Raw genomic sequence first — 288,358 nt, 5'->3', positions numbered from 1 at the left:
CAGGCTAGTACCGGACTGAAATGGCCAGTTGCCCTTCCCCTAGCCCTACTGTCCACTAGAGCTACCGCCCACTCCTGTACTTGACTTTCTCCATACGAGATAGTGTTTGGACAACCAGCAAATATCTGGGGGGTACCGAGACCTAAAAAATATTCTGACATTGAATACCCCCTGCTTCTTGACTATTTGAATGAATTAACTAACAATTTACGTTCTATACACCAAAAGGTCAGTGACATCCTGCCCCCCAAGCCCAACAGCCCAGGTCACCCCATCCAGCCATGCGATTGGGTTCTCGTCCGAAACTTACCAAGGAAAAAGAACTTGGAGCCCTGCTGGACGAAACCACGACAGGTCCTTTTGGTCACAAGGACAGCTGTGAAAGTCGCTGGGAAAAAGAACTGTATCCACGCAGTATAATGCAAAAGAGTGCCAATGCCACTACCCAGTGGTTAAGGGAAGGAAAAGGGGATTTCGAGTGCAAAAAAGTACCCAGGTTCATTCCATTTAGTGATGCCAGACTGAGCTGGACAAGCGCAGAGGATAACGATGGAGAAGCAACCCCAGCTGAAGTACTGGCTGTCATGCCTCAAGCCCCCTCCCAGTGCGCTAGCCCTTTAATTGTGCACTATAAAGGTATTCTTGACCCAGGGAGCGACGCTTCACGTTCTAGCGTCTAGCTCCGTTGGGTTCGTTTCTGTGCCTGACTTCCTGTGCCTGACTTCCGGTTTTTCTCCGTCCTGGCGTTCTTCCGCAGTGAGAGTGTCTTCGGCTCTGTTGGTTCGTTTGAGAACCTTTGCGGGCCGTCTCTCTTGTTTACAAAGCGCCTCTCCACCGCGCTTGTGCACTTTGACACGTTCCGTGTCATTTCCCTATTTAGCTGCTGTGCAGTGTTCTGGTGTCCCGCCCGGCGGCCGGGTTTGACTCCGCCATCCGGCGGGATTCCCTCTCCCTACCTTTGCCTCCTTGCTGCTCCGCTTGTCAGCCGGGCTTGGGCTCCGCTGACGAGCCGGGCATCCTCCCTCTGTTGTTGGCCTCGTTTCCCGCTCCGCTTGTCAGCCGGGTTTTGCTCCGCTGACGGGCCGGGCACACCTTCACCCTTCCTTTTTTCTACCACACCAGGTTGCTCCGCTGCCAGCCGGGTTCTGCTCCGCTGGCGGCCGGGTTGTTACAGGTGTGCTGCCCTTAGTTAGTTAGGGCTTTTCTTTATCCCTTCTCACACCAATTACTCTTGGGGGTTATTCAGCTCTGGTGATTACTTCACCTCATTGGACTTGATATCTTGCGTGGACCAGAGAGGAATGGGCTACAGCTACATGTTCCAGAAACACGGTAACAGCGCATTCTTGCGCTGCTCATTGTAATTGGTATCAGTACTACTGTATTGCAGTGTTTGATTCCCTGTTTTGTTTGTTGTAGATGTTGTTTCCACTATCCAGGATATTGACAACCGAATTCTTATGTTCAAATAATCCTTTGGGGTGTGCTTCGTGGCAGTTAAGACAGAAGATCAGAGTGAGCAGGATATCTTGTTAGTCACGCCATATACAAGTATACATTAGGTCATTCGACTTATGAAGGTATTGTCTTCTTCACTGCAGCTCCAGTTATATCCCTTTCCAGAGGTTCTTTCATATCCATTCAGGAACATCAACATACAAGTAGCTAGGTATGAAAGGTTATGTTGTATAATTGGGAATGTGATTGTCCTCTTCAGATGTAAGAATATAACATTTTGCATTACAGTCTCTCTTGATTGCCAAGCCCACAAGAAGGTTGAGACGACCAGTCTGAAGACCCTCAACACCCACTTGTTACCCCCAACCTTTCCTTGTTTTGTCCCCCTGTTTTCCCCTGTTTTGCCTCCTGTGCTCTAGTGCTTGATAGAGTCGGAAGGCTACAGGGGAAGGCTGTGGATTATACTTCGGATTCCTGACGCTCCTGCAGAATCATAGTGTATCCTTTACACTGGCACTCGGAGAACCCTTATTCTCTGATCACACAGTCCCCGGATCCACCAGATACAACCTTCGACCCAGAATAAAGGACTAAGTAAAAAGTAAAAAGGTTCTCTACCCTCTACCCTGCCTGGCCTGACACTCGCTGCAGAGCAGTGATACTAGCCGGCAGAGATATCTGACCGGTGCCGTTGCAGCGGACCAGAGTGGGTCAATAGGACTGCTGGAATCACTGTACGCTGAAGCAACCACCAATCACAGCCAGCAACTAGGGAGGGCCGGGCAAGGTATGACGAGACAAGTCCGCACTGTGAAAGAAATAATAAAGAGCCGGACCATGAAGAAAACCCGGAGACTTGATGTGATATTTGGAAAAAAAACGTTGATATTGTTCCTATTGACTATGCTGATATTCCTCCTTTCTAGTGGAGGATATGTTTTACATCAATATCTGGTTCCCCAGCCGGTTCTCACTCCTACCCCAGCAGTACACCGACCCGTGACCTTGCCAGACCACACTCTAAGTCGACGAACTGAATTTCGCAACAATACCTTTGTTCAATTACTCCACCAGCATCAGATGGCTATGAATGTGACCAACTGCTGGGTGGGCGGCCTCCTGTGTCTCGAGCGACCACATTAGACGATGGTACTGCGATTTAGATGCCACGATGAGGAATCTTTTAATTACCGACTTACACTCATTCCGGCAGGAAGGCCCCGATATTTTCGTATCTCTACTCCCAAGGATTCATCCATTACAAGTACACCCCTTGATAATGGACTCTAACTATGATGGTAATGTCTGGATCTGCTAAATATGTTTTCTTGGGCTATATCCTCGTAGGAAATTGATTTTACGGTTTTGAACCTCAAGTTCGGGCCTATATATAGGTCCGCTGCCCTACAGAGGATATTTATTGTTGGGACTTTCATTGATTTAAGGAACCTCATTATTTTTGACTCCAGACTTTTTGAGATATGCTCCGTCAGCCCTGATGTTCACATTGGTTCATATTTCAATTCTATGATGCCTGAATCCTGGGTTGCTAACGATTTATGAATCCTAATATGTGCGCCCTGATGAAGGAATTTTTATAAATTGTCCTTGGAACTTTCTGAAACGCACGTCGGCGCTTTTCTTCTGTGTTTGTTACAGTTGTTCACTGTTTTAATTGTTGCTATTGTCTTATGTTTTTGAATGTAATTCTGGACCTTGTGTCCGCTTTTTATGTGATTGTTTTTTGGCTGCTGAACCTCATTAGTGTGAACTTTTATCTATATATTTTTTTAATATTGTCATTTATGGGCTGTTTTTTCTCCCCACAGGTCTTATGAAACACTATGGGGTATCTAAATGAAATAAGGTCACTATGATGTCTTTTGTAAATGTATTTATGTAAGTGATCTGCTCTATATTTTTTCCACTTTATTTATAAAAAAGAAAACATTATAATGAAAAACAAAATGAAAAATAAATAATGAAACTCAATTGAGCTTCTCTGTGGGTGTAATTTTCTACATTTTGGAACTTTTTGTCCTATTTCTATATATATTGGGGACACCCTTTTTCATGTTATTCTGTGCGGCCTCCTTCCACACTCGGCCAGTAGAGCTGTAACGTTCCTCCCACTGCCATTTACGTACAACGGCTCTTGCAGTGCCTGGTGGGAACTCAATAATGTTCGTGCATACAACATCTTTGCAGGCACCGCTGGCTCCACTCAGCTCAGAACTCATCTGTTTGGTATATGCTGGCCGACAGGGAGCAGGGTATATGGCAATAGCGAGGAGCGAGAAAAATACAGTGATTATGCAAAACAAAAACACGTTGTGGTCCTATTTTCGCTACAGTAACAATGCCAATGTTGTCACCGCCCCTAGCGCCATCTACAGACGTCAAGCGCCATTTGTGTTCAAGGGGCAGGTACCACACTCATGGGGACAAGCAGCTGTTTAACAGTGGTTAAGTTGAATTGTACCTATGCCCCTCTAATGACAGCCGCCCCAAACTCATACTTCTTATGTGGGGACAAGGGGTACACCTGGCTCCCTGAGGGCCGGGCAGGGACATGCTACGTGGCCTTTATCATCCCGCCCATATATATGATCTGATGCACCATGTCCAGAAGAGAGCAGCAGCCGTGGACCAGACTGACACTCCTGGACAGATATGATCGGACATGGCTAAAGGGTGGTTGCCTTTCTGGGGTCCCATGATGAATAGTGGGGCCATCCAACACCTGACCCGAGCGGTCGAAGCCACCATCAACGTGACCGTTGGGGCCCTGAGTAATATCACTGCAGAACTCCAAGCAAACCGCCTTGTTACGCTTCAGAACAGACTTGTGCTGGATATCATCCTAGCAGATCGCGGAGGAGTATGCAAATTGATCGGGACCAGCTGTTGTATATATATTCCAGATTATGCTCCAACAGTTTATGAGGCCATCCAGAAGTTGCACATCATATCCTCGGAAGTATCCGAGGACAATGGGACATGGTCTATCACTTCTTGGTTCTGTGGCCTGTATTCTACATGGGGCTGGAAAGTCCTCATATTCCTCAGCATTATTATTGATATCATATTCTCTTGCTGCCTTTGCATACATTGTGGCCCTGCGCTCTGTGGCCTCTGTGTCTCTGCTATGATCCCAAAGCCTACTAACGCTCACCAACAGAACGAGAGGATAATGCTCCAACAAAAAGTGAATGATCTGATGAGTATTGAAATAGACTGAGATAGTTGCCTTGGTTTGGCAAAAGGAGGGACTGTTGGACTGTAAGTTTCCACCTCGGCCTGTGAGGCCTGCAAAACTAAGTTACATTGCCAAACCAAGTCAACATGGCAGGCGGATTGCAACACTCAGCCCCAAGCACACAGAGACAGCCCCCACCCTAACCTCGTGGCTAAAGCCGTTTACAAAGGACTGTTTGCGGCTGTGTGCGAACAGGCCTCGAGTGGGAAGGCTGAGAGCAGTACATGGACAATCCCCACTTGATATGGTGTGCAAGCTGGCCTCGAGTGGGATGGCTGAGAACGATGCATGAACAATACTCACCTGATATGGTGAGCAAACTGGGCCTTGAGTGGGGATGCTGAGAACGGTGCGTGAATAATGTTTAACTGAGATGTTGACTTCGCCGTCTATGCTGGGCGGGGCTTATGCTTTTAATTATATAAGATTGTGCGCTGCGGAGTAAAGCAGCAGCCTCCGTAGAATTGTCTGAGGACCATTCTGGGACTCTGTATAACGCGAGTTATTCCTGAAGCAAACTTCCTTACCCTTCAGCTGGCGTCCCGTGTCTCTGATTTGGTAAATACGGGTCCTCTGAGAGGTCCAGTAGAACCCGAAGATTTAGGTGAGCCCTGCACCGCTGACTCTACCCTTCCTTGAGGAGGGGTCTTTGGGGGTCAGTTCTTCATTTCTCTTTTTTTTTGTCTTCTCATTTCTGGGTTTCTTTTCCCTGTCTCTAGGGATAGTTATACTCTCTCTGGAAAAGGGTGCCTCTTGTAGCCATTCCACCTCAGGACCTCGTTTCGACACCTCCGTCAGGCACTCATGAAAATGGGGTAGGTCGGTAACTAGGAGAATGTTTTCTGGGAGCACAGGGACTACACCCACCTTTCTCACTTGAGGATACTCGTCTATTTCAAGCAACACGTCTGCTAAGGGATATGACCTGATATCTCCACGAACACATGAGACTAGCACCGTCTCTCCTTCAGATACAGCGGTTAACGGAACCAGTTCCTGGGCTACCACTGAATGGTGACAACCTGTGTCAAGTGGAGCCTCAACAGGTCGACCGTTGAGTCTAATGGCCTTCTTGTACCTCTGTCTAGGAACTCCGGTTACTAACACCCTACCCCAGGACCAACCCACCTCCATTGGTTCCGCACTATCAGTGTTCAAAGGGCAATTACATGATATGGGTCCCCATTCTGCACACTTAAAGCACTGGGGTCCCATTTGAGCTGGTTGGGCAATCTTTGGGAACGGTTTAGGGGATGGCCTAGGAGTGGAAAAGGGTCGTTTTTCCTTCTCCTGCTGGGATTTTGGGAATCGGTTTAGGGAAAAGAATAGGTGTTCTCCCTGTTGGGGCTTTGAAGTCAAGGGATCTATGATAGGCACATGCTAATTCAATGGCGGATTGCGTAGTCAGTCCTGGATGCTGTTTCAACCATGCTCTTGTGTTGCTATGTAGAGCCTCTAAGTATTGTTCCAAGAATATTTGTTCTGTGACCTCTTCCATTGTGGAAGAATGAGGCTGAAGCCACTGGTTTCCCAAATCTCGAACACTATATAAAAGAGCTTGGGATTATCTCCATTGACCCATTTTTCCTTCCGAAAGTGGGTTCTATAGTACTCATGTTCACATCCCAGTATTTCTAAAATGGCTTTCTTGATATGGAGTTACTCCTGCCGGATTTGCAGCTTGGTAGGCCACTTGTAACTCCCCTGATAATAACGGTGCTATATACTGACCCTATCTTTCAGGAGACCAAGTAGCGGTGGTAGCAACCCTTTCAAAGTTTGTAAAGAAGTCAGGATCTTCGCCTTCTTGAAACTTTTGTAGCACACTGCCTGGGATATTTGGATGCATCCTAGCACTAGAGAAGGCCTCTGTGAGGCGTAAAATCACTGTCTTGTACTTTCTGATTGTTAGTCAAGAGAGCCGCTTGCTCCTTCATTGCAGCGTGAAAGAACTCCCTTTCTTTTTGGACATTTTGTTCTGTTGCTCCCAACCGCTAGTTGAGTTATCATATCCTGTACGGTTATAGGTTGAGACATGTTGTTCCAGAAGATGATATCCCACTTCTGACACCACTGTATGCGATTCCCCCTCCTGGCTTAATGGAACTTAATGGAACCCCGGACTTAGAGACTTTACTGAGGATAATACACACGTGGTCTGATTACAGTGTAATACTTAATTACAACACTACAGTCCGACAGTCTACGTTCACCACCAGTATGTCAATACAACGAGAGGGCAACGAGGTCCTGAAGCACAGTCTTCTAGTGTAAGGCCTTCTTCCTCCGACCTTCAATCAGGGCCGGTGTCCCCAAAAGGCAAACAGAAACAACAACATCGTCACTGTCCTGACTGTACCATAAAACTATATACTGTGCACCCCGTCACCAACATTCCTGGGTCACCGATAGGTAGTGAGAGGGAGGGAAAAGCAATTCAGGGGTGAGGAAAGCAAGGGTCTGTGAGGGGATTGCAATATAGGAACTACAAATGCTCTATTTGTGCCAGAGAACCTTTAAACCCTTCCCCGCCAATCGCCTCCAACTTTCCAACAAAGACACTTGCCTGGGGCTACGGTCCTCCAGGACCGTAGCGTTGGGTATTGTGCGTCCTGTTTCCTCACGGGACAACCGGATACTTGCACGGTGTTTCTTGGTGAATTCTCCCTCTTCGGTGCTGGTCCGTCACTTTCAGGTCTCTTGCTAGGTTCTTCCGTCCTTTGGCCAGCTTCTACGTATCCTCCAATTTCTATGATGCTTCTTCCTACGGGTCGCTCTCCACCTGTTCCTCGTAATCAGTCACCTGAGACCAACTGCCTGGCAAACCGTCTTTTCTCATCACGTCCCCCTTTCCATGCCGTCATTCCACCTGCGTCAGGTATTTCTAGAGCGCTCACCTCCCTGTTGTGTGGCGTCCAACAGTGCTCCACCTTGCATTCCTCGGCCGCTCCGGTCTCGCCATAGTCCATACCACTGTCACCTAGATCCGTCTATCCACGTCACAGCAAGTTCTTGGAAAACCAGACTCTTAAGCCTTTAGGACTTCCCCTTGCTTGGATTATTGATTTCTCCAAGAACTCATTTATTATGCATGAACATCTATTCCTTAGGAGTTCATACATGACAATCCTCTGTCCGACTTTTACGTCAATGCAAACATTCCTAGATACCTTCAAGGTATAAATATACCTGCACTTGCCTTGGAAAACCACGGCTCGGCTATAAAGCTTGATACGGCAAGTCGGAAGGAGTTTGAGTTTCCTACTGACGCACTGACCAGACGCGGCCATCCTCCTTGCAGAGAATCCAGCACCAGTGTTACTGACTCCCTCCGCGGGGTGTTAGAGATCAAGACCCGGGAAAGAGATTCCAACTTCTTTCATTCTAAGGTATGGAGCAGATTAGAGCCTAGAGGGGCTCTTGGCAATACTAACTATAGCTAAACTATACTATAGAAAAACAGCACCAACTTCATACCTCGTACTATACTTAGGTTAGGTGCACTGGGGTAGAACTAGCTAGAAGCACCAGACGAGTATTCACATTTTAGCCTGTGTTATTTATGTATGTATTTTTATGAATATACGTCATAGCTACAAACCATGCTATTGCAGTATTATTCTATCTTACTGCTAACGCTGTACATATTCTATTTCGCATTCTGTCTAACAATTGTAGCACTTCATATCTCTTGCATGAGAAATAAGACAGTTCAATAAACCCTTTTCATTGAAACGCCCATCTCTCTATTTGTGTGTAACTTTGCAGAAACGAAGCATGCACAAGTGACTGAGTGAAACTGTTATCTATTGTTTCCACGAATCTGAGAGATGTTCCGAATCGAAGGGAAACAAAGCTGTCATGTTTATGTGGTTGTCAGAAACTAATCCCTTATTGTTCATTCTAGACGTTTCTAGTGACCTCGGAGTTAGCTGGCACACACAAGTATTGAAGTTTAATGTACTCGATCGAGGCATACTGACCTCAGTCCTATGCCACAACCATATTGTATATTATTCTAATGCTCAGAGCCTATAAGGGAAATAGGAACTACACCACAGTACAAACTGGGAAGATCCAGCGTGGTAAAGTACACACCCCCTTTCACGCTAGCCAACATATCACTGTGTAGAAGCCATCTTTCTTGTATGCCAAATGCTTTAAGTTTTTAGGCCCTGCTAAGTTGACATAAAAAGCAGTGCACAAATGCTTGTACTTTTCTAGGTTTGATCAAGAATAATACGTGACAGGGAAGATGCTCACTTAGACCCAGACATCTCAGCATAGCACATTTTGCAATATGTCTGGCCCTTTCAATTGTGTTGCAATTATTAACTGGAAAAGCACCAGACTTATATCTTACACTATAATGGAAAGTCCCAGAAGCTGCCCACGTGGGTCACATGGTCAGCAACAGTATGGTTCGGACCTCACACGGTATATGACTGTTTCAGACCCTTGCTAATTGGTCAAATGACTAGGGCTTAATTTGTGCTATGTATGTGATGATGCCGCATCCTTTGTGGTTTTGGTCTATAAAAGCTGTCACCAATGTCACATCTTTGGAGATTCAGTGGCTTTGCTGATGTCTCAGTGCTGCACGTTAATTTGCTGTTTGTTGGTCTCCAATAAACGTTGCTATCTTATGTGCTGACAGAGAGTTGTATGTGTGGAATCATTTATTATTTCTATTTCAGCTTCTACAGTTGGTGGAGAATGCAGCCCCAAAACATCTGACCAGGTTCGACGGCCACCAGTTGCTGGACTCAAACTCCTCGGAGCTCGGAGACCTGAGGTGATGACATTTCAATTTGTCTTCTCTATCTCCGCTCTCTGGCTGTTGGAGGATGACACCAGTGCTTAACCGTTAGTTGCCTTTGTCAGTGCTTTGGCTCCTGCTGTTTCTCTCCGCACATTTGTATAGCACTGTTTTTACCAGATTCTAAGCACTCTCCTTCTATCTCCTTTTCTCTTGGTCCTCTTCTCATGTCCCTGCCAGTGTTTCTTCGGCCAGTGCGCCTCTGTCGTATATCTTCGTTGGTGGTTTACCAAAATACTTCTTGGCTGTCATACTGGCCATCCTCATTCCTTTCTTTGTTCTCATTTTTCTAGCTCTGATAATTTCCATGTCACTGTTTCGCCATTCCGCTGGTAACATTTCCTTCTCTTTCTCTTAAACGTGCTCAGCGCCACTCACTCTGTTTCTACTTCGGAGCTCTTTCTGTGTTCTGGCCTCCGACACAGCTGCCGACTCTCAGCTATCCTTTTAATGTCCATTTTGATCTCCTTTGTAGTTTCTGGTCCTCATCTCCACTCCTCCACCGGTGATGGTGTCCTACTGCTCGATTCCATGCACGCAGTCACTCCCTGGTGCTATGCCGCACTTGGCTGTATCTGGAACCGAGGGCGAACTTCTGCAACCCCTTTGTCTTGCCTGCAGAGAGTCTCCGGTCTTTGGGGGTGGAGGACCGGTCCCCTGGTGGCAACTGAGGTTGGTACGCTTTGACAGATCAGTCATCACTCAGTGAATACATATTGAGGGTTTATATCCTCCAGGTTGGTTTGCAGCAGGTGCAGGTATGCTATTGTATATTTGGTCTTCAGATGAGGGACCATGGTAATGTTTTTATTTGTGCTTTTATTGACACGTGTCCTCTGTGTATTTTTAGGTTTTTCGCCATGCTGTCACTGACGGCACTGTTAGTGGCTGCGTGTCTCTCTGGTGTGCACTTCTGGCGCTTGGCCAATGTTGCACCATCTTGTTGCCTCTAGCGTCTGAGGGACACAGTTGCCATCTCCTTGCATATTTCTCTTCTGTTGTTCCTGGCGGTGGGCCTGTTACAACAGGGAGGAGTGTTTGTTTTGGTCTCGGTTTTTGAGTTTCCTCTCATGTGTATCCTCTGATTGTGTGGTCCTCTGTTTTATTCCCTCTCTTTTTCTGTCTGCTGTCGTTGCCACTGGGTAACTAGTGTCATAGGGGCTCTGTGTATTCTTTTTATTGCCCTGTGCATGGGCATTCTTTGCCAAGCCTTCTTGGCTGGTCCCCAGGGGGCCTGCATCTGTTTGTTCCTGATGGGACAGAAAAGGGAAGATTGGGTGCCATCGCAGCTAGAGCACCCCTATTGGCTAGCCAGAGTTCTGAGGGGATTCAGTCATGAGTGGGCTGACAAGCCCCTTTAGGACCTTGGTTGGAGGGACTGGTGGAGGGTTGGTGATTAACATCCCCTCCAGATTTCTGTTTCTAGGCAACCAGTGGCGCTCCAACCAGACTGATAGGTTCGGGGACCCTGCTCAGTGGGAGCAGTGTCAGGAGGATTCAGTGGGAATTCTTGGAAGTGGGCCCATGGGTGCGGTCTCAGTTTGAGCACACCCAGCGTCGCAAGGAGTTGTAACTGCAGATATTCCCCTGGTATTCTATCGCTGTCTATGATTCAGGGTTCACCTCACTCCTTGATGGTGTGCTTTATACTTGGATTATATTATACTTGCTGCACTGTCACCTTCACAACTGGGGTCCAGCGAGTGCAAAACTTAGCATTTGTTCCTTGACCACGCAGTAACTCCCTGAAAATAGGCAGCATAAGACTACTGATGTTTCAGGGAGGGTGAAAATCTGCAGTTCCCTGTCTTGCCTGCGACACTCACTGGCTCCAGGGGTAGAAGGTGTTGGATGCTGAGAAAAGGAGGGGGTGTGAACGCCTTGTTTCACACAGGAAAAGGATATGTAATTTGTTGTTTTCCTTGATTTGCATTAATACGTTTCTTGAGTTTTATGATTTTTGTTGTTAATGCCAGTGTTTGTCAAGTACCAAATTTGACCGTAAATCTACATTTTTGACTGATCTGACTTTGACACAAGGACACCGATTTCTGTTGCTATTTTCATACAATAAGATTTCTAGACTGCTCAAACAGACACTTTCACATTGTTTTTATATTGCACATTACCCTAGGTCTGTGCAGTGTTATATATGATATGACAGATTCCAGCTCTCCTTATGATTACACACACATACACTATTTTGGGATTAGATGACCGGTGCTTGTGTAGATCCGCACCAACTATGGATAGACCCCGGCTATTTGTGTTATATGTGTGTGCCTGTGTAAGTGCAGAGTTCACCTGTTTTTGTCTCACCTTTTATGTGATTCTAAATATTTTGTTCAGCAGCACCTCTGTGAGTCTGCGTGGCCCAGAGAGAAAGAAAGGGGACAAAATATCCTACTCTACCTCTGTCTCTTTTCTTCCTATCTATGAGTATTTTCGGTGAACTTGTAGCAAATGCCATTTCATGTCACGTTGTCTGATGAGGAGTGCTTGCTCTGCTTCATTTTAACAATGTGCAGCTGGATGTATGATTGCTGCATGATTAGTTGAACGTACCTTTTATCCATCCCCCACACCTCAGGAATGAGCAGCCAGAAATAGTCTGCTGACTACCTTCTGTGTCACTGTACCGAAGTGTGTCTGTAAGTTTGTCTACTGCAAGAGGGACAGATGACTCCTTCCAACATACACTTACAAAGAGCAATAATTGGGGTACGAGTTCCTTTCAATTAACACAACTGCATTGCTGTTTCCATCTATTGAAAATGGGGTGTACAATTATGACATAGGACGGAATATTGTGTTTCGTTTAGATTGCAATATTTTTCTTGTGACTGATTGTTCTCATGGAAGGAAGGGAATGGAAGATTACAGTCTGGAACTACTTTTTGGGAAGTTGTAGCTGTAGAGCAGTTGGCTCTAGTGCACTGCCTTCTGCTGGATACCAAGGGTGGTCTAGAGATGTGAATAGGTGTCCACCTACTCACAACAAGGAGGGTGTTGGTATTGCATTATATGCATGCAATTGAAGTGCTGTTATTATATTGTATGCACTGATTTGAAGTGCTTTTATTTCTTGATATGCTGTCTTAGATTGTCACAATGTATTGTGATTCATTGAGATTCTTGGTATTTTGCGATTGACCTTTTGTATGCTAATTATATGTCAAATGACTGATTACCAGTCCACCTTTTGTTTTCCCGTGGCTAGTATAACTGAACCCAGTAGCAGCGAAGCAGTGTGGTCTTTGTGTGTGAAACGTGGGCAGAAAAAGGTCTGGTTGGCCTAACAGCCACTAACTATGGGTTTGTTTTGTAATACTCTAGCAACAGAGCTCTTGGACCCTGAGCTTGCATAATGAATTTCGGGCAGGCCCACTCAGACTATCATCCGTAAGGGGTTGATAGAATTAGTTTCAGGGGATGGTTCCTGTGTGTTCGCCTGGGACATTTATGGTTGCTTGGCACCTGGTTTTCATGCTAGACTGGGTGACACGTCAATTTGCTGTGCTCCCAGGCAGTGTCAACAGACCCGATATCTTAAAATAGACACATCCCTTCAGTTAGATGAGTGAGCACACTTCTCCTCTGTGAGGAAGTGGGGGGCGCACTGAAGTGTGTTTACCCTTACAGTGCAACGTAACAAATAGTTTCTTACCTGTCGGTGTAGTTTTGCAGCTTGAAGATCTTTCTGGATTCACTATGCTGTGCATATTCCGCAATCTGGTGGTTGGGTCCGGAATCGTAGTCTTTTTTCTCTTTTTTTTTTTCCATAGCCCAGGTGGGCGTCAACGTCCCCCATTTGGTGTACCTTCGGTGACGTCGGCATGCTTCCGGCGGAAGCTCCCACCCTTGGCCGCCATCTTCGGATTCTTTTTTCTGTCTTCTTTTCCTGTGTTTGTAGTGAATCCATGGTTATGTTTGTTAATCCTTTTTTCAACGTAATTCTTTCATGTAGCTTGTAAGCTTTAACTTGCTTTCTTTTCTATGTGTTTCCACCTTCTTCTCCAGCCTCATCTTTCTGGCGGAGGCGGGTGGGTTCGCTAGTAAATCCAGAAAGATCTTCAAGCTGCAAAACTACACCGACAGATAAGAAACTATTCGTTTTGCAGCGTGAATCTTTCTGGATTCACTATGCTGTGCATAGAATTTGTAGCGGTTTTGTTACTTTTGTGGCGGCTGGGTGGAAGATGAGCGTTGGTTGTTGAATATATGTTGAAGCACTCTTTGTCCTACTTGTGCTTCCTTGCTCATCTGTACATCCACGCAATAGTGCTTAGTGAACTTGTGCACTGAAGCCCATGTTGCCGCCAGGCATATCTCCTGAATTGGTGTGTTGGCCAGAAAGGCAATTGTTGCTCCTTTCTTTCTGGTTGAGTGGGCCTGTGCCCCTCCTGTTAGCTCCTGGCTCGCTTGCTTGTGGCAGAATTGTATCGTCTGTGCCATCCATCGTGCTATGGTGTTTTTAGTCACTGGTCTACCCATGTAACTGTTTGCGAAGGATACGAAGAACTGTTTTGTCTTCCTGTGTCCCTTCGTCCTTTCAATGTAGTGCATCAGTGCCATTCTTGCGTCTAGAGTGTGGAGCGCCCTCTCAGCGCTTGTTGTAGGGTTCTGGAAGAAGCTAGGAATCTGAATACTCTGATTCATGTAGAACCTTGACACCACCTTTGGCATGAAGTGCGGGTCTGTTCTCATCACGACCCTGTCACTGTGTATCTGAATGTAGGGTTCCTGCAGTGTTAGTGCCTGTAGTTCGCTCACCCTGCATAGCGAGGTGATTGCTACCAGAAAGGCCGCTTTCATTGTCAGCATTTGCAGTGATGCTTTGTGGATGGGTTCGAAAGGTGCTTTCATGAGCTCTGTCAGTACCACATTTAGGTTTCAAGCCGGCGGCGGCATTCTTTTTGGTGGCGCTATTCTTTTAGCCCCTTCCAGGAATCTTTTTACTACTTGAGATGTAAAGAAGCTTCTCCCTGTTTCTCCTCTTGTGTATGCCACAATCGCTGCCAGGTATACCCTCAGCAAGGATGAGCTTAGTTTAGCTTTTATTAGGTGCGTGAGGTATCTTAGCACAGTTGATTCCCTGGTCAGCTTTCTATGGAGTTTTTTCTTGCAACACCATTGAGTGAATCTTTTCCATTTTTCCCCATAACACTTGCGTGTGCTGGGCCTTCTTGCCTGTCGCAACACCTGCAGGGTGCTCTCTGGTAGTTTTAGATGTGCGAACTCTAAGTCCTCAGGAGCCAAGCTGAGAGGTTGAGGCTCTCCGGCTCTGGGTGTAGAACGTCTCCTTTTTCCATGGAGAGTAGGTCTCTTCTTTTTGAGAACTTGTGGGGTGGGCCCTGCGCCATCTCCATTATCTGTGAGTACCAGGTCTGTCTGGCCCACTGTGGTGCCACCAGGATGAGCGTCATGTTGCTCGAACTGCATTTGTTGAGAACCCTGGGGATCAATGGTATCGGGGGAAAAGCGTAGGCAAATGTTTTTGACCAGCTTATCCATAGAACAGTACAAAAATGAATGGGTCCGAGTTCTGGTGTCTCTATTATCAAGACTCACTTAAATATTGTTTCTAAGCAGACATGCACCACAAACTCTTAAATAATTGCGATTAGATTTTTGAGAAAAACATGGTAATACTGGAAACCTTCAGTGGCATTTATTTGAGCAAGGTTGTACTTTCATTATTTTGCAATCATTTCAATCATGTGCAATAGAGTTTTTCAATGTAATTATATCGTCATTACATATAAGGAGCTCTCTGTGAGGAGGGGAAAGGGTGTGTGGAGATTGTGAGGGACAGGGTAAAGGTGCTGTGACTTTTTAGAACATCGCGTTAAAATCAAAAACGCCTTTACAATCAAATGAAAATGAAAAAAGTTCTCAAGTTGCATCACACATAGGCGTAAATCAATTCCGTATTTTAATCCTATGGTGTGTTAGATTGGCGTAGTTCTACGTTTCGACCCCCGTGTACGCTAAAGGGTTATTCGGGGGTAACCGTCTTTTAATGTATGTACAACTTTTCCTCCTTTGACAATTCCTAAGACCCACCACCACAGCAATTTAACTTTAGCCCCGGCATTATCATTATTTTCCAGGCTCTCTATTTCACCATCCTAAAGAAGACCCCAACATGAGGCGCGAATAACCCTTTAGCGTACACGGGGGTCGAAACGTAGAACTACGCCAATCTAACACACCATAGGATTAAAATACGGAATTGATTTACGCCTATGTGTGATGCAACTTGGGAACTTTTTTCATTTTCATTTGATTGTAAAGGCGTTTTTGATTTTAACGCGATGTTCTAAAAAGTCACAGCACCTTTACCCTGTCCCTCACAATCTCCACACACCCTTTCCCCTCCTCACAGAGAGCACCATATATGTAATAACAATATAATTACATTGAAAAACTCTATTGCACATGATTGAAATGATTGCAAAATAATGAAAGTACAACCTTGCTCAAATAAATGCCACTGAAGGTTTCCAGTATTACCATGTTTTTCTCAAAAATCTAATCGCAATTATTTAAGAGTTTGTGGTGCATGTCTGCTTAGAAACAATATTTAAGTGAGTCTTGATAATAGAGACACCAGAACTCGGACCCATTCATTTTTGTACTGTTCTATGGACCCAGGTTTCCGAGTATATAAGGGCCCACCCCTTCATTACTCATACAGCTTATCCATAGGGCATTCCCCTGGGATAGTGTCTCTGGTTGCCTGGATGCAAAGTATTGGCATTTTGCATTCTGGCGTGTTGCAAACAGGTCTATTGTCGGAGTGCCCCACCTCCTGAATAGTCTCTCTGTTTCCTGTATGTTGAGTTCCCACTCGTGGGATGCTGAAGTCTGCCTGCTGAGCCAATCCGCTTCTACATTGTCCTTCCCTGGCAGGTGTATGGCTAGCAGGTCTATTTTGAGTGGTATTGCCCATCTCCAGATTTCCTGTGCCAAGCTTGACAGAGGGAATTATTGAGTTCCCCCCTGTTTGTTGATGTAAAACATTGTTGTGGTGTTGTCTGTTTGTATCAGCACCTTCTGGTTGTACAGGTGCTTCTGAAAGGCAAGCAACACTGTTTTTAGTTCCAGGTAATTGATGTGTCTGACCGCATCCGCTGGGTTCCACAGACCCCTCACTCTGAGCCTGTTCATGTGTGCGCCCCATCCCTTCTGGGATGCGTCTGTGGTGATGGTCACTGTTGGGTCCGGTGGCGTTAGAGGTTTCCCTATTGTTATCCTCTCTTTGGTCCACCACTTTATTTCTTCCTGCACCTTGTGCGTTAAAACCACTAGATCCTCCCAACTTCCTGTAGCTTGTGACCATTGCTGTTGCAGCAACTCTTGGAGTGGTCTCATCTGTAGGCGTACATTGGGGACCAGGTGTATGCATGACGCCATCATTCCCAAGATCTTGCTCACTGTCCTCACTGTCAGAGCTCGCCCCTTCTGGTAGTGACGTTTCTCCCTCAGTAGGCTGAGTGTCCTCTTTTCGCTGGGTAACACCCTGCAATGGACGGTGTTGATTTGAGCTCCCAGTAAGATCTTCACCTGCTCCGGTTCCATCGAGCATTTTCCCCAGTGTATGGAGAATCCCAGGCTTGCTAGCGTTCTTGTGACCTGCTCTGCATGACCCTTGCATGTCCTGTAAGAGCTTGCCCTTATGAGCCAGTCGTCGAGGTAGGGGAACACGTGTATCCCCTCTCTTTGCAGATGTGCGGCCACTGCTGCGAGGCATTTGGTGAATACCATTGGTGCTGACTTTAGACTGAACGTCAGGGTTGTGAATTGGTAGTGATCATTGTTTACTGTGAATCTTAGCAGGTGCTTGTGCTGCCTGTTCATTGGGATGTGCAGGTACACATCCTTGAGGTCTATGGTGGACAAGAAGTCCCCGGCCTTTATCTGTGGTATGACCTCCTGTAGGGACGTCATCTTGAATTTTTGAGTCTTTACATATTTGTTTAGGAACCGTAGATCCAGGATGGGTCTTAGGCTTTCGTACACTTTTGGCACCAGGAAGTAGCTTGAGTACACTCCCCTGTTCCATTCTTTGAATCGGACCGGTTCGATGGCCTCTTTGAGGAGTAGTTCTTGAGCTTCCTCTTGGAGCAATTGCAGCTCTGTTCCCAAGTGCTCTCTTTTCTTTGGCTTTCTGTTTGGTGGTCTCTTTTCCAACTCTATGCAGTATCCGAACTGTATGATGAGTATCCACTTGTCTGTGGTGATTTTTCTCCACTCCTGGAGAAATAATCTTAGCCTGCCTCCTACTGGTGTTACATGGTCTTTTGTGTCTTGTCTGTGTAGCCCTCTCCTCTTTGTTTTCCCGTGCTCCTCCCCCGGAGGGATCGAGTGGGTGAGCACCTTTTTCCATGTGAAGTCACTTAGAGGGGGGTTGTTCACCGCCTCTCCTTCACTGGCCCCGTCCGTTTCCTCTTGCTCGAAAGGACTGGCCCCTATTCGGATAGTTCCAGTTTTGCTTCTGCTGGCCCTGGTGACCTTGGTTGTCACTCTGTGGACCCTGGTGTGATTGTCCTTGCTGGTTTCCACCCCTTCCGTTCGGCCTCCATGTAGGGGTGCATCTTCTCATCCCCCTGAATTGCAGGGCCCCCATGGTCCTTGCGGTCTCGTTGTCTTTCTTCAGTTGGGTGAGTTTCTCATCAACTGGGGCTCCGAACAGTGTTTCCCCATTGAAGGGCGTGTTCAGGATGTTGTTCTGAACCTCAGTTTTGAAGCCTGAGATCCTGAGCTAGTCTTGCCTTCTCTCTGTGATGCCTATAGCCATCAGTCTGCTGGATGTTTCAGCCCCATCCAAGGCTGTCTTCAGGCACGAGTTAGCAATGCTTTTCCCCTCTTCCACAAGGTGTGATTCCCTCTCACCGTATTGCTCCGGGAGGTGAGAAACTGGCTGATCTCATCCCAATGCTGGTATTGATGCCTGTTCAGGAGGGCGTTGGAGTTGGCCATCCGCCAGTGCATTGCGGCGTTCCTCTCAATTTTTCTGCCCGTCAGGTCCATCCTCCTGCTATCCTGGTCAGGTGGTGGCCCAGATGTTGTTGGGACGTTGGCCCTTCTTCTGGCCGTTGCAGCGATTATTGAATCTGCTGTGACGGACCCCTTGATGTAAGCAGGGTCCTGAGAGGAGAATTTGTATTTCTTCTCCGTCCTCGGCGTGACTGATCTGCATGTAGCCGGGTCTTTGAACGCTTCTTTCCCATGGTCAGTGATACTTTTCAGCATGGGCAAGAACTGGCTTCTTGTCTGCGTGGGGAGCAATGTTGCCAGCAGGAAGTCTGCTTTAGGCTTTTCCTCTTCCAGCTTAACCCCATAAGCTGCTGCTGCCTTCCTGACGACCTCATTGTATGCCCCAATGTCATCCGGCGGCGAAGGCCTCGAGGGGTATGTCTCCACAGCCTCCACCGGGTTTTCGGCTTCGATGTCCTGCCATTCCTGGTCTTGGGCCGTCGAGGATCCTGAGCCGTAGCTTGATAGTTGCGCCCTATATTCCCCCTCTGTGTAATAGAGGTCCTCTTCCTCTTCGTGTTCCGAGGGCTCCGGAGTTTTCGGCGGCTCTTCGGCGTCGAACTCCTCGTGTTCCTGCACCTCAGCGATGGCTGTCTCTAGCTTCGAGGGGATCTTGTAACTTTTCATCGAAGTCTTTCTTCCTCTGAAGGATGTTCTCCATCTCGGCCTTGAGCCTTCTTTTCTTCCTCTCCAACTGTGCGGCCTGCTCGTCGTCGAGAGTTTCGACTGCTCTCTTTGACGGCGTCATCGACGTCGAAGCTTTTTTCGGCTCTTTTTCCTTCGAAGTTGAAGACCCTTTTTCGGGGGCTTGCTTCGACAACCTTGGCTTTTCGCCGGTCTTCGGCGCCCGGGAGTCCTTCTCGAAGGATCCACTGAGCTCTTTTTCGGAGGATGCAGCTTCGGTCGTCGAAGTTTTCGGCGCCGGTGCTCCCTTCGAGGCTCTGGACTCTGACTTTCGAGAGTCTGCCTCAGGCTTTCGAGGCCCTGTTGAGGTTTTCGGGGTCGTAGACTCTCCTACCTTGTCAGACGTTTTCTTATCGGTCTCTGCGACCGTGAAGTCATCTGGACCCTCGGCGATGTTGTCGTCAGTGGAGAGGCCCAGTTCGTAAAGCATGGGGGCCGGGCCTTTGCCCTGCATTGTGTAGTGAGCTATCCTCGGCTTCTCTCGAACCCGGAGTGTCTTTGGCTTGAAGACGGAGCAGGCATTGCAGTCTTTGCTCTCGTGGTCGATTGGCAGGCAGAGGTTGCAGACCAGGTGCTGGTCCTTCTGCGCGAACTTGTGTGCGCATTTCCCAAAGGACGTCGAAGATCTCGAGGTTCCTCCCTTTCTTCTTCGTCACCTCTCAGATGGTCTTCTTCTCCCAATCTTCTCAGGCTTTCCCGTCAAAGAGTTGTTGTATTTTCTCCTTTTCTCCTCCAAAACTTCTGGAGCTTCAAGCGACGATCCAGACCCAACGGCGGAAAAAAGAATCTGAAGATGGCGCCCAAGGTTGGGAGCTTCCGCCGGAAGCATGCCGACGTCACCGAAGGTACACCAATTGGTGGGACGTCGACGCCCACCTGGGCTACGGAAAAAAAAAGAGAAAAAAGACTACGATTCCGGACCCAACCACCAGATTGCGGAATATGCACAGCATAGTGAATCCAGAAAGATTCACGCTGCAAAAATGTGTTTTTATTTGGAAAGGATACATCTGCCCGTGACAACATATATGTTTGCACTGGCATTCTCTACCACAGGGGCACAACCCACTGAGCTGTCCCATGATGAAAAGACCTTTTGCGCAGACTCATAAACGGGAAGTTAACGAAATAGAACTTTCAACAGGATGTTTCAAATACTGCTTCTCTTGTAACAATGGGACAGGAAGCAGCCTGTCCACCTTCCAAACTCTGCAGAAAGAAAAATGAGCTGTTAAAATCATGCACAGAAAAATAAAATACAATACAGCTTCTTAATGGGCCATGGTCCTGAGGCCCACAGCCCCCTCCCTCCATATTATAGTTTGGATATAGCCAAATTTACGTTACCCGATTTCTTTGCATTTGCCCACAACGCACCCCATTGGTAATGCCCCTGTGAAATGTGCCTCATTCACCTGGGGAGAAGGAAAATAAAGTGGCATTTGTAAATGTCTCATGGTACAGAGCAGGTCTCATGTCCTTTACCAACGACTTTCTGAAATTATGTGTAGAACAAACAAGAGGGTACACATAACTAATTAGACAGGTAGGGAGACAAATAGGTGGAAGGGAACACCTGATAATTTCGTAGTCTGCAAAGAGTGAATTTGTTTTATAAAACAATAGGTACTGAGAAATGGCCAGCATGGCCATTGATGATACAATACATTAAAGGGTTAAAGAAAACTCTTTTGGACTGGCTTTGAAATAAAAAATCGTGGGCTGGCCACAAATTGTGGGTATTGCGCCAAGACTAAACCACACACTACAACAGTTCTCTGTGGGTATGAACAGAAATGGTTAAAAGAAAAATGTCAGTGCATTGATGAGTATTGTCCCCGTTTCAAGTGCTAGTCTTTAAAGTATGCATTTGAACATATTGACTCTCTCCCCACCATGACATCAATGCAAGTATTGAACTATGATATGAATGATCTAGGTGGCCTGGGTTCCAATTATACAGAAAGATATTGTAAGTTGCTTGTTACTGAGGCCTATATTTTCGTGTATGCGGTACAGAAAAATGTGTGTGTATATATATATATATATGCGTGTGTGTGTATGTGTATATATGCATATATTAAAAAAAGGGGGTGGGGGTTTGAATGCACAGGATCACACAATTTGGGCTGGCTAGGTAACTGGCCATCCCCAAAAGCACAATGTTTTGATTCTTCTTTTGAAGATAATATACTTTTTAGGTTCTTTCCTTAATTCCCGTACAGAGTGTAATGCTAAAGGTTTTCACCCTCTCATATCGGGTTAGAAAGCTCCACTGGTGCAAATATGTTCTATAATTCTGACAATTTGGCCTACACATTGCACCACTACTGATTTCTCACCTAGCAATGGGTGATAAACAGGGAAGGTTTGGTAAAGAGTAATGCATGTGTGCTGGCTACAGATAAGTATGCAAATGTTCAGCGAGATTTAAGAGGCACACTTTTCCCCCTTGGAGATATAGCTCTAATTCTGGTTCATGCTTCAGCAACAACACAGGCTCATTGCAAAATTCTTAAACAGTGGGCACTAAAAGTTAGTGCCCACTGACTGGGCTAGAAAAGTACTGGAAGGGGGCAAGATTATAAGGGTTTTGACTAATTGAATGGCGCAAGGAGAAGTACTGTTTTATGTTTGCATCTAAAAGAATATATTATTGTTTTTCATTTCTAGGTTCTTCAGAGTAGCAGGAAATTTAAGGAATTATATTGTAAGGTGAATGTACTAAAATGCCTTTTAAAGCAGTGCATTCGCCAGGGGCTACAAATGATTAGACAAACTTTAGTAATATGTTTATAATATTACTTTAATTAATTGATCTTTAGTACTGAGTATATGCCAATGCAGAAAGATAGGGTGCATTGAATAAACTGTGCTTCGTATTTTGATTTTTCAATGATACAATGGGCACACATTTAATATGTCATTTAATATGTCTTTTAATATACAGGTGCAATCTTCAGGGGGGTGTGTGAATAGGTGTCCTGTAACAAAAAAAACACTTCTCCCTTTTGTGCCATGTAATGCGGCAACAAATTATGGCAGCAATATCATTATATAAAATGTCTAAAATAGCATTTCTGATTATGAGAGGGCTCCTTCCATAGTAGGGTTTGAATACTTACTATTACCTTATGCTCCTACGTTCCACAGATCGACATACAGGGGCTGAAGGTAATGGTAAGAAAAAGTTACAGGGCTGAAATGCCGTTTTGAGTATGTGCAAAACTACTAACTTGCATGTTTTAAGGGTTTTCCCCAGCTCTTCTCTGAAAAATGTTCCCATGCTGAGACAGGTTGGATTTTTACTCCTGAAAGTGGCACACATAATACTTCTTCCGAGATTGGATAAAAGTGGAGGTGTAGATTTTCACATGAGCAGAACTACACCTGCATATTTGTTCATGCTTAAATGCAGTTCACAAATATTTTCTAGGAGTACTATTTCTTGGCCTACTTCTGTAAAGTCTTGTGAATTAACAACAGTATATCTGCACTTAATGAAGAAATGTGGGTGCACTTTATTTCATAACTGGGCACCTAATTAGATCTGGCATTAACAATGACCTTCTGTGTTTATTAAAATGTCTCTCTCTCTTCATGAGGGGATTCCTCACATCCACAGGCCAACAAATACAACATGCACTGTTGATAAGTGACCTCCTCCAAGAATTACTAAGACCATCCAAAGTGGCCATTATAAAATGTGCAGTGCACACATCATGAAAAGATTATGTATCGAAGGGCAACGCATTTATTGATGGGGAAAAGAGAGTGGCACTGACAGCCTGCCAGTTAGCAATGGTACAAATAACAAGCAGTGAGAAGAACACTAAAGATAACAGTGACTCATTACACTCTGACCCAATAAATATTCAAAGGAATGGGCCAAAGGAGGATGTGTGCAAACAACGGAGGGGTTATGGACAGGGCCCAATGGGAAGATATGCCTGCCTTCAGCAATGCTTCCTTCCATCACACGCCTTTTTCACAGTCCCTCACATGTTGGCCGAGATGGCATGATCAGACCATTTACCATATGTTGGTACAATTCCAAGTTCCGCCAAATAGCAGAAAGACTTTTCCGACAATGCTCTATTTGCGCACAATACAAATACTGGAAAGGGCACACCAACTGCACCTGGTCATTTCCCTCCTCCACACAGACCATTTGAAAGCCTACAGATGGACTCCACAGACTTGCCTCCCACCAACAAGTACAAATATGTTTTGGTAATAGTGTGCATGTCCAGCAAGTGGACAAAAGAATATCCCACCAAGAACTGTGATACAGAGACTTGGGCCAAATGCCTTCTAAAAGAACTCAATCCGCAATTTAGGATTCCATCCCTCCTGAGCTCAGATAATGACCCTGTGTTCATCTCCCATGTGATAGCGGAACTATAAAAGGGGCTTGGGGCCACACAGAAATTACATTGTGCCTATCACACACCCGCAGCGGGTGTTTTGAAGAATAAGATTGAAAAATATTTGTGCATCAACTGAACTTTCATTGGTAGATGCACTACCACTAGCCCTGCTGGCAATGAGAAGCACGCCAGATAGGTTAACAAAGCTCAGCCTCCTACGAAATAATATTTGGGCACCCCATGAACATTGCAGGCCATATGTCCACAGGCTCCACTATCAATAACAGACGACCTGCTTTTATATTTTTGCAAAAAATTAACAGAGATCTTACTTTATCGTCACTGCCAGGTTCTGCAGGCTCTTCCAGAAGCAGCAACTCCACCGCCACATGACCTGCAGCCTGGTGATTGGATCTGGGTAAAGTCCCACACCGAAGGCACTGCCTCCAGCCAAGGTGACAGGGACCACACAAGATCATCCTAACTACAGCAACAGCAGTCAAGTGCCAAGGGATGACATCCTGGATTCACCGCTCCCACACCAAGAAAGAAGAAGGGTCAGACAGCAGAGGATAAGCTCCACCAGCACCACCAGTGACATCTGAGGCACCTCTCAGGTACAAGCTTCGATCCACCACCCAAGACAAGACCAACGGGAAATTAGAGGCAGATACCTGCTCGGGGCAGGCTAGGCCTCCAACAGAAGACCGAAGACACCAGAGGCGGTCACCTACTGTGCACGACAAGTAGAGGCCTCCAGGTATTACACCTTCAAGGACGTCTGCACCAGCTGCCTTCCAAGGGAGTGCCAACTGTTATGTGCTAGTAACCTCTGACAGTACACCATCAAGGTACCAACATTTTCTTCTAAATGGTTGACTGGCGTCTGCACCAATAGACCCCTAGGAGGAGCAGAGCCCGGTAGCTAGAGTTGCTGGTGATGCTCCAATTAGGCACATAGCGGTGCATCACCCGCTAGTTAGATAAAGGAAAGGCTTTGGAACATCAAAGAACTGAATTGAACAAACTGTGCCAAATACTCCGCTATTGAGTGGGTTTAGAGACCTTATCTTGCAAGACATCTCGTTCTCCACTTTTGGACATAAAATAACAGCACAAGATATCGCAGACATGCGACTTGACATTTTGGATTGCGTGATTTATGCAATAGAAGAGATCGGATCTGGTCTTATCAAAGACATTAACTGAACGAGTGAAAGAACAATACCAAGTACGAGAAGAACAAACTGAAAATAGCCATCATTGTTAGGAGCAATATTGACACCAGTCCCAGGGATAATAGTGACGGCGCTGATAATAATATTTGCAAAGGACATTGAAATACCACTCATCTATGGCCGGCAGGGAGGTTAAGGGTTAGAAGATAGTGATTTGGTATCAAACGGGGCAATGTAGAAGCCATCTTTTTTGTATGATAGCAAATGCTTTATGTTTTTAGGCCCTGCTAAGTTGACAAAAAGCAGTGCAGAAATGCTTGTAATTTTCTAGGTTTGATCAAGAATAATACGCGACAGGGAAGATGCTCACGTAGACCCAGACATTTCAGCATAGCACATTTTGCAATATGTCTGGTCTTTTCTATTGTGTTGCAATTATTAACTGGAAAAGCACCAGACATATCTTACACGGGAAACCTCGTTTACAACGCGGTGTTTACACCGCACTACCTTTACAACGATGCCATTACAACGCAAGACGTTACTACGACTTGCGCTGGATGGCGCTGTTGCATAAGGAATATTGTAATTTTATATTCAAACACCTTCCTTACTGTTACGGGGATTGGTGTTGGAATATAAAATTATAATAATCCTCAATCCGCGCACACCAACGCAAGTCGTTGTAACGACTTGCGTTGTAATGGCAGCGTTGTAAAGTACCGCGATCGAAAAGGTCACGTTGTACTGACGTACATCCATCTTACACTATAGTGGAAAGTCTCGGAAGCTGCCCACTTGGGTCACATGGTCAGCAACAGTATGGTTCGGACCTTACATGGTATATGACCCTACATTGAAACGTCCTGCGCTGACGTCCCTTCTAATTTTAGATAAACCATTAGTGTGCGTTTACCTGGACCACTGTGATCCCTTACAGAGGGATGGCAACTATAAATATATCATGGTCGCAGTGAATTCATGCTCAAGATTCATTTGGATGTGGCCTCAGCGCTCGGCTGACGCTCGAACTGTTATAAACGATTTGCGAGTCTTTATCGGCACATACGCAGTCGGCACGCTACATTCTGACCAGGGTCCTGCGTTCAGCTGCAAAGCTTACAAAGGAGGCCATCGCCAGACTGGGCGTTGCATTGCGGTATTCTAGTCCATTCCATCCTGAGGGAAATTCTGTAGTGGAAAGAAAAAAAACGGGACATAAAGCAATCTATAACAGCAAGGGTATTAGGCTCGGGTTCGGTCAAACATCTAATAAGGGTCCAACGTAGTCTAAACAATCTGCCAAGAAGTTCTCTGGGTGGAATCACTCCATATGAAATCCTTTTTGGAACTAGAATGATTGTCCAGGACCTTGATCGTCACACTTCAGTGGTAGAACAAAAACCCTTTGATATCAAAGACCGTTTGGATGTTTTGCAAGATTTAAATGAAACAAGGAGAAGTCTAAGCAACACATTACAGAAGCCAACTACCACTGAAAGGGAACCACCCCTCCCAGCAAGGCCTGCCTGGATTCCAAAGATTGGGGATCTAGTCAGAGGAAAGTTCGCGGACAAGAAGGAATTTGGGCTTCTTACAGACAACCAGTACATGTGCTAGCAATCCACGGATCAAGAAAAGTGCTACTGCCGCCCCTTGCTGGAAGAAAGGAGAACAGGTTCGTGTCTTATCAACCTGGTAAAACCACATCATGTGGCCGATCATAAGTAGTACGCCAAGCGGACTCCAAAGATGTAGCAGACAACCAAATCTGGCTACTATCCAAGAGGTTCAAACTGAGAGACTCAACACCTTTGAAGATTCTGCAGTGCGAAAAGAAGGACTATGCAACAAAGCCATGGAACTTGTGCCTCTTGAAACCCAAATAACAGTTCGTCAAGAAACTCCTGTCTACAATGATATAGCTTCAGACTATACTAATATGACAAGCGAACAAGTAGCTCCAGCGATTTCATCAAATCCTAATACAATACCTACCATTGACAGAACTGCTTCTGGCTATTTCATTAACTTTGATACGTTTTCCGAGTATCCCAGCGAGCCTGAAACGACGCTCGCTAAAAAACTTTTAAAGAACAAGTAACAGAACTTTTTCATCAACTAGAAAAAACTTATCTGGTGACTTCCTCAGCAGTATATCTAGGTGTTGAAATTTCACCTGATTTAGGGACAGTAGTTGAGCGTAATATTTCGCCTTTATTGACAAAAGTTAACTCGGACTTGCTAAGGATAAATAACCTCAGATTGTCGTTAGTGGGCCGTACTAACATCATCAAAATGATTATACTCCCTAAATTTCTTTATCTTTTTCGTACAATACCGTTATTGTTTGAGTCAACTTGGTTTAATAAACTGGAGTCGATTTTAAATAAATTCATTTGGTCCTATGGGAAGACGAGACGGGCATATAAGTTTATGACTTTACCAAGGGAGAGGGGAGGCTGGGGGGTTCCTGATTTCAGGTTTTATTATTGGGCATCAGTTCTGCAATACATTCAAGGCTTAATTGGCGCAAACGAAGGGAACCCGAAAGTAAAAGCTGTTTCAACTATGATTTATGCAATTGTATTGGGCGAAGATACAGCAAATGTTTTCTTAAAATGTATTGATTCATCTTATTTCAAACGAACTCGCTTCAAGACAATCGCCGCTGCTCATAATGTATGGTCTGCTGTTGCAAAAAATTGTGGTCTAGGGAGATATAATAGATATATCAGATTGTACAGAAATAAGTCCTTACCCCCTGAAGTTTTTTCGGATGCTATTATGGCGGACTGGGATAGAAAAGGTATTAAGAAATTTGGAAATTTGTTAGATTCCGATGGAAATATTCTTTTATTTTCAGATTTGCTAGATAAATTTAATATAGCAAGATATAGTTTTTTCAAGTACCTGCAGATTAGGAGGTTTTTTCTTAAGAAAAAAGGAGGGCCAGGTGGTTTTGGCATAAGCAATATTATGGAGACAATTGAGCAAAGCGGGGTGTGCTCCATTCGATATTTCTATGCCCAGCTGGCTGGTTCAAAGAAGGATGACATCGATAGATTTGGTATTAAATGGGCTGGGAAATTAGGGATATCAGGGGAGGTCTTTCAGACGTCCTTGGAGTTAGGCTGCTCAACATTCTATTCTGCCCCACTACAATCACAACATTTTAAAACACTATACCAATTATATCACACGCCTGACCGTATAGCACAGTGGGGGGCAACTTCAGGAATCAGCTGTTGGCGATGTAACGCTATGGCTGCAGATAGCATCCACATATTTGCGCTTTGTCCCAAATTAAGATCCTTATTAAAGGATATTGAGGATTTTATGGCCCGTACACTTGCTTTAAACGTAACCCTAACACCAACTGTAATTATGTTAGGAGTTAGGGATTGTGAAGGCGCTCATAGCGAATTTTTATTTGTAGCGATGGCGGTCTACAGGTTGCTGATTGCTAGAGTTTGGCTCGATCCCCTCCCCCCGGGCTTGCAACAGTGGATTGCCTTATTACTGGGGACGTTTAACCTTGAAAAGGGTATATTCGAGAAAAAAGGTAAAAGGAAAAAAAGGTGGGGGAGGAAAATTTGGGAACCGATACATCACTGGAAAGAAAGATCAATTGCGAACATAGACTGATGTATTAATTCCATCTTTATTGACTTTTTTCTGTATTAATATGTGGTTCTTCTTGTTAGTAATTTTGATTTATTATATGTTTTATTACAAGCATTAAGGTATCTGTACCATGTGTTATGTGTGTGCCAGAAAAATTTCTTTGTTTTACAATAAAAAATATTTAAAAAAATAAATAAAAAATAGAAAAAACTTATCTGGTCTCACCTTGGGTTGGACTTTGGATTGTGTTCGGAGTACTTTTTCTCCTACTGTGGCTAATTCTTGTTTTAACTCTGGGAATGCTGATAAATGGAAGATATAGTAAAATGGACACAGCAAGTAAGAATATCAACTTACTCCTTAAGCCACACAAATCATCTCATTGTGAACAAAGAGACTTGACATCAGTGAATATCACAGCCGTTCGTATACCTGGTGGTATAGCTTGAGACAGAACTGATTATGACATCTTTGGTCCTGAAGAGCTGTTGAAGATTCCAGACAATTCAAGGTTTCCTTGAGTGACTTTGTTTCATCTAGCACCTTTTCTGATGATTGGGACTTTGAGACTGTTAATAATATGATGTCAAACTTAGAAATATCAGCAAAATTTACAAAACATGAATACTTAGAAGATTATGAACAAATGTACTGTTTTAATCATTATGGTCATTTTTTGCACAAATCTGGAAACCCTAGAGATATTTTTAAATATAACCAATGGGAACATTGTCCAACGCCACCGAAGTGTAGCTCAAAAACATTCTATGACAAATTTCCATACTAAGGTTTTAATGTCTCAAATCCCGAAACATTTTACTTTAAAAATGTTAATAAGACCGGAACGAAAAGTATGTTGACTAATACTAAGCAAATTTATTCTGCGGCCTTTTATGCTCCGCTGTCTACATTAGGTTTTGACCTTTGGAAAGACACCATTGAGACAAAAACTGTCTGGGGCACAAAAGACTGGCAGGTGCAGGGATTCGAAGCCTTATTTAGAGCCTGCATCATCCCTGAACAAATAATGTTTTTAAATTACACTGTTCAACAGACATCCTGTCTTGGACTAGCCAAGATAAAAGATTTGAACAAACCATCCATACCTAAACCAACACCTGATAGTGATGACACTACAGACGAGGAGGTAGACGTACATAATATTTTACAACAAAACAGAACAGAACCCGATTGGAAAAAATGGTAAATCTGGCCAACAGACACAAACAACTGTCAAGATAGATTCCTGAATAAAACACAAGGGTTTACATTAACTAGGCCAGATCCAAGATATGTCCAGAGACAACATCCAGGGATATTAACAACATACAGTGTAGGAAAACTGTGCCTTGAGTGGCTACAAAAGCCCACACTAACATGGATAAAACAACACTTGTCTTTACTTACAGATGGCGTCGATCTGAGGAACTTCTTACAAGGGCCTCCTAAACCGCATCATAAACGTTTTATATACCCTGGTATATATGCCATTTTTAATGAGGCTTGGAAAGCGACACAAGCAGAGACTGCAGAACGAATCGAGAAATTGATCGTATTCATTTAGAGAAATCTCTCTCTGTAGTCGACAATGTGTTAACGACTCTGTCCTCCAGAATTTATTCTTTGGACAGCATTGTATCCTCTGCCATAGATATAATGGAACAGGAGATGATTTGGGTCCAACACTATGTCCAATGTACGTTCTTCACTCCAACCAAGCAGAGTCCTACCTTTGTCCACAACATAGAGTTTCGCAACAGTTTTTCTGTTGTGACAAAAACAATTACAGGTAATTTATCACCACAAAACCCTTCAGGTGTAACATTAGTGGTTTGTAACACTCCCATAACACCCCTCAGACTTTTCCAGGTATTCTTGTCAATAATAGTGCACGGAGAACAAGAATCCGCCCAAATAATTACTTTTTTACCCTTGATCTTAATAGAACACTTAGGAGCACGATAACTTTCACTCTTAATGTCATCACAATTTGTTGCTTAATTATTTTCAATTGTTAATACTTCCACATCATCTTCCTCACTCTCACGTGAAATATCATCCTTTCAAGACGATTCGACAGCCTTTACTAAATTCACAGACTTTTTGTAAGTAGTAAGTTCATTACCTTTACACACCCTCGCAAAGTGTCCTAGTTTTCTGCATTTATAGTATCTAGTTTTTGCTGCTGGACAATGACTGGCCTCAGCAGTATGTCTTACACTGCCACACCTGAAACACAATTTAAATGTGGGTTGTACAATCTCATGGTTTTTTCCATTTCCTTTGACTCATCACCATTTTCTATTCCCTTTTTGAAGTTATGGATTGCCTCTTCTAGGTTGTCCTTTTATGCACTCGTACTACCCAATTATTTCACATATCTAGAGGTTTTCCATCCTTCTGGCAATTTCTGTGTTAGTAGGTGGTTCTGACACTCTGAGCCGCCCGTATTTTTGCTTTTTGAGCACATATTTGTTGAGCTTTTACCGTGGGAGAGCCTCATAAGTTGGGACTCGCCCCCAGTAAACTCATAATGAAGGAGACTGCATGTGGATTTTACTGGTGTCCCCCTAGCTTGACTAGGCCGCTGCGCAGCAGATGGAGTAAGGGGCACTGGGCTGGTTACATGCAGACCCATGTGTACATACGTGTGCGGGCTGCGCAGGAGAGATTCCTACTGTGCGCAGCCCAGGAGCAGATAAAAAGAGAATGGTGTGGCAGGACGTATCAGGAGCAGATAAAAAGAGAATGGTGTGGCAGGACGTATGCAGGATTGGGTGGTGACATGGCATAGGCTTTATACACTGGGAAGAAACAAGCCAGGGAAAGTCAATGTGTTTTACTGGTTTCACTTCATTATTCTCCCATGGGGATGGGGAGCCCATGTGCTAGTTCCACTTTCCTAAGGCCTACAAATTCCGGACACGCACTGAAGTCCACTGTAACTTGTGTGAGAAGAGGTATTCTGCTGAATCCAAAGTCATATCTGTACTCCTTTTGGGTCATCCAGAACTGTCGTATTGCTCTCACTCAGTTCATAACCAGGGCCTGGCTGAGGATTATCCTGGCAGGCTGGATTAATGACCTTTCTTCCCAGAGCCAAGGCTTCCTCTCCGAAGAAGAGAAGATGCCTCTCCGAAGAAGAGAAGATGGGTGGGGCTACAGGCTCATCCATTAGCAGCTGTCACCGGGTGCCAGGCACCAGGCTGTTGTATGACGTTTTAGGATCCAAGTGAAATTTCCAGATTCATGCCCTTATATAGGTACAATTCTCTTTGCTCTAATATAGGCATAGAAATCATACCCATATTTAAACATAGCCCATGCAGTCCAAATAAAGGCATGGCTACTTCCACCCGTTCCAAAAAGCCACAGCAATTTCTTGGAAAATCGGCTTAAGCAGTCAGGGACATCCCCTTGCTTGAATATTGATTTGTCCAAGTACTCATGGAGTTTTCAAAGAAATACCATTCCCTTGGGGTTCTTTGATGCCGTTATTATGCCTGACTTTACGTCAACCTCAGCACCTTCAAGGTATAAATATGCCTTCACTTGCTCTAGTAACACACGGTGGTTCGGAGCAGTTCGACTATCTACTTGCCCAACGCACCTCGCTACAGCAAGTACGGAAGGAAGTCGACCCTCCATCTGACACACTGATCGAGAGGCTACCTTTCTCTCGGCGAGAATCCAGCTCCAATGTTTCCAAGCTCCCCTTGCGGGGTGTTGGGAAATAGAGTCCCGAGACAGAGATACCAGACCTCCTTCATTCTAAAACCAAGGTACGGAGCGGATTAAACCCCAAGAGAAATCTTGGATAGATTCTTGGTAAAGAAAACTAAACATATGCTACACCTCACTTACTTCTTCCCTCGTACTATACTTAGGTTAGGTACATTGGGGTAGGCGTATTTTAGAAACACCAGTTGAGTACTTTTAGCCTTTGTTATTTATGTATGTATTTATCTATGGTTTAGAAACCATACAATGCTCTTACAGTATTATTTTATAATATTCTCACTGTATGCATTATACTTTGCAACCTGTATTACGATTGTAGCAGTTAATTTCTTCTTTGTGAGAAAGAAGACTGTTCAATAAATCCTTTTATTGAAAACGCCTGTCTTTCTATTTCTCTGCACCGCTGGTGAAACGAAGCATGCACGATTGACTGAGTGAAATACTTATCTATTGTTTCCACGACTCTAGAGATATATTTCTTATTCTTGGGAAACCAAGTTGTCATGTTAATGTGGTTGTCAGAAACTAATCCCTTCCTGTGAATTTCAGAACGTTTCTAGTGACCTCTGAGCCAGCAGGCACTCACTATTAAGTTTAGTATATTCGATAGAGACCTAGTCGACCTCGGTCCTACGTCATATGTATAGGATATACTAGTCCAATGCGCAGAGCCTATTTGGAATATAGGAACTACACAACAAGGCTGCACAAGGGAGAAGGCAGCGCGGGGTAAGGGGCTTTCCGAGACCATGTGGCAGGTGACCCCTGGCCGACGCCATCTTGAACCAACCCAGAGGGCTGGGCAGGAAGGAGGAAGCAGGGGCAGTGAAGTAATGTTTCGTTGTTGGATAGGACAAACAGAGACTTCCTGCCAGCCCCCTCCCCAAACTTTAACCAGCATGGACATAGCCAATAGGTTTCGCCTTTGGGACGCTGCATAAAACTGCAAAAAACAAATTTAGTCAGGAAGCAGTACTTTCGCCTAAGTGGGATGGGTATGCCCAGAAGTGGGTCCCTTGCTCACTGTACCACTGGATTCAAGCTAGCCTGGCTGAAGAAGGGTGACATACCCTGAAACCGGTCCCAGGATCCTTGTTTCCGGTCCAGGGAGGACCTGCCTGGCAGTACGATCCGGACTGTTCCCATGAGGCACAGGGTCAAGACTGATTTGCATATGGCTGGTTCCAAACTGGGGTGGCGTAGTGGGCAAAAGAGCGATGGATTTAACCCAGATCTTTTGACTGGGGGAGAATGTTTGCATTGTCAGCATTCCGTCCATCATTTGTTTACTGTAGCAGTACTATAAGAACCGTGATTCTGGTACAGGGCCAGGCTACGGGTGACCCAGGTGGACCCACCCTCCCCCGCTTCATAAATGAATTAATTGTGCAGTCTCTCCAAAAACTGATACACCAAACTGAGCGGTGAAGCCTGTTCGCACCCCGCCACAGCAGGGTACGTTCCAGTCTTATGAATCTCCTTCCTTGCACCCGGCTGCGAGGAACACCAAACAGATGCTGTGCTTAGCATGCTACCACACGTGGGGCGACAAACGAGGGCCTCACAGTGAATGGGGCGGGGCACGATGGGGCAACCGGGAATGGAGCACAGAGAGACAACTAGAAAGTTAAGTCCAAGAGCGAGACGGTCTTGGTCCATGGCAGCCTGGGTGTGATGGAGCAGACAGAGCAGCCGGCTTCCCCACGCCACAATGGCATCATCTGATCCACAGAAGTTACACCTTAAGATTGTACTTTCTTAACAAAATGTGTCTTCTCAGTCCCACATCAAGAGCAAATACGAAGATCAGAACTGGCACAACGCTTACGGCCCGAAACATCAAACCTTACCCAAAGGCCACATCTGTCCGAAGTAGCATGCATCAAACTCTCACCCGCTTCTGCTTCAGAACACCCCAAGATCACATCTGCATCAAAGGCCCCTAAGTTCATACCTTCCACAAATCCAAATACACCCAGCTTGCATCTACTCCTAAAATAGAAAATAAGAAACTGACAACTGCCACAAAGAGGACTCAAAACTCATGTATGTGCTGAAGCATCAAATTCAAAGCAAAAGGTCCCAAACTAAAGTCTGCATCTGAAATTGCAAACCACAAATGCACATGTTTACCTAAGCGGCGCATCCCATTTTCACATCCCCACTATGCCAACATGTGGACCTAGAGCAGCAATTCTATTCTCTTACAACCCTTGAAGAAACATTCAAACTCAAACCTGCCCCAGAGAATGACAAAAGGTCACATCGGCCCAAATCAAAACATTTCAATCTCACATTTGCCCTAGGAAACTGCTTAACACAGCACAACCATAGCTCGTATTTGCGTATAAAGCTGTACATACCGAGCAGGGCTGACCTACAGTAGCACATTCAAGCACACATCTGCACTTAGAGCAGCATGTCCTTATTTGATATCTTCCCCAATTCAGCACGTGACAACCTACAATTTCCCCCACAAAGCGTTGCCCAAACTCACAAGTACCCTGAAGCGTCACATGCCATAGTAATATATAGAAGAAAACCACCCAAAGATGACACCTGCCTGAGGACGCAGTACAACCAAAACACGCTGGCTGCATCTACAGCAGCACATCCCAAAGCTCACCACTTAATAATGCAGCACATCTCCACCTCAAGCACTACACCCGGAGATCACATCTGCACCTTAAGCAATACACCAGAAACTCACATCTGCATCTCAAGCAACACACCCCAAGCTCACATCTACAACTAAAACAATACACCCCAAAGTCGCAGCTGCGCCTCTAGGAGCACACCGCAGGCTCACCCCTGCAATTAAGTATCACATCAAAAACTCATATCTGCACACGAAACCACACCCCCTAAATTAAAAGCTTCAAGAAAGCCCATACTTGACAAATGTATAGGTGTAGTAAAGTAGCACATTTTGAGTCCTCGTCGGCATCAAAGCTCACATCTCCCACAGCAAAACAACTGTTGTTTTAAATGTGCGCCCTGAGCTAGATGCACAGCAGAGCGAGGAGGCAAGAGCCTATCATGTCAGCATGTGAGGCACAGGCAGACCTGAGCACGACTGCTGGTGATGCAGAGCAGTCCATATGGCTGCCTGACTAGCTACGAGGGCAGAGCTAGTGATATGAAACGAGAAAGGATCGCGTGAGTGCACGTGCAAGCGCCAGTCGCCCAAAAGGTTTGAACTATTCTCAAAACGGCCGCCAGCAGCGCGCTATGACACAGTTTCCCCCCGTTTGCAGGCTCCGGTTTACCTTGTGAATGCGGAGGCTTGGCAGTGCATACGGATCCTCAGCGGGGCAGCTCCTTCCTCTACGGTGCTCCCTGGCTTCTGGGATGGCTCCGCTCTGGATGAGTGCAGGGAGGCCCAGGTTGCTAGGGGACACCTCACGCTGCCATCTTTGCAATGCAGTCAGCCGGTACGAGCATCCTTGTTGTCAAGGGAAATCCTTGATGCTGGCACCAATCCTAGCGCGGCTTCTCATTCACGTAGGCGTGGAAATGGATGCGATGCCTGCAAGGCTCCGGGGCCGGCGGCGGTGATTCTCTTTTGCACAGCGCTTCTCTCCTCCATCGTACCAGGCCAGCGGTGGTGATTTCGGCCCTTTGTTGACGGCCTCGGGTAGTGCACGGGCACGCACACCTGATCAGTTATTCAAAAAGGCATGGCTGAAATCACCGCCGGACAACTGTACGTTGCACTTCCATGGGCAGGGAAGGCAAGACTTTACAGAGCAGGCGCATAGAGGTAAAAAAAAAAAAGGAAAAACACGAGCGCCATGTTTCCAATAAATGCGAACGCGATAGTTGGAAACAGATGGCATTAATGCTCGCTCCCGAGCACCCTAGGCCAGGGAACAAAGAAGGCGGGACAATCACCCGCCTTGGACCAATTGCATGCACAGGCCAATTGCGGGTGTTCTCTGGTGTTTTGAACTCTGAACACATGCACAAGCATGTGTTCAGAGTTCAAAAGCCCTTACTAAATGCCTCGCAGACAGCGCATGCGCACTGGCTCAGGCGAGACCTAAAAAGTGTTTGCACAGGAAGAGAAGCTCTCTCTGGGGTGTGGTCTGCTGAGGCAGAGGGTGCTGGAGCATGGTGCAATGGGCAGTTGGAAGGAGGAACCCCCTGACTGTCCCAGGATCCTGAACAGTGCCAGGAGAAGAGACCAGGACCAGTGTGCAGAAGCAGGGGCCTCTGCGCAGGGAGAAGAGAGGCCCAGGAGGAGAGCCAGGCAAAAGGCTGGTGCAGTGACCCAGTGAAGACAGCTCCCTGCTGAATCCCCCCCTCGTGAGACTCGGAGGGCGAAAGAGAGTGCTCCCAGTGGCTGGGGTCCGCCACCAGGAGCAAGAAAAGGCCAAGATCACAAAGATTGGACCCCTGGGGGCCGAGATACGCCCTCCAGAAGGTAGGTGACCTTTGATCTCTGGAAGGACTGACGACGAAGCACGTGGGGCTCTGCTGCCGGTCCATGATGTGCCCCCGGGATGGATCAGGTCCCAGGGGCTGCCACCAAGAGTAGACAAGTCGGGGAGCGCCGTCGCACTCCCCGTGAAGGTGCTCCCATGGGGTGCCAGGAGCCCACCCTGGCCCTTGCCGAAAATGAAGCCGGGGAGCGGCAGTCCACTTCCCGTGAATAATTGCAGGAGGAGGGGCCCAGGATCCCCACTCCGGGCTCCTGCAGGGAAGATGGCAAGCTAGGGAGTGCTGTCGCACTCCCCTTGAAGACATGCCCAGGGGGCCCGGGCCCCTAAAGTTCATCAGGAGAACAGGGGAGTGCCGTCACTCCCCCGCGGCTGCCAGAAGGTGGGGGGAGTGCCGTTGCACTCTCCCGAAGCCAGTGAGATTGGCGCAAGCCTCCAGGTCTGCCTGCCGGAGTGGACAGACCAGAAATGTGGTGCTGGCCCCTGCGGCAGCACGCGAGGGTGCTGGTCGTGCGGGGGCAGCTTGGGGTTGGCTCCCCAGACTTCCCTCCAACGCGGAGCCATGTGGGGGTCACGGGTGGGACCAGGACTCCAAACACAGAGAGAGGAGCTGCAAGGGGGACCGGGGTTGGGCCTGTGCCCTCGACAACCCGCAGAGTGGCCGGGGTGGGCTCCCCGAGCCGCATCCACTTACCTGGGGTCCAGAGACCGGGACCCCCAGCGCGTATGGTGAGGCGGGAGGGCCCGGGCCCCGCGAAGAAATGCAGGTTGCACGGTTCTCCCTGGAGTAGCGGGGGAGCCGCTGCTCGAATATGAGGGAGCGCCCATAATGCCTTGCAGGCCGAAAAACTCAGCGTTTTCTCTGCTTGTGGTGGCCCCAGGAGAACAGGGTCACCACCACATGGGGACTTGAGAAGAATAACCCTTCAAAGGCTCAGTCAGCATTTAAACACCTCCTCGGCTGGAACATTTGTACTACAGCTGGGGGTGTATTGAGGAGTACACCAAGGGATGAAGAGCTGAGTTGGGGATGTCTGGAGGAGGGCATCCCTTGGAGGTGAAGAGGTGTACCCGTAGTGCATTTACTAATGTTATTTCTTTCAGAGGGACTGAAGGTCACATGTGTAATGTGAAGTACCTGTGTAAGGTGATGTCATAAGCAAAGTGGGGTTATGTTGCCAGACATTCCTGCTAGGGTGTCTGGCTGTATATGCTTAATCCTGTGATATAATCTGTGATGCCTTTAGGGGCTGTGATTGCAACACATTCTAATGTCCAACAAACGCGATGAGTACGGTCATTCTAAAGTGATGTTTAAACATGTATTCTTGCTGCTGCACTTAAGTGAAGAACCCAGCCTGTTAGCCCTTAAGACGTAGGGGGTTTACTTCATGGTCAGTAGGAAATGCTCAGTCAGGGTTGGTCACCAGGGCAGGTGTACCTATTTTAAATACTTGTTGAGGTAACGGGGTGGGTCACCGCTGGGATGATGCCAGTGTGCAGGGCCCTCGCTCCAGGTTAGGTTCAACTAACTGCATTTGGGGGCAAGATGATGTGCATACATGGGAGTGGTGGTACTAGACCCCACACCTCGGCGGGAGGGTTGGAGATGTTCTGCAATGTCACAAAGTAATTCCAACAGCTTATGTATATTTGTGCATTTTATTGAGTAGTGTCACTAGAATCTATTTTGATTGGAATATTGTATGAGTCAGTTGCTGCCTGACTTTCTACGATCTATCATTTCATGCTGTGGGCTCCTTCCATGAACCTATCCTAAAATAAATAAGAAGTGTTCTTGTCGTGATTGGTGTTCCCCTCTACTACACTTACTTAACTGGACAAGTCTCTTCCGCACATTTGAGCCAATTACGAGAATGTTCTCTGCGAAAGCAGCCTTAGCCGCCAGCAAACTCCTCATATGAATTATGTTTTCGCGAGTGTAGTCATCTTATCTGCTGCGTTTTCTTAGAAGTGTCCGGAGTTAAGACGTTTTCTAAAATTACCTTAATTTATTTATTTGAAAGGTTTTTAGCGCTGGCTAGACCCGGGGGTATCAGAGCGCATTACATGTGCGAAAAACAAGATTACAGAAGTTGCTCAAAAGCACAGTATGAAATAATAAATAAAAATGAACGTTCTATTGATGTCTACTAAACTGAGACATAGCAAGAGCAGATACATTTACATACATTTTTACATAGGATGGGGGAGATAGAAGGGGGGAGGGGTGAGGTGAGGGAGTGAAGTAGAGGATGATAGGGTCATCAGAGGTATGATTTAAGGACCCCAGTATTTGCCAAGGAGGTGCAGTTTAAGGTCTTTTTTTAAGGCAATGTAGGTGGGGTTGCAGCGCAATTCCTTAGGGAGGGCATTCCAGACAATTGGCACATTTCCAGAGAAGGAGCGAGATTGAGTGGTTTTCTTCTTGAATAAGGGGGTATAAGGAGGAAAGTGTTTGTGCTCCTCATCGTTCTGGAGCTGCCCGCTTTTTAAAGTTTGTTTGTGAGGTACAGCGCGGCATTCTGGTGTAGGGCTTTATGTGTGATGCATGCTGTTTTGTCGGAGGATCTACCATCAACGGGCAGCCACTTGAGAGCCTTCAGGGCAGAGGAGATGTGATCAAAACGTTTGTGGCCAAGGATGAGCCTGGCTGCTAGGTGGAGTTTGGGGGTTCCTGTGAGGATAGCGTTCACATAGTCGATTTTTGAGAGTACCAGGTATTGGACAAACCATTTGAAGTCTCCCGTGGGATGAAGGGTTTGATTTTCTTCTGGTGACGGAGAGTGAAGAGAGCTACTTTAGCTGAGTTTTTTATGTGGTCGTTGAGGGTTAGATTTTTGTCAACGGTAAAACCAAGAGATTTCACTGAGTTGGACAAAGAGTGAGCAGTTGAGTGCATTGAGGTCAGAGATCCAGGTCTGGATGGGGGGTCCATTGTTTTTAGGGGGGAGGAGGATGATTTCAGTTTTCTTGGGATTGAGTTTGAGTTGGTTGGAGTGGGACCAGTGTTGGATCTTGTTTAAGGCATGGTTAAGATGAAGTACATCAGTGTGGGGCCTAATCTTCTAGTACAGTTGTGTGTCGTCGACATAGAGGTGGTAGTTGATTCCTGCTTGTTTCAGGATGAGGGTAAGATGTTCCATAAAGAGGTTAAAGATGGAAGGGGAGAGAATAGAACCTTGGAGGACGCCTAACGAAACCGGAGAAGGGTTGGATAGACAGTCGTTCATTTTGACTTGTTGTGTTCTGTGTTGGAGAAATGAGGTGAACCATTTAAGCACCTGACCGTTCAGGCCAAAGCGGGACTTGAGTGAGTTGAGAAGGGAGTTGTGGTTGACTGTATCAAAGGCAGCAGAGAGGTCAAGGAGAATGAGTAGGCAGGATTGACTGTTGTCAAGGGAAGCGTGAATGTCGATTATATTTAGCATGGCAGTTTCCGTGCTGCAGCCATTTCTGAAGCCGGATTGCAAGGGGTCAAGAAGGTTGAAGTTGTTAATGTGTTTATCTAATTGAAGCAGAGCAGGTTTTTCCAGGGCTTTGGAAAGAAGAGGTAGGTTAGAGATAGGACGGAGGTTGTTCAGGTCATTAGGGTCTGAGGTGGGATTTTTAGGGAAAGGCGTGATTTGACTACGTTGAAGAGAGTCCGGGACACAACCTGTGGAGAAGGAGGTGATGCTGATGTCAGTCCAGTAAGGGGCAATGATGTGGTTGAGATTCTGGATAAGACCAGAGGGGATAGGGTCTTTGGTGTGTGAGGAGGGTTTAAGCTTGATTACGATGTTAGAGACTTTGAGTTCAGTCACGGGGTGGAAATGATACCAAGATGCATAGTTTTTTAGTTGCTGAGAGGGAAGGCTGTGATCTGGAGGGGTACTAGCGAGAGGGGGAATGGAAGGGTAAGGAGACAGAGTCAATACGGGAGGATCGATAAGTGTATTGTCAGCGACGAGAGGGGAATTGGGTGTGATCTCTATTAGATGGAAGGGGTGCTTGATTTTTGCAATTTTATCCGAGAAGAAGTTGGCGATTTCCTCACATCTATTTGTTGAGGTAGTAAGTTTAGCGGGGGCTGTGAATGTTTGATTGAAAACAATGTTAAATAGTTCTCGGTGTCTGTTTTTTGCCCGATCGAGTTGTATTCAGAAAAAGGAGGCCTTTTCCTTGAAGATGTGTTTTTATAGGATTATCTGGCGGCTCAGAGACAGGCAAGGTGGGTGGCGGACGGGTGTTGTCTCCAAGATCTTTCAGTCAGTCTAAGTAAACACCTTTCGTCATTGAGATCAGAGTTAAACCAAGTTTTAGATGGAATGGTTCTTTGTTTTTTTTAGTTTGGGAGGGGCTAGGAGGTCTATGACCTTACTGGTGGTCTTATTGAAGAGTTCGGTGAGCTCATTTGCGTCTCGGGAGAGAGGGGTGATGTTGTAAGGATCCACGGGAGACAGGAAGGTTGATCTTGGAAATAGCTTTATTAACAAGCTAGAGCATAGAAGAAACCCGACTAACAGCGTCAGGACACAAACTGCCTCTAACGGCTTTCAGTGAACTCTCGAGCCCTGGCAACAGAAAGGCAGACACGAGGTCAGCGCGCGAGCCACAGACTCGAGCAGAAGATGAATATAACACATCTCCTTTCCTTTGGCAGAGAAACAATAAAGTTAACATAACAAATGCACACAAAGGAAAGGAGTACATCATCTAAATTATAGGTTAACATAACAAATGCACAAAGGAAAGAAGTTCATCAAAATTATATTGTTGTGACAACAATAGTTAATAACCCACTCCTTTCCTAAACATTTACACAAAATCTTTCAGGTAAGCAGGTGAAAATCTCTTACGAACCGGTCTCTGCTCTTTATGCACAACCACTTTCTTGACGTTTGGCTACGACAAATCTAAATTCTGTCGGCTATCCTTCTTTTAATAAAGAGCAACTCTACGGAGATTCCAAGTTTGCCCATTTTGTAGCCGAACGTAGTTGTCACTCACTGATCTAACCTGAAAAGGCCCCCTAAATTTGTTGAACATTCTTTGATTTCCACCAGGCTTCACCTTAACCAGGTCACCTACAGATATGTTGATTTTGTTGCATTTACCCATGACCCGATCCATCTCCACAGTTGGCTTCTGTAGCCAAGTAGGAACTGATTTAGTACCTGCTGATCTCCCCCTCATAAGTTAAAATGGTGTCTTCGTCATGTTCTGATGTAAAATGGTTCGATACGCCCAAAGCATCTCCTTAATTTCCCTTTGTACAGAACGATTAGAAGCCAAAGCAAGTTGCATAGTGCCCTTGACTAACCTGTTCACCCTCTCACACAGGCCATTGCTTTGTGGGTTGTATAGCGAAGTGCGCAAATGTTTCAATCCCACATGATCAAAGTATTCCTCCATCTCCTTAGAGTTTAGCTGAGTGCCATTGTCTGACAGAAGCACCGAAGGAATGCCTTCTCGCCTAACAATCTCATTGAGCACCTTAATAGTAGCCTGTGAACTAATGTTCCTCAAAAAGGCGACTTCCACCCACCTTGAAGCCGAATCCACCAAAACCATGGCAAACTTTTCGCTGTCTTGTAGCTCATGAAAAGGACCAATAAAATCAATGCAAATCTTTTTCCACACACCATCATCAGACACCACCCGACCTAGTGAATGACTACCTGCACCCACCTGTAACCTTTTTTCTGACTCCCTGCAAAGCTCACATTGCTCCACCCAAGACTTAACTAAAGAGTCTATCGCCAGGCCACCAACATTTCTCTTTAACACGCTTTGCAGTAAGTGTTTGGCCCAAATGTCCTTCATGGGCCAAAGCAACTATACAGGTTCTGAGTGATTCAGGAGGTATGTATTTTTCACCTCTGACTAAGATAAAATCCCCTTGCTTAGAGATTTCATCTTGCAACTGGACATACGGTCTTAACGTAGAAGCCACAGTGCTCATCCTGGACACCCCCTCCTTACACATCTTAATTAAACCATGCATGATTTGATCTTTTATCATGGCTTCCACCCACTCTTCTTTTGATATTGAGCAATGAAGATCTCCAGACAAATCTTCAAGATACGCTACCACATTTTCCGTTACCAATTCTCTTGACTCTGCTTTGGTGTCAGGCAACCTTGATAAACAATCGCCACATTGTTGCACCACCCAGGTACATACTCCACATTACACAAAAAATCTTGAACACTTACTGCAAGTCTAGCCAACCTTCCCGAACAATTCTTAATTCCCCCAGGGGCTAACACTCTCAACAGCGGTTTATGGTCAGTTCTTAGAACAAATGTAATTCCCCACAAATAGATCCTAAAATATCTGGTAGCCCATGCAGCCGCCAGTGCCTCCCGCTCGATGACGGAGTAGTTCCTCTCACTTTCCGTCAAAGAACGAGATGCAAACGCAACAGTATTCAGCTGCCCACCTTTTTTTTGCATTAAAACCGCCCCAATTCCAATTGAACTTGCATCTACAGTGAGGACAGTGGGTAAGGTTTGCACAAAACTTGAAAGAACGTTTGCATTCAAAATATCATTCTTAATCAAATCAAATGCTTTTTTCTGTTCACTCCCCCAAACAAAGCCCTTGCCCTTCCTCAAAATATTCCTTAAAGGCTCGACCTTTCCTGCAAAATTTCTCACAAACGTTGCATAGTATTCTACCATGCCCATGAATGACCGTAACTTGTCTTTGTCATTTGGCTCAGACACATTGCATATAGCACTAACCAAGTCTTGCTTTGGTTGAATGCCACCCCCAGTAACATGGTATCCCAGATAGTCTACCTCGTTCACAGCAAAAACGCATTTCCCTCTTCTTAATGTTAAACCAGCTCTTGTAATGCATGTCAGAACTTTATCCAAAATTAAATTGTGATCATTTGAATCCAAGCCATATATTAAAATGTCATCTTGGAAGAATACAACACGTTCAATTCCTTTCAATACATCTGTAATTATTCTTTGAAAAGCACTTGCTGCAGAGCATAATCCAAAAGGAAGTCTCTTGAATTGGTAGGTACCCTCAGGAGTGATGAATGACGTATATTCCTTTGAACTAGGATGAAGCTTAATTTGATGGTAGGCACTCCGTAAGTCGAGTTTTGAAAACACCTTACCACCCCCCAGGCTTGACACAATTTCGTTAATGTTTGGAAGTGGAAAACTGTCCATAATTACTGCTTTATTTAACTTCGCATGTCCACACAGAAACGCAAAGACTTATCCGGTTTCTGTGTGATCACCACCGGACTTAACCATTGTGTTGCTTCAAATGGCTCAATTATATCATCATCCAATAATTGCTTGATGATTTCTTACTTCCTCCCTAGCAGACAAAGGTATTTTGCGTGCTACATGCTTTATTGGCGTAAAACACTTCCTAGTTTTAATGATATGTTCATAACCAACAGCCTCCCCCAACTTCTCACTGAACACTCCTGAATGTCTACTCAAAATGCTTTCCAAATCTTTTGTCAAATCACACACTTTATCATCAGTAACACACAATACCGGTGGGTCAGCCCTTGGGTCCACTCTGATGTTTCAATCGTATTGGTGTAACCATCTAATATTGCTGGTCCATGAGGGGATACATAAATTTTGCCCTGGGTGACCCTCCCCTTAAATGTAATGCATGCCTCAAAGAAACCAAGTACCCCAATGTTCACACCCTGATACCCTTTCAAAATTACATCGGAAGCAACCAACTCAGCCTTTGCGCAAGATGTTTCATACAGCGACTTTGGTATTATATTATGTAGGGAACCTGTGTCTACCATAAGTGTCAGAATTCCTCCATTTACACCGAAATCAGCTTTTGGTCTTGCTAAAACAACATTTTCGACATTATGGATGTCTCCTTCCGACATAATCATCATGACTTCTGCTTCATCCTCATTTCCCTCACAGCCTACCACGGCAACCTTTTTAAAGGTACCAGTTCTGCACATACGTGCAAAGTGTCCTCTTTTTCCACATTTCAAACAATCTCTGGTTAAGGCTGCACAATTCTTTGAATCAGCCAAGTGGAAGGGACTGCCACACCTATTGCACGCACGTGCATTTTGCTTGTACTTGTTTTGTATGGCCGGCTTACTGTACGAAGTGGTTGCTTTGCTTCCTTTAGCAGCTGACCCTTGTTTTGCACTTATAGAATTGACAGACTCACAAGTTTCACTCTGCAAGGTGGCAATATCTTGGTTACCCGCTTGTTGGATTGTTTTTAACTCTTTCATACATCTATCGCTCTCTTCCACCACCTTAGCGATAGTGATAGCTTCTGTTAAGGTTGGGTTTCTCGCAGCCCATAACTTTTCTTGTGTTTTTTTACTAAAACATTGTACTATCAACTAGTCTCTAATCATTTCTTCGTGTATGTTGCCAAATTGACACTTTACAGACAACTCTCTCAACCTTGAGACAAACTCATCTATGGTCTCATTTTGTTTCTGGGGTGCAGTATAAAATTTGTGTCTACGCATAACTACATTCTCTTGTTTTGCAAATCTAGTGTACAATCTAAACAGTGCGTCTTTATATACATCATCAACCGGTGGATTTGGTAAATATTTATAAATTCTTTGTCCCTCTTTTCCCAAGGCTCCTACCAAACAATGCCTTCTTTCTAATTGCAGAAAATGTTGTTCCATCTAAAGCCACAATGTAATTTTCGAATGCCTAACACCAGTCATCCCATTCCATAGAAGGTTCCCCGGGAATGCTCAAAAATGGAGTTGGAGCTTGAATTGAATTGCTCACACTCATTTTCAGCATGAAATATCCCCGCAATTTAAATATCAGATATCGATATTAGTTATCACCAACTAAGTCATGTGACACAGTGTACTCTTATATTAATGTGAGTGTATCACAGTTGTTGAAGATGTGACACATTCAAAGTTTCCAACGATAGTGTGTGTGTGTCACAGCTGTTAATATCCAGTGCACTCTAAATAATGTGTGTGTATCACAGTTGATAATGTGACACACTCCAGCCCTTCAAACACAACGTGTGTGTGTGTGTCACAGCTGTTAATACCGTTCCACAGGATTAAATTACCAAAGACTTCCTCCTTATTTTAAAAGACAAAATATTTTCTTCTTTATGGAGGGTTTTAAGTTCCCAGTTTGTAACTTCACTGAGCCAGAAGTGCTCGTTTTCGCTGTTCGTTACGAACTGGGCCCACAGACAGTGTATTGCCCTTTTAAGCGATATTTCCCCTTTAAATTTTCCAGTGAGGTCGCTCTTGCTTTGCTAATGAGCATGCGCGAAGTTACTCTGGCTCATTTCCAGTTACCGGTGTCGGCGTTAACTCTCCCCAGTGAGTTTTTCTCTTCCTTCTTGTATAGTTTATATATAAATTATGTCTACCGCACGTATCTCTTTCTCGAAATTTTAACAACAGTGCGGCTTACTATACTGTTGTCCTGCGCTGGGAGTAGATCGTTTTTTTTTGCTGATCACTCGCTCTGATCGCCGTCGGGTTTCCTCTTCACTTCTGTCCTCGTCTTCAAAGGTCGCCATAAAATGTTGTAAGGATCCACGGGAGACAGGAAGGTTGTTCTTGGAAATAGCTTTATTAACAAGCTAGAGCATAGAAGAAACCCGACTAACAGCGTCAGGACACAAACTGCCTCTAACGGCTTTCAGTGAACTCTCGAGCCCTGGCAACAGAAAGGCAGACACGAGCTCAGCGCGCGAGCCACAGACTCGAGCACAAGATGAATATAACAGGTGAGAAGTTGAGCTTGTAGTTTAGACTCCAGTTTGCCAGGAGGGATTTTGTTGAGGTTTCTGGTCCATTTCAAGGGTGGGTGATTTTTAATAGGGGGTGGGGGGGGGGGGGGCGGATTCGATCTTGAACAGGATGAGGTGATGGTCAGACGAGTCAATGGGAAGGATGCTGGAGATGGTAGCCAGGTCATTATTGGATATAATGGCATCGAGAGTAGCACCTTTGGTGTGGGTGGGCAAGTGACAAAGTTGAACAAGGCCATTGAGTTCTAGAAGATTGAAGAGATGGGTGACTGTGGGGTCAGCAGTATTGTTCCAGTGGATGTTAAAGGCTCCAAGGATGTTTTTGAGTTGGAGAGAGAGGATTGTGAAAGTAGGTCGGATAGTTCCTCATTTTTGTAAACAATAGCTAGGTCACCACCAATTCTGTCTGTTCTGTCTTTCCTAATGATGGAGTAGCCTGGGGGAGAGGGATGTGTGAGTAGGTCAATGATGGCCGTGGAGAGGTCATTAAGCCATGTTTCTGTAAGGAAGGCGATGTCGATGGATTTACTACGGAGGGTTTCGGATATTCCAGTTGCGAGTCGGACAGCCGAGTGAAAGTTAACGAGCATGCAGGATAGGGGCTTAGGGTTGGATTTGGCGGTAGTGCACGAGTGTATGGTGGTAAGGTGGGTAGGAGGTCTGGGCGAGATGGGAGAGGAAGGGGTTCTGCTCGTTCCCAAGCTCACTATGATGCTGGAGAAATGGGGGTGCGTTCAGGGATCAGGGGTTTGGGAAGGTAATAGTTGCAAAGGTCCATAGTGGCAGAGGGGTAGAGACTGTACCTAGCACGATGCGGCCTAGAAGATCTGTTGTAGAGGTGAATAGTTTTCCAGAGGTTGTGTTGGAAGGGGTGAGTGAGGCAAGGGCGCGGGGCCATTCTGATGGAGGAGGGTCTTGTTCTGCAGAACGCTGAAGTCTTCTCTGAGTCTCATAAGTTCGGTCTGAATGGTTGAGAGGTTCAGTTTGATGTTAGAGAGTGTCAGAGCAATAAGCTTGAGTGTTAGCTTGGACGGCGAGGAGGGGGCGGAGCATGGGGGTTCAGTGTTGGTCGGAGACGAGAGCCTGATGGGTGGCGGGGGGAGATACAGTGTGGTGGTGTCAGAGGGGAGCTGGAGGGGTCACTCATGCAGTCATGCAGGTAGGTTGTGAGGCCGGGGAAGGGGATATGTTGCGGGGAGGTGAGGTCATGATGAGGGGAGATTTGGGTGGTGGGATGCTCAATTAGGGTGTCCAGGGATGTGGGCTCAGGGCTGGTGGGAGGGAAATGTGGGTGACCGACGTTTGCGAGGGAGAGGGTTTAGTGGGACATTTGGATAGAAGGTCTGTCAGGGAACTGTAGAGGTGGTTGAATGTGTTGAGGAGGTGTTCGGGTGCTTGAATGAGAATGTTGCCAGTTTTATAAATGGAGATGTCAATTTTTCTGTTAAAAGCTGGGGATGGGGAGGTAGATAGTTTGAAACCATATGGGATATTGCCGGATTTGGTGATTGTGAGATAGTTCAGGAGAATGCTTTTCCATTTGGAGGGGCGTTTGGAGAAGAAAATAAGGTTTGTTTTTATAGGCGAGGTGAGGCTATGGTAGGAGTCAACTTTGAGCTTTTCAGGGTGATGAGTCAGTAATTTATGCTTAAAGTTTTTCTTGGCATGTTTGGATAGATTGGATGGGTATACCATGTTCCAGGAATTGGGACCATGTCTAGAGAGGGCGGGATCTGGGGGAGTGGGGACGGGAGATGGGTGGGTGCATGAAGGGCCGTCAGGGTGGAGTTAGGAGGAAAAAAGAGAAGAGGGTGAGATTAAAGAGGTGAGAGGTAGGCGGTGTTTTAGAGTGGAGGTCAGGAGGGGAGGAAGGGCCGTCGGAGGGGGAAATGTGAGGAACATAGGGGAGCGGGGTGGGACATAAAGAGATGAGAGATAGGAGGCATTTGAGATGGGAGGTCAGGGGGGAGAAACGCTAGGGGGTAGGAGAGGAAGTGGAGGGGTGGGGGGGAACCAAAGGGTAGGCCAGAAGTCAGAGATATAAAAGAGGGGAAAGAGAAACACAACAGAGAAATGCTAATGGTAGTGCTAGGGTAACAATAATAATAATAATGATGGAGCATCAGTATTCCAGTGGAATTCAACAAAAGGAGCAATAGTTATAGAGATAGCATACATTATAGTGGAAGCATGCCAAAGTAGTCACATTAAGAACATAGCTGTGTAATGAAAATAGTAATGGTAGAGTAGGGAAGCCAGTATTGATGAAACATCAGCACTCAGAAAGACATTCAAAAAGTAGAAAAGAAGGTTCAACAAGAGTAACAATAATTATAGAGATAGCATAATTATTATTTTATTATTTTTTTGCAGAGTTTTATATAGCGCAAACTAGACCCGAACCGAATCAGGTATCGGAGCGCTTTACATAGCACCAGTTACGTTACATGAGGACGGACACACATTCATTTTTAGGCACGGGGAGATTAAGTGATTTGCCCAGAATCACAGGAGGTTTTGGCATCGTTACCGAGACCCGAACCCAGATCCCCTGGTCCGAGGTCAAGCGCCCTAGCCGTTAGGCCAACTCCTCTCTCCTCTCATTATGGTGGTAGCACGCCAAAGTAATCATATTAGAACAAAACAGTATAGTGAAGATAGTAATGATAGAGTAGTGAGGCTAGTAGGCCCAGGTTCCTCAGTGTAGCCTTGACTCCGATGTATTTGCAGCGGGCATCCTGCACTATCGCAGTAAAATCTGGGTACAGTGAGAAAGAAGAGCCCTGCCAGGTAGGTGGGCCTTTTTCTCTAGCGATTCGTAAGGCAGTGTCTCTGTCCCAAAATTTTTAACTCCGAGCGTTGAGTGGTCTTGGTAGGCAGCCCAGGTTGGAGCCCTCTCTCCACTGTGAATGTATCAGTAAAGGATTCTTTGCTAAATAAGTCAGTCAATAGTTGTTCCACAAAGAGATCCAGGCTGCCGGTGTTTGTAATTTTCGGAATATCTAGGATGAGTATATTATTGCGCCAACTTCTCGCCTCCAAATCTTCATTGCGACAGTTTTGAGAAGCCTTTCCATACGATCCAGTTTCTTGACAGACTGCAAGGGTCCGTCTTCTAGGTCTGAAACCCTACCCTCCACCATGTCAAGTCTCTGATCATGAAGGTCGATACACGTCCCTAGAGGGTCAAGCCGTTTGTCCAACGAGTAAAGCGGCCATCCAGGGCCTTGAAACTAGCCCTTAGTTCCACCTTGAGGGCATCCGTTCCAGACGGTTCCATAGTAAAGCACGCAGCTCCGCCACTCTCAGCCATTGGTATGCTGGTGTTTTCTTCAGGGCATTTAGTTCTATTGAATTGTAGGCACTAATACTTAGGGTCAAGGCAGACCGTTGCCCATGCCGCTATAGAGATGCTGATGTGAAGATGTATGGGTGTACAGTGGGCCAGTGAGTGGCGGTGAGAGGCAGGTGGCATCCCTCAATCGCCCTATAGTGCCAGCCGAAGGAAGTATGCTGGGCAGCTCTGCCTTGCAGGATCTCTGGGGCAATGCAGGCCAGCTTACCTTAGAGTCGGCGTGATCTCCTCTCGCGCCACTCCTCCCTCGAACTCCGCAGCTCTCAGTGGTGCTCCGGTAAGCAGTCACTCTACTCAGCCATCACGTCTCTGGGTAGGGGTCCTCTTCCTGTGCCCCTGCAGGAACTTCACCAGCCAGTCCAGGGAGCTCTGACTAATGCGCAGCGGGCCATGCACCCAGCCTAGGCCCGGTCGGCAACAGCACCCGCCTATAAGACGCTCAGCAGTACAGGCGGTTTGGGCTCGTTTTCTGGCTTCTGTCAGCCTGTGCCCCACACAGCCGCCAATATAACAGGCAACGCCTGCAGGCAGGGCGGGGTTGACTAAATGTAGAGTATGGCAAGGATTGCGGGAAGGCTGGCGGAGTTTCAATGCTTCACGGCCATCTTGGTTGACAGCTTGGCCACGCCCCCCCCCTCCTCCTATCTTTAACAGCCTGAAGCTGCTGGTTGTGTGTAATTGCCAGCATATTACCTATTTATGCACTGTAGTTTTATCTTGAGTTTAGCAGATGCAAATTGCACTTTTTAATATATATTGTCACTTTTTTTTAGGAATTATTTATGTTATACTGTCTAAATTGATTTGTTGTATTTTTATTTATTCTTATGTGTTTGTACATGTATGACCTTGGAGGCCTAGATAAAGTTTTTTGAACTGAACATAATGATTTTTTCCCACTTTCAATAACTGAAAGTACTTATTTAAAAATAGTAAGCAGATGAAGCGACAAGCAGCTCTGCTGTGAGTAAACTTTACATGATCCTGGTGCTTTACAATTAAATCACATCACTGCATCATTCCGTTGAACTGTGTGTAAAACTCATCTTTCTTCAAATGAACTGTATTCGGATCTTCTCTGCCCTCTTAATATATCTCTGCTGCAACATGTCTCGGTGGTGACCCCCAACTGCTCTCTCTCACCATTGCTGTCACCCCGCCCTCCCATGGACTACGTCACCAGGGAAACAAACCTGTTGTTGGCGCTGTGCAGACAGCCGGGGCAGAGCCCCTTTAAAGCTTAAATAAACATCCTAATAACTGGGCTCCTCCTAAGAGATGTTTCTCTAAAAAGAGTGTTTTATTATTTAAAAATAGCTCTGCTTGTGCTCCTTGTTACATGTTGAATCCCACCAGAAGGGGTGGGGGGAGCAGCTCCTACACCAGCCTCAGCTCTTCTGCTGGCGGTTGGGTGGCAGGTGGGGGTAAGTTGGAAGTCAAACCAGCCTCAGATCTGCTTCTCCCCAGAGAGAGAAGTACGGGCAGAGCCTCTGTGTGAATGGGGCCTGCGGGAAGGAGTAGAGAAGCTCCCAGGAGTCAGCATTGTACAGGGCCAGCCGCCCCCCCTCGTAGTCCAGATAAACCCCCAGCTTCTGGGGCTTCTCACGAGGAGACAGAGGGGTCTCAGGAGACGTGACAGCCAAGTATTGACCATTACGCCCCCCCACAGCCCAGACTCCCCCCTCGGGTGACCATGTGAAGCGTCCCTTCCTGTTCACAGACTCTGCTGCGACCCCCACATGCCACCCTCCCCCCTCCTGCAGCAGCTGCACCTCCCAGTAATGTCTGCCGGAGGTAAACCACTCGCTCCCCAGCACACAAGGACAGAAGGAGGTGAATCTCTTGGGGATGTCAGGCAGGGGCTGTGTTGTGCCTGTCCGTCTCGCACGTCTTCGCCCCTCAGACAGGAGGAGCAGAGGATGAGCTGTGTCAGGATCCAGAGTCACCATCACTGCAGAGAAGAGATTCATAATTAGAGATTTAATGACACAAATACAGTTGTTTTATATTTTAGCATATGTTTCATACGAATAATGTAAGCCAAAGCTGAAAGGAGAACCGGGTTGTGTGCAGAACATTTTTATTGTAGCAGGTGCACCGCAACCATGAGGTGCTGTACATGAAACAGTGGAGTGTGGGGGGTTTAGTGGAAACCAGAACTAGACAGCATTGTGATTACACACTGCTGTACTAGATGTGTATACTATCCAGTGCAAAGTCTACTTACTGTAGTAAAAAGTACACTTTGTGTTAGAGCGCAGTGTACTATACTGTACACTCAGGTAGACAACACTACACTACATACACGGGATACTCTACTACGTAGTGCACTGCAAGACAGCACCTTCCACAACACTAGAAACAATGTTAGACATTGTACTAGGCCCCACAACTTGCTAGACAGAACAGGATACTAGGTGGAACACTACAATTAAGATGTACAGTACTAGACGGTAGACTGTTAGACAGTACCGAGCACTCTCACTGTGTACTATGTGCGACAGTGAGACAGACAGTACAGTGTTAGACAGTACAGGGTACTACTTGGGATATTGTGATAGACAGGACTTTGTTCTAGTCAGTGCACTGCCCTAGCAACCACACTGCACTAAACTGCGCACTATACTACAGAAAACACTGCCCATAACCGCTGATTTCACTTAAACTTATATGGCACTATTATGCACACTGCACTACAAACACTGAAACAGACAGGACATTGTACTACATAGTACACTGCATCACACTAAGCTACACCAAACACTGTGTTGATCACCACACAGTCAAACAACAAAAGAAGAGAGGTCTAATCTGGTCAAGTACACGACTACCAGAAATGTGGAGCAAAAGGATAAGTGGATAGTATTGATCACAGTCACTCTAGTTGAGTGGGATCACAGTCACTCTATTTGAGTAAGAAAGCCCTCACACACCGACCTAGTCAGTGTCATGCTTCATCATCGGGCCCCACCGAAGAGACCGAGTGTCTCTTCGGTGTGCTACGACGCCAGAAAGACTGCGGAGCTGGTTGTGTGGGGAGGAAGTGTTGTGAAGATTTCTCAAATTAAAAGTGACTAACAGGGTATCAAAAAAACTTTAATGAGTGATCCCTAAGACACGTGTAAGTGGTATATGTGTCTGAATTTAAAAGCCAAGGTTGTTAGGATTTGGTTAAATTCAGCTAAATACCACAAATTTATTAAAATCAGTCAACATGTTTCTGCCTTCAGTGTGGTATGTATTCACCATGGCATTCTTCAGGACTATAACCCCGGCGGTGTGGACACTCTAATAGTCCACCCTGACCTGGGGGCGTGAAAGTGAAAAGGAAAAGTGAAAAAAGTGCTTAAAAAATTGGGAGAGCAAATTGCTCAATCCAAAAAACCCAAATTATGGGTGTATCAGCACTTTAAAATTGGGCGCTACTTGCACCATGGGTCTCGGGAGGGGGGTTGGAGCGCGCTTGGCACATCGCCCTCTGCGCTCACATCCCGCTTGGCAACCTGCTAGAACCCTCTTGACCGGACCCCGACGATCACCACACAGTGCCAGACAGCACACTACACTAGACCGAACACTGCAATAGACAGGACACGGTACAACACAGAGCACCGCACTACACAACATGCACTTCTTTAATTTGTACCAGCCAACCCTTCTCAATCAGCATACTACACTGGATGGTACAGGGTACTATGGAGGTATAATGTACTAGACAGTACAGATTGCAAGACAGCACACTGCACTGCGCTGCGCTCGGCATAACACTTTAATAGATAGCAACCCGTAGTAGACAGTAAATTTTCATCACAACACGCACTGCACTACCCAGAACTAGACAGTTCACTACATCAGATTGCACATTAACCCATCCCATGCTGGTGACGGTACCGCTCCGTCACCAGCCACGGACGCGCTGTGCTGGTGACGGAGCAGTTCCATCACGGGCCGCTCGCCGCGGCGCGTTCTATTGTGTGGGCGGGGCCGTGACGGAACTGCTCAGTCACAAGCACAGCGCGCCCAAGGCTCGTGGCGGAGCGGTTCCGTCACTAGCATGGGAGCGCCTCGCGGCCCCCCACCCCTGTGGTGGAATTGCCGCCGCAGCGAAGGGGTTAATACAGTACATTGTATCGAAGAGCCCACTAGCCAGTACATTTCACGCAGTAAACTACACTCGCTATCACACTGCACTACACAGTGCGCTGTACTAAACAGTTCACTGCATCAGACTGCACACTATTAGACAGGACAGAATATATCAGAGAGAACAGTACAATGTGCACAGAAACCTACACCAGCTAGCACGCTACACTGTACTAGACAGGTACACTCCATCATAGAGCACACTAAGCCAATCTTTGTACAAGCAGCACACAGTGCTAAACAGCAAATGGTAGTAGGCAGTACACTGCGCTGGAGAGCACACTGTGCAAACCAGCACGGCACTAACTATCAAAACACTGTGCTAGAGGGCAAAATGTACCAGAAAAACAGCACAGTGGACAAGGCAGCACGCAGTATGCTGTACTAGATGGTATTCTGTAAGTACACTGACATGGACAGCTAAACTGCACAGTGCACTAGACCATACATTGCATTACCAAACAAACTGTGCACTTCACCAGATGGTACACTGCACTAGACAGCACAACATACTAGCCAGGAATGGGCAGGAATGTCCTCTGTGTGGTCAACAGGCATGTCCCCCTGCTCGGAGGGCCCAACTGAATGCACATCTAGTACATCAAGTCCAATGTTTGCCCTCCCATCGTGCTAATCTAGTGTGTGTACAGAAGCCTCGGCCTTTCCCTGCCTATGTGAGGATCTGCATCTCCACTGTAACCTGGAGAGGCTCGCCAAGCGTGCCCTCATTGACGGCAGTGGATGACTGTCTGTCCTGGGTATAGTGTGAAATGACCATTTTTTGTGTGATGTCGCCCCAAATTTGCTGTATCTGCTTTGCTGGTGTTAGGACTCTGTGTACTTTACCTGTGCTAAATAGGACTAAAGTGCCTGTACTCCCCATTTAGAAACGTAGAAAGTGTCTTAAACCTGATTGGCACAATTAACTTTTCTATAAGGTATATGGGGGGAAAAATCCCTGTCATGGTAAGTTAAATGCCACCTGTTGCTGCAGCGCCTATTGTGCAACACATACACAACAGTAACAGAGAAAACATGGCTTTCAGCCTACCATGTGTGGCCTGAAAGCAGCAGCTTGAACCCAGATACAAAGACCTATCAAAAATGACCTTTTGACAAGCAGGAAAGCCGAATTGTAAATATTAAATAAGTCATCCCTAAGCACGCCTTGGTGCTAACAGGATAGGCTGTGCAAGATTTAAGAATAGATCACATTTGCCTGCAGAGCTTTCTTCTTTCTTAGGATGAATGTCTAGGCTTGTGGTGATGCATTTCATTCCCGGCTCTCCACAGGATAGCTCTAGTATGAAGTGCCTTGGACCCAATTCAAAATGGACACGGTTTAAACAATAAAACAACAGCCTTATCTCATTCTGCCAGAGACTCAGAAAAGCACCTTTACCTAGTTTGAGCAAAAAGAGTCATCTCCTAAGAGCACTAAACAAAGCATGGATAGCTGTTCTTATGTTTGTCCCTGAAACTAACTGTGCAGACTATAGAACAACAATGCCTGACTTATTATATATTCTTGTGTGGCATTCTCTCGTATAAGTGAAAAACATGTTAAAAACACCATCCTAAAATGATGGTAGGTTAAGGATAAATATAATGGCGGCTAAATGTAATCCCTATGACAGAACATGTGTGACATTAGAAATGGCATGTTCCTTCAGTGACCAGGCCCAGAACGACATGGCTGTTGGTTGGCACATTGGAAAAGGTAAAGCATAGATTATATTCTTTAACCTGTAGGTGAGCCACTGAGACTCGGGTGTGGGCGTCAGTTGCAAAGTGGGCAGGGATCCCGGTTCCAGCGGGATCCGGAGCCCTTGAAGTCCGTTTCTTTTGGACAGGTCCACGGGAGACGGGAATCTTTTTCAAAGGGAGCAGTTGTCCTAGGGTTTCAGAGGTCGCAGTCTGCAAGACAGGACGCAGGTTCGCAGAAGCAGGAGACAGGCCGGTATGGGCTGGGGCCAAAGCGGTCATCGTCTTCAGTCATCTCTGCAGGGAAGTTTAATGTCTTAGGTTGTCGCAGATCTAGTTTCTAGGTCTGGGTAAGCCACCTAAATACTAAATTTAGGTGCGTTTTAGGGGGGTAGCAGGTAGGGCCAATGGGCACCTTACCGGAGGTGACTACACCCTCATTATTCCGAACTCCTGTAGGAGTGGGCATAGACCTAGCCCCGATTGGAGGGATTCCCCATTTTCAAGATTACAGGGACAGAAAGGTGTGCCTCATCTCGCTTCCCTCACCTGAGGGCTGGAGCTAGCAGAGGTGGACACACCTCTTATACTCCTAAGTTTTCCTGCCCAAAGTGGGGGTGTCAACAAACCGGGGGATGCGATCTGCTGCTAGCAGCAGAGGCTGGGGGGTCGCATTTACAAGGGCCGAGGGTCTTTGAAGCTTCACCTTTGAACACTGGCCCATCCTGGGAGGTGCATTGTTTCTGGTCCCAGAGAGCAGAGGCTCCCTACCCAAGGGTCCAGAAACAAGCCTGGTGGTGGCTGGGTCAGAGACCACACCAGGGTTGGAAGGTTTCAAGGGGGCACCTCTGAGGTACCCTCTGAGTACATGGTACAATAAATCTCACACTGGCAAGAGTGTGGGTTTATTGAGGAGTAGTTAGGTACCAAACACTCCTTTGTTTAGTGACGACGTCTTGGTACTGTGGAACTCGAATTGGCGAGGTTCCAGCCCATGTACTCTATATGGCTAACCTGGTACTTACAATATTAAGGAATGGACCCTACTAATGTATGGGACATATCTGCTCATGCAGATATGCCCTCCCCTGTGGTATAGTGCACCCTGACTTAGGACTGTGAGGCCTACTAGAGGGGTGACTTACCTATACCTTCAGGCAGTGCTGGGTGGCATGGTGCCCAGGTAGGATGCCATGTCATTTTCTACCTCACAGGGGCATACAAGCTGCAAGGGCAGTGACATGGTCCCATTGAGAGGGGTCCCAAGGGACCCTCTTCAGCTACCAGGCTCTAGGGTACTATTTACTAGGGACTTACAGGGGGTAGAAGTACCAATTAAGGATATGTTTTGGGGAAGACACCCAAGCACAGGGAACCTGGTTAGCAGGGACCCTGTGCACTACAACGGAAACCACATCAAAACCAGGTAAAAAGTGGGGCTAACGATGCTAAAAGAGGCCCTTTTTCCCAGGTATTTACTATACTTTTTCTCAAAACATCCTTGAGCTCCTTCCTCTCGGAGAGGGGGTTGTAGCTAGCATCGTGACTAGGTTTCACAGTGCGAGGAGGTTCACCCTATGAGGGAGCATGCCACCTTTTGGTGGGTGAGGGAAAACCTCCCTTAAAAAGGGATTTAGTAGGTCTTATCCTGTCCTGTTTGTTATAGACCAGGGGGTTTTGTTGTGGCTAACATATTTGGGGAGCTATCTCCTGCAGGTTTCTAAATCTCCTCTGGCTCTTTTGTTGTGTTTTGGTGAATGTACTACTGCCAGTTCAGCAGCGATTTTTTACTTTATAACATAATGTGCTAATCTCATGATGGCACAGCGCACACCAAAGCACATGTGTGGTTCACATATTAAAACGATCTTGCATTCTTCCTCCAGGCACCACTTGTACGAGTTTAACATCAAAAAGAAATTGACATTGCCCCAGTCTCCAAAATTCATATAAATATGCGTATAAACAAATGCTCAGAATGACATTTGACATTAGCTCAGCTGAGACGCGCGAAGCACACTGTGCACAGAGTGGATCTTCCGGGAAGCATCTGGTACTTGGGAAATAAAAAGCAGTGGAGGAAAAGAGGAGGTAGAGGTTCAGCAGGGATGGGGGGGCTGCTGGCGACAGGGACAGGAAAATTAAAGGTGGAAAGGCCAAAAAGCAGCCACGACCTGCTAGAGGGTCTACTAGAGGGTCACCGAAGAAGAAATGTAAATTGGTATTGTGAAAGTGTGGTCTCATTAGGACCAAGACTGTTTCCTATGTAGAGCAGTGACACAATAACAACGCCGGTTGTCTCAGGTTAGTAGATGTGCATGTGCCAGACAGTTTTAACATCATTCTCCATGCGTGCTTCATCTTGCAGATCACAAAAAGAGGCTTCTTTGTGAGGGAGGGAATCTAAGCAGCAATACAGATCAGTGCTGGAAAGCGGCCACCCACAAGATACCTCACTGTGGAAAAATACAAACTGGGGGGGCACTACCAACCAGAATATAAGATCCTTAATTATTGCCCGGCGATGTCGCCTCTTGAACCCACAAAGAAGTTAAACCATTGAAGAGGCAGGCGCTGGAGACTGGAAGGCAGGAAACAAGGTTTTTTATTTCTCTCCGGAGGAGAACACAACGAAACGGACAGAAGGTATCGTTCTGAGGTGCTCTAACTGCATCCCGGAGGCCTGGCCTCTTATACACGAGTTTATCTCTTTATTACATGTAACACATTCTCGTTGATACTTTGATGTACGGAAAGACATCCTCAGAATCCCCTCTTCCCAGCCCGTTCCCATACAAGGCTACAGTGGAAGTCCCCGCCCCGTTCACAACAGGTGATGATCATTGCGCAGCTGGGTATTCCGCCGATTCACGGAGTGTGCGGGTTTCGATCGGATCTCGTGGGATGGGGGGGGCTTTGATCATCTCGGGGGTCCTTTGAGGAGGGAAGCTTCCTATTGTATGGGGAGGGGCAAGAGATTGGTATCGGCAGAGCTAGGTGTCGGCCTGGGAACGGGGAAGACTAAACGGGCACACGGGGAAAAGGGGTTTGCATCAAAAGGGCCGGAGGTCATGACGGGGAAGCAGGGAGGTGTCGCGCTGGGAGCGGGAGGAGGGCCTGGGGCAGAGCAGCGCCGAAGAGGGGTTTATGACTCAAGGCAGGTGCAAGCAAGGGGGGTTGCCAGCGAAGTTAGGAGAGAGAGAGAGAGAGAGAGACGCGCTGGCTCTCGGCGAGAGCCGGGAAGCCATGGTGTCCAAAATGGCGGCTGTTTTACGCGCACAAAAGGTTTAAGGAGAGCAAGAGGGCGCCGATAATGTTGACGGTTTTCAGCCTAACTTTTAACAGTCCTCCCTTTTCAACATATCTAGCCAACTTGCTTACTCAATGTCAATTTTCATCAAATTCCTAACTTCGGTATCATATAATGCCCTCATATGTTCGCTTCCAATGTCCACAGTTTTGGGAAAAATACAACTCGCACATAAAGAACACATAGGTGGCAAACATTGAATTCCTAAGCATAGGCCACATATTACAACTACGGGAATCAGGATAATGGTGAGCAGTCTCCAGCCCCAGCTTTTGACGGTGTCCCAGAACCAACCACCAAGCGACCATTCTTCTTGCTCTTGGTGGACTTCCGAAGAGAGTCTGTGAAGATGTTCGATGGCTTTGTACACTGAGGGTGAGTTGTCCGGTATGTATGTACAACAGCTGGCCCCAATAATGCGGCATGCTCCTCCACGGTCCGCCAGAACTACATCTAGAACGAGGCGGTTCTGAAGAGCCACCAAACGGACCGCTTGGAGCTCGGCAGTGTTGTTGGCAAAGATGCCCGCTGTGATGTTCATGGTTGTCTCGACTGCCTGAGTCAAATGTCGGATGGCACGGCTGTTTGCCATCGGGCCCCAGAGGGGGACGAGTCCTTTCATAGCATCGAGGAACTGTGCTCCTGTTGAGTCGGCTTGCTCAACGTCTTTTGCTCGTTTTTGCCTGTGGTGATTCGCTGGGGCCACATAAGTTGGAGGAAGGACGAAGGAGATGTAGCAAGTGCCCCCCCAGCCTTTGGGGAGCCAGGTGTAGGCCTTCGTGCCACAGATGAAATACATGTTTGGGGATGACACAAAGGAAGGTGGATCCGTGGAGTCCAAAGTTCTGGTAAAGCGGCAAGCGCTGTGACCCACCAGCTGTGTCCCACGTCCTTCTACACACATGTGGCCTGTGACGTTGATGACCGTCAGGGCTACAGTCAGAGTGGCAGCCGTTCGTTTCCGCAGATAGGAGAAGGTGGGTCTGGTTGGATTGTTGAACACCTGCATTTCGATTCGTTCTTTGGCCGGAATGTCCATTTGGATTGAGTCGCTGGGGGTCAGCGGGCAGAAGTGTGTCTTTGTCTTGTTTCGCCCGGCCCCATGAGAAGAATGTGCTGCAGCTCTGCTGGAGGTGGCATTTTCCGTATAGCTCTCTTGCAGGAGGATCAGCCAGGCAAGGCAGGAGCCGTGGACGGAGAAGGGTGAAGGGATGAATGGTATTGAATGTCCAGTGGCATGGGGTAGCAACCCACAGATCCAGCAGTTGGTGGCGTTGGTGGCAAGATTGTGCTGGTGAAGTAGCTGCACGAAAGAGTTGTTCCAAAACTCCTTTCGCCTCTCTCTTAGTTGAGGAGAGAGCGAAATTAGATAATGTTCCTTCATGGTGGTAGGCTGAGCAGTGGTTAGGAATGTTTCGTGAGCAGGTGTGTGTTCTTCCATAATCCAGAGCGTAGTCATGAGGAGAAAACAGAGGAGGATTACGGTGAAGAGTGCAATTGTCTTTGAGCTATGGAGTCTGTCTGTTCTCGGATTTCTGTAGCGGGTATTTCCTGTTGTCTCAGTCGGCTTCTTGTTTGGCGCTTCCATCATCTTCGTCTTCAAGGTGCTCGGTAGTGGGCAGGACCACAGACTCAGTTTTAGCTTCTCTCCAGGTAACCCTTGGTAGTTTGGGTCACCGTTCTGAGATTCTTTAACCTAGTCCGTGGCCTACTTAGCCGAAGCTCCCTCCTTTCGACGCAGGAAATACCCTTCTCGAGATGGCACAGTGGGGTCAGGATGTTTTGAAAGTTCAAGTGTCTCTGTATCCGGGTAGCAGTTCAACGATGGTCGGTCCCGGTTCAGGAGCTCTTCTTGGGTGTTGACGGTGTCTGTCGTGGCCAGGGCTGGAGAGACCTTTTTGCAGTGATGAGCGTGCAGCCAGTGTTTCTTCCCCTCCACTCGAAGTGCGGTCCGAGTGGTGATCAGCACTTGCCAGGGGCCCGTCCACCGGGGTTCCAAACTCTTTGATCGCTGAAAGTTTCGGATCAGCACGAAGTCCCCCGGCTGGATGGCGTGACCCGGACCCCTGGAAGCATCGGGGATGGCCTGCCGCACCTGCTGATGAAGGACAGACAAAGTTTCAGTCAATTTGTACAGATAATCAGACATTAGGACATCCGGAACGTCATGAATGGACGTTGGTTTCGGGGCAGACCAGACGCTCATGGGTCGACCGAAGACAACTTCATAAGGGGTTAAGTGATGTCGGGTGGGGGTAGAGCGCATCGATAGCAATGCCAATGGGAGGGCGTCTGGCCATTTCAGGCCCGTCGTAGCCACTATTTTGGCCAGTTTAAGCTTTAGTGTGGCGTTGTGTCGTTCGACCAGCCCGGCAGATTGAGGGTGGAAGACTGCGTGGAATTTCTGTTTGATACCCAGCCCATTTAGGATGAGCTGGATAACGTTGGCTACAAAGTGGGGGCCATTATCACTCCATAAAACACGACAGAGGCCATAACGGGGGAAAAACTCTTTTAACAGGACCTTTGCAGTGGCCATAGCGGTGTTGTCACGGGTCGGATATGCTTCCACCCATTTGCTAAATGCGCACACCACGACAAGTACATATTTCAGGCCTTGGCATCTGTCTAGCTGGATGTAGTCCATCTGCAGGACTTCAAATGGGTGGTTTGGGACCCCAAATCCCCCCCGGGGTACTACAGTTCCCTTCCCGGGGTTGTGTTGCAGGCATATTAAGCATTGTTGGACCAGGCGTTTGGCGGAATCTGGGATCTTGTCATTGTGCCAAACCCTGGAGACAAGTTCGATCATGGGGGCTGATCCTATGTGGGCTGGGGAGTGTGCCATGGATAATATGGGAATCAAGTATGAATCAGGTAGCAACCATCTGTTCGTGTCTTTTGTCCGCCAGCAGCCTTCATCGTCTTTCAATCCCACCCGTGCCCATTCAGTCAATTCGTGTTGTGTGCTAGCCATTTGTATGTCTCTAATTGTGTCCTTGGCGTCAGTCCAGTTTTCTGCTTGTGACCTGGTCACGTACATACGTGTTGTCGTTCTATTTTCTGCTGTCGTTCGGGCGGTGATGTCGGCTAGTGCATTTCCCTGTCCAATAATGTCTGTCACCTTCTTGTGTGCCTGGCATTTGATAACGGCAAGTTTGTTGGGGAGGAGGACAGCTTCGATTAAGGCGGAGACTAAATCCCCGTGCAGGATGGGTGTGCCGTGTGAGGTCAAGTATCCTCTCTCCCTCCAGAGGAGCCCAAAATGGTGAACCACCCCGAAGGCATACTGGCTGTCGGTGTAAATGTTCGCCGTGGTTCCTGTTGCCAGGATGCAGGCTCTCGTCAAAGCAATCAGTTCCGCTGCCTGGGCAGATCGCTGGGTGATGCGGGCTGTTTCTACTACAGTTCGAGCTGTGGTGACTGCATAGGCAGCGGAAGTGGTACCATCGGAGAGTTTGATGCAAGAACCGTCCACCCACAACTCCCCGTCGGGGTCAGGGAAAGCTGTGTCTCTGAGATCGACCCTACTCCTGGTCTGTTCGTCCGTAAGAGTCACGCAGTCATGTACGGGGTGCACATTGGGGTCGTTCTCTGGCAAGGGTAACAGAGTTGCTGGGTTCAGTGTGGTGCATCTTTTCAGGGTGATATGGGGGGCAAGCAAGGTTAGTTCGTATCCAGTCAGTCGTGCACTCGTCAGATGTTGCGTCTTGGTTTGGTTCAGGAGGGTGTCGACTGCATGGGGTACCAGTACCGTGAGGGAATTCGAGAGTACAATCCCCTCACTCTGTCGGATAGAGACTGCAGCAGCAGCTACAGCTCGAAGGCAGGCAGGCAAGGCTCTGGCGACAGGGTCAAGAGTGGCAGAGAAGTAAGCGCACGGTCGTTGCTTAGGACCGATGGCCTGGGTCAGGACAGATAAAGCGCACCCCTCCCTTTCGTGAGTGTAAAGGGAGAAGGGCTTTCTGTAATCAGGGGTACCCAGGACAGGGGCTGAGCAAAGGGCATCTCGTAGTTCTGTGAAGGAGGTTTGACACTCAGGAGTCCAAGGGAGTGGGAAAGGGACGTCTTTGTTCAAGAGAGAGAGCAGTGGTTTTACAACGAGGCTGAAGTTTGGCAACCATTGTCGGCAGAAGGAGGTGAGGCCTAATAGGGAGCGAACCTGCTTCTGGGTTTTAGGGACAGGGGTGTCTAGAATGGCCTGGATTCGATCAGGGGTGAGTTTCCTTCCATCTTTGGACAGAAGGTGGCCTAGGTAGGTGACCTGGGGTAGGCAGAATTGCAACTTCTTCTTGGAGACCTTGTGGCCATTTTCCGCAAGGAAGTGCAAGAGTTGAATGGTGGCGGTAACCGCTAGAGGGGTGGTGTCGGCTGCCAAAAGGATGTCATCGACATATTGTACCAACACCACCCCGTCGGGTAACCGGACTTGGTCTAGTTGCCTTTTGAGGGCCTGGCTGTAGATGCTAGGGCTCTCCGTGTAGCCTTGAGGGGCTCGGCAAAACCTATATGAGCGGGATTTTAGGGTAAAGCCGAAGAGATATCGGCTGTCTGGGTGGATGGGGATGGAGAAGAAAGCGTTCTTGAGGTCGACGACGGAAAAGGTGGTGGCAGTGGATGGAATCAAGGTCAGGATGGTGGTGATGTCTGAGACCACAGGGTACTGGGGTACCACCACTTTGTTGATCTCTCGGAGGTCGATGATGAAACGGTATGCTTTCTCATCTCCCTCTCCCTGTTTCTTGATAATGGGCAAGATAGGGCTGTTGCAAACGTTGCTAACCACTTCCTCTACCACTCCTGCGTCTATCAGTGACTGGATAATCATTACCAATGCCTTCTCGCCCTCTGGCGATATCCGATATTGTGGGAGTTTTGGGAGTGTTGCGTCTGGTCGGACAGTAATGTGCACTGGGTCAATTAACATACGCCCTACGTCCGAATCCGCTTTGGCCCACAGATACGGAGGCAGGGTGTCAAGCAGGGACGCGTCGACGTCGGTGATGGAAAACATGTGTCGGGGGGAACAATGTTTAAGCAGAACGGGGTTGTCGTAAAGAAACACTCGAACTCCATCTTGAGAACACCTAATCGTCGCTCGGAAGTGTTTCAGTAAGTCAAGTCCCATAATGGCGTCAGGGCTATTGGAGGAAAGCAAGAACGTGGTGTCGGTGGTGTTGTTTTCTACGTCAAAGAGAATCGGGGCAGACAAAGGGTTGGTGGAGGGCGTTCCATCGAAACCTGTCGATGTTATGAGTGAGCCAGACAAGGGTGCCCTTGGAATCAGTCGTTTAGATAACGCACTACGTGTTGCGCCAGTGTCTACCAAAAATGGAGACTTGGTACCCAGGACCTTAGCAGTGACATAAGGGCCCTGCTGGTCAACATAGAGCTCGACTGGATCCCTCCCTCGCCCTTGGCTGTCCTATGCAAAGGTGTGAGTGTCGTCATAGTCAGATTGTTGATATTGGTTCTGTCTGGGTCGATCGAACGTATTCGGTCTGCTTGATCTGTCATTAGTCGCGTCATTTGGGGGCCCTCGTTGTGTTCCCTTAGGTCTCGGTCCGTTTACTACATCCCTGGGGTCTCTGTTCCTGATCATTTCCAGGAGAACTGGGCACTGGGATTTCCAATGGCCAGTCCCTTTGCAGAAAGCGCACTGGTCATCTCTAAGGTCTGTGCGTCCACTGTAGGGAGTCAGAGTGCGGTCCTGGGGAAATGCAGTCTTAGGGGCGTTTGTCTGGTAGTTTCCCCGGTATTGGTCTCGTCCTATAGTCACCCCTTGCAGTTTGGCAATCATCACCCTCTCTTTTAAGTCTTTCTTCTTTTTCTCTGTCGCCCTATCGTTTTCATTTTTCTGATGCTCATAATATTGGGCCATTTGAAGAATCGCTGTAGGTTTGGAGGCTGCCCAACTACTCTCGCTGGCCTGTAGTTTCTGGGAGATGTCCAATGATAGGCCCTTAACATAATTCTGGACAAACAGATGGTGTCCGGTTGCAGTGGTCATGTCCTGGCCGCTGTAATCGGAGAACACCGTTTCAAACCGGGAGAAGTATTCCGATACATCCTCCTGGGGTTTTTGGCGACAGGCTGTTACTATCGACCAGTCCACTTTCTTTTCTGGGATCAGGGTTTTTAATTTCTCTACAATTTTATCTGGGAGGTCTAGAATGGATTTCAATGGCTTTTGTCCTGGTCCCCGTTGTTTGTCCAAGTCATCGAGTTGTGGCCAGGTATGTCCGAACAGCTCAAGGTGGTCGACTTTCCGGATTTGCTTCCACACATCAGCTGGTAGACATAACCCGAAGAACAAGTCGATGTCAGCCAGGGTCATGATAGTTGAACCCAGGGCTGTACCCAATTCAGTATAGAAGGCAGTGGGGTTTTTACGTAGGTCGGGTAGAGATTTTCGGAATGTCAGTATCTCTTGCCGGTCCCATGGCTGGTAGACCCAGTTGTATACTACCCTTCCCTTCGCATCTTGGTTGTTGGCATCATCGTGAGTCCCTGTACCCCGAGGAGGAACCCAGTAAGGGGCAGCCTCACGTATCGGCATCATGGTGTTGGATTGCTCGGTTGGTGGTTCGGTCACTACGGGGGCCGCGGATTTAGCTCCCGGCTTTCGTTCAGTGAGGTGGCGGAAAACCTCAAGCGTACGCGTAAGGAGGTCCGACACATCACACTCGCCCTCATCCCCGATATCGACCTTCCGGTACAGAGTCCTTAGGCTCTCGGGACCTTTGTCTCGATATCGGTCCTCGTATGCATTCAAGACATGATAACACAGTCGTACGGTAAAATGTCGTCTGTGACTCCCTGTATACGAGCTGAACATATCTGTGATGTACTCTTCATCATCCTTCCTTTCTACCAGTGTCCTTGCTATTTTGTCGATCCCCGCTCGCTCATCTTTGTCTAGCCTGTTTGTTCTTGCAAGGCCAGCCCCTCGAGTCTCATGCTCGTCTAACGTTGTCGTTGATGCGGGTTTTAATACAAGGGGTTCAGCTGGCACAGAGGCCATTGGGGCCGACGCTGCGGCGGTACCTTCGTTTGTACCTGGGGGTGGCGCGGGCTGCGCCAAGGGCCGAGAAGGGGCGTATGGAGGGGGCATGTAGATGATAGGAGGACCTAACAGCAGGTCCTCATTGGCTTGTCGTTTCGAGGGCAAGTCAGGGTATAGCATGGAGGGGGTTCTAACCGGACACTGGCTTGGCGTTTCCCTTTCTAGTTTCTGTTTAGCTTTCTCTCTTTCCTCTATCTCCCTTTTTAGTTTCTGAGCAGCTAGGTGGGCTGCTTTTTGCAGCTCTTTTTCCAACCTACTCTGTTTTCTTTTTACGCTGTTCAGTTTCTTTTCGCCACATGCCGAAGCTATCAAGCATAGTGGGTGTTGTCTTGTTTTTACCTAGGGCAGTTTCTAGCATTTTTATTTTATCATCATCGAAGGATCCTGTCAGGGGCCATTGACTTTATTGACCCTGTTTTGTATATTTATGCCATAGTTTACTATAGGCAATAGCGGTCAATCCATGCTTCATGAACATGTCCTTATTAGGGGTGCCTTCCAGTGGGGCTGGATGGTCCATCTCTAATAAGCGGTCCGGGCTAAACAGGCTACCAATCAGTGGGGAGAAGACAGACATGACGGCTCGTAACGAGGGACTAAAAAGTCAGCACTGCCTATCTTATCACTAGGTGCAAAGACTGGACAGAATATTTCTATTCTACGTTGTTTGCAGGCAGTGAATACCTCATGGATCACAATAACCAAAGACCAACAAATAACAATGGGGAGAATGAGTAGGTCCGCAAAGATCTGCGTTACCTACCTTTTTCGCTATCTGCAAAAAGGGTGGTCTCTTCCCTGTTTGCAGACAGGGAATCTCCAGGAAACAATAATTTTGCGAACAACAGTTCAGTTTCAAGCAATTATAGGGTGAGGGAGAAAAAATAAGCACGGCTGCTACCCTACCTATCCTCCACTGCTTGCAAAGAGAGAGACCTTTGTTTCTCCGTTTGCAGACAGTGAATCCCTCGTGGATCAAGATAACAAAAGACCGACAAATAGCAATGGGGAGAGTGAGTAGGTCCGCAAAGATTTGCGTTACCTACCTTTTTCACTATCTGCAAAAAGGGTGGTCTCTTCCCTGTTTGCAGACAGGGAATCTCCAGGAAACAATAGTTTGTGAACAACAGCTCAGTTTCAGGTGACTATTGAGTGGGGGAGAAAAATAAGCACGGTTGTCTGCCCTACCTATCCTCCACTGCTTGCAAAGAGAGAGCCTGTTGTCTCTCCGTTTGCAGACAGTGAATCTCCAATTAAACAAAAAAGAGCAATACTAGTATTTAACAATCAAGCAATTTTTTCGCAATTTGTCGTGGTAACACGACCTTACCCGGACCGCATGGACAGTTTCCTGACTTCCGAATCCAGCGCCCGATCGTCCTCTCTTCTTCGTTATCCTCGCGGCACTCCTGATGGTTCCCAGTCAGGACCGTAGATCGCTCGAGAGAGGTCTGTTCGGAACCAGTGAAGTTCGGATGATCGGCTGTCAGACGAGGGTCTATCGGACAGACGCGTTCCCGATCGTTGCAGTCGTTCACTTTGTCGTCAGGACCTCTCCCACTGGATCCATGGGTCGCTGATGGGCCCCACGCTTGGGACGCCAATTGTGGAAAAATACAAACTGGGGGGGCACTACCAACCAGAATATAAGATCCTTAATTATTGCCCGGCGATGTCGCCTCTTGAACCCACAAAGAAGTTAAACCATTGAAGAGGCAGGCGCTGGAGACTGGAAGGCAGGAAACAAGGTTTTTTATTTCTCTCCGGAGGAGAACACAACGAAACGGACAGAAGGTATCGTTCTGAGGTGCTCTAACTGCATCCCGGAGGCCTGGCCTCTTATACACGAGTTTATCTCTTTATTACATGTAACACATTCTCGTTGATACTTTGATGTACGGAAAGACATCCTCAGAATCCCCTCTTCCCAGCCCGTTCCCATACAAGGCTACAGTGGAAGTCCCCGCCCCGTTCACAACAGGTGATGATCATTGCGCAGCTGGGTATTCCGCCGATTCACGGAGTGTGCGGGTTTCGATCGGATCTCGTGGGATGGGGGGGGGGCTTTGATCATCTCGGGGGTCCTTTGAGGAGGGAAGCTTCCTATTGTATGGGGAGGGGCAAGAGATTGGTATCGGCAGAGCTAGGTGTCGGCCTGGGAACGGGGAAGACTAAACGGGCACACGGGGAAAAGGGGTTTGCATCAAAAGGGCCGGAGGTCATGACGGGGAAGCAGGGAGGTGTCGCGCTGGGAGCGGGAGGAGGGCCTGGGGCAGAGCAGCGCCGAAGAGGGGTTTATGACTCAAGGCAGGTGCAAGCAAGGGGGGTTGCCAGCGAAGTTAGGAGAGAGAGAGAGAGAGACGCGCTGGCTCTCGGCGAGAGCCGGGAAGCCATGGTGTCCAAAATGGCGGCTGTTTTACGCGCACAAAAGGTTTAAGGAGAGCAAGAGGGCGCCGATAATGTTGACGGTTTTCAGCCTAACTTTTAACATCACCTAAGCCAATATATAAACATTACTTTCTTAGTCACATTGAAATCACCTCACAATTCCCTGGCGCCAGTGCATGTGCAAGGTGCTACGAAGCTACACAGTGGTGCAACACTGGACCAAGGTGGCTTGGCTACCATGATAATGTAAGACCTAAGTGCTGCATTTGACACCGTCTTACATCTTACCCTCATCCAGAGGATGAATGAAGTCTGAATCATTGGGGATGCCGTAAAATGGATGGAAGCCGTCTTGGATAATAGAAGTTTTCAAATATGCGAACATGCCCTCTTCTAAGCCGTCCATGCTCTTAAGTGTGGGTCCCCAATGGGCTCTTTACTGAGCCCCACCTTCTTATAATATTATTATTATGACTTGTAAAGTGCGCAGCTACCCATGTAGAGTTTCTTGAAGCTGGACGTAGGTGGCAGCAAAGCCGCAACGGCAGCCAACAACAACCCCATGTAGCAGAAGCAATCAAGCATGACGGCTAAAAAGCAGTGTCTTCCGATTCTTATGAAAGATAGGCAGGGAGTGACAATTCCTAAGAGAGACCGGGAGAGAATTCCAGAGTTCCGGGCCCAGGTAGGAAAACGAGCGACCCTTCATGCAAGCAAGCCAAAACCTAGACACTGCGAACAGTGAGAGGATATAGGATCTCAGCTGCTGGATGGGCACACAGTGTTTCACCAAGCTTTGCATGTAAGAAGGGGCCAAGCCATGTCTAGCCCGGAACTTATAGCATATGGCCTTAAATTCAATACGCTTGTGAACCCTAAGCCAATGTAGGTTATGAAGCAACGGTGAAGCTGAAACACATCTAGGCAGATGAAAAAGAAGGCGAGCAGCTGTGTTCTGAATGACCTGGAAGCGATGGATCGAGGATTTGTCTACGCCCAGGTATAGTACGGTTCCATAGTCCAATCTGGATGTCACCAAAGCCTGCATCACTGTTCTCTGGGTGGCCAGAGGAATTTGCCAGAGGATCTTCTTGAACCATTTGAGAACAGAGAAACAGGTGGCCATGACCTTAGACACCGGAGGCTTGAGGGAGAGGTTATTGTCAATGATAAAGCTGAGATTCTTCACCTAAGTTACTGGGGTAGGCAGTAGTCTTGGGGAATCCGGCCAATGACTGACCCCAAATTTCGGGGCTATTTCCCAGAACCTCAGTTTTATTGCAATTAAGCTTCAGTACATTTCTGTTCATCGAGAGGGAGACATTTCTTAGACCAAGCTGGAGTAACAAGGGATCTTGATGCTGAGCAGCAGATGATGATATGATATGTGTATCATCAGTGTATGAGGACAGGGTGAGTCCAGACTTCTCAATAACACCAGCCAGAGGACGAACGTAAATATTGAAGAGCAGTGGGCTCAAGATGGATCTCTGAGGAACACCAGAGGTCAGAGCTAAGATCTCAGATCTTATGTTGGCCAGAGACTTGAAAGTAGCTTTGCGAGTGAAAAACTGCAGTGAGTGGGCACTATGTGGTATTTGGACCCAGACTAGGGTGGCATGTCTCAAATATAGTAAATAACTAGGTTTTTTTTAGTGAGAGAACAATGTTTTTTTCCAGCCTGGTGATGTCGCTGAAAGATCTGGCTTAAGCCAAAAGTGAATTTATTTTGTTGGGTAGAGAAAGACTAAAACCATCCATTTCAAATTCCAGAAGTCAATCCTTGCTGAACGCAGGTTCATGTTGCTGATGAAGGTGAATACATTCTACTTTTCAGACTGAGTTACTTATTTAGATCTCAACAACCAAAAACAATTGCTAATACTGCTGCTATTGTTTAAACTAAATCCAAGAAGATATAAGAACTGCTCATCACTATATCCTCAAGCTCATTAATTGCTTTTTATTTTGTATACTTATTTAATTTTTTTAGAAAACACTGTCAATTTTTTATATATACATAATACATTTAAAAAACCCACAAATTAACTGTACAGAATACCACATAATACGACACAATCACATCCACCATTCTTCTCTAAACATACTTTATTCATACCCATACCATATGATCCATCATGTACAATAAACCAAACAGAAGATTACCAGTATAAGGGAACTTTTTCCTACAAGATATAAATATATACATTTATGTACATTTGTAGCATTCGAATTAACTTTATTAGGTTTACACTAGTCCTTCTATTGCATAAGATAGCCCTTAATAAACAAAAATGCCAATTTTGACAAAGCGTTTTCTAAAAAAAATGAAATAAGTATACAAAATAAAAAGCAATTCATGAGCTTGAGGATATAGTGATAAGCAGTTCTTATATCTTCTTGGATTTAGTTTAATAAATAGCAGCAGTATTGGCAATTGTTTTTGGTTGTTGTTCAAGTGTGCTCAGCCTTGCTGCTTATGAGCCAGACCCTTTTTTGGAATTAATTATTTAGATCTCGGCGGACAGGTTACTCAGTCACAGCAGTGAAAGATATCCTGTACGCTGAAATATAAATCTCCCATTATATCCTACGGGGTTTATATTTTGGCAGATGAGATATCTGTCACCCTTGTGAGATCTAAATCAGGACTCTAGTCTAAGAACACTGGTAGGTATCAAACTGAAACCTCAACAGACATAGGTGGAGAAGTCAGGTGTCATCTGTTTATTAGTGTATTTCAGTTCCAGCCTGAGCCCTCAGCATCTTCGATGGCTCCAAATACAAGTTGGACAGGAAAAGTGTAAGGATCGATCCTTGAGGGACTCCACCGGTGATTGGAATTGGATCTGAGAAGAAGTAACTAATTCAGCAAATGGCATGGGTGTTTCAAGGGTTTGAGTGAGGCTCTGGTGAACATTGTATTTATTAGGGCAGTTTTATATATTATGAACTTTGCCCAAGTGCATTCCAAGAGAACAAGAAGTATATGCATAACAATCAAAATTAAAATAACCAATAAGCAACAAGGAAACCCCATAGACCAGACCTAGCAGCTCAAATCGGGCATAAAGGTGAGGCAAACTGCATCTGGATAGATTGGAAGGGTCAAAAGGGGATGAGAAGAGGTGATCTTTGCTTCATCCATACTGCCTAATATTCTGTTATATTTCCTTGTGGGTGCTATATCAAACATATAGCTGTACTGTATCATAGCATTACCATGAAGAGGAACATACATGAATACGCTACACAATTATATTTACCTTTGTAACTCTTCTTCACTGCCTCTAAGCACTGCCGAGTCACATTATTGCACCTGGAAGAGCACACAAATCATTTTAGGTGTTTCAGGGCTATTACAGTTCACAGGATCTCAGAAAGAACATCACATACTTTGCTATTAGAAATAGAATAAAAATCACACGAGCTCCTGTGGAGCTTTATGCAGTATATGCTATTTACACACATCAGTCTGTGCTACAATCAAATCCAAAACGTAGTGCATTACTACTAGTGGTTACCTCTATCAGACCAGCATGCATCCTGCATGTGGGTGCTCTACTAAAGAAATGGTTACTAGGAGTATTTTTGCAGCTTGAAATTTTCTGGATTCACATGCCGTCTTATTCCGCCACCTAGTGGTTGGGTCTGGAAACATCCTTGTTAGGTCTCGCATAGCGTTGGAGTGCAATGCGTTGCTCGCTTTGCGAGACATGCAGTATACAGTATAGTGGGGGGAAGCTCCGCCCACTTTCCGAGCATCTTTTTCATTGGCTTAAATTGTAAATCCTGCATTCTCATTGGTTTTCAGCTTGTTAGTCCCTCCTCCTGACAGCCATGTCATCATTATTCTCCTTCCATGGCTATCAGCCCCTTTACTTTAAAAACTCTTTTGTTCTCCTGCCTCCCCCTGTTCCCTCCCGCAGTTTGTAACTTCTCTGCCCACCACCCCCCACCACTCCTGTTCGTACGTTCTTGGACGCCCTCACTTTTGTTTACAATACAATAGGTCTTGCGTAAATACGAGTATTATTGCATTTGTAAATGCGTGTTTTCTCCTGTGATTGGCTGGGTGAGTTTGCACTATATTTTGCCTGACCTATCCAGATGGCTATATTACGCATGCGTCCAGCAGCCGCTATACAGACGCTACTGCGCACGAAGAGGAAGGTGTTTACCAGGACCCAACCGTTCGGAACCTGCCTCTGTTCTCTCTCAAACTCCGGATTCCATTGGACGACATGCGCAGCCGGGACAATGGCTTCTCTACAATTTTCTAGCATCCAAATTGTTTTTTTGTCTTCCCTTTCTCATTCCAATGCTTAGTTTTACAAAGGACGTATCTTGTTAATCCTGCTCTGACAGGCAGGCACTCAAGATCTCCGCCAATGGCGAATGTTTACCGAGGGGTAAACACCGCTAAAAGCTCTTCTGTGTGCCTCGCATTGAAGCGCCCCTCTGATTGAAGCGGCCCTCTGCGCCGGGATAAAACGGTCACAAATCAGCGAGCAGCGCCTGCCTAGCTGCCAAGACCTACATATCAAATGATCCTCGGCAGGAAGGAAGTATATCTGGTTGACTCGCGCATTGGCCAATGCGCGTAATTCTGGGTGTTTGGCATTTCCTGGCGCCGACAAGTCAGTCGTCTGCAGGAGGATGCTGCCCATCATCGTTTGTTTGCCGGTAGCGCGGTGGGGAATCCAACCACGCGCTGCCGATTTTCCGAGGACTTCATTGCTGAGCATTGTCGGAGCGCGGTGTGTTGGAAACACACGTTGCCGTTTCTTTCTTTTGTTTGTTCACAGCTTCATAGCGCTTTTAAGAGCGGAGCACAGAGGCGGTCGCAGCCTCTTGTTGTCGTTTTCTACTATTTCTTGAACCTATGATAAAGGCAGCGGAGAGCAGTGGTTTGGGGACTACACACTACCGTTGCGTATGGTAAAGCGCTTTTCATTTGTGCTACAAGATACCGGAGCGAGGTTGGTGGTCACAACCACGCGCTGCTGGCAGACAGTTTGTTTTCATTTTGGCCAGTATTAAGAGCGGAACACAGAGGTGGTCGCAGCTGTGTGTTGCCGACGTCAATCTAAATAAAAAGGAGAACTTATCCTATATTTGTTTGTAGCAGAGTGTGGGGAAACATTCTACTTGGTGCTTGTGAGTTGGGACAGAAAGGAGCCCTCAACATGCCCAGAGTTATTAAAAGAAGTGGGAGAAGTAGGAATTCTTGGAAGAAAGAATACTACAAAAGAAAAACATTTTTTGCTTAGAAACATTTATTACTTCTGGTACGCTGCAGACATTTAACACGGTTTTCAGTAAACATAGGTACTGGTGATTGAAATCAACATTCATGTTGTGTTTTAATTCTTACAGGAGCAGAAAGATGGACAGAATGTTTGATGAGAAATACAGAAAGTATGTGGTGTTCAATCTGCTACCAGGTATACATGGTCTAGTGAGAAAAACATGAGTGTAGAATCATCTTTGGGCTTTGTTCATATTTATCCTGTTCTTTTGTTGTTGCAGGTCCCTTTCCCTGCTGACCCCTCCCTTTCCTTTCCCTCGCCTGATAGTTCCAATCCCCTGTGCAACTCATTTAGGGGGTTAGAGACATCAGGAGGTGGAACCTTATTTTCGACATCCGGATCCTGCGGAGCTAATCCTGACAAAAACCCTTTATCTTTTTACACGTCATGATGTAAGCGGAGAGCAGTGCACTCAGCACCTGGAGTAGAGGGCAGGCTGTCCTGATTGGCGGGCATTACCTCATCGCTCAGACGTCACCCATGGGGAGCTAGTGACAGAGGAGTATAGCACAGTACCTGGGGCGTCACTCTTTGCGGCACATGGTATGTAGTGTATCCCTGGTTTTATGTTTCCTGACAACTACGTTTTTTTTCGTTAGATTTGGTAGTCAGAAAAACATCAGTCATTCAAATAGGATGACGGTGGTGAGGGCCCGAGAATGGCGCACGCTCTGCGAATCACCCTGCCACCGCTCGTTATATAGGCAGGGGAGTTGCGCTCCACAGAAGCATGTGAGCCTCTCAAATGCAGTGACAAAAATAACCAAACGTGCTTGCGTTGCATGTTAAAGGTAAACAAACATGTTAAGCACAGATAAAAGCATGTCTGGATGGCGGTGACCACGGGAGCAGACGTTGCGGACACGAGGAGGCGGCTGTTACGAATTGCCACAACATTAAAAAGGAGCTGAAGGAGGTCTCTTGTTGAGCTAAAAATGCGCTTAATTCAAGCGCACGTCATCGCCGGTACCACACTGGTGCCAGTCCAACTCCCAGCGCTGCGGACCACGGTATCACTGCAGTAGCGCTGTGACGGCCGCAGCTGTGGTGCTGTGGGCCGCCCGGGTGGACCCCACTCAGCAGTGCTCTGTAATGAAGCTCTTTCAGTGGGTCAGGGCCCAGGGAGGGGTTCAGGGTTCTGCCTCTGCGCGTGGCTTCGGGGAGGGAGGACCACCGATCCCGCCACTACGGCAGCAGCCACTCGATTCCCCCCGTGGTGCCATGATGAGGTGTCTGGGCCGTTGCCCTGTGGTGGAATGCCAACACTGCCACTGCTGCCGAAAGGGGCCCCTGTCCGGCATTCGGCCTTCTGTCCCAGGACAGGCCGGCAGAGACGAAGACCAGCCCCAATGGCACCCTTACACTGTCCTCGAGGCTAGGTGTCTGGTGGAAATGGTATTTTCATCTAGGTCATCGTGCACACAGGCCATAAAATCTGAGGACCATGGCATGTCCTTCCAAACAATCAGACTGGAAGAGCTTAGGACAGCAGATAGCACAGCTTCTGTCAGCTGTGGTACTCCCTCAGTTAATGAAGAGTACAGTCACAGGATGGTTGCCAGGGTACAGAATGCATGTAAAAAGCCACTAGTCTGCAGGGTGAAAGTTGTCGGGTCACTCCTCCTTCGAGCAGCAGGAGGACATACAGATGCCCTTTGCATGGACAGCAAGACGCAGACCACTGCAGTAAGTACGACTGGCGGGCCTGGCAGTATGGGGGCAGTGTGCCAGGGGAGTGCTGGGCACTCCGACATCGCAGCGTAGAGGTATTTCTCGGGACGAAATACACTGCTTGCAAACCATTCCCTGCTGTAGATGAAAAGTATCGCAGACCACTAGAAAATGTCAGGTATCAAAGGATAGTGGCACTGTTAAAGATGCATCTACTTTGATGCTCAACGGTAACACAATCTTATTCCTTTGAAAGCAGATAAAATCAGGGCACATGAAGTGAGAATGCCTCGATAGTAAGCGCCAATTGTACATTTGGTGAAGGCATTAAAAAGCGAATCAGGTGACGCCTGCAAACTGCAGTGTGCCTCTGAGGCTGCGAGGTCTATTCATATACGCTTAATCCACTGCTCGATTGTTGGGTCTTCCTTGAACTAATCATTGCTTTGTAGGAGTTGATCACTTTGAGTCTCTTGTTCCACTTTGACTGAAAAACGTCATAACAGTGGTTAAATAAAGGTCAGGGATGAATACATGTTCTCCGGCGTGCAAGGAGTGTTCAGTATGTTAGTCCTAGAAAGATGCAGGAACTTAAGTGCAGTTAAAGATATGCATGATTACAGCAAAGTGGCCAAGGTAGGAATGGGCATGCAATATGCATTGTATTGTTTCCTGCAGGGGATCATTCCAAGGAGGGAAAGGATTAGATGGCCATTAGTATTCCATCACACACGATGATTTCTGCAGGAGTCAATGATGGAGTGTGCATTGACACTCAGTTACTCATCCACCTCAACAGTGCGGGTAAATACTAACGGGCATGAACGCCTGACTCACACGAAGATGAAGAAAGCCTCCTTCCACCCGACCGTATTTAGTCGGCTTGAAGTGACTGTTATGTAGTCTTAAGACAAGTATAATAACGCTGTACCTTGTGCTTGATTATGTTTTCTGTTTACCACACTTCTGAGACTCGCTGATTATGTAATATTTGTGTGGGGTTACCATGCTCGCATTTGCATTTTGGTATTTACTTGTATCGTCCAGTATTCAGTTGGCCTAGACCTGCGCCTAACGGACTAACTAAACAACACTTTATGTTCAAAGACACCAACGCCCTCACGCTGCAGTATGTTTTCTGTCCTCTGCCTCACACAGTTTCCCCTTTCCCCTGACCTACAGTCACTCTCCTAAGCTGGCAAACGTAGGGATGCCTTTATCACATAGACATTGCTTGCCATAATATTTCATGAATTCTGTTGATGAGTTTTAAGTCACAGAAGCCATATTCTGTGAACAGCTGGATTGTTAAACAAGCATTTACAATGCAATGGTCTCGGCATTATTAAAGGTAGAGCTATTGGCATTGCTCACGACTTATTTTGTTTTTTTTAAAAATCATAAATAAATGGCATTGTCATTTACATTGCCAATAGCTTAATCGTTAAATAAGTGGCATTGTCATTTACAATGCCAATAGCTTAATCGCTCGCAAATGCATGACCTATTGCATTTACACCCACACAGAGCCACACACACACACATACATACATACAGAGCCACCCACACAGAGTCATTCACAGAGCCACCCACACACACACACACACACACACAGAGCCACCCTCACACAGACAGAGCCATCCACACATAGAGCCACCTACAAAAAAAACCTAAAAACAGCTAGTTGGCAAACCCATCAGGGACTCAATTTTCCTGTCCTGGGTATTCTTTTAACATTCTGGGAGCTGTAGTCTTGGTTTGTTTCAAGTGATCCAATTGGGAGCTGTAGTCTTGGGTTGGGTTGTTTCAAGTGATCCAATTGGGCCAATAAGCCTGAAAACAATTATTTGTAAATGGAAAACACATACAAGCCCGCGGGAGGCAGAGTAGACGGCACCCAGCGGCGCGGCACCTCAAAAGGGCCCGGATTACCCTCCAGGGGACCTCCTCCCCTCCAGGGGACCTCCTCACCCCCAGGAGCAGCAGGGACGCTGCGAGTGCCCCTCCCCGCGAGCACTGTGAACTGTCATCGGCCAGTGCCCGGAGGGCGCATCTGGAGAGGCTGCACGTGGAGGGGGCAAGTGACAGAAGCCCGCGCGCACCGCTCGATGCGTATTCACGTGCCGCGCAGCTCAAGACCCCTGCACTGACCCAGGGAAGGTTCACCCCGGCACAGAGCGCAGGTACGCACTGACGTAGAGGCGGCGTGGAGAAAGATACCAAGAGAGGGAGGGGGGGGGGGGGGGAGGCAGGTGGAAGTAGGGGCACACAAGTCCATTTTGTAGAAGCTGAAAGGAATCACATACGCACAGAAGTCGGTGGTTTTATGCCAAGGTATAAACAGTGTAACTGTTGGACAGGCCGCATGTTCGGGCTGTCCCCCCTCCCCGCGATGGGACCCGGACCCTGGCTCTCCCGGAATCCCCAACCAGAGTCCCCAAACGACCACCCGAAGTACCCTGCAATCCCTCCACTACAAGACACCAGCGCCGGACCCAGCTGGCCCGGGTCATCATCCACACCACGACATCGACCCGGCCGCCATCTTGGGGCACTGCAGCACGAGGCCGTGTGGCCCCAACTCGACCCTAACCTGGGGCCCGGCCGGCCCCGCCATCGAGGCACCAACCTCCCCCCAGGAGGCAGAGTGACCACTTGGCGAGTCAATGGGAGAAGGAATCGTCAACGGCTCTCCTCCGCCAGGTGTCGATCACCCCCGGCCGCCCTGAGCGCTGGCTCCACCCCCCTGCTGGGTGTCTGGACTCCCTCATCCCGGACCTCCCGGCCCCCCAGGCGCGAGGGTCCGGACATCAAAGGGGACCAGACCTATAACTGGGGCAGGGCCAGACCAGGACAGGAGTTGTATCCTGGAGTCGAGAGACCCGAGAAGAACTCATCCGTAACTGGCCTGCTGGCGCTGCCGCGGCCCTCTGCCTCGTGAAACCATCGTCTTGGCCTGCTGGCGCTGCCGCGGCCCTCTGCCTCGTGAAACCATCGTCTTGGCCTGCTGGCGCTGCCGCGACCCTCTGCCTCGTGAAACCATCGTCTTGGCCTGCTGGCGCTGCCGCGGCCCTCTGCCTCGTGAAACCATCGTCTTGGCCTGCTGGCGCTGCCGCGGCCCTCTGCCTCGTGAAACCATCGTCTTGGCCTGCTGGCGCTGCCGCGGCCCTCTGCCTCGTGAAACCATCGTCTTGGCCTGCTGGCGCTGCCGCGGCCCTCTGCCTCGTGAAACCATCGTCTTGGCCTGCTGGCGCTGCCGCGGCCCTCTGCCTCGTGAAACCACCGTCTTGGCCTGCTGGCGCCGCCGCGGCCCGATCCACAGACACTCCAGCTCGAGGATTGTGAGCTCGCCTCTTAACACCACCCGTACCGATCCGGTACCAAGACTGTCCCGCTACCCCCTTTCCCTACAGAGACTAGAAGTGAGAGGACCCCCGGGTCCGAGATATCCTGTATCGCTGATATCCTTGCCTTAAGAACCTTACATAAAGCATTGAACTCGACTTGGTGTGGTGCCTGTTTGTGGGGAGGGAGGTAACTTGTCTGTACGATCGTCGGAGACGGTCCCACTCGGGGATCTCTCCCCCAGTATCCGGCCGACCCTCAGGGTCCCCGTCTAACATTGGTGGCCAGCGACGGGATCCGAACCTACGCATAATCGTACAGGAAGTCACCCGACCCACGACACACGACCACCATGACAACAGAGAGCGGAACAACGGAGAAATTCCAGATGGAAAAATTGGAAGACTACAACCACCGAGAACTGAAGCAATATTGCATGGAACTTGGTCTCCCAACCACGGGTCTGAGTACGAAGGAAGACTTCAAACGAGCCCTAGAAGCCTGGGCGGAAACGGGTACGGCCGTACCCCGAACACAAACAACCGAAACGAGCCCCGCACCAACTAAAGAAAGAGCGGGTCTCTCCCTGGAAGAGATCCGAGAAAGAGAAAAAACCAGACTCCACGAATTAGAACTAGCCCGACTTCGCTTGGATGGAGAACTCAAGCTGGCAGAACAAAAAATAACCCTGGAACACTTACGGCTCAGGGAAGAGCGAGAAGACAAACAAAGACAGAGAGAGCTAGAGGAAAAGAAACTAGAGTACGAACATGAGCGCAATCTCAAAGCACTGGAGATCCAGAAACAGGATAAAGACCTCGGGCTCCCCGAACGACCGACCCCGTCTGCCTCGACCGAACCCAAGGTTCACATCCCCAAAGATGTCATCCGGGAATACCACAAGAACGATGATATACAGCAGTGGTTTAAAGCCTATGAGGTGGCAATGACCTCCCACCGGATTCCCCGAAGCGATTGGGGAGCCGGATTATGGGGGAGGTTTGTCAACGAAGGGCGGGACGCCCTGCTGCAACTCCCGGACCAGCTGATGACCTCCTACGACCACATGAAGGCCGCCCTCCTCACTCGATACGGGCTCACACCTGAGATGTACCGCCAACGGTTCCGCGACTGCAAACGGATTCCAGGTACAACTTGGGTGGAGTACGTGAACTTTTTTAGCCGAGCCTTCGAGGGGTGGATCAAGGGCAACAAAGTAACCACCTACGAACAACTCTTTGACCTTATCGTATGGGAACACCTGTCGAACAACTGCTTCGTGGAGCTCCGGCAACACCTCCTGGACAGTAAGCTAACCGACCCTCGACAACTCGCCGTCGAAGCCGACCGATGGGAAAGCACCCGAGTTGGCCGGAACGCACCCAGCGAATTATCCAGATCGTATCGCCCCCGAGGGGGAGGAGGAAGTCAGGGTCGGGGGAGAGACCCCGGCCCCTCGTCACCCCCCAGAAACCCCTCGACCCCGGTTGGCCGAGGAAGCCCTGCCGTCCGGGCCGGTTTCCGGGCCAACATTACGTGCCACAGGTGCCAGCGACCCGGCCACTACGCCAGTGATCCCAACTGCCCAAAGAATCCGAACACTACCCCCCGCCAAGTTGCAGCGGCGGCCCTAGGGGAAGAACTAATCCCGGAAGACCAAGAAGAGTACGAGACCGATCCCTCTGAATGGGCACCCGCCGCCATGGCACTGGTCTGCTTAGGGGAGAGAGACATGATTCCGCGGGCCCCCCTTCCCGCCAACACACAGAAGTACGGTCAATGGGTCAACATCAATGGCCGCCGGGCGGAAGCCCTCCGCGACACCGGGGCCAGTGTAACGGCGGTCCGACGCCACCTCGTCACTCCAGACCAAATCTTGCCGAACGTTCTTTGCCCTGTCCGATCGGCCGACAACTCTGAAAGCCTGTGCCACATGGCCTGCGTCCCCTTCGAGTGGGGAGGAGTAACAGGGATGTTAAAAGTAACTGTCCGCGATGATGCCCCCGTGGACTGCCTCCTAGGAAACGACCTTGAAAGCTCTCCCTGGGCAGCTGTCGAACGGAGGGAGCACCTGGGGATGCTTGGCCTCCCCGAATGGGTCTGCGTCACGACCCGGTCCATGACCGCCCGCGCGGTCCCCAGCCCAGAAGAGCCCGAGTGGCCAGAACCTCCTCCCGCGCTCATCCCAGAGGAGGCCGCCCCAGAAGCCAGTCCATTGACCCAAACTGAAGAAGGATCCGACCAGCTTCGGGACGTCCCTGACCTGGCACACTGGCGGCAGGAGGGAGGCCCCACGCAGGAACAATTCCGGGCCGAACAGAAAACCTGTCCCTCTCTCGAAGGACTCCAGCAGCAAGCCCTGGCCCAGAGCACCGGGGATACCTCGGGGGCCCACTGGATCTACTGGGACCAAGACCTGCTCTACAGCGAGCAGAAAGTTGCAGAACTAGGGGCCGGTCGGGTGCTGGTGGTGCCCCTTCGCTTCCGAGACTTCCTCCTGAACTTAGCCCACGATGTCCCCCTTGCCGGACACCTGGGGCAGGATAAAACCTACGACCGCCTGGTGACCCATTTTTTCTGGCCCCACATGCGGAAGGATGTCATCAACCACTGCAAGGCCTGCCCCACCTGCCAGGCCAGCGGAAAAAGTGGCCGAAAAATCAAAGCACCGTTACAACCCTTTCCTGTCGTCACCACCCCGTTTGAACGAGTGGGAATAGACATTGTGGGGCCCCTCGACCCTCGAACAGCCCAAGGACATCGGTTCATCCTGGTCCTTGTAGACCACGCCACCCGCTATCCCGAGGCCATCCCGCTTCGGACTGTGACGGCCCCCGTGGTGGGCCGGGCCCTGATGGGGATCTTCTCCCGGGTGGGGTTCCCCCTGGAGGTCGTCAGTGACAGGGGCACAAACTTTATCTCCCGATATATGAAGTCCCTATGGCAGCAATGCGGGGTCACCTACAAGTTCACGACCCCCTATCACCCGCAAGGAAACGGACTGGTCGAGAGATTCAACCGCACCCTCAAGGGGATGATTAGGGGTCTAGAAGAACCCCTTCGACGCCAGTGGGACGTGCTACTTCCATGCCTCCTGTTTGCCTATCGGGAGGTCCCGCAGAAGTCCCTCGGCTTCAGCCCATTTGAACTCCTGTACGGGCACCCCGTCCGGGGCCCCCTCAGCCTAGTCAAGGAAGGTTGGGAGCAGCCTCCCCAGAAAACTCCCCCGGACATCTACAGGTATCTCCTGGTTCTCCGCAACCAGACCCGGCGGTTCCGAGACGCCGCCAAAGCCAACCTCGAGGCCAGTCAGGAGGACATGAAGAGGTGGTACGATCAGCACACGTCCTCCATTGAGTTCGAACCTGGACAACAGGTCTGGGTGATGTCCCCGGTTGAGCCCTGTGCACTCCAAGACAGATGGTCCGGGCCCTTCAAGGTAATCGAACGCAAGGGGCCCGTCACCTATTTAATCGACATGGAGACTGCCCGGAACCCCCTACGGGTCCTCCATGCCAACAGGCTCAAACCCCATTTTGTGCGATCCGAACTCAGCCTCCTGATGGCTACCGATACTGGGACAGAAGAAGACTCCGAACCCCTTCCGGACTTACTGAGGGCCCTCGAGCAGGATGGCTCAGTGGAAGGGGTCCAGCTCTCCGAGGCCCTGTCCCCGGAGCAACGCCAAGACTGCCAAACGCTCCTGAGGCAGTTCGCCTCCCTGTTCTCCCTCACCCCCGGAGTCACCCCCTGGTGCCTCCACGATGTGGACACCGGGGACAGCCCTCCTATTCGACACCGAGCGTACCGCGTACCAGACCGGGTACGAGCCTGCATCCAGACCGAGGTGTCCAAAATGCTGACCCTAGGCGTGATCGAACCCTCAGACAGTCCCTGGGCGAGCCCAGTCGTCCTGGTTCCCAAGGCAGCTGCCCCGGGCGTTGCCCCGGAGCTCCGGTTCTGCGTGGACTATCGGGGGCTGAATGCAGTTACCCGGACCGACGCTCATCCCATCCCCCGGGCAGACGAGCTAATTGATCGGATGGGGGCCGCCCGCTACCTGAGCATCTTCGACCTAACAGCGGGCTACTGGCAGATCGGCCTCACCCCTAGGGCCCAAGAACGATCCGCCTTCTCTACCCCAGACGGGCACTACCACTTTAAAGTCATGCCCTTCGGCATGAAAAACGCCCCGGCAACGTTCCAACGGCTGGTAAACCAGGTACTGGCGGGCCTGGAAGACTTCAGCGCCGCCTACCTGGACGACATTGCTGTGTACAGCCACCAGTGGACCGACCACCTCCGCCACCTGCGGGAGGTTCTACACGCCCTCCAGCAAGCCGGGCTCACCATCAAAGCCAGCAAGTGCCAGGTTGGCCAAGGGTCCGTGACCTACCTAGGACACCAAGTGGGAAGCGGGCTGGTGGCCCCTCTCCAACTCAAGATTGCTGCCATCCAGGCCTGGCAACCCCCTACGATCCAAACGGAGGTCCGGGCCTTCCTGGGGCTCACCGGATACTACCGGCGGTTCGTAAAGGACTATGGCAGCATCGTGGGGCCCCTCACAGAGCTCACCTCCAAAAAGAGCCCCAAAACCGTCAACTGGACCCCGGACTGCCAATCGGCCTTCGAAAAGCTAAAGACCGCCATGTGCACGGCCCCCGTGCTCCAGGCTCCCGACTACAGCCGGGAGTTCATTGTGCAGACGGACGCCTCCGATCATGGTGTGGGGGCCGTCCTCTCCCAACTCAACGCCGAAGGGGTCGACCATCCGGTGGTCTTCATCAGCCGACGCCTCTTGCCCCGAGAACAGCGCTGGAGCACCATTGAGAGAGAGGCCTTCGCCGTAGTCTGGGCACTCAAGAAGCTCCGGCCATACCTCTTCGGCACCCACTTCCGGGTGCAAACAGACCACCGACCCCTACAATGGCTGATGCAAATGCGGGGGGAGAACCCGAAGCTGTTGCGCTGGTCCATCTCCCTGCAGGGGATGGACTTCACGGTGGAACATCGTCCAGGCCAGGACCACGCCAACGCCGACGGCCTGTCACGCTTTTTCCGCCTCAGCGAGGAGAGTCCCCAGGAAGATGGCTGACTCTCCCCCGCCTTCAGCTGGGGGGGACGCATGTTGGACAGGCCGCATGTTCGGGCTGTCCCCCCTCCCCGCGATGGGACCCGGACCCTGGCTCTCCCGGAATCCCCAACCAGAGTCCCCAAACGACCACCCGAAGTACCCTGCAATCCCTCCACTACAAGACACCAGCGCCGGACCCAGCTGGCCCGGGTCATCATCCACACCACGACATCGACCCGGCCGCCATCTTGGGGCACTGCAGCACGAGGCCGCGTGGCCCCAACTCGACCCTAACCCGGGGCCCGGCCGGCCCCGCCATCGAGGCACCAACCTCCCCCCAGGAGGCAGAGTGACCACTTGGCGAGTCAATGGGAGAAGGAATCGTCAACGGCTCTCCTCCGCCAGGTGTCGATCACCCCCGGCCGCCCTGAGCGCTGGCTCCACCCCCCTGCTGGGTGTCTGGACTCCCTCATCCCGGACCTCCCGGCCCCCCAGGCGCGAGGGTCCGGACATCAAAGGGGACCAGACCTATAACTGGGGCAGGGCCAGACCAGGACAGGAGTTGTATCCTGGAGTCGAGAGACCCGAGAAGAACTCATCCGTAACTGGCCTGCTGGCGCTGCCGCGGCCCTCTGCCTCGTGAAACCATCGTCTTGGCCTGCTGGCGCTGCCGCGGCCCTCTGCCTCGTGAAACCATCGTCTTGGCCTGCTGGCGCTGCCGCGGCCCTCTGCCTCGTGAAACCATCGTCTTGGCCTGCTGGCGCTGCCGCGGCCCTCTGCCTCGTGAAACCATCGTCTTGGCCTGCTGGCGCTGCCGCGGCCCTCTGCCTCGTGAAACCATCGTCTTGGCCTGCTGGCGCTGCCGCGGCCCTCTGCCTCGTGAAACCACCGTCTTGGCCTGCTGGCGCCGCCGCGGCCCGATCCACAGACACTCCAGCTCGAGGATTGTGAGCTCGCCTCTTAACACCACCTGTACCGATCCGGTACCAAGACTGTCCCGCTACCCCCTTTCCCTACAGAGACTAGAAGTGAGAGGACCCCCGGGTCCGAGATATCCTGTATCGCTGATATCCTTGCCTTAAGAACCTTACATAAAGCATTGAACTCGACTTGGTGTGGTGCCTGTTTGTGGGGAGGGAGGTAACTTGTCTGTACGATCGTCGGAGACGGTCCCACTCGGGGATCTCTCCCCCAGTATCCGGCCGACCCTCAGGGTCCCCGTCTAACAGTAACTAATCGAGTATAAAACACAATCCTGTCGAAGTTATCAATTCTATGGGTCGAATATTAGAACCCGCGACGCGCACTAGTAAGTTCTCAACTGCTCGTAACCACTAGAATAGTAAGAAGTCCTGGCAGTATTCTTACCGAAAAGCTACTTAAAAAGCAGATTTATTTTACCGAGATATAAATAAAATGGGCCAGATGACCATAACAGGGCTCTTCGCCAGGCGCAGGTTTTTTGGCATCGCCTGGAACGCTGCTTGAAAGAGGTTTTCTAAAAAAATAAAAATAGTAGGGGGCTTCAAACCATTTGCTTCCAAGAGGGCTTCGTGTTACGGTGCCCAACAACACAGCCGGACAAACGTGCCACATGCAGGAAGAATGTGCCGGGCGCCGCATGCAGAACTGTGTGCCCCACGGATACTGCCTCTGGGACTGAAATCACAGGTTTTATGTAGCACATAATTTGTTTTACGGATTGCAGGGCCACATGTTAAGAAGACTTAGTGATTTACTGTAGGTCACAAGATCACGACTTTCTTGTGTCTTAATTAATTGGGGAATGGGGGGGGGGGTGGCGGTTTAAACAACACCAAAGGGAACCATATGGGCCGCCTCATAGCATTTTGACATTATCAAAGTGAACATACACAATATGCATACGTTTAACACCTAAAAATAACAAGCAACATATAATCAGCTACATTTAACTTTCAGACATTGAACCACCCGACGCATCCATTCGGACAGCCATGAAACTAACAAACATGTGACATGTCTTTGCAGTGTATTTATTATTGTTTATATATGCTCGCCTACAGAGAGTATGTCCTTGCTTTGCTTTCTGAGGTCCAGCTACTACCTACTCCCCCGCCCTCACCCCCCCCTTGTTTAAGTGGCTGTCACTGAGGCGTGTCTATGCCTTTACATCTGCCTCGAGCACACCCTCCCCGCTGGAATAAGTACAAACCGCTGTGTTCCTGGACCCGTTGTTGTCTGTACCTAGGTCTGATCCCTGCACATTGAAGACTGTTTGCATGACTCTCGCTCACACATCCCCTTTCTGTCTCAGCACAGAGGCCTGCTCAGCGGAGGGGCGCCATGTACGAGCTGCAGGTGGCTGCCGGGGACTCTGAGATCGACGTGGAGAGCCTGGAGCTGGACGAGGAGAGCGACGCGCCCCCCATTCTCAGCCCCCCGCCGGCCGGGGACACCTGCGAGGAGGAGGAAGACGACAAAGAGGAGGAGGTGCCGCCGGGGTCTCACCCCCCCGGCACAGGGCACCCCGACGGGCACCGACAAGGGCTGCGGGGAGCAGAGGATGCTGAGCTGCACCCCCAAGTGCGCGCTGCCGCAACCACGGGGTGGTGTCCTGCCTGAAGAGGCACAAGCGCTTCTGCCGCTGGCGTGACTGTCAGTGCGCTAACTGCCTGCTGGTGGTGGAGCGGCAGCGGGTCATGGCAGCGCAGGTGGCGCTCCGGAGACAGCAGGAGGGAGGCGGGAACAAAGACACGGACAGCGGGAGGGGGACGGGATACAACGGGAACGAGGACACGGACAGGAACAAAGACACGAACAGCGGGAGGGGGCGGGAACGAGGACAGCGGGAGCGGTCGACCTCATCTTAACGAGCAGCAAAATGGCAGACGCAAAGCTCTGAATATTTCGGATTTGGGGGCGTGTTTTTGGCGTTCTGAGTGACGTCACAGGTCGAAAGAACGCAAAAACACGCCCCCGAATCCGAAAGACGGGGCTTGAAAGGAGTGACGCCCCTCTCCTCCAATGGCTGGCCTCCGTTTAGGAAGCCAGCCAATGGAGGAGAGAGGAGGGTTCAAGCCCGCATACTAGAAATCATTAAATCTCCTACCGGAGACTGCGCAAGCGCAGCCTTACGGTCCTCGATCTAAAAATAAAGAAAGACGCGAATGCTCTCTAGGCACCGCGCAGAAAGCCTGCCTTGCCTGTCCCCAATGTTAATTTAAGGTTGCACCAATATCAGTGCAAGCTATGTGACCTGGAATTGTTACTGCACATAATCTGCCCCCAGATGCAGTCAATGATTCAGCCATAGCAAAGCACTTTTTTGCATACATATCCATAGACTATCCAGCGAACTTCCCTCAATAATACTCTGTTTATCCACCGTCATCGGGGATAGCAGCTGACAGACCCTTTACCTAAGCCTGGCCTGGCATGCACATTCCAAGCTACCTCTCTCACAGCGGTATCCCAAATTCCCCATAAATCATATTTTGGAAATGATAATACCAAGGTTTTATTCAAAATAGCATGACTGCTCAAAAATGGGCAGGCATACACCAATAGTTCGGGCAGCTAATAACCTTTATGTATATGTAGAGAAACACCAATAGTGGGTGCAGATGCGGCCCAATTATTGACAAGCTATCTACCCTCCCAACACTACTAACAGACCTGTGCACACAACTCAAAAGACCTCCTCAGCAAAACTCCACGGCGCACAATGAGATACAGGGTCATCCATCAAAAAAAGACGACAAAATTGCTCTTCATACACATACAGAAATGGTCGTAAAAGGAAAATCTGGGGAAGGGACAGAAACCGCAAGAAAGATTGAACGGATGAACACAGGTACACAAGCACAACCCAAAAAGAAAGAATCAAACAAAAGCACAGAGGACAAAGACACGGGTCCAACGAGCCCTCTACCAACGGATATCATAGATGAAGATGTCAGCAATACAAAATCCAACGCGAAACAGAGACAAGCCAAAAAGCGCAAAGGCATAAAACAAAAGCTCTGCTCAAAACGCGAAGGATTTACTCAACTCTTTGGCCGATCTATCACCACAGAGGAAAGCAAATCACAATCTGGGGAAGAGAAAACTTTAAGCCAAAACTCTAATGAAATACGTCAAATATCCGATAACCTGGAGGAACCAGCTAACATCGGATCAGATTAACAAAATGCCTACCTTCAACACGGCCAATTAGCACCTGCACATCCAACGAGGAACAACCCAAGGCATGCTGACATCGGCCTGTCAAATGCGCAAATAAATAACACAAAGATCAGCCATAACCTCCTGAAAACATAAAACAAGGTCTCACCCCGGACAGAATCAACAAAAGAGCAGAAAGCCAAGGAACAGGCATAGGATTGACGGAAAGCCAATTATACGCTATCAATCAAGCAACTGCGACATTACATACACGGGGAGACCGCACAACAACAGAATCGGCACAAGCTAATCCGGCAAGCAACGTGCACCTGTTGTGCTCACAGGGGATTTCAACCTGAAACTCATGGGTACGCCACAAGAAGAGGCAATTTTAGCTCAAAATACATCTTGGGACCTTCCACCGCAAGAGAAACTTCAAACAACCAAACAAACAAAAATGGTGGCAGAGACACTAGAAAACCTGGAACATTTTAATATCAGAGCCCTAAATGGTAGGTTTGTGGGAGATAGTCCGCCAGCCCCAACTTATCATTGTACAAGGACAAACAGTATATTAGATTATACCTTTATTTCACTACATCTCTTTCATTATATAACCTCGTTCCAGATAGGGAAAAAATCTGACAGCGACCATTGCCCTCAGGAGATGGCCTTGAATATTGTGAGACCTACACTCGAGCGATCAAATGCCCCAAAAGAGACTATTTATACTGTTAACTTAAAAAAAATTAAGTATTCTGCGGCAATGGGTGAACTCTTAATAGGAAGGGCACAACAACACTTTGAGCGGACAGGACCAAATGAGGTCACAAAATGGGAACAATTCACAACCACTATGTCGAACTATGCAACACAGCCCAAAGCATTTGCAAAGATCGGCAAAACTGACAACCTATCCCGAGAGCACAGAGGAAAAATTAAGGTAGCAAAAAACATGATATACCGCTTAATGAGGGAAATACAGCTGCACCCCAACGAAAAAGCAACGAAAAACCAACTTCGGACACTGAAATCCAAATTAAAAAAGTTGAAATGGGAAGCAACCAAATCAACGCAGGACGATTTGTGGGCAAAACTTCACTCAGACACTAAACATAATGATGGGGCAAGGTTTTGGAAAACCCTTTATTCGCTAATACGTCCGGCAAACCTGGGGGTCTCATCAAACATTACAGAGGAAACATGGGCATCCTATCTTGGCAATCACTTTAATGAAGAACCGCCCAAAAAGCAGGTCTTATCTACATCAGATAACGGAATAGATGACAATGCCGACAATGCACAACAAACGCAATTGTGCACAAATATCAAAGACAAATATGAATTAACTAACACCTCAAAGCTCCAACAAAGCATTGAATGCCAAATTAAAAAAAGGTAGAAGGGAAGGAGCTCCGGGACCTAATGGGATCCCCCCCCAATCCTTTTCAAGCAAGATGTGGGCTACTGGGCAGCAGCTCTTGAACCCCTTTTTTTGGAAATCAGGTGCTCGAACATCTTACCAGATTCCTGGAAGGGCTCTATTATTACCCCAAAACGAATAGTTTTCTTACCTGTCGGTGTAGTTTTGCAGCTTGAAGATCTTTCTGGATTCACTATGCTGTGCATTATTCCGCGGTCTTGTGGTTGGGTCCGGATTCGTAGTCTTTTCTTTGTTTTTTTTTTTTTTTTTCTTAGCCCAGGTGGGCGTCGGCGTCACACCCCCTTGGGTGTATTTCCGGTGACGTCGGCATGCTTCCTGCGGAAGCTCCCACTCTTGGGCGCCATCTTCGGGTTCTTTTTTTCCGTGTTTCTTTCGTTTCCGAAGTAATGGCAATGTTCTAATTAGTTGGTATTTTACCGCTCTGTACTTCTTAAATATCCTTTCTTATGTTAACCACCTCTTCTCTCTCCAGCCTCATCTTTCTGGCGGAGGTGGGTGGGTTCGCTAGTGAATCCAGAAAGATCTTCAAGCTGCAAAACTACACCGACAGGTAAGAAAACTATTCGTTTTGCAGCGTGAATCTTTCTGGATTCATTTTGTAGCGGTTTCTCATTTCTGTGGCGGTTGGGTGGAAGATGAGCGTTGGGTATTGAATATGTGCTGTAGCACCTTCTGTCCAACTTGAGCTTCCTTGTTCATCTGTATGTCCACACAGTAGTGCTTCGTGAACGTGTGCACCGAAGCCCATGTTGCCGCCAGGCATATGTCTTGTATGGGTGTGTTAGCCAGGAAGGCTATTGTAGCGCCCTTTTTCCTAGTGGAGTGGGCACGTGTCCCCTCTGCTAGCTCTTGTCCTGCCCGCTTGTGGCAGAGTTGGATTGTCTGTGCGATCCATCGTGCAATGGTCTTTTTGGTTACTGCTTTTCCCATGTAACTGTTGGCGAATGACACAAAGAACTGTTTTGTCTTCCTGTGTCCCTTCGTCCTTTCGATGTAGTGCATGACTGCCCTTCTGGCGTCCAGGGTGTGCAGAGCTCGCTCTGCCGCAGTTGTTGGTTTTTGGAAAAAACTCGGTATCTGTATAGACTGGTTCATGTGAAATTTCGATACCACCTTCGGCATGAAGTTTGGGTCAGTCCTCATCACAACCCTGTCATTATGTATTTGTATGTAGGGTTCTTGTAGCGTCAGAGCCTGAAGCTCGCTTACTCTGCGTAGGGACGTTATTGCAACCAGGAAAGCTGTTTTCATAGTTAGCATCTTTAAGGACGCCTTGTGGAGCGGTTCAAAGGGCTCTTTCATGAGTTCCGTTAGGACTATGTTCAAGTTCCATGCCGGTGGCGGCACCCGCTTGGGCGGTGCGATCCTTTTCGCCCCTTCTAGGAATCTCTTCACCACCTGTGATGTGAAGAAACTCCTGCACGTTTCACCCCTTGTGTAGGCGACTATTGCTGCTAAGTGAACCCTCAAGGAGGATGAGCTAAGGTTCTTCTCTAGCAAGTGCGTCAGGTACTTTAGCACTGTGGAGTCCCTCTTCATTTTATTGTGAAGCCTTTCTTGTCTACACCATATTGTGAACCTCTTCCATTTCGCCACATAGCACTTCCGAGTGCTAGGCCTTCTTGCCTCCCGCAGGACCCTCAGTGTACTTTCTGGCAACCTTAAATGTGCGAACTCTATGTCCTCAGGAGCCACGCTACTAGGCTCATGCTCTCTGGCTCTGGGTGCAGCACCTCTCCGTTCTGCATGGAGAGTAAGTCTTTCCTCCTGCTGAATCTGTGGGGTGCACACTGTGTCATCTCCATGATCTGCGAGTACCATGTCTGCCTCGCCCACTGTGGTGCGACCAGTATCAGTGTCATGTTGCTCGCTCTGCACTTGCTCAGTACTTTGTGCATCAGTGGTATCGGGGGAAAGGCGTAGGCAAATGTCCCTGACCAATCTATCCATAGGGCATTCCCCAGTGACCCCTCCTCGGGCTGCCTGGATGCGAAGTTTCGGCATTTTGCATTCTGGCGTGTGGCAAACAGGTCCACCGATGGAGTTCCCCATCTGTCGAATAGGTGCCTTGTCTCCTGAGCATTGAGCTCCCACTCGTGGGATGCTGAAGTCTGCCTGCTGAGCCAATCTGCTTGTATGTTGTCCTTCCCTGGCAGGTGTATGGCCAGCAGGTCTATCTTGAGAGGGATTGCCCACCTCCATATCTCCTGTGCTAGCGTTGAAAGCGGGGCTGACTGGGTGCCCCCCTGCTTGTTGATGTAGAACATCGCAGTGGTATTGTCTGTTTGTATCAACACCTTGTGATTGTACAGTCTTGTCTGGAAGGCTTTCAGTGCAAGGAAGATTGTCTTCAACTCTAAGTAATTGATGTGTTTTGTGGCATCCGTCGGTGTCCACAGTCCTCTCACCTTGAGCTCCTCCATGTGAGCGCCCCATCCCTTCAGGGATGCGTCTGTGGTGATGGTCACTGTTGGCGTTGGGGGCGTTAGAGGCTTTCCCCTTGCTATGTTCTCCATGGTCCACCATGACATCTCCTTCTGCACTTCGTGCGTTACAACCACTAGATCCTCCCAACTGCCTGTAGCTTGTGACCATTGCTCCTGTAGCCATTCTTGAATGGGTCTCATGTGGAGTCGTACATTCGGTACCAGGTGGATGCATGATGCCATCATCCCCATGATCTTGCTCGCAGTCCTCACTGTCCGAGCTTGTCCCTTCCGGTAGAGGAGAGTTTCCTTCACCAGCGCCCTCGCCCTCTTCTCGCTGGGGAACACCTTGCCCTGTAAGGTGTTGATCTGTGCTCCCAGGAAGATCTTCACTTGTTCTGGCTCCATTGATGATTTCTTCCAATGGATGGAGAACCCCAGGTTTATGAGCGTGCTGGTCACTGTATGTGCGTGCAGCTTGCATTTCTGGTATGAGTTTGCTTTCACCAGCCAGTCGTCCAGGTAAGGGTATACGTGTATCCCTTGCCTTCTTAGGTGCGCTGCGACTGCTGCGAGGCACTTTGTGAACACTCTTGGTGCCGATTTCAGACCGAAGGCCAGTGTCGTGAACTGGTAGTGGCTTTCTCCGACGGTGAACCTGAGCATGTGTTTGTGCTTTCTGTTCATTGGGATGTGCAGGTATGCGTCTTTGAGGTCTATAGTGACCATGAAGTCCCCGATCTGCAATTGTGGGAGCACCTCTTGCAGGGAGGTCATTTTGAATTTCTGCGTTCTTATGAATTTGTTCATGAATCTTAAATCGAGAATGGGTCTCATTGTCTCGTCTACTTTTGGTACCAGGAAGTACGTTGAGTATTCTCCTGTGTTTCTTTCCTTGAAGGGTACCCGTTCTATGGCCTGCTTCTGCAGGAGTTCTTTTGCTTCTTCCTGAAGGCACTGTAGCTGTTTGCCTGCTAGTGGTTTCCTTTTTGGTTTTTTGCTTGTTGGCCTCCCCTCCAACTCTATGCAGTATCCGAATTGGATAATGTTGAGGATCCATTTGTCTGATGTGATTTCTCTCCACTCCTGGAGGTGGTATCTTAATCTTCCTCCCACTGGTGTCCTGTGGTCGTAGGTGTCTAGTTTGTCTTGACCCATCTGTACGTGCTGCCCCCTGGGTTCTTTTTTGCGGGCGGGCACACGGAGTTTTTTGAAGTCACTTGGAGGTGGGCTGCTGGCCCCCTCTTCTATTTTGCCCCCGTCCATTTCTCCCTCGAAAGGACTGGCCTCTTTGTTGGTACTGCCAGGGCTGCTTCTGATGACCCTGCTGAGTCTGCGAGTCTGCCTGGTGCGTTTGCTGGAAAGCCTGGTGTGATGTACCTGGCTGGTTTCCGCCTCTCCCGCCGGGCCTCCGTGACGGGGTGCCCCTCTTGTTCCCTCTGAACTGCAATGCCCCCATGGATCTTGCTGTTTCGTTATCTTTCTTCAGTTGGCTGAGTTGTTCATCAACTGTTGGTCCGAAAAGCGTGCTGCCGTTGAACGGTGTGTTCAGGATGCTGTGTTGCACCTCCGGTTTGAAACCGGATATCCTGAGCCAGGCGTGCCTCCTTTCCGTGACGCCCATCATCATGAGCCTGCTGGCGGTGTCTGCCCCATCCAGGGCCGTCTTAAGGCAAGAATTTGCCGCATTCTTCCCCTCTTCAATCAGCTTTTCGGCTTTCTGCCTGGCATCCTGGGGCAAGTCCTTCACCAACTGCCCCAGTCCCTCCATGATTTGGTACATGTGCCTGTTTATCAGGGCGTTGGAATTAGCCATGCGCCAGTGGGTCGCGGCATTCTGTTCGATCCTTCTGCCCACCAGATCCATCCTTTTGCTCTCCTTATCCGGTGGTGGGCCCGAGGTAGTGGGAACGTTAGCCCTCCTCCTTGCTGTGGCCGTGATAATGGAGTCTGCGGAGACCATGCCCTGAATGTAGGCCGGGTCCTTTGTGGCATGCTTGTACTTCTTCTCAGTTCTGGGAGTTACTGCCTTGCATGTTGCGGGCTCCCTGAAAGCTTCCTTCCCCTGAGCCAAGACGCTCTCGAGCATTGGAAGGAACTGGCTCCTCGTTTGTGTTGGGAGTAATGTTTCTAGAAGGAAGTCTGCTTTCTGCTTCTCTTCGTCGAGCTTGAGCTTGAAAGCTGCTGCGGCAGATTGTATCACCGAGTTGTAGGCCCCGATGTCGTCCGGCGGCGAGGGCCTCGAGGGGTAGGTGTCGACCACCTCCTCCGGGCTGTCGGTGTCGACATCGATGTAATCTACCTCCTGAAGGTCAGAGGGTGCCGACTCCGTGTCTGTCCTGCCCTCATCTTCCTCCCCATAGCTGTAACTTTCGTAGGGATTCTCGTACTCCTCCTGGTCGTCGATCACCTCGATGTCCTGGTCTTGCTCGGTGACTTCGGCGATCTCTTCTTCCTCCTCGACCACCTCCATCACTGGTGGCTTGGTCTTGTGAGGGATCGTGAAGGCTTTCATCTTTGCGTCGAAATCTTTCTTCCGCTGCATGATGTTCTCCATTTCTGCCTCGAGGCGCCTTCTTTTCTTTTCCATCTCGGCCGCGTGTTCCGCGTCGGATGGGTCGGCCGCTCTCTTCGACGGATGGCTCGTCGCCGTGCCTCTCGGAGTCGAAGTTTTCGACGTCGAACCGGATTTCGGGTCTCTGGTCGTCGTCGTCAGTTTCGGGTCTTTCTCCCTCGTCGATCGATCCTTTTCGGGGACGATTTTCGACGTTTTCTGCTGATCAGCAGCTCTCGGCGCCGGGGACTCCTTCTCGGAGGATCCGCTGGGCCTGGGAGTAGTCGCGGACGCCGCCTTCTTTGGCGTCGGCGCTTTCGGGGTCTTGCCCTCGATTTTCCTAGACTCAGAGTCTCTCGGGTTCTTGGGGGCCGAAGAGTCTCCTACCTTGTCAGAAGTCTTCGTGTAATCGGTCTCTACGACCGTGTAGCTGTCGTCTTCGGCGGCAGCGTTGTCTTCTTCCTCGGAGGACATCCCCAGCTCGTAGAGTGACGGAGTCGGGGCCTTCCCCTGCAGGGCGGCGTGTGCTACCCTCTGCCTCTCTCTCACACGAAGGGTCTTCGGGGTGAAGGCGGAACAGGCGTTGCAGTCTCCGCTCTCGTGGTCCACCGGTAGGCAAAGGTTGCATACCGGGTGCTGGTCCTTCTGCGCGTACTTGTGGTGGCAGTTACCGCAGAACTTGAACGGCGTGTTGTCCATCCTCTAGCGTCCAGGGCCTCTCTGGTCGCGTGTTCGTCGACGGTCGTCGAAGATCTCGATGGAAAACGCCTTATCCTTGCTTGTTTTTCGTCGGTGAAGTCCCCTGGAGTCTTCAGGTGACTTCTCCTCGTCTTTTCTGTATTTTCCTTCTTCTTTCTCCAAAAATGTCTGGAGCCCAAACGGGAACGATCCAGACCCGACCGCGGAAAAAAAGAATCTGAAGATGGCGCCCAAGAGTGGGAGCTTCCGCAGGAAGCATGCCGACGTCACCGGAAATACACCCAAGGGGGTGTGACGCCGACGCCCACCTGGGCTAAGAAAAAAAAAAAAAAAAACAAAGAAAAGACTACGAATCCGGACCCAACCACAAGACCGCGGAATAATGCACAGCATAGTGAATCCAGAAAGATTCACGCTGCAAAACTACCGACTAGTCGCCCTAATAGACAATGAGGCTCGCAGGTTTACTGCTGGAGGAACTACAGGTTTGGGCTGCAAAGAAAACCCTGATACCGGTTTATCAGACAGGCTTTGTTAAAACAGTGGGCACGATGACGAATATCCTAACTATGGGCCTACTACTAGACAAAGCGGAGACGAAAAAACTGCCCCTACATCTCTGCTACATTGATTATAAAGCGGCTTTTGACAACATCAATCGGAATCTCCTGTGGTCAAAATTACAAAACTGGGGGGGATCTCAAAACCGCTGTTGAACCTACTAATAAACCTGCATACGGAGACCTGGATATGGATAAAGGTGGGGGACGGCTCACTGCTGTCAAGGCGCATACCGACAAACTATGGCCTCAAGCAGGGCTGCGTCCTGGCCCCAACATTGTTTAATCTGTTTTTGGGCGACCTGGCGCCAATTTTGACTAACTGCAACTCACATGCTCGTAAACTAGGAGGGCTTAATCTACCATGCCTCTTATATGCGGATGACATTGTTCTTATAAGCCACACCAAAGTAGGGCTTCAAAGCCTCCTGAACACCACTCAGAGTTACTCCGAGGCAAATGATCTAAAAGTAAATCTCGAGAAAACTCAAACTATGACCATCAGTAAAAAAGAAAAACATTCACGTGGTTTTGGAACAAATCTCGTATCAAAGACACGCCAATATATAAATATTTAGGCGTAAAGATCGATAACGGCGGCCGATTCAGTGTACAAAGGTCTTGCATCAAAGGCAAAGGGATAGCTTTGGCAATCGCTCTAAAAACCTTGAATAATAAGCTATCTGGCCCATCACTAACACCTTTGGTCATTCGAGCTAAACTACTGCCTACAATCACTTATGGAAGCGAGGTCCTAAGAGACAGAGATGCAACAATACTTGACAGCACAATCATAGCCGAATATAGAATTATCTTTAGTCTTCCCAAGCGGACCTCCCCACCACAGATCAGGCTGGAGTTTGGCATCCAACAGCAGCTCCTGGCACGTCAGGGGGCCTACATCTGTGCATGGGACAAAGTGAGGAAATCTGCACAGGGAACATTGAATGAATATCTGTGGAGGGAGATAGAGCAGTCTTCGACCTCGCAAGCAGCCAAATATCTAGCAAAAAGCCTTGCAAATACCGGGCTGGAACAGCTTTGGGCTTCCTCCTTAGATCACAAAACTTTCAACAAATTGGTAAAGAAATCCATCAAACACTAGTCGTGGGTACAAGATAAAACAGATTTTTCAAAAAGAACGCACGCTTGGATGACTTTGAACTCATACTCGGCAAAAGCTCCTCAGAACTACTTGGGCTTGGGCTACGCCAAAAAGACCAAAATGTGCTTCTTAAGATATAGACTAGGGCTGCTGCCCTGCACTCAGCACTTCCCACACTGGTTAAAAAAGAAAGCAGACTTGCCATGCCGGCTGTGCGGTGATATGCGAGAAGATATGATTCAGCTACTATGCTCTTGCGAGAAAATGCAAGAGGCGAGGAAACTTCTTTTGAAACAACACTTAATTCGGTTTGGGATACGTACACGAAGGAGTGCAGTACTTACTTGCTTTTCATCTCAGGACCCTCAACTGAGCAGCAGACTCTTAACATTTTTAAAGGCTGTGGAGGATAAAATGCCAGGACTAGAATCTTGAACCGATCTGATCCCAACTTGTTTTGTAACACAAACTATGACTACTTCCAAATACTGTGTGATAAATAAAAGACTAATACGATTTTATAATTATGAAGAATAGAACATAAATGTTCATACTATGATGGTTTTAAACATATGTTTTTTTATATTGTGTATTTTTTTTAACTCATATTTTGTATCGTATTGCATTGATTTTAATTAACTGTGCACATAAAATTACTTACTTACTTATTTATGTATGTATAGCTATGGGTTTTCTCAGATTACATTGGAAAAGATAAATGGGCTGTGTTTTGTTTGACCCTTGTTATCATCACACTGTAGCTTCACAGCACTGCAAACAACTTGTGGTATTACTGAACTCAATGGTACTTATTGTAGAAAGATGAAAAGGCAGGGAAGACCCTTCCTAAGTGGTTACAACTTAGTAGTTACAAATCTACTTAGCCACTCGGAATGGCACATTCTGCTGTAGCACTCCACACTCTCTCTCGCTCTTCGGGGATGCCGAAACAGACTCCACTCCCTTCCTGCATTTCTTTTATTCAATCCTCTAGTCCTCTTTTCACTTTCATTCTCCTCCACTGCATCCATGCTTTACAACCTTATGTCCTTCCTTCCATCAGGTACTCCTTCCTTACAATCGCTTTATTCCACTCTCCTTCCCTTCCTTCACTCCTTTCACTTTTTCTTACCTCTTGCCCTTCTCTTCATTAATTACATCATCTCTACCCCACACACTTCCTCTCATGGGCCCTCTATTCCTCGTTCACTAATTCCTTCTTTTCTCTCACAAAGTCCTTTCAGTTTCTTTTTTCCTTAAACCTTCTCTCTCTCCCTTCTTTCCCCCCTTTTCGTCTCTTCCGGTATCAACACAATTACAAAACACAACACATACAAACAATCCACATCACACCACAAAATCCAACAGCCCTCAACATAATTAAACTCCACTACATAACACAAAACACCATACCACATAATTACTCTATAACACACAAAATCCCACTCTACCTAATTTCAATACACTACACAATTACTATCCACATAATTCCACTGCACACCATATACATCCACTCCTCAACACAAGTAAAAAAACAGTGTCATTGACAACGTCAATAGCTCTAACTTTCACAAATGCGAGACCGATTGGATTGCAAATGCTTGTTTTTGTTTTCTCGCTCTCTTTTTAGGTCTCGGCTAGCGTAGGCTGCGCACATGCGCAGTCTCGCTGGCGAGATTTAATGACTGAGTAGCGAGGGTAGACCCCGCCCCTCTTCTCCATTGGTTGGCCTCCTAAACGGCGGCCAGCCATTGGAGAAGAGGTCTCAGTGACGTCATTCTCTCGCTCTAAGCCCTGTCTTTTTCGGATTGTGGGGCGTGTTTTTTTCGTTTCTTTCTTTCCTCTTTCCATTGGCTGGAATGTAAACAACAAGTCAAAAACACGCCCGTTGTTTACATTCCAGCCAATGGAGAAGAGGGGAGAAAGAAAAACACGGCCTCCCAAGTCTGCAAAGGACGGGGCTTACAGACATGGCGAGCGCTTGTTCAACTATGATTCCTCCCTTTGTCGTTTTTTTTGCCGATGTTTGTCTTCTTCCCCGTTCTGTCTCTCTGCGTCAAAGTCCGGTGATTATTTCCCGACCCTCCCCAAGAACGAGTGCTCCAGCACAATGGGCGTGGGGGGCCTCAGGTGCGTAGCACAGGTATGCGCGAGTCAGTTTATGAATGAACTCGGTCACGTGGTGCAAGAAGCAGGCTCTCGTGGAACAAGGAAACGCGGGCGCCCGGGAGCTCCTCGGAGCCTGTCGTGCACAGTGCAGGATCACAGGCGTCGAGGAAGGAGCGCGTGGGATAGAGACTCGCACGGCACGGCACGGGGGGGAGGGAGGGAGGGGGAGGGGGGGGGGAAGAGAGAACCATGTCCAGCCTGCTGCCCGCCGAGGACATTGCCCTGGAGCTGAGCTGCCCCATCTGCCACGAGCTCTTCCGCGAGCCTGTGGTGCTCGCATGACTTCTGCCGCAAGTGCATCGACCGCTACTGGGCCAGCATGGACGTCTGCACGTGCCCCATGTGCAAGCACGAGCACCCCGGAAGGAAGTACACGCCTGTCCGCGCGCTGGGCCACCTGGCCGACACGCACAGCGAGAAGGAGGCGGCCATCTGCGAAGAGGACAAGGCAGTGGTGCCCGGGCATGCCGCCTGCACCCCGGAGCACTGCGGCCACAGCCTCCTGCCGCTGCAGCAGGCCGCCGCTCTCTATAAGGTAAACACTTAATATAGCGCTTCAACGCCGTCCTAAGTGTTGTTGCACTAAGTTGTGTACGTTTATAGTGTGGTATGCTGCTATTTATTGTGAAGCGCTCTGACACTTTCAGGTAAAGTTTGCGTGATATAAAAACGCATAAAATAAATAAATACATTTCGCCATGCTGTACTGTAACTTTGTAATTTTCTGGGCTACATTATAAATTTAGCTGTGGCATACCGAGGTATCCTTCATGACATTAGTATATACTTTGGTTTAATAAGATTTCTTATTTTATGCTGCCTAGTGTTATGTTGTGGTATTTTAAATATATTGCAATACATTGCTCATAGTTTATTACCAATGTAAACTGTGCCTTTTTACCATATTCTGCACATGTCAAACTATGCCACCTCGTGCTGTTCTGGTCCTCGCTATAATGTGCTCCCTCCCTCATTGTGTTAGTCCGCAAAACCCCCTAACACCACCCAAGGCTTCCAGGCACTATAACTAAACATTAGATTTTGAATGGTTAAGTACTAAGTGGTTGTGAACAAGAGCCTCGGATATTGTGGCGTCCTAATAGTTTGCCACGAAACATACTGACTTTATACTGCGTTCCACTCCAGGGGTAGTGTCCTACATACACGCGAATACAGTGCAGAGTGTGTTACTCTGGGGTGAAAGAAAGCGGGTCTGACGGGGGGGGGGGGGGGAGGAGGAGAGGAGAGGAGAGGAGAGGAGAGGAGAGGAGAGGAGAGGAGAGGAGAGGAGAGGAGAGGAGAGGAGAGGAGAGGAGAGGAGAGGAGAGGAGAGGAGAGGAGAGGAGAGGAGAGGAGAGGAGAGGAGAGGAGAGGAGAGGAGAGGAGAGGAGAGGAGAGGAGAGGAGAGGAGAGGAGAGGAGAGGAGAGGAGAGGAGAGGAGAGGAGAGGAGAGGAGAGGAGAGGAGAGGAGAGGAGAGGAGAGGAGAGGAGAGGAGAGGAGAGGAGAGGAGAGGAGAGGAGAGGAGAGGAGAGGAGAGGAGAGGAGAGGAGAGGAGAGGAGAGGAGAGGAGAGGAGAGGAGAGGAGAGGAGAGGAGAGGAGAGGAGAGGAGAGGAGAGGAGAGAGAGAGAGAGAGAGAGAGAGAGAGAGAGAGAGAGAGAGAGAGAGAATATAAATGCAATAGGTCTCGCATCTGCGAGAGATTAAGCTTTTGGCATTGTAAATGACTGCCATTTATGTATCTGTTTTCAAAACCAACACATAAATAAAAATGTTGTCATTTACAATGCCAATAGCTCTAACTTTTTGCAAAGGCGAGACCGTTGCATTGTAAATGCTTGTTTTTGTTGTGAGCTTCATCGACCACCATTTGGTGCCAAGTCCATCCCCTGTGTGACATCAGATGGCACCACAGAAGTTAAGATTATTTTTCTCAGTTCTTTTCTCCATCCATTTTTAGGTTTTGCCTGGCGAAAAGATGCGCTCTGCGCATCTTTTTCGCGCAGGCGAAAACCTGATGAGAACTGTAGTGGGGTTTGGGTCGGCCCTCGTCATTTATTGGCTGGCTCCATAAATGGAGCCTAGCCATTGGACGAGGGGCCTGTCCGTCAATGCCGGACCAGATTCGGGGGCGTTCCCGCGATTCTTTGGCTTTTGCCGACGTCACGCGACGTCAGCCGAAAGCCGGGAACGCCCCCGAATCTGGTCCGGCATTGAGCCGGCACCCGCCTTTCTGACCTTCTCAGTTTCTTCCCTCAGGCTCGGACGGGAATAATTATCCCTCCCCTCCACTCCTCTTCACACCCACTCACTCCCCTCCTCCGAATTCCCCTGCCGCCCCCTCCTCCACGCAGCCGATTCTACCCCTTCCCGCCCCTGCCGATTCTACCCCTTCCCGCCCCGTGGGTGGCGCGGCTGGGGGTGGCTGCTCACGGTCTATGTGTGCCAGAACAACTGAAAGCGCCGGGAAGCCGTGCCAGTGTCAGAGTGTGCGCTACAGAAACGCCAGCTGGCAATAGCAGTGTGAGGCCTTCAAAAGGTGGCTGCGCCTTACCACGAGGAGACCCGTGTGTACTGGGAACACGTCCGGATCCGTGACTAACTCTGTCCCAGCCCTACTGGCTTTGTCACAGGCACTGTCGCCTGTCCAGAAGTGTGGCAGGCCAGTCAAGTCACTAGAGAGGATGTCGTGCAAAGAAAGCTCGCTAGAAGCTCGAATTTGGGGACTTGTGGTTTTATTTAACCAGTGTAAAACCAGGACTACAAATCCCAGAATTCTAAGAGAACCCCCGGGAGAGGACTCACTGGAACTGGAAGCTTTGCAGCTGTGTCTGGGGTGTTGCAGCTCATGATGAGGCAGTTATTGATGGCCCCACTGGAATGTCTGGGGGGAGGGGGGGGAGTCGGTGACCCCGCCCCCGGGCCCCCAGCAGCGGTGACTCGGTGGGAACGGAGCGGCCAAGGTTGGCCCGGCCCAGGGGACCCCTCGTGGAATCCGGACCGAAAACATAGCCCGGATTCCTGGGAATCCGCCGGGCTGAGAGGGGCAGAGCAGGCGGGCCTCCCCGGGGAGCAAAGGGAAGGGCTGGGGCCGGCACAGCTTGGGCGAGTGAGGGGTGACTGACTGCCCGAGTGAGTGAGGTTACATGAGGTAGGCTGTGCAGGGCACCTCTTGCCACCCCTCACCCACCGTGACACACTGGCCCCAGGCATTGCTTGCACCCGGGGTGGGCGAGTCAGAGCACTCATGGGCGAGCCAGCCTGAGCAGAGCCCGGGCACCGGTCTGGCTCTAGAAGCCGAAGGCCGAGCCGAGCCGCAAAACAGCAGCAAAGGCAGCAGCGGTTACTTTTGTAACAGGTGCGCAAATAAGACACGTTCCTTAACACGTAGAAAATTAATGTTTATTTAATGACCACTTGTGTTTCACCGACAGTTGCCCGAGTATAAGTTTCAGGCAGGGTGTCTGTCCCACCCTCAAACACACGCTTCATGTACGTGTTAACAATAATACACATTAAAGTCACACAGCGCACCTTTCCGCTCGCCCCTGATGCAGTGTTACCACTTTGTTTCTGCACAGCCTCTGTAGCCGTAGCGAGCCCATTTTCACCAGTTTATCTGCTTTGTTTTATTAGTGTTCCCATGGTGGTGGTATGGAGTGTGTGTTTCTGTAGTATTCCCTCGCGTCAGCAATTTTTTCTCTTCGTTGCAGCAGAGTTCTTACTGTGTTTTGGGCACTGTTCCTTCCTTGTTTCATCAGTGCTCTCACTGGGTTTTGGCACTGTTCCTTCCTTGTTTCAGCTGTGTTCTTACTGGGTTTTGGCACTGTTCCTTCCTTGTTTCAGCAGTGTATAATATGGATTTGCATTTTCCTTGTTTTCGATTTGTTGGAACAAAGAGACATAAAGGGAGGGAGGGAAAAGCGGGGAAAACATATTTTTCATTATATTTTTTTTCTCTCTTTTTTCTCTTTCAATCTACCTCCATTTTTGCTCTAATCTTATTTGCTGGATAAGTAATTTATTTTGTCCCCTCGCTTTTGGCTTGTGATGTTAGGTAAGTGGCCCTGTAGGGAGCTGGAAGAAGGCAAAGATCCGAAGCGAGAGATGAGGGTCCTACAGGGGGAACCAGCAGGACAAATAAGAGGTCTGTTCAGGACTGGGAGGGGCAGATGAAAGGCCCGTCAGGGATTGGGAGGGACAGATGAGACCTTCAGCAAATGGGAGGCTAGAAAACGACCCAAAGGAGTAGATGAGAAACCAATAAGAATCAATAGAGCAGCGAGCATTTTAACAGCAAAGCTAACAAAGTTTAGATTGACATGTATGAGCCCTAACTAATTCCCAGCGTTTGAATTCATCAAGGCTGCATTTTGCTGAATTCTTAGCTTCCAAATTCTGCCTGGTAGTTAAGTTAAGGAAATATTATAAACCAAATAGATGGCATGTGTTCCCTTCAGTTAGTGCTGCCTTTTTAGCCTACAGCCCATTCTTGCAATGTATAAGCATTAAACTACAAATCTCAGAATGCAGTTGTTGTTGGATAAAAAAGCTGTAATGGTTTAAGGATCCAGGACGGCTCTGCTAGAAAAGAGGAAAAAGGCATGCATGCCCCAATTCCCAATTCAAACTGCAGACTCATATTTTTTTTGCCAGAATCTCAGAATGCAGTTGTTGTTGGATAAAAAAGCTGTAATGGTTTAAGGATCCAGGACGGCTCTGCTAGAAAAGAGGAAAAAGGCATGCATGCCCCAATTCCCAATTCAAACTGGAGACTCATATTTTTTTTGCCAGAAACAGGCTTCATTTTAGCATGCAATTGCTTAGAATTCCCACCATCCCATTCTTAACGGAAATTCATTTGAACCAATTTTTTTTCAAATCTCCTTCATAGCCACTCCCAGCCTGCCCTCTCGCGGCCTGCCCTCTCGCGGCCTGCCCTCTCGCGGCCTGCCCTCTCGCGGCCTGCCCTCTCGCGGCCTGCCCTCTCGCGGCCTGCCCTCTCGCGGCCTGCCCTCTCGCGGCCTGCCCTCTCGCGGCCTGCCCTCTCGCGGCCTGCCCTCTCGCGACCTGTCCTCTCGCGGCCTGCCCACTCCCAGCCTGTTCTCTCCCAGCCTGCCTTCTCCCAGCCTGTCCCCTCCCTGCCCTTTCCCAGCCTGTCCTCTCCCAGCCTGTCCACTTCCAGCCTGCCCTTTCCCAGCCTGTCCTCTCCCAGCCTGTCCACTTCCAGCCTGCCCTTTCACAGCCTGTCCACTTCCAGCCTGCCCTCTCCCAACCTGCCCTCTCCCAGCCTGTCCTCTCCCTGCCCTCTCCCAGCCTGCCCTCTCCCAGCCTGCCCTCTCCCAGCCTGTCCCCTCCCTGCCCTCTCACAGCCTGTCCTCTCCCTGCCTGTTGTCGTGTCCCGGCGGCAGCAGGCAGGAGCGTGCACTGCGTCCCCGAAGTAACAGCTCTAAAGCAAGCAAGAAGTACGCCCCCCTCCCACCAATCCCTGTTAGGTAGTGGAAACTGTCCAAACTGGGGTGCAGACAGCCCCTCTCACCTTTCGGCCTGGTACCACTGCACCAGCCACACTACTTCCCTACTGACCGTTCTCCACTTCAGCCCCGTCTAAATTACAATTCATGCTTGTGACCCTTTTGCCTGCTTGTACCTCCGTGTGCCCCTGTTGCCTGCTTGTGCCTCCGTGTGCCCCTGTGGCCTGCTTGTGCCTCAGTTTTCGTGCCCCTGTTGCCTGCTTGTAACGGTGCCTGCTTGTACCTCCGTTTTCGTGCCCCTGTTGCCTGCTTGTGCCTCAGTTTTCGTGCCCCTGTTGCCTGCTTGTGCATCCGTTTTCGTGTCCCTGTTGCCTGCTTGTGCCTCTGTGTGCCCCTGTTGCCTGCTTGTGCCTCCGTGTGCCCCTGTTGCCTGCTTGTGCCTCCGTGTGCCCCTGTTGCCTGCTTGTGCCTCAGTGTGCCCCTGTTGCCTGCTTGTGCCTCAGTGTGCCCCTGTTGCCTGCTTGTGCCTCCGTTTTCGTGCCCCTGTTGCCTGCTTGTGCCTCTGTGTGCCCCTGTTGCCTGCTTGTGCCTCCGTGTGCCCCTGTTGCCTGCTTGTGCCTCCGTGTGCCCCTGTTGCCTGCTTGTGCTGTGTGGGTGTGTGTGGAGGGCTCTGTGTAGCTGTGTGTGTGGGAAGCTTTGTGTGGCTGTGTGTGTGGGGGGCTGTGTGGGTGTGTGTGTGGGGGGGGTCTGTGTGGGTGTGTGTGTGGGGGGGCTCTGTGTGGGTGTGTGTGTGGGGGGGCTCTGTGTGTGTTTGTGTGTGTCATTTGCGAGAGATAAAGCTAGTGGCATTGTAAATGGCAATGCCATTTATTTATGTTAAAAAAACATAAATAAAAATAATGTCAAGAGCAATGCCAATAGCTCTAACTTTAACAAAGGCAAAACCATTGCATTGTAAATGCTTGTTTTATATTGTTCTTCTCACCTGTTTGTTTCATCTCCCATTTCTGGGGAGGCGGGTGGGTCGCATGTGAATCTTGAAAATTCTTCAAGCTGCAAAACTACTCCTACTGGTAAGTAACCATTTCTTTTAGCAGCGTGAATTCTTTTGCTAGCCATGGTGTAATGTTCTAGTCTCTGTCGATGTCATACCATAAGTGTCTTAGGTACAAACTTGGCGCAGGCCTTGCAGTCTGCGCCCCTGTGGTCTTTCGGCAGACAAAGGTTGCAGACTGTGTGGGGGTCTCTTTGGGCATATTTGTGGTGGTAGTTGGGGTGGAACTTAAAAGGATGCCTCTCCCCTCTTCATTCTCTGGCTTCGAGCGTCTTACCAGCGGGGTCCCTCATCGGGGTTGAGAAGGCTCCCTTTCTTCGTTCTTTAGATCTCCGAGGCCTTTGGTATTCTCAGGGATATTAGGACTTGTCTCTTTTTCTCTCTCTCTGTGATTCTTTGGAACTCCTCGGTCGTGCTTCCAAACCCAATAGCAGAAAAAAGAATCTGAAGATGGCGACCACGGCAAATCATCCATAAAAACAAACGCAGGTTTAACCCACAGAGAAGAACCCTCCTGAATATCCAGACTCACACGTCATGCACTCCGTGCAGGACACTCTGACAGAGACGGTGGTGGTAGCACTTGACATAGAAAAAGCTTTTGACATGGTTGGCTTGGATGACATATGGGCGGTCTTGTCACACGTGGGATTTGGTGTGAAGCTACTAAAATAGATAGTCCTTCTATACTCTGGGCCCTCGGCCAGGTTCCGGTCTGGAAGGCATGTGTCTGACAGCCTGAGGATACAGAGGGGGACCTGGCAGGTTGCCCCATCCCTGGTGTGCACGGACCATAGATTCGCTGGCAGCATATTTGCAGACCACATTGCAAGGAATGGGAATCGAGGTGGGAAACACTGAGCATATAGTAAGCCGGATATACTTTCTATGGCACTACCACTCCTACTGGATGCGCTGCATACTTTTGAGAAGCTGATGGGCCTAAAGGTGAATGTGGCTAAATCCCTATTGTTCCCTGGCGCAGGGTGGGCCCGGGCTATAGCTAAACCCCTTCTGGACCTTGGTTTGAAGTGGGAGCTAGATAGCCTCTCGTGTCTGAGCATACAGGTGATGCATGGGATTGACAATCAGTATAAATATTATATGAGTAGAGTACCGATAGGCCTGGGGGCACTGGTGACATTTAGGAATAAACTAACTTTGTCCATGGCTGGCAGGGTGGCGGTCGCCAAGAGGGTGTTTCTTCCTCGCTGACTAGATGTCCTGCAGAACATGCAGTGCTACCTAGGCGTCTCAGCGTTTAAAAAACGGGACACCCTCTTGATTGCATAATTCTGTTGAAAACGACATTAACAACGCGGTCAACACACCGAAATACATTTACATTGCTGCTTTTACAACGCAAGCCGCTACCACGACTTGCACTGGAGGGCGCTCTAGACTAAGGAATAGTGTTATTTACTATTCCAACGCCTTCCCTACTGTATGTAGGCTGAAGTTGGAATAGTAAGTCATACTATTCCTAAGTCCAGCGCCCTACAGCGATGTAATGTACCACGATCAAAATGATTGCGTTGTAACATCAGACATCCAATGCTGGACCGGAAAGCATATCCGAATGGGTATCCTATTCCTTAAACTGGACATAGAGAAGGGAGAGTTATGTTTGCCAAACAAGGAATCGTACTATATGGCAGCAGAGCTCAGCACGCTGTGCAATGGTGCTCAGATGGCTCTAGCAGCGAAAGGCGGATGTTGGCGGAGCAAGAGGAGCAGACAATCTACCCTGCTGCCTAATGGAGGGAGCTCAATTAAGACCACACTACATGTACGTAGTGCGACAGACAATGAGAAGAGAACATGGGCATTGCCGATTAGAACTGTACTGCATCAACCCCGCATTCAACACGGCTGCTGCTTTGGTGGTTGAAGCCTTTCTTTCACATCACACAGGTTACGTCAAGGTCGGCCTGGATTGCTGGGAGTTGCAAGACCTTAGGGGAACTATATCCAGGAGAGAGGTGCATTGCGCTTGCAGAGGCGCAGAAAACATTTGGGGTCGGTCAGGGTCATTTTTTACAATTTATCCAACTTTACCAAGACGGGCAATAAAATCTAGACTGGCTTTCTGTAACCCGCCGAGTTCCACGTGCTTGAACCATCAATCATTACTGTAGAGCGCAGCTTGTCACCCGTGTACACAGGCGCAGGATTGTTGGGCTAGTCTAAGAGACAGGTCTTGAGTCTCTTCCTGAAGTCTGTCAGCGAGAGTGATGTTCAGAAGTGGGAGGGGAGGACGTTCCAGGACCTGGCGGTGAGGTGGGAGAAGAAGAGTCCTCTGCTGTGGCTAGGGCGGATGCATAGTGTTAGTGCAAGGAAAGTGGAACAAAGGTTTCTGGATGGTTGGTGGAAATTCAGGTGGCGTTCATGTATGGTGGTCCATGGTCGTGGAAGGCTTTGTAGGCATGTTAATAGTTTGAATTGGCATTTCTTCTGGATGGGGAGTCAGTGGAGGTTCCTCAGGTGTTGGGTGGTGTAGGTCTGTTTGGACAGGTTGAAGATCAGACCGGCTGCTTAATTCTGTATCGTCTGGAGCCTTCTCCCGAGTTCGTAGGTGATAGAGGCTTGCTTGTTCATTTGAAGATTCTTCAGAGCATGTGGAGAGTGAGGAAGCAGGCTGAGGAGACTGTGTTGATCTGCTGTTTCATGGCAAGTTTGATGTAAAGGATGTGGGTGTGGTCTTTTGGTGTGGGGGTAGGTCAGAGTTCAACCGGCCACTAGGTGTCATTCCAGAGGGAGGCGTGGTTGCCAAACATCAGCACTTCGGTCTTGGCTGTGTTAAGCTTCAGACAGATGGCCATCATCCAGGCTGCGACGTTCTTCATGCTGCTCTGGACGTTGATATTGGCGGTTGAGTGGTCTGCTGAGCAAGAGAGGATGAGCTGGGTGTCGTCAGTGCAGGATATGATGTAGATATTGAGGGTTCTGGCGATGTCGGCTAGGGGCGTCATGTAGGTGTTGAAGAGGATGGGGCTGAGGGATGAGCCTTAGGGGATGCCGCATATGGTGCTCTTGGGTTCCAAGGTGAATGGGAGTAGGTGGATTCGCTGCATGCATCCTGTGAGGAATGATACTACCCATGTCAATGAGTCTCCCTTGATTCCAATCTGGTGCAGTCACTTAATGAGCGTGTGGTGGGATACAGTGTGGAAGGGTGCACAGAGGTCGAGAAGAATCAGCGCTGCAAATTCTCTTCTGTCGAGTAGGGTGAGGAGGTCGTCCGTGGCAACAGTTAGGGCATTCTTGGTGCTGTGGTTGGCCCGGAAACATGATTGGGAGGTGTCTAGCAGTTTGTTTCTCTCCATGTGTTCGGTGAGCTGTTGGTTGATGGCCTTCTCCAGGAGTTTGGCAGGGTACGGGAGCAGCGAGATGGGGCAGTAGGTCTGGAGATTTCTGGGGTCTGCGGAGAGTTTCTTTATGGGAAGCCCGACCTCTTCGAGTTTCCCTGCGCCGGGAAAGGTAGCTGTGGCGATGTACGCATGGAGGATGGTGGTTAGTTGGTGGCTGATCTTGTTGCTTACTAGGTTGAAGAGGGGGTGGGGCAGTGGTCAGTGGGTGCTCCCAAGGGGATGGAATTCATTGGTGTCCAGTGTGGTGAGCTCTTCCCATGCAGTGAGATGTTTATCAAACAAATTTCCTACAAATGGCCTGGGTATGCACGGGGATGACGACAAACGGGGGCTTGATTACACACCGCCTTCGGGAGGTGAAGGATGTACAAGTAGATCTTACAGTCTGCCACTGTTTATTGCACCTCATACCATGACCTAGCAGGATTAAGGTATATTCTAAATCTGTGACAAAACTAAGGGCAGTTATCTTGTGTGGTTCACCGGCATCCCACAATATCAGTGGTCCAGAGGTCATTTATCCATTAAGCCTGTGAAGAGATTACATTGTTAGCTAAACAATGGAAGACACCATTAATGTCCCCTCACCCACTTTCCTTTATAGGTTAACTAGCAGCCCGTCCCGACGTTGTCCGGGTATGAATTGCTGCCGGACAGTAGTATATTGTTTTGTAGGATTTCGTTTCGATAGCATTTCTTATCTAGGACAGGCCTGTGAAATGCTCCGATTCACAGTGCACTGCTGATGCACTTAAGAGTGCGCGTTCAGTAGTGTGTGAACTCGAGTTTCCCTACTTTATTTTTCCTTGCAATCTTATATAGCACAAATTTGACAACATGGCATGAGCACAATTTACATTACAGAAGAAGACATTCATTTGTGGTAGGCACGGGGAGACCAAGCGATTTGCCTGGAATCACAGGATGTTGAGCTGATGCCGAGATTCAAACGTAGCTCCCCAGCTCTAAAGTTCGCAATTCTAGAACTTGTGGCGGGAGGTGTGTCTGAAAGTGTATGTCGGTGCTGGCCTTCAATGAGAGAGACCTGTGTATTTTTCAAATCGGTGGTGAAAAAATAGGAGTATTTTGCTGGAGATGTGGGGCACCGTGCCACCAATGTACTTACCGGTGAGGGTAAACACCCATTATTCCACAACTTTCTTTCCGCATACCATCACTCCACATACTTTCATTACGAAAGTACCATGACTCCGGAATGCCATTATAACGCATGGCATTCGTTGTAAATGCATGAATGGTAAAAGCATGTTTTTTAAAAATGTTTGGCTAAGGTAAGTATGGGTATAGGGGTATATGTTTTGGGGTACTGAGGTATATGTTTTGGGGTGTTTGGGTATTTTAAGGGTTCAGATATAGTTTTGGGTTATGGGGTACAGGGGTGGTTTTAGGGTTTAGGGATAGGTATGGGTTTTGGGGTATAGGTGTATTTTTAGGGTTCAGGGGTAGGTTTGGGTTTTGGGGTACAGGGGTATTTTAAGGGTTCAGGGCTAGGTTTGGGTTCTGGGGTACAGGGGTATCTTTAGGTTTCAGGGCTAGGTTTGGGTTTTGGGGTATTTTAAGAATTCGGGGCTAGGTTTGGGTTTTGGGGTACAGGGGTATTTTAGGCTTCAGGGGTAGGTTTGGGGGTACAGGGGTATTTTTAGGGTTCAGGGCTAGGTTTGGGTTTTGGGGTACAAGGGTATTGTTAGGGTTTAGGGATAGGTTTGGGTTTTGGGGTAAAGGGTATATTTATAGGGTTAAGATGGGTTAGTGCTATAAATATAGCCTGTACCCCAAAACCCAAACCTATCCCTAAACCCTAACAATACCCCTGTAACCCAAAACCCAAACCTAATACATAACTCGCAGGTGGGATACCTCAAAAATAGGCTATCCCAAGACAACACAAGACTAGTATGTCACCTAATACACCACGCTTCTATAAACAACGAGCAAGCGGTGATGATAGCGCTGGACGCAGAAAAGGCGTTTGACAGAGTCTCATGGCCTTTCCTAGACCAGTGCATGCAGACCTTCGGGCTAGGAACCAATTACAGAAGAATGGTGATGGCACTATACTACGAACCAATAGCCCACATAGTAGTAAATGGATGCACCTCAGAGCCGCTCCTACTGGAAAGAGGAACAAGACAGGGATGTCCACTCTCCCCGGCACTTTTCTTCCTATCCATCGAACCACTGCTATGCATGATCAGATCCAACCCCGAAATAAAAGGCATTAAAATGAGGGACAAAACGATCAAGCTGGCCGCATACGCAGACGACATACTCATTACCACGGAAAACCCAGATACCTCAATAGCAGCCCTAATGACCACCATAGAGGAATATGCACATGCCTCGGGCTCCAAACTCAATAGAGACAAATCGGAATGCAAACCCCTAAACGTATTTACCCCTAAGGCAGTGCTAGGTAACTCTGGGCTGAAATGGCAAACTAAGGCCTTGAAATACCTCGGACTACACTTCGAGAGAGATCTCAAGACAACTCTGGACCACAATGAGAGCACATTCCTAACCAAAGTAAAGGACAAACTCGAATCATAGTCCCCGAGATACGCAAGCTGGTGGGGGAGGGTTGAAACAATTAAAATGATGATAGCACCCCTGATAAACTATCTGCTCAGCATGCTGCCATGATAAACAAATTCCTGTGGAAAGGCAACAAGCCAAGAATAAGCATACAGAAACTACAGCTACACAAAAGTCTGGGAGGGCTCAACCTCACAAACTTCAAAATATTCCAGACGGCTTGCCTAGCCAAACAGGGAATACACTGGCTCACACAACAGCAAGACTACACACCGGTGTGGCTAACTTTAGAGAGTGAGGTGCTGAATGGCCTAGACCCCTGACCCTACTTACGGCCAATAAGCACCCAGGAGCAAGAAACCCTATACTCAAAAACACCAGAGACGCCCTCCTCAGAGTAGATAAAAAAAAGAAAAACACAATAAAAGGATCGAAATGGGAATCCATATGGTTCAACACGAAAATAAAATACAGAGATAGAGTACTAGACATACCGGCCTGGTATGTGCGGGGCATCTCCACCCCTTATCAAATCGAAAAGCTGAACAACCCTCTCACTTTTGACACCGTTAAACATCTCCATAGTCTACCAACCATAGAATTCTATAACTTTCTAAAAATAAGAGCGGCCATCACCAGAACAGGACTAAACAAAATAACACCTTCAATCTTCCAATACTCAGAAAACCTAAACAAACTAGGCCACCAAACCTCGCTCCTGTATAAACTCCTAAGCCCAACCACATCAAGACTAACTGCCAAGACACTAGAGTACTGGGAAAGCCAACAAGACAGACGCTTTAATGACAAAGACAGAACCAAACTGTGAAACTCTGTAACCACAAACAAAGTTACCCCAATCCTATCACAAACAAAATACTGGCTGCTCCACAAAACATACTGGACCCCCGCCAGACTGGCTACAGTAGGAATCCTAGACAATGACCTCCGTTGGAATTGTCACATGGAAAGAGAGGATCTAGCACACCTCATCTTCCACTGCCCCAAAGTGAAGACATTCTGGGAAAGAATAAACAACTTCCTGGCAGAAACAGTGGGATTCCATATGCAAAAGGACTTTGCAGGGATAGTGGCAGGCTTTATGAGTCAGGAGGCCCAATCCAAAGAAGACAGTGAGTTGATAGACATACTACTCACAGCGGCAGTGAAAACAATCCTAGCCAACTGGAAGGACACTACGAAGGCCTCCTTCAAAAGCTGGTTCATTTGGATCACCTTCCTCAGAGGGACCCACAACATAACCATAAAACAGAGACCAAACTCTGACAGGAAAGGAGAAATGTGGAACACCCTAGACAAATACCTCAACTCACAACAACCACCCTAGACAAAGCACAAAAGAAAGACATCACAACCCCGAGACGCACCTATACTGACAGTCAGTCAGGAAGGCTCCCAAGCTAGCATCTCTCTCTCTCTCTCCCTCCCCTTCTCTTTCTTTTTCTTTTTCCCCCCTTTTAGAGGCAATGTGTAACAAGACCCAGACCCAGCAGGTCAAAATAAAGCACATACTTCAGAGAGAGAAACTATACCTCGCAAAAAGTGGCCGATTGTAACCTCACCGGCGCACTTCCGAACGGTCATTGCCTGCAATCTGTCTGTACCGTACCTATAACTATCTTCCAATACAATCTTTTGAAATCAAAAAGAAAAAAAAAGAAAAAAGAAGGGTTAGTGTTTAAGGGTGTTGGGGTATTTTAAAGAGTAAGGGTGGGTTATGATTATGGGGTGCAGGGGTATTTAACCTCTTGCATGCTCATGACAAGGTGAGCTCGTCATGAGGTACACTGGAGCTGTGCTCATGACAAGGTGAACTCGTCATGTATAATGGGATTATCAATAAATCAGCGCAGGACGGGAAAAGCCTTAGCAGCCAAGTGGTTAAAGGGAGCAGGGTGGACACCCGGAGCTGGAATTTACAGAACCTGGGAAGAAAAAACAATGAAATATTGGGCACAACGCTCGCTTCATTTTCCGTAATCCCACGCCCATTCCCCCAGCACACGCCCACAGCACACGATATGAGACATGGCATGAAGGGCGGAACGTACCACACGCCCCCAGCGTTTGTCACGCTCCCCAGCACACGCCCACAGCACAACGCAGACACGCCCACAAGGGACTACTTTGCTGGCACGGTTCTTTTACCTTTTAAATGTATATGGTGGGCGTCTGCATAGCCTATGCCCTTCTGCTGCAACTGCCCTTTCCAACGCTGTATTGGGTGTTGTGATTGGTGCTGTGGTTCCTGAGATTACCCGCCTCAAAGATTTGGGCTCTCTCTTTATTATATTAGTATGGATGTAAGCTCAGCAACAGCATTTACTCACTGCAGCAGACAGACACGTTCTTACACACTGAGAAGAGGATAATAAAGCAGCCTTACCTGCTCAGGGTTCTTTCGATATCCTGCAAAACAGAGAAACAAAGACAGTGAAATCAGTTTTCACCGAAGATGTTAAATTGTGGCAGTATTTTAGATGATAGCAACAATGGAGGAGTACCCCCTATAGGAGAGGAAAGTAGCAATAAGCCACCTCCTAGTGTTGATGTTAAGGTTAGCACAATGTGCCCCAACCCGTTACCGGACAATGCTTGTCCTTTGAGAAGACCCCTCACTCACCAACCTAGTTGGTGACATGCTTCATCATCGGGGTCCCACCCCATAGGTCGAATGCCCATAGGGTGTGCTGCGACACCTGACTACAGTGGAGCGGGTTATTGTTTGTTTTTTATATGTACTTAAAAATTACAGTGAAAGATGTATTAAAAAGGGCCAGTACTACTCACTTCAAGACTTTATTCTTGAGCGTCTGAACCCCAATAAAACCAGTGTGGCACCTGTGCCTAATTAGGAAGGCTTTGGTGTCTCAAGAAGTGTAATACATTGAAAATAGCAAAGTGTGCTATGTGCAAAATTACAGAGTAAGATGATAAAAAGGTCTACATGTTTCAACCATCACAAAAATTCTATGGTTTTCGTCAGGACCGGGAGGATTACACGGGGTGGTACGCACACGCTAAGGTGCGCCCTGCTCACGTGCAATTTAAAGACCACAAAATTGTGATCTAGCGTAAAGGTGTGTGTTTTACTCCTTGTTTAGGAAAAAAACCTGTAAGAAAGAAAAGGGGAAACGGGGTTGGGATTGCGTACTAGGAAAGACACAACAAGGGTATACATATAACATATATAGTGCTTAGTAAGGTCACCCCCATCAGGGGATTACCTATATTATTTAGTCATATAGGTTGTGCAAGTCCCAAGTGGGCTCCAGTGTCTATTACTGGATCGCGCTTAAGTGGGTACCATCATACGGGGCAAGTTCTGTGAGGTACTCGACTTATTAAGGCTGGTGGTAGGAGTGAGAAGTGATCGTTTTTATGCTCTGGAGCGAACCGCTAGTGAGTTTGTCAAAGGTAAAAGTTATCGGCCGATAAACATGTGATTTGTAACCGCCCGATTGACGTTCGGCTTGCCATTTAGTATTTGCGTGCTAATCTCATTAAAGTCTCAGTGTTTTTGGGAAAGGAAAAACTGTTCATGCGAAGCTTACACTTGAAGCGGTAATTGTCGCTTCATGGGCTTCAGATCTACCAAGACGGCAAGTATCCGTCACCTACGATGTTGAAAATAAAGGTACATAAAAATTAATGCACGCATTCTATTTCAACTCGTGAAAATCGAGTAAGGTGCGGGCGCACCACGTTGTACCCGTTTTCGGTGAGTGTGTACTTACTTGCGGTATGCGATCATCTGGCGGTAGACCTACTTGGTTACTGCTCTCGAAGCCCCGTGGAATGATCGGTGCCTCGGTGATGCCAGTAAAATAACCTACTCCGTATTTCCTGGTTTAGGCGTGGTGTGATGTGTCACCGCCTCAGTAGCCAATCGGAACGCGTTCTGAGGGTGTGCCTTTCTTCTGTTCCGATCACGTGGCTCCTTTGATGTGACGTGTGGCAGGCTGGTTACCTTGGTAACCACGCTTTCGCATTCAGAATTTAGGAAACGTGAACTGTCACTGCCAGCGTAGCTAGTCGGGAAACGCCCACGCGTTGTGTGGTTCCGATCACGTGGCTACAGTGAAGTGACGTGTAGCGGTCTGGTTGCCATAGTGAGCACGCTATTCGTAACTGACATTAGGAAACGAGAAGCGTGTACACATGCCAGTTTAGTGGATAAGGGGTCAAAAATGACAGGGCAGGAATAGAGAAGTATCAGGACTCTACTTGTTGGGACAAAAACATTATAACAATGCAAGAGCCCGTTAGGTAGAAAGGGGCTGTGTTGCTGTTTAGTCTGTACTGTGATAGTAAAAAATCCCCATATTTACAAATATGTATTGCTATCATTGTTAGTTCGGATTAATCATGAGAATAGCTATCACATCACTGTATACCAAGGGATGTTATCATTCAAGCCAGTTTTATGCGTTGAGAGCCTATACACCCATCTCTGTTCCTTCTCGAATAAGCGTTGGTTCAGATTGGCTCCTGGTTTGATTTGTTCAATAACAGTCCATTGTATATCGTCGCATGTATGCCCACTTGACAGATAGTGTTCAGTCAGTTTGATGTTGGCTTTCCTGCAACGGATGTTGCTCCTATGCTCTCCGATACGTATCTTGACCTTTCTACTTGTCATACCTATATAGTGTAGGTTACAAGGGCAGGTCACTCTGTACACAACATTTTCACTATTGCAGTTGGTTTGCCCTCTGATAATCCAGGTCTTATTGGGTTCCAGTTGTAAAGTTTTGGTGTTATGAGTGAAGGGGCACACGCTGCAGCTCCCACATTTGTTGTGGCCTGTCACTTTGGGCAGACCCCACGTGTTGAGAACTGTTTCTTGCTCTCTCACATTTCTTTTCTGTCTGGTCTTGACTACTGCATCCTTGATACTGCGCGCTTTTCTGTAGGAGAACAAGGGTTTTTCCCATCTCAGGTTTCCTGTGTTCAGTATACTCCAATGCTTACCTATTATTCTGGTAACAGTGTCGGAGATGGGGTTATATGTCGTGACACAAGTCAAAGGTGGCTCCTCCGTTTTTCTGATTTGATTCTCCAAGAGGGCGGTTCTCGGCTGGTTGCGGGCGCGTTTTTGGCTTTTGTGCAGTATTTTGTCAGGGTAACCACGATCCCGTAGTTCGACAGTAAGATCTTGGGCCTGTCTCTTGTAATCAGCAAGTTCACTGCAATTTCTGCGAATACGCAGATATTGACCGTAGGGCAGGTTTTCACGTAGTGGTCTGGGATGAAAGCTTTCAAACCGTAATAAGTTGTTTTTAGCAGTGGGTTTATAGTGAGTGACTGTTGTCAGCTTCCCATTCTCTTTTGTTATTACTAGGTCTAAGAAGACCAAGGTGTTGGGATCTTTCACATACGTGAACTTTAGATGGTCATCACACGTATTGATCCAGTTGAAAAAAGACACTAGGGCTTCCTCAGTGCCCTTCCAGATCGTAAGCACATCATCAATGTACCGTCTCCATAACAGGATGTTTGAGCTATAGGGATTGGTGTCACTCAGGATGTATTTTTCTTCAAAATCATGGACATACAGGCCCGCCACAATGGGGGCAAAAGTACTGCCCATTGAAGTACCCCCGATCTGCAGGTATATCTGGTCCTCGTATTCAAAGTAGTTCCTCTTGAGAGCCAGCCTTGCACATTCCAGAATGAATTCCCTGGGGGTTCTTGACGTCCATTCCTCTTTATCCAGCGCTTTCTTAAGGACCTCAAGTGTGGCATCCTGAGGTATGCTTGTATACAAACTCTCGATATCGAAACTGACCAAAATGGTATCTTCATCTATGGTCAGTGGGTCCAGCAGTTGTAACACGCTTTTGGTGTCCTGTAGGTAGGTTGTTGTTTTTTGCACTAGAGCCTTGAAAAAAACGTCACAGAACCGTGACAATGGTTCCAAAAGGGAACAGAGACCAGAAACAATAGGCCTTCCAGGAGGGGGTATCTTGTTTTTGTGCATTTTTGGAATGGTGTAAAAGTAAGGTACCTTCCCTTCACTTTTACATAGAAAATCCGCCTCCTGTTTTGATATATAACACTCAGCTTCTCCGTGTTCCACGAGTGAGGTAATCTCGCTTCTCAGGTCTTCTGTAGGGTCAACCGGTAATCTTCGGTAGTTGTTATGGTCTGCCAGTAATCTTAGACACTCAGTCTGGTATGATGATTTGTCTAACACGACTATCCCTCCGCCTTTATCCGCGGGCTTGATAACGATGGAGTCATCGTTTTGTAGTTTGTTTAGGGCAGTCCTTTCTTGTTGTGTGAGGTTCATAAATGATTTCTTTGGAGTGGGGTTTTCCACGTCATTAAAGATGGCTTGTTCGAACGTAGAGATCTCTACTGGGATCATGTGTGGTGGTGGCATGAAGTTTGATTTGTTCCGCAGTCCAGTTTCATTTGTCTCCTGATTTGTCTCAGTATTGGCTCGTTTCTCAAAAAAGGCTTTCAGTCTTAATTTTCTGAAGAAGGAAGCTCGTTCACACTGCAGCTTGAATTTGTCTAGGTTTGCCGTCGGCACAAAACCTAGGCCCTTATTCAGGACCGACACCTCATAGTTACTGAGGGGTCTAGCTGAAAGATTAGTGACTAAGTTTTCCGGTTGCTCGGTCCCGCCTGTTGGGGTTTGTTCCTGGTCTGGTTCGTGCTCGGGTCTTCTGGTGCCCAGTGGACTTGGTTGCCCTGGTTGGTGTTTTTTCTTTTTCCCCGTCCTCTCCCGCCCCGGTTTAAAAAAGGGGGTCTGTAGGGGTTTGGCGGATAGAATGGTTGCTGATATTTTAAATGCACGTGTTAGCAAATCTGAGATTCATTAAACATTTCTATCTCTTGTTAGAAGACACTGGGGGGTGAGTGGGGCTGCTCCCACCTCCTCTTGTATAGTCTGTAATATTCTGAACTGAGTCACGTGACAGCGCAGTTTATAATATTCTGAACTAAAGCATGTGACAATGCAGTTTATAATATTCTGAAATGAGTCGCGGGACAGTGCAGTTCATGACAGTGTGAACTGTGTCACGTAACTGCACTGTTTATAATATTCTGAACTGAGTCACATGACAGTGCACCTTATATTCTGAACGGAGTCACATGACAGCGCAGCTCATGATAGTCAGAACTGAGTCACATAACTGCACAGTTTATAATATTCTGAACTGAGTCACATGACTGTGGGGTCACATGACTAAGCACATTCTAGTATTCTGAATGAGGTCACATGACTCCGCAGTCTACAATATTCTGAATGAGGTCAAACACCACCGCCTGTGATATTATGAATGGAGGGTCACATGACACTGCATTGCCTGCTATATTATAATCAGTGTCACATGACTCAGCACATGGCACATTCCACATAATACTACAAGTTGTGAATGAATTCCATCCGTAAATGTGACATTTTACAAATCCTTATAAGTGACAACACAAGTACTGGAAGCAAAGCTTCCTATAGTCTGGTCTGACCATTCGATTCTCCCAATTAGGATTGTGAATCCGAGAAACGTCCCCCGCAATCTGGAAAAGCGACCAGAGCCCATAATGACCCGGAAATGGGCTCTACTGACCCACTACACTTTTAGGGATACGTTGGCATCAATCACACCGGAATTAATGGCGGACACCCAGATAGCAGAGAATCAGGTCTCTCTGTGGACTCCTTGATACCGCTGAAAACCTGTAAGAGGGCCCGCCTAACCCCATCAGCGAAATGGTTCTCACAGGAACTGGTATTGCTGAAAACTGAATGTAAACGCCTCAAACAACGCGCGAGGGTGAACTATCAGTACAAAAATAAGCTGAAATACTTAGAAGCACTCAAGTTTTATCTTCAACAAATTAGGAGAGTACGGAGGGAGTTTTACATTGAGCAAATCGAAACAGTTAAAAACTCCCCTAAGAACATAATTGGTGTTGTTAAACAACTTACCTCCCTAGAACGTGTCACAGCATACTGCCTGCTTCTGCAGACTACTCTAATAAAGTAGCTGTTTTTTTCTTGGAAAAGATAGAGAAAATATATGCTACCTTCCCTGATAGTAGCAGGACTTACATCTTTGCTCTACCTAAAAAGGACTTATGGTTTGAGGATAGGTTTATTTTTCACCCTCCTGAGGAAAGTGACGTTATAAAGCTTTTGGAAGTAGTTAAATCTGGGTCCCCCCTGTATCTGATCCCCACAGAGATTACTACAGCTAGGGAAAGAAGCCATTGTATTTGTTCTTCCAAACTGCTGAAGATGTCCTTCAGCTTGGGGCAGGTTTCTAGCAACTGGAAACACGCCATGGTGGTGCCACTGCTAAAGATACCATCTTTAGATCCAGCCTCCCGGAAAAACGAAGACCTGTATCTTTGCTTCCCTATTTTGCAAACATTGCGGAGAAACATATGAATATTCAGCGGACAACGTTTATGGAAGAAAAACAGGTTTTCCACGGCACCCAGTCTGGTTTCAGGGCGCTTCACAGCACTGAATTGGCCTTACTTCTGGGTCCTTAAAAATTGCAGCTGACTAGGGAAGGACAAGACAACTGCTTTTACTGGATTCGAGTGCAGCTATGAGCTGCTAACTACAGAGCACGGCTTTTAATAAACTCTGATAAACATAAGCTATGAGCAGTGAGCTGCTTCCTGTAGTGTGTGGCTTTTAATAAACTGATAAACATGAGCTATGAGCTGCAACCTGCAGTACACGGCTTTTAATAAACTGATAAACATAAGCTATGAGCTCCTAACTGTAGTGCACGGCTTTTAATAAACTGATAAACCATGCGCTGCTGCTTGCAGTACACCGCTTTTAATAAACTCTGATAAAAATGAACTACGAGCTACTACCTGTAGTGCATGGCTTTTAATACAAGGTCAGTTACCACTGACAGTTCAGGTAAAAGCTCAGAGTAGGTTGCAGGCGGCATGTATGGAGGGAGCGTGTGCTGTAAACATGTAGCATGTGTGGATTAGGGTGATCAAGGAGAGGCTATTGTGCTTTAATGTATGGGGACATACTGGGTAAACAATATAGAGCATGGATAGAGCCTCCCAGAGAGGGAGGAAAATTGTACGGACATTACCGGGGTCTTATGAAGTGGAGACAATGCCTCTTTGAAGGTACAGTCCCCGACAGCTTTCTGCTTTGTTTTCCCCCACATGTGTTACTGCAGTTTTTGTAGCAGCTGAGTAGGAAGGAAGTCTTCCTTCTGTTATGTGCTTTTGTCTTGGACTCCCCGGTCACGGCACACACCGCTCCACATCTTTTTCCTGGAAATTTTGAGTGACAAACTTTTAACCAGACCACTCAGGCTAATAGATAGTCAGGAACTCCCTGAAAACCAGCTCCAGAGATGTTTCTCTGGAACCGGCATCTGCATAACTAGAATAAACATAGGTAGAAAGCCGGGTCAGGGAGCCACAAGGTGCTTGTAGGAAGCTGGCTCAGTGTATACTATACCAAAGTGAGGTATAGTGTGCACAGAGTCCAGGGAGTCCTCAGAGGTATAGCAGAGACCAAGTCGGGTAAGTACTAACAGCTCTCTTACCCAGAGGGTGTGTTAAGCATTTATTGTATTCACTCAATCAAGACTGATGCACACAATCAGAGACTGAATCCAGATCAATTGGGAAAGTATACAAAAGGTATACTTGTATTTTGTTTCTAGAACCAAGCAGGACTTGGTACAGGTATGTAAAATATACTTGGAATTCAGGATTTTACAATGAAATTCAGTTATGGTTGAATTTTGCAATAGTTACAATGTGAAAATTATTGATATTGGCTGAGCACTAGCTGTCGTGGATGTAGGTGTTTAATAGTTTGTCGGGTGCTTCAAAAGGTATCACTGACTTCTGGAGTGTTAATCATTAAATTACTATAAGCGATCTCTAATCATAGGGATCGGCCCTCTGAGCACCACGGTTGATTTCGCGGCTCGCGATTATGAAACGATTTGATCAGTTATTCCTTTAAGTATTGTACCACAAAGTTTATCTTGGAATTCTCTTTTTATTTAACTCAAAGGTTCATGAATTCATTCATATTGCTTTTTTATCCAATGTCGTTTTTTAAATTAACATATTCCAAATGTATCAAAATTATTTGAGATTAAGTCACCAATGCATTTCGTGCACTTATATGCACTTCTTCAGGGGAATCTAGGTTTATTCAAAATAATAAGCAAAATGAGTTCCACTCCATATACATTAAATCATTACTATGCAGAATATCGTCATTTTTAGGTTGAGCCTGTCAATGCGCTTGCGCATTGAGCTTGCGAGAATATAGGGGCTTAACGAGAGCTTAACCATCTGGCGATTTAATGCCGTGCCCGTGAAAAGCAAGCTCAATGCGCAAGCGCATTGACCTAAAAAGCGCGTGCACATCCAAGCCACCAGCCTCCCTCCCACAGGCATCCCCCAGCGTGCGCTCTGCCTCAGGCATTTCTCCTCCCCATATTTATTCACTGCTCACGGCCAGCCGTACTTTCACTTTGACGGACGCGCTGGTTTTGCTTTCCTTGCCATCTCTCTCCTTCACCCCACTCTCTCTGCTGTCCCTCCACCCTCCGTTCCAAACATTTCTGTGACGGCCGCTAGGCCGTCTCTCGCGTTTCTCCTCCCCCTCCCAGTGTAATTTTTATTTTTTTTTAACTTTTTATCAGCGAGGTGCCCTTTCAGGAAGGCAGCGCTGGTTTTGCTTTCCTTGCCATCTCTCTCCTTCACCCCACTCTCCCTCCGTTCCAAACATTCCTGAGACTCCCAAAGCTTCTGATCTCTGCATTGATCGAAAGGCAGCTAGGGGGATAGAGATTTTGCTCCCAGTCGTGAAAGAGCAACACCATTTTCTACAGAACACACAGCAAGGCAAAACTCGACGCTCCCTTGGGAATGAGTTATCACTTTGTTTTTCATTCTAGTAGCTAACTATGCACTCTAAAGCAACAGGACTGCTCCAAACATATTTGAATTTAAATATGTGCTGCATCAAAAACTGCTGCCGTACATTTTCTCTTATTTAAAAATTATAGTTCTACTCATGTGTCGGACTCATTACAATTTAGATGAAAACAGCAGAATACATCTGTGTTGTATTTCTGTTGTAATGTCGGGTGCTCTAATCGCAATGCTCTGAATACTTTTCCTTTAAGTTTTGTTTTATTAACGTGTTCTCTCTCGGTAGTTTTTCTCGTCTTCAGTAGTGGCATGAAGAGGGGCTGCAGCTCCTCCAAGGCACAGCTCTGCCTCGGCTGCATCTTCCAGCTGCCCATGGCGAGCTCTTAGCCTTTCTTTCCCCGTCTCTGTCTGAATTATTTTGAGTCGGATACACTTAAATGCAATTCTTTTAAGTGATAATAATCAATGCAAATATGGGATGCGCAGCCATCCCCGGCTTGATTATCAATTGATAGCTCAGCCGCGCAGGTGCGTGCGCCCATAGACCGTCCTCGTGCGCCTAGGTTCTCCACGGCAGGCGCACGGCAAGTACATTTACTCATGATCACTGCCAGCCTCAGGGTAGCCCCCACGCACCGGCAGAACTGTAGCCTACTTTTGGCAGGGCCTCCCTCCGACAGTGCTGCTGTTCTCATTCCCTCAAGGGCGCTACTTAGCCTCCGGCTGAAGGGCATGTAATCAGTTCCAGTGCCGTACTCTCCTGGCTGCCATATGCAGTCAGCTGCCCTGTATCTCGCACCGTCCGCGTTGTGTCAGAGTCCAAGGTACAGAATTACCCAGACCGGGTGCAATAACCAGGCCTGTGCTGCATTGAATTTGTCATTGTATTTATTGTTTTAATCATATTTAATTCTAGTGTGTTGTTTATTAAAAAAAAAGCTAATTATTTGTTGCACGCATCGTTTACAACGAATGGTGTATTTAGGCTTCGTCAATATTTGGGTCGTAGCATGTGTAATATATCCGAAGCGTTTCGTTTAGTTTCATCACATATGGTGATCACATCATGTGTTTTTGTTTGACTAACCAGCACCTTTTAAACACGCCTGTCACGTTTGTTTTCAACTATTTTTCTCTTTTGCTTTAAACATTGAAAGCACTAAAACGGTAAAGCCTTTCTGCTTTCTATCGCCCTTGGTCCAGAAAAAAGTCTCTTTTAATGCTTTTTGGAGGAAAAAAAGGATAACTCTCCCCCCTCCCCTCTTCCCTCTCTCCTCAACCTCCCCCCTCCCCCCTCCCACAATCTCTAGTGTTAAACAGGAAGCAGTGAAGAGGCGCCACCGGGCAAGAAGGCAGACTGAGCCATCCTTCTTGATTAATGGTTTTAGCATTTCACGTGTTACCAGTGAACATGCCCGAGGCGACAGCCGAGCACAAGCCACATGGAGACATCCTCCTAAGTTGTTTTTTCCCCTCTAACCTGAATCGCTTTTATGCGTAACTAAAAAAAGAGAACTTTAAGGGAAAGACAGTACTTTTCTTCACAAAAGATCTTAAACATTGTTTGCGTGGTCAATATTTGAAAGACATTATGGTGACCTCATCTCCACATTTTGTAAGATTAGCATTTACTTACTATTTAAAGCCGATCTCATAGTTCTTTTATATTTTAAAAAGCACTTTTTATGATGAAAGGATAAAAAACTCCTCCTGTTCTGCCAGGGAATCCTTCATCATTTTAAAGGAATTACTCAAAGCCCCAGAGCCACGACTTGAGAAACTTCCAGACCCACAAACCTCGGAAGAGAAATGCCTCAATTTAGCCAAATTCTTCGATGAGAAATTTCAAAACATTCTCACCTCCCTACCTCCTGTCGACCTCAGTCTCAACAATGAGGGCTATGCCAATCAGGACCCAGGCATCCCCCACCTAAATTCCCTTAGCCCAGTAACTATCGAAGAGGTTACAACGACGCTAGCCACAATCAAAAGCGGCTCCCCCAGTGACCCGGTGCCCCTCCGCATTCTAAAAAAAGTGGCCCCTACGATCGCCCCACCCACGGACCTTATCAATTCATCACTGCTCCAGGGAATAGTCCCCCCCAGCTGGAAAGCGGCTGTTGTCAAGGCGCTCCTCAAAAAACCTTCACTTGACCCCCTTGACTTGGCCAATTATAGGCCAATCTCCCTCCTCCCTGGAATCAGTAAAATTACTGAAAAGCTAGTCAACAAAAAGCTATCGCAGTTCCTCGAGTCCAACAACTTGCTCAGGAACTCGCAAACTGGATTCCGCCCAGGTCAGGGCACAGACAGACATCGCCCTGCTCGCAGCAGTGGAGGAGGCCAGAATCATCCTGGACGCAGGAGGATCAGTGGCAGTGATCCTCCTGGACCTCAGTGCGGCCTTCGACACTGTTAACCACCGGGTCTTAATCCAGCGACTTAAAAACATCGGTGTGGATGGTACTCCCCTGGCATGGCTCGCATCATTTCTAGACCACCGCTCCTTCCAGGTTTGGGAGAACGACTCCCGCTCCCCCGCAACCCCCCTCCAGTGTGGAGTGCCCCAGGGCTCGTCTCTTAGCCCGACATTGTTTAATGTCTACATGTCCACACTGGAGGAGGTGGTCATCCCGTTCGGAGTCAAAATCATCAGCTACGCGGATGACACGCAATTAGTGGTATCTGTCTCATCCCAACCAGGAACCATCTAACCTCTACAGCTGTCTTTCAGAAATCCAGGGATGGTTGAATTGTTCGTCACTAAAACTCAACGGATCAAAAACAGATATCCTAATCCTTGGCCAAAAGGGGACCTCCCTTCCCCCCAACATCTGGCCCCCCTGTCTGGGTGAACCTCCAGCCCCCAAAGCTGAGATCAAAAGCCTGGGTATCTGGTTAGAAAAAGATCTGTCCTTCAAGACCCAGGCCAAGAAAACCACTGGGATTTGCTTCGGGCTGCTTAAATCCATCAGGAAAATCTTGCCCCTGCTCCCTCCCGCCTCCCAGAAACTGCTCATCCATGGCCTCATCCTCTCAAGGCTGGACTATAGCAATGCCATATACCTGGGGGCTCCCGAAGCAACCTTCAATAAATTGCAAAGGATCCAGAACGCCGCGGCACGGATCCTTACCAACACTCCGGCCAGATCATCGGCCAGACCTGCTCTGAAGTATCTCCAGTGGCTCCCAGTGAGAGAGCGAGTCGAATTCAAGGCTCTCTGCCTGTCCCATAAACTCCTGCAGGACAAAGTTCCCCCCATTCTCAAGAAATTCATTAGGCCCTACAAAGCCGCAAGATCCCTTCGCTCTGACCACAAACACCTTATTACTACTTTCAGAGTGAAGAGGGCACGCACTGGCGGACGGCGTTTTTCGGTGAACGCGGCCCGCTTGTGGTATGCCCTCCCCCCCAAAACTTAGGATGGAGCCAGATTACCTCCGGTTCAGAAAATCTCTGAAAACCCACCTTTTCCCTTGATCTCCTCCCTTACATTATCCTCTTCAGTGTCCGGATCTTAGCGCTGGGATGCTTACGGGTTACTACGCGCTTTACAAAACCTTAAAATAAATAAATAAAATAAAAATAACATTAATTGATACTTACACATAACGGTGATTTTTAGATTTTTTTTTTGTACGGGTTTCAAACATTACACACTACGCTAGCTAATGGTCTCTTTCCTCTGTTTTCCCTATCTAATTCTGGCAGTACTTACATAACTTTATTTATACGTTTTAAAATGAAGGCAGATTCGACAGTCCGCTCCTACCAGCCCTTTTCAAGAATTATTTACAAAGAGTCCTCTCTACTCGCCTCCCTCTATCCTCTCCCCCTCTCTCATCACTCTCCCCTCTCTCTCCTCACTCTCCCCCTTTCTCCCCTCCCTCTACCCTCTCCTCAGACTCCCCTCAGTCTACCCTCTCCTCACTCTCCCCTGTCCTCCCTCTCCCCTGTCCCCACTATCTATTTGAATAACCTGCACTAAGTCCTTTAAAACGAACGCACATTTGTCAGATCATTCCTAGCAGCCATTTCCAAAAATTACTTTAAAAAAGTCACACTATTCCAAGAGCTACTTTTGCGACCTTCCTCCGAGTTAATTAATACGTCCTGTAGCGGATGATAATTTCTTTTTTACAATCAAGATCAAATACAAAACATGTGCACTGCTGGCATTTCATGTTGCTGAGGTCGATAATAGTATAGTGACAAGACCTACAGAATTTTTCCGGTTCGGGACGTTTTTTTTCCACCTTCTGGCCGACCTACTTCAATGGAATATTTGCTCCAGTAACACACACACAACACCCCCCCCACACACAACACCCCCCACACACACACACCAACACAACAACCACACACACAACACACACACACAACTACAACCACACACAACAACGACAACACACACGACAACGACACACACAACAATCTATCTATCTATCGCCCTTACTCTATCTATCTATCGCCCTATGTATCTATCGCCCTCACTCGATATATCGCAAAAGAACAGCATCACTTAGCAACACCACAGCATCACTCAGGGACACCACAACATCGCTCAGCGCCACCACAGCATCGCTCCGCGCCACCACAACATCGCTCCGCGCCACCACAACATCGCTCCGCGCCACCACAACATCGCTCCGCGCCACCACAACATCGCTCCGCGCCACCACAACATCGCTCCGCGCCACCACAACATCGCTCCGCGCCACCACAACATCGCTCCGCGCCACCACAACATCAATCTGTGCAACCATTCAACAACAACTGGTTCAAATATGTTCTCTCAATGTTTCAAGCTTTATTACAAATGTCACAAAAAGATGTTAATATTTCACTTCTGTTCTTGGATTTTCGTCACAATAAAATACACTGAACATAATCTTCACAAAAGTTATTTACAAAAGTTTAAGCTATTGCCATTATAAATTACAATCACTTTTATTTAAGTATTAATTATTTAAAAAAATTAAAAGCCACTGCTATTTGTAATATCAATTCATCTAAGTCACGTAAATACAAAACATGTTACATTACAAATGCTATAGGTGTCACATTTGCGAAAGTTATAACTATTGGCATTGTAAATGACAAAGCTATTAATTTAGCTATTTTCAAAACCAACCCATAAATAAAAAAAATTGTCATTTACAAGACCAATAGCTCAAACTTTCATAATGCGAGACCTATTGCATTGCAAATGCTTGTTTCACATTGTCAGCACTATATGCAGGCAAATCAATCATTGTTATAAAGACATGATAAATAAACAAAACAAGAATGTGTAATCAAGAAGATGTGCTTGTGTGTTTAAACTATGTGTAGAGCAGTGAAGAGGAAAAACGTGTTGAGCGTCGTGTTTGTTTTATCAATGCGCTCTACAAATGTATCAAATAAATAAATAAATAAGTGTCGGGTTGATGCTGGTTTGTATTAAATAACAAGCGAGCAGCTTGCATAAACTGGGTCCTGTGTGATTCAAAAGTTTTATGCCACCCTCTAGTGGGAGGGGGCATAAACCTCTCCCTACTTGGCTGAGTAACCTCGCCTCCTCCACCTGAGGGGTGGGGTTGGCAAAGGTGTGAACACCTCTCTTCCTAACTTGATTTTCCTGCCAATTCTCCCACACAAAGTGAAGGCCAGAAACGGTGGTAGCCTGTTGCTAGAAGTAGCACAAGGCAAGGAGGAATATGTGACGTTTTTCCGCATACAAATAGCCCGCATACCATCACTCCGCAAAAATGATTCCGCAAACACTATCACTCCGTAAATTAACACAACGCAAACTTTTACAACGAATATGCCTTTACCACGCATGCCTTTACAACTCAAAGGCATGCATGTTAAAGGTATACTCAATGTAAAAGTTTTAAAGGTAAGTGAGTACCCTGCAAAAAACACTAACCTACACTACCCTACATTACATCAACACCAAAACACTACCCACTACCCTACACTACCTTACATTACACTAACACTACCCTAAACCCTAAAACACTACCTACACAAACACTACCCTACACCAACACTACCCTAAACCCGAAAACACTACCCTACCCTACACAAACACTACCATAAACCCTAAAACACTACCCTATACTACAAAAAGACTACCCTACACTACACCCACACCACAACACTACCCTAACCCCTAAAACACTACCCTACACTACACATACACTACACTAACACGACCCTAAACCCTAAAACACTACCCTACACTACACATACACTACCCTACATACACAACCCTAAACCACTACCCTACACTACACATACACTACCCTACACTACACAAACACTACCCTCAAACCTAAAACACTACCCCCTGCATGACCCTACACTACACAAACGCTACAACACTACCCTAAACCCTAAAACACAACCCCCTGCATTTTTTATTTATTTTTTAAATATTTTTATTGCAGACATATGATATACACAATGCTTCTATGCTCCAAAGCAACCTCTGGCATCCCCCGTGTTCCAGTCTCTGTCCAACTCTTTACACAGCCTTGAAGCCCACATCCCAGACGGCGGGCGGCGTTTAGTGGGGAAGTAGCAGAAGTGCAAAAACGGCGGCAACCATTCTGTAAGGAGGTCTCTTGTCCGCTTTTCCTTTTTCTCCCCCCCCCTTAAATCCCTTAAACTGTCTTCAACTATCCCCCCTCCCTCCCCAATCCCACCACCTACGCATGCAAGCTTGATCAATCTACAGTTGTGAGTGTGAGCAGGAGCTAATGAATGTCTAAGTATGTGATGTGCCTGGCGTGTTCTGGGAAGTTTCTCTGTCAGCGTCAAGTACTTCCTCCCCTTCTTGTAGTCCGTGGTCCCGTAAGGCCTGCACTAACGCTTCCCACGCAGCCGCTGCTTCCAGTGCCTTGTCATCTAATCGCCGGCGCGCCTTTTGGTATCGAAGTGTGCTTTCGCTGGCAGCCCATTTCAGGAGCTCATTGGCCCACCTCCTGTGTGTGGGACCTGTTCTCGCTTTCCAGTGTCTAGTGATTTCTCTCTTGGCTAAAATAAGGCCCATATCAATGAGTTTATTTGTGATCTTATTTTTGGGAGTGTGTGGGAACCAGTGTAGGACACTAATAGCCATGTCAAATTGCAGTCGTCTCTCTGTCACCTCGTTCAGTGAGTCTCCCACCGCTTGCCAGTAATCTCCTAGTGCAGGGCAGGACCATAACATGTGGCCCAGCTCGGTTACCACCGTAGTGCATCTGGGGCATGCTGCCTCAACCGCCCCGAAATACTTCCTGATTTTTCCAGGCGTTAAATAAGCTCTGTGGAGGATATAGAAGTGCACCTGCTGGAAGCGTGCGTTCCTCGTGCTCTTCCGTGCACGCCGCACTATCTGCGCCCAAGCGGTCTCCGGGATCTCTTTATCTTATTTATTTATTTAATTTATTTTTGGACACTTATAAAGCGCACTGTTACCTTACGGTGTCCTGGCGCTGTTTTGATAGCTCCCAAAACTAAGTCCCCAGGTTAATTTACAAAAAGCCATGTTTTTAACTTTCGCCGAAAGGTCATAAGCTCAGGGGACAATCGGAGTGCCACTGGAAGGGCATTCCAGGCCACCGCTGCCCCTTGGCTAAAACCCCCGCCTCCCCAACCCACTTTTCTGATGCGTGGGGTCCTAATCAATCCCAGAGTCGCTGACCTCAGTAGTCTTCCGGGTTTGTGCCAGTGAAAATATTGCCCCAGAAATGCTGGACCTATGCCATGGATCGCCTTGAAGACAATACACAGGCTTTTAAATAGAATCCGCTTCCTTACTGGCAACCAGTGTAATTTCACTAGTTCATGGGAGATGGGCGCAAATTTAGGCAAGCCTATTAGCAGGCGCGCTGCTGCATTCTGCAGAATCTGTAACTTGCGGAGTACTCCTTGCTGGGCTTCCAGGAGCAAGCTGTTGCAATAATCCAATCGTGAAAGCACTAAAGCCGTCACCACTGTTTTTTTACATTCCCCTGGAAGAAACGGAAGAACCTTCCGAAGGGTTTTCAATATCCAGTGGATAGATCAGGCCAAGGCATTTACCTGGGGTTTATAAGAAAGTCTGTCATCTATGATGACCCCCAGGTTCTTAACCTTGTTAACAGGAGTGGGAAGAGTCCCCATCTCTTCTGGCCACCAACTCGGGCCCCAAAAATTGGCCGTGGAGCCAAACAGTATTACTTCAGTTTTGGCCGAATTAAGTTTTAAACAATTCCCTGCCATCCATTTGCTCACAGCTTTCATGCATTCCTGGAACTTGCTGGCCACGTCATTCTCCCTCCCTGGTAACAGTGACACCACAATCTGTGTTTCATCTGCATAAGATGTAAGTTCAAACCCATGGGAGCGGATGACTGGGGCCAGGGAAGAGACGTAGACATTGAACAAGGTAGGGCTAAGTGAGGAACCCTGAGGAACCCCACAAGTTGGTTGAAAAGGTTTTGGCTCAAAGTCCCCCAGCGCAACTACCTGGACCCTGTTGGTCAAAAAAGATCTCAAAATGTCTAAGGCCTTCCCCTGGACCCCACATGGTATGGTGGACCGTGTCGAAGGCCGACGACAAATCTAGCATGACCAGAGCCGCCCGACAACCAGAGTCCATCACCTTCCTGACCTCTTCTGTTGACTTGATCAGGGCAGACTCGGTACTGTGGCCTGGTCTAAACCCATGCTGTGAGATGTCTAGCCCCTGAGTGGTTCCTAGGTATGCACTGAGCTGGATGTTCATTAGCCTTTCTACAATCTTGGCCGGCATAGGAAGTCTGGAAATTGGCCGATAGTTATTAGGGTCAGAGATGTCCAGATTGGGCTTTTTAATAGCGGCTTAATGGACGCCCACTTCCAGCCCGATGGAAAGTCCCCCATCTCAAATAGCTGCTTAGCTAATCCTGCCAAAGCACTGGCTATGGGGGTTACTGCCAACTTTGCAACTGTTACTGGGCAAGGATCATAGGGTGAGCCAGATTTTATGCTCAACAGATGTCTTTTAATCTCGTCCCCTTCCACTGGGATGGAGGCCAGCAATTTGGTGTCCTGAGTAGCTATCTTCGGGTTCCTGGATCTAGATGCCCGCAGGCTCTGTGCCACAGGGGCTTCCAAAGATGCATAAATCTTTCCCACCTTGCTTGAAAAAAATTGAGCTAAATTCTCGCAAAGTTCCTGAGTTGGAGGCGTAACTCCTGGTTTAGGTGTGGCCAAGCTGGCTACTGTGTGAAAGAGTTCCTTGGACGAGTTTTTTGCCGCAAGGATGCGATCTGTAAAGTAAATTTCTTTAGATTGTCTAATTCTTTCTTTATATTTTCCCAGGCTGGCTCTGTAGATCTTCTTCTCGGCTTCATTATAGTTTTTACGCCAGACTCGTTCTAGCTTTTTACACTCGCACTTTAGCTGTGAACCAGGGGGCTGATGGAACCGTGCGGGTTGGAAGCCAGCTTTTCGGTGGGGCCAATATAGTACAAGCTTCATCGAGCCACGTGGCAAAAGTGGTGGCGGCTTCCTCTATTCCTACCGGCAGAGGCACCTTGGTGGATGCCAGCAATTCCTCCAAGGCCGTCCCATCTATTTTAGTCCAGGCTCTGCTAACCTTGACTTCCTTCTTAGTCCGTCTTGCCCTCTGTAATGCCCCGCCTTGAATTCTAAACCACACCACATTGTGGTCTGACCAGGCTACGGGCTCTGTCCCAGAGAATTGCAAGTCTGGATGACTCGTAAAAATCCCATCCAAGGTATGGCCTGCTTTATGAGTAGGCCCAATGACCACCTGTATTAGCCCCAGCCCTTCCATTAGGTCATTTAGTGCAACTGAATCACTGTCCTGACTGGAATCCAGGTGAAAATTAAGATCCCCAAGGACCGTGTAGACCTTTGTGCACAGTGCTTCCTCTAAAAAGTTGCCTACTTCCCCATGAAACCCAGCTTTAGTGCCCGGTGGTCTATATATGAGACAACCCTTAATGGATTGATGGTCCGATGAAGTTAGATTGAATGCTAGGGCCTCACAAGAGTCGGACACTATAGGGAGAAAACTACCTTTAATGGATGGATGATAAATGACCGCAAGTCCTCCTCCTCTTTTCTTCGGCCTATCCAGTGTATAACTAAGGTAGTCCGCTGGGATCGCCTTTACCAGGTCTGGGCCGGACGCTGCATCCGTCCAGGTTTCAGTGACAAATGCTATTTTAATGTCATGATCTTTAATTAAATCAGCTACCTCTAGACTGTGCTTGACCAGTGATCTAGCATTGAGCAACAGGCAGTCAAAATCCCTCCTCTTTACTTCCTCCCTGTTCCTCCCTGTCGGGATTAGTGCCTTGATTTCACTCATCAGGATGTCCTGGGTATGTACTTGGCAGACATGACAAACATAAGGACCCCCTTGCAGGCTCTCATCCATCCTCAGAGATTTGCAGCCTGTCAAACTTTTCCCCGCATTGAGGCTCAATAGAGTATTACAACCATACACCTTCCGTGGCGCACTGCCTGGGGCTTCACGACCAGGGGTCCTGGCACTAGGCGCGGTACCGGCGCAGACGGGCTTGCCTTTGTCGCGCCGCCGGCGCGCGCCAGCCCTGTTTTTAAGGGCGGTGTTCAAATTGCCTAGAGCGCTGACCCTGGCCCAACCTAAGATGGCGGCCGTCCGGGCAAGCGCTATTCCTCAATCCCCCTTCCTATATCTTAAAAAGGGCTGGAACGTGGCCCTTGCAATCATGTGTCGGTGAGTCCTACTCAATTTAAAAAGTAATTCGGTGCAATTTAATTAAACAAGTTAAAATTTCCCAATTCAATTCCCCACCTCCCGGATCCCTGTAAAAGCGATTTCAAATGCAATTAACAGCAAATTAACTGAGCTTGGCTCGCAAAACAACCTGCTCCCGGCTCACGCCTCAGGAGCTATTATCCAAGTCAGCCTCCCACTTGGCCTTCAATGTCGTTAAGGGCGGCAAGTTCTCTCGGAGCATTCTAGAGTATAGGCATGTGACTGCTTTATAAGTCCCCGCCGCCATCATGGTGTATTGACAGGCCATGGTCGTTGTGGGCTCCAGTAGCCCTTCCTTCCAATATGCCTGCATAGTCCTCGTGACCGCAGCATGTAGTAAGAAACCTCCTCTCGGGAGGTCAAACCTCTCTCGAAGTGTTTGATATGGTAATAACGCCCCATCTTCGTATAAGTCGCCAAGAACTTGCAGACCCGCCTCTTCCCAAATCTGGAGCTGCGACCAGTCCCCTCCATGAGGGAGCGCAGTCACCATTCCGAGAGGTATCTCAGGGGCGTATGGGTGTCGTACACCCGCTCGACGCTGGGATCGATTCCAGCAAAGCCTAAACGTCCTCTCCTCGAGGGTTAAATCGCAAAGGTCGAGCTTCTGCTGCAAGGTTATGTAAGCGAGAACATGCGCCCCTCCCTCTCGTTCTCCGGGCCTCGGAAAACTCTCGCTACTTCCTGCATGAAAAGTTGCAGCTGGGCTGCCAGATAATAAAGCTCGAAGTCTGTTACCGCCAGTCCCCCCTCGTCTTTTGGGCGGGTGAGCGTTTTTAATGAGACTCTACACCTGCCCGAACCCCATAAAAACGAGGTCAGTTGCGATTTCAGTGACCGAAAGATGGAGCTGGGTATCCATATGGGCAGCGTGCAGAAATAATATAAAAGGCGTGGTAGGGCAATCATTTTCAATAAGGATATTCGGCCTGTCACCGAAAGCGGGAGGGTGGCCCACAATGCCATGCTACCTTACCTCCTAGGTATTTCAGGCAGGTGGGCTCCCAGTTGAGTAAGGGACGACGGGCAGGTTGTACCTCCCCCTGTCGCACTGGGAATAAGCATGTCTTGGACCAGTTAACTCTCAGACCCGAGAGGTCACCAAATCGCGAGAGTATTCTCTCTGCTCCCGTTAGTGCCTCATCCGCATCTTCAAGGAATAACAGTAGGTCATCTGCGTATAGAGAAATAAATTGTTGGCCCTCTCTGCTGTCTAAGCCCTTGTAGTATTTCCCCGTCCAGATCTCAGCTGCAAGGGGTTCAATCGCCAGAGCGAATAGGAGGGGGGACAGAGAGCATCCCTGTCGCGTTCCACGCTCCACCGGGTATTGCTGCGAGACAAGCGATCCCACCCGCACTCTTGCCACTGCGTATAGCACTCTCGTCCATTGGATATAGCTGTCTCCAAGCCCAAAGCGACCCATCACTTTATATAAATACTCCCATTCCAAACTATCGAAGGCTTTCTCGATATCTATTGACATAATCAGGGGTGTTTGTGCCTCCGGATGAGTGTCGTCCAGGAGTCGTATAAGTCTTCTAATATTTGCAGTTGTGTTGCGCAACGGTATAAAGCCGGATTGGTCTTTGTGGACCAGGCCAGGCATGTGCTGCAGCAGTCTGGCTGCCAGTATGTTACTTAAGATTTTATAGTCTGTGGTCAGCATAGACAGTGGCCTGTACGAGGCCATATTGCAGCTTTCTCTCCCCGGTTTCAGCAAAGGGATCACCAGTGCCTCCCGCATTGATTGGGGTTTTTGGCCAGCGGTCCTGGCCTCCTTATATATCTCTAGGAGTCTCGGTGCCAGTAGATCTACATATTTACCATAAAATTCCACGGGCAAACCATCCAGTCCCGGTGTCTTATTGCGGGCCATCCGTTTTATAGCTCCCCTGATCTCCCCCAGTTCTATGTCTCTGCCTAGGTCCTCCGCCTGTTCTTGGTCCACCTGTGGGAGGCGTAGTCCCTCCAGGAAAATGTCAATATCACAGGCACCTACCCCTAGTGTGCTTTTGTAGAGCGTTTCGTAATAGCCTTGAAAGCTTTGTAGGATCGCCGCCTGGGTATATATCGTGCTACCCCCTTCTCCCTCTAAAGCCAGGATAGGGGAGCTTCGCTTGGTGGGGTTAGCCAGCCACGCCAGCAACGTCCCAGCTTTATCTCCCTCTGCATGTGTTCTCAGCGTGTAGGCCCTGTAGTCAAAGCTACGCAGTCGCTCCACTTAAATCGCCATTGCTTCCCTAGCCGTACTAACCGCCTCCTGGAGTTCAGGGTGGCCCGGTCTCGCTACTTCTGCTTCTCGCAGTGTTTCCTCTGCCTTTTCTAAATCTCCTATCAGAACCCTCCGCACCCCTGCATATTTCCCGATACAGTGTTCCCTGATAACTACCTTGAAGGCGTTCCATTCCGTCGCCCTGGATGCAGTCGTGCCAGCGTTTTCCGCGAAATACTGAGCTATCTCCTCCTCTAGCGCTGCGTGAAACAGTGGGCCGCCCAATGTCTCAGGTCGCAGCTTCCAGGTTGGAACGCTTGAGATCGCAGTCATCCAGTCCAACGCGACTAGCATGGGGTTATGATCTGAAATCGTCCTGGCGAGATATTCAGTGCGCGCAACAGTCAGCATTACCGACGGGGAGCAGAGCACCGCATCTAGTCGAACATGCAAGTCATGCAGGCTAGAGAAGTATGAATAGTCCCTGGCAGTTGGGTGCTGTGTACGCCAAGCATCTATCAGTTCCCATCTCCCTTACCAGTCCAATCTGCCTCTGGTGAGTCGGTGTACTGGGGAGTCCCTCAACGGCGGGTGTGATCTGTCTAGTGAAACGTCTGTCACCGAGTTGAAATCCCCTCCTATCACAACAGGGCCCGCTAAATAGTGCGCAAGCGCTCCGGAAAGTTTTGTCAGGAAGGGCAGCTGGTCAGTATTCGGCGCATATATGCTGCATAAGGCGATATCCCTGCCCCTAAGTTTACCCTCAATCGCTACTTATCTGCCTTCAGGGTCTATCGTTTGCTTGGTCACCTGGAATGGAGTACCTGCCCTGATCCATATCAATGTGCCCCTAGCAAATGCGGAGTAAGTGGTGTTAAATAGTTGCCCCCTCCACCTGCGCTGCAGCGCTATTCCCTCCTGTTTCGTCAGGTGTGTTTCTTGTAGTAATGCAATATGGACCCCCCTGCGAATCAGATAGGCGTGAACCTTGTGTCTCCTCGCCATTGTATGTAGTCCCCTCACGTTCCAGGTCATACATCTCAGTGTACCTATATCAGCCATTGTCCCATAACAACTGATGAGTTGCAAAACATTTCTCTGCTCCTTCATAAGTGGTGGTGTCCCTCCAACCTGTCTCCAGACTCTCTTGTGCCCAGTCCCATTCCAGGTCAGAATCGAATAGTCCCCAACAGAAAACGCCCCCAACATTCCTCCCCCCCACCCCCACCCCCCCAGAACAGGACCTAATATCAGACTATCAGCCCCCATCCAAACTTTTGGTAAGTAAACTCAACCCCCCCCTCCCTTATTCCACAGTCGTCACTGTGGGTTGCTTAAGGGCCAATAGAGTGCGACTCTAGGCCGGAAGGTAGCTACACCAGCCCACAACCCCCACACCCGCTGTCCCCCAATAATAAACTGCGGTGAACCATCCCGTGTTACAGCGTACATCCCCACCTCATCGCATGAACTCCCTCAGTCACCATGAAAGGTCGCCTCCTCCTCTTCTCACTTCAGGCGTCCAAGATTTCCTCCGCCGACTTTGGCGTTACTGTTGGGCCCTTGATGCTGTTCGCCTCAGATAGTTCAGTTTCCGAACCCGTGTTGCAGCCTTCGGATTCCGTGCCTTGTTTCGGTGGGGCTGGACCAGCCCCTGAAAGAGCCACCACCGCCTGCAGCGCCGCTCTCATCAGTTTGGGACACCGACGGCTTTCGAGAGCCCGGCCGTCTCCTGCGGACCCTCTGCGATTTCCATATCTGCGTAGTTCGTTGCACTTCCTCTTCCTGGCGCTGCGCACCGTCCGCACCCGCCTTGTATGTTTCCCACCACGCCCAGGCGTCTTCTGACTTGAGGAAAAAGAGCGTCTTGCCGTCCAGCACGACCTGCAGCTTGGCCGGGAAGAGCAAGGAGTATTGGATGCCCTCTGTTCTGAGTTCCCGTTTAATGGACAAGAAGGAGGCTCTTAACCGCTGCATCTCATAAGTATAATCAGGGTACAGTGTTCTCTTGCCATTGGCTACTTGAAATGGCCCCGTGTCTCGGGCCCTCTGGAGCAACAAGTTATGTTATGTTATTTGTAGTTTTGTATAGCGCAACGGTTACTCAAAAAGAGTGTCCCGGCGCTTTAGGTAAGGGGAAGTAATGCAGAGTAACATAACACAGATTAAAAGAAATGAACAGCACACAGACAATAAAAAAAGAACAACCTGGAAACCTACTGGGAGAACAGCCAGGTTTTAAGCCCTTTCCTAAACTCAAGAAGAGAGGTAGCCCCCCGAAGTGGGAGCGGCAACGAATTCCACATCTGTGGGGCCAATAAACTAAAGGAACGGCCACCCAGGCGGGCCCTCTTAACCCGAGGGACCGTCGCCAAGAGTAGAGATTCAGACCTCAACGACCGCGCCGGATGGTAAAAGGCCAGTCTCTTTTGGAGATACTTCGCCCCCACCGCATGGAGCGCCTTATAGGCCAAGGTCATAGCCTTAAAGGCAATCCGCTTGCGGATGGGTAGCCAGTGTAGCGCCAGCAGTAGCCCAGAGACGCTACTGCGTCTATTTAGACCAAAAATGGCCCTGGCCGCCGCATTCTGCGCCACTTGAAGCCGCTGTAGCAGGTACTCTGGTAGGCCCAGGTAAAGAATGTTGGCATAATCCAACCTGGAGCCTATCAGAGCCTGCACAGTCAGCTTCCTATGCTCCTCTGACAGAAGAGGCAAAAACCTCCGCAGCATTTTTAATAGGCCAAAGCAGGTGCCGGTCACCCCCAGAATCTGGGCCTTCATCGTCAACCCCTCATCCATCTTAACCCCCAGGTTTTTAGCCATAGGGGAGGAGCCGGATGGTGGGAACATGTCGACGGGCCACCAGGCCTGCCAGCTGGGCTCTACATCGCACCCGAAGAAGAGTACCTCCAATTTATCGGAGTTGCACTTGAGGCTGTTCAGTTGGAACCATGCGAACACCGCCCCAAGGCAACTCCGGATACTCTCCCCGTCAAAGTCAGCCCCTCTCTCGCAAGAGAAGAGGAGCTGGGTGTCGTCGGCATACGACACGATCCGGGCACCAAACGACTCCGCCACCGCCGCCAGTGGGGTCATAAAGATGTTAAAAAGGGTCGGGCTCAAAATAGAGCCCTGAGGGACCCCGACTCCCAATGGCGGCATAACGGCGGAGTCAGGTGGTGTCCAGACCGTCTGCCGGCGGCCGGCTAAAAAAGACGAAAACCATTTGAGCACCGTCCCCCGAAGACCAATCTCAAAGAGTCTTGCGAGAAGGCCATCATGGGGGACGGTGTCAAAAGCCGCCGACAAGTCCAACAACACCAACATGACTTTGCCCCCGGTATCCAACACCCCTTTAATGGTTTCATAAACCTCAAGGAGCGCGGTCTCGGTGCTACGATTAGAGCGAAAGCCTGACTGAGAGTCATGCAGAATCTCGTGGGACTCCAAAAAAGTCCCTGTCCTTGTAGTGCAGTAGTTTGACTAGGACTGGTCGAGTCGGCTGGCCCGGTCTAGGGGGCCTAGCCGGGACATGGTGTGCTCGTTCAAGCGTGAAAAAGGGGGGGGGGGGGGGGGAGGGGAAAGGCCTTCCGGCGCTACCGCCGTCTTAAACCAAGAGTCCAAATAACCAATCATGTCCCCTCCTTCTGTTTTTTCAGGCAGGCCCACTAAGCGGACGTTGTTGCGCCTGCTTCTGTTTTCAGAGTCTTCGGCCCTCCTCTCCAGTGACTGTATGCGGTCTAGGGCGCCCGCGAGTCTCACCTCCATTGCTTTATGAGCAGGGGTCAGCTCCTGCAGATTGTCCTCGGTGCACTTCACCCTGTCTTTAAGTTTGGCATGGTCCGCGCGCAGGAGCCCCAGCCCAGTTGCCACTTGCGCTATATCCTGCTGCAAAGCGTCTCTCGTCGCCGCAATAGCTTCCAGAATGCGGTCTTGGGAGTTTTTGCAGGTCCGTAGTCCCCGGGGAGGAGCCTTCCTGCGCCTCCGAGGTCACGGCCCCATCCGTCTTCCCCTTGTTCCTCACCATGGTTGCGGGCCACCTGCCGTGCTGTCGCTCGCTCCAGTGCAAGGGTAGCAGTCGCAGCCAAAAGGTACGTGGGGGCTCAGAGCATCCGTCTCTCTCTATTCCAGAGAGACCCCAGCCGTGATTACTGGGTCGGTTTCAGCCCCAGCTGCGCACAAGCTCGCGGGGTTCACCAGGCCAGGCACCCCCCCCCCCCCCGACTCTTCGCAGTGTTCAAGCGCCCTCTTCCTCAAGCGAAAGCGTCCTTACCAGCTATGTCCGCAGATTGGGCGGCGCTGCTCAGCGGGGCGGACAGATTCCTGAGCGGGTGCCGGGCCCCACGTGAACCTGCCAGTATGGTTCTGTGGGCCACTGAGGTGTATCACCGGTTTAGGTGCGCCTCGTCACAGCGGTGTTCTGCTGTCAATCATGGTCTCTAGCTCGGTTCAGTGCTTATGTCAGGGTCGCCTTTAGGTCCTGGGCCGGCGAATAATTGCCTCCGAAGCCCCCCGGGCCTCTGACATCTCAGAACACCCGCCTGCTGCCTTCCTCGGTTCTCGCGCCGCTTCGCCCTCAGTGCGCTGCTCCGTCCAGTCCCCGTCTCACAGGAGCTATTCTCGGTGTGGAGCCCTCAGCTGACCCGCCTAGACCTCCATCCAATATTCCCTGGCCGGTCTACTCAAGCCGAGGCCCAGGCGTTCCCACAGTGGGCCGTCAGGGAGCGGCCGAAGTCCTCCTCGTAGGGGCAGAAAGTCCGTCCCCCCCGCTGTTGCACCGATCCGCCCGCTCCGAGCACCACCGGTCCCGTGCGCACCCTCGTTAAGCAGTCCGGTCGATTCTCACCGCTTTTGGCCAGATGGTGCCTCGGGTATCGTGCCGCTCCAGAGACGCTCAGCTTCCTCCCAAGGCACCAGCCGCAGCACAGGCTTCACAAATCGGGAGCTCAGTCCTCGCCGCCATTTTGTCAAGCCTCGTTATGTGAGGTCAGTGGCAGGATCGGGCCAAAGCAGCGTTGGACAGTCCAGTGGGCCTGCAGCGCTATCAGTTGGGAGCGCGATGTCCACCACTGCGGCACTCCAGGGTTCGATTCCCCTGGAATCGCCACTCACCGCTGAAGTCCAGCGTTAGCGATCAGCACTATCGGCGACGGCCGCCATGACAGGTCACCTGCGCCTTCGGGTTCCGCAGTTGCTCCACCCGGTCTGATAGACCGCCGGCGGGTCTCGTTTCCGCTCGCAGGGGTGCCGCTATGATACCCCCCGTCACCAGCGCTCAGATGAGCTTATCTGCGTGGGTCACCGCACTGTTTAATCAGGATTATATGGGGGAATCGGGCGCGGAGCTCCAAGCTCACGCCGCCATTCCCTCCGGCGTCCAGGCCACGCCCCCAACACAACCCCCAACACAACCCCCTGCATGACCCTACACTATAGAAACACTACAACACTACCCTAAACCCTAAAACACTACCCCTGCATGACCCTACACTACAACACTACCCTAAACCCTATAACACTACCCCCAGCATGACCCTACACTACACAAACACTACAACACTAGCCTAAACCCTAAAACACTACCCCCAGTATGACCCTACACTACAACACTTCCCTAAACCCTAAAACACTACCCCTGCATGACCCTACACTACAACACTACCCTAAACCCTATAACACTACCCCCAGCATGACCCTACACTACACAAACACTACAACACTACCCTAAACCCTAAAACACTACCCCCAGTATGACCCTACACTACAACACTTCCCTAAACCCTAAAACACTACCCCTGCATTACCCTACACTACACAAACACTACCCTAAACCCTATAACACTACCCCCAGCACGACACTACACTATCACTACCCTAGCACGACCCCCCACCCTTAAAAAATTAACCCAAACCCACTTACCTGTCTCGTCGTCGTGGTTCCACACTCCTCCTGGTTCCATCTTCTTGAAGCCTATTTTTTTTTCACAACGCATGTGCATTTACCATACATGCCTTTACAACGTAATTCGTTGTAAAGGCATGCGTGGTAAATGCACATGCTTTGTGAAAAAATGCTGAGTGATGGTATGCGAGGTCAAAGACCTCGCGGAGTAATGGTATGCGGACTGAAAGTCCGCGGAAAAAAAGATTCGGAGTAACCGTGCCGTACCGGCAGGGAGAGCTTCCAAAGGCAGTAAGCCTTTGAAGTTTCCCCTTCGTGGACCTAGCCCATCCTGGTGGAGGAGGCATGACACCCCTGCCTAGGATGGGCTTTGTTTCTGAATCCAGAGAGCAGAGGCTCTCTATCCAGGATCCAGAAACCTGTCTGGTGGTGGAAAATGGCGGACAGCCATTCAGGAACCACACCAGGGATGGTTGATTTTCAGGAGCCATCTCTAAGATGCCCTCTGAGTGCCTTTTTCATTCAATCCCACACTGGCATTAGCCCTTAGAGGCCTTCCCTGGTCATAGTGCCCTTGGAATCCATGGTACCTTTTACAAGGGGCTTACTTGTGGCCAGTGATGTGCCAATGTGGGTACAAAGGTACAGTTTTGGGAAAGAACACAGGCCCTGGGAACCAGATTGGCAAAGACCCAGGGCACATCAAGTTAGCTTGAACCTCGCGTTCCTCATGACTTTCGGGTCCTTTCGACAACAGACTCACAGTCGTTCTCAGGGATTGGCTTTCCTAGGTCCTCCTCCCACTGCACTTGTAGTCACTCCAGAGGCTTCTGAGTGTCACAGCATATTGCTCTTCATAGACAAGAGATCGTTTTGATCTTTCCTGCCGATAAGACGGCATAGCAGCAGCAGTCGATTGCTCGGGCTTCCATAGTACCCACGCCCCAGTAATTCCTCATTCCCAGGGTCAGAACTCTGTGCATAAAGAATTGGCCCCATGGAAGGTTGTATTCCATCCGGAAATCTTCAAAAGGCAGCATCTCGGAATCCGAAAAGAGGTCGCCTACCACTCTTACCCCTGCCTCCTCCCAAGCATCAAGTCCCACCCAGCATCCCCCTCACGGGGGGTGTCCGAGCAGGGTTATGGGCAAGTCAGGGGAATAAGGGATTCTGTACTGTATGGCTGTATCTTCTTATTGGCTTGTATTACATCTTACACCGTATCACTAGAGACATGTAACCCATCAGTTGGGAAGTTAATCATTGATTATTATGGTGTTTTAGGGTAAGCAAAAGTGTGATGTTTGGAGTTCTACTATCTGAGGAAACATACTATGTAAATACTAAAAAAAGTGTTGAAGGGGCATACTTGGTTTTCATCTTGTGGTAACAGTGGGACATAGATCCCTGGACGCTAGTGATAAATGCACAAGATGATGGACTGAATGTTGCACATTGGCAAAACATTCACCCCTGGTCACAGATCTGGGTTTAATCCATCGTTATTTTGCTCACCACGCCACCCCAGTTCAGACATGGCCATATGCAAATCAGTCTTGACCCTGTGCCTCATGGGAACAGTCCAGCCCGAACTGCCAAGTGATAAATGGCCTCAGCTGAAGGGGCGTGCTTGGGTTTCCAGCTTGGGATTACAATAGCACGAGGATCCCTGGATGCTAGTGATAAATGGCCTCAGCTTTAGGGGCGTGCTTGGGTTTCCAGCTTGGGGTTATAATGGAAGAAGATCCCTGGACACGAATGATTAATGATCTCAACCTCTGGATACCCTAATCCCATCTTCAAAAGGTATAGTAACCTACCATGTACCCACCTCTGACCTCTCTTGTAATCCTAACTCTGCCTCGCATGCTCAGAACATCTGCTCTCCAGTTGGCTCATCAATGACTTTGTATCCTTCTCTAGTATTCCAATGCACAGCTCTCTTTGTTACCCCTCTACCCATTGATAGCCTATCATACATAGATCTCTGTGCATCTGATATACCATCATTTGCATCTCACCTAACCCTCTCTATGTTTTCCATGCACCCCCCTTCTGCTCATCATGTACAACTATTGTGTCTCTTGTATAAGTAAGCCTAATAGGGCAGAGCAGATCGGAATTCAAAAACACCAAACTGGTGAATCCAGTGCAGGCGGGCCACCGTCTGCGCAACGCGACATGTAGCTCTGAATGTTCTTTCTCTGTCTGAACTAGGCATCTAACGCTCTCGTCAGAACTTGAGAAGCACTGGAGTGGCTCTACGTGAATTCCTAAAGCATTTTTCAAGCGGTCGCTTCAACAGGTAAGGGGCCATCCTCTAAAACAAGAATTGGGAACGCCAATTGGTCTTGCCTATGCATGAGCCAGTGTAGAGTGGAGGGGCAGAGTGGAGGGGTGTGTTAGGGAGTGACATTAACTGAGAGTGCCGTGGAGTGGCATAGAGGGGTGTAGAGTGGAATAGAGGGATGTAGAGTGGAATAGAGGGATGTAGAGTGGAATAGAGGGATGTAGAGTGGAATAGAGGGGTGTAGAGTGGCGGAGCACAGAGTGGGGTAAAGTGTCATAGAAGAGGGGGAGAGAGTAAAAAGGAGTAAAGTGTTGGAGGGTCAGTGGCGTGGCGAAGATTGGAGCAGAGTGAAGAGGAGTAGAGTGGGGTGAACTGGAGTGACATGGAGTAGAGTGGGGTGAACTGGAGTGACATGGAGTAGAGTGGGGTTGAGTGGAATGGCATAGAGTGGCGTGGAGTGTTCTAGATTGCCATGTCGTAGAGTGGAGTGTCAGAGTGAAATAGAGTGGCGTGGAGTACAGTGTCATAGAGAGATGTGACAGAGGGGAGGAGTGTAGAAGAGCGTAGCATAAAGTGGAGTGGAGGGGTGTAGAATGGAGTACAGTGGCATAGAGAGTCGTGGAGTATCGGAGAGGAGAGTGTTGTAGTGTGTCGTGGGGTAGAGTGGAGTGTGTATAGTGTGGTGGCGCACTGCCATTACAGACAACACATTTTCAAATGAAATGACCATTATATATGCACAGACATACAGTTTCACTGATAAAACTATGAAGCACACAAACAATGTGTGGAAATGGCATCACCAAATAAACCGATTCGTTTTGATCATAGTAAAATATGTTAGCACCACACTTCAGAATTACAAACAATTTGCTTCTTTGTGCTTTCCTAATTCTGATATGTTCTGAAATATGTGCACAGTTCATTTACAGACATTTAGATTTTGTCATATGATAGAAAAAAAAATAACATCCTACAGCTTCTCCTATTATATGTGTCCTCTCACTTTGAAGCAAAAGAAAGAAAAGTAAACACCAAGTTCTCTTGAACTAAAAAAACCATGACATTTGACCCCTGTCTTTGAATGAACAGCAATGTAAAGAACAAAATTTAAAGGCCGGTTCAATGAAAGAGAGCAATGAAAGAATAGAGTAAATAGGCTATGCTCCATGGGAGGGATGAACTCAAGCTGGACAGACTGAAACAAATACAGCCAGCAAACAGATAACAAGCAGATGGGAATTTACAAATCACAAAGCCAATGGTAAGCGATAGGTGGAATGCATTTACATTGAACTTTTCAGAATGTCCACGAGTTGTTGTTAGTAAAAAAGAACTGCGCTGTCTGGTAGGAATGTGTTTTTTTTTTTTTTTAGAGTTTCATATAGCGCGAACTAGACCCGGAGATATCGGGTATCAGGGCGCTTTACTTCGCACCAGTTTCGTTACACAAGCACACACATTCATTTTTGTTAGGCACAGGGAGATTATGTAATTTGCCCAGAATCATAGGATGTTGAGCGTTGTTGTAGAGACTCGAACCAGGTTCCCCAGCTTCAATATCGACCGCTCTAGCCATAAGGCTACACCCTCCTCCCCATTTGACGTAGTGACACAAGAGGTCAGATCAACAGGTCAGGATTCACCATCCTTGCACAAGGCAAGAGTAGCCTTCTTCCATAAGAAGGATAAGCTTCCCTCAGGATTGTATGTATTCTTGCTCCATTTATTAGGTCTCGCGTGGCGTCTGATGAGCTCACGAGATTTAATGACTTTAGTGTACTTCACTAGCGAGGGTTAAGCCCCACCCCTCTTCTCCATTGGCTGGCCTCCTAAACGGTGGCCAGCCATTGGAGAAGAGGTCCTAGTGACGTTCTTCTTTCAATCTAAGCCCCGTCCTTTTCAGATTGGGGGGGGGGGGGGGGGGGGGGGTTGTTTTTTTACTTTCTTTCTGGGCTGTAAACAGTCAAAAACACGACCCCAGTCTGAAAAGGACGGGGCTTAGATAAAAAGAAGAACCATTTGTCTCTAAACCTCATCCTTTTCAGAGTGGGCGGCGGGGGGGGGGGGGCGTGTTTTTGACTGTTGTTTACATCCTACAAAGAAAGTCAAAAACACGCCCCCCAGTCTGAAAAGGACGGCGCTTAGAGACAAATGGCGAGCGCTTGTTTTTTTGCTGTCTTCCCCAGACCAATTTCGAGCACAAACCAAACTGTGCAATTACAGTGATTGTATTAATTGGAGACTGTTTCTATTTGATTGTAGTGACCCCTGAAGAAGTTCTTTCAATCACGAAATGCATTGGGTTTTGATGAAATAAACACTGTGCCTGAATGAAGAAATGCTTATGTCGTGTTCTTTCAAAGAGGTCCGGATGGGCACAGTGGGAGCACTAGAAATCTAGGAAATTGCATGATCACCCCGCCTGTGGAATTAAACCACACTAAAATTGAAAAAAATTAGTAAAAAGCACGAGGAGAAAGATGAAAATGGAGCATGTTTTGGAATTAATTGCCGAGATCGGCACAACTAAATAGTGCGATCGATTGGGGCGAGATGTCGCCCCATTTGCTATGGTGTTACATTTAAAGAGTGCTTCCTGGGCTTGGCACTCACCGGTCAGCACGAGGCTATTAAAGTGGAAGAATGTTTGTAAGTGTTAATAAACAGGTGTGCATCCTGTTTTGATATGTGATGTCTTCCCCAGACCGCCATTTTCACAAACTAATTGCGCAGTGCAACAGGACAGACGCCTGGCCATTGGTTTAAATGAATTACTGCAAGCTAATTTTCGCTGGCTTCTGGGAGAAAAACGAATATACAGAGTACTGCATCAAGTGGGCAGACAGGTCTGCCCCCTCCCCCCCACGTCCCTCTTAGGCAGGGCTGCTGAGCCCGGGCATCGCCTTGGCTGCAGTCCGTCTTGGACAATGATCAGCGGGAGTAAGTCAGACTTCTCGATGCCCACATTACCGTCCGACTTTCACGCCTGCCTGTGGTACCTGGAGGGGGCCTTGGTATCTGCTGTGCGGTGGTCGGGCAGCGCCAGTTGGGAGACAACGGCTTTGGGAAGTGTCTGAGACTTCACCTAAGTGCGTGTGGCAATAGCGTCCGACAGTCCAGTGGACTGCGAGCATAGCGAGCGTTTATCCTACCTTAGTCGATTAATCGAGCCGCTACCCTAATTTGGATTCAAAGGCGGGGACTGATTGAGAGGGCATTCGGAAGATAGTTGGCGGCCTTGATGTCTTGGCTTTGGGGCAGGCACGGTTTGGCTGCATCAGGACAGGCCATGTACCTGTGCGGAACAGGGCGGACTGGCCTTTCAGTAAGTCGGCTGGTACAGCGGCTGCTGCTGCCTGATTGAAGCAGGTTTCCCGGCTTGCTAGGGATTTAGAGAGCTGCTTTGTGGGGGCCCGCGGCGTGATCAGGCCATGCGTAGGACACATGGGCGGCCTGCCGAGGGTCAGCTGGGTGTACGGGTACAGTTGGTAGTCTGTGAGGCCCCTAGACGGCCTGCCCTTATGATTTTCTCTGGCCGGAGTTCAGTGGAATCTTGCTTGCATTTTGTCCGGCCAGGGAGAAAAGTGGGCTCTCCTGGCAAAAGACCACCACCACATCCATCACCACCACGTCCACCACCACCACTACGTCCACCACATCCACCACCACCACCACCACCACATCCACCACCACTACCACCACCACCACCACCACTACATCCACCACCACCACATCCACCCACAGCCACCACCACCACTACATCCACCACATCCACCACCACATCCACCACCACCACATCCACCCACAGCCACCACCACATCCACCACCACCACTACATCCACCACCACCACTACATCCACCACCACCACTACATCCACCACCACCACTACATCCACCACCACCACCACCACATCCACCACCACCACCACATCCACCACCACCACATCCACCAACACCACATCCACTAACACCACATCCACTAACACCACATTCACCACATCCACCACCACCACATTCACCACCACCACATTCACCACCACCACATCTATGTGTGTGTGTGTCTGTGTGTGTGTGGGTGCAAATTCAAATAGGTCTCGCATCTGCGAGAGATTAAGCTATTGGCATTGTAAATAACAATTCTATGTATTTGTCTGTTTTCAAAACCAACACATACATTAAAAAAATTCATTTACAATGCCAATAGCTCTAACTTTTGCAAAGGTGAGACCGTTGCATTGTAAATGCTTGTCCTGTAAATGTTGACATGAAACTGTATACCAATTTTTTAGGTTAGGTGTCCTAGGGGCAACATGGGTTCATTATGTGGGAAGAGTCCACATTGCGCACTAACTTTTTCCCTTCAGACTAAACACTAGTGAAGGTTGGAACTCGGAAAATGGCAACATCCTCCTGTTTCGTTAATTTTGTGTGTCTACAAAATTATCCATTTTTGTAATCACTTTGTTCTTTAGGCAACAATCTGTAACTTTATCTGCGGGCCCAAAGTAACTCAGCGAGCACACTGGTAACTATTCTATTCTAAATGCCTACTTGTATAGTGAGCAGCTGGCCATAACAAGAGGCACTGCTGGCCATAACAAGGGGCGCTGCTGGCCATAACAAGGGGCGCTGCTGGCCATAACAAGGGGCGCTGCTGGCCATAACAAGGGGCGCTGCTGGCCATAACAAGGGGCGCTGCTGGCCATAACAAGGGGCGCTGCTGGCCATAACAAGGGGCGCTGCTGGCCATAACAAGGGGCGCTGCTGGCCAAAGGCTGCAGACATCTACATCAGGAGAAAAGTTACTGCCCAGAACAGAAACGGTTTCAAACTCCTGAGAAAAGTGTGGAAGTTGTTTGTTTTTTGTCTCAGTTCAAGCAGGAATGATGAGATATAAAGAAAATTCCCATCGCCTCGGGGCGGGCGGGCCCACTTGAGTTTGTGACCATGTAAGTGAGTGGCCTCGTTTCTGGTTTCAAATAAGAAACCTGAAAGCTACTGGAATAAGATCTTTACATGTCGTGTGACACAATAGACGAGGACATGATGATGGATGGCCGGATGATCACATTCAGTCCCCGTCCTTTTATAGCCAAATAAAATACTGCATCTTGCAGCCAACAATGTGAAACATAACCGCAATGAAGCATACAAAAATGATGGATTGGAATACGGACGAGAGTTATTTTTTCAGCGTCTAAGAATAATTCAAGCATTCCATCCATCGCTTATTGTATTTTTGATACATAACTGCAGGCATATGGCCCATCAGAGAGACTACATTCTTGAAATGGGGCGCCTAGCCCTTCAGTGTTAGGTGACCACGAGAAAAAGAGGCTGTCACGATAACAGAGAACAGGGGATGAGTTGAACGGTGAGGTATTTTGTCGCCATGGTTTGGTAATCTTGTGTCCCAACCCCGATCCCGTTGGTTTTGCTTTCATTATGTTATCTATGTTTACCTTGACTTATTTACATTTTACTCCTTGGTCGCTATAGGTTAATTGCTTCACCAGTATGGACTGGTGTATTGCAACCTCCTCCATAAAACAAATGTATTAAAAAAATAGCTAGACTCTATATATACATATGTTATTGATATGCATGTAACACTGTAAGGTGTCACCGGAAATTACGTTGTCTATATATGGTGTTGAGCTATCAGCATAAACACAATGTATATTGTAAGCGGCTGTCAGGCAACATGGGCTCACTGTGCAGGGATCCCGTCAAATCATGCGTGTTCCCCTCATACATGTAAAGCTTCACACAAAATGTGAATGAATATTTCCTTTCCTTTTGTTGCATTTACTGAATGTGTCTCACCTTCAGGAGTTCCCACGCCGGTGCCTCACACTTCTTTACTATCTCTGTTATTAGGGCATTGAGAGACGGGATTTGATTGGACAGTTTGGTGATATTTGCATTTTCTACCATGGTAATTTTCTTCTCCATCTCCTCCAGTCTCCTGTGCAGTGTTTGCTCATTTTCTTTCAGGAGTTGCCGTAGTTTTTTAAACTCGGATTCAATTTTCTGCTTCTCAGTTGTTAACTTGTCCTGTAAGATGCAAAGAAAAGCTGGTTAGATATTATGAATCTTCCTTTGTTAGGGTGCGAGTTATCAGGTGATGTATGTCTCACCCTCACCCGGAATAAGAGGGTGTGAGTAATCAGGTGAAGTATACCCCACCCAAACTTGGAATAGTAGGATGTGAGTTATCAGGAGTGGTATGTCTCATCCAAGGCTAGAAACTAGGGTGTGAGTTATCGGGTAAGGTTTGTCCCACTCCAACCCAGAATGGTAGGGTGTGAGTAATCAGATGTGGTATGTCTCACGCTGGCCCGGAATAGGATGGTGTGAGTTATAAGATGTGGTATGTCTCACGCTAGCCTGGAATAAGAGGGTGTGGGTAATCAGGTGTGGTATGTCTCACGCTGGCCCGGAATAGGATGGTGTGAGTTATAAGATGTGGTATGTCTCACGCTAGCCTGGAATAAGAGGGTGTGGGTAATCAGGTGTGGTATGTCTCACTCCACGCTGGAATAACAGGGAGTCATTTAGCAGATGTGGCAAAACAAGCTGGGAAAAGAATGGTGCGAGTAATCAGGTGAGGTAAGTCTCACCCTTTCCTGGAATAAGAGGGTGCGAGTTATCAGGTGAGGTGTGTCTCACCCCAGGCTGGAATAGTAGGGTCTGAGTTATCAGGTGAGTTAAGTCTCACCCTAACCAGGAACAAGATTGTGTGAATAATCAGACGATATTTCACAACTCAGGCTGGAATAAGAGGCTGAGAGTTATCAGGTGTGGTATGACTCACCCAAGCATGGAACAGTAGGGTGTGAGCTATCACAACCCTAGCTTGGAATAGAAGGGTGAGTTATCATCTGAGGTATGTCTCACCCCAGCTCAGAATAAGCGAGTGCGAGTTTTCAGATGTGGTATGTCTCACCCCAACCCGGCATAAGAGGGCATGAGTTGGTATACAGTGGGTGCTGTATGGTTGGTATACAGTGGGTGCTGTATAAGAAACATAAGGACCCACCCTCAGATAGGCGTAAAACCATGTACTCCTAGATTACATGTGTTTCCTACAGTGGTGGGAAGCACACAGTGTGCGTTTAAATACACCTCACACACCAAAAGGGCCCTTGGTGACATGCTTCATCATAGGTGTCTTCCCGCCCCGCTGCGGGACGGGACGTGCTACGACCTACAACTACGCGGGAACACTGATTTGAAAAAAACTATGTGTTGTGTAGAAAGTGAGTGGAAGGATCATGAGTGAGTGAAGGAGTGAATTTAAAAAGTACCTGGCTCCTATGGACTAGAAAACGTTAATATTCCCAGGAGCTGGTACTGTTAAAAGGTGGGAATAGGGTTGGAGGTGTATTGCCTCAATGAGCAATCCCTCCTGTGTCTGTCAATATGTTTCGAAGCCCCCGGCTTCTTCCCCTTCCATTCCACAGGTTGGAATGGAAAGGTGTGAGAAATCAGGTGGGATATGTGTCACACTAGCCTGGAATAGTAGGGTGTCAGTGCAATAAGAGGGTGGCAGCTGTTGAAAGAGGAATGTCACTTCCTATCCTCACCAAGAAAGGCTGGACTCAGAACGTCCGAGGAGATAAACACGCCTCTAGTTGTGGTAGACTGGAATTCTCAGGGTCACACACAATACCCGGAAAATTCACCTCCTCAGAGCAACCAATACTACTAGAATCAGTAACTCTAAAGGGAGAAAGGGTGGAGTAACTGCGTCAAGGTCCAGCTCACTTACAATAAACCATCTAGTGTAAAGTGTAGTAAGTGATGAGTGAGGTCTGGAGCGCTGCACTGCATCTTCACCACACACTCAAGCGGCTTAGAAGTGGTGAAGACTCATCATCCACCCGCTGCATCCTGTGGGTTGACTGCATGCTTCATATTCTATGATGAGTTAAGCACATCGAGGGTATTCAGTGAACTGTATGATGGTGCACGTTGGGATGCTGAAGTCTCCAGCAGGGTAAATGAGTGTGTATCCTTGCCTTGAGTGCCCAAAAGCATGTGAATAGACAAACTGACCGAGGGGCACACTCCTATAGCTACACACATTAATGCGCACACTCACTACAAGTGTTTATTTGCTTGTATAAACTCTCAGATGGATATCTCCAGATCATGCACAGACAAACTCATAGATGCACACACTCACACATAAATGCATACACATACACACAGATGAATATAGGTGTGTATAAAATGATAGACTGATAATGTACAAACTCAGTGCCAACGAATCCAGGCGCGTGCACACACAAACCCCAAACACACATGTACAGAGATGCACACACGCATTTTCATACTAGGATGGCGCAAACACCCACCAATGCCTACGCAGACACACCGGTGCATAAATACACTAACAAAGACCACACAAGTATGTGAGTACTAGCTAAAGATCAGCCGAGTAATTCTTGTTTTTATTTCTTTTTAAAAGGAACACTGGGCGTATTTCAGCGCCAATATCCATGGCAATGACTCCGGACGGAATATTTACCTGATGGGCCCATGACCACAAGTTACACCTTAATAGGTCTACACACAGACACGCACACAGACATATGCATAAACACAAGTACACAGCACTCACTGCAGACACTCACCCTCAAGGTTTTATATTGTTTCTCTTCCTTAACTTTAGACTCCAGAAAATATTCTTCCTCTTTCATCAGAAGCCGCAGCCACTCTTGAAGTTTTACCTGCAGAGATGAGAGAGCAAGAATCATAAGTGTAGACTGGTAGTGTGTTCCTGAATATAAAGAGCATTCACTACTGTACCAACTACAAATGCCTGGATAGTAAGTACCAGCAACACACATCTTGATAGTAAGCACCAGTCCTAAATATCCAGTACTAAGTACCAGTCAAACATATCCAGATTTTAAGCATCAATTGTGAAGATCCTGGTTGTACGTACCAGACGCACATATTGAGATTCAATAATCACAACAAGAAAGGGGATTAAGGCTACTCTGCCCGCACTGGTTTTAAAGTCCTAAAAGTTAGTATCTTGAAGGTGCAGATGGTGTAGGACACAATCCCCTAGGTCCCATTGGTCGAAAGCTAAGAAACTTAACTTTCAAATAAACTGCACAAAAGGTGACCCCGCACCCTTCACTTATTATTAAAATGTTAACATTGCTGAAATGGAACAAACAATGTACTAATAAGTGAAGGGTGCAGGGTCACCTTTTGTGCAGCACATATTGAGATTGTAGGGACTGGGCACAATTATCAAAGACAGGCACAGAAAGAGAGATGGCCCCGGCCCTATACAGGGTCTGCAACAGACAAAAGACAGACATAACATGAGCAGGAACCAGCACCCATAAAGGAGCGGTGACAGAGGACAGACAGTGAAAGAGCAGTTGCCAGACCCACAAGGTGTGCAACAGAGAACAGACAGGCATAGTGAGAGAGCAGGTACCAGAGGAGACGCAACCAGAGGAGGCAACAGCCTCGTACAAAGTCTGTGACAGAGAACAGACAGACAGACAGAGGGAGAGAGCAGGCACCAGCAGTGTCAACAGTCTGTGACAGAGATCAGACACAACCAGAGGAGGCAACAGCCTCGTACAGAGTCTGTGACTGAGAACAGACAGATACAGCATGAGAACAGGCGGCAGTCCTACAGGGCCTGTGACACAGAACAGACACAAGAGAGCAGGTTACTAGCCTTATACAGAGTCTGCAAGACAGATACAGCAAGACAACAGACACCTGCCCAAAACAGGGTCTCCGGAAGAGAAGAGAACACACAAAAAGAGAACAGGTACCAGTGTGACAGAGGGTCTTCGACAGAGAGATACAGAAGAGAGCAGGCACCAACTCCACACATGGTCTGCGACAGAGAACAGACAGCAGGCACTATACAGAGCTCAAGACAAGGTGCAGGCAGCCCTTTCCACTGTCAGAAACAAGATTCACACACCAGCCTCTTATATAATCTACAACAGAAAACAGATAACAGTCTCATTGGTCTGTCACAGGCACGGGGCGAAACCGAGACAGCAAGAACTACCCTTTACAGGGATCAGACACCAATGTCATACAGGGGCTGCAACTGAGAACAGACAGCGAGACAGCAGACACTACCCTCTACAGGGAACAGACACCAATCTCATACAAGGGCTGCAACTGAGAACAGGCACACAGAGAGCAGACACTACCCATTACAGGGTCTGCTACAGGGACAAACATCAATCGCATACAGGGTCTGCTACAGGAACAGACGCCAGTCTCATACAGGGGCTGCAACTGATAACAGACAGAGAGAGAGAGCAGACACTACCCATTACAGGACCTGCAGCAGGGAACGGACACCACCCTTTGCAGGGTGTGCTACAGGGATCAGACACCAGTCTCATACAGGGGCTGCAACTGATAACAGACAGAGAGAGAGAGAGAGAGAGAGAGAGAGCGCAGACACTACCCATTACAGGACCTGCAGCAGGGAACGGACACCACCCTTTGCAGGGTGTGCTACAGGGATCAGACACCAGTCTCATACAGGGGCCACGACTAAGAACAGACAACCATGTAATATACTGATGCAGAGGCAGCGACAAGGAGCAGACGCAGTACTAGAATAGTAACCAACCGAAATCAGGGTCTCTGGCAGGACAGAGGCAGTCGGATTCAGACCATGAACAGTAGGGTCAAACCCCTGGTGCCCATGTGAAAACCGGCTCCATTTTATTATTCTGGCAGGTCTGAGATACCTTCTTGTGAGTGAGGCCCGTACCACAAGCCCCCTCTCCTGGAAAGTGCTTTACAAACGGAGTGTGACTCAACCGCAGATGCAAGTGTATGTTGGGAGTCTAGGGTCCATCCACTCGGGTCCTCTGTAAAGGTGGGAGGTTACCACCCCGTGGCCACCCCATGACACTACTATCAGTTTGTGTCACCTGACTATAGCAGTGAGGTAGCTTTTACCCATACCCCAGTGTACTGGTTCCCTCCTAAGGTCTGGAGCCAACTAACCCAGGACTACATATAAACAGACCCACCGGCCTTTTAACTTTAAGGAGCTCTGCGCCCCACTGAAGAGAAGGGCAGAGGCCAGAGGCAGACATCGTGCCAGTCTTCCTTCTACAGGCAAACGCTAAACCCTGGGACTGAGGAATAAACCTTATTGTTGCTGCTGAAGGACCGCAAAGGTGGACTGTCTGCGAGAGGTGGACATACCCGGATCCCCCAGAGCCCAGGGTCAGTGATCGGCAACGTATCATAAGGTCCGAGGCTCTGAACCTGCCCAGACCAGGAACCTCTTTTCACTGTCTAGCCGGATGTGCATTCATCCTGCATGGGGTCCCCGAAGAATGCATGCTTCATCCGGCAAACGAAAAATGGTACTTCACTACACCATGCATTGCTACAATCTGGCATTCTGATGCTCCACGTATGCAACCGGTGATCACGGCTCTCCAAATGACACACTTTGTGCTCCTTTGCAGCTTCTTGCATAGGTCTCAGAGTGTATTCACATATGGTCCCTAAACCCAACAAACTCTCATTGGGCTTTTGAGCAGCCTTCAGTGGGGACCCACTGAGTACATTATAATCACTGTACATACACAGATATAACTTCAATCGTTTGAGAATCAAAGAATATAAATTTGCTCTTGAATCCTAACCACCGACACACATACCTTGTACTTCTGTGCAGCCTTCTCCACAGGACTTGCTGGGTGTGTTTTATGCTCCTTGGACTCCCGGCAGACCAGGCATATCGTCCTCTGATCCTCTGCACAGAACAGCCTCAGATTATTCTCATGTTTCTTGCATAGATTCTCCCCTGGAGTTTCACGGGGTGCAGGTGAAACTGTTTTACCATTTCCGCCACGTTTCCCAGCTGCCTGTTGGGTCGGAGGTTTTTCCCAGATGATGTTGCTCTGCATTCAGGACAGGGGAAGTTTCCATCTCCTCCCTCCCAGCTCTGGGTGATGCAGGAGCGGCAGAAGTTGTGTCCACACTCTATGGACACCGGATCAGTAAAGTATTCCAAACAGATGGAGCACGTGGCCTCTTCCTTGAGGTTCCCGAGCTGAGCAGCTGAAGCCATCGTCCTCCAGGAAGTCAAAAACTTTGGCTTCTCTTTCGAAAAGTTGGTGTCGGCGCCTTCGAGTCGCAGCGTGACTTCGGATTGGCTTACAGTTTGCTGGTTTCCATTGGTTGCTTCGAAAGGCAGCACCGACTTGGATTGGCTGGTAGTCTGCCGGCTCCCATTGGTTGATGCTGAGGAACTCGCCTGTGCTACATCCCTTCTCGAGAAGAGACACCGCACCGACCCGGGGTGTCTGTAATTGTTGGATTGCTCGCTCCTCCCTAATCACAGTATTACACATGTACTGTTGTACTTCTCTATGTGTCCCTTTTATGACCGGGTAGAACTGAAGGATAGAAAATATAGCAGAAACCGAAGGAGAAAAAGAAAGGTAGACCTTAAAGCAAACCAAGAAAAGGGGAAAATACACGATTGTAAACTAGGGAGACCACCTATCCGTTAATGACACGGTGTTAGATTAAAGGCAGCAGCCTAGATGAGAAGAGAAGCAGTTTATTGAACAAGATCTTCTGGCACCAACTGACGCTCGCCAACATTCTAAGGTGAGCTTCCTCTCAACATTCTAAAGAGGGGTCATACCAAGGTGGAGGGATAGAGAGAAGGGGTGGATGGACGGGAGATACCATTGTATAACAGTAGCATAACAAGTGTAATACATGCAAAGATTACAACACACGGGCTGTCCGTGATTGGAGCACAGTGTCCGTAATTACACGGACTGTTCGTAATTAGAGCACAGTGTCCGTAATTATACGGAAACACGGGCTGTCCGTAATTAGCGCACAGTGTCCGAAATTACACGGACTGTCCGTAATTAGAGCACAGTGTCAGTAATTACACGGACTGTCCGTAATTAGAGCACACTGTCCGTAATTACACGGACTGTCCGTAATTAGAGCACAGTGTCCGTAATTACACAGACTGCCCGTAATTGGAGCACAGTGTCCGTAATTACACGGACTGTCCGTAATTAGAGCACAGTGTCTGTAATTACACGGACTGTCCGTAATTAGAGCACAGTGTCCGTAATTACACAGACTACCCGTAATTAAAGCAACGTGTCCGTAATTACACGGACTGTCCGTAATTAGAGCACCGTGTCCGTAATTACACGGACTGTCCGTAATTAGAGCACAGTGTCCGTAATTACACAGACTGTCCGTAATTGGAGCACAGTGTCCGTAATTACACGGACTGCCCGTAATTAGAGTACTGTGGTATGTGTTTGTTATCATAGCCATGTTCCAATAAAGTTTCCTTGTTCTGTTGCCATGGTATATGCAGAATGTATTATGTCATTTTAGAATGCTATTATGTCAGGTTTAGAAGGTAAGGCAGAAGCGGTGGGAGTTGGTGGTTACAGGACGTCTTACTGCTATGCACCAGTGGGTCTTTGTTGGTTTATGTAATAAATCTATTTTTACTTGATATACCGACTACAGCGCCTCTTTACAATGGCAACGAGGATGGGTTTGGATTTAGAGATTCTATTGCAGGACTGGAGGCTTCAGATTATGCTTCTCAATCTTTACTAGAAGCTCACAGCAGCCAATGAAAATGCTTGCTTTTCATTATTAATAACGTTAAACACTACATATCCCATCATGACTAGCATAAGGCACGCCCCCCTAGTCCATAAGAGGCCTCTGCCTGCCGCCATCTTCCTCTTTTTTGCTGCTCACAGCTGAGCTAAGTGCACTTTGGTTTACTCCCTCTGCTGTTCTCATGTTGATACCTTTGATGGCAATAATACTGTAGTATTGTAGGAGAGTAGGGTCTGCTATCCTATGGTCACCCCAAATTTTTGCTTTTTGCTTCACTGGTTTTCGACTACTGTGGCTGTGGGCCTGCCAATCAGACCCCCAGCCTGCTGTTCTCTCTCTAAATTATTAATACATGTGCTATAGGTACATACCACAATTGGAAATTGACTCCTTGTCAACCCCTGTATCATGCACTATAGGTGCTCAGGGCATAGGTGCCACCAAGGCCTACCAGGGGCTGCAGCATATCTTTTGCCACCCCTGGATGGTTCTTAAATTGACACAACTGGCTGATCACTCAGCTGGGGTAAGGTGGTGTAATCACCCCTTGCTTAGATATAGTATACCTATATCTAAACCTATATCTGGACACATATAAACCTGTGAGCCACTCCTATGGAAGGCCTTATCAATCCTGGAGGCAGAGTGCGTGGTTTAATGTGAGATGGAGCTCTAGCATGAGCTGAGCCTGTCTGCAGCTGTTGGGAACAACTCCCTAAGCTGTTTCAGGATAATGCCATACCATATACTATTAAGTGCATTATAATCCTCGCGGTTATATAGCAACTTTGGTTTGGCTTTATCAAAACATGTCGTGTAAGGTGTCATACGATTTGGAATACTATCCCCTCGCCAGTCCTGGCGACGGGGATAGCCTTCCACCCCTCTAGAGGGAGAAGACATGTTACTTTACTGAAATGCGGTTAATTTTAAAAGAGCCTCAGATCCACAAAATGGATGCTTCTGCCACAGACACAGGTCTGACCCCCTGCAGCTGACCGAAACTCAGCCAAGGGGGCCTGGACAAAGGGTTTCCTGTCGCAGGGAGGTGTCACACCCCCCCAGACAGGAGATAGTGGATTGTAGCAGGGAGGTTTGAAAGAAACCAGACAGTGCTGGGGGCGCACAAGGCTGCCCCTTGCATAATCCGGCCAAACCGGTTCTGGGGCACTCCAGCCCTCGTGCCAGCGCGGCCTGGATCAAAGGAAGGGGGTGTATCCACCCACTTCCTGGGTTCCACCCATAGGAGGGGACCTAGCAGGTAATTCAGCCCCCTAGATTCGAATCAGAGTGGGAGCAGTGCCAATGCACTTCAGATTATCCTGATGAAACATAAGAAACGAAACTCTGGACCCTTCGACATCCTACTCGACGTAGAAGACTGAAGAATCTCCCTTGTGGTCAAGGAGTGACCACCCTGTGCAAACAGGCACCATCCAGCCATCGACGTTTGCTTTGTTGCAGTTCCCGCCGGAACTCGAGCGACAGAGACCGACGAGATCAAGCTTGCCTGCCTTCCAACAGCCCGATCCACAGTCCCTGCAGAGCTGAGACCCGTGGAGGCGACCGGAAGCGTGGGGCACGCCATCTTGGAAAGACCACGAGACGCTGACCGTGCAGCCCACGAGTGACCCTCGAAGCTGTACACCGGGGTTTGAGAAGCCCCAACCCTGAGCCACTCTTGCACCGAAGCTCACCCCTCTACACTCACCGAGTGCTGCGTGGGGCCCTTCTGCTACTTTTGGCTCAACGCGTTGGCCCGGTCACTTGCCAGCCGGCTTGTGGCCCCTGTGCCGACGAAACTTGAAATACGACTTGCGATTCTGGTTGCTCCAGATTTGCACCAGCTCCCCTGAAAAGGAGCCCCCACTCTGACCCTCCTGGTTCGAGTGAGAAGCAATCTCCCGGTTTCGCATGGATTGCTCTTGCCAAGTGTTGTTTGCTCCAATCTTGAAGCCGACAGCGCCGACGGTGAGAGCCTACGTGGGACAGATCGTGACCCGCTCCTGGACGTCGCAGATGCCCCAGAGCCCACGTGGCAGCGGAGAGAAGCTCCTCGACAACCACCTGATTGCGCCCGACATTGCCTGGTTCCGTCCTGGTTCCACCCTGGTCACTGCTGAGTGACCCAGACTCTGTCCCCTCTGCTTTCAGGTACTTTTCGACTTGAGTCCACCCTTGGACTCCACCGGACACTTCTCTTTCACCTCGCCTGCAGCCCTTTCAGCTTCAAGCACCAAGAACCTGCGTGACGAAACCCGACTCAACTTCGACCCTGTGCACCCGCTTCCTGTGGGTGAGGTAACATTGCAACGCCGGTGTTCCCACACTGGTACACACCTCTAGGGTCTGTGTCTAAAGTTTTGTCTTTCTAGGTTCAGCGGAAGTGTCCTTAAACTCTATTTGTGTAACTTTTACGCACCATTGACTAACATTGGTACATGCTTGTGCTTTCAGCACTGCACCCGAATCCCGCAGGCTTTTCCCGACTTCAGCATTGCTTGTCCTGACTGCTCCCAGCGATTCCCTAGGCCCTAGGCCTAACCACTGATCGAATAGTATCTCTTATACCATTTTTTTAGTATATGGTTTGAGTGGCCCCTCGGCCTCATCAAAAATTGTGCAACTTTGTATGTTATACTGTGCTTTTGATTTAACGCTTGTGCCCCTTTATTCATAAAGAATACTGGGGATTGTTTTTAGTAATAAATACATATATTTTTATAATATATACTTGTGTGGTGTCCTTTTATTTGATATTACATGATTGTATGTGGTAAAACAGCTCGCTTAACACGACCTCTTAAGTTAAGCCTTTAGGCTGCTTAGTCCATGCTACCCCTAGGATAGCTTGTCTAATAAGGTTGACTTACAACCAGACACCATAAGGGTTGTTTGGACTGATACAAGGTGGTTCCAGAATTGGAAACATCATATATCAGGCCAACTTCTCACATTGGTGGGCAGCGGTGCGGATTTGAGCTTGCTGTTTGTTTTACCATTACAATCTTTTATCAAATTGAAAGATCACATCAAGTACCCTAGGTACATATTAATCAAAAGCTTGGCATATTTAAGTTCTACTGAACTTAGTAGTTGTAGATTAAAGGGATTAGCACACCCTGACTACAACTCACTAGCAAGGTACAGTAAGGAAACACTTAGTGTAGGTAGGTGCATCACTTACAACACATTGGAGCAGAGTTATTCAATCTGTGGGGCGCGCCCCCCTGGGGGGGCCCGACACCATCCTAGGGGGGGCGCCACTCCACTGTAATTTAACCTTTGTTCCCTGCGTCAAAAGTCTTGCAGAACTCCGGGATGGTTGGCGGGACGAGGAAGGGGAAATCAGCGGGGAACCAAGTGCCCAGGCTTTTGTTATGTTAACTGGCCCAGGAGGGGGTTAATTAAGAGAGCTGAAATGTTTCAGCTGCTGTGAGGAGACACCGAGTCAGTCCTTCTTTACAGTCAACATTTTGCTGGGTGGACATGTAAGCCCGTGCTTAAAAGGGGAAGTGTTAAAATACAACTAACCAGTGTGCAATCACAGCGGACTCCCTTAACCTGCACATGTAGGCAGAGGCTGCTCCTCGTTAGTACCACTTTGCAGTATCCAAATGCAGAACTAATCAACACAAAGGTGACAAGTCAACCTTTGTGAAGGGCCTTCTACTGTGTGGAAACAAATTGCTGTGTTTATAGTATCTTTTGATCCATTTGAGATGGAAACATTTTTTGTTGAAGTCTGCAGCGTAAGCATTAATGATGGATTATGTGGCAAACGGGGTAAAAACATTATTATTCAGAAAACGCTGCAGCTGTAATATTGCATAATTTCAATGGCGCTGGACATAAAACAGAAAGAAATCAGAGCTTAACAGAATAACTTAAAATAATTAAGATGAGTGAAGCGGTTAATCTCATAAACACCAGCTGTATGTTTTCTTCAGAAAATGAAAGATAGTAAAGGACACATTTTTATCAAACTAGAAGCACAGTCTTCTGGATGAATGCTTAACCTAGAATACAGATTTCCTTTATGATATTGTACATAGAATATACATCCCTTCTTCACATATTGGTATGCACCAACTGTACATCACCGTGTGCCCTGGAACCGCACATCACTTTTTACTCCCATTTTGTATAACACCATAGCTCTCCTCATTTGCACAACATCCATGTAAAGCACTCTGATACCCTCTTGGGTCATGGTCGCAGTATATAAAACTTTATAAATAAAAACAAGTGACAGCTATTGTATAACAAGAACTTGATCTGTTTTGCCAAAGAAATTTAGACTGCTAACACGTCTGTGTTTTATCAGAAACAGATTGCATTCAAACGCTTAAAACTCCATTGCAGTTTCCTCTAAATGGGAGAGAATGCAAACACAGGGTATGTCCAAAGTCCCCATTCACAAGTGCGCTGCTCTAAGTAGAACAGCGAAAACCACGGACCTAGTGGCGCAACCAAAGGGCTTGCGGTGCCCGCTGCGGCACTTCCTTGTAGAGCTGCCCCTGGATGTGGAGCACAACCTGAGGATGGCAGTAGCAAAATCCATCCACAGATTGTGACGGGTGTCCTGTTTTTCGCCACAGACGGTCATGTATGTTGGTGGTGTTATTATCAATCAATGTTATGTGTAAACAAAGCATCCTAGTAAAAACAATATGCACACATTTTATCTAGGAAAATGGTTGTTTGAGCTGTGTAATAAGTCTCTATCATTTCAGCACATCCACTCACAAACTTGCACTTTACTAAACACTCTTATTGTGTTGAACATTATTTGCTCGGTATGGCCCGGGATATGCGTGCGGCGGTCGATTATGTAGTGTACCAGATTAGAGAAATTTCTGTCGGGTGGTGGGGGGCCCATCATCTAAAACAATTGAGCTTGGGGGGCTCAACCTACAAAAGTTTGAAGACCTCTGCATTAGAGTCATGTCTGACACAGGAAAGGCCTCAGGCTCTGCTTCTGTGACAGTTGACCTTACCAAGGCAACTTCCAGCTATGACAAATTAACCCACAAAGACTTGGTTGCCTTGTGCATCTCAAGAGGGTTAAAAAGGGGCAGAAGTCCCACCAGTCCTTCCCTGATAGCCATTCTAGAACAGGATGACTTAGAAAAGGCGAATGCAGTTCCCTTAGAATCAGGAGATGGAGTGAACCCCCCTGTAACTGATACCACTCCAGAGGAGGAAGAAGAAGAGGAGGAAGAGGAGGAGGAAGGTTCAGATTTAGATGAACCTGAAGATCAGGATCAGAGGGTGAACCAGGTTGTAGTTGCCAGGCTTAACTAGGCCAACTTAGACCTACTTGGGAATGGAGAGGGCCAGCACCTCCCCAGATCCCACCAGATCATTCTCCCAGGCAACAGAAGAGTGAGATCTCCCTCAGGGGACTCTCATATTTCTAGTGCCTCAAGAGAATCTCAGAGAGGGATGACTGCCTCTCAGAAGATAGAGCATAAGGCAAGGATGAGGGCTGTCAAACTCCAAATAGAGAGAGAGGAGGTAGCCCTGGCTCAGGCCAGACTTGCCTTGGCAAGAGAACAAAAGTTGTGTGGCTTAGATGCCACTGGTGGCAGCAATATTCCTAGAGAAAAAGACAGGAGCTATGATAATAGAAACCTGACAAAAATTGTGGCCCCCTACAAGGAAGGGGATGGCATCCACAAATGGATGACTGCTCTTGAGAGAGCCTGCATGGTACAGCAGGTTCCTCAGGATCAGTGGGCTGCAATTTTATGGTACTCCTTTTCAGAGAAAGGGAGGGACAGGCTCCTCACAGTTAGACCTGAGGATGCCAAAAACTGCTCTGTCCTGAAGAGTGCTCTTATTGAAGGGCTTGGCCTAACCACTGAGCAATACAGGTTGTTATTCAGAGACACCCAAAAAGCACAGACTCAGGACTGGACTGATTTCGTTGATTGTGCCACTAAGGCTCTGGAGGGTTGGTTGCAGGGAAGTAAAGTTTCAGACTATACAGGATTGTACAATCTTATCATGAGAGAACAGATCCTTAATAACTGTACAAACCAACTGTTGCATCAATACCTTATTGACTCTGATCTGACCTCTCCCCAAGAATTGGGAAAGAAGGCAGACAAATGGGTCAGAACAAGGACTAAGCAGAAACCCCAGAACCAAGGTGGTAACCAGAAGAAAACAGACCAGAAGGGTGGGAATCAGAAAGATAAAGAAAAAGACCAGAAGTCTTCAGGCCCCCAAAATAGTAATAAGGAGGGTGGTTCCCAAAATGGAAACAAGAAAAAGAAGAATGATGGCCCAAAGAAACCTTGGTGTAATACCTGCAAATCAGGTTCACACTGGGGCAGTGAATGCACCAAGAAAAATCCAGTCCCCACCACTGCAGCTCCTAAAGCACCTGCACCTCCTAGTTCAGTAAGCAGTGGTGGAACACAGCCAAAGGGTGTAGTAGGGTTAACCCTGGGTACTGAAGTAGGATCTGGCCTAGTCAGAATCCCTACTCAGGCAGTTCTCCTATATGATGTGGACTTAGCTTTGTCCACTACAGTGAGTCCCAGTAACTTGGGCAAATATAGGCAGACGCCTTTGATAAATGAGAAACTGTCTCAGGCCTACAGGGACACATGTGCCAGTGTCACTATGGTAACACCTGACTTTGTGGACCCTGGACAGATTGTACTAGGTGAAAGTTACCCAGTGACCAATGCAAGCAACTCCACTACTTCCCATAGTGTGGCAGTTGTGAACTTCTCCTGGGGAGGGGTAGATGGACTAAAGAAAGTTGTTGTGAGTGCAGACCTCCCAGTAGACTGTCTGTTAGGCAATGATCTTGAAAGCTCAGTTTGGTCAGAAGTGGAGTACAGGACTCATGCAGAAATGCTAGGGATTTCAGCTCATGTCCTTGCAGTGACAAGGTCTCAGGCTAAGAAGTGCCTTCCTGAACCAGTGGTGGATCTTGGAACAATAGACCAACCACAACCCAAGAGAGGGAGCAAAAGGGTTAAGGCTGTGCCTTCCCCCTTGCCCCAGGTTGAGGATCAGATTTCACAGGAAACTGATTCTGCAGTCCAAGAGGAAACTGTCTCTGAAGAACTTGAACCTGATCAGGTTGAGTTTCTGGGGACAGGGGGACCCTCAAGGGCAGACCTGAGGCAGGCTCAATTAGATTGCCCTTCACTTGAACCCCTCAGACAGCAAGCTGCTGCTGAGGCTGCAGGGAATGCCCAAGGTACCCATACTGTGTATTGGGATGATGGACTCCTTTACTCAGAGGCTAGAGACCCCAAGCCTGGTACAGCCAGGAGGTTGGTTATACCTCTGAGGTTTAGGGGTTTCCTTCTCACCTTGGCCCATGATATTCCCCTTGCAGGACACTTAGGCCAGAACAAGACGTGGGACAGGCTTGTTTCACACTTTCACTGGCCTCATATGTCAGAAAATGTCAAGGAGTTTTGTCGCTCCTGTGTCACTTGCCAAGCCAGTGGTAAGTCAGGTGGCACGACAAAGGCCCCCCTCATACCACTACCTGTGGTGGGGGTACCCTTTGAAAGAGTTGGAATAGATATTGTGGGTCCCATGGATCCTCAAACAGCATCTGGGCACAGATTTATACTGGTGGTAGTGGATCATGCCACCAGGTACCCAGAAGCTATTCCCCTGAGGACCACCACAGCACCTGTGGTGGCAAAAGCCCTCATCGCAGTTTTCTCAAGAGTGGGCTTCCCAAAGGAGGTATTGTCAGACAGAGGTACAAACTTCATGTCTAGCTATTTGAAAGCAATGTGGAAGGAATGTGGAGTAAACTACAAGTTCACCACACCCTATCACCCACAGTGCAATGGGCTTGTGGAGAGATTCAACAAGACCCTAAAGGGAATGATAAAAGGTTTACCAGAGAAGCTTAGGCGGAGATGGGACATCCTTTTACCCTGCTTGCTCTTTGCTTACAGAGAGGTCCCACAGAAGGGGGTTGGCTACAGCCCTTTTGAACTTTTGTTTGGCCACCATGTGAGGGGTCCACTATGTTTGGTGAAGGAAGGATGGGAGTTACCTCTCAAAAAGCCTAAGCTAGATGTAGTGGACTATGTACTTGGTCTCCGCTCCCGGATGGCTGAGTATATGGAGAGAGCATCCAAAAACCTGGAGGCAAGCCAAGAATTACAGAAAGCTTGGCATGACCAAAAGGCTGTTCTGGTTGAGTACCAGCCAGGGCAGAAGGTGTGGGTGCTGGAGCCAGTGGCCCCAGCAGCACTCCAGGACAAATGGACTGGACCCTACCCTATCATTGAGAAAAAGGGAGAAGTCACCTACTTGGTTGACTTTGGAACCCCTAGGAGCCCCCACAGCGTGCTCCATGTAAATCGTTTGAAAGCATTTGTGGACAGGGAGGACATGAGCTTGCTCATGGCCACAGATGTGGAACAGGAGGAAGAGAGTGACCCTCTCCCAGACCTACTTTCCCAGAACCCTGATGATGGTTCAGTTGATGGAGTAGCCTTGGCGGGCAGCCTCACTGACCAGCAACAGATGTACTGCAGACAGGTTCTGCAAGCCGACAGACACTTGTTTTCACTCACACCCAGTCAAACTAACTGGTGCACCCATGAGGTGGACACTGTTGACACTCTGCCTGTGAAGAATAAGATCTACAGGCAACCTGACCATGTCAGGGATTGTATAAAGGCTGAGGTGCAAAAGATGTTGGAGCTTGGAGTGATTGAGCCATCAGAGAGCCCATGGGCCAGCCCAGTGGTCCTTGTGCCAAAACCTCATACACAAGATGGAAAGAGAGAAATGAGGTTTTGTGTGGACTACAGAGGTCTCTATGCTGTCACTAGGACAGATGCACATCCCATTCCAAGAGCAGATGAGCTCATTGATAAATTGGCTTCTGCCAAGTTTCTGAGCACATTTGATTTGACAGCTGGCTACTGGCAGATCAGACTAGCTGAAGAGTCAAAAGCCAAGACAGCATTCTCTACCCCTAGTGGACATTATTAGTTTGTGGTAATTCCCTTTGGTTTGAAGAATGCACCTGCCACTTTCCAAAGGTTGGTGAACCAAGTCCTTGCTGGGTTGGATGACTTTTGTGCAGCATATCTAGATGATATTGCTGTCTTTAGCTCCACCTGGGAGGATTACCTGATCCACCTGAAGAAAGTTCTGGAGGCCCTGCAAAAAGCAGGCCTGACTATCAAGGCTACTAAGTGCCAGATAGGGCCGAGTAAGGTTGTGCGCCTGGGCCACCTAGTAGGTGGGGGGTCAGGTTCAACCACTGGAGAGCAAGATCCAGACCATACAGGACTGGGATCCTCCAACTACCCAGACACAAGTCAGAGCCTTCTTGGGCCTGACTGGGTATTACAGAAAGTTTGTGAAGAGTTATGGGTCCATTGTGACACCATTAAATGACTTGACATCCAAGAAGATGCCAAAAAAGGTTCAGTGGACAGTTAGCTGTCAAAAGGCATTTGATGACCTGAAGAAGGCCATGTGCTCTGCACCTATCCTGAAGAGTCCTGACTACTCCAAACAGTTCATTGTACAGACAGATGCTTCTGAGTTGGGGGTGGGAGCTGTGCTTTCACAACTTAATCAAGATGGTCAAGACCAGCCCATTGCTTTTATTAGCAGAAGGCTGACCCCCAGGAAGAAACGTTGGTCAGCTATTGAGAGGGAGGCCTTTGCTGTGGTTTGGGCCCTGAAGAAGTTGAGGCCATACTTGTTTGGTACTCACTTCCTTGTTCAGACAGACCATAAGCCCCTCTTGTGGCTAAATCAGACGAAGGGTGAAAATCCCAAACTGCTCAGGTGGTCCATTTCCCTACAGGGGATGGACTTTACAGTGGAGCACCGCCCAGGGACTGACCATGGTAATGCAGATGGTCTCTCCAGGTACTTCTACTTAGAACATGAAGACTTATCTGCTCAAGGTTAGTTTAATGTCCCTGCGTTGGGGGGGGGGGGTTTGTGTAAGAGAGTAGGGTCTGCTATCCTATGGTCACCCCAAATTTTTGCTTTTTGCTTCACTGGTTTTCGACTACTGAGGCTGTGGGCCTGCCAATCAGACCCCCAGCCTGCTGTTCTCTCTCTAAATTATTAATACATGTGCTATAGGTACATACCACAATTGGAAATGGACTCCTTGTCAGCCCCTGTATCATGCACTATAGGTGCTCAGGGCATAGGTGCCACAAAGGCCTACCAGGGGCTTCAGCATATCTTTTGCCACCCCTGGCTGGTTCTTAAATTGACACAACTGGCTGATCACTCAGCTGGGGTAAGGTGGTGTAATCACCCCTTGCTTAGATATAGTATACCTATATCTAAACCTATATCTGGACACATATAAACCTGTGAGCCACTCCTATGGAAGGCCTTATTAATCCTGGAGGCAGAGTGAGTGGTTTAATGTGAAATGGAGCTCTAGCATGAGCTGAGCCTGTCTGCAGCTGTCGGGAACAACTCCCTAAGCTGTTCAGGATAATGCCATACCATATACTATTAAGTGCATTATAATCCTCGCGGTTATATAGCAACTTTGAATTGGCTTTATCAAAACATGTCGTGTAAGGTGTCATACGATTTGGAATACTATCCCCTCGCCAGTCCTGGCGACGGGGATAGCCTTCCACCCCTCTAGAGGGAGAAGACATGTTACTTTACTGAAATGCGGTTAATTTTAAAAGAGCCTCAGATCCACAAAATGGATGCTTCTGCCACAGACACAGGTCTGACCCCCTGCAGCTGACCGAAACTCAGCCAAGGGGGCCTGGACAAAGGGTTTCCTGTTGCAGGGAGGTGTCACACCCCCCCAGACAGGAGATAGTGGATTGTAGCAGGGAGGTTTGAAAGAAACCAGACAGTGCTGGGGGCGCACAAGGCTGCCCCTTCCATAATCCGGCCAAACCAGTTCTGGGGCACTCCACCCTCGTGCCAGCGCGGCCTGGATCAAAGGAAGGGGGTGTATCCACCCACTTCCGGGGTTCCACCCATAGGAGGGGACCTAGCAGGTAATCCAGCCCCCAAGATTCCAATAAGAGTGGGAGCAGTGCCAATGCACTTCAGATTATCCTGATGAAACATAAGAAACGAAACTCTGGACCCTTCGACATCCTACTCGACGTAGAAGACTGAAGAATCTCCCTTGTGGTCAAGGAGTGACCACCCTGTGCAAACAGGCACCATCCAGCCATCGACGTCTGCTTTGTTGCAGTTCCCGCCAGAACTCGAGCGACAGAGACCGACGAGATCAAGCTTGCCTGCCTTCCAACAGCCCGATCCACAGTCCCTGCAGAGCTGAGACCCGTGGAGGCGACCGGAAGCGTGGGGCACGCCATCTTGGAAAGACCACGAGACGCTGACCATGCAGCCCACGAGTGACCCTCGAAGCTGTTCACCGGGGTTTGAGAAGCCCCAACCCTGAGCCACTCTTGCACCAAAGCTCACCCCTCTACACTCACCGAGTGCTGCGTGGGGCCCTTCTGCTACTTTTGGCTCAACGCTTTGGGCCGGTCACTTGCCAGCCGGCTTGTGGCCCCTGTGCCAACGAAACTTGAAATACGACTTGCGATTCTGGTTGCTCCAGATTTGCACCAGCTCCCCTGAAAAGGAGCCCCCACTCTGACCATCCTGGTTCGAGTGAGAAGCAATCTCCCGGTTTCGCGTGGATTGCTCTTGCCAAGTGTTGTTTGCTCCAATCTTGAAGCCGACAGCGCCGACAGCCTACGTGGGACAGATCGTGACCCGCTCCTGGATGTCGCAGATGCCCCAGAGCCCACGTGGCAGCGGAGAGAAGCTCCTCGACAACCACCTGATTGCGCCCGACATTGCCTGGTTCCGTCCTGGTTCCACCCTGGTCACTGCTGAGTGACCCAGACTCTGTCCCCTCTGCTTTCGGGTACTTTTCGACTTGAGTCCACCCTTGGACTCCACCGGACACTTCTCTTTCACCTCGCCTGCAGCCCTTTCAGCTTCAAGCACCAAGAACCTGCGTGACGAAACCCGACTCAACTTCGACCCTGTGCACCCGCTTCCTGTGGGTGAGGTAACATTGCAACGCCGGTGTTCCCACACTGGTACACACCTCTAGGGTCTGTGTCTAAAGTTTTGTCTTTCTAGGTTCAGCGGAAGTGTCCTTAAACTCTATTTGTGTAACTTTTACGCACCATTGGCTAACATTGGTACATGCTTGTGCTTTCAGCACTGCACCCGAATCCCGCGGGCTTTTCCCGACTTCAGCATTGCTTGTCCTGACTGCTCCCAGCGATTCCATAGGCCCTAGGCCCAACCACTGATCGAATGGTATCTCTTATACCATTTTTTTAGTATATGGTTTGAGTGGCCCCTCGGCCTCATCAAAAATTTTGCAACTTTGTATGTTATACTGTGCTTTTGATTTAACGCTTGTGCCCCTTTATTCATAAAGAATACTGGGGATTGTTTTTAGTAATAAATACATATATTTTTATAATATATACTTGTGTGGTGTCCTTTTATTTGATATTACATGATTGTATGTGGTAAAACAGCTCGCTTAACACGACCTCTTAAGTTAAGCCTTTAGGCTGCTTAGTCCATGCTACCCCTAGGATAGCTTGTCTAATAAGGTTGACTTACAACCAGACACCATAAGGGTTGTTTGGACTGATACAAGGTGGTTCCAGAATTGGAAACATCATATATCAGGCCAACTTCTCACAAGTATTTAAAACTGTGTAGTGATTTGGTATGTCCTAACTAGAGGACGAGGCTTGTTACATCGGTGTAAATACCTTAATTGTATCAGGGAGTCTTGTGCACTGGCGGGAAGCCTCGGCGCTCCGCCTTCCTCATTTCACAGTGGCTTGGTGACGCGCTAGCAGGCGCGAAGGTAGCTGCGGTCTCTGACCCGGGACAGACGGGCTCCGGTGCACATTTGAGCCGCATTAAGTGTCCCGGTAATCCCCCGTGAGCAGGCGCGTATCGCGCAGGCGCATTCGGCATCCCCTTGTGGCCGATGACGCCGGTTGCGGCCGGGTGGCTCTCGGCCGCGGCGGGCGCCCAAACGCGCTGATTTTGGGCTATTTTTTGGTAGAATATCAGTCGCGTTTGGGGTGCACGTCGCGGCGCGATTCCTAACTGATTTCCATAGCGTTTAAACATTCGTTTCATGCCGGTTGTCCCTCTGTCCCTCTGATCGCCTGGAAAGGTTGTAATAATATATAAAGGGCCTATAATTGAGTGTGCACACGCTCTTGGTATTTTGTGTTGGCCTGGGTCTTTGACCCCTGTTGATTACAGCTTTGCTGAGGGGGTTGAAGGACTTAGTGTGTGAGTGTGCTGAGAGGGCTGACCCCCCCCTAGACCCTCCTTGTGGCTGAACCAGTGGATTCATTTTACTAAAGCCACCCCATAATGTCAGAATGGGAGCATTATAATGAGGAATATGGAGAGGAGGAGACTTTTGAGGCAGGGCAGGCAGCTGCCTTGGAGGACAACCTAGTGAGTGCATTGGATGCTTCGGTCCAGTCCTCAGTCAATAGGGCTATGGAGACTACGATCCCACAGACGGTACAGCAAGCCCTTGCTTCAGCCCTTTGCCCTATAAGACGACAGCTTGAGGGCTTCGCCAAGAGGCATGGCTTCGACAAGCCACAGAAGAAGAAAACGGAGGCTTCCACCTCAGGTCAACCTTCGGGTGACTCTGCCACATGGCCTCATGATCAGGCCTTAGCTACCTTGCCAGACATGGCAGACCATTCATATTCAAGCGGTAAAGCCAAAGCTAAGTGTAGGGTCCACGACACGGACACAGGCACTAATACTGATACCAACACAGACACGGATACGGATACATCAGAAGAGCGCCCCCCTCCTAAGAAGGCTAAGAAGGCGCAGGCAGAAGGTCTTGCACCGGTTCATACACCGTTTACCTTTGTCCCTTCAGAAATAATGCACCCCAGGTCGCAGGACTGGGTTCCGCCTACGGCAGTGGCGGCATATATTCACGAAAACCTCCGAAAGAGCTTCCAGAGTGAAGTAAGGAACCGTTTGAAATCGGAATGCCCCAGACCTGGCATCCCGAATAAGGTGGTGGAAACGCCTGAGATAGACACAAGTCTTCTAACTTTTTTGAAGAAATTTACGAAGGATCCCAAGCGAGGTTTGGACAGGGCCTGGAGAGGGTGCCAGGACAAGATGCTGGATGCTATAGGCCCTTTGGCCAAGATTTTAGAGATGGCCTTGGCGGCCAAGGAGGCTTCTACTCCTGTTGACCCAGATGTGTTGGCCGGATGGACCCAACGAGCCATCTGCTTGTTAGGCAACGCAAATTGTGCCATCTCTTCGTAGAGAAGGAAGTCTTTGCTTATGAAAATGGATACCAACTTGACGGAACTTGCAGACGCAGAGCCAGGGCCCCTTGCTGAGGGACAGTTATTCGGAGACAAATTCGTCAAGGATGTCTCCAAATACGTTGGAACCTTCACGGCACTAGACAAGGCCCAATCGGGCATCAAACGAGCGTTAAACCAGGGAGTTTTTAACAGGGCCAGACGAGGCGGGGGCCGCTCGTCAGGCCGAGGAAGTCCTCCAGGCTCCCATAGAGGCGACTTCGGCAGAGGCAAGAATGAGTATGACTCCACCCGTGGGGGAACCTTCTACACCTCCCGTAGGAGGTTCAGCAGGAACCGGTACCAATCCAATAATACCAGGGGGAATTTCAAGCACCAGCAGAACTCAGGTGAGAATAGCAGATGTTTCTCTTCTTCCTTTGGGGGGTCGAACACAGCACTGCCTGGAGCAGTGGAGGGAGCTTACACAGGACGCTTGGGTCTTGCAGACAGTGCAAGGCTTTCACTTGGAGTTTTACTTGCATCCTTTTCAATCAGGCATACCGCCAGGTCTCCATTTTTCCCAACTAGATCTCAGTTTTATAGACGAGGAGATCGCAGGTTTGCTGCAGAAACACGCGATAGCGCCAAGTCCTCAAGGTCCTCACGGTTTCTGCAGCAATATTTTTGTTATACAGAAAAAAGGGGGCGGAAACAGACTGGTGTTGAATCTCAGAGAATTCAACCAGTTTCTTACCCACAATCACTTCAAGATGGAGGGCATCCATCTTTTGACCGATCTACTGCAGGTTGGGGACTGGATGGTCCGGCTGGACCTGAAGGATACATATCTCTCTATTCCAATATTTCCCCCGCATCGCAGGTTGCTGAAATTCAACTGGAGAAACCAATGGTACGAATATTTGGTTCTGCCTTTCGGGCTCTCCTCGGCTCCTTGGTGCTTCACCAAGGTGATGAAGCCAGTAGTGGCGTACCTCAGAGAGCGGGGTATACGCCTCATCATATATCTGGACGATATCCTGATAGTGGATCAGTGCCAGCAGACGCTCTTGCGACACCTCACCTTGACCACAACCCTACTGCAGGATCTAGGTTTTGTAATAAACAGCAAAAAGTCGGTCATGGTTCCCACTCAAGGGATAGATTTCCTAGGTTTCACAGTGAACTCCGTGACTGCTCAGCTATGCCTCCCGAAGGACAAGCTGAAGGACCTAAAGAAAGAGATCAGGAAACTGCTGAACAGTCAGACAGTCTCCCTCAGGGGAATTGCCAGAATGGTGGGAATACTAGTGTCATCAGTCCAAGCGATATTCCCGGGCCCTCTACATTACAGGGCTCTGCAGCAGTTGAAGATCAGACATCTTCAAAAGGGTCTCTCGTACTCGCACAGCATCCCTCTCACGCAAGAAGTGAGGACGGAATTGCAATGGTGGATGGGGCACGTCGATGCCTGGAACGGCCGAGCAATCTTCGGCTCTCTCCCAGAAATCACGATAGAGTCAGACGCCAGCCGCTGGGGCTGGGGCGCACGTTGTGGAGACATCTCCACTGGAGAAAGATGGTCTCCGGAAGAGCTTTCTCTTCATATCAATTGTCTAGAGCTACTCGCGGGGTCGTTCGCGGTGCGGACGTTGTCCCCGAAGCAAACATCCTGTTGTATTCTTCTGCGGTTGGACAATGTGTCAGCAGTGAGATACATCAACAAGTTGGGCGGCACGAGGTCGTCCATGCTTGTGCAGATAGCCAAGGACTTTTGGCACTACTGCCTTCAAAATCAGATATCAATCATCGCAGAATATCTTCCGGGTCAGTCCAATCAGGTGGCGGATTGGAACTCGAGATACCTCAGGGACTACAGCGACTGGAAGTTGCTCCCGAGGGTATTCCAGTGGCTGGAGACAATTTGGGGTCCGTTCAGGACGGATTTATTTGCGTCCAGACTAACGTACCAGACTCCACGGTTCTTCAGTTGGAGACTGGATCCGTTGGCGCAAGCAACGGACACATTTCTCCAGGACTGGTCGGAGGGGGTACAGTATGCTTTTCCCCCCTTCTTGCTGATCCCCAGAGCGATGTCGCAGGTGATCAGACAGCAAGCGGAGGTGGTCATGGTGACTCCATGGTGGACGTCGCAATCATGGTTCCCCAAGCTGATGCAGTGGAGCTGCGACCTTCCCAGACTCCTCCCGGAGTCAATGACGCTATTGCTGGGCCCTCATCAAGAGAGGCACCCTCTGATAATGGAAGGCAGACTTCGGCTGATGGCCTGGAGGCTTTCAGGGAGCAGTGGCAGGTACCAGGGGTTTCGAGCAGGGCTTCCGATTTCATCAAGCAAGCCTGGGCACCATCCACGAGGAAAAGATACTCCTCGGTCTGGAAAGGTTGGGTGGATTGGTGCATGGAGCGACACCTGGATCCCGTGGGGGCAAAGTTACCCCACGTGCTGAATTTCCTATCGGATAAGGCATCCGAGGGTTTGGCCTATAGATCAGTCAACAACTTCAGATCAGCCATTTCAGCGGGCCATGTCCAGCTGGATGGGAAACCAGTAGGTATGTACCCTATTGTGTGCAAATTACTTAAAGGCATTAGGGTGGCAAACCCTCCTAAACCAAAATACTCCGGATTGTGGGATGTATCTCTGGTTTTGGTCCTATTTAACAGATGGCCAGCAAATTCCATTTTATCCAGGAAGCAGTTATCAGCTAAATTAGCCATGTTACTCTGCCTTTCGGCATGCAGAAGATCGTCAGATGTACGCGCGCTGGAGTTAACAGGTAGAGTATTTACTCCAGAAGGAGTTTCTTTTACCATAGTTAGACGCACTAAGACATTATCTAGTCATGTTTCATATAATGCATTTCAAGAAAACGAAAAGTTATGTGTTGTTAAATGTTTGAAAACTCATGAGGAATGTACAGCGGCTATTAGGCCTCAGGGCTGTTCGCAGCTTTTGATTGCCTTACAAAAGCCCTTCAAAGCAGTGGCTGCGGCCACCATTGCCAGATGGCTTCGTTATGTTATGAAAGAAGCCGGCATTGACATCACCATTTTTGGTGCGCACTCTGTTAGAGGAGCCATGGCGTCAAAGTCATTCATGTTGGGTTCCAGCATTCAAGATATAATGCGTAGTGCAGACTGGTCGTCGGAATCGACCTTCAAAACATATTATTATAAGCCGGTGGGGGATATTACCTCTGTAGTTTTTAATAAGCGTTAAACTAGCATAATCTGAAGCCTCCGGTCTTGCAATAGAATCACAAATTTGCTAGCATTCGCGCCAAGAATTTGCAATTCTATTAAGGACACGGAGGCGAGGATTATCCCACCCGGCATGTTATGTATAAATGCTTGCCCACCCAGTGGTTATGGTGGTTACGGTCTCATATCCTTTATTTCAGGTTCTGATAAGAAGAACGACTGAAGGTCAAAGAATGCCAGGATATTACACCTGAAGATGTTCGGTTCTTCCACGTTGGAGGAGTTGCAAAGTTACCCAAGTTGTTGTTGGAGCTGTTCGCCTTAAAGAAAGAGGAAGATGGCGGCAGGCAGAGGCCTCTTATGGACTAGGGGGGGGGGCCTTATGCTAGTCATGATGGAATATGTAGTGTTTAACGTTATTAATAATGAAAAGCAAGCATTTTCATTGGCTGCTGTGAGCTTCTAGTAAAGATTGAGAAGCATAATCCTCGCCTCCGTGTCCTTAATAGAATTGCAAATTCTTGGCGCGAATGCTAGCAAATTTGTGACCCACTGTGCACATTCTTTCTATTCATTTTTGTTCGGCGTTCCTGTGCTTCTGAATTTGTTTACTTTAAAGAATCCGACTTGAAGATTTTGCTTCACCTACTTCTCGATATTCATTTCTTATTTAAAAAGAATTCTGGAAATTAAGGTACTGTACTTTAAATTACTTACTGCTGCTGACTAGAGACGTTGCTCGCGCATCGTTTGAATTGCGCTCGAGCGGATCTCTGGTGCGGGGCTACATCCTCTGGCTGAGGCTTCTCTGTGACGTCTGTGGCTTCTTCACTTTGACGTCTTCTCATCAGCTAGCAAGCTACGCTTTTACGCACGCAAAGCACGTCTTGGCGGCCATCTTGGATTTCTCAAGGAGATTTTACCGGAGCTTTTAATTTAAAGCATATTTTCTCCTTGTGTTTCAAGCTATGAACGTCATGATTCTTTCGAGTGCATTTCAGTGATGTGCACACTGTTTAAAGACTTAGACAAGTGTTTGGTGCATTTCAGTAATGTGCACACTTTGAGTTTGTTTTCAATTCCTGATTTTATTTGAAGGCATTTTTATTTTACATTTCGCTTTGAAACTTATTTAAGTGCATTGAGCTTTTCAGTGACGTGCACACTCTTTATTACAAAGTTAATTCATAATGGCTGCTTCACAATTGTGTAATCCACCTGCAATTTTTTTACAAACTCCTGGTAAACATAAATTGATATGGGAAAAATGGTTTGATACATTTGAAAATTATCTTTTAGGTATTGATGGTATTAAATTTTCACCGGAAAGGAAAAAAGCAATTGTATTCAGTTTTCTTGGTACAGCGGCCATTGATATTTTTAAAAACTTAACTCCCATAGTTGGTCATGGTGAAGGATGGGACGTTTATAAAGAAGCAACTGCGAGATTACGGAAACAGTTTATGGAGGAACCTAATGTAATGATTGAACGTCATGCCTTTAACAAAAGGAAACAACATCTGGATGAGTCCATTGAAGACTATGTGGCTGCTCTCAGAGTCTTAGCAGCTAACTGTGATTTTGGGGCTAATATTAATTACTGTATTAGGGACCAATTTGTTTTTAATTGTGAGTCCAAGAAGGTGCAGGAAAGATTATTAGCTTGTCGTAATCCTACGTTGGAGGAAGTTTTAGATATTGCCAAGGGGATCGAAAGATCTATTCAATCAGCAAAAGCTATTTCAAAAGATGAACTCAACACCTCTTCTAATGTATGTGCCATTCAATCTGGGCAGAGGTCATTTAAACCAGGGGTTATTAAAAGTAGTAAACTAAGTTGTTTTAGATGTGGCTCGAAAACACATCTTGCTAATTTTCCTGATTGTCCTGCTTTGAAAAGAAAATGTTTAAAATGTAATAAGTTTGGTCATCTTCGCAGTTTATGCAAAACTTTGAAACCTACTACTAAAGTTTCTGTAAGTGCTATTTCAAATGTTGAGGAAGATTTGGATAACTTACTTTTAACATTGTATGATCCGTGTTCTGAATGGTCTATCTATAGTGTTAATTTACCTTTTAAGGCACCTCTAGGTATAGTTCACATTGGAAAAGTAAGTTTGGATGTCATGGCAGATTCGGGATCTCCCATCACTATTTTATCCGACATTTTATTTTAGGATAATTGGACTGGTATTGATCTAAAACATACTGATATCAATCCCAAAGCTTTTGGTAATTTTGATATTAAAATGTTGGGGTACTTTGAAGACAGTCTAAAATTTGAGGGAAGGAACATTTTTACCAAAATATATGTTGCTGTTGATGGAAAAAATATTGTTGGGTGGTACGATCTGGGCAGATTGGGAGTCATGTTATGTCCTGGTACAGACACTCCGATTAGATTGAGGGACATCTCTGTAAACTTAATCAACTTAGAAAATTCTAATGTTGAATGTATTCCTGCCAAACATAGTCCTGTTTTTCAAAATAAGGTGGGTCAAGTAAAAGGTTTTGCTCACAAGATCAAGCTCAAAGATGGAGCTATTCCAGTTCAACATAAAGTACGGATGGTTCCATTGAGTGTAAGAGAGAATTTGAAGTTGCCTTTGGACAACTTAGTGAGTGAAGGTATAATTGAATCCACTGATAGCTCAGAATGGATTTCGGCTATTGTGATTGCACTTAAAAAAAAGAATGAGCTAAGATTGTGTGTGGATCTTAGATCTTTAAACAAAAATATTGTCGTTGAAACCTATCCACTTCCTAGAATTCAAGAATTATTAGCTGCTGTCAATGATGCTAAATATTTTTCTGTCATTGACTTAAAGTCAGCTTATCATCAGGTGCTACTTGATGATTCTTCCAAAGATTTGACAGCTTTTGTTACACCTTTTGGGGTTTATAGGTTTTTAAGACTTCCATTTGGCCTGGCATCGGCTGCCAGTGTCTTTCAGAAACTTGTAGAAGCTCTTTTTCAAGGTTTTAAGGGTGTACAATCGTTTCAAGATGATATTTTAATTTTTGCAAAGACCTGTGAGGAACATGACACTATTTTAGAGTCTGTGTTAAATATTCTTGACAGTTAGCAAGGACAAATGCAGATTTCTAGTTAAAGAAATCGATTATTTAGGTCATAGAATTTCAAGTCAAGGTATTTTTCTCAAAGATGATTTAGTGAATGCTTTAGATAAAGCAAGTAAGCCCTATGATAAAGATTTCATGCATTCTTTTTTGGGACTTGGAGAATACTATGCTAGATTCGTTAAAGGGTATGCTTTAGTAGTTGAGCCTTTGAGACAATTGCTTAAAAAAGGTACAAAGTTTGTTTGGACACAAATACATGATGAGGGGTTTAATCAAGTGAAGAAACTTATAGCACAAGCACCAGGACTCAACACTTTTGATCCCAATAGTAAATCATTTGTTACAGTTGATGCTAGTGCCATAGGTCTAAGCGCAGTTTTTACTCCGTTGGTTAATGGCAAGGAGAGAGTGATTTCTTTCATTTCAAGGGGAATTAGAGGAATAGAAAAATGTTACAGCACTATTGAAAAAGAAGCCCTTGCGTGTGTATGGGCTGTAGAAAAATGTAAGAATTTTTTGTAGGGTCGTCCTTTTGTTCTTGTCCCTGATCACAAATCGTTAGTGTTTATGATGGATTGAGTGAGATCTGGTAATGCATCATCAAGATTAGTGAGACTTATTGCACGGCTACAAGAATTGAATTTTGAAATAAGGCACATTGCAGGAGAAAAAAATGTAACAGCAGATTGCTTATTTAGACTTCCTCCTGTGGATGAGGCTGATGAGAAAATGATTGATTTGCATGAATGTGTTGTTGCTGTGGTGGATGCCATAGGTGATTGTGGGATGAATATTTCTGAGAAGGAATGGTGTGAGTTTCATAAACAAGATCAAGTGTTGACTAAGGTTGAAGAGTTTGTGGTTAATGGATGGCCATTGTCTAAAAGTCTGGATTCTAGCTTGCAAAGTTTTGCTCAAATTGCAAGTGAACTTACTATTGTGAATGATATGTTAATGAGGCATGATTTGTTTGTTCCACCTATGGGCATTAGGAATAAGCTTGTTGTTTTGGCTCATAGTGGAGATCCTGGTGTATCCGGTACTAAGAGATTACTTAAAATGCATTATTGGTGGCCAGGGATGGATGCTGCTATTGAACGTTTTGTGGATAATTGCAAAGTGTGTATTTGCTCGGGGAACATCCATTACGACGAAACTTTAACAACGCGGTACTGTTACCACGCTACTTTTACAACGCAAGTCGTTATGACGACTTGCGCTGGGGGGCGCTCCAGGATAGTAAATAGTTTAATTTACTATCCAACTCCTTCCCTACAGTCCACGGGGACTGGAGTTGGAATAGTAAATAAAACTATTTACTATCCAGCGCCCCTCAGCGCAAGTCGTTGTAACGACTTGCGTTGTAAAACTAGCGTGGTAACGGTACGCGTTGTCAAAGTACACGCCGTACCGTCTTACATCCTATTTGCTCGGATAAACATTGGAAAGTGTCTGCAGAGCCTATGGGTTTTCCTGAGATTTCCCAACAACCATGGGAGAAAATTTCCATAGATTTTGCTGGTCCTTATGATTGTTTGGGTAGAGAAAAAAGATTTCTGATTGTTGTTATTGACAACTTCTCCAAGTGGTTATATTACAAATTTGTTGAACATTCCAATACAGATATGGTTACAAGTTTTTTGGATAAGATTTTTCAAAAAGAGGGTGCACTACCGGAGTCTGACATAGATAGCTCAGACGATGAGATAGAAGGGGAGGATTAGAGAATTGAAGCGAAATACGATAAAACTGCTAAAAGTAAGAGAAGTACTAATGTAAAAGTTAAACGATGTATCTAGTGATGTAAAATGATATAACTATGTACTCAATGTCTGGAAAACTGTCATATTTGTCAAAGGAACAATTGATCTAATAAAAACATGTTTAAAAAAAAAAAGGGTGCACCAAAAATTATCATGTCTGATAATGGGGTTCAGTTTGTTTCTGCTAAAATGCAGACTTTTCTCAAAAAGTTTGGAGTTTGTTCTGAAAGAGCACCGTTATATTGGCCTAAGGCCAATGGTCAAGTAGAACGTGCTAACAGGTTTTTTAAAGAAGGAATTCAGTCTGCTTTGGACAATGATATGGATGTTTTTGAATTTTTAAAGGTAAAAAATTGGAGTTATCATAACACGCCTCATTCGAGTACGAGTGTATCTCCTTATGTGTTTATGAGGGGTAGACAGAGCAGAACTTTTCTCACACCTGATTTTATTAAGAGTGGTACCATTCTATCCTTTGAGAGTTGTCTCACTAAGGCCAGACATAATTTAGGTGCGTGCCGTGGTTTGAACAAAACTTATCATGATGCTTATGTGAAGGCTAAGTGCAAGTCTGTTGAAGTGGGAAGTTGGGTGCGAGTCATCAAACCTGTTTCTCAACAAATTAAAGGTTCTTCAAAATTCTCTCTACCTTATTTGGTGGAAAGGGTTATTGATTCTGCCGTGTTATTGAAAAACAAAGGATGGTGGAATAAGAGTGCCATTATTGTACTGAAACCTGGACAGGAAAATTACTTTAAAAAGGAGGAATTGGAAGGTCATGGTACTTTGTTTTGCGAGAATGGTGGCAAGTTTGATGCTACTTCTTCTAGAAATATGGATTCTGAATGTTTTTCTGGTATGAGTATGGATTGTGAGTTTGATGATCAAATGGGAGATCATCTGGTCAGGAGTGATGAAGAGAATGAGCAAATGGGAGATCATCTGGTCAGGAGTGATGAAGAGAATTATCATCTTGAAAAGGATTAATAAAAAAAAAAAAAAAAAGAATTGTTAAAGTTCCTAAGAAATTTGATGATTATCTTATGGAATAGTTTTTTTTTTTTTTTAAAAAGGGACATGTGGTATGTGTTTGTTATCATAGCCATGTTCCAATAAAGTTTCCTTGTTCTGTTGCCATGGCATATGCAGAATGTATTATGTCATTTTGGAATGCTATTATGTCAGGTTTAGAAGGTAAGGCAGAAGCGGTTGGAGCTGGTGGTTACAGGACGTCTTACTGCTATGCACCAGTGGGTCTTTATTGGTTTATGTAATAAACCTATTTTTACTTGATATACCGACTCCAGCGCCTCTTTACAAGCACCGTGTCCGTAATTACACGGACTGACCGTAATTAGAGCAACGTGTCCGTAATTACATGGACTGTCCGTAATTAGAGCACAGTGTCCGTAATTACACGGACTGTCCACAGTGTCCGTAATTACACGGACTGTCCGTAATTGGAGCACAGTGTCGGTAATTACACAGACTGTCCGTAATTGGAGCACAGTGTCCTTAATTACACGGACTGTCCGTAATTAGAGCACAGTGTCCGTAATTACACAGACTGTCTGTAATTAGAGCAGTGTCCGTAATTACACGGACTGTCCGTAACTGGAGCACAGTGTCCGTAATTACACAGACTGTCCGTAATTGAGGCATATGTCCGTAATTACACGGACTGTCCGTAATTAGAGCACAGTGTCCGTTGTCGGTTAGTGAAGTCACAAGGGGCCGCATTTGCATGGAGAGATGAAGGGATTTGCCCAATTACACGGACTGACCGTAATTAGAGCACCGTGTCCGTAATTACATGGACTGTCCGTAATTAGAGCACAGTGTCCGTAATTACACGGACTGTCCACAGTGTCCGTAATTACACGGACTGTCCGTAATTGGAGCACAGTGTCCGTAATTACCCAGACTGTTCGTAATTGGAGCACAGTGTCCGTAATTACACGGACTGTCCGTAATTAGAGCACAGTGTCCGTAATTACACAGACTGTCTGTAATTAGAGAAGTGTCCGTAATTACACGGACTGTCCGTAACTGGAGCACAGTGTCCGTAATTACACAGACTGTCCGTAATTGGAGCACAGTGTCCGTAATTACACGGACTGTCCGTAATTAGAGCACAGCGTCTGTAATTACACGGACTGTCCGTAATTAGAGCACAGTGTCCGTTGTCGGTTAGTGAAGTCACAAGGGGCCGCATTTGCATGGAGAGATGAAGGGATTTGCCCAGAATCACAGGATGTTGAGCATACACAGCCTCGAAGATGGTTCCCTAATTCCAAGGCCAGCAACTCTGGCTTGTCAGAACCAGAGGCGCAACTAGAGCCACATTTTTCGGGGGGCTAATTCTTCTAACGATAGTCCGAGTGGAGATGAGGGCTCTAAGAAGCAGTGAAAACACAACACAGTCTCGTTAGCAAGTAAATGGTCTTTGAAAGACCTGTGAAGTACTCTGGTGCGGCTGCGATAAGATGGTCGCCAGCCCACAGCAGCTCAAAAACTGTCTGTAAGTAGCCCAGGAAGTGCTCTCAGCCCGGGCTGACATGCACGACACAGAATGAATGAATGAATAGAAGCTTTATAAAGCACAAACTCTGCCCAGTGGTTTCAAGGCGCTGGGCTATTCCACAGCAGCCGCGGTGCGTCCATTGGGGCGTAGGGGCGTAGCCCCAATAAGCCTGGGACGCACCATGGCAACTTGCAAGTGAAGCTAATGAACATGAACTAACATTCTACAGCGCAGCGCGGGACACGGGGACCGGCGGGCGATGCTATAATCATGCTAATAAATATGCGGTCAGGTGGCGGTGCGGTCCCGGAGTGCGCAGGGGGTGGGGCGGGGCTGCTGCAGCTTGAGTGACAGTCTGCAGCAGGCCAGCAGCACTGTGCGCATGACGATTACTGGGCTGTGACTTACCCGAGCATGCGCCGATGCGCCACACACAGTTCAGGCATTGAGAGAGGGTCCGAAGGGCCGGGGGTGCTGCTTCAGCCGGGCCCCGGGTTTTAAAAAGGCCGCCAGGGCAAGGACACAGTGTGCCCCCCTAGCCAATCCTGGTGCTGCATGCAGCGCCAGGATTGGCTTGTCCACCGTGCAACATCCATTATTGGATGCCGCGCGTGGGTGGGGACAGAGTGCTCAGCACTACATATATCTGGCCAATCACTGTGTGACTTCAGCATGAAGCCATGCAGTGATTGGCCATTCATCGGGACGCGCGCGCTGTGATGTTCTGAAAGTTACTTTTCTGTTTCTATTCTCACAGAACAGAACTCGTCGTCGCTACGTGCACCAGAGTAGAGAGAGACTAGAGCCAGCAGCAGCCTGAGCCTAGCAGCAGACGTCCGACGACGGTCCACACCGCGTCACAGTTATCAGAAGTGAGTGGACTGTGTTCGTAGTTGGGGGGGGGCTGCAAACACAGGGGGGGGGAACGAGCCTGGGCGTTTTTATGTAGCGAGGACTTTAGCCGAAGGTGTCAGAGTGCTTCGCAATAGGAGCAGTAATGATACATGAGGAGAGATTTACAAGTGAACAAATTACAAAAGGAGGCGTTGAGTTACATGAGGCAAGGGTGACAAGTTGTGAGCGAGCGGAATACAGGAGGTAGCAAATGGTGCAATACAGGAGGAAGAGTGACAGGTGTGCAGGCACTACGTCCAATACCTACCCCCTACAACCCAAAATGAAAGGCAATACTACACAGCACATCGTCGCACCAGCAGTGTGATTGAGAGACATTTGGATAGCTGAAAACTCGTTTCTGTTGCCTACATTAAAATCTCTAGCAGGAGAGGGCTACATATCACTGTGTCAGCTACAAATCACTGTATCGCAATATGATTCGGAAGAAGAAGCTCCTGAGCCACCCATCAGCTAACGGATGAGAGTAGAGCTGTGAAGGGGAGATAGCAACGGGACCACATTGCTAATAATTACTTTTCAAGATAAGACATATGTAATATAGAAATAAAGTAAAACTTACAAAGATTGTTTGATGCTTCTAAGTAAATTAACCTTTATTGGCAGTTTTTAGGTCTCGCTGGTGTTAGCAGCGCGAAGTGCTGCTCCAGCGAAAGACCTATTGTTGTGGGTTTGCCGGGAATGGGGCACAGGGGGTGGTTACGCGCTTCACCTCAGCGATTTCATCTCGAGGACGCGCTTCTGCAGTCGGGCTTGCATCACGTGTGCAGACTCTCCAGGGCGCTGCAGATCTGTTTTTGCGATCGCGCCTAATGACTTCCGTGTCTCATTTTTTTAGGCAAGTTGCACGCGCTTTTTTTTTTTGCAGGCAAGTGGCACGCGCTTGACTCTTCAGGGCGCTGCAGATCTGCGCTGCAGATCTGTTGTTGTGATCGCGCCTAATGACTTCCGTGCCTCGCATTTTTTTTGATTGATTCAGATGCTCCGTCCATCACCACCCCCTTTTGTACCGCTTTTGGCCGCCATAAGTGTGGCAGGGTATGCTCAGACGTGAGTCCCTTGCTCACTTTGACACTGGATTCAAGCAAGTCGGGCTGAAGATGGCTGGAATGCCAGAAACCGGTCCTCGGAAGCTTGTTTCCGGTCCAGGGAAGACATGGTTTGGCAGTTCGGGCTGGACTGTTCCCATGAGACACAGGGTCAGACTGATTTGCATATAGCCATGTCTGAACTGGGGTGGCAGAGTGGGCTAAAGAACGGTGATGGATTAAACCCAGATCTTTTGACTGGGTTTGAGTGTTTGATTGATTCAGATGCTCCGTCCATCACCACCCCCTTTTGTACCGCTTTTGGCCGCCATAAGTGTGGCAGGGTATGCTCAGACGTGAGTCCCTTGCTCACTTTGCCACTGGTTTCAAGCAAGCCGGGCTGAAGACGGCTGGAATGCCAGAAACCGGTCCTCGGATGCTTGTTTCCGGTCCAGGGAAGACATGGTTTGGCAGTTCGGGCTGGACTGTTCCCATGAGGTACAGGGTCAGACTGATTTGCATATAGCCATGCCTGAACTGGGGTGCAGAGTGGGCTAAAGAACGGTGATGGATTAAACCCAGATCTTATGACTGGGTGTGAGTGTTTGATTGATTCAGATGCTCCGTCCATCACCACCCCCTTTTATACCGCATTTTCTTTAGGCAAGTTGCACGCGCTTCACTCTCCAGGGCGCTGCAGATCTGTTGTTGTGATCGAGCCTAATGACTTCCACGTTTCTAAATATTTTAGGCAAGTGGCACGCGCTTCTGCTGGCCGTGTGCAGACTCTCCTGTGCGCTTCAGTTCAGATGTTGTGCTTGGTGATTTTTATTTAACCACAGTGTTAAAAGTCACAAAGGTACGTTAAAAGCCGCTTCACTGGGACTATGGTTGCTTTTAAATTCCAAAGCATTACCACGTCTCAAACTTCATAACCCTTCTTGTCGCTGACACCATTACGGTTAAAAGAACGGCTTACAATATGTCATTTCTACAATAGCTCTCATGTTATGGAATTAATTAAAATCAACAAATTATGTAAAAAGCCGCCTCACTGCCGCTTCTGCTGGCCCTGTGCACACTCTCCTGTGCGCTTCCGTTCAGCTGTTGTGAACTAATGTGATTGGTGATTTTAATTTAACCACGGTGGGCTCTCATGTTATGGAATTATTTAAAATCAACAAGTTATGTAAAACGCCGCCTCACTGCCGCTTCTGCTGGCCATGTGCACACTCTCCTGTGCGCTTCCGTTCAGCTGTTGTGAACTAATGTGATTGGTGCTTTTTATTAGGTCTCGCTGTCAAGCGAAAGACCTATTGCTGTCGGCTTGCCGGGAATGTGAGACAGGGGATGTACACGCGCAGGAGATTCCCCCATGTGAGCGCGCACGTCTCCTGTCCCACATTGCCAGGAAGCAGATTACACACACACACACACACACACGCATCCAACCCACTCACGGGCTCACGTGCACACACACAGCCCCCCCACCCCACTCACCGGGTCGCACACACACAGACACACACGCACGCAGCCCCCCCCACCCCACACCACTCATGGGCTGACGCGTGCACGCACGCACACGCACGCACCCACACCCCCCCACCCCACTCACCGGGTCTCTCGGGCTCCTCTCGTCCCGCGGTGGTGGCGGCTGCACGGGCTTGTGTTTCTATGACGGGCCCCTCGTAGATCCGCCGGCCGGATGTGGAGGCGCGCACGCGCTCGTGCGAGGGCGTTTGGACGCTCCGCGCAAACGCCTGCGGTCAGTGTTCGGGTGTCGAGGAAGAGGCGCGTGTGATTAGTGCAGTCTGTGAGTATTAACAGAGGGCACGCTTTGGATTCAGAGAGGTTAGTGGTCATGCAGCAGTAATGTACGATGCAGGGTTTCACTGGTGCGGTTTTCGACCGTTGATATATCAGAACTGCGCCGCCCAGTGTTACGCGAAGGTCTAGAAGTGTGGGGGTGGGGGTGGGGGTAGGAAGACCACTGATGTGTTCAAAGTAATGTGACAGCACAAAGCTTTTTTTACCCTTGTCGAGGGCAAGTTATGGAGGAGGGACACAGCATTAATAAATGTAGTGATGGGGTGGGGGAAGACTGGAGAGTCGTGTGGTCTAGGGTGTATTGTCTTGTTGTAGCGGGAATTCCGTTCACCTACATAACTGTGCCTAGAGATTCGGAACCTCAGTGAATTAGGGTGCCCCAAAACTCACCTCAGTACCCAAAATCCCCTTACCGAGCTAGCTACAGTGTCTCATTGGTCAGTATAACTTCCCAATGTTTAGACAGACCAGAACATGAACTTAGAATAACTCAGGCATCGTGGAACACATGAACTTAGAATACCTCAGGCATCGTGGAACACATGAACACTCTTTCGTTATGCAATCATTACAAACCAGGACGTAGAGTCAAAGAGGACACGTGCACATTTGAAATATTTATTTACTAATGCAGGGTTCTCAAACGCAGTATCTTAGATAATACAAGCAAACATATTATCACAAGCAAAGTTATCAGCATAGTTAATAGTCCATAAAATGCGAAAGGTGACAGCATTCTAATATGCTGAAATGAATAGGAGTTAGCAACACCTAATTCTCACCCTCTCTAACTAGCATAGTATATTATTATCTATGAAGGTATCTTTGGGTTTTAGCAGGGCGGGCCCATACCTCAAAATCTCAGTGGCAGAGGATCACATCATCTTCCACCAGCTCTCTGCATGCGAAGCACCATCAAGTGTGTGTGTGTATCCTCAGCAAAGCAATATAAAACGCGCGTAAAGTCAGTTTTGGCAGCAGCTGCATTCATGTTATGCCTAGAAAGGTGCAAAGATCAGACCCCACAACAACACTGTGTCGAGTTATCCCGGGAAACTTCAGGACTCACTGTGCATACATATGTCACCAAACAAAGCTGATATCAGAGCAATAACATATTATTCTCCTGTAAATCACAACGCTCTTCTAGGTTAAAAGCTATAACAACAATTATGTGTCGTGTGCAAAAGCAGCAAAAAGGAAAAATGGCGTCCAAACACTTTACTAAGCTCATGCTAACTTAACACGGTATATAGGTAAGCAGTATCTATACGACACCCCCCCCAATGATCCGAGCACGGACAAAATAAGGAATGTAGCCATGTAACGCGAATTACAAGACCAGAATAAGGGCACATCTTGAAAACAGAGTTCAATGGTAACTAGTCAGGCCAATTTGTAATATGCGGTGAAAAATCTCTTATAGACGGTAAGTAAAAATTCTCAGCCATGACAATACATAATACACTATAACTCAAGTCAATAGGTCTGGGTGTGTATAATTTTGTACACAAAAACATTCCAAAATTCCGTAAATATAAAAGGGCCATCATAAAAGTTTTGAAAGTCTTTTTAGGACAGGACTGAATAGGCAAAATATGCAGCAACAGCCTCCAGCATGAAATCACTGTCATCATCCGAAAACAGTTCAGCCATCCAATTTATTAGTGGGAAAGAACATACGTGCTCCTCCAGCACCGGAGCCTCTAGCATCATCAGAGGACAACTCGATGGGTTCTCGACATAGCTCTGTGCCAAGAAATATTGCGCCGCTGCAAGTACGTTCCATTGACCCATTAGTCCATGCATCGCTGCCAAGGCCATAATCCTTTAGCCAGAACAAACCAACTCGTGAGCAACTACGGGACTCATCAGGTGATTAAAATCGACGTCAGGAGATACCGTCTTGCAGAGACACAAATCAAGGGCCCAGTCGAAATCGCAGCTCAGGCAATGAAACACCGGCTGGACACATGTAAAATAGGAAAATTGAAAAGATAATCCAAATGCCGTGCTTAAAGTCGCAAGCGGCAGTGTGCCATAGTATTCAAGCATCCGGTTGCAAAACAGTGCCAGGTGGGGCTGTGCGGCTTCTAACACAGGACTGGCATCCATTTTTAATACAACAAAAGATCACCAGGACACCTGCAGCCAGCGCCAGCAAAACCGGAAAGTCTCCAAACAGGCTCGAAAATATATTGTGGAAGAAAGCAGGGATGACCCCAAATATTTTCTCAAAAGAAGTCACGAGACCACTGCTAACAATTTTAAAAAAATGTGCCAGGCCAGAAGTGGAGGAGGCATTAAAGATTTGATGTACCAGCTCGCTGAAATGCAATGGCAAATCAGTGTTTAATAGCACTTGCACCTCTGTGCGCGTGTTAGCTATGTGAAGGACGAATGTTTCTCGAGCCGAACTCAGGGCCACCTCTTTTTGAGACAAAAGGGCTCTTGTTCTACTCATACCATTGAACTCTGCTTTCAAGGTTGGGATACGCGGTCAGATGGAAACATCTGAATTCCCATGTGTAGGAGGATACAGAACGTTTTCGCAACACACCACCCGTTCTGATACGGTTACCACATAGGCGACACCTCCAACTAACCCACAACAGTCTTCGTTATTTAAAAGTAAATAACTTCCATTTGCTAGTAATGTGAAAGTAGGAACGATTGCGGGAACTGGAGTGCCTTTCAAAACACAGGCTAAATTTGGCCGGTCCTGGTTACAAGAACCGTGCAACTGAATGTGTCTACAAATTAATGAATGATCCGGGTTTCTGTGCACTCCTCCCCTTTAAGATAAACCTCCTTGTCGTCTTTCAGGCAACGATAAGTGAATGGAAGAGACCATACCTCATGGAGAAATGAACTTCCCAGCAGTTCATATCTACCTATCGCAATATAGCGCATACAACTGGTAAATTTATACAAAGCAAATGGTAATGTAATTAACCCGTGGATAAGCCACGTCGCAGCAGTGGCTTCTGCCACAGAGAATGCTAAAGACTCCAATCTCTCAATGTGTAACATGGAAAAAGATGCATCTCGCATTGAAAGTAAGCGCTGCTTGTCAGTCAAATTAAAAGGGGCAAAGAGAGAGGACACATTCATGTATGACCAAGGCACCCGCCCAGACTTAAGCGTTTGAAGGGTCCAAGCAAATTGCATAATAGAACGCAATTGATTCTGTCCATGGTATAATACAGACACCTCATCTTGCACAATATCAACAACAGAAGACACAATGTTATTTAACGTGTAAATGCGGGAAGAAAGCATGTTAATACTGTTGTCCACAACTGCAAGTACCTTTTCTAAATTAGCTTGATCAATAGCTCTAAGGCGTGTAGCAGCCTCAATTTGTGAAGTCTTCCAGATTTCATTGTAAATCGCATATATCATTCTTTTAGATCTACCACTTGCCGGGCCTTTAATAAAATCGTTTAGATCCACATCATCAGTGAGCTTTGATAGATGCAGTTTGACTGCAGCCAAGGTAGAATGTTTCAGCCAATTCTGACATAATTTTCCTACTGAATAAGTGGTGACAGAATGGTCCGTATCAGAGCGGGGATCAGGCCTAACATGTGTAAACCCATCAGCTAAACCCAGAAAACGGTGTTGACATGATTCTGAACTTCTGTGCTACATCAGCCAACCTTTTGGATCTAAACTGGAAATGTTAAAGGACGCATTTTGTAACAAGGCCTGCAATTCATTAATTGAAAACTGTGTAACATTATTCCAACCGGAATATTCTTCTAAATTAGGGACAGTAGGTGCATTTAATTTTTTAGAAGTAGCCAATCCAAAGCATGTAGTCTGTGAAATACTAGAATTCAAAAACAACATATGATTCAGGATGAGACATGCTCGGTGCAAAGCCTCAGTGCCTTGTACCTGCCAACTTTTAGAACCCCAAACTGATTTAAGGTCAATGGTTTCCTTCCATAGCTCGTAGCCCTCAACAGCCAATTCGTCTAGAAAGGACTTCGAATACAACAATTCGGTATCGGTAAGTCTAACTTTGGACATGGGCTTCTGCATCATTTTGAAATAAAAAGACTCGGGATTGGACTGATTAAAGTCGGTAAAATAAGTGTACTTTTTCAAAAAAGTACCCAAACTGCCTTGTGAAGGGGCCGGGCAATGTTCCCACTGAGTGTAATTTACAGTATCCCTTCTGGAATTTGCTTTATGCAGAAAATGATTGCCAAAATGTTGGAGGCAAAATAATTCACCATAATTAGCAGAATCTAAGTATAAATCTTCAGCATCAAAGGCAGCATAATATTTCAAATCAGAAAATAATGTCTCTACGGCCTGAACATCCCAATCATCAGAACGTATGTTTTGTTTCACCACATCTCCCATGTTAACTCTGAGCACATTTGGGACATTAACCACTTCAGTAGGGCCATGTATCTGAAACTTAACCGCATCCCACACAATCCCATCAAGAACAGGCCAAGCTGTGATGTTAACAAAATGCAAGTCTCTCTTCAGTCGATGTGCAGAATGTGACGAGGAAAGGGGGGGCCAATGTTCCATTAAGATGTCGAATGCATGATCTTTCTTCAACATAGTGTCCATCGATAAGGCGAAAAAAATAAAACACAAAACCAATTGACATAAAAAGGTATACACAAAAAAGCATCAGCCAAATATATGTCCAAGGAGGGATCAAAACATGTTTTTTAAATAATGTGGCATAAATTGCAAACCATGATGGCTTTTGTGAATTTTGTGAAACAGAGTCAAAAGAGAACCTGGAGTCTGTGGCCAAACGTGTTTGCAAATCTGGAATCGATAAGTCAGTTGGGTAAGTGTAATCAAGTTCATCAATGTGATCAATTGGTAAAGTACTTAATAAAGGACTTGAAATGGCAGGCATCTCGAGGGCCACCTCAGGCACAGGATTAGAAGAAGAGGCCAAAGCAGAATGTCTCGCAATAGAAGGACAGGAGACCGCCGGAGTCATACTAAGAAGAATCGGCCACTCTGTGTATCTTGACATTATCAATAGAGATAAACCTGTTTTCCTTATGACCAGGTAGTGGAGGTAATATGACTGTTCTTGTGCCCTTCACTCCAACCACAGGAACCGGAGCTCGATATGAAGGACCAAATTCTTTCTTGTTATCGATCTTCTCTCGAACCAGTTCTCCAACTTGGGGTAGCCAGCCAACTACCGGGATCTGCAATGCATCATCCGACGTGGAGGGCAAATGTTCCTTTGCAAGACTGTCTCTGGTCTTTTGTAGATCCTGTAATACATCGAAATGTTCATCTACGTCAAAGGGTGTGGCGCGGGGCACGCCGTCTAGACCATCAAGGTCCGGGACAAACATCTTGATACCAAAGAGCATTTCGTACGGGGTCCGCCCACCCAGAGACCTTCTAGGGAGATTATTAAGAGCACGCTGCACGCCATTGAGGTGGGCCAGCCAGTTTCTGCCAGTGCCTATAACTCGTGCTGTCAAAGATTGCTTTAAGTCACTGTTCATTCGCTCCACTACACTGTTACCCTCAGGTCTGTAGGGAGACGAAAACTTGACTTGGACCCCCATCGAAATCATGGCATCCTTATACGCCTTAGAGGCGAAAGCCGGACCCTGATCCGAAAGGAAGGTGCCACAGGCAAAAATCCCTACAAAGACACGCAAATCTCATATGACAGTCCGTGAATCAGCGATGCGATGGGGCCATACCCACACAAAGCGTGTGCATGAATCAACTGCTACTAAGATGTACATATACGCAGTATCAGAAGAAAAAGGACCGTAGTGATCTAAATAAACACAGCCTAGTGGTTTATTAGATATGTACAACTGTGTCTGTGGCTGACGCGCAGCAGTTGAAGGTTTAATCTGCTGGCAAATGTCACATTGAAGGACATAGTCGCACGTCTGTTTGTACAGTCCCCGCCACCAGAAACGCTGTTGTAATTAAGCTACAGTGGCTGAAACGCCCGCATGCGCAGACGCCACATCTTCATGCGCCGCTGTAATCAAGCTTGCCCTGCGATCAGAGTTGGGAATCAAACGTTCACCAACATCAGGAACTTTCACAAAAGGAACCTTATCGGGACTTAAGTGGCATGTGTACTTCGAAGGGAACCCCGTAAGATGTTTACTTCCCTTCTCAGTTGCAGCGACTGCCGCCAAGATGTCATTATCAATCTTACTTTTGGACCGTGTAACTGCTGCAACTAAATATGTAGATACCGCTGATTTCGCCGCCTCATCAGCAAGCGAGTGACCTACAGCGTGAACTCCCACACGCTGATGGCCGAGAGTATGAATCACAAAAACGAGTGGCAACTGCTCTTTGAGCTCAGCCACTCGAACCCAGATCAATTTATGTTTTATTGTGCTACCCTTGGAATCTCGAAAGTCATTTTGAATCCAAAAGAACAAGTTTTCATTGTAAGACTGGACAGAGTAGTAAGAATCACTCACAATAAGAGTCGTCACACTAGAATCTGCGTACTCCAACGCGAGTAAGAGAGCACGAAGCTCTGCCAATTGTGCGGTGCAGTCCCCTAGAGTCTGCGTGTGCACAACTCTGGACTTGAACTCATCAATCACCATGGCACCGACCACAATGGCGCATGCGGATACGTAGGCGTGTTTAGAGCCATGCGCAACCTGCGCCGAACCATCAGTGTAAATGTTGCAATGGAAATCCTCCAAAGGTCGCATTGCTAACGGAGCCGGATGAACGAATTCATACTGTAAGTACTCCTGCGACCGCAACGTGGCGTCAAAAATAAACGTGACATCTTGAGATGTCAAGGATCCAGCCTATTGAATCCACCGAGGGTGCAAAGCTTTAGAGTTTGGTACACTGGCTTTCGTAACTGCCTCCAAGGCAGGACACGGGGTTACAACCAACATGCGTTTTCCCTTTGACAGGGCACGTTCTTTAAGAATTGCCATCTGCACAGCCGTTAAAACTTTCTCCACAGTGGAAAATCGCATTTCAGCCGAAGTGTACAAGTGTGACTTGTGAGCAATAGGTACTGTGTCTCCTTCATTAAAAGTAAGGTACGTGAAACCCACCGTCCCAGGGATGATTCTTATCACCAGGTTGGTGTGGTTATCACGAGTCAGTAAGAATTTAGAGGCGAGCAGATCAGCCTGCAAGAATTGCAAAATGGCGGAGTGCTCAGGCAGCCAGCATGATTTGGAAAAAGTTGGTTGTATCAAAGCATACAAAGGCTTGATACGCTGGGCATAATCCGGAATGTATGTCCTTCCGAAATTCAAGAAACCCAGTAAAGACTGTAATTTTTTCAGTGTTGTGCGAGCGCGCAGTTGTGCGCATTTCTCCAGGAAGTGAGGAGCCAAACCTCTACCTTCATTGTTGAGCTCATAGCCCAGGAACAACACTGTGTACTCTGCAATGTGCGATTTTGCAAAGTTAAACTTGTAACCCATGTCTGCAAAGTTACAAATTATGCTGTTAACTCGACACAGATGCTCCCAAAGTTCGTAGTCTGTGAGATATATGTCATCCACATACGAGCATGCATCTGTGTCGATTCTCTCTAAAAGAGAGACTATGAGGGCGGTAAAAATCCCAGGACTATTCTTATAGCCCATCGGAAGACGCCAAAATTGTTTTTGGACACCGCCGCAAGTAAAGCTTGTCCATTGGGAACTAAGACCATCCAATCGGTGAGCATAAAAACCGTTAGAAATGTCAAGCGTGGTTTTAAAACGCTTACGCACAAGACTATTCACTAAAGCAGAGCCGTGAGTATTCTGTACAGCACAGTTACGGCAATGCGAGTTTAAATGCCGGTAATCCAATACCAAACGATATGAACCGTCGGGCTTGGTGACAGTAAAAAGAGGATTATTCATGGGTGACACTCCTGTTTCAATCACTCCTTGATATTCCAATTGTTCAAGGATTGCCGCGACGGAAGATTTGGCTTCACCCCGAATAGGATATTGAGGTTGAGGCTGTGGCTGAGACCGTAAAGGAATCTCGTGGCAAGGGGACAATTCATCCCAACCACATTGGTTGCGGTACAGAGCCGGCGCTAGAGCCTTAGCCCACTCTTCTGCAAAATGCAAAGCATGCTCTTTCGAGACTGTGTTCGCGAAACTGGGGAGGATCACCTCCTCCCCTCACGGTGCTGCGAGAACAAAAGGTGGGGGCCAGTCAGCCTCCGAAAGCCAAATGTCATACGTAGACGAAAGATTTTCCCAAAATACCCCTTTTACGGTACGTTGTATGTCACCTTCGATTAACAGGACAATTTCATAAAGTCTATCAGGGGGAGCAACTCTTGTATCAGCTGTTTCTATCACAACATAGATGTCAGTCGCCGTCACCTTCAGTAGTGGACGCAGGGCCTCTCTCACTATGGTAATCTCCGCCACGCTGTCCAGCAAGGTCAGAGCCCAAGTCAGATTCCGAAGCCGCGTTCTCACTATCTGTGGCATATCGATGCGCTGTCAAAGCCGCGACTTTCTTCTTGGCAAACTGCGGTCTCTTCGGCATTGAACCGTCCTGCTTTCCTGCACCGCCTGTCTGGCGGGGCTGGTCACTTCCTTGCTGACCACCCCGACCCCTCCCGCCTCCTCCACCACCGGTCTTCGGGGCCGATGAGTCCTGAAAGGAACGAGGAGAGCGTTGATTAGAAACTTGAAATCGATCAGGTGATTTAATCGTCACGCAAGTCATAAACACGTTCTGTTTGCGCAGGGAATGGAGACGCAGGACGGGATTCCTGTGTCTGCTGTTGTTGCTTTCCCTGTTTTTGTTTTTTAGGCCAATTTTGTTTTTTGGACTTGGGCTGACTCTCTGTTTCAGAAGTCTGCCCTTGGGGTTGCTTCTTTTCTTTGACAGAAAAAGGCTTCAGACCCTTGCTATTGCGACCCACTGTTTTATAAGCAGCCACAACAATCCTCGCCAACTGATGGGGTTTCTCGGCATCTGGGATTGCCGCCAAAGCATTAGCCACCTGAAAGTTCACTGCATCCCCCTTGACATTAGCAAGAATGAGATCGCAAACTATTTCAAAGGAGCCACACAGGCGCATACCCAATTCTACCGCAACCTCGGGTCCGTGATCATCTTGAACACGTTTAATGATCGTAGGCAGGACAGCCATAGACGGAGTGCCATAACATCTCGCATAGACCGCCGCAAATGTTTTTCCCCAGGTCTCACAGTCAACGAGTTCAGGGGCCAAATCCTTCGGTAAACGAATCGTTAAAATCCTGTGTTTATCACCAGGAGTTGTATTAGGAAATACTGCTTCCAGCTGGTCAAATTTTTCGGCAAGCCAGAAAGGAAAATCATCCTTTTCCTGGGGACGCTTACCCATTACAGCATTGACCATTACAGGACTGAGCTTCAATCCGCCCTGTCCCGCTGGAAGAGCCGGACCCCCTGGGGGCCCCGCCGGGAGATGACGACCTATGTATTGCACTAAGGCACGAATCACGGCAATAGAGACTACATGTAGCCTTCGAACCTCCGCCAGGGTACAATTGCCGTGTTGAGGATGAGGAGTAAATCCAGCCAAAACAGGCCAATTTCCGCCTGGAATGGACAAAGGACCTAACCTCGGAGCGGTTAAAGAATGGGGTAGGGCGCCACCAAACCAAATGCAATGCTGCCAATGATCAATAGGAACCTCCAGTGCTTGTATGGAGTATATTCATTCGGCACAGGAGAGTGAGTGTAATTGTGGAACACCCCAGAATTAGCGTCCACAGCCGGAAACGTCACCCACGAATAAAACAGTTCGTATGGGTAAGCTGCATCCGCACTCACCACCAAAATCACAGCCAAGCCTTCCAAGGGTACTTGGTAAGTCTGCATATGATTGCGTACCGCAATGCGACTATGCTGCGGAATGTCCACTGGTTGGGCCATGACTGCACAGGAAGTTAGAGAAACAAAGTAAACTTTGTAGCACAACTGGGTAGTAATTCAAGGAAACCGTTTTAGAAAGATTCAAGCTTGAAAAGACCTATTTCAAAAATAGGTAGGTTTTGTCCGACACCACCGTTTTCCGGAAACGACAGCGAAGGGGTTAAGGATTGAATGATATACTACTCGAGTGTCATGATATAAGACCAGCAACGTTGGGCGCCATGTAGCGGGAATTCCGTTCTCCTACAGAACTGTGCGTAGAGATTCGGAACCTCAGTGAATTAGGGTGCCCCAAAACTCACCTCAGTACCCAAAATCCCCTTACTGAGCTAGCTACAGTGTCTCATTGGTCAGTATAACTTCCCAATGTTTAGACAGACCAGAACATGAACTTAGAATACCTCAGGCATCGCGGAACACATGAACTTAGAATACCTCAGGCATCGTGGAACACATGAACACTCTTTCGTTATGCAATCATTACAAACCAGAACGTGGAGTCAAAGAGGACACGTGCACATTTGAAATATTTATTTACTAATGCAGGGTTCTCAAACGCAGTATCTTAGATAATACAAGCAAACCTATTATCACAAAAGCAAAGTTATCAGCATAGTTAATAGTCCATAAAATGCGAAAGGTGACAGCATGCTAATATGCTGAAATGAATAGGAGTTAGCAACACCTAATTCTCACCCTCCCTAACTAGCATAGTATATTATTATCTATGAAGGTCTCTTTGGGTTTTAGCAGGGCGGGCCCATACCTCAAAATCTCAGTGGCAGAGGATCACATCATCTTCCACCAGCTCTCTGCATGCGAAGCACCATCAAGTGTGTGTGTGTATCCTCAGCAAAGCAATATAAAACGCGCGTAAAGTCAGTTTTGGCAGCAGCTGCTACTGCAGTGATACCGTGGTCCGCAGCGCTGGGAGTTGGACTGGCACCAGTGTGGTACCGGCGATAACGTGCGCTAGAATTAAGCGCATTTTTAGCTCAACAAGAGACATCCTTCAGCTCCTTTTTAATGTTGTGGCAATTCGTAACAGCCGCCTCCTCGGGTCCGCAACGACTGCTCCCGTGGTCACCGCCATCCAGACATGCTTTTATCTGTGCTTAACATTTTTGTTTACCTTTAACATGCAACGCAAGCACGTTTGGTTATTTTTGTCACTGCATTTGAGAGGCTCACATGCTTCTGTGGAGCGCAACTCCCCTGCCTATATAATGAGCTGTGGCAGGGTGATTCGCAGAGCGTGCGCCATTCTCGGGCCCTCACCACCGTCATCCTATTTGAATGACTGATGTTTTTCTGACTACCAAATCTAACGGAAAAAAAACGTAGTTGTCAGGAAACATAAAACCAGGGATACACTACATACCATGTGCCGCAAACAGTGACGCCCCAGGTACTGTGCTATACTCCTCTTTCACTAGCTCCCCATGGGTGACGTCTGAGCGATGAGGTAATGCCCGCCAGTCAGGACAGCCTGCCCTCTACTCGAGGTGCTGAGTGCACTGCTCTCCGCTTACATCATGACGTGTAAAAAGATAAAGGGTTTTTGTCAGGATTAGCTCCGCAGGATCCGGATGTCGAAAATAAGGTTCCACCTCCTGATGTCTCTAACCCCCTGAATGAGTTGCACAGGGGATTCGAACTATCAGGCGAGGGAAAGGAAAGGGAGGGGTCAGCAGGGAAAGGGACCTGCAACAACAAAAGAACAGGATAAATATGAACAAAGCCCAAAGATGATTCTACACTCATGTTTTTCTCACTAGACCATGTATACCTGGTAGCAGATTGAACACCACATACTTTCTGTATTTCTCATCAAACATTCTGTCCATCTTTCTGCTCCTGTAAGAATTAAAACACAACATGAATGTTGATTTCAATCACCAGTACCTATGTTTACTGAAAACAGTGTTAAATGTCAGCAGCGTACCAGAAGTAATAAATGTTTCTAAGCAAAAAATGTTTTTCTTTTGTAGTATTCTTTCTTCCAAGAATTCCTACTTCTCCCACTTCTTTTAATAACTCGGGGCATGTTGAGGGCTCCTTTCTGTCCCAACTCACAAGCACCAAGTAGAATGTTTCCCCACACTCTGCTACAAACAAATATAGGATAAGTTCTCCTTTTTATTTAGATTGACGTCGGCAACACACAGCTGCGACCACCTCTGTGTTCCGCTCTTAATACTGGCCAAAATGAAAACAAACTGTCTCCCAGCAGCGCGTGGTTGTGACCACCATCCTCGCTCCGGTATCTTGTAGCACAAATTAAAAGCGCTTTACCATACGCAACGGTAGTGTGTAGTCCCCAAACCACTGCACTCCGCTGCCTTTATCATAGGTTCAAGAAATAGTAGAAAACGACAAGAGGCTGCGACCGCCTCTGTGCTCCGCTCTTAAAAGCGCTATGAAGCTATGAACAAACAAAAGAAAGAAACGGCAACGCGTGTTTCCAACACACCGCGCTCCGACAATGCTCAGCAATGAAGTCCTCGGAAAATCGGCAGTGCGTGGTTGGATTCCCCACCGCGCTACCGGCAAACAAACGATGACGGGCAGCATCCTCCTGCAGACGACTGACTTGTCGGCGCCAGGAAATGCCAAACACCCAGAATTACGCGCATTGGCCAATGCGCGAGTCAACCAGATATACTTCCTTCCTGCCGAGGATCATTTGCTATGTAGGTCTTGGCAGCTAGGCAGGCGCTGCTCGCTGATTTGTGACCGTTTTATCCCGGCGCAGAGGGCCGCTTCAATCAGAGGGGCGCTTCAATGCGAGGCACACAGAAGAGCTTTTAGCGGTGTTTACCCCTCGGTAAACATTCGCCATTGGCGGAGATCTTGAGTGCCTGCCTGTCAGAGCAGGATTAACAAGCTACGTCCTTTGTAAAACTAAGCATTGGAATGAGAAAGGGAAGACAAAAAAACAATTCGGATGCTAGAAAATTGTAGAGAAGCCATTGTCCCGGCTGCGCATGTCGTCAAATGGAATCCGGAGTTTGAGAGAGAACAGAGGCAGGTTCCGAACGGTTGGGTCCTGGTAAACACCTTCCTCTTCGTGCGCAGTAGCGTCTGTATAGCGGCTGCTGGACGCATGCGCAATATAGCCATCTGGATAGGTCAGGCAAAATATAGTGCAAACTCACCCAGCCAATCACAGGAGAAAACACGCATTTACAAATGCAATAATACTCGTATTTACGCAAGACCTATTGTATTGTAAACAAAAGTGAGGGCGTCCAAGAACGTACGAACAGGAGTGGTGGGGGGTGGTGGGCAGAGAAGTTACAAACTGCGGGAGGGAAGAGGGGGAGGCAGGAGAACAAAAGAGTTTTTAAAGTAAAGGGGCTGATAGCCATGGAAGGAGAATAATGATGACATGGCTGTCAGGAGGAGGGACTAACAAGCTGAAAACCAATGAGAATGCAGGATTTACAATTTAAGCCAATGAAAAAGATGCTCGGAAAGTGGGCGGAGCTTCCCCCACTATACTGTATACTGCATGTCTCGCAAAGCGAGCAGCGCATTGCACTCCAACGCTATGCTATGCGAGACCTAACAAGGATGTTTCCAGACCCAACCACTAGGTGGCGGAATAAGACGGCATGTGAATCCAGAAAATTTCAAGCTGCAAAACTACTCCTAGTAACCATTTCTTTAGTAGAGCACCCACATGCAGGATGCATGCTGGTCTGATAGAGGTAACCACTAGTAGTAATGCACTACGTTTTGGATTTGATTGTAGCACAGACTGATGTGTGTAAATAGCATATACTGCATAAAGCTCTACAGGAGCTCGTGTGATTTTTATTCTATTTCTAATAGCAAAGTATGTGATGTTCTTTCTGAGATCCTGTGAACTGTAATAGCCCTGAAGCACCTAAAATGATTTGTGTGCTCTTCCAGGTGCAATAATGTGACTCTGCAGTGCTTAGAGGCAGTGAAGAAGAGTTACAAAGGTAAATATAATTGTGTAGCGTATTCATGTATGTTCCTCTTCATGGTAATGCTATGATACAGTACAGCTATATGTTTGATATAGCACCCACAAGGAAATATAACAGAATATTAGGCAGTATGGATGAAGCAAAGATCACCTCTTCTCATCCCCTTTTGACCCTTCCAATCTATCCAGATGCAGTTTGCCTCACCTTTATGCCCGATTTGAGCTGCTAGGTCTGGTCTATGGGGTTTCCTTGTTGCTTATTGGTTATTTTAATTTTGATTGTTATGCATATACTTCTTGTTCTTTTGTAATGAACGTGGGCAAAGTTCATGATATATAAAACTGCCCTAATAAATACAATGTTCATCAGAGCCTCACTCAAACCCTTGAAACACCCATGCCATTTGCTGAATTAGTTACTTCTTCTCAGATCCAATTCCAATCACCGGTGGAGTCCCTCAAGGATCGATCCTTACACTTTTCCTGTCCAACTTGTATTTGGAGCCATCGAAGATGCTGAGGGCTCAGGCTGGAACTGAAATACACTAATAAACAGATGACACCTGACTTCTCCACCTATGTCTGCTGAGGTTTCACAGTTTGATACCTACCAGTGTTCTTAGACTAGAGTCCTGATTTAGATCTCACAAGGGTGACAGATATCTCATCTGCCAAAATATAAACCCCGTAGGATATAATGGGAGATTTATATTTCAGCGTACAGGATATCTTTCACTGCTGTGACTGAGTAACCTGTCCGCCGAGATCTAAATAATTAATTCCAAAAAAGGGTCTGGCTCATAAGCAGCAAGGCTGAGCACACTTGAACAACAACCAAAAACAATTGCCAATACTGCTGCTATTTATTAAACTAAATCCAAGAAGATATAAGAACTGCTTATCACTATATCCTCAAGCTCATTAATTGCTTTTTATTTTGTATACTTATTTCATTTTTTTTAGAAAACGCTTTGTCAAAATTGGCATTTTTGTTTATTAAGGGCTATCTTATGCAATAGAAGGACTAGTGTAAACCTAATAAAGTTAATTCGAATGCTACAAATGTACATAAATGTATATATTTATATCTTGTAGGAAAAAGTTCCCTTATACTGGTAATCTTCTGTTTGGTTTATTGTACATGATGGATCATATGGTATGGGTATGAATAAAGTATGTTTAGAGAAGAATGGTGGATGTGATTGTGTCGTATTATGTGGTATTCTGTACAGTTAATTTGTGTTTTTTTTAAATGTATTATGTATATATAAAAAATTGACAAAGTGTTTTCTAAAAAAATGAAATAAGTATACAAAATAAAAAGCAATTAATGAGCTTGAGGATATAGTGATGAGCAGTTCTTATATCTTCTTGGATTTAGTTTAATAAATAGCAGCAGTATTAGCAATTGTTTTTGGTTGTTGAGATCTAAATAAGTAACTCAGTCTGAAAAGTAGAATGTATTCACCTTCATCAGCAACATGAACCTGCGTTCAGCAAGGATTGACTTCTGGAATTTGAAATGGATGGTTTTAGTCTTTCTCTACCCAACAAAATAAATTCACTTTTGGCTTAAGCCAGACCTTTCAGCGACATCACCAGGTTGGAAAAAAACATTGTTCTCTCACTAAAGAAAACCTAGTTATTTACTATATTTGAGACATGCCACCCTAGTCTGGGTCCAAATACCACATAGTGCCCACTCACTGCAGTTTTTCACTCGCAAAGCTTCTTTCAAGTCTCTGGCCAACATAAGATCTGAGATCTTAGCTCTGACCTCTGGTGTTCCTCAGAGATCCATCTTGAGCCCACTGCTCTTCAATATTTACGTTCGTCCTCTGGCTGGTGTTATTGAGAAGTCTGGACTCACCCTGTCCTCATACACTGATGATACACATATCATATCATCTGCTGCTCAGCATCAAGATCCCTTGTTACTCCAGCTTGGTCTGAGAAATGTCTCCCTCTCGATGAACAGAAATGTACTGAAGCTTAATTGCAATAAAACTGAGGTTCTGGGAAATAGCCCCGAAATTTGGGGTCAGTCATTGGCCGGATTCCCCAAGACTACTGCCTACCCCAGTAACTTAGGTGAAGAATCTCAGCTTAATCATTGACAATAACCTCTCCCTCAAGCCTCCGGTGTCTAAGGTCATGGCCACCTGTTTCTCTGTTCTCAAATGGTTCAAGAAGATCCTCTGGCAAATTCCTCTGGCCACCCAGAGAACAGTGATGCAGGCTTTGGTGACATCCAGATTGGACTATGGAACCGTACTATACCTGGGCGTAGACAAATCCTCGATCCATCGCTTCCAGGTCATTCAGAACACAGCTGCTCGCCTTCTTTTTCATCTGCCTAGATGTGTTTCAGCTTCACCGTTGCTTCATAACCTACATTGGCTTAGGGTTCACAAGCGTATTGAATTTAAGGCCATATGCTATAAGTTCCGGGCTAGACATGGCTTGGCCCCTTCTTACATGCAAAGCTTGGTGAAACACTGTGTGCCCATCCAGCAGCTGAGATCCTCTATCCTCTCACTGTTCGCAGTGTCTAGGTTTTGGCTTGCTTGCATGAAGGGTCGCTCGTTTTCCTACCTGGGCCCGGAACTCTGGAATTCTCTCCCGGTCTCTCTTAGGAATTGTCACTCCCTGCCTATCTTTCATAAGAATCGGAAGACACTGCTTTTTAGCCGTCATGCTTGATTGCTTCTGCTACATGGGGTTGTTGTTGGCTGCCGTTGCGGCTTTGCTGCCACCTACGTCCAGCTTCAAGAAACTCTACATGGGTAGCTGCGCACTTTACAAGTCATAATAATAATAATATAAGAAGGTGGGGCTCAGTAAAGAGCCCATTGGGGACCCACACTTAAGAGCATGGACGGCTTAGAAGAGGGCATGTTCGCATATTTGAAAACTTCTATTATCCAAGACGGCTTCCATCCATTTTACGGCATCCCCAATGATTCAGACTTCATTCATCCTCTGGATGAGGGTAAGATGTAAGACGGTGTCAAATGCAGCACTTAGGTCTTACATTATCATGGTAGCCAAGCCACCTTGGTCCAGTGTTGCACCACTGTGTAGCTTCGTAGCACCTTGCACATGCACTGGCGCCAGGGAATTGTGAGGGGATTTCAATGTGACTAAGAAAGTAATGTTTATATATTGGCTTAGGTGAGGTATCTTGTGGGTGGCCGCTTTCCAGCACTGATCTGTATTGCTGCTTAGATTCCCTCCCTCACAAAGAAGCCTCTTTTTGTGATCTGCAAGATGAAGCACGCATGGAGAATGATGTTAAAACTGTCTGGCACATGCACATCTAATAACCTGAGACAACCGGCGTTGTTATTGTGTCACTGCTCTACATAGGAAACAGTCTTGGTCCTAATGAGACCACACTTTCACAATACCAATTTACATTTCTTCTTCGGTGACCCTCTAGTAGACCCTCTAGCAGGTCGTGGCTGCTTTTTGGCCTTTCCACCTTTAATTTTCCTGTCCCTGTCGCCAGCAGCCCCCCCCATCCCTGCTGAACCTCTACCTCCTCTTTTCCTCCACTGCTTTTTATTTCCCAAGTACCAGATGCTTCCCGGAAGATCCACTCTGTGCACAGTGTGCTTCGTGCTGCGTCTCAGCTGAGCTAATGTCAAATGTCATTCTGAGCATTTGTTTATACGCATATTTATATGAATTTTGGAGACTGGGGCAATGTCAATTTCTTTTTGATGTTAAACTCGTACAAGTGGTGCCTGGAGGAAGAACGCAAGATCGTTTTAATATGTGAACCACACATGTGCTTTGGTGTGCGCTGTGCCATCATGAGATTAGCACATTATGTTATAAAGTAAAAAATCGCTGCTGAACTGGCAGTAGTACATTCACCAAAACACAACAAAAGAGCCAGAGGAGATTTAGAAACCTGCAGGAGATAGCTCCCCAAATATGTTAGCCACAACAAAACCCCCTGGTCTATAACAAACAGGACAGGATAAGACCTACTAAATCCCTTTTTAAGGGAGGTTTTCCCTCACCCACCAAAGGTGGCATGCTCCCTCATAGCGTGAACCTCCTCGCACTGTGAAACCTAGTCACGATGCTAGCTACAACCCCCTCTCCGAGAGGAAGGAGCTCAAGGATGTTTTGAGAAAAAGTATAGTAAATACCTGGGAAAAAGGGCCTCTTTTAGCATCGTTAGCCCCACTTTTTACCTGGTTTTGATGTGGTTTCCGTTGTAGTGCACAGGGTCCCTGCTAACTAGGTTCCCTGTGCTTGGGTGTCTTCCCCAAAACATATCCTTAATTGGTACTTCTACCCCCTGTAAGTCCCTAGTAAATAGTACCCTAGAGCCTGGTAGCTGAAGAGGGTCCCTTGGGACCCCTCTCAATGGGACCATGTCACTGCCCTTGCAGCTTGTATGCCCCTGTGAGGTAGAAAATGACATGGCATCCTACCTGGGCACCATGCCACCCAGCACTGCCTGAAGGTATAGGTAAGTCACCCCTCTAGTAGGCCTCACAGTCCTAAGTCAGGGTGCACTATACCACCGGGGAGGGCATATCTGCATGAGCAGATATGTCCCATACATTAGTTGGGTCCATTCCTTAATATTGTAAGTACCAGGTTAGCCATATAGAGTACATGGGCTGGAACCTCGCCAATTCGAGTTCCACAGTACCAAGATGTCGTCACTAAACAAAGGAGTGTTTGGTACCTAACTACTCCTCAATAAACCCACACTCTTGCCAGTGTGAGATTTATTGTACCATGTACTCAGAGGGTACCTCAGAGGTGCCCCCTTGAAACCTTCCAACCCTGGTGTGGTCTCTGACCGGCTGTCAGCCAGCCACCACCAGGCTTGTTTCTGGACCCTTGGGTAGGGAGCCTCTGCTCTCTGGGACCAGAAACAATGCACCTCCCAGGATGGGCCAGTGTTCAAAGGTGAAGCTTCAAAGACCCTTCGCCCTTGTAAATGCGACCCCCCAGCCTCTGCTGCTAGCAGCAGATAGCATCCCCCGGTTTGTTGACACCCCCACTTTGGGCAGGAAAACTTAGGAGTATAAGAGGTGTGTCCACCTCTGCTAGCTCCAGCCCTCAGGTGAGGGAGGCGAGATGAGGCACACCTTTCTGTCCCTGTAATCTTGAAAATGGGGAATCCCTCCAATCGGGGCTAGGTCTATGCCCACTCCTACAGGAGTTCGGAATAATGAGGGTGTAGTCACCTCCGGTAAGGTGCCCATTGGCCCTACCTGCTACCCCCCTAAAACGCACCTAAATTTAGTATTTAGGTGGCTTACCCAGACCTAGAAACTAGATCTGCGACAACCTAAGACATTAAACTTCCCTGCAGAGATGACTTAAGACGATGACTGCTTTGGCCCCAGCCCATACCGGCCTGTCTCCTGCTTCTGCGAACCTGCGTCCTGTCTTGCAGACTGCGACCTCTGAAACCCTAGGACAACTGCTCCCTTTGAAAAAGATTCCCGTCTCCCGTGGACCTGTCCAAAAGAAACGGACTTCAAGGGCTCCGGATCCCGCTGGAACCGGGATCCCTGCCCACTTTGCAACTGACGCCCACACCCGAGTCTCAGTGGCTCACCTACAGGTTAAAGAATATAATCTATGCTTTACCTTTTCCAATGTGCCAACCAACAGCCATGTCGTTCTGGGCCTGGTCACTGAAGGAACATGCCATTTCTAATGTCACACATGTTCTGTCATAGGGATTACATTTAGCCGCCATTATATTTATCCTTAACCTACCATCATTTTAGGATGGTGTTTTTAACATGTTTTTCACTTATACGAGAGAATGCCACACAAGAATATATAATAAGTCAGGCATTGTTGTTCTATAGTCTGCACAGTTAGTTTCAGGGACAAACATAAGAACAGCTATCCATGCTTTGTTTAGTGCTCTTAGGAGATGACTCTTTTTGCTCAAACTAGGTAAAGGTGCTTTTCTGAGTCTCTGGCAGAATGAGATAAGGCTGTTGTTTTATTGTTTAAACAGTGTCCATTTTGAATTGGGTCCAAGGCACTTCATACTAGAGCTATCCTGTGGAGAGCCGGGAATGAAATGCATCACCACAAGCCTAGACATTCATCCTAAGAAAGAAGAAAGCTCTGCAGGCAAATGTGATCTATTCTTAAATCTTGCACAGCCTATCCTGTTAGCACCAAGGCGTGCTTAGGGATGACTTATTTAATATTTACAATTCGGCTTTCCTGCTTGTCAAAAGGTCATTTTTGATAGGTCTTTGTATCTGGGTTCAAGCTGCTGCTTTCAGGCCACACATGGTAGGCTGAAAGCCATGTTTTCTCTGTTACTGTTGTGTATGTGTTGCACAATAGGCGCTGCAGCAACAGGTGGCATTTAACTTACCATGACAGGGATTTTTTCCCCCCATATACCTTATAGAAAAGTTAATTGTGCCAATCAGGTTTAAGACACTTTCTACGTTTCTAAATGGGGAGTACAGGCACTTTAGTCCTATTTAGCACAGGTAAAGTACACAGAGTCCTAACACCAGCAAAGCAGATACAGCAAATTTGGGGCGACATCACACAAAAAATGGTCATTTCGCACTATACCCAGGACAGACAGTCATCCACTGCCGTCAATGAGGGCACGCTTGGCGAGCCTCTCCAGGTTACAGTGGAGATGCAGATCCTCACATAGGCAGGGAAAGGCCGAGGCTTCTGTACACACACTAGATTAGCACGATGGGAGGGCAAACATTGGACTTGATGTACTAGATGTGCATTCAGTTGGGCCCTCCGAGCAGGGGGACATGCCTGTTGACCACACAGAGGACATTCCTGCCCATTCCTGGCTAGTATGTTGTGCTGTCTAGTGCAGTGTACCATCTGGTGAAGTGCACAGTTTGTTTGGTAATGCAATGTATGGTCTAGTGCACTGTGCAGTTTAGCTGTCCATGTCAGTGTACTTACAGAATACCATCTAGTGCAGCATACTGCGTGCTGCCTTGTCCACTGTGCTGTTTTTCTGGTACATTTTGCCCTCTAGCACAGTGTTTTGATAGTTAGTGCCGTGCTGGTTTGCACAGTGTGCTCTCCAGCGCAGTGTACTGCCTACTACCATTTGCTGTTTAGCACTGTGTGCTGCTTGTACAAAGATTGGCTTAGTGTGCTCTATGATGGAGTGTACCTGTCTAGTACAGTGTAGCGTGCTAGCTGGTGTAGGTTTCTGTGCACATTGTACTGTTCTCTCTGATATATTCTGTCCTGTCTAATAGTGTGCAGTCTGATGCAGTGAACTGTTTAGTACAGCGCACTGTGTAGTGCAGTGTGATAGCGAGTGTAGTTTACTGCGTGAAATGTACTGGCTAGTGGGCTCTTCGATACAATGTACTGTATTAACCCCTTCGCTGCGGCGGCAATTCCGCCACAGGGGTGGGGGGCCGCGAGGCGCTCCCATGCTAGTGACGGAACCGCTCCGCCACGAGCCTTGGGCGCGCTGTGCTTGTGACGGAGCAGTTCCGTCACGGCCCCGCCCACTCAATAGAACGCGCCGCGGCGAGCGGCCCGTGATGGAACTGCTCCGTCACCAGCACAGCGCATCCGTGGCTGGTGACGGAGCGGTTCCGTCACCAGCATGGGATGGGTTAATGTGCAATCTGATGTAGTGAACTGTCTAGTTCTGGGTAGTGCAGTGCGTGTTGTGATGAAAATTTACTGTCTACTACGGGTTGCTATCTATTAAAGTGTTATGCCGAGCGCAGTGCAGTGTGCTGTCTTGCAATCTGTACTGTCTAGTACATTATACCTCCATAGTACCCTGTACCATCCAGTGTAGTATGCTGATTGAGAAGGGTTGGCTGGTACAAATTAAAGAAGTGCATGTTGTGTAGTGCGGTGCTCTGTGTTGTACCGTGTCCTGTCTATTGCAGTGTTCGGTCTAGTGTAGTGTGCTGTCTGGCACTGTGTGGTGATCAACACAGTGTTTGGTGTAGCTTAGTGTGATGCAGTGTACTATGTAGTACAATGTCCTGTCTGTTTCAGTGTTTGTAGTGCAGTGTGCATAATAGTGCCATATAAGTTTAAGTGAAATCAGCGGTTATGGGCAGTTTTCTGTAGTATAGTGCGCAGTTTAGTGCAGTGTGGTTGCTAGGGCAGTGCACTGACTAGAACAAAGTCCTGTCTATCACAATATCCCAAGTAGTACCCTGTACTGTCTAACACTGTACTGTCTGTCTCACTGTCGCACATAGTACACAGTGAGAGTGCTCGGTACTGTCTAACAGTCTACCGTCTAGTACTGTACATCTTAATTGTAGTGTTCCACCTAGTATCCTGTTCTGTCTAGCAAGTTGTGGGGCCTAGTACAATGTCTAACATTGTTTCTAGTGTTGTGGAAGGTGCTGTCTTGCAGTGCACTACGTAGTAGAGTATCCCGTGTATGTAGTGTAGTGTTGTCTACCTGAGTGTACAGTATAGTACACTGCGCTCTAACACAAAGTGTACTTTTTACTACAGTAAGTAGACTTTGCACTGGATAGTATACACATCTAGTACAGCAGTGTGTAATCACAATGCTGTCTAGTTCTGGTTTCCACTAAACCCCCCACACTCCACTGTTTCATGTACAGCACCTCATGGTTGCGGTGCTCCTGCTACAATAAAAATGTTCTGCACACAACCCGGTTCTCCTTTCAGCTTTGGCTTACATTATTCGTATGAAACATATGCTAAAATATAAAACAACTGTATTTGTGTCATTAAATCTCTAATTATGAATCTCTTCTCTGCAGTGATGGTGACTCTGGATCCTGACACAGCTCATCCTCTGCTCCTCCTGTCTGAGGGGCGAAGACGTGCGAGACGGACAGGCACAACACAGCCCCTGCCTGACATCCCCAAGAGATTCACCTCCTTCTGTCCTTGTGTGCTGGGGAGCGAGTGGTTCACCTCCGGCAGACATTACTGGGAGGTGCAGCTGCTGCAGGAGGGGGGAGGGTGGCATGTGGGGGTCGCAGCAGAGTCTGTGAACAGGAAGGGACGCTTCACATGGTCACCCGAGGGGGGAGTCTGGGCTGTGGGGGGGCGTAATGGTCAATACTTGGCTGTCACGTCTCCTGAGACCCCTCTGTCTCCTCGTGAGAAGCCCCAGAAGCTGGGGGTTTATCTGGACTACGAGGGGGGGCGGCTGGCCCTGTACAATGCTGACTCCTGGGAGCTTCTCTACTCCTTCCCGCAGGCCCCATTCACACAGAGGCTCTGCCCGTACTTCTCTCTCTGGGGAGAAGCAGATCTGAGGCTGGTTTGACTTCCAACTTACCCCCACCTGCCACCCAACCGCCAGCAGAAGAGCTGAGGCTGGTGTAGGAGCTGCTCCCCCCACCCCTTCTGGTGGGATTCAACATGTAACAAGGAGCACAAGCAGAGCTATTTTTAAATAATAAAACACTCTTTTTAGAGAAACATCTCTTAGGAGGAGCCCAGTTATTAGGATGTTTATTTAAGCTTTAAAGGGGCTCTGCCCCGGCTGTCTGCACAGCGCCAACAACAGGTTTGTTTCCCTGGTGACGTAGTCCATGGGAGGGCGGGGTGACAGCAATGGTGAGAGAGAGCAGTTGGGGGTCACCACCGAGACATGTTGCAGCAGAGATATATTAAGAGGGCAGAGAAGATCCGAATACAGTTCATTTGAAGAAAGATGAGTTTTACACACAGTTCAACGGAATGATGCAGTGATGTGATTTAATTGTAAAGCACCAGGATCATGTAAAGTTTACTCACAGCAGAGCTGCTTGTCGCTTCATCTGCTTACTATTTTTAAATAAGTACTTTCAGTTATTGAAAGTGGGAAAAAATCATTATGTTCAGTTCAAAAAACTTTATCTAGGCCTCCAAGGTCATACATGTACAAACACATAAGAATAAATAAAAATACAACAAATCAATTTAGACAGTATAACATAAATAATTCCTAAAAAAAAGTGACAATATATATTAAAAAGTGCAATTTGCATCTGCTAAACTCAAGATAAAACTACAGTGCATAAATAGGTAATATGCTGGCAATTACACACAACCAGCAGCTTCAGGCTGTTAAAGATAGGAGGAGGGGGGGGCGTGGCCAAGCTGTCAACCAAGATGGCCGTGAAGCATTGAAACTCCGCCAGCCTTCCCGCAATCCTTGCCATACTCTACATTTAGTCAACCCCGCCCTGCCTGCAGGCGTTGCCTGTTATATTGGCGGCTGTGTGGGGCACAGGCTGACAGAAGCCAGAAAACGAGCCCAAACCGCCTGTACTGCTGAGCGTCTTATAGGCGGGTGCTGTTGCCGACCGGGCCTAGGCTGGGTGCATGGCCCGCTGCGCATTAGTCAGAGCTCCCTGGACTGGCTGGTGAAGTTCCTGCAGGGGCACAGGAAGAGGACCCCTACCCAGAGACGTGATGGCTGAGTAGAGTGACTGCTTACCGGAGCACCACTGAGAGCTGCGGAGTTCGAGGGAGGAGTGGCGCGAGAGGAGATCACGCCAACTCTAAGGTAAGCTGGCCTGCATTGCCCCAGAGATCCTGCAAGGCAGAGCTGCCCAGCATACTTCCTTCGGCTGGCACTATAGGGCGATTGAGGGATGCCACCTGCCTCTCACCGCCACTCACTGGCCCACTGTACACCCATACATCTTCACATCAGCATCTCTATAGCGGCATGGGCAACGGTCTGCCTTGACCCTAAGTATTAGTGCCTACAATTCAATAGAACTAAATGCCCTGAAGAAAACACCAGCATACCAATGGCTGAGAGTGGCGGAGCTGCGTGCTTTACTATGGAACCGTCTGGAACGGATGCCCTCAAGGTGGAACTAAGGGCTAGTTTCAAGGCCCTGGATGGCCGCTTTACTCGTTGGACAAACGGCTTGACCCTCTAGGGACGTGTATCGACCTTCATGATAAGAGACTTGACATGGTGGAGGGTAGGGTTTCAGACCTAGAAGACGGACCCTTGCAGTCTGTCAAGAAACTGGATCGTATGGAAAGGCTTCTCAAAACTGTCGCAATGAAGATTTGGAGGCGAGAAGTTGGCGCAATAATATACTCATCCTAGATATTCCGAAAATTACAAACACCGGCCGCCTGGATCTCTTTGTGGAACAACTATTGACTGACTTATTTAGCAAAGAATCCTTTACTGATACATTCACAGTGGAGAGAGGGCTCCAACCTGGGCTGCCTACCAAGACCACTCATCGCTCGGCGTTAAAAATTTTGGGACAGAGACACTGCCTTACGAATCGCTAGAGAAAAAGGCCCACCTACCTGGCAGGGCTCTTCTTTCTCACTGTACCCAGATTTTACTGCGATAGTGCAAGATGCCCGCTGCAAATACATCGGAGTCAAGGCTACACTGAGGAACCTGGGCCTACTAGCCTCACTACTCTATCATTACTATCTTCACTATACTGTTTTGTTCTAATATGATTACTTTGGCATGCTACCACCATAATGAGAGGAGAGAGGAGTTGGCCTAACGGCTAGGGCGCTTGACCTCGGACCAGGGGATCTGGGTTCGGGTCTCGGTAACGACGCCAAAACCTCCTGTGATTCTGGGCAAATCACTTAATCTCCCCGTGCCTAAAAATGAATGTGTGTCCGTCCTCATGTAACGCAACTGGTGCTATGTAAAGCGCTCTGATACCTGATTCGGTTCGGGTCTAGTTCGCGCTATATAAAACTCTGCAAAAACTCTGCAAAAAAAAGTGTGTGTGTGTACCCTCAGCAAAGCAATATAAAACGCGCGTAAAGCCAGTTTTGCCAGCAGCTGCATTCATGTTATGCCTAGAAAGGTGCGAAGATCAGACCCCACAACAACACTGTGTCGAGTTATCCCGGGAAACTTCAGCACTCACTGTGCAGACATATGTCACCAAACAAAGCTGATATCAGAGCAATACATATTATTCTCCTGTAAATCACAACGCTCTTCGAGGTTAAAAGCTATAACAACAATTATGTGTCGTGTGCAAAAGCAGCAAAAAGGAAAAATGGCGTCCAAACACTTTACTAAGCTCATGCTAACTTAACACGGTATATAGTTAAGCAGTATCTATATGACATTGTGCTGGGACCTATTTTAACGTTTTTTTTCATTGTGTTTGCTTCACTGGACAAAATATCCCGCTTCTTGCCTGGGGTTGTTTCTAAAATACTATCAGCAAAGCGGTATATTTGGCATCAGGGTGCAGTAATCGTTCCCATGCCTATTCATAGTTCACTACTCGTCTGACACAAAATGTGTGAAATTACTTAAGTTTGCCCCTAGTATGATGTTTGCATGACACGTGGTGTGGCACGCTTGAGTAATCCTTTATCGCAAGCAGAGAAGTGGTGCGGCGTTAAAATCGTCAGTTTTATTTTATTTCCTTTTAGGGAAATTTCGTTTTGTGTTTACGGTATGAATATCAAAACAGTATTCCCCACAATCACATGAGAGACCACTGATCAAGTTGAAAACTCTGAAGTTGCCCCATGTCAGGACTCTGCCCACTAGATATTTATCACACAGACCCACATACTGATCTTTTTTTACAATGTGTAGGTAGGGGATCTTTTCACCGTCCTGTTTCTCATTGGCTTTTGCAACCACACTTGCAGTCTCTACTGTTGACTACCCTTTCCATGTGTAAGCAGACTATGCTGTAATATTGGTGGTAGAAGGAAACTTGGAAATGAAGAGTAATTGCCCCATAATTAACTAAACACAGCTAACTGACTGGCGTGGGTGCTCCTTGTTTTTCTAAAGTTACCAACCGTAATATAATGCCTCGCAGAGACCTGGTGATGCCAGTGTGCAGTCACTGCCATTGCTGCCCCCCAGCTGCATGCACCCTGCTCAACATAGAGCCCAGCCAGAAATGTACAAGTAAAGGCTTCTTCCACAGACGTATTTTTAGAATTTTAAGTGATCTCTGCCCCTCCCACCATTCTCAGTGCTTTAAGAGGGATCAAAAAGGTGAGGGCTGGGTGTCCAAAGGGGGCATGGCAAAAAAAAGCATAGCGAGAATTACTTTCCAAAAAGCTTTAAAAATATGAGCCCAAATCCTGTTCTTGAGACAGAGCGCCCCGTGATCATGATTTAGTACCGGAGCTTTCTTTAAGTGCATCAGATATATATCGCACAACAATGGCATGCACCTAACACAAGCTAGATCTATTGACTTTACCAATACTTACTGTCAGTATCATAGAATGAGTAGCACCAGTCACAACGTTGTGAATAACAAGAATAGAAGATGTTTCAGTTGCACTGAATTTTACAGTTCTGTGGAAGTCACAGGCAGATTATTAGTTAAACATTCACTCCAGTTCTTCCTTCTTTCCATGCCTTCTCTCTTTCTGTTGCATCCATATTTTGCCTAAATGTGCCCCTGCTTATTTCACACATCAGCTCCCTCTTCTTCATCACGGTCTGGTCACTCGGACCTTTTTCAGACTCTTACCTGTGTCACCCCTTCACTATGCCCTTGCACACACACAAAGACTAACACGTGCAACAGACTTGCGCTGTGTCACACAATCAAACATCGCTCTGGGAGGCCAATAATTGCATGAGCATGCAATCTGCATCCCTTCATGAAACACGCTTTGCTTAATGGGGGCCTTTGATGAACACCCACTCATGACCTGACATCATCTAGACATCTAGAGGTTCCGTTCAGTGCATGCTCTGTGGAAGAGTCATGCGTAGCATGAAAAATCTACAGAAACAAGACATCTGTAAATTGTAAACAATCTGAGTGACTGCAAGATGAAGTAAATAATGTGAAATGGAAAGAGGGACTTTCTTCCCCGATGACATGGGTTGCCCTAAGGGTCGTGAATGTATTGATAAAAGACCCGTGTTCGGGAGTGTACTATTAATGGCGCGTTTTGCTGTGAAGTTCAAACAGTGTGGGCAAAGACGTTTTAAGTCTAAGATGCACACAGCCACGAAAAGACTATGAAATGTTGAAAGTGGTGCATATCAAGCAACTAACAGGTACTTGAGTAGCCAGCTGACGTACTTTTTAATTCAACATTCAATGCTCTTTTTCAAACACCATTTTTCAAACTCAAACTCAAGCAAAACAATATTGTAATCGTTCAACAAAAATATAATTTATTTTCTTTTATTAATCTAATGGTAGCAGATTCGAGATGTGACTATTTTTTTTACGAATTGAGTACTTCTTAGCACAATGTAGAATTGCGTAACGCAGAACAATTGTGTGAAATCGTATATCATACACCGGAAATTTAGAGTCATTAAAGCACTTCATGCAAACGGTCAGTCTGATAAACAAATCATTTCACTGAGTAATGGATTGTTGTAATTCGATAACAGAAGGAACAGGAGCTGAGAGTAGGATAAACAAACTCTCTACACCCCTCTCTCTACACCCCTCTCTCTCTACACCCCTCTCTCTCTACACCTCTCTCTCTCTCTACACCTCTCTCTCTCTACACCCCTCTCACTCTACACCCCTCTCTCTCTACACCCCTCTCTCTACACCCTCCTCTCTACACCCCTCTCTCTCTACACCCCTCTCTCTCTACACCCCTCTCTCTCTACACCCCTCTCTCTCTACACCCCTCTCTCTCTACACCCCTCTCTCTACACCCTCCTCTCTACACCCCTCTCTCTCTACACCGCTCTCTTTACACCCCTCTCTCTCCACACCCCTCTCTCTCTACACCCCCCTCTCTATACCCCCCTCTCTACACCCCTCTCTCTCTCTACACCCCTCTCTCTCTACACCCCTCTCTCTCTCTACACCCCTCTCTCTACACCTCTATCTATCTCTCTATCGCCCTCTCTCTATCACCCTCACTCTATCTATCTGTCTATCTATCTATCTCCCTTACTCTATCTCTGTCTATCGCACTCTTATCTATCGCCCTCACTCTATCTATGTCTATCTATCTATCGCCCTCTATCTATCTATCTATCTATCTATCTATCTATCTATCACCCTCACTTTATCTATCTATCGCCCTCCCTCTATCTATCGCCCTCCCTCTATCTATCGCCCTCACTCTATCTATCTATCGCACACACTCTATCTATCTATCACACTCACTCTATCTATTGCACCACCACAGCATCACTCAGGGGCACCACAACATCACTATGCGCGACCACAGCATCACTGAACGCCGCCACAGCATCAATCTGTGCAACCATTCAACAACAACTGATTCAAATATGTTCTCTCAATGTTTCAAGCTTTATTACAAATGTCACATAAATATGTTAATATTTCACTCCTGTTCTTGAATTTGTCACAATATAATAAACTGCACATAATCTTCATAAAAGTCATTTACCAAAGTTTAAGCTATTGCCATTATAAATTACAATAACTTTTATTTAAGTATTCATTATTAAAAATAAATAAAAGCCATTGTTATTTGTAATATCAATACATCTAAGTCTCGTAAATACAACACATATTGCATTACAAATGCTATAGGTGTCACATTTGCGAAAGTTAAAACTATTGGCATTGTAAATGACAAAGCTATTAATTTCGATATTTTCAAAACCAACACATAAATACAAAATTAGTAATTTACAATACCAATAGGTCAAACTTTCCTAATGCGAGACCTATTGCATGGCTAATGCTTGTTTAAAAAGTGTTTAATCAAATTATCAACAGGCAAATGGTACGTAATGTTCACATCCAATGTCGGTTACATCACCGAAAACACAAAGATACATGACTGTTGGTACGTCAAGTACGGTGCCCTTCACTGCTATTTGTGTTTGCGTCCACAAGTTGTGCCGCAGGAGTTAGTGTCCCGTGTCTCACATATCTTTATTAGCCTTGGGATGAATGGGGCAGCTGAAAAGATTCCTACCTTGCCCGCCCCCCACACACACACACACACACCTTTCACCGCAGGGGCCGCCGCATGGGACTAGTGACCGTCCTTACGCAGGGATTCCTTAGCTGAACTCGACCTTATGAGAGTCAGTGCGCGTGGCTGTCTCAGAGACAACGTGGGTCTAGTAGTGGATGTAAGAGCGCAGGACTCCCAAGAGACAGCTCTGGCTGCGGCCTTGAGAATGCCAGTTTGCACGGACTCTGTAGATGTACAATCCCAGCAGGAGTAGGGCTGCTCCTGTGTCATGGCGATCGTGCATCTCTTGTAGAGATGCTTCTGATATAAATTTCTCCACTATGTTGAGGTTTACAAGGTGACCTATTAGAAATATGGGAAGTTTGTAGTGAATCAACTGCACATGTATCGATGAGATGGGGCTGGAACCCCTCACTGGGCCCCATGTGTCCGCTTCAAAGGTGGACGTGAAACCTCTTAATATTAGAAACATTTTGCACCTGAATACTCCGCATCACATTGGCTTCAATAACTCATGTCGAAATGTATTCAAATTAAAACAACATGTCGCTGTTAATATTTTTATAGTGCGCATTGTACAAACCCTGGGACTGCATCAGGTGCTCAAGAAATAAAGTAAAATGCACCACTGCCAATTATTCATCATCACAACATCTCAGCATTATGCAGGTGTCTGGAGTCAAATGTTCAAGAAAAACACGACCTGCTCAGGTATTCCCTTTTCTCATCGCCTCCAGTGGTGGGATCCACTATTAGACGTGGGACTCACCATTAGACGTGGGACTCACCATTAGCCGTGGGACCCACCATTACACAGGAACTGGGGAACCATTCACCTACCGGAGAGCCCCTAATGCAAGAAAAACAGCCCTTTTCCAGGTTTTTGAAATAATATAATGCTACAAGGTGACGCCTTAATGACTTTCTCGAGCCCTTTTGGCGGAGCCGGCCCAGGTGGTATTACTGCCAGCCCTTCTGCATGGACACCACCATTCCTGTGTAGGGCACCACCCCTTGCGCCCCCCAGCAGAAGGAATCATTGAAAATAAAGAGAACAGGGCGCCTTATAACAAGACCCCAAGCACTCCCCTCAGCACTCGCACCTGAAACGCTGCCAGATTGTCACCCAGCTGTCTGATTTGAGACTTTAAGCTCTCACTTCTAGGCTTCCTTCAAACAGTTCACAAAAAAATAGATTTCCAAGAAGGTGAGGTCCCAGGCATGGCGAGATAACATCAAATATTTCCTTTCGTATGTAAAAAAGGCATTCTGTAAGTGACCATCAAGTTCATTTTCCCCGTGAAGCAGCTCTTCTATCTGGTTGTAAAACCCTTTGATGGTTTTAAGTCATATTCAGTACACAGCAGGGGCTCACTATTTTGCATTTATAAAAATAGAGCTCCAACTCTTATGGTACATATATTTTGGACATTTCTGTCTCTATTTATCCACATATACGGTTTTCAAATGTTATCCACATTTATTTTGGGTTTTGTGAAAAAACAAAGCCGAAATTAGTATATTTCCACATTTATTGATCCAATGAACGTTTGCTCATCCTTGAATGCCTGACAGGTTTCAGTGATATGATACGCATAGATGATACTTGTCTGAAACTCTGCACATTTTAGCACTAGCCTGGTGCCCATTTTCAGCTCTTTAAGACGCATTAAGAAAACTTTCTCTGTTTTGACTCTTTTACTTGTCAATCCGCACAGCTACTGGAATGGCAATCATGACTGACAGCATTTAAAATAAGCAACCTGTGTCCGTTTCTAACCATATTTTGAAATAAATGCAAAGAGGAAAATAGAGGATTTTGCACTTGGCACCCTCCTTTCCACTAGTGCGTCCCTGCCCTCATTCAAGGACTGACTGACCTCTGGCCGGTCCAGCCCTTCCTCTTAAAGGTTCTTCTTCTCATCTTCCTGGGCCCAGCCCTTCTTCTGGCCCATCATCTCTTCCACCCTCTTCCCCTCTCACCTTGCATGCTTCTTCCTTCGCTACTGCCCTCTCTCTGGGTGGCTGCATTGCAAGGCCTCTGGTCTGGTCCAGCCCTCCCTCGGGTACCAACCTCCAGAGGAGCCCGGTCCTTCCTCTGGTCTTCTTGGGTCCAGTCCTTCTTCTTGCCTACCCTCTCTTCTACCCTCCTTCCACTCACCCTGCATGTTTCTGCCTTTACTACTACCCTCTCTCTAGGTGGCTGCATTGCAAGGCCTCTGGTCTGGTCCAGCCCTACCTCGAGTACAAACCTTCAGAGTAGCCCGGTCCTTCCTCTGGTCTTCTTGGGTCCACTCCTTCTTCTTGCCTACCCTCTCTTCTACCCTCCTTCCTCTCAGCCTGCATGTTTCTGCCTTTACTACTACCCTCTCTCTGGGTGGCTGCATTGCAAGGCCTCTGGTCTGGTCCAGCCCTACCTCGAGTACCAACCTCCAGAGTAGCCCGGTCCTTCCTCTGGTCTTCTTGGGTCCACTCCTTCTTCTTGCCTACCCTCTCTTCTACCCTCCTTCCTCTCAGCCTGCATGTTTCTGCCTTTACTACTACCCTCTCTCTGGGTGGCTGCATTGCAAGGCCTCTGGTCTGGTCCAGCCCTACCTCGAGTACCAACCTCCAGAGTAGCCCGGTCCTTCCTCTGGTCTTCTTGGGTCCACTCCTTCTTTTTGCCTACCCTCTCTTCTACCCTCCTTCCTCTCAGCCTTCATGTTTCTGCCTTTACTACTACCCTCTCTCTGGGTGGCTGCATTGCAAGGCCTCTGGTCTGGTCCAGCCCTCCCTCGGGTACCAACCTCCAGAGGAGCCCGGTGCTTTATTAACCTTCCTGCTTTCTCAAATTTGCTTGAAAATGTACAATTTTTCGTATCTTTTTTCAACATTTTCTTGGGGGGGGGGTTAGCCCCCTAAACCCCCCTTATGGGGTTCGGGCTCGCTCGCTACGGTGCACTATGCAAATCAGTTTGCGCACCACCACTTTCAAATGTCACCAGCCGCACCTGTTCCACAGACACGGAAGAACGAAAACAAAATTGTGACTGGAAATAGCCAGTTTACACGGTCTGAGACTAACTATGTCTAAATATGAGCGCATATGTAATTATCGAGCGCTTGTCTTATTATCGACTTAAGATAGAAAGTGTTCCTACTGTCACAGAGAGTATCAGCACAATAAGACGGATACCCAACATCAGCTGCGCAATATCAGAATGTAAATATCTCTCTGTGACAGTAGGAACACTTTCTATCTTAAATCGTTCTTCCGTGTCCATGCATACTTGTGACTACGCAAGGAGCTCACTCACTTAGAGACATGCATGCTGAAAACCACAACCACGCATGACCTTTTGAACAAGATATGTGTTTATAGTATGTCTACGTTTGATTAATGGGATGTAGATAAACCTATAACTCCGACTCACAAAGTGCACCAGAATATTGCAGTGAGCACATCACTTGCGTAAGGAGAATGAAGCAGAACAAAGAGTCATTGCAATGTTTCTTTACATGTTGTCTTTGTCCTTTACGTTGTATGTTTTTCTCTTACAGATTTCAACCAGCAGGTGGGTCCCTAAATACGGCTACACCACCACATACACAACACACCTTAGTGTGTGTGCTAAAAAGTATTCACACCAACTCACAAGGCTATCTCCACTTTTGTAGCCACCTCACAACTCACGTTCTTTTGGTCCTGAAGAAAGCCTCATTACTATTGGGGGGGCTGAAACACGTCGACTAGTACTTAGGGGATATTGAAGACCCAGTTTTAATCTTCATTATATCCCCGCTTTGTTTTTAGAGCTATCCTAGGACCCTATGAATACATCTTTTCCCGGTTGCGCATCCTAGAGACATTTGTAACCTCATCACTTTTGGAGCACACACCGCGCTGTCTAATCAAAACCCGCTCCGCTGTTACTCAGGCGTTGAAGCACAGCAGGGTTGCACTTGGCAGCCCAGCAAGGGAGCCCGATGATGAAGCATGCTACCAACTAGGTTGGTGGGTGAGGGTTCTTCCTACAAATCCATTGGATTTTGTGCTCCAGTGCTTGGCACTGAGTCGGTAAAACTAAAGGATTATGTAGTGAGTCCGTCCACGTTGTTGCATTTATTGTCAATCAGGGGAAGAGGACGCACCCGCAGTTCTTCCTCGCTCTCCCTTTGACTCCTCAATAATGAAAATAAGACACTGAGCATTACATTATGGCCAGGAAAAGGACAAGAACTAGAAGGGATATTGGGGTAAATTAAAGAGTAGGTTAGAACAGAAATAAAGGAACATTTAACAGAATGTGTTTATAGATAGTAGGTGACTGCAAGTGCCCGTTCAGCAATCTTTCTTCCAATGCACCAAGAGCATAATCTACGGAGACTCAAAAATCGAAGAGGATAAATGAGATGACGTTTACCAGTCAGCAGGCAGTGTGAAAAACGGGCATCTTCTGCCACACATTCCTTCTTTAAAATCCATTTGAGCTTATACTCAGGATTTATATGAATGTAAGGGGTTATATGAAAAATCAGCCCTTTAAATTCTGTTAGGTTTCCTCACATTTGATTTAAAACTTGTTTGAGCAGGTGGGCTTTAAGCTTACTAGCTCCAGGGCTATAATAACAAGCATTTGCATAGCCAATAGGCCTCGCCTTTGGGACCTTATAAGTGTTTAGCCATGTGCCACAGATTGCATTATTATCCTTTAGCTCAAGGAACAGTGCTATGCAGTTTTGGTAGCAGTCTCACAAAAGCCAAGGCAAGGAAGGTAATGCAATGCCTGCTTCAAGTGGACTTTTTAAACAAGAAAGGCTTGGGTCCTCTGACTGTCTGCACTGGACCACTACAATAATAGGAAACAAACAGAGTGTCCAGACAAACTGTTAATACCAAATTAAAGAGTAAAGAAGACCTTAGACCAAGAGTTCTAAAGTCTATGTGTTTATTTCACTTAACTAATAACTTTTTATAAAGACAAGATTATGCCACTTATTCATGCCATCAAATGGGCAATACTTCATTTAGATGCACATTGTCAAATAATGATCCTTTTCACATGAAACAAACTTGGACACATCAAACCACACCTTTGTGAGAGAACACAGTACAGAGAAATCAAAACAGGAAGTAAACATATATGAGTAATAATAACCAATACAATTGACCAGCCCTTATTTAAAAAAAAAAACACTAGGCGGACACTATCATGTTCCTACAACAAGGTCTCTGCCTTTGTTCTGCCTGTGTCATGAGTAATGGGGTTAAACAATGTCAACAGGTGTTGTCTAGGTGGGGAACACCTATTTTGACTAATTCCCCCAAGACACGACCTATGGTAGTTAACCCATTCTCTAGAGCCAATGGGTTGAGAACCCTACAGCCAGCAAGTTGGGGTTCAAAATGTGAAAAGGATCATTATTTGACAATGTGCATCTAAATGAAGTGTTGCACATTTCATGACATGACTAGATGGCATAATCCTGTCTTTATAAACAGTTATTAGTTAAGTGAAATAAATCACATAGACTTTAGAACTCTTGGTCTAAGGTCTTATTTACGCATGAATTTGCTTCAAGTGGACAGTGCAACCAAGAAGCAGTATCCAACTGTGTGCTGTAGATTTGTGTATTAACTACAAATTTTGCAGGTAGACAAATCTTGGGTGCGGTTGTGTTTTGTATGCAGTATCCTGTGCATCTCTCGAGTTTGCCACGCATTTATGAATATGCACAAGAGTGCACGGTTGCAAAAAAGGCCCTGATCAGAGCGCAAATTAGCCCTGAATGAATGAAGTCTAGTGAATTAGTTCTTAAGATAGATCAGTCAAATGCACACCTACAGCAGATATCTGTGAGAAAACTCCAAAGCACTTATTCTGAAGCCTAAAGGCACACCAGGTCCTCCTGGGGACAAAACGTCACTGCCTTTAGCTTCTTTCCACGAGGTGACTTTACCATTCTGAGTTTAAATGAGAGTGTAATGTTAGTTTTACTGCATATAAAACAATGCATGTTCTCTCATATTCCAAGATCCAAACCTTATAATAGAGACGTTTCTATGGTGTACAACCATTAATTACATGGTACGCAGTACATTGGTTGTCATTACAATGAAAGGAAATATTGCCACATTTACAGCCAATCAACACATTGGCGAGAAGAGGCCCCAGCCCTCTCCTGCCTTCTAATTCCAGTGGTTCTGGTTATAATAAAGCGCCAAACGTCAGCAGACTGAACAGGCACCTGTCTCTGCACAAGATGTAAAACGTTGTTCCACAAAGCTGCTCTCATTGGCGCAAGCGCCATGGTAGAAACACACAGTCACTTCATAACTGCTTAAAGAAATATACTATGATTTTGGGGGCAGGTTTTTTTTCCAAGCCCTGAAAGAGATATGCATGAAGAAGGCCAGACATATATGTCTAAATGAGTAATTACACCAATGACCATTTATATAGGACTTAGTAACATACAGATATCTGCAAAGGAAGCAGTAACCGTGTGCGGCATCTACATGAAATACAAATATGTCCCTCATATGCCACACGCTCTGTGCTACTTTAGGACTAGTCAGACCTGTGAATCGACTGCACATAAATCTCTCTAGCAAGTGCATGGTGTGCATTGTGCCATCTTAGCGTGTTATTTTCAGACAGCATGACAATATGTGGAATAACTGAACAAACAGTTTTCTTGACACTTTACCTCAGCGTGACAGGTCTGTGTGATTGGCAGCTCCAGGCGCACTGTTTCCGGGGTAAGAACCGGGCTCCACCTATGATGAAATTCTGATTTCCGCTCCGGTGTCAACATCCCACTGGGTTAATAATCATCTCCAGCCAGCTGCTGGGCAGATGTTGGAGGGCGCTTCTGATTGGCTGGCCAGCGCCTGCCCCTAGTCAGTGGCAACTAAAGGGCAGCGGTAGACAGGCACTGCACACATACATTACAGTAAATACTTGATGTTAGCAGGAGCATCTCAACCATGACCTGTTGCGGAAAACACAATAGTTGCTGTTACACACGGTTGTGTGTATGTATGCACAGAGATTTTTTGAGGTCACATTTTCAGAAACCAGGGAGATGTGGCGTAACGGCCAGAGATGCCGATTTAGGAGCTGGGGAGCCAGGTTCGAATCTAGGCGTTTGCTCAACATCCTGTGATTCTGGGGAAATCACCTAATCTCCCCTTGCCTACAGGGCACATGTCCTAAAAAAAGAAGTGGGGGTCTGACCTAATTTATCAGTATGCAAGTGGCATCACGGCGCATGAGGTTCATGACATCGCAGCACGTGAGGCGCATGACATTGCACAGCGTGACTTCACAGGAAGTGGCATCACAAGAAGTGACATCACAAAAACTGACATCAGATCTTAAGCCCTCACATATATGTTTAGCAGGTCTATCATGAGTACATTTGAGCACATTTCGAGTATACTTCCAAACCCTCCAGATTTAGGCAGAAGATTCACACTTTTGTAGCTTCACAGAAACCAATGTTGCCTTTTGTCAGAGTAAAACTTCCTCTACCTATAGTGCTTTAAAAGAAAAATTGTGATATATAAATTATTACAACGCCTCCTCGGGTAGTAAGCACTATATAAATGCTATTTATTTTGTGCAAATACTGGGAAAGATCAACACATCTGCCTTCTTACAATGAATGCATGTCTCCTAAACAGAGCGTGAACAAGGTGAAAAGCTGCCTCTCTTAAGTATATGTGAAGTGCTAACAAGGTGTGAGCCTTTGTTTCTCCTCTGCTGCAGCATTTCCTTCTAGGTGTGAGGCCCCTGACTGCTCCCAGCCGGGAGACTCGAACAAAAGGAGGCCTGATGACCCCTCAGATTATGCCTTTGTTATAGGCCCAGCAGTAGTCAGAAATAAGAGAGCCCATCTACACATTGAGTGCATATTGTTGCGGATCGAAAGCAGATACCAAGTGTAGGCGCTGCTGAAAGTGTCCCGGTGTTTGGAAATTACACCAGGACGAATTCAGCATCTTTTTCAGTGCGGACCATCTTCTTGGCAGGGTGGACGGCGTCCACCCTGTGAACAAAATGGATGGATGCCGGCCACCTGAGCGTAGCCCCAACTCGTGCCCTGCGTGCCTACAAAAAAATGTATGTGTCCTGTCCTTGTTTAACGTAACTGGTGCCCATGTAAAGTACCCCAATACCTTTGGGTTGAGTTTGTGCTATGTAAAATTCCAACAACAAGAAAAATATTATAGAGCAAACTTTTCATTTCATGTACTTTATATATTGTTATATTACACTTTTCCAAACTCTGTTACAGGGATATGACGTAGTTGGCTCAGAATTATGCAGTTTGTTTTAGGTCAAGCCTAGCGTTGCAGCGCATGCGCTGCTCGCTTTGCGAGGCATGCAGTATTTAATATAGCATGGAAGCTTTGTGGAAGCTCCATCTACTCTCCGCCCATCTTTTTCATTGGCTTAGGTCCTAAATGCTGCCTTCCAATTGGTTTTCGGCTAGTTAGTCCCTCCTTATGACGAGCATGTCGTCATTTGTATCCTTCCATGGCTACTGGCCCCTTTAATTTCAACACTATTTTCTTCAATGTCTCCCCTCCCCTCCCACAGTCCGTGACTTCTCAGCCAAGCTCGTGCCTTTTTGCCCGCCCACAGTTCCGTTTCCAATGCAATAGGTCTCGCGTAAATGCGAGTCCTATTGCATAGCAAATGCTTGTTTTCCCTCTAACCTGGCTATAAGATACTGTTGTTCCCCCTTTAAAGTAACAAACAGTGGTAGTTGAGCTGCTAATGATTGGCCGTGCGATGGAAATGGCGCACTGCTATTGGAGAATGTTTTGGGAAGTGATGACTCCTTGCAGGAATAATTAAGTAGGTTTATTAAGATAAAAACAATAAAGAACACAACAGCTGACCAAGGTCAAGCACTTCAATTCCATTAGTTTCAGAAATCTAAAAACGAGTGCAACAACTCCCAGTTTCCGCCATTGAAAGATGCCAATTTGGTAAGAAAGTCCACAAGAAGGGAAGGTGCACTCAGATAGAAGTCAAACAGGAAACACACTTGTAGTCCGAAAAAGCTCTTCTTTTTATTTAAAATTGTTTGATTTAAAACCGGCACACAGCCAACGCGTTTCGTTCCCCAGTGCCACGGGAACTTCGTTAGGGCTTACTAGGAGTATCAATTATTTTCCCCACAGAATGAAAAGGAAATTTCCTTTTTCATAGAGGCGTTTCACCACCCCGCAGGAGGCTGCTATGTACACTGAGAAGACCCAACACGAGCAGCCTGGAGAAAGTACATCCTTTGGGGAAAATAAGGATAGAGTAATCTTAATACTCCATATTGAAGATGGTGTGCGCTGTACCTGATCTAGCAGAGGTCTTTAATTTTAATTGTTGCAGTGTCAACAGTATAAAGTTGTAAGAATTGTCCTTCTTTCTAAGAGTAATGCCCAAGTGAGATTTATTAATCCCCAGTCACAGGCTTGCAAGGATCATTTCCTGCAGTTTTAATTGGATGTGTCAGCAGACATTCCTACAGATCCAAGATTCCCTGTGGGAGACATTGTTTCTTGTCCTGAGGAAGGTGGTGTTTTAGCAGTGACACCCACTGAAACGCATCGACGCAACTGTCTGAAGGCGTACTGTAGATTGTAAAGACATTTTCAGACATTTTCTGATTCTTTATTGTTCAAATTCTCTGTACAATAACTATATGTTGAAAAATCGACCTTGAACTTATGTACTTGCCTTCATTTTTGATTAGAAACTATTTTTCTTGCAGGTTCTCCCTATTATCATGTATCTGTATTTAATGTCAGCAAGATTTTTTTAATCTTATTTTCATTATTGTATAAACTATTTATTGCATTGGACCATACGTTTGGTTAATTTTAATAAAATAGTTTTGTAATTGTGAGCACTTGGCCTTTGATGGTGGTGGTGTTTTGTTCTGGTGATATATTTGTTGGGATGAATGACTTTGCCGTGTTATACTAAGCAGCCCAAAGGGGATCCTTGTCTTACTACAAAATTCTAGTTTCATCATCAGGATCGAAAGCTTTCAAAGTGACCGCACAAGCTATGCTTCTCTTTATCTCGTCAAAATCACATTGACAATTACTTGTCCACTCAAATTTGACACCTTTTTTTAATTAACTTCCTTAATTATTGCACTTTATCTGAAAAATTGTGAACAAATTTGGAGTAATACTCTGCCAGGCCAAGGAACGACCGGAGTTGAACCTTGTCACCTGGTAAAGGCGCATGGGTTGGGAAGACTGGAAGGAAACTTTCGAGACATACCTTGAAGCCATAGGTGGAGATGTATATGTAGTGAAAAGAAAGTTAGCTATTCTGAAACATTGTTTGGGGTTGGAAGGGAGAAATGTGTTAAAAACGTTACCCATGATTCAGGGCAACAATATTGAAGTAAATTTGGAAGAGAAGGGGGTAGTGAAGGTGTTGAAGGTAACATTGATGTATATAAATTTGTGTTAAATGCCTTAGAGGAAAATGTTGGAAAAAAGGGAGTGTGGTTGTTGAAAGACACACATTTATTTTTGCGTGCCCAGTCACAAAGTGAGTCCATTAAACAATACGGGGCACATCTCCGTAGGTTAGCTGTCACTTATAAATTTAAGGACATGAGGGATGATATTATAAGAGATCAGCTAATCAATAGATTGTATAATATTAACATTCAAGAAAAATTGTTAGGCATGAAGGATACCACGTTAGAAAGAGCCATAGAAATTGCCAGAAGGATGGAAAACACCTCTAGATATGTGAAAGAATTGGGTAGCGCGAGTGTATAAAAGGACAACCAAGAAGAGGCACTCTATAACATCAAAAAGGGAGTTGAAAAAGGTGATGAGTCAAAGGAAATGGAAAAAAAAAACATGAGACTGTAAACCCCAAATTTAAATTGTGTTTCAGGTGTGGCAGTGGGAGACATACTGCTGAAGCCAGTCATTGTCCAGCAGCAAAAACTAGATGCTAAAAATGCAGAAAACTAGAACACTTTGCGAGGGTGTGTAAAGGTAACAAACTTACTACTTACAAAAAGTCTGTAAATTTAGTAAAGGCTGTCGAATCATCTGGAAAGTATGATATTTCATGAGAGAGTGAGGAAGAAAACGTGGAAGTATTAATGATTGAAACTAATTCAATCATGAATTGTGATGACATTAAGAGTGAAAGTTATCGCCCTCCTAAGTGTTCTATTAGGATCAAGGGTAAAGAAGTAATTGTTTGGGTCGATTCTTGTTCTCCGTTCACTATTATTGACAAGAATACCTGGAAAAGTCTGGGGGTGTTATGGGAGAATTACAAACCACTGATTTTACACCTGAATGGTATAGTACTGATAAATTACCTGTAATTGTTTTTGTCACAACGGAAATGTGCTTTCATGATAGAAAAACTGTCGCAAAACTCTATGTTGTGGACAAAGGTAGGTCTCTGCTTGGTTGGAGGGAACAACGTGCATTCACAATTTTCCCATTTCAAATAGGAGATCCTGAAGAAATCAGAAATCCCCGCTGCAGCCAAATCTGGCCAAAGTCGTGCACAATCCCGTAACCATATTGACTGTCAGTGAATATGGTTATCCTCCAATTTTTCCCAAATTTGCATGCCTTAATTAAGGCTATCAATTCGGCTACTTGTGCAGACTTTACTCCTGGTAAATGGGATGCTTCAGTAACACCGGATACCTTACAAACTGCATAAGCTGCATTGAGTCCTCCTCCTTGATTCTCAAACAAGAGCCATCCACGAAAAATTCATGGTCTGGATCTTTCAGGGGCTCCTTCCTAATGTCAGGACGGGGCTTTGTGCAATACTCTGTCACGTCCATACAGTTATGGTCAATGTCATCTGTCACTTCTTCACAATAGGGATCTGCCAATAGTGTGGTTGGGTTCAGTACGGTACATCTAACTACTGTCACATTTTCTGCTCCCAAAATCACTCTTTCATACTTAGTCATCCGACTGGGAGTAAGGTGCTGAGTTTGAGTTCTTGTTAAAAGAATCTCAACTGAATGTGGGACAAAAACTTTAACTGAATGTCCCATCACAATGGGTTCACTTTGTTCTATGCTCAGACAAGTAGAGGCAACTGCTTTTAAGCAGCCAGGTAGTGCCGAAGCCACACGGTCCAAAGTAGCAGAGAAATAAGCTACTGGACGTCGGCTCAATCCATGTCTTTGAGTCAAAACTGAAGGTGCACAACTTTCTCTCTCACAACAGAACAATGCAATTTGTTTTGTATAGTCTGGCAATCCTAAGGCAGGGGCCTCACACAAACAGTCTCATAGTCTCACAAATGCTTCAACACAAACAATTGGGTCTTTTGCACACCTCCGGGTCATCCGGATCAATGGTTTGGCCAGCAAGGCAAATCCCATAATCCACTCTCTACAGTACCCAACTACTCCTAGGAACATTCTCATTTCCCTTTAGGTGTGGGGTAGTGACATTTGCTTTAATATTTTTTTTGCTTTCTGGAGTTACTTTTCTGACTCCTTTCTAATTTGTGGCCGAAATATTTCACTCCTTGCTGACAAAACTGCAGTTTTTCTGGAGATACTTTATGTCCTTCTGCCAAATGGTTCAGTAACGCAATTGAATCAGTAACACAATCTTCTTGAGTCTTAGATGCGACCAGCAGGTCATCGATATATATTGAACCAGGACAGATTTTCGGGGTATAACTAGTGTTCCTAACCACTTTTTCAGGATCTGATTAAAGATTGAGGGATGCGCTGTATACCCTTGAGGAACTCGGCACCATGCCAAGACACGGTCATTGAACTTAAATGCAAAAAGGTACTGGCTGTCTGGATATAAAGGAATGGAGAAAAAGGCTTGACATAAATCAACCACTGTAAACCAGCCTGCATTCCAGGGTATCTGATATAAAATCACTGGGAAGATCAGACATCTTTACAAAATATGAAACAGTAAAGCGACAGGATAAAAAATTTATTAAAGATATGATTAATTTTTTTTTTATTGCAGAGCGTGAGGGCATGGAGCTCAGTAAACCCATGGTAAGAGCACATGCTCTAGTCAAATCAGTGCAGGGTATGGAGACTTATCTCGCCATTTTAACCCGTTCCAATGATAGATTTTTAATTACTCGTTTTAGATTAAATATGTTCCATCATTTAGTGGCCTCTCCTCCAGGCTTTGTCTCACAAAAGGATAGAGGGCCCTGTGGCTGCGACAATAGGTCTCCACAGGATATTTAATATTTTGTCATTTTAGGTAAATATTTTAAGCAACCTAGGCAACTGTATCTTAAACTTGTTTTTAAAAGAAATGGGATTCAGGCATGCTCGTATCGCACTTTTGCATTTACAACTTTTGCAGAATGCCCGCAAACTGTCTGTTGTTACAAATTTTATAAGAGCAATATGAATATCAAGAAATTCTAGACACAATTGAGATAGAAAGGGACATTTGTCATTTGTACTGTGATAAAATAAGGTTTTAATGGATGTTTAATTTTCTTCTTTTTCTTAAAGCAGTTTTATCTTCCATGGCTGTGTTTATTCCGCAGTATATTTTACATTTTTTCTCTCTATATAATTTATGCACCCTAAGCGATTGTATCTCACACCTTATGTAAATGGAAAGGGATTTAGGTATGCTCGTATGCTGGTGTTGAAAATGCAGACCTCTCCTTGGCCCCATCGGTTAAGGTAATCTGACAGTACCCAGACGTTAAGTCAAACGTACTGAAGTACTGGGCAGGACCCAGCCAATCTATGGGCTCATCAGCTCTGGGGATGGGGTGTGCATCAGTCCTGTGGACAGAATTGAACCCTTGGTAGTCCACACAGAACTGGAGTTCTGGTGTGGCACTGGGTGAGGGAGCCTTTGGGACCAAGACCACTGGGCTGGCCAAAGGGCTGTTTGTGGGCTCAATCACCCCTAGCGCTAACATCTTTGAGACCTCCTCCTTGATGAAAGCTTTGATCTGGTCAGTCACTCTGTAAATGTTGTGCTATACAGGAGGACTGTCCCCAGTGTCCACATCATGGACACACCACTGAGTGGCACCAGTGGTAAGGGAGAACAGAGCAGCAAACTGTCCCAACAGGTGGCGGAAGTCATTCTGCTGTTCAGGGGTCAGGGCGGGAGAGACGATTACACCTTCCACTGACCCATTATGTTGCTTGGCAGACAGGTGGTCAGGAAGAGGCTCAGTCTCCTCCTCCCTTCCAGCATCTGTCGCCAGGAGCATGCCCACTTCGGAACTCTCCAAGTGGGGCTTAAGGCAGTTCAAATGTAGGACCCGCAAAGGGTTCCTTGGAGACTGCAAGTCCCCCAGATAGGCGACTTTATTCTTGCGCTCCACCACCTCAAATGGCCGAGTCCACCTATCTTGGAGCACACAAGGCTCCACGGGGTCCATGACCGACACTTTCTGACCAGGCTGAAACTCTATCAGAGTGGCATTCTGATCCTACCACTGTTTCATCTCCTCCTGGCTGGCTTCCAGATTCGCATGAGCGAGTTCTCTGAAGTGCTTAGTCTGGTTCCTGAAGGCCAGCTTATAGCTATACATTCTGGGGAGGTGTACTGGGAGCTTTCTCCCAGCCTTCTTTGACCAGACTTTGAGGTCTCTTACAGGATGCCCATACAGGAGCTCTAAGGGACTGAACCCTAAGGACTTCTGCGGTACCCCCTGTAAGCAAACAACAAGCATGGTAAGAGAACATCCCACTTATGCCTCATGGGTTCACCAAGACCCATAATCATGCCCTTCAGGGTCCGGTCAAATCTCCCAAACAGCTGATTACCTCGAGGGTGGTAAGGAGTGGTGAACTTGTAAGTAACACTGCACTCCTGCCACAGGGACTACATATACTTGGATATGAAGTTGGTACCCAGGTCGACTCCACCTCTCTGGGGAACCCCACATCGGAGAAAATCGCCATCATGGCATGACCCACCACAGGGCCGTCACAGTCCAGAGGGGGATGGCTTCCAGGTACCAGGTGGCATGGTCCACCAAGACCGGGATAAACATGTTGCTCATAGCTGTCTTGGGATCCAGAGGCCCTACAATGTCAATTCCCACCCTCTCAAAGGGGGTGCTGAGTACACAGAAAGGTTGGAAAGGAGCCTTGCATTTCCTCCCACTCTTACCACTTGCCTGGCAAGTCTGGCAAGACCTACAATGAGTGTCAGAGTTCTTACGCATTTGTGGCCAGTAAAAGTGGGTGACAAGCCTTTCACAGGTCTGGTCTTGCCCCAAATGCCTTGCAAAAGGCACATCATGAGCCAGACCCAGAAGGAAGGCTCTGAAGCGCTGGGGTACCAGCAGAACACGGGTTGACCAAGGCTCAGTACCTTAGGCTCGCTACACAGGAGACAATTCTCCCAGTATGTCCAATGTGATCCAGACTGATCACCTGCTGCCTGGTTTACAGCATGCTGCTTCAAACCAAAAGAGAAGGGCATTTCTGCTGCTCCTGGCAGAATTCCTCCCTGGAGGGGCCCCCTTCTTTCTGCCTTCTGCCAATGGGTCAGCTCAGGCAGGTTCCCCAGTTCAGCCACTTGCCCCCCTGTAGGCATCAGGGCATCCCCCTCAAGGTTTGCTTCCTCCTGGACTGTGGGAACTTCCAAGGACGGTCTCCCGTGCCCCTGCCTCCTCTCTTTCTGGTAGGCACCTGGGCTAATCTTTTCAGCTCCAGGCGCTCTTGATTGCCCTAACCGGTTGCCATATACTGAGTGGTCACACACGCCCACTCAGGCTGACCCAACATCTCCAAATGAGATCTCCGCTCCACCTTTGCCCATGGGGAGCTCTACAAATCATTGCCTAGCAGACAGTCATCAGGCACTACTGGCCTCACATCTATTTGAAGAGTGACCTGAGACCTCCCCCTCAAAGGGAACCTGAGCCAACTTACAGAGGCAGTCCGAGTTGTCAGCTGCAACTACTTGGCAGAATGTGTAGGGGACCACCTTCTCCTCAGACACTAGCCGACAACTGTCACATTGGCTCCGGTGTCTCTCAGAGCTTCCACACTATAGCCATTGTTGGTCACCCACTGCCTGTATTGTTTAGTGTTATCAGGCAGATGAGCTCTCGGGACCATCTCACGGGGTCATTTCTGCAGGACCCCACCCCTCTTGGGCACCCGACTCCTCCCCAAGGCTATATTAGCCAACTCACGGGCAGAGCACCTGTGAGTGCAGTAGTGGGTTTCTTGGGACACCTAGGATCACCTATGAAGTGGCCCACCTGACCACAAGCATAACATGCCCTGGGCCCTTCTGGGCAGGCTTACCTCCCGGGACCCATGGCTTCTTGTCACTGGGGGGCTAGGAACCCTAACCATGGTTCCCTTGGGAATTACTTTGGGGCCCTTTCTGGAACTCCTTCAGTTTATTCTTGTCCCCCTCCTTACTGTTCTGCTGGGGACCCTGCCCACCTTTGGTGGAGTCTCCCACACAACTTTTTTGGACAGTGGTACTGACTCAGGGGTATGCCTCCACAGCAAGCTTCCTGGGGTCAGTCAGCTTAATCAAGTGCTGGCGTAGCTCTGGGAAACCATTATCTGACAAGTGCTTCCATGCAACCAAATCATAGAGCCCCCTGATAATCATTTACCTTGCTTCCCTTCACCCATCCATCCAGTGCTCTGCAGAAATAGGACACATACTCCACCCAAGTGTTTGACTCCAGCTTCCTACAGGCCCTGAACTTCTGAATGTACAACTTTGGGGTCAAACCATACCTCCTGATTAAGTCTTCCTTCCTGGGAGCATTAGACATTTGGTCCACAGTGGGTAATGCTAGCAACGTGTTCCTCCCTGCAGTGACAAAGAGGCTCCACAACCCCGCTCGCCAGTCTCTCTCAGGGACTCTGTAGGACCTCATCGCTACCTCATAGGCCTTAAACCACTGACCAATGTCTTCCTGCTTCACAAGATCCTTAATGACCTCCTTGGGGGTGTACACCCTACCTTCTCCAGGCACTGGCAACAAGCTGCCACAATTAGAACTGGGTACCCCACTCTTGGCCTTTATATCCAGTTCCTTCAAACCTCTCTCATGCTCTAAAAGTATCCTCTTTTTCTCCATGGACAGTTTCTGCTCCTCTAACTCCAATTTCTTACTCTCCTTGTCCCACTCCTTTCCCAGCTTTGCGAGCTCCAACTCATGCACTCTGCTTCTCTCTCTGTCCTCCAACTCCTCAGGAGACCGACCCTTTAAAGACATACTGCTACCCCCCTGGGCAGTAACTTCCCTCCAGGCAGACCCAATAGCCCATCCTGCTGCCCATCTAAATTCAGACCCTTCCCCATAGGCCCCTCGGTATGCTCACTGGCATTCCTTGATTCCAGCCAGGCCCTCAGTGCCTCTTGGTATTCCTCCTTTCTGGTGAGGCCTCTTACTGAGATTTAAATTTCTTTGCAGACCGCTTTCAATTGTGGAACAGTGTAAGTTTTAACCCTATCCTCTTCTAATTCAATACCCACAGATGTAATCGATGCGGGTTTACTAATGGTGAAAATTGGCAGTTCTTAAGTTGCAAAACATTCAAAGGAAAAAAAAGTTCCACTAATTGTATGTAGACGCCTGATGGTCTGCACTATACTAGTAGTGTACATCAATCACTGTATGTAAGACACAAATTCAAGTCCAGATTCACACCGCTGACCACCAATGTTAGAAATGGGGGTCTCTAGTTGGCAGAGGTAGGTACCTTTGTCCAAGTAGGAACCCTTCCTCCTAGTCCGGGTAAGGGGGATACACTTCTAAAATTACCCCTGCTCACCCCCTTGGAAGCTTGGCCCGAGGCAGTGTGTAAAGCAATTGTGAACACATACAGTAATACATTGAAAACACTACAAATGGACATCACACCAGTTTAGAAAAAATAGGTAATCTTATCTAAACCGAACAAGACCAAAGCAACAAAAAAATCACAGTACAGTAATAAAGATATGGTTTTTCAATTATAAAAATAGTTCTGTTCAAAGCAAATTGCAGATGCAACACTTTTCACACAAAGTACCCTGGATGTGTCGCGCACACAAACAAAAACGGTTGCAGGGAAGGTGATGCGTTGGTTCCTTACACCCAGGAAAGTTGATGCGACAGTTCCTTACTGTGTGGGGAGGTAATGCGTCAGTGCCTTACTGCCAAGCAGGGGCGGTGATGAATCTATTCCTTAGTGAAGGGGAGGTGATGTGTCTGTTTCTTACTGTGCGGAGAGGTGATGCTTCAGTTTCTTACTGTGAACCCAGTGTTCTTGCCGGGGTGGCGCTCTGATGCCATGAGTGAGGATTGGGGATGCATCCATTTTCAATGCGGCAGTGATGACACTGCATGGCTTTCTCCAGCCGCGGTCCCACGATGAGTTGGTTCTTGCAGCCGCACAGCAGGACCTACTTTGGGATCTCGGCGTGCAGCAATTTCTGGAGCCGTGGCAGGCGCTGCGCTGGTTTCTTCTGCGATGTGTCGGAAACAGGTGCGGATGCGTTGCGCTTCTCAAAGTTGCGTTACTTTTCCAGCTCACAGAGGTACAAAACAGCAGCAGGCATCTCTTAGCAGATCAGAACTCCCAGCCATGAAATTCATGGGAGCTGGTGGTGAAGTCTTTGTGTCCCTGGGATTTTAGAATAGGAGGCAAACTCTTCTTTCAAGCCCGTGGAGATTTCTTCAAGCAGAGGAAACAGCACACAGCAAAGTCCTTTCTCCTTTCCTTGGTAGAAACAGCCACTGCAGGCCAACCAGAGACAGCACACAGCAAAAGTGCAGTACTTTTTCTCAGTTTCTCAGCTTTACTCCTTGGCAAAGGTTCCTCTTGATTCCCAGAATGATCTAAAAGTCTGGGTTCTGGGCCCCTCTACAAAATCCTTTGTTCTCTGGAGTGTCTGTGCCCAGCCAAAACCAGTTCTGTACTCAAAGGTACAGCTTCCTGACAGGAGGAGGAGACAGCATGGTCATTGGCAGACCTAGCCCTCAGGTGTGAAAGAAATCTCCTCCCCCTTCTCTGAATGCAGCCCAAGTCTATTCAGCCCAGCCCTGACTCACCCTGAAAAGGCAGGACACACCTACCCCCCCCCCCTTCCCCAATTGGCTGTCTAAACAGAATTCACATCTCCAGCCCCCGCTTCTCCAAAGTCAGACATGCAATACACAAACCTAGCAGAGGCACACTGGATGGTTAGGCAAGAAAATACCTACTTTCTAAAAGTGGTATTTTCAACCACAGAATGTAAAAATCACCCTCACTAAAAGATGCAGCTTAACATTATGAGTTCAGGCATAACAAACTTTATTTTCCTATGATGTTCCCATGGGCAGCAATGCTCATAAGATGTTATGATCCAACTCCCCATTCTATCCTATGAGGACAGATAGCCTTACAATAGTGAAAAAAGAAATTGGCAGTAATTCACTATCAGGACATGCCACACTCACCAGAGCATGTCCTACCTTTCCCATACACTGCACCATGCCCACAAGGGTACATTGGGCCTACCTTAGGGGTGGCCAACATGTAGGAAGAGGGAAGGTTAGGGCCTGGCAAGAGGACGCACTGGCCATGTCGACATGGCAGTACTAGACTGCACAAAGGCACTGCAATGGTAGGCCTGATTTACATTTACAGGCTGCTTATGTGAGTGTCTCACTCAGTGCAACAGGCCCACTAGCAGCATTAGATTTACAGGCCCCGGGGGGACACAGTTCACTGTACTAGGGACTGACTAGTAAATCAAACATGCCAATCATGGAATCACCAATCCATAACAACACTTTACAGGGAGCACTTGCACGTTGGCACTGAACAGCAGTGGTAAAGTGCCCAAAGCATCTAGACAAACAAAAAACGAAGTCCAAAACACAGCAACATAACAAGAGGTAAAGGCAAAAATACAGGGGAAACCCATGCCAATGATGCCAGGTCTAACACGTACTATTTCATCTCACTCTAGAACCTTCTATATTATATAAAGCTACTTTAATAAATACTAGCAGCCCGTCCCGACGTTGTCCGGGTATGAATTGCTACCGGCCAGTAGTATATTTTTTTGTAGGATTTCGTTTTGATAGCATTTCTTATCTGTGACAGGCCTGTGAAACGCTCCGATTCACAGTGCACTGCTGATGCACTTAAGAGTGCGCGTTCAGTAGTGTGTGAACTCGAGTTTCCCTACTTTATTTTTCCTTGCAATATTTAATAGCGCGAACTCGACAACATGGCTGGAGCACAATTTACATTACAGAAGAACACATTAATTTGTGGTAGGCGCAGGGAGACAAAGCGATTTGCCTGGAATCACAGGATGTTGAGCTGATGCCGAGATTTGAATGTAGCTCCCCAGCTCTAAAGTTCGCAATTCTAGAACTTGTGGCGGGAGGTGTGTCTAAAAGTGTATGTCGGTGCTGGTCATCAATGACAGAGACCTGTGCATTTTTCAAATCGGTGGTGAAAAAATATGAGTATGTTGCTGGAGATATGGGCCGCCGTGCCACCAATGTACTTACCGGGGGAGGGTAAACACCCATTATTCCGCAACTTTTTTTCCGCATACCATCACTCCACATACTTTCATTACGAAAGTACCATGACTCCGCAATGCCATTATAACGCATGGCATTAAATTTTATATGCTTTACCACGCATACATTTACAACGAAATTCGTTGTAAATGCATGAATGGTAAAAGCATGTTTTTTTTAATGTTTGGATAAGGTAAGTATGGGTATAGGGGTATATGTTTTGGGGTACTGAGGTATATGTTTTGGGGTGTTTGGGTATTTTAAGGGTTCAGATATAGTTTTGGGTTATGGGATACAGGGGTAGTATTAGGGTTTAGGGATAGGTATGGGTTTTGGGGTACAGGGGTATTTTTAGGGTTCAGGGCTAGGTTTGGGTTTTGGGGTATAAGGGTATTTTTAGGGTTCAGGGGTAGGTTTGGGTTTTGGGGATACAGGGGTATTTTAAGGGTTCAGGGCTAGGTTTGGGTTTTGGTGTACAGGGGTATTTTTAGGGTTCAGGGGTAGGTTTGGGTTTTGGGGTACAGGGGTATTTTAGGGTTCAGGGGTAGGTTTGGGTTTTGGGGTACAGGGTTATTTTTATGGTTCAGGGCTAGATTTGGGGTACAGGGGTATTTTTAGGGTTCAGGGGTAGGTTTTATGTTTTGGGGTACAGGCGTATTTTAAGGGTTCAGGGCTAGGTTTGTGTTTTGGGGTACAGAGGTATTTTTAGGGTTCAGGGGTAGGTTTGGGTTTTGGGGTACAGAGGTATTTTAAGGGTTCATGGCTAGGTTTGGGTTTTGGGGTACAGGGGTATTTTAGGGTTCAGGGGTAGGTTTGGGTTTTGGGGTACAGGGGTATTTTTAGGGTTCAGGGGTAGGTTTGGGTTTTGAGGTACAGGGGTATTTATAGGGTTCAGGGCTTGGTTTGGGTTTTGGGGTACAGGGGTATTTTTAGGGTTTAGGGATAGGTTTGGGTTTTGGGGTACAGGGTATATTTATAGGGTTAAGATGGGTTAGTGTTTAAGGGTGTTGGGGTATTTTAAGGAGTAAGGGTGGGTTATGATTATGGGGTGCAGGGGTATTTAAAGGGAGCAGGGTGGACACCCAGAGCTGGAATGTACAGAACCTGGGAAGAAAAAACAATGAAATATTGGGCACTACGCTCGCTTTTTTTTCTGTAATCCCGCGCCCCGCACACGCCCACGCCCCCAGCACACGCCCCCAGCACACGATATGAGACATGGCATGAAGGGCGGAACGTACCACACGCCCCCAGCGTTTGTCACGCCCCCAGCACACGCCCACAGCACAACGCAGACACGACCACAAGGGACTACTTTGCTGGCACGGTTCTTTTACCTTTTAAATGTATATGGTGGGCATCTGCATAGCCTATGTCTTTCTGCTGCAACTGCCCTTTCCAACGCTGTATTGGGTGTTGTGATTGGTGCTGTGGTTCCTGAGATTACCCGCCTCAAATGTTTGGGCTCTCTCTATTATATTAGTATAGATTATTCAATGTATACCACTGTCATAAATATTTTACAAATGTAAAGTCATTTAATTAATAAAACGTGGGTTTGAACTCTTAAAATTATTTACTCATAGATACATACTCGTTGGATTGTGGTTTTACGGAGAGTATAAAGGGACTTGCAGCCAGCCCACTGCTAACCATTGGTGGGCTATACAGTCACGCTACTTTTCATGCTTCTTATTTTTTGGTGTGCCTTGTCCATTTTGTGTCTGTTCCTCCCCTGGAGCTTTCCTAATTTACTTGTCATTCCATTGCTTACTTTTAGAGAACTGCTTTTTTGTTGTCTTAAGCACTCATTGAGAGTGCATATATTTTCTCACTACTACATCAATACACCCAACATAAAACCAATCTATATCACATAGCAACATTTCATATAAATACACTCCACACCATGCCACATAATTCCAATCAACATAATTTCACTCAACGCCACACAATTCCATGCCTCATAAATTAACTTGACACATTTCCATTACACACCACATAATTCAACAAGAAACCACATAATACAAAACAACAACACCATTACATAACACACCACATACATACAATTCACACCACACAATTTCACAACACACCACAAAATTCAACAGCACACCACACAATTAAACTCCACTACATAACAACCCACAGCACAAAATACAAAACCATATCATTAGTCCCATAACACACAATCCCACTCCACATAGTTCTTATACACTAAACAGCACATATTTAGTACCCATAAAATTCCAGTGCACACCATTCCACTGCACACTACATACATCCACTCCAAAACACATAAGTAAAAAAGATTTAAGTTTACAATGCCAATAGTTCTAACTGTCGCAAATGGGAGACCTATTGCATTGCAAATGCTTGTTTTAAAAGCTGTGTGGCTAATGGATGCTTCCCAGAGCTGGGTCAGCCCAGTGGCTGAGAGGGATTTCTGGAGAGGGGCTCTGGGGGGCAAGCTGTTTCTATGCTGCAGCTCCTGCCATACATGATGATTTAAGGTGTTGGGGCTTCCTTTTTTGCAGAGTTTTATATAGCGCAAACTTGACCCTAATCTGAATCGGGTATCAGAGCACTTTACATACCACCAGTTACGTTACATGAGGACACACATTCATTTTTGTTTGGCAAGGGGAGATTAAGTGATTTGCCCAGAATCACAGGAGGTTTTAGCGTCATTACCGAGACTCCAACCCGGTTCCCCAGGTCCGAGTTAGAGTGCCCTAGCCGTTAGGCCAACTTCTCTCCTTCTTGATTTTGTTTATAAAAGATCCTTGCCTGGCCAGAGACTGTCATTGCAAGCCGAACTCCAGTCAGATCTGTGCTGATGAGTAGTTTGGGAGGTTATAGATGGTTTTGTATGCTTTGATTAGAGTGTTGTCCAGTATTGTAACGCCCCTACCTCTCAGAAGTTCAGTGCCATATGTCATGGTTGGTAATAACTTGGCTTTTATTACCCAGCAGGGGGAAGAGCGGGCAGAGCAAGCCCTGTCAGTTTGGAGTTAAGATTCTTTAGCGTTACTGCCAGTGCCAACCCTTTCTTTTAGGTTGCCCCTTTCTAACAAGCAAATAGGGCCTCTTTGTCGACAATTGTACCTATGTATTTATATTTAGCTGCAGTCTGGATTTGTGTGCTGTCCCAATACCAGACCGGTATCCTTTTTAGGTCTCGCTGAGCCAGCAAATGCGCTGATCTGCGAGACATTTAGTAGTGTGCTTCTAGAAGTGCTACCCCAGGCTACTGCTGGCCTAGCCTTGCGGACATGCGCACGCGTGCAGCCGGCAGCTTTCAGCACTTTTACCGCTGCTGCGCGCGCACCACTCGTGTGTTTGCTGTGGCGCACGCGCGCACCCCTGCTTTCACTTTGCCGTCTTGTTTTTTTAATTTGAGAGGGTATTACTAAATGTTAAAACGAACGCACGATGTCCGTTGCGTTCTCTTCAAAACTCACCTCCCCACTCCCCTACCTCTAATGCCTTATCTTTCCTTCTTTCCTCTCCCATCACCTGCATGGATCGGACCTCTACACATATGGTTATTGTCCAACCGTCCATCCATCGCGCAGTCACCACGTAAATCCATACTCCGCCCTGCACTCCCTCCCCTCGTCCCTCTAGAATGGACTACACGGCCTGAAACAGGCTGTCACCAACCGGCTAGTATCTAGTATTTTCGCACCTAAACCCTGCACACTCGCAGCTGGACGGGTTATGATATGCCTAGGGTTCAGACAGACACACGTGTAGAATCCACAGCCAATCAAAACCTCTGAATTCTGCCCGGCGCACCAGGATTGGCTCGGGTCCCTCCAATGCTCGAATCCTAGGACACCTTACATATAAGCAGCATTCCCTGACAATTCACTGAATATGTACAGACGTGGGATTGGTCGTTACGCTGACCAGACAAACTAAAATTATTGCCAAGCGATATGAGTTAAAAGAGTAGCAGTGGACAACGGCTATGAGGGTGAACTCACGACTGTCCGTAAGTATACAGTTAGTCTCCGTAATCATGGTTAGGGGGGCTATTCTAGTACAGAATTCATCTGAGTTGCCAAGCAACTCATGGCAAAAGGAACATAACACGGAGCACAAAAATCCAATAGGTTCGGGTTATTTTTATTTGAAAGTTCTTCGTACATCTTACATCACCTAATACGCACAGAACCTAGGGGCGCCTCTTGTCATGCGGTGTCACCCCATAATGAAGGAACATGGAGAGGTTACAAGTGCCCCCTTTGTCACTAAGCTTTAGCTTCACTGTGTCCCAACGAACTCAGAAGTTACTAATGTGATGGCAGTGTCACTTTAAACTCGACTTTGCAACATACATTTCGTACCTTTATTCAACAAAGACAGGCAGTTTACACCTATTTTGGGACTTTATGTGCGATTTATTTTTATATTAGGTAGATGAGATTGTGCAGCTATTGCTTAAAAAGCACCGGAGCTCTGTATGTGGAGTCCCTTTCACACGCCTGTGTATAGTCAGATCCATCTCCCAGGTCCAGTCTATATTTACCCCCACAATCACCACCAGAAACAAAAAGGTTCTGGATTCACCCAAAATTCAGTTTTTTCAGTAATCTACTCCTGGTCTGTCTCCCAGGCGTTTGGCCAGCAGCTCTGTAATTGGACAAAGGTGTTGCCAGGGTGTCCCCTTTCTGCGTAGCATGTAGGGGACCAAAGTAGACGCAGATGTGTTAGTTTAAGTTCCAACTCCCCTTGGTTAGAAGCTCCTTCACCAACTGACTGCCACAAAAGCCAGGTCAATTCTCCAAACGCTTGACACACCCGGCATATAACTCCGACATCATACCCAATCGGGGCACCTAAGCAACCTTCACTGAACAGGCCTCACACGCATGAGCAAATAATGTAACATAATGCTCCAACATAGGCACATTTGTGTACAGAGGGCACCATACGAGTTCTGCCAACCTTGAAAATATTTTAAACACATGAGAATAGGAGGCGCTTCTGATCTGGAGAGTGGTTGGGGTTTTGAGCCCTTTCAGCAAAGGAGGTGGCAGTGCTTAGGTAAGCAGGTGGGACTTAAAGCACAGGGTGGCTTTAGCAGAGCCTTCTATCCTATCCCGAAAATGCTTTCAAAAGCTTCAGAGACTGCCACCGATGCTCTAGGGAGGTTGAGCAACCACTTTAAAACAGCAGCTGTGCAGTGTTAATGCTCTGGAATCCCACTCCGTGCACGAGTTTCCACTCAATGCTAAATTTCACCATGTGATATCGTCTCTTCACCAGGACACTGTTTGAGAGACCCGATATGGGGCATACAGTGGACCAGTGTCAATCAATCAATCAATCAATCAAGGCATTTGTATAGCGCGCTACTCACCCGGGAGGGTCTCAAGGCGCTGGGGGGAGGGGTATGTCACTGCTCTAACAGCCAGGTCTTGAGCTGCTTCCTGAAGGAGAGATGGTCTTGGGTCAGCCGAAGGTGGATGGGGAGTGAGTTCCAAGTCTTGGCTGCCAGGTAGGAGAAGGATCTTCCTCCGGCTGTGGCTCTGCGGATGCGTGGTACGGTGGCGAGGGAGTGGCTGGTCGATCGTAGCTGGTGGGTGGGCGTGTAGAAGGTCAGGCGGTCGTTGAGGTACTTGGGGCCCAGGTCGTGGAGAGCCTTGTGTGTGTGGGTCAGGAGCCTGAACGTGATTCTCTTGCTGACGGGGAGCCAGTGCAGGTCTCTCAGGTGGCCGGAGATGTGGCTGTGTCCGGGGATGTCCAGGATGAGTCGTGCGGAGGCGTTCTGGATGCGTTGGAGTCTATTTTGAAGTTTGGCTGTGGTTCCGGCGTAGAGGGTGTTCCCGTAGTCCAGTCGGCTGGTGACGAGTGCCTGGGTGACGGTCTTCCTGGTTTCGGTGGGGATCCATCGGAAGATCTTGCGGAGCATGCGCAGGGTGTTGAAGCACGATGAGGAGACGGCGTTGACTTGTCTGGTCATCGAGAGGGAGGAGTCCAGGATGAAGCCCAGGTTGTGTGCGTGGTCCGTTGGCTTGGGAGTGGTGCCCAGGGCAGGGGGCCACCAGGAATCATCCCAGACGGAGGGCGATGATCCCAGGATGAGGACTTCCGTCTTGTCTGAGTTCAGTTTCAGGCGGCTGTTCTTCATCCACTCGGCAACGTCTTTCATCCCTTCGTGTAGGCTGGCTCTGGCGGTGGCGGGGTCGTTGGTGAGGGAGAGGATCAGCTGGGTATCGTCGGCATAGGAGATGATGTTGAGGTTGTGTTGGCGTGCGATGGCTGCGAGTGGGCTCATGTAGACGCTGAAGAGGGTTGGGCTGAGTGATGATCCTTGTGGTACGCCGCAGATGAGTTGGGTGGCCTCGGATCTGAACGGGGGGAGGGGGACTCTCTGGGTTCTTCCAGCGAGGAACGAGATGATCCACTCTAGTGCCTTCTCTTGGATTCCGATGTTGCTGAGGCGCTGCACTAGGGTGCGGCGGCAGAAAGTGTCGAACGCTGCAGAGAGGTCCAGGAGGATGAGGGCCGCTGTTTCCCCGTTGTCGAGCAGGGACCTGATGTTATCAGTGGCTGCGAACAGGGCGGTCTCGGTGCTGTGGTTGGCTCGAAAACCGGACTGCGAGGGGTCGAGGGATCCGTTCGTCTCGAGGAAGGCGGCGAGCTGTCTGTTGACAGTCTCCTCGATGACTTTGGCAGGAAAAGGGAGGAGCGAGATGGGGCGGAAGTTCTTGAGGTCGGTGGGGTCCGCTGTTGGTTTCTTCAGGAGAATGCCAGAAACCGGTCCTCGGAACCTTGTTTCCGGTCCAGGGAAGGCATGGCTTGGCAGTTCGGGCTGGACTGTTCCCATGAGGCACAGGGTCAGACTGATTTACATATAGCCATGTCTGAACTGGGGTGGCAGGGTGGGCTAAAGAACGGTGATGGATTAAACCCAGATCTTTTGACTGGGTGTGAGTGTTTGATTGGTTCGGATGCACCGTCCATCACCACCCCCTTTTGTACCGCTTTTGGCCTCCATAAGTGTGGCAGGGTATGCTCAGACGTGAGTCCCTTGCTCACTTTGCCACTGGATTCAAGCAAGCCGGGCTGAAGACGGCTGTAATGCCAGAAACCGGTCCTTGGAAGCTTGTTTCCGGTCCAGGGAAGGCATGGCTTGGCAGTTCGGGCTGGACTGTTCCCATGAGGCACAGGGTCAGACTGATTTGCATATACCCATGTCTGAACTGGGGTGTCAGAGTGGGCTAAAGAACGGTGATGGATTAAACCCAGATCTTTTGACTGGGTGTGAGTGTTTGATTGGTTTGGATGCTCCGTCCATCACCACCCCCTTTTGTACCGCTTTTGGCCGCCATAAGTGTGGCAGGGTATGCTCAGACGTGAGTCCCTTGCTCACTTTGTCACTGGATTCAAGCAAGGCGGGCTGAAGACGGCTGTAATGCCAGAAACCGGTCCTCGGAAGCTTGTTTCCGTTCCAGGGAAGGCATGGCTTGCAGTTCGGGCTGGACTGTTCCCATGAGGCACAGGGTCAGACTGATTTGCATATAGCCATGTCTGAACAGGGGTGGCAGAGTGGGCTAAAGAACGGTGATGGATTAAACCCAGATCTTTTGACTGGGTGTGAGTGTTTGATTGGTTTGGATGCTCCGTCCATCACCACCCCCTTTTGTACCGATTTTGGCCGCCATAAGTGTGGCAGGGTATGCTCAGACGTGAGTCCCTTGCTCTCTTTGCCACTGGATTCAAGCAAAACGGGCTGAAGACGGCTGTAATGCCAGAAACCGGTCCTCGGAACCTTGTTTCGGGTCCAGGGAAGGCATGGCTTAGCAGGTCGGGCTGGACTGTTCCCATGAGGCACAGGGTCAGACTGATTTGCATAAAGCCATGTCTGAACTGGGGTGGCAGAGTGGGCTAAAGAACGGTGATGGATTAAACCCAGATCTTTTGACTGGGTGTGACTGTTTGATTGGTTCGGATGCTCCGTCCATCACCACCCCCTTTTGTACCGCTTTTGGCCGCCATAAGTGTGGCAGAGTATGCTCAGACATGAGTCCCTTGCTCACTTTGCCACTGGATTCAAGCAAGCCGGGCTGAAGACGGCTGTAATGCCAGAAACCGGTCCTTGGAAGCTTGTTTCCGGTCCAGGGAAGGCATGGCTTGGCAGTTCGGGCTGGACTGTTCCCATGAGGTACATGGTCAGACTGATTTGCATATACCCATGTCTGAACTGGGGTGGCAGAGTGGGCTAAAGAACGGTGATGGATTAAACCCATATATTTTGACTGGGTGTGAGTGTTTGATTGGTTCGGATGCTCCGTCCATCACCACCCCTTTTTGTACCGCTTTTGGCCGCCATAAGTGTGGCAGGGTATGCTCAGACGTGAGTCCCTTGCTCACTTTGCCACTGGATTCAAGCAAGCCGGGCTGAAGACGGCTGTAATGCCAGAAACCGGTCCTCGGAAGCTTGTTTCCGGTCCAGGGAAGGCATGGCTTGGCAGTTCGGGCTGGACTGTTCCCATGAGGCACAGGGTCAGACCGATTTGCATATAGCCATGTCTGAACTGGGGTGGCAGAGTAGGCTAAAGAACGGTGATGGATTAAACCCAGATCTTTTGACTGGGTGTGAGTGTTTGATTGGTTCGGATGCTCAGTCCATCACCACCCCCTTTTGTACCGCTTTTGGCCGCCATAAGTGTGGCAGGGTATGCTCAGACGTGAGTCCCTTGCTCACTTTGCCACTGGATTCAAGCAAGCCGGGCTGAAGACGGCTGTAATGCCAGAAACCGGTCCTCGGAAGCTTGTTTCCGGTCCAGGGAAGGCATGGCTTGGCAGTTCGGGCTGGACTGTTCCCATGAGGCACAGGGTCAGACTGATTTGCATATAGCCATGTCTGAACTGGGTTGACAGAGTGGACTAAAGAACGGTGATGGATTAAACCCAGATCTTTTGACTGGGTGTGAGTGTTTGATTGGTTTGGATGCTCCGTCCATCACCACCCCCTTTTGTACCACTTTTGGCCGCCATAAGTGTGGCAGGGTATGCTCAGACGTGAGTCCCTTGCTAACTTTGTCACTGGATTCCAGCAAGGCGGGCTGAAGACGGCTGTAATGCCAGAAACCGGTCCTCGGAAGCTTGTTTCCGTTCCAGGGAAGGCATGGCTTGCAGTTCGGGCTGGACTGTTCCCATGATGCACAGGGTCAGACTGATTTGCATATAGCCATGTCTGAACAGGGGTGGCAGAGTGGGCTAAAGAACGGTGATGGATTAAACCCAGATCTTTTGACTGGGTGTGAGTGTTTGATTGGTTCGGATGCTCTGTCCATCACCACCCCCTTTTGTACCGCTTTAGGCCGCCATAAGTGTGGCAGGGTATGCTCAGACGTGAGTCCCTTGCTCTCTTTGCCACTGGATTCAAGCAAGCCGGGCTGAAGACGGTTGTAATGCCAGAAACCGGTCCTCGGAACCTTGTTTCCAGTCCAGGGAAGGCATGGCTTGGCAGTTCGGGCTGGACTGTTCCCATGAGGCACAAGGTCAGACTGATTTGCATATAGCCATGTCTGAACTGGGGTGGCAGAGTGGGCTAAAGAACGGTGATGGATTAAACCCAGATCTTTTGACTGGGTGTGAGTGTTTGATTGGTTCGGATGCTCCGTCCATCACCACCCCCTTTTGTACCGCTTTTGGCCGCCATAAGTGTGGCAGAGTATGCTCAGACATGAGTCCCTTGCTCACTTTGCCACTGGATTCAAGCAAGCCGGGCTGAAGACGGCTGTAATGCCAGAAACCGGTCCTTGGAAGCTTGTTTCCGGTCCAGGGAAGGCATGGCTTGGCAGTTCGGGCTGGACTGTTCCCATGAGGCACATGGTCAGACTGATTTGCATATACCCATGTCTGAACTGGGGTGGCAGAGTGGGCTAAAGAACGGTGATGGATTAAACCCATATATTTTGACTGGGTGTGAGTGTTTGATTGGTTCGGATGCTCCGTCCATCACCACCCCTTTTTGTACCACTTTTGGCCGCCATAAGTGTGGCAGGGTATGCTCAGACGTGAGTCCCTTGCTCACTTTGCCACTGGATTCAAGCAAGCCGGGCTGAAGACGGCTGTAATGCCAGAAACCGGTCCTCGGAAGCTTGTTTCCGGTCCAGGGAAGGCATGGCTTGGCAGTTCGGGCTGGACTGTTCCCATGAGGCACAGGGTCAGACTGATTTGCATATAGCCATGTCTGAACTGGGGTGGCAGAGTGGGCTAAAGAACGGTGATGGATTAAACCCAGATCTTTTGACTGGGTGTGAGTGTTTGATTGGTTCGGATGCTCTGCCCATCACCACCCCCTTTTGTACCGCTTTTGGCCGCCATAAGTGTGGCAGGGTATGCTCAGACGTGAGTCCCTTGCTCACTTTGCCACTGGATTCAAGCAAGCCGGGCTGAAGACGGCTGTAATGCCAGAAACCGGTCCTCGGAAGCTTGTTTCCGGTCCAGGGAAGGCATGACTTGGCAGTTCGGGCTGGACTGTTCCCATGAGGCACAGGGTCAGACTGATTTGCATATAGCCATGTCTGAACTGGGTTGACAGAGTGGACTAAAGAACGGTGATGGATTAAACCCAGATCTTTTGACTGGGTGTGAGTGTTTGATTGGTTTGGATGCTCCGTCCATCACCACCCCCTTTTGTACCGCTTTTGGCCGCCATAAGTGTGGCAGGGTATGCTCAGACGTGAGTCCCTTGCTAACTTTGTCACTGGATTCCAGCAAGGCGGGCTGAAGACGGCTGTAATGCCAGAAACCGGTCCTCGGAAGCTTGTTTCCGTTCCAGGGAAGGCATGGCTTGCAGTTCGGGCTGGACTGTTCCCATGATGCACAGGGTCAGACTGATTTGCATATAGCCATGTCTGAACAGGGGTGGCAGAGTGGGCTAAAGAACGGTGATGGATTAAACCCAGATCTTTTGACTGGGTGTGAGTGTTTGATTGGTTCGGATGCTCTGTCCATCACCACCCCCTTTTGTACCGCTTTAGGCCGCCATAAGTGTGGCAGGGTATGCTCAGACGTGAGTCCCTTGCTCTCTTTGCCACTGGATTCAAGCAAGCCGGGCTGAAGACGGTTGTAATGCCAGAAACCGGTCCTCGGAACCTTGTTTCCAGTCCAGGGAAGGCATGGCTTGGCAGTTCGGGCTGGACTGTTCCCATGAGGCACAAGGTCAGACTGATTTGCATATAGCCATGTCTGAACTGGGGTGGCAGAGTGGGCTAAAGAACGGTGATGGATTAAACCCAGATCTTTTGACTGGGTGTGAGTGTTTGATTGGTTCGGATGCTCCGTCCATCACCACCCCCTTTTGTACCGCTTTTGGCCGCCATAAGTGTGGCAGAGTATGCTCAGACATGAGTCCCTTGCTCACTTTGCCACTGGATTCAAGCAAGCCGGGCTGAAGACGGCTGTAATGCCAGAAACCGGTCCTTGGAAGCTTGTTTCCGGTCCAGGGAAGGCATGGCTTGGCAGTTCGGGCTGGACTGTTCCCATGAGGCACATGGTCAGACTGATTTGCATATACCCATGTCTGAACTGGGGTGGCAGAGTGGGCTAAAGAACGGTGATGGATTAAACCCATATATTTTGACTGGGTGTGAGTGTTTGATTGGTTCGGATGCTCCGTCCATCACCACCCCTTTTTGTACCACTTTTGGCCGCCATAAGTGTGGCAGGGTATGCTCAGACGTGAGTCCCTTGCTCACTTTGCCACTGGATTCAAGCAAGCCGGGCTGAAGACGGCTGTAATGCCAGAAACCGGTCCTCGGAAGCTTGTTTCCGGTCCAGGGAAGGCATGGCTTGGCAGTTCGGGCTGGACTGTTCCCATGAGGCACAGGGTCAGACTGATTTGCATATAGCCATGTCTGAACTGGGGTGGCAGAGTGGGCTAAAGAACGGTGATGGATTAAACCCAGATCTTTTGACTGGGTGTGAGTGTTTGATTGGTTCGGATGCTCCGTCCATCACCACCCCCTTTTGTACCGCTTTTGGCCGCCATAAGTGTGGCAGGGTATGCTCAGACGTGAGTCCCTTGCTCACTTTGCCACTGGATTCAAGCAAGCCGGGCTGAAGACGGCTGTAATGCCAGAAACCGGTCCTCGGAAGCTTGTTTCCGGTCCAGGGAAGGCATGGCTTGGCAGTTCGGGCTGGACTGTTCCCATGAGGCACAGGGTCAGACTGATTTGCATATAGCCATGTCTGAACTGGGTTGACAGAGTGGACTAAAGAACGGTGATGGATTAAACCCAGATCTTTTGACTGGGTGTGAGTGTTCGATTGGTTCGGATGCTCTGTCCATCACCACCCCCTTTTGTACCGCTTTTGGCCGCCATAAGTGTGGCAGGGTATGCTCAGACATGAGGCCCTTGCTCACTTTGCCACTGGATTCAAGCAAGCCGGGCTGAAGACGGCTGTAATGCCAGAAACCGGTCCTCGGAAGCGTGTTTCCGGTCCAGGGTAGGCATGGCTTGGCAGTTCGGGCTGGACTGTTCCCATGAGGCACAGGGTCGGACTGATTTGCATATAGCCATGTCTGAACTGGGGTGGCAGAGTGGGCTAAAGAACAGTGATGGATTAAACCCAGATCTTTTGACTGGGTGTTAGTGTTTGATTGGTTCGGATGCTCCGTCCATCACCACCCCCTTTTGTACCGCTTTTGGCCGCCATAAGTGTGGCAGGGTATGCTCAGACGTGAGTCCCTTGCTCACTTTGCCACTGGATTCAAGCAAGCCGGGCTGAAGACGGCTGTAATGCCAGAAACCGGTCCTCGGAAGCTTGTTTCCGGTCCAGGGAAGGCATGGCTTGGCAGTTCGGGCTGGACTGTTCCCATGAGGCACAGGGTCAGACTGATTTGCATATAGCCATGTCTGAACTGGGGTGGCAGAGTGGGCTAAAAAACGGTGATGGATTAAACCCAGATCTTTTGACTGGGTGTGAGTGTTTGATTGGTTCGGATGCTCCGTCCATCACCACCCCCTTTAGTACCGCTTTTGGCCGCCATAAGTGTGGCAGGGTATGCTCAGACGTGAGTCCCTTGCTCACTTTGCCACTGGATTCAAGCAAGCCAGGCTGGAGACGGCTGTAATGCCAGAAACCGGTCCTCGGAAGCTTGTTTCCGGTCCAGGGAAGGCATGGCTTGGCAGTTCGGGCTGGACTGTTCCCATGAGGCACAGGGTCAGACTGATTTGCATATAGCCATGTCTGAACTGGGGTGGCAGAGTGGGCTAAAGAACGGTGACGGATTAAACCCAGATCTTTTGACTGGGTGTGAGTGTTTGATTGGTTTGGATGCTCCGTCTATCACCACCCCCTTTTGTACTGGTTTCTTCAGGAGGGCGCTGAGCTCGGCGTGCTTCCAGCTCTCCGGGAAGGTGGCGGTGTGGAAGGAGGTGTTGGTGATGTCCCGGAGTTGGGGTGCAATGATGGAGTCGGCCTTGTTGAAGACGTGGTGGGGGCAGGGGTCAGTTGGGGATCCGGTGTGGATGGTGTTCATAGTGCGGGTGGTGTCTTCGGTGCTGACCGGGGTCCAGTTGCAGAGGGTGGTGGTGGCGGGCGTTGGTTCGGTGGTTGGGTGCGTGGTCTGTGCGCCGAAGCTGTTGTGTATGTTGGCGATCTTGCGGTGGAAGAACGAGGCGAGTGAGTGGCAGAGGTCTTGCGAGGGAGTGATGTCGTTTTTTCCGGCGCTGGGGTTGGAGAACTCTTTGACGATGCTGAAGAGTTCCTTGCTGTCGTGGGCGTTGTTGTCCAGTCATTCTTTGAGTGCTGTCTTCTTGGTGGCGCGGATCAGCTGGTGGTGCTTGCGGGTGGCGTGCTTGAGGGCGGTCATGTTGTCTGAGGTCTGGTCGTGGCGCCAGGCTTTCTCAAGGGTGCGGCAGTTCTTCTTGGAGTCCTTGAGTTCGTCGGTGAACCAGGGGGTTTTCTTGCTCCCGGGTCTGCTGGGAGGGTTCTTTAGTGGTGCGAGGTCGTCGGCGCAGGCGGTCAGCCACTGTGTGAGGTTGCTGGCTGCTTCGTTGGTGTCCGTTGTGCTGGTGGGAGGGTACTGGCTGAGGGAGGCGGTGAGCTGCACGGCGGTGATCTTGTTCCAGCTCCGGCGAGGAACCTGTTGCGGGTGGTTGTGGGTCGTGGTTCTTCTGAAGCTGAAGTGGACGCAGCTGTGGTCAGTCCAATGAAGTCCGGTGGAGTGGCTGAAGGAGATGTGCTTGCTGGATGAGAAGACAGGGTCAAGCGTGTGGCCGGCGTAGTGGGTGGGGGTGTTCACCAGTTGCTTGAGTCAGAGGTTGGCGAGGTTGTCCAGCAGGGTGGTGGTGTTGCTGTCATTGTTGTTCTCCAGGTGAAAGTTGAGGTCCCCTAGGACGATGTAGTCAGCGGAGGGGAGGACGTGCGGGCTGATGAAGTCTGCGATGTCTTCGCTGAATTGCGTGCGTGATCCCGGGGGTCTGTAGATGAGGGTGCCTCTGAGGGTCGTCTTGGGGTCAGTGTGTATCTGGAAGTGGAGGTGTTCGGCGGCGGTGAAGGTGTCGTCGGAGTTGGTCGAGATGCGGATGGTGTTCTTGTGTACAATGGCGATGCCTCCTCCCGTCTGGTTGACGCGGTCCTTCCGGGTGATCTTGTATCCGTCCGGGATGGCTGTGGCGATGTCGGGCGCTGAGGAGGCGTTCATCCAGGTTTCTGGGAGGAAGGCGACGTCTGGTGCTGTTGTGTCGAGCAGGTTCCAGAGTTCGACGTCGTGTCTGTGGACGGAGCGGGTATTGAGCAGGATGCACTTGAGGTGGTTGTTGCTGGGGCTCAGCTTGGCGGGAGCGGTGCAGGTCCGGAGGCAGGTGAACTTGCAGGCTTGGCAGGTGAAGGGTCCGTGGGTGTGTTTCGGGGTGGCTCGGTAGCAGGCGGGGTTCCGGCCGGCGTTGAGGGTGGTGTCGTCGTAAGTCAGTCGTGTGGGCTGGCATCTTCGGGGACCAGGGGTCCTGGTGCTGGGCGCGGTCCAGGCGCAGACGGGCGTAGACGGGCTTGCCTTTGGCGCGCCTTCGGCGCACAATCTGCGCGCCCACTGCACGTGACCGCCGCGCGTCCGCGTGGTCTCCATTTAAGGCCAAATGGGAGGGAGGGGCAGCTGGGAGGCGGGAGCGGGGTGGACACAGAAGAAAAGGGGGCGGGGCCGCGATGTCACGGCAGCGGTAAGCGGGAGCGGGGGCCACACCAGGGGGGGGGCAACGAACCAGGAAACAGAGGCAAAATACAAAACAAGATACAAAATACAGCAGAGGCAAGAGCAAGCAATAACAGGGCACAGGAGGGAAAAAAACTGCAAAACGGCACTACGAGCAGCAGCGAGGGGGCACAGACACAGCTGGAGGGCCGTGCGGTGCAGGGGTGTCCTGAGGACAGGTCACGCTCACCTGCGCCGCGCGGTCTCCATTTAAGGCCAAGTGGGAGGGAGGAGCAGCTGGGAGGCGGGAACGGGGTGGACACAGAAGAAAAGGGGGCGGGGCCGCGATGTCACGGCGGCGGGAAGCGGGGGCCACACCAGGGGGGGGCAACGAACCGGGAAACAGAGGCAAAATACAAAACAAGATACAAAATACAGCAGAGGCGAGAGCAAGCAATAACAGGGCACAGGAGGGAAAAAAATGGCAAAACGGCACTACGAGCAGCAGCGAGGGGGCACAGACACAGCTGGAGGGCCGTGCGGCGCGGGGGTGTCCTGAGGACAGGTCACACTCACCTGCGCCGCGCAGTCTCCATTTAAGGCCAAGTGGGAGGGAGGGGCAGCTGGGAGGCGGGAGCGGGGTGGACACAGAAGAAAAGGGGGCAGGGCCGCGATGTCATGGCGGCGGGAAGCGGGGAGCGGGGGCCACACCAGGGGGGGCAACGAACCAGGAAACAGAGGCAAAATACAAAACAAGATACAAAATACAGCAGAGGCAAGAGCAAGCAATAACAGGGCACAGGAGGGAAACAAACTGCAAAACGGCACTACGAGCAGCAGCGAGGGGGCACAGACACAGCTGGAGGGCCGTGCGGCACGGGGGTGTCCTGAGGACAGGGCACAATCACCTGCGCCGCGCGGTCTCCATTTAAGGCCAAGTGGGAGGGAGGGGCAGCTGGGAGGCGGGAGCGGGATGGACAAAGAAGAAAAGGGGGCGGGGCCGCAATGTCATGGCAGTGGGAAGCGGGGAGCGGGGGCCACACCAGGGGGGGCAACGAACCAGGAAACAGAGGCAAAATACAAAACAAGATACAAAATACAGCAGAGGCAAGAGCAAGCAATAACAGGGCACAGGAGGGGAAAAAACGGCAAAACAGCACTACGAGCAGCAGCGAGGGGGCACAGACACAGCTGGAGGGCCGTGCGGAGCGGGGGTGTCCTGAGGACAGGTCACACTCACCTGCGCCGCGCGGTCTCCATTTAAGGCCAAGTGGGAAGGAGGGGCAGCTGGGAGGCGGGAGCGGGGTGGACACAGAAGAAAAGGGGGCAGGGCCGCGATTTCACGGCGGCGGGAAGCGGGGGCCACACCTGGGGGGGGCAACGAACCAGGAAACAGAGGCAAAATACAAAACAAGATACAAAATACAGCAGAGGCGAGAGCTAGCAATAACAGGGCACAGGAGGGAAAAAAACTGCAAAACGGCACTACGAGCAGCAGCGAGGGGGTACAGACACAGCTGGAGGGCCGTGCGGAGCGGGGGTGTCCTGAGGACAGGTCACCAGTCGACCAGTGTCAGTTGGAAGGTCAGTTCTCTTTGTAAAAATCCTGTGTCACAGATACAGAAAAGACTCGTAGATCAGCCGGATTTGCAATGATTGGCTAGCATTGTGTTGAGGAGATGTTACAGACCTACCCGAGTGTGTGACTGACTATGACCACATCATCAGCATACAGAAAGCTGAGCAATGCCATTTCCCCTAGCCTAGAGGCATGCGAGTTGCAGGTATAAAGTATCTGCATCAGAGATTGAATAAGGTGAGAGGCAAGAACACCCCCCCGCTTCAGCCCTTTGCTTGTTGGTATTCATCTGGAGAGGTGCTCCCACACCCAGCTTCACCATGAACCTATGTGTACGTAAGGAGCAGGATAAGAAAGTCCAGTAGAGCCTGGGGGATGTTCCAGCGGGCCAGCTTGCCCTAGAGCATACCCCTTTCTTCAAGGTCGAAGGCTTCTCTGAAGTCGATGAAGCAGAGATGAAGGGGCAGCTTGGCGAATTTCGCCATGCCAAAAAGCAATCACATGGCCAAGATGTCATTTCTAGTGCCTGATGTTTTAGAGAACCCTATCTGATTGAGTGGGATTATGGCGTTCTCAGATGCACAAGACATAAGCTCCGCTAGCAATGTCCCTGCAAAGTAGTTCGCCTCATTGTTGATGAGGGCAACCAAAAATAGCTTTTTTGCCAAGAACTTATCTAGACTTTTGTGAATTGGAGAAACTATCGAACCTTTCCATGAAGCTGAGAGTATGCCCAGGAATCCAAATATGGAGAAAAGCAGATCTAAAATACCCCAGAATTCCACATTTGGTTTGAAGGTGAGGTACTGGGTTTTTCGGAACCCAGTGTTGTCAGGGTACACCCTAAGACCTCGAGTACTTTCCTGATTCAGACACAGAAACTCAGAGTCTTCTAGGTGAAGTCAAGGATCGAATTTATTGGCTGCAACCAAGTAACAGGCGTCCTAGAAGTACATCACGATGTATATTCTCAGGAGACTGCTCAATCTTACAAAGCCAGTCTTCTCTTTTTATACAAAATATTATGCTTCAGGCAAACATTCCTAGGTTTACAGTTGACCATTCACATATTTTCACTACAAAGAAAAAGCAGAGTCATGATGACAAGCCCACATTTCAGTTCGTCCAGCCCACAACAAATTACCCGGCAAGGCCCAACATTTTCATCAGATATCGGTGTACCCCCAATAAAAACGGGCACCTCCTCCTTGTAAAGCAAGTCGTAGAGAAAGGAACGGGGACAGGTGAGAGCAAGATTAGACAGGGTGTGTGTGCGATGAAAAGGTTTATGGCAGGCTGTGCCTTGATGCTATCTCGCTCGGCCACTGGGAAAGGAACTGGCCGGGCAGGTTCGGCCTGGGGCGATGGTTCCAGCTTGCCCAGGTCGCAGAGAAGTCAACCAAGGTGTACGTGTCCTTTGGAATCATGTTTGGCTTTAATCATGGCCTATGTGAGGGCAACTCACAAAATGGCTGCCGTACACAAAATGGAAGCCGAGGGTTCAGGACGCAAATTAAGATTTCGAGGTGAAATAGTCACTCGAATATGACGAAAATGCTTGTACATAGTGTACTAGCCATTTTCGGTCTTTTGATACCAAAATCGTCATACTACGACAAAGTTTATTACACGAGTCCAGAATTTTTCAGAACCACAAACCCTCCTTTTGCCCTTACATAGGCAATTAACCTATCCTCATGCTAATCTGAGTCCAGGTCTATATTCCTAAAGTCATTAAGATGTTGCTGTAACATCATCCTAGTACTTAGCTCGTCTCTTGATACAGGTTTCCTTACACATGATGTAGCACAGAGGCCACATATTGCAGGAGCACACTGCACGCACAGACAGAACAGGAAAAGAATGGCTAAGACCATCCCAATGACCATCAGAATTTTCCATCCCCAGGCGGATATCAGTTCCCAGAACCATCCCATTAACGACCAATCTCCTTTATCCACATGAATAGATTCGGAAATCTTATGTAGTTTGGAGATGGCCTGGTACACTGTTGGAGCGTTATCTGGAATGAAAACACAGCAACTCGATTGGATCAATTTACATACCCCACCTCGGTCTGCAAGTATGACATCTAATGCGACCCTGTTCTGAAGGGTCATGAGACGATCCGACTGGAGCTCAGCAGTCAAGTTACTAAGGGCACCGGCAGTTTCAACTATGGTGGACTCAACCACCCTTGTCAATTGCCTTATGTTCCTGTTGTTATCCATCGGTCCCCAGAACGGCAGAAAACCCTTTACGAAGTCCCCAAATTCTTGTCCTGCAGTGTCTTCTTTACTGAAGACACCTCTAACTATCCGTGTCTTATGGTACTCTGCTGCAGCTGTGTAGGTGGGAGGCAGCAGGAACGAAACAAAACATGTGCCCGAAAAGTCAGGGGGCAACCATGTATAGGCTCTATCATGACAGATGAAATAGGTACCCTTAGCTGCTAAGAGCGAAGGGGAAGTCTGGGCTGCAAAAACATACGTTTTAGTACAGATACTCTTCCCTAACTGAGCTCTGGGATTCTTGCCAGTACCTTGCAGACACAGGTGACCCTGATGGGGTACAATCCAAATCGGGGAAGATCTCTTAGCTTGCTGTTTCTCACTCAGAGTAGCTCCATATCCGGTCACGTTCCATCCTATGTATACTAGTGTCTCATCTCTCGGGATAGTCTCGTAGAAAATATCTTCCTTAATCATGTCTACTATACCCTTAACTAGAGCACTATTCTTAGGATTGTCTGTTACAGAACGTAGGGGGTAGACTTCATGTGCATAGATGAACATTGTTCTGTATGCCCACACAGAACCATTGTGGCTGAATGGCAGGACCAGATAGGGAATAGCTTTATCCGTTGTGTGAGGCATAAGACCACACACCCAACAGTTAGTCGTGTTCATTACTAGTTAGTGTTGGTGCAAAAGCTGAACGAAGGAGTTATTAATAAACTCTAATCTCCTAGCGGATTCATGTTCAGGAAGGGGTTGAAAAGAGTGTGGGGAAACAGTAGAAGGAGGAGGTATGGGCGATGTAGTGGGTGCAAATGTTACTCGAAAAGAGAATAAAACATATCCTATTAAAAATATCATTACACTAAATAACATGAAAATGCATATTATCAAAAAGCTTTTCTTGGTCATCATTTTACATATTCTGCTTTTAAAGTTTGTTTCTTTGGCAGGTCTCTCCACCTCGAAAAACTCCATCCTCTCTAATATGCTGCTCGCGATGGTTGGGTGTTCTATGCTAAGGAATGCTTCTGTCAGTCCAGGGCAACTCCCTTAGACCAACCAGAACTGTCGACCTAACGTCTTCAGCTGCCCCCAAAGACTTTGGGCAACCGTGACCCTACAGCGGAACCCGGATGGTGGTTCAAAAAACAAAAATAAAAAAGTTTCTCAGATGGGAGAGCTGCACTTTCAAAAATAGCAAAGGAAAGGAATATCTTTTTATTAGTTCATAGTTCTCGGCCTCAGATTGTATCTTTGTTTTCCCGGTATTGTCTGGTCTTGGAACAAGAGTTCAGGTTCTGTAGTGTCCAATCGAACTGACGGTGATACAGCTGGTTGCAAAATATTGTCACTCTCTTTTTCAGTAAGTGTTCCTTTTATAAGTGCATCACTGAAAGGCAGAAAACGAGGCACGGTTTCAGTCTCTGAGTCGGCGACACCCTCCTGGACCCACCGGTCGTACGGCAGAGGCAAAGGCACCCTCTTACAATGTACACCGTGGATCCAGTGCTTCTTTCCTTCCACTCGAACAGCTGATCTCGTTGAAAGAAGGACGAGGTGTGGGCCGGTCCACCTGGGCTGGTCGTTCTTTGTTCGCTGAAAGTTCTTGACCAGCACCCAGGATCCAGGAACGATCGGATGTCCTGGAGCTTCAGAGACCTGAGGCAGTGTATCATGCACCTGTTGGTGTAAAACACGCAATTTAGCCGTCAATTCGTACAAATAGTCAAGCAAAACAGGGTGTTCAATTTCACTGAATTTGGTGGGCCTTGGCACTCCCCATATGTTGGCCGGGCGGCCGAAAACTATTTCATAGGGACTAAGTCCCACTCGTGAATGCACAGTCATTCTTGTGGATAGGAGTGCTAAAGGCAGAGCGTCAGGCCATTTAAGACCCGAGCTCGCTTGAATTTTGGTCAATTTAAGTTTTAACGTGCCATTGTAGCGTTCTACTAGTCCAACTGATTGGGGGTGATTTGCAGCGTGAAATTTCTGATGAATGCCTAGCCCTTCGCATACTTTCTTCATCACTCGACCAACAAATTCACTCCCATTGTCACTCCAGACCGTTCTCGGCATTCCAAATCTAGGGAAGAACTCTTTCACAAGGGCTTTAGCTGTGGATAAGGCAGTGTTGTCTTTTAGGGGGTAGGCTTCCACCCATCTTGAAAAGGCACAAACAACAACGAGTACGTATTTTAAATTGTTGCACCTCTCCATGTGGATGAAATCTAGCTGCAAAACCTCGAACGGATACGTAGGAGGTGCAAAATGACCAGCTGGAGTTGGGGTTCCCCTACCAGGATTGTATTTTAGACACACCATGCAATTCTTGACCACATTCTCTGCACACTTAGGAATTCCAGCATTTTGCCATACTGGAGCCAACAACTTGCAAATCCCTTTCACACTGATGTGAGCCATTCCATGGGCCATTGTAACCACTGCAAGCACATACGCATCGGGTAACAACCATCTCTGATGCTCTGACAATTCAATCCAACAACCATTGGCATCCATTTTACCCGTACTTTCTCTCCACACACTCAATTCTTTCTCTGTAGCTTCAGCTTGAATAGATTTCACACTTTCTATCGTGTCTTCACACATTCCAACGTCACCAACCCATCTTGCAGGGCCCGCAACATACATTCGACTCATCACATTCCTTGCTGTTTCTTTTGCGATTTCGTCAGCAAATGCATTTCCACGACCAACATCATCAGTCACCTTCTTGTGTGCGCTACATTTCACAATCGCAACTTGCAACGGCAAAGTAAGTGACTCGAGAAGCTCATTCACCAACTGACCATGCTGAATCTTAGCTTGCGAAGTCAGGAACCCACGTTCTTTTCACAATCGTCCAAAACTGTGAGCCACACCAAATGCATACTGGCTGTCGGTTTAGATGGTCACTTTCATTCCTTTCGACAACACACATGCTCTTGTAAGTGCAATCAACTCTGCTGCTTGAGCTGAATTATGTGGGATACGTGCAGCTTCAACAATTGTATGCAAAGTCGTGACAGCATATGCTGCAGTCGTATCACCATTCGGAAGCTTGAAGCATGAACAATCCACCCATAATGTACCATCACATTCAGCAAGAGGAGTATCCTGGAGGTCTATTCTCCCTTTTGTTTCTTCATCTGTTCTAAGAAAACAATCATGCTGTTCTGAAGCATCTAACTCTGTTACAATTGGCAACAACGTAGCTGGGTTAAGTGTGTTGCATCTTTTTATGTGCACATGACTCGCTAACAATGTTAACTCGTAACCTGACAATCGAGCACTAATTAAGTGCTGTGCCTTGGTTCTGTTTAACAACGTGTCCACTGCATGTGGAACCATCACAATTAACGTGTTATTCATCACCAAACCGGCAGACTGTCGAATAGAAACAGCTGCTGCCGCTGTGGCTCTCAAGCAACTTGGCAATGCTTTAGCTACCGGGTCCAAAGTCGACGAAAAATACGCGCATGGACGCTGCTTGTCTCCAAACAACTGTGTCAACACTGATAATGCACAACCTTCTTTCTCATGGACATACAATGTAAAGGGCTTACTGTAGTTGGGGGCACCCAACACAGGAGCCGAACATAATGCACTGCGCAGTTCGGAAAAACTTTTCTGACAATCTTCAGACCATGGAACGGGATTCGGTGTATCTTTACAGGTTAATGCCACCAAAGGTTTGGCTAATAACGAAAAATTTGGTATCCATTGCCTGCAATATGATGTAATGCCCAAGAAAGCACGCACTTCTCTCTGTGTTCTTGGCACACTCAATTTCGCTATTGCCTGAATTCTTTCTGGGGTCAGTTTCCTTCCCTCCTTCGATAAGAGATGACCTAAGTAGGTCACTTCTTGTCGACAATATTGCAATTTTTAAAGAGACACTTTGTGATGCAAATCACACAAATGACGCAACAATGACAACGTGGCTTCTTTACATATTTCCTCAGTATCTGCAGCAACAAGCAAATCATCTACATACTGAATGAGGGTAGCGCCATCAGGTAAAACAATCGTATCAAGCTGTGTTTTTAAAGCCTGACTATATATCGATGGGCTTTCACAGTAGCCCTGGGGAGCACGTTTGAAGCGGAAGCTTCGACCTCCTAAACTGAAGCCAAAAATATCCCTACTCTCCTCAGCAATCGGGATGCTGAAGAAAGCATTCTTCAAGTCAATCACCGAAAACCAGGTCGCGGAAGCTGGAATCATAGTCAATAGGGCAGTGATATCAGGAACAACTGGAAATTGTGGCACAACTATTTTATTCACCTCTCTAAGATCGATCACGAATCTGTAAACAGGTGGCTGGGAAGGGTCAGTACGCTTCAATACAGGCAGAACAGGACTATTGCAAACGTTGCCTCTTGTCTCTTCAATCACATCTTTTTCAACCAGGTCATAAATGATCGCTAGCAAAGCTTTCTCACCTTCACTAGAAATTTTGTATTGGGGAATGCGTGGCATTTTAACATTGGCTTTCAATGTCACAACATATGGCGGTATTTCCAAAAGACCTACATCATTAGGACCAGTAGCCCAAAGAATATCAGGAAGAAATGACAATTCTGTCGGAAGTTTGTCCTTCAACAAATACATTGAGGAAACCACTTTCTTACCTAGTGTAAGTTGTACTCCTGAAGGAGAACAGTACAAAGTTGCATACAATCTTTTCAACAGATCCAATCCTAGCAAGTTTTCACCACAACCTGTTGTTAAAATAAGGGGTGCTTCGAATTCACAAGGTCCCACAGAAAGGGACAAAGGGTCAGAAATCGGATTTCTAACTGGGGCGCCAGAAAAACCTACTGATACATTCGTTTCGCCAGACAAAGATGCGCCAGGGAGTTTTGAGTGCATAATAGAACTCTTTGTAGCACCAGTATCCAACAGAAAAGGTTCTGACACACCGGATGTAAGCACCTCAACGTAAGGTCCACTCTGATCTACTGGAACTGAAACAACTCCCTCTCTTTGTCTACGGCTGTCCTAGCAATCATTACCGTCCATATGCTCATCTTCTGCATAGTAATCATCAGCATAGTACTGAGTTGTCCTACCAGACGCGTTATTCTGCTGATCAAAACTATTCATTGAATTTTGAGGCGGAAAGGGACGCGCGTTCTTGGGGAAATTTCCACGTCCTCTACCTCTAGGAGCTTGTTGAACACCTCGACCTCTTGAGCCAGAAACACCATTTCCACGCTGTAACAAAATAGGGCAACTATACTTAAAATGACCCTCTTCCTTACAATACGAACACTGATTGGGACCTACAGGAACACGTGGTTGAGTATACTCGACTCTTTGTGAGTTCCTCTGAAACTGTTGTGGCTGCTGATAGTTATTTTGATAGTTACTCTGAGCACCACTATTTTGACCACCACGTGGCGGATACGCTTGCTGTAACAGAACCTTCATTTTCAACTCTTTCGTTTTCTTTTCTGCTCTATCTTTCTCATCTTTGTCTCGATTTTCGTAATATTGTGCAGTAGCCAATATCTGTGCTGAGGAGGAAATTGCCGAAGAACTCTCTGAATCTTTTAACTTTTTACACAACTCGGGTAACAAATTGTGCACAAACTTATCGACAAACAACCGTTGACCACCTTCTGTACTCATATCTTGACCACTGTGGTCGACAAACGTTTCTTCAAACCTGGTGAAGAAATCGGACACCGTTTCATCTTTCTTCTGCTTACACGCAGACAATTTATCCCAATTCACACGCATCACAGGCATAAAAGTTTTCATGTAAGTAATGATCCTACCAGGGAGATCTGCTACTAAAGGCTCGGGTTTAGCACCACCAACTTGTCGGGCATCTGCAGCAGTAATATTAGCCCATAAGTCACCTAACTCTTGATCATGTTCTGCATGACGAATCTTTCCCCATAAAGGCTGTGGAACAACATTTCCAAACAACATGTCTATGTCGGCTAAATTCATAATGCAAGAGCCTGCAGTCTGGGACAATTCCTTGTAATACCCTGCAGGATTTTTACGGGGATCAGGCAATGTCTGCTTAAGGGCCAAAACTTCAGCTCGCTTCCATGGAACATGTACCCAGACACGCTGAAAATGTACTGGTACAGCATCAAGGTGATTAGCTACATCAGCCGCAACGGCGTCCTTCCATACTGGAGGAACTTCTCTCATTGGGTACTGTCTCACCTTCTTTTTAACAGAGGAATCAGACTCAAACAATGATCGAGAAACACCTTCAGTCCTTAATGACAACAATGTCGCAACTGCTTTCTTAACATCTGAACCCACAATTGCGCCTTTATCAAATTCGAACCGTACACGACACAACTCAGGCGTATTGGGCTCCAAATCATTCTCCTCTCTATCCTCACAAAGAAAAGTACACATTTTCTCAAAAACGTACCTTTGCTTTGATGCTTCCCACTGTTGGAAGACATCCATAAAAGACTCTAGCCCATACCTCGTCGGGTCGGTAACCCATTTATGTGCTAAATAATTCAACGTTTCCTTCTCCCTAGAATCAGGCAGTTGGCTACGCAACTGCTTATGCTCTGTGTCAGGAGTTACACTTGTTGCACCAAAGAGAGGATATAGGAGACTAGTAACAGTACTAGCCTCTCTCTGTCGGACAGAAGGAGAAGTCGATGAAAAGACAAGCGGAAAAGCAGGGTGAGGCGAGGCAGATGCAGAGGCAGTATCAGAAGCAATACCAGGAGTGGTAGTCGTTATAGTAGTTAAAGTTGTAGGAAGTAAAGGCAGAGCAGATGTCAAAGCTGGTGGCCCTTGAGGAGGCTGCACCGGAGGAACAGGTACCAGCTGGAGAACAGCTGGTGGCTGCGGAGGAGGAGCAGGAGGCAATACAACCAAAGGTTGCGGAGGTGCCGTAGCATTCTGCGCATAAGGGGGTGGCGAACTTAACAAATGTGACATTAGGGGATCTTTTTCAAGGTCTTTTGCTGCATCTTGCTGAAGAGGCGGCAAAACTGGATAGCATTTATCTATTACCATTTTATGTTGCCTGTGCAACTGCTCACTCATCTGTTCTTCTTCGTTATCTTTGAACTGCATAGCAGCTTGCATTATCGAGATACCCCTTTCCCTCTTATTTTTCTTCGCTAATTTAATTTCCTTCTGTTTGGCTTCCTTACGCCATAGGCGGAAAGAGTCAAACATCGCCAGCCGGGCTTTCTTCTTAAAAAGTTTAACTTCGAGGTTATCTAAGATTTCCGTGTCAAAGCTACCATATTGGTGCCATTTTAAAACACCATCTTTTCTGGTGTATCGGATCCATACTTCATTATATGTGATGGGGCCTACTCCATGTTTCACATATAATTCATAAGTTGGAGTTCCAATCGGAGGAACCGGACACGAGTCCTCCAATCTGGAATCCCTATTACTACAACCAAGACAAAACAAATTTCCAAGTCTGCTAAGACCAGGCATCTTCGTTCTCTAGTCTAGCTTCAAACTTCAAAGGATTATCGATTACGATATTCTCGTGAATACACGAGTCCTTCGGCTTTGGTACTTGCAAGTTCCAAATCAAAGATCCCAAGGGGATACCCAAAACTAAGAACCAACTAAGGACTGGGAGATGCTCCACTTATACTTAACTGAGATATCGATGACGTCACCAGAAGACTCGTCTATCGGTTCGCTCTACCAAACATCAAGGGTCCAAATCAGAGCGATAGCCAGGGCAGCAGTCCTTCGTAGCCGTCGGGAAGCGGGGAACCTCGCAGCAAAGACTTTCGGACAAAGTCGACATGCAGGGGTCGATGTAGTGGCGGCCTTCCTCCAGAATTTTCACACGAAGCTCCTCACGAACCTCTGGCTTGGACCGGTACCGTTGGTATCACCCAACGTTAGGCGCCAGCTGAGGTACTGGGTTTTTCGGAACCCAGTGGTGTCAGGGTACACCCTAAGACCTCGAGTACTTTCCTGATTCAGACACAGAAACTCAGAGTCTTCTAGGTGAAGTCAAGGATCGAATTTATTGGCTGCAACCAAGTAACAGGCATCCTAGAAGTACATCACGATGTATATTCTCAGGAGACTGCTCAATCTTACAAAGCCAGTCGTCTCTTTTTATACAAAATATTATGCTTCAGGCAAACATTCCTAGGTTTACAGTTGACCATTCACATATTTTCACTACAAAGAAAAAGCAGAGTCATGATGACAAGCCCACATTTCAGTTCGTCCAGCCCACAACAAATTACCCGGCAAGGCCCAACATTTTCATCAGATATCGGTGTACCCCCAATAAAAACGGGCACCTCCTCATTGTAAAGCAAGTCGTAGAGAAAGGAACAGGGACAGGTGAGAGCAAGATTAGGCAGGGTGTGTGTGCGATGAAAAGGTTTATGGCAGGCTGTGCCTTGATGCTATCTCGCTCGGCCACTGGGAAAGGAACTGGCCGGGCAGGTTCGGCCCGGGGCGATGGTTCCAGCTTGCCCAGGTCGCAGAGAAGTCAACCAAGGTGTACTTGTCCTTTGGAATCATGTTTGGCTTTAATCATGGCCTATGTGAGGGCAACTCACAAAATGGCTGCCGTACACAAAATGGAAGCCGAGGGTTCAGGACGCAAATTACGATTTCGAGGTGAAATCGTCACTCGAATATGACGAAAATGCTTGTACATAGTGTACTAGCCATTTTCGGTCTTTTGATACCAAAATCGTCATACTACGACAAAGTTTATTACACGAGTCCAGAATTTTTCAGAACCACAAAGGGTGTCATTGAGGCCCAATGCCCCTTCTCCTTTTCTGTTTGTGTTTTGATGTCTGATTGAATTAATTCCGGATGACCTTGAGATATGCGGTAAACCATCAGCTGGTTGGGGAGGGGGAGGTCAGAGACTGTCTCCCTTTGATTGGATCACTATACCTCTCTGAGGCACTCTGTGCACCTCACTGTAGTTCTTGGAACATCTCTGTACCTCGCTGTGCATGTCCGTGGGTGTTTGGAACTTTGAGCCACTCTGGGCCTCTCTGTGCCTCCGAACCTCTCCGTGCTTCTCTGTAGCTCTCTGTGCCTCTGTGAGACACCTGGGGCCTCTCTGTGCAACTCACTGTAGCTCTCGGAGCTCTTAGAACCTCTCTGTGCTTCTCTGTAGCTCTCTGTGTCTCTCAGTACCTGTCTGTGCCTCCAAACCTATCTGTGTCTCTCAGTATCTGTCTGTGCCTCCAAACCTCTCTGGGTCTCTCTGTCCCTTCCTGTACCTCTATGTGCTTTTGTTGCCTCTCTGTGGCTTTCTGGGCCTCCCATGCTTCTCTGTGTCTCGCTCTACCTGTCTGTGCCTCCCAGTACCTCTCTGTGTTGCTCTATACCTCTGTGTAATGCACGCACCTTGTTTGTCTCGGAAGTGTCCTGGAGCCACGATGCTTAACACCCTGTCTCCCCCTCGTCACCCCCCGGGCGCCAGGAATAAGCACTAACACCCGACAAGTAACCAAGGGGAACACAGGGGAACAAAACAAGGGTAAGAAAGGGAAAGAAAATGGCGCTCCACACTCCTCTTCACTCAGATGATGTACTCTCCTCTGGTGATGGCACTGCTGTAAAACACAAGAATAATAAGTGAAACTAATCCCCTCCCTTATGTTCCCAAGATATGGAGTGTAATGAATTGTGTCTTTACCTTATGAAATGTGGAGGAAACATATAAGGAAAGAGGTAGTCTGGGACTTTGAATATCTGACTTGTTATGGTCTATGTGCTGTAACCGTGACCTAAATATAGAGTAACACATTAATTATTGTGTAACAATACTAATCCGATATTCTCGTCTTACTGTGCAACTCACCAGGTTTACAACATGAGAACGTCTCAAAAGAATCTCCAACCTAATGAGTATCTTAGGTTATAGCCAAAACACAAACACCACGAAATCGCGTGGCAAAAAAGGCTCCTGAACCGACTAGTCAAGAGTAAATCCAGTAATTATCAAACACTGTTGAATGAGCACAGCGGTGATATATGACATACACAGAAGACGAATACAATACAAACTGTTAGAAGCAAGACGCTCCTAAAAACTCACGACTCTCAAAACGGGCTCACACACACCGTACGCCACAAAGCCGCCCACACGATCCACTAGCTCCTCGGACGCCAACACCAACCCGGAACGACAAGGGTCAAACTCTGGCTAAACGCGAAGCGTTTCCTGAAGGTTAGAGGCGGGCTTAAAGCTGGGAACACTGCACTTCCGCGCATGCGCTGCTATCACGCATGCGCCAATGCCCGTGTACTCATTTGCCAACCATTGCCAACCACGCCTGTGCGTCACCAAGATACACGGAACAGAACATCGAAAACATACTTGAATGCCGCATTAATTCTTCCTGAGTGTAATGCTACCCCGAACCCGAAAGGCATGACACTCTGTGTGTCTCTTTGTAGGTCTATGTACCTCACTGTGTGAGCACGTGCACTATTGGAGTGGTGACCCCTGACCAGTCCAGTGAGAACACTCTCTAGTGATAAGAATTAAGGTACAGTGTGAACTGAGACCTTGTACGAAGGGACCACCACAGACATTTGCACCATTACTGCTCCATAACTGGCACAGCCCATTCCAGAAGGAAAGGGTGGGGGGTCAACTACAGACCCCGAGAGAGCGGTGAGAGTCTGAGGACCTTCTGTCCTATTGTAGAACTGTCCTACTATATGACTCCTCATTCACAACTGTCCTACTGTACATTTACTGCGACAGCACAATACCCCTGATTTAGAAAGGTCAGGGAGAGCCTTGGTCCTCATTGATGATCCCCCCCAAGGATCAACACTCCCCCACCACCACAACCACGGAGCATAACTAGTACATCTTTGTTCCTCCTCTATTCTTTTAGTACAGTCCTGAGCTGTGTGATTAAAGTACTTTTCATTTTTCAAGTAAAAGCGCTGGCTGGACAAACATTTAACTGCTTTTTGCTTTACTGAGTTCTTGGTTTCTAACCCCGCACCTTTTCCTTGAGTAAGCCTTGGACTGCTCGACTTCGCTACTCTGAGAGTCAAGGGGTGAGGGGTTCACTTGGAGCTCAGTCTTGGATCCCACAGTAAGATGAAGCCCCCGGACACTAGTGGTAACAGGCCCTCTTTGTTATAGTTTGAGTCCAGTTACCCCAGATCCCCGCGGCACTCCTAAAAAAAAGTTCGACAATTGCAATTATCATACATTGATGTGTTTGGTATGTTTTTGCAAAATGTTTCGCTGGTAATATTAATTTATCACCATCAAAACTCCTTTTAATCAAATAATGTTAATATTTGTACTGAAGTAAATTAAAATGACAATCCCAGAATTCATAATGATCTTAAATGAATGTCTAGGGCTTGGAGGTCCATTTCTCAGTGACGTCAGCTGCCGCCATTGGTAACAGCATGAAGGTTTATATAAATGATACACTACAGGACAATAATTGGAAAGTCAGAGAAGCCCCTGCCAGGAGTCTAACCTGTGACTTCTAGATCATGGGTCTCGCAGATGTGCCTCAACCTACTAAGCTACCTTATAAATGGATGTCATGACACTAAAGCTGAAAGAGAACATACTCAGCCCATGTCTTACTCAAGAGACAATAATTACATCCAATCTCCATGAAGCAGAGACTCGGATATTAAGAAGTAGAAACCCCTAAAGGGATGAAGAGGTGACGTGTATTACACAGTATTCCTGCCGTCCTGGATGCAGCATTTAAAACTCAGAGCAAAATCATTCTGCTTTGCTTGACCTGGTGTCAAAACCTCACTCCAAGTGACCCCTCACCCCTGACTTTTTGAATCAATATCACTTTGCATTTTGGATCATATGGTAACCCGGAAATGTTTGTGGAGTCACAAATGTACTGCAGGAGGCTGATATTGTGTTGTATTCTTATGCTCACGTTACAACAACCCTCTCCACAGATAGAAGTTTTAAAACCTGACAAAGAAATATCAGCTTAACTTAGTGGTGATGGATCACAAAGCATTAACATTTTCAGTAAAAAGGAGACACATAGAAACCTATTTAGTGGCGGTATGTAGGGGACCAAAGTAGACGCAGATGTGTTAGTTTAAGTTCCAACTCCCCTTGGTTAGAAGCTCCTTCACCAACTGACTGCCACAAAAGCCAGGTCAATTCTCCAAACGCTTGACACACCCGGCATATAGCTCCGACATCATACCCAATCGGGGCACCTAAGCAACCTTCACTGAACAGGCCTCACACGCATGAGCAAATAATGTAACATAATGCTCCAACATAGGCACATTTGTGTACAGAGGGCACCATACGAGTTCTGCCAACCTTGAAAATATTTTAAACACATGAGAATAGGAGGCGCTTCTGATCTGGAGAGTGGTTGGGGTTTTGAGCCCTTTCAGCAAAGGAGGTGGCAGTGCTTAGGTAAGCAGGTGGGACTTAAAGCACAGGGTGGCTTTAGCAGAGCCTTCTATCCTATCCCGAAAATGCTTTCAAAAGCTTCAGAGACTGCCACCGATGCTCTAGGGAGGTTGAGCAACCACTTTAAAACAGCAGCTGTGCAGTGTTAATGCTCTGGAATCCCACTCCGTGCACGAGTTTCCACTCAATGCTAAATTTCACCAGGACACTGTTTGAGAGACCCGATATGGGGCATACAGTGGACCAGTGTCAATCAATCAATCAAGGCATTTGTATAGCGCGCTACTCACCCGGGAGGGTCTCAAGGCGCTGGGGGGAGGGGTATGTCACTGCTCTAACAGCCAGGTCTTGAGCTGCTTCCTGAAGGAGAGATGGTCTTGGGTCAGCCGAAGGTGGATGGGGAGTGAGTTCCAAGTCTTGGCTGCCAGGTAGGAGAAGGATCTTCCTCCGGCTGTGGCTCTGCGGATGCGTGGTACGGTGGCGAGGGAGTGGCTGGTCGATCGTAGCTGGTGGGTGGGCGTGTAGAAGGTCAGGCGGTCGTTGAGGTACTTGGGGCCCAGGTCGTGGAGAGCCTTGTGTGTGTGGGTCAGGAGCCTGAACGTGATTCTCTTGCTGACGGGGAGCCAGTGCAGGTCTCTCAGGTGGCCGGAGATGTGGCTGTGTCCGGGGATGTCCAGGATGAGTCGTGCGGAGGCGTTCTGGATGCGTTGGAGTCTATTTTGAAGTTTGGCTGTGGTTCCGGCGTAGAGGGTGTTCCCGTAGTCCAGTCGGCTGGTGACGAGTGCCTGGGTGACGGTCTTCCTGGTTTCGGTGGGGATCCATCGGAAGATCTTGCGGAGCATGCGCAGGGTGTTGAAGCACGATGAGGAGACGGCGTTGACTTGTCTGGTCATCGAGAGGGAGGAGTCCAGGATGAAGCCCAGGTTGTGTGCGTGGTCCGTTGGCTTGGGAGTGGTGCCCAGGGCAGGGGGCCACCAGGAATCATCCCAGACGGAGGGCGATGATCCCAGGATGAGGACTTCCGTCTTGTCTGAGTTCAGTTTCAGGCGGCTGTTCTTCATCCACTCGGCAACGTCTTTCATCCCTTCGTGTAGGCTGGCTCTGGCGGTGGCGGGGTCGTTGGTGAGGGAGAGGATCAGCTGGGTATCGTCGGCATAGGAGATGATGTTGAGGTTGTGTTGGCGTGCGATGGCTGCGAGTGGGCTCATGTAGACGCTGAAGAGGGTTGGGCTGAGTGATGATCCTTGTGGTACGCCGCAGATGAGTTGGGTGGCCTCGGATCTGAACGGGGGGAGGCGGACTCTCTGGGTTCTTCCAGCGAGGAACGAGATGATCCACTCTAGTGCCTTCTCTTGGATTCCGATGTTGCTGAGGCGCTGCACTAGGGTGCGGCGGCAGAAAGTGTCGAACGCTGCAGAGAGGTCCAGGAGGATGAGGGCCGCTGTTTCCCCGTTGTCGAGCAGGGACCTGATGTTATCAGTGGCTGCGAACAGGGCGGTCTCGGTGCTGTGGTTGGCTCGAAAACCGGACTGCGAGGGGTCGAGGGATCCGTTCGTCTCGAGGAAGGCGGCGAGCTGTCTGTTGACAGTCTCCTCGATGACTTTGGCAGGAAAAGGGAGGAGCGAGATGGGGCGGAAGTTCTTGAGGTCGGTGGGGTCCGCTGTTGGTTTCTTCAGGAGAATGCCAGAAACCGGTCCTCGGAACCTTGTTTCCGGTCCAGGGAAGGCATGGCTTGGCAGTTCGGGCTGGACTGTTCCCATGAGGCACAGGGTCAGACTGATTTACATATAGCCATGTCTGAACTGGGGTGGCAGGGTGGGCTAAAGAACGGTGATGGATTAAACCCAGATCTTTTGACTGGGTGTGAGTGTTTGATTGGTTCGGATGCACCGTCCATCACCACCCCCTTTTGTACCGCTTTTGGCCTCCATAAGTGTGGCAGGGTATGCTCAGACGTGAGTCCCTTGCTCACTTTGCCACTGGATTCAAGCAAGCCGGGCTGAAGACGGCTGTAATGCCAGAAACCGGTCCTTGGAAGCTTGTTTCCGGTCCAGGGAAGGCATGGCTTGGCAGTTCGGGCTGGACTGTTCCCATGAGGCACAGGGTCAGACTGATTTGCATATACCCATGTCTGAACTGGGGTGTCAGAGTGGGCTAAAGAACGGTGATGGATTAAACCCAGATCTTTTGACTGGGTGTGAGTGTTTGATTGGTTTGGATGCTCCGTCCATCACCACCCCCTTTTGTACCGCTTTTGGCCGCCATAAGTGTGGCAGGGTATGCTCAGACGTGAGTCCCTTGCTCACTTTGTCACTGGATTCAAGCAAGGCGGGCTGAAGACGGCTGTAATGCCAGAAACCGGTCCTCGGAAGCTTGTTTCCGTTCCAGGGAAGGCATGGCTTGCAGTTCGGGCTGGACTGTTCCCATGAGGCACAGGGTCAGACTGATTTGCATATAGCCATGTCTGAACAGGGGTGGCAGAGTGGGCTAAAGAACGGTGATGGATTAAACCCAGATCTTTTGACTGGGTGTGAGTGTTTGATTGGTTTGGATGCTCCGTCCATCACCACCCCCTTTTGTACCGATTTTGGCCGCCATAAGTGTGGCAGGGTATGCTCAGACGTGAGTCCCTTGCTCTCTTTGCCACTGGATTCAAGCAAAACGGGCTGAAGACGGCTGTAATGCCAGAAACCGGTCCTCGGAACCTTGTTTCGGGTCCAGGGAAGGCATGGCTTAGCAGGTCGGGCTGGACTGTTCCCATGAGGCACAGGGTCAGACTGATTTGCATAAAGCCATGTCTGAACTGGGGTGGCAGAGTGGGCTAAAGAACGGTGATGGATTAAACCCAGATCTTTTGACTGGGTGTGACTGTTTGATTGGATCGGATGCTCCGTCCATCACCACCCCCTTTTGTACCGCTTTTGGCCGCCATAAGTGTGGCAGAGTATGCTCAGACATGAGTCCCTTGCTCACTTTGCCACTGGATTCAAGCAAGCCGGGCTGAAGACGGCTGTAATGCCAGAAACCGGTCCTTGGAAGCTTGTTTCCGGTCCAGGGAAGGCATGGCTTGGCAGTTCGGGCTGGACTGTTCCCATGAGGTACATGGTCAGACTGATTTGCATATACCCATGTCTGAACTGGGGTGGCAGAGTGGGCTAAAGAACGGTGATGGATTAAACCCATATATTTTGACTGGGTGTGAGTGTTTGATTGGTTCGGATGCTCCGTCCATCACCACCCCTTTTTGTACCGCTTTTGGCCGCCATAAGTGTGGCAGGGTATGCTCAGACGTGAGTCCCTTGCTCACTTTGCCACTGGATTCAAGCAAGCCGGGCTGAAGACGGCTGTAATGCCAGAAACCGGTCCTCGGAAGCTTGTTTCCGGTCCAGGGAAGGCATGGCTTGGCAGTTCGGGCTGGACTGTTCCCATGAGGCACAGGGTCAGACCGATTTGCATATAGCCATGTCTGAACTGGGGTGGCAGAGTAGGCTAAAGAACGGTGATGGATTAAACCCAGATCTTTTGACTGGGTGTGAGTGTTTGATTGGTTCGGATGCTCAGTCCATCACCACCCCCTTTTGTACCGCTTTTGGCCGCCATAAGTGTGGCAGGGTATGCTCAGACGTGAGTCCCTTGCTCACTTTGCCACTGGATTCAAGCAAGCCGGGCTGAAGACGGCTGTAATGCCAGAAACCGGTCCTCGGAAGCTTGTTTCCGGTCCAGGGAAGGCATGGCTTGGCAGTTCGGGCTGGACTGTTCCCATGAGGCACAGGGTCAGACTGATTTGCATATAGCCATGTCTGAACTGGGTTGACAGAGTGGACTAAAGAACGGTGATGGATTAAACCCAGATCTTTTGACTGGGTGTGAGTGTTTGATTGGTTTGGATGCTCCGTCCATCACCACCCCCTTTTGTACCACTTTTGGCCGCCATAAGTGTGGCAGGGTATGCTCAGACGTGAGTCCCTTGCTAACTTTGTCACTGGATTCCAGCAAGGCGGGCTGAAGACGGCTGTAATGCCAGAAACCGGTCCTCGGAAGCTTGTTTCCGTTCCAGGGAAGGCATGGCTTGCAGTTCGGGCTGGACTGTTCCCATGATGCACAGGGTCAGACTGATTTGCATATAGCCATGTCTGAACAGGGGTGGCAGAGTGGGCTAAAGAACGGTGATGGATTAAACCCAGATCTTTTGACTGGGTGTGAGTGTTTGATTGGTTCGGATGCTCTGTCCATCACCACCCCCTTTTGTACCGCTTTAGGCCGCCATAAGTGTGGCAGGGTATGCTCAGACGTGAGTCCCTTGCTCTCTTTGCCACTGGATTCAAGCAAGCCGGGCTGAAGACGGTTGTAATGCCAGAAACCGGTCCTCGGAACCTTGTTTCCAGTCCAGGGAAGGCATGGCTTGGCAGTTCGGGCTGGACTGTTCCCATGAGGCACAAGGTCAGACTGATTTGCATATAGCCATGTCTGAACTGGGGTGGCAGAGTGGGCTAAAGAACGGTGATGGATTAAACCCAGATCTTTTGACTGGGTGTGAGTGTTTGATTGGTTCGGATGCTCCGTCCATCACCACCCCCTTTTGTACCGCTTTTGGCCGCCATAAGTGTGGCAGAGTATGCTCAGACATGAGTCCCTTGCTCACTTTGCCACTGGATTCAAGCAAGCCGGGCTGAAGACGGCTGTAATGCCAGAAACCGGTCCTTGGAAGCTTGTTTCCGGTCCAGGGAAGGCATGGCTTGGCAGTTCGGGCTGGACTGTTCCCATGAGGCACATGGTCAGACTGATTTGCATATACCCATGTCTGAACTGGGGTGGCAGAGTGGGCTAAAGAACGGTGATGGATTAAACCCATATATTTTGACTGGGTGTGAGTGTTTGATTGGTTCGGATGCTCCGTCCATCACCACCCCTTTTTGTACCACTTTTGGCCGCCATAAGTGTGGCAGGGTATGCTCAGACGTGAGTCCCTTGCTCACTTTGCCACTGGATTCAAGCAAGCCGGGCTGAAGACGGCTGTAATGCCAGAAACCGGTCCTCGGAAGCTTGTTTCCGGTCCAGGGAAGGCATGGCTTGGCAGTTCGGGCTGGACTGTTCCCATGAGGCACAGGGTCAGACTGATTTGCATATAGCCATGTCTGAACTGGGGTGGCAGAGTGGGCTAAAGAACGGTGATGGATTAAACCCAGATCTTTTGACTGGGTGTGAGTGTTTGATTGGTTCGGATGCTCCGTCCATCACCACCCCCTTTTGTACCGCTTTTGGCCGCCATAAGTGTGGCAGGGTATGCTCAGACGTGAGTCCCTTGCTCACTTTGCCACTGGATTCAAGCAAGCCGGGCTGAAGACGGCTGTAATGCCAGAAACCGGTCCTCGGAAGCTTGTTTCCGGTCCAGGGAAGGCATGGCTTGGCAGTTCGGGCTGGACTGTTCCCATGAGGCACAGGGTCAGACTGATTTGCATATAGCCATGTCTGAACTGGGTTGACAGAGTGGACTAAAGAACGGTGATGGATTAAACCCAGATCTTTTGACTGGGTGTGAGTGTTTGATTGGTTTGGATGCTCCGTCCATCACCACCCCCTTTTGTACCGCTTTTGGCCGCCATAAGTGTGGCAGGGTATGCTCAGACGTGAGTCCCTTGCTAACTTTGTCACTGGATTCCAGCAAGACGGGCTGAAGACGGCTGTAATGCCAGAAACCGGTCCTCGGAAGCTTGTTTCCGTTCCAGGGAAGGCATGGCTTGCAGTTCGGGCTGGACTGTTCCCATGATGCACAGGGTCAGACTGATTTGCATATAGCCATGTCTGAACAGGGGTGGCAGAGTGGGCTAAAGAACGGTGATGGATTAAACCCAGATCTTTTGACTGGGTGTGAGTGTTTGATTGGTTCGGATGCTCTGTCCATCACCACCCCCTTTTGTACCGCTTTAGGCCGCCATAAGTGTGGCAGGGTATGCTCAGACGTGAGTCCCTTGCTCTCTTTGCCACTGGATTCAAGCAAGCCGGGCTGAAGACGGTTGTAATGCCAGAAACCGGTCCTCGGAACCTTGTTTCCAGTCCAGGGAAGGCATGGCTTGGCAGTTCGGGCTGGACTGTTCCCATGAGGCACAAGGTCAGACTGATTTGCATATAGCCATGTCTGAACTGGGGTGGCAGAGTGGGCTAAAGAACGGTGATGGATTAAACCCAGATCTTTTGACTGGGTGTGAGTGTTTGATTGGTTCGGATGCTCCGTCCATCACCACCCCCTTTTGTACCGCTTTTGGCCGCCATAAGTGTGGCAGAGTATGCTCAGACATGAGTCCCTTGCTCACTTTGCCACTGGATTCAAGCAAGCCGGGCTGAAGACGGCTGTAATGCCAGAAACCGGTCCTTGGAAGCTTGTTTCCGGTCCAGGGAAGGCATGGCTTGGCAGTTCGGGCTGGACTGTTCCCATGAGGCACATGGTCAGACTGATTTGCATATACCCATGTCTGAACTGGGGTGGCAGAGTGGGCTAAAGAACGGTGATGGATTAAACCCATATATTTTGACTGGGTGTGAGTGTTTGATTGGTTCGGATGCTCCGTCCATCACCACCCCTTTTTGTACCACTTTTGGCCGCCATAAGTGTGGCAGGGTATGCTCAGACGTGAGTCCCTTGCTCACTTTGCCACTGGATTCAAGCAAGCCGGGCTGAAGACGGCTGTAATGCCAGAAACCGGTCCTCGGAAGCTTGTTTCCGGTCCAGGGAAGGCATGGCTTGGCAGTTCGGGCTGGACTGTTCCCATGAGGCACAGGGTCAGACTGATTTGCATATAGCCATGTCTGAACTGGGGTGGCAGAGTGGGCTAAAGAACGGTGATGGATTAAACCCAGATCTTTTGACTGGGTGTGAGTGTTTGATTGGTTCGGATGCTCCGTCCATCACCACCCCCTTTTGTACCGCTTTTGGCCGCCATAAGTGTGGCAGGGTATGCTCAGACGTGAGTCCCTTGCTCACTTTGCCACTGGATTCAAGCAAGCCGGGCTGAAGACGGCTGTAATGCCAGAAACCGGTCCTCGGAAGCTTGTTTCCGGTCCAGGGAAGGCATGGCTTGGCAGTTCGGGCTGGACTGTTCCCATGAGGCACAGGGTCAGACTGATTTGCATATAGCCATGTCTGAACTGGGTTGACAGAGTGGACTAAAGAACGGTGATGGATTAAACCCAGATCTTTTGACTGGGTGTGAGTGTTCGATTGGTTCGGATGCTCTGTCCATCACCACCCCCTTTTGTACCGCTTTTGGCCGCCATAAGTGTGGCAGGGTATGCTCAGACATGAGGCCCTTGCTCACTTTGCCACTGGATTCAAGCAAGCCGGGCTGAAGACGGCTGTAATGCCAGAAACCGGTCCTCGGAAGCGTGTTTCCGGTCCAGGGTAGGCATGGCTTGGCAGTTCGGGCTGGACTGTTCCCATGAGGCACAGGGTCGGACTGATTTGCATATAGCCATGTCTGAACTGGGGTGGCAGAGTGGGCTAAAGAACAGTGATGGATTAAACCCAGATCTTTTGACTGGGTGTTAGTGTTTGATTGGTTCGGATGCTCCGTCCATCACCACCCCCTTTTGTACCGCTTTTGGCCGCCATAAGTGTGGCAGGGTATGCTCAGACGTGAGTCCCTTGCTCACTTTGCCACTGGATTCAAGCAAGCCGGGCTGAAGACGGCTGTAATGCCAGAAACCGGTCCTCGGAAGCTTGTTTCCGGTCCAGGGAAGGCATGGCTTGGCAGTTCGGGCTGGACTGTTCCCATGAGGCACAGGGTCAGACTGATTTGCATATAGCCATGTCTGAACTGGGGTGGCAGAGTGGGCTAAAAAACGGTGATGGATTAAACCCAGATCTTTTGACTGGGTGTGAGTGTTTGATTGGTTCGGATGCTCCGTCCATCACCACCCCCTTTAGTACCGCTTTTGGCCGCCATAAGTGTGGCAGGGTATGCTCAGACGTGAGTCCCTTGCTCACTTTGCCACTGGATTCAAGCAAGCCAGGCTGGAGACGGCTGTAATGCCAGAAACCGGTCCTCGGAAGCTTGTTTCCGGTCCAGGGAAGGCATGGCTTGGCAGTTCGGGCTGGACTGTTCCCATGAGGCACAGGGTCAGACTGATTTGCATATAGCCATGTCTGAACTGGGGTGGCAGAGTGGGCTAAAGAACGGTGACGGATTAAACCCAGATCTTTTGACTGGGTGTGAGTGTTTGATTGGTTTGGATGCTCCGTCTATCACCACCCCCTTTTGTACTGGTTTCTTCAGGAGGGCGCTGAGCTCGGCGTGCTTCCAGCTCTCCGGGAAGGTGGCGGTGTGGAAGGAGGTGTTGGTGATGTCCCGGAGTTGGGGTGCAATGATGGAGTCGGCCTTGTTGAAGACGTGGTGGGGGCAGGGGTCGGTTGGGGATCCGGTGTGGATGGTGTTCATAGTGCGGGTGGTGTCTTCGGTGCTGACCGGGGTCCAGTTGCAGAGGGTGGTGGTGGCGGGCGTTGGTTCGGTGGTTGGGTGCGTGGTCTGTGCACCGAAGCTGTTGTGTATGTTGGCGATCTTGCGGTGGAAGAACGAGGCGAGTGAGTGGCAGAGGTCTTGCGAGGGAGTGATGTTGTTTTTTCCGGCGCTGGGGTTGGAGAACTCTTTGACGATGCTGAAGAGTTCCTTGCTGTCGTGGGCGTTGTTGTCCAGTCATTCTTTGAGTGCTGTCTTCTTGGTGGCGCGGATCAGCTGGTGGTGCTTGCGGGTGGCGTGCTTGAGGGCGGTCATGTTGTCTGAGGTCTGGTCGTGGCGCCAGGCTTTCTCAAGGGTGCGGCAGTTCTTCTTGGAGTCCTTGAGTTCGTCGGTGAACCAGGGGGTTTTCTTGCTCCCGGGTCTGCTGGGAGGGTTCTTTAGTGGTGCGAGGTCGTCGGCGCAGGCGGTCAGCCACTGTGTGAGGTTGCTGGCTGCTTCGTTGGTGTCCGTTGTGCTGGTGGGAGGGTACTGGCTGAGGGAGGCGGTGAGCTGCACGGCGGTGATCTTGTTCCAGCTCCGGCGAGGAACCTGTTGCGGGTGGTTGTGGGTCGTGGTTCTTCTGAAGCTGAAGTGGACGCAGCTGTGGTCAGTCCAATGAAGTCCGGTGGAGTGGCTGAAGGAGATGTGCTTGCTGGATGAGAAGACAGGGTCAAGCGTGTGGCCGGCGTAGTGGGTGGGGGTGTTCACCAGTTGCTTGAGTCAGAGGTTGGCGAGGTTGTCCAGCAGGGTGGTGGTGTTGCTGTCATTGTTGTTCTCCAGGTGAAAGTTGAGGTCCCCTAGGACGATGTAGTCAGCGGAGGGGAGGACGTGCGGGCTGATGAAGTCTGCGATGTCTTCGCTGAATTGCGTGCGTGATCCCGGGGGTCTGTAGATGAGGGTGCCTCTGAGGGTCGTCTTGGGGTCAGTGTGTATCTGGAAGTGGAGGTGTTCGGCGGCGGTGAAGGTGTCGTCGGAGTTGGTCGAGATGCGGATGGTGTTCTTGTGTACAATGGCGATGCCTCCTCCCGTCTGGTTGACGCGGTCCTTCCGGGTGATCTTGTATCCGTCCGGGATGGCTGTGGCGATGTCGGGCGCTGAGGAGGCGTTCATCCAGGTTTCTGGGAGGAAGGCGACGTCTGGTGCTGTTGTGTCGAGCAGGTTCCAGAGTTCGACGTCGTGTCTGTGGACGGAGCGGGTATTGAGCAGGATGCACTTGAGGTGGTTGTTGCTGGGGCTCAGCTTGGCGGGAGCGGTGCAGGTCCGGAGGCAGGTGAACTTGCAGGCTTGGCAGGTGAAGGGTCCGTGGGTGTGTTTCGGGGTGGCTCGGTAGCAGGCGGGGTTCCGGCCGGCGTTGAGGGTGGTGTCGTCGTAAGTCAGTCGTGTGGGCTGGCATCTTCGGGGACCAGGGGTCCTGGTGCTGGGCGCGGTCCAGGCGCAGACGGGCGTAGACGGGCTTGCCTTTGGCGCGCCTTCGGCGCACAATCTGCGCGCCCACTGCACGTGACCGCCGCGCGTCCGCGTGGTCTCCATTTAAGGCCAAATGGGAGGGAGGGGCAGCTGGGAGGCAGGAGCGGGGTGGACACAGAAGAAAAGGGGGCGGGGCCGCGATGTCACGGCAGCGGTAAGCGGGAGCGGGGGCCACACCAGGGGGGGGGCAACGAACCAGGAAACAGAGGCAAAATACAAAACAAGATACAAAATACAGCAGAGGCAAGAGCAAGCAATAACAGGGCACAGGAGGGAAAAAAACTGCAAAACGGCACTACGAGCAGCAGCGAGGGGGCACAGACACAGCTGGAGGGCCGTGCGGTGCAGGGGTGTCCTGAGGACAGGTCACGCTCACCTGCGCCGCGCGGTCTCCATTTAAGGCCAAGTGGGAGGGAGGAGCAGCTGGGAGGCGGGAACGGGGTGGACACAGAAGAAAAGGGGGCGGGGCCGCGATGTCACGGCGGCGGGAAGCGGGGGCCACACCAGGGGGGGGCAACGAACCGGGAAACAGAGGCAAAATACAAAACAAGATACAAAATACAGCAGAGGCGAGAGCAAGCAATAACAGGGCACAGGAGGGAAAAAAATGGCAAAACGGCACTACGAGCAGCAGCGAGGGGGCACAGACACAGCTGGAGGGCCGTGCGGCGCGGGGGTGTCCTGAGGACAGGTCACACTCACCTGCGCCGCGCAGTCTCCATTTAAGGCCAAGTGGGAGGGAGGGGCAGCTGGGAGGCGGGAGCGGGGTGGACACAGAAGAAAAGGGGGCAGGGCCGCGATGTCATGGCGGCGGGAAGCGGGGAGCGGGGGCCACACCAGGGGGGGCAACGAACCAGGAAACAGAGGCAAAATACAAAACAAGATACAAAATACAGCAGAGGCAAGAGCAAGCAATAACAGGGCACAGGAGGGAAACAAACTGCAAAACGGCACTACGAGCAGCAGCGAGGGGGCACAGACACAGCTGGAGGGCCGTGCGGCACGGGGGTGTCCTGAGGACAGGGCACAATCACCTGCGCCGCGCGGTCTCCATTTAAGGCCAAGTGGGAAGGAGGGGCAGCTGGGAGGCGGGAGCGGGGTGGACACAGAAGAAAAGGGGGCAGGGCCGCGATTTCACGGCGGCGGGAAGCGGGGGCCACACCTGGGGGGGGCAACGAACCAGGAAACAGAGGCAAAATACAAAACAAGATACAAAATACAGCAGAGGCGAGAGCTAGCAATAACAGGGCACAGGAGGGAAAAAAACTGCAAAACGGCACTACGAGCAGCAGCGAGGGGGTACAGACACAGCTGGAGGGCCGTGCGGAGCGGGGGTGTCCTGAGGACAGGTCACCAGTCGACCAGTGTCAGTTGGAAGGTCAGTTCTCTTTGTAAAAATCCTGTGTCACAGATACAGAAAAGACTCGTAGATCAGCCGGATTTGCAATGATTGGCTAGCATTGTGTTGAGGAGATGTTACAGACCTACCCGAGTGTGTGACTGACTATGACCACATCATCAGCATACAGAAAGCTGAGCCATGCCATTTCCCCTAGCCTAGAGGCATGCGAGTTGCAGGTATAAAGTATCTGCATCAGAGATTGAATAAGGTGAGAGGCAAGAACACCCCCCCGCTTCAGCCCTTTGCTTGTTGGTATTCATCTGGAGAGGTGCTCCCACACCCAGCTTCACCATGAACCTATGTGTACGTAAGGAGCAGGATAAGAAAGTCCAGTAGAGCCTGGGGGATGTTCCAGCGGGCCAGCTTGCCCTAGAGCATACCCCTTTCTTCAAGGTCGAAGGCTTCTCTGAAGTCGATGAAGCAGAGATGAAGGGGCAGCTTGGCGAATTTCGCCATGCCAAAAAGCAATCACATGGCCAAGATGTCATTTCTAGTGCCTGATGTTTTAGAGAACCCTATCTGATTGAGTGGGATTATGGCGTTCTCAGATGCACAAGACATAAGCTCCGCTAGCAATGTCCCTGCAAAGTAGTTCGCCTCATTGTTGATGAGGGCAACCAAAAATAGCTTTTTTGCCAAGAACTTATCTAGACTTTTGTGAATTGGAGAAACTATCGAACCTTTCCATGAAGCTGAGAGTATGCCCAGGAATCCAAATATGGAGAAAAGCAGATCTAAAATACCCCAGAATTCCACATTTGGTTTGAAGGTGAGGTACTGGGTTTTTCGGAACCCAGTGTTGTCAGGGTACACCCTAAGACCTCGAGTACTTTCCTGATTCAGACACAGAAACTCAGAGTCTTCTAGGTGAAGTCAAGGATCGAATTTATTGGCTGCAACCAAGTAACAGGCGTCCTAGAAGTACATCACGATGTATATTCTCAGGAGACTGCTCAATCTTACAAAGCCAGTCTTCTCTTTTTATACAAAATATTATGCTTCAGGCAAACATTCCTAGGTTTACAGTTGACCATTCACATATTTTCACTACAAAGAAAAAGCAGAGTCATGATGACAAGCCCACATTTCAGTTCGTCCAGCCCACAACAAATTACCCGGCAAGGCCCAACATTTTCATCAGATATCGGTGTACCCCCAATAAAAACGGGCACCTCCTCCTTGTAAAGCAAGTCGTAGAGAAAGGAACGGGGACAGGTGAGAGCAAGATTAGACAGGGTGTGTGTGCGATGAAAAGGTTTATGGCAGGCTGTGCCTTGATGCTATCTCGCTCGGCCACTGGGAAAGGAACTGGCCGGGCAGGTTCGGCCTGGGGCGATGGTTCCAGCTTGCCCAGGTCGCAGAGAAGTCAACCAAGGTGTACGTGTCCTTTGGAATCATGTTTGGCTTTAATCATGGCCTATGTGAGGGCAACTCACAAAATGGCTGCCGTACACAAAATGGAAGCCGAGGGTTCAGGACGCAAATTAAGATTTCGAGGTGAAATAGTCACTCGAATATGACGAAAATGCTTGTACATAGTGTACTAGCCATTTTCGGTCTTTTGATACCAAAATCGTCATACTACGACAAAGTTTATTACACGAGTCCAGAATTTTTCAGAACCACAAACCCTCCTTTTGCCCTTACATAGGCAATTAACCTATCCTCATGCTAATCTGAGTCCAGGTCTATATTCCTAAAGTCATTAAGATGTTGCTGTAACATCATCCTAGTACTTAGCTCGTCTCTTGATACAGGTTTCCTTACACATGATGTAGCACAGAGGCCACATATTGCAGGAGCACACTGCACGCACAGACAGAACAGGAAAAGAATGGCTAAGACCATCCCAATGACCATCAGAATTTTCCATCCCCAGGCGGATATCAGTTCCCAGAACCATCCCATTAACGACCAATCTCCTTTATCCACATGAATAGATTCGGAAATCTTATGTAGTTTGGAGATGGCCTGGTACACTGTTGGAGCGTTATCTGGAATGAAAACACAGCAACTCGATTGGATCAATTTACATACCCCACCTCGGTCTGCAAGTATGACATCTAATGCGACCCTGTTCTGAAGGGTCATGAGACGATCTGACTGGAGCTCAGCAGTCAAGTTACTAAGGGCACCGGCAGTTTCAACTATGGTGGACTCAACCACCCTTGTCAATTGCCTTATGTTCCTGTTGTTATCCATCGGTCCCCAGAACGGCAGAAAACCCTTTACGAAGTCCCCAAATTCTTGTCCTGCAGTGTCTTCTTTACTGAAGACACCTCTAACTATCCGTGTCTTATGGTACTCTGCTGCAGCTGTGTAGGTGGGAGGCAGCAGGAACGAAACAAAACATGTGCCCGAAAAGTCAGGGGGCAACCATGTATAGGCTCTATCATGACAGATGAAATAGGTACCCTTAGCTGCTAAGAGCGAAGGGGAAGTCTGGGCTGCAAAAACATACGTTTTAGTACAGATACTCTTCCCTAACTGAGCTCTGGGATTCTTGCCAGTACCTTGCAGACACAGGTGACCCTGATGGGGTACAATCCAAATCGGGGAAGATCTCTTAGCTTGCTGTTTCTCACTCAGAGTAGCTCCATATCCGGTCACGTTCCATCCTATGTATACTAGTGTCTCATCTCTCGGGATAGTCTCGTAGAAAATATCTTCCTTAATCATGTCTACTATACCCTTAACTAGAGCACTATTCTTAGGATTGTCTGTTACAGAACGTAGGGGGTAGACTTCATGTGCATAGATGAACATTGTTCTGTATGCCCACACAGAACCATTGTGGCTGAATGGCAGGACCAGATAGGGAATAGCTTTATCCGTTGTGTGAGGCATAAGACCACACACCCAACAGTTAGTCGTGTTCATTACTAGTTAGTGTTGGTGCAAAAGCTGAACGAAGGAGTTATTAATAAACTCTAATCTCCTAGCGGATTCATGTTCAGGAAGGGGTTGAAAAGAGTGTGGGGAAACAGTAGAAGGAGGAGGTATGGGCGATGTAGTGGGTGCAAATGTTACTCGAAAAGAGAATAAAACATATCCTATTAAAAATATCATTACACTAAATAACATGAAAATGCATATTATCAAAAAGCTTTTCTTGGTCATCATTTTACATATTCTGCTTTTAAAGTTTGTTTCTTTGGCAGGTCTCTCCACCTCGAAAAACTCCATCCTCTCTAATATGCTGCTCGCGATGGTTGGGTGTTCTATGCTAAGGAATGCTTCTGTCAGTCCAGGGCAACTCCCTTAGACCAACCAGAACTGTCGACCTAACGTCTTCAGCTGCCCCCAAAGACTTTGGGCAACCGTGACCCTACAGCGGAACCCGGATGGTGGTTCAAAAAACAAAAATAAAAAAGTTTCTCAGATGGGAGAGCTGCACTTTCAAAAATAGCAAAGGAAAGGAATATCTTTTTATTAGTTCATAGTTCTCGGCCTCAGATTGTATCTTTGTTTTCCCGGTATTGTCTGGTCTTGGAACAAGAGTTCAGGTTCTGTAGTGTCCAATCGAACTGACGGTGATACAGCTGGTTGCAAAATATTGTCACTCTCTTTTTCAGTAAGTGTTCCTTTTATAAGTGCATCACTGAAAGGCAGAAAACGAGGCACGGTTTCAGTCTCTGAGTCGGCGACACCCTCCTGGACCCACCGGTCGTACGGCAGAGGCAAAGGCACCCTCTTACAATGTACACCGTGGATCCAGTGCTTCTTTCCTTCCACTCGAACAGCTGATCTCGTTGAAAGAAGGACGAGGTGTGGGCCGGTCCACCTGGGCTGGTCGTTCTTTGTTCGCTGAAAGTTCTTGACCAGCACCCAGGATCCAGGAACGATCGGATGTCCTGGAGCTTCAGAGACCTGAGGCAGTGTATCATGCACCTGTTGGTGTAAAACACGCAATTTAGCCGTCAATTCGTACAAATAGTCAAGCAAAACAGGGTGTTCAATTTCACTGAATTTGGTGGGCCTTGGCACTCCCCATATGTTGGCCGGGCGGCCGAAAACTATTTCATAGGGACTAAGTCCCACTCGTGAATGCACAGTCATTCTTGTGGATAGGAGTGCTAAAGGCAGAGCGTCAGGCCATTTAAGACCCGAGCTCGCTTGAATTTTGGTCAATTTAAGTTTTAACGTGCCATTGTAGCGTTCTACTAGTCCAACTGATTGGGGGTGATTTGCAGCGTGAAATTTCTGATGAATGCCTAGCCCTTCGCATACTTTCTTCATCACTCGACCAACAAATTCACTCCCATTGTCACTCCAGACCGTTCTCGGCATTCCAAATCTAGGGAAGAACTCTTTCACAAGGGCTTTAGCTGTGGATAAGGCAGTGTTGTCTTTTAGGGGGTAGGCTTCCACCCATCTTGAAAAGGCACAAACAACAACGAGTACGTATTTTAAATTGTTGCACCTCTCCATGTGGATGAAATCTAGCTGCAAAACCTCGAACGGATACGTAGGAGGTGCAAAATGACCAGCTGGAGTTGGGGTTCCCCTACCAGGATTGTATTTTAGACACACCATGCAATTCTTGACCACATTCTCTGCACACTTAGGAATTCCAGCATTTTGCCATACTGGAGCCAACAACTTGCAAATCCCTTTCACACTGATGTGAGCCATTCCATGGGCCATTGTAACCACTGCAAGCACATACGCATCGGGTAACAACCATCTCTGATGCTCTGACAATTCAATCCAACAACCATTGGCATCCATTTTACCCGTACTTTCTCTCCACACACTCAATTCTTTCTCTGTAGCTTCAGCTTGAATAGATTTCACACTTTCTATCGTGTCTTCACACATTCCAACGTCACCAACCCATCTTGCAGGGCCCGCAACATACATTCGACTCATCACATTCCTTGCTGTTTCTTTTGCGATTTCGTCAGCAAATGCATTTCCACGACCAACATCATCAGTCACCTTCTTGTGTGCGCTACATTTCACAATCGCAACTTGCAACGGCAAAGTAAGTGACTCGAGAAGCTCATTCACCAACTGACCATGCTGAATCTTAGCTTGCGAAGTCAGGAACCCACGTTCTTTTCACAATCGTCCAAAACTGTGAGCCACACCAAATGCATACTGGCTGTCGGTTTAGATGGTCACTTTCATTCCTTTCGACAACACACATGCTCTTGTAAGTGCAATCAACTCTGCTGCTTGAGCTGAATTATGTGGGATACGTGCAGCTTCAACAATTGTATGCAAAGTCGTGACAGCATATGCTGCAGTCGTATCACCATTCGGAAGCTTGAAGCATGAACAATCCACCCATAATGTACCATCACATTCAGCAAGAGGAGTATCCTGGAGGTCTATTCTCCCTTTTGTTTCTTCATCTGTTCTAAGAAAACAATCATGCTGTTCTGAAGCATCTAACTCTGTTACAATTGGCAACAACGTAGCTGGGTTAAGTGTGTTGCATCTTTTTATGTGCACATGACTCGCTAACAATGTTAACTCGTAACCTGACAATCGAGCACTAATTAAGTGCTGTGCCTTGGTTCTGTTTAACAACGTGTCCACTGCATGTGGAACCATCACAATTAACGTGTTATTCATCACCAAACCGGCAGACTGTCGAATAGAAACAGCTGCTGCCGCTGTGGCTCTCAAGCAACTTGGCAATGCTTTAGCTACCGGGTCCAAAGTCGACGAAAAATACGCGCATGGACGCTGCTTGTCTCCAAACAACTGTGTCAACACTGATAATGCACAACCTTCTTTCTCATGGACATACAATGTAAAGGGCTTACTGTAGTTGGGGGCACCCAACACAGGAGCCGAACATAATGCACTGCGCAGTTCGGAAAAACTTTTCTGACAATCTTCAGACCATGGAACGGGATTCGGTGTATCTTTACAGGTTAATGCCACCAAAGGTTTGGCTAATAACGAAAAATTTGGTATCCATTGCCTGCAATATGATGTAATGCCCAAGAAAGCACGCACTTCTCTCTGTGTTCTTGGCACACTCAATTTCGCTATTGCCTGAATTCTTTCTGGGGTCAGTTTCCTTCCCTCCTTCGATAAGAGATGACCTAAGTAGGTCACTTCTTGTCGACAATATTGCAATTTTTAAAGAGACACTTTGTGATGCAAATCACACAAATGACGCAACAATGACAACGTGGCTTCTTTACATATTTCCTCAGTATCTGCAGCAACAAGCAAATCATCTACATACTGAATGAGGGTAGCGCCATCAGGTAAAACAATCGTATCAAGCTGTGTTTTTAAAGCCTGACTATATATCGATGGGCTTTCACAGTAGCCCTGGGGAGCACGTTTGAAGCGGAAGCTTCGACCTCCTAAACTGAAGCCAAAAATATCCCTACTCTCCTCAGCAATCGGGATGCTGAAGAAAGCATTCTTCAAGTCAATCACCGAAAACCAGGTCGCGGAAGCTGGAATCATAGTCAATAGGGCAGTGATATCAGGAACAACTGGAAATTGTGGCACAACTATTTTATTCACCTCTCTAAGATCGATCACGAATCTGTAAACAGGTGGCTGGGAAGGGTCAGTACGCTTCAATACAGGCAGAACAGGACTATTGCAAACGTTGCCTCTTGTCTCTTCAATCACATCTTTTTCAACCAGGTCATAAATGATCGCTAGCAAAGCTTTCTCACCTTCACTAGAAATTTTGTATTGGGGAATGCGTGGCATTTTAACATTGGCTTTCAATGTCACAACATATGGCGGTATTTCCAAAAGACCTACATCATTAGGACCAGTAGCCCAAAGAATATCAGGAAGAAATGACAATTCTGTCGGAAGTTTGTCCTTCAACAAATACATTGAGGAAACCACTTTCTTACCTAGTGTAAGTTGTACTCCTGAAGGAGAACAGTACAAAGTTGCATACAATCTTTTCAACAGATCCAATCCTAGCAAGTTTTCACCACAACCTGTTGTTAAAATAAGGGGTGCTTCGAATTCACAAGGTCCCACAGAAAGGGACAAAGGGTCAGAAATCGGATTTCTAACTGGGGCGCCAGAAAAACCTACTGATACATTCGTTTCGCCAGACAAAGATGCGCCAGGGAGTTTTGAGTGCATAATAGAACTCTTTGTAGCACCAGTATCCAACAGAAAAGGTTCTGACACACCGGATGTAAGCACCTCAACGTAAGGTCCACTCTGATCTACTGGAACTGAAACAACTCCCTCTCTTTGTCTACGGCTGTCCTAGCAATCATTACCGTCCATATGCTCATCTTCTGCATAGTAATCATCAGCATAGTACTGAGTTGTCCTACCAGACGCGTTATTCTGCTGATCAAAACTATTCATTGAATTTTGAGGCGGAAAGGGACGCGCGTTCTTGGGGAAATTTCCACGTCCTCTACCTCTAGGAGCTTGTTGAACACCTCGACCTCTTGAGCCAGAAACACCATTTCCACGCTGTAACAAAATAGGGCAACTATACTTAAAATGACCCTCTTCCTTACAATACGAACACTGATTGGGACCTACAGGAACACGTGGTTGAGTATACTCGACTCTTTGTGAGTTCCTCTGAAACTGTTGTGGCTGCTGATAGTTATTTTGATAGTTACTCTGAGCACCACTATTTTGACCACCACGTGGCGGATACGCTTGCTGTAACAGAACCTTCGTTTTCAACTCTTTCGTTTTCTTTTCTGCTCTATCTTTCTCATCTTTGTCTCGATTTTCGTAATATTGTGCAGTAGCCAATATCTGTGCTGAGGAGGAAATTGCCGAAGAACTCTCTGAATCTTTTAACTTTTTACACAACTCGGGTAACAAATTGTGCACAAACTTATCGACAAACAACCGTTGACCACCTTCTGTACTCATATCTTGACCACTGTGGTCGACAAACGTTTCTTCAAACCTGGTGAAGAAATCGGACACCGTTTCATCTTTCTTCTGCTTACACGCAGACAATTTATCCCAATTCACACGCATCGCAGGCATAAAAGTTTTCATGTAAGTAATGATCCTACCAGGGAGATCTGCTACTAAAGGCTCGGGTTTAGCACCACCAACTTGTCGGGCATCTGCAGCAGTAATATTAGCCCATAAGTCACCTAACTCTTGATCATGTTCTGCATGACGAATCTTTCCCCATAAAGGCTGTGGAACAACATTTCCAAACAACATGTCTATGTCGGCTAAATTCATAATGCAAGAGCCTGCAGTCTGGGACAATTCCTTGTAATACCCTGCAGGATTTTTACGGGGATCAGGCAATGTCTGCTTAAGGGCCAAAACTTCAGCTCGCTTCCATGGAACATGTACCCAGACACGCTGAAAATGTACTGGTACAGCATCAAGGTGATTAGCTACATCAGCCGCAACGGCGTCCTTCCATACTGGAGGAACTTCTCTCATTGGGTACTGTCTCACCTTCTTTTTAACAGAGGAATCAGACTCAAACAATGATCGAGAAACACCTTCAGTCCTTAATGACAACAATGTCGCAACTGCTTTCTTAACATCTGAACCCACAATTGCGCCTTTATCAAATTCGAACCGTACACGACACAACTCAGGCGTATTGGGCTCCAAATCATTCTCCTCTCTATCCTCACAAAGAAAAGTACACATTTTCTCAAAAACGTACCTTTGCTTTGATGCTTCCCACTGTTGGAAGACATCCATAAAAGACTCTAGCCCATACCTCGTCGGGTCGGTAACCCATTTATGTGCTAAATAATTCAACGTTTCCTTCTCCCTAGAATCAGGCAGTTGGCTACGCAACTGCTTATGCTCTGTGTCAGGAGTTACACTTGTTGCACCAAAGAGAGGATATAGGAGACTAGTAACAGTACTAGCCTCTCTCTGTCGGACAGAAGGAGAAGTCGATGAAAAGACAAGCGGAAAAGCAGGGTGAGGCGAGGCAGATGCAGAGGCAGTATCAGAAGCAATACCAGGAGTGGTAGTCGTTATAGTAGTTAAAGTTGTAGGAAGTAAAGGCAGAGCAGATGTCAAAGCTGGTGGCCCTTGAGGAGGCTGCACCGGAGGAACAGGTACCAGCTGGAGAACAGCTGGTGGCTGCGGAGGAGGAGCAGGAGGCAATACAACCAAAGGTTGCGGAGGTGCCGTAGCATTCTGCGCATAAGGGGGTGGCGAACTTAACAAATGTGACATTAGGGGATCTTTTTCAAGGTCTTTTGCTGCATCTTGCTGAAGAGGCGGCAAAACTGGATAGCATTTATCTATTACCATTTTATGTTGCCTGTGCAACTGCTCACTCATCTGTTCTTCTTCGTTATCTTTGAACTGCATAGCAGCTTGCATTATCGAGATACCCCTTTCCCTCTTATTTTTCTTCGCTAATTTAATTTCCTTCTGTTTGGCTTCCTTACGCCATAGGCGGAAAGAGTCAAACATCGCCAGCCGGGCTTTCTTCTTAAAAAGTTTAACTTCGAGGTTATCTAAGATTTCCGTGTCAAAGCTACCATATTGGTGCCATTTTAAAACACCATCTTTTCTGGTGTATCGGATCCATACTTCATTATATGTGATGGGGCCTACTCCATGTTTCACATATAATTCATAAGTTGGAGTTCCAATCGGAGGAACCGGACACGAGTCCTCCAATCTGGAATCCCTATTACTACAACCAAGACAAAACAA

The 288,358-nt window shown here is 47.9% G+C and overlaps 1 protein-coding gene and 1 long non-coding RNA gene across 2 annotated transcripts; one reads left to right on the top strand and one right to left on the bottom strand.

Moving 5' to 3' along the window:
- Window positions 1–48,717: 48,717 nt before the first annotated feature.
- LOC144754189 (E3 ubiquitin-protein ligase TRIM15-like) lies at window positions 48,718–155,539 on the bottom strand. Its single transcript, XM_078641772.1, has 6 exons — window positions 155,098–155,539; window positions 152,050–152,145; window positions 149,234–149,464; window positions 113,713–113,735; window positions 71,616–71,668; window positions 48,718–51,689 (listed from the first exon to the last, which is right to left on the bottom strand). The coding sequence occupies exons 1-6, from the start codon at window positions 155,344–155,346 to the stop codon at window positions 51,175–51,177; spliced, it is 1,167 nt and encodes a 388-aa protein (XP_078497898.1). The 5' UTR covers window positions 155,347–155,539; the 3' UTR covers window positions 48,718–51,174.
- A 51-nt stretch (window positions 155,540–155,590) lies between these two features.
- Window positions 155,591–209,035, top strand: LOC144754190 (uncharacterized). The gene is made up of 3 exons (XR_013594678.1): window positions 155,591–156,055; window positions 199,551–199,603; window positions 208,362–209,035. It is a non-coding gene; the product is annotated as an uncharacterized LOC144754190 (long non-coding RNA).
- The last annotated feature ends 79,323 nt before the right edge of the window (window positions 209,036–288,358 follow it).

Source organism: Lissotriton helveticus, chromosome 5_1, assembly GCF_964261635.1.
Source record: "Lissotriton helveticus chromosome 5_1, aLisHel1.1, whole genome shotgun sequence".
NCBI lineage: Eukaryota > Metazoa > Chordata > Amphibia > Caudata > Salamandridae > Lissotriton > Lissotriton helveticus.
Note: the sequence above shows the minus strand (reverse complement) of the source record. Positions and strands in the feature narration are given on the sequence as shown.

What these genes read in the sequence shown, in the direction of transcription:
- LOC144754189 (XM_078641772.1), bottom strand. Translation starts at nt 155,346, where the DNA reads ATGCAGAGCAACATCATCTGGGAAAAACCTCCGACCCAACAGGCAGCT. An exon ending in AACAATATAAAACCTTGAGG is followed by an intron (nt 149,465 to 152,049) that starts GTGAGTGTCTGC and finishes TGCATCTTACAG; the next exon opens with GACAAGTTAACAACTGAGAA. An exon ending in ATCGAAAGAACCCTGAGCAG is followed by an intron (nt 71,669 to 113,712) that starts GTAAGGCTGCTT and finishes GTGCTCTTCCAG; the next exon opens with GTGCAATAATGTGACTCGGC.